The 288,358-nt window shown below is 38.3% G+C and overlaps 2 protein-coding genes and 2 long non-coding RNA genes across 10 annotated transcripts; 2 read left to right on the top strand and 2 right to left on the bottom strand.

The window, feature by feature from the left end:
- Window positions 1-8,413: 8,413 nt before the first annotated feature.
- Window positions 8,414-41,621, bottom strand: LOC135324774 (solute carrier organic anion transporter family member 4C1-like). The gene is made up of 13 exons (XM_064501683.1): window positions 41,324-41,621; window positions 35,261-35,524; window positions 29,566-29,760; window positions 26,950-27,046; window positions 25,934-26,055; window positions 24,905-25,020; window positions 24,450-24,594; window positions 22,337-22,532; window positions 17,243-17,396; window positions 13,918-14,105; window positions 11,774-11,838; window positions 10,592-10,729; window positions 8,414-9,429 (listed from the first exon to the last, which is right to left on the bottom strand). Exons 1-13 carry the CDS (start codon window positions 41,538-41,540, stop codon window positions 9,305-9,307), a joined length of 2,022 nt encoding a protein of 673 aa, XP_064357753.1. The 5' UTR covers window positions 41,541-41,621; the 3' UTR covers window positions 8,414-9,304.
- On the top strand, window positions 41,281-63,531 carry LOC135324775 (uncharacterized). Its single transcript, XR_010386030.1, has 3 exons — window positions 41,281-41,357; window positions 43,611-43,677; window positions 63,398-63,531. It is a non-coding gene; the product is annotated as an uncharacterized LOC135324775 (long non-coding RNA).
- A 45,956-nt stretch (window positions 63,532-109,487) lies between these two features.
- Window positions 109,488-117,941, bottom strand: LOC135324887 (uncharacterized). Of its 3 annotated transcripts, none has more exons than XR_010386118.1 (4): window positions 117,876-117,941; window positions 117,140-117,397; window positions 116,650-116,728; window positions 109,488-114,742 (listed from the first exon to the last, which is right to left on the bottom strand). It is a non-coding gene; the product is annotated as an uncharacterized LOC135324887 (long non-coding RNA). The 3 variants fall into 3 exon arrangements; XR_010386120.1 differs by having other exon boundaries at window positions 117,882-117,908; XR_010386119.1 differs by lacking the exon at window positions 117,876-117,941 and adding an exon at window positions 117,624-117,855.
- Window positions 117,942-117,961: 20 nt separating this feature from the next.
- Window positions 117,962-266,885, top strand: LOC135323513 (peptidyl-glycine alpha-amidating monooxygenase-like). Of its 5 annotated transcripts, XM_064501930.1 has the most exons (27): window positions 117,964-118,129; window positions 118,839-119,052; window positions 178,762-179,276; window positions 180,443-180,563; window positions 189,275-189,332; window positions 196,758-196,845; window positions 207,321-207,406; window positions 209,114-209,197; window positions 218,629-218,677; window positions 219,194-219,261; window positions 220,872-220,952; window positions 221,072-221,148; window positions 222,027-222,130; window positions 225,647-225,834; window positions 227,049-227,120; window positions 240,630-240,935; window positions 246,464-246,593; window positions 252,337-252,453; window positions 252,945-253,017; window positions 253,552-253,759; window positions 254,446-254,646; window positions 257,345-257,463; window positions 260,446-260,545; window positions 261,917-261,970; window positions 263,649-263,846; window positions 265,493-265,549; window positions 266,051-266,885. In XM_064501930.1, the coding sequence occupies exons 3-27, from the start codon at window positions 179,185-179,187 to the stop codon at window positions 266,230-266,232; spliced, it is 2,913 nt and encodes a 970-aa protein (XP_064358000.1). In that variant the 5' UTR covers window positions 117,964-118,129; window positions 118,839-119,052; window positions 178,762-179,184; the 3' UTR covers window positions 266,233-266,885. The 5 variants fall into 5 exon arrangements, with proteins under 5 accessions (XP_064358005.1, XP_064358002.1, XP_064358000.1 ...); XM_064501931.1 differs by lacking the exon at window positions 118,839-119,052; XM_064501934.1 differs by lacking the exon at window positions 240,630-240,935 and having other exon boundaries at window positions 117,966-118,129.
- Window positions 266,886-288,358: the final 21,473 nt, after the last annotated feature.

Here is a 288,358-nt window from a genome sequence, read left to right as displayed (position 1 = left end):
GGTTTGCCATTTGAAGAAATAGCAACAGATGCCTGAGAAGGGTGAAGCACAAAGATGGAGAAATGGTTTTACATTTGACGGGGGAGAGCGAAGGAGGGACTGAGTACGTCCAACAGAGGCTGTCAGAGAGAGAAAATAAATTGCAATACCATATTGCTCACGTCAGGAGCATCCCAGCTCATGTTCACACACAACATCCACAGAAGCAACTGCAAAGATACAACTCCTCCACTCCAACCCCGATAGCATGTTTACAGCTCTGATTTGGTTTCCCAGGTCTACAACACTAGCAAAATAAACAGTGATCAGACTTTAGCATAGAACCTAAAATAAAGAATAACATACCTTTCTCCGGTGGTATAGATTTTTTGCCAAATCAATTGCACTTATTTTGAAGAATCCCATGTATCTTTGAATACTGATGTGGAATCCAGTTTTTCATTCATTGATCTCCGAGTAACGCGTTCCTGGTTACCAGTTATGGAGGGTTTTTCATTTTTTCCTCTAACTGTTGTCTCTCTTAGTTGAATATATGGGCAGTCTAAGCCCCTAACTTAGGCACCAAAATTAATTAATTAATTAATTAATGGATGATATCCATCTTGTAAACTTACAGCCTTAAGGGAAACTCTTGCAAATAGCAAGTACATGGGACCTGATAGCTGCCATAACGCACAATCGGGAAATGATATATCAGATACCCACTGAAGTGTGATTTTCCCCATCAAGGAGGAATGAAGGAAAATATATACCTGGAAGATGTTCAATTAGGGGACAAGTTTATAGGCAGATCACTCACTTTGAGACACAAAGCAAAATTAGGAAAAAATGAAAGCCACCACATCCATGTTTGATGGATTTAAAAACTGACATACATTTGCCTAATAGAAATGTGTTGATCAAAGAATTCCACTACCTGTGGAATCAAATTTTCCTGAACTAGGGACTTGACATGTGCCATTTAGTTTAGAAAGAATAGAAGACAGACGATGGTTTTGGTCTCAATTCAAATACCACAGATTCAGACTCTGCTTCTATTATATAGTGTTTGTGTGTCTACATATTCACATTAGAGCTATTGTAAAATACATTTCTTTTGCTCTAAGCAAGATGATAGAGCACGGGAGCCATTAATATGGCTGCTGACCTAAAATATACACTTTGATTTTGCAGACATCAATGCACTGATTAATGTAATATTTACTGAGATGAAAATAATATATGAAGCTATCCATCATACAAATTAAACAAATTTTGGGTAATAATTTAAAATAATTAAATCTTAAGTCATCACTGAAAAAAAAATCAGTTCCTTCCTTACGTGGAATTCAAATTCTAAATTCTTGACAAGTATTTTAAGTCAACTTCCAGTGCTGCTTTTATCTGTTTAAAAATACATTTTAAAATGTTATAAATCTCTTTTCAGCTTTAATTAAGCTAATCTACAGAAAATCTTTTAAACATTTAACAGTACTGAACACTTTACTTCCGTAGCCAACATAATATATTTGGGTGGCTTCTTCACCTCTCTGTGTGTGCAGGACGTTTCCATACATTTCCTTAATTTTTCATCACTGGCTATTGGAGTTCTTTCTTACCAAGGGTTTTTCATAACTATGAAAGCAACGTCCACATCTAGCTGATTAAAACACAAGACCTGAAACATTTTTAGAAGATGACTATGTTGGAAAAAAAATTCCTGGAAAGTATTACTTTCCTTCCTCTCCAGCTTTTCTGTCCTAGCTCAGTCATGTCTTACAGGTTTAGAGGTTATCAAATGGTGTGATAGCAATATACTCCCACTGGGCAATGTGTAAGTGCATCAAATATTAAGTTATTGTCCTGCTATTTGTCTTAGCAGCCTGATTCTATTTAAATAAGCAGCAAAATTTCCACTGTCTTCAAACCAACTGACCCCACTTTGTGGTTCTCTTTTTAATTTATTTCCAACCAAGTTAAATTTGCCCCCACTTTGCTCCTTCAAAGCCAAATAATCAGATAGCAAAATGCTGGGGGGGGAAATATATGTCAAGTTAGCCTAACCGTTATTTGAAGTTCCTGAATACTTTGGAGGGAATGGCTACCCCCTTTCTCAGCTTGGATTTTGTTTTGCTTGTTTATATTTCCCTGCTGCCATATGCATTGCCCAAGATTTCAAAAACATGCTAAGAAAGTGCATATTCAGCATGAATGCTTAAAGATTAATGATGATGAGAAAAGACTTACATGTGCCCCTGTGTCTTTCATTTAACACATTTGCTAAGGTATTCTGTAGACTGGAGAAGAGCTTTGTTTGGGAGTTTTATAACCAGTTACTAGGGCTCAAATTATGCAGACTTTGAAATGCACACACAGGGGTAGGCAGACTGCATCCATAAGTCTCCTCTACATAGCAGATTCACACTTCATTTGCCATGGGAGCTACACACAAATAATGTATTCTAGCTTTTTTTGCTTCATTTATTACAGAGATATAAGATTTATTCATTCTCTCTTATTTTTGTTAAGCTTCTCTAATCTCGAACTAGCCCCTGTTGCCTGGGGATTTTTATCTTTGAGACACCCATACAAAGACAAGAGTTGCATAGAGATGTATCATAAAAAGAAAACAGATCACACAGAAGCATATTCATACATTTACCACAACACGAAAGCAACTGCTGCTGCAAAAGCAGAAATCAAGGAGACAAAAGGCAGCAGTCACACTTCTATTAACAGTATTTTTGCAACTGCTGCATATTTTCTGCTCTGTACTCTAAAGGACCTTAATGTTCCACGCAATACAACGCAGGACTTTTGTTAGCAGAAACAACACAGCCATCTGCTGGCAAAAAAACCTTAAAACCCTGTCATCTGTTAAATCACAGCTGTGCGCTCTGCTACTGTAGCAGAAGATTACTAAAGTATTTCACACATTTATTCCCAAACTAGAATACCACTCTTATTCCTCAACCTGCAGTCCTTTTGAAGAGTTTCAGAGCTGAAAGATGCTTTTTTCAGTAACGTTCTCCAATTTGTTTACACTTGATCTACTTTTACCATGTTTTACACCAGGAAGCAGTATAAGGCCTATTTCTCAATCCAAATTGTCATTGCCTCAGTAACAGTTAGCAACAGGACTTCAGGTATGCAACGTCAGCCAGCAAGCTGCAGCTTTCCTCAGGTTCCCATCTTTCCATTCAAAATACATAGTGAGACGCTTTGCAAGGCATGTTTGAGTCTACTGTGTTACAACCCTCCCACTACCAGTCATGTTCAGATACCTACAGTCATGTGCACATAGACACTGTAAGCCAGGTATATATGCAACTCAAAGTATAACATGTTTTGTAAGTAATGATACATACGTTAACCACATGCAAAATAAAACTCAGATTTTCACCCTTTCTCTAGCTATTCACAAAGCCAGGAAGCATGTACTTTTGCCATTGCACTGAATTTTAGCACTCAGCTATTGACAAGTGTTCAAACACTAAAAATTACCTTAGTTTAACAGGGCTTCAAGTTTCCACTCTTCGAATACAGCTTGGAATTCTCTTAACGTCTTCTTTCCTCTGCAGAAGAGGGAGAAGTGCAAAAAAGTCTTCATTTTGAGATAACAAACAACAACAAAGAAAATTCAGACCAGAAGTCTACCTCAGTTGTAACAGCTACGCACTGTTACTCTCTTGTAAGGCTCCTGGAGTCCTTCAGATCTTGGCCTCTCTTGTGAGCAGACATCCACAAGTCAGTTATACACTATATATATAAAAAAAAAGTCCTATAAGCTGTTTTAAGCATTACCTTAATGAAAAAGACTATCAACTCTGCTGTCAGGTCAGCAAGCACAAGAAAACGTGAATGACTGAGTAGCTATGGCTATTTCTATTTCTACCTGCTGCCGATGATGAGGACATGATGCAAAACGGACCGTACACCAGCTTCTGCTCAGACGCATCTCCAGTGAAGCCTAGTTCTCATACTCCTTCAATGCCTGCTCCTGAAATTTTAAAACTAGACTGGGCTGGTTTTGAAAAGCAAAACTTATCTTATCATTTTACGCAGTACCAAAGAAAAGCCCGAGGTGGCAACATGAAATTTTAAAAGTGAGGCTCCTTACAGCTAGCTCATTAGCAGAACAGGCAGCTCCAATTTTTTTTCAGTCTGTTCAACCACACAGTATGCCACAGAATTTCAAGTTGTTCATGCTTCACAGCATGCAACAGTAACAGACATGTTGTAAATCTGTTTTGTCTACCTAGCCAAAATAGCAAGTGAAGGTATCAAATTTTTTAAGAGTTTCAGATACTTCCAATTTCTTTCCAATTACTTTTTGAGTAGAAAAAATGTTGTTACTTAGGAAAAAGAAAATACAGAGTTTGCTAAAACGTGGAAATACAGAATTGACTCTTGAGGAACACAGAGTCTGCTAGCATGCACTGGCAAAACACAGAAAAACTTCAAAATAATCAAAAAGAAAAAAAATCCCACCTGCTAATCCCACCCTAAGCTCTATTCTTATGTAGCTGCTTTCCAACTTAAAAAGAGCTCTGTCACTGTTTCCAAGCAAGCTTAAGGGAAGAAAGCTTTAAACAGCCATTTTCAATAGTGAGCATCTATAACTAGGATGACAGAGTATTTTGCTATAGCCTTCAAAATCTCAGACACAGAACAAGATTTCCAAATGGCAGTAATAGTTTTTATTAGACAAATTCATACACTTTGAAAAATTAAACATGCTTTCAGGAACACAAGCCCTTTCTCAAGTGGGTAACAATAGCAGCTCATTTCAAAGCCAAATGTGATGAGAGCAACTCTGCAGAGTTTTCTTAGATAAGCATCGGACCATATTTGAAAGAAAGGTAGTTGGTATCTGCGAACGCGTGGAGCGCCGGTTGCAAGGAAAGATGCAAAGACAACTCTAAACAAGAGGCACAGGAAATGCCAGATTTCTATAAGACACTTATCTACTGAGAAGGATGGTTTTGTCACAGAATAAATTAGGTTAAAAAGGATCAGAGGTCATCCAGCCCTACTCCCTGCTCAAAGCAGGGCTAACTTCCCACTTGTGCCATCTAGGTTTTTCATTTACATACATAGTAGTAGCTTATCACTTAATGGAGACCAAAGTCCTAAATGAGGAATATAATGTTCCAGGAAATAAGTTATTTTGTGCGAGTATTTAGCATGACAGTAGCAGAGCTACGTATTTCTGTCGAGACCAGATCTCCCTGAACCAGGGCAATTCTGTCTTCATTGATAAGTTTAATGTCAATGGACATAGAGTTGAAGTAGTTCTGGACAAGTTTTGTTCTCAACATATTTCTTATAAATTCTGTTTAACAACTTTCCCTAGAGAATGTTCTACATAGAATAAATTTTGTTACATCTCTGGTTTTGTGTCTGCCTAGAAGTGTCTCCAATTGTCTTCGCTGATCAGTCTAGCTAGATCAGCCCTGGAAAAGCTATTTCCAAGCTCACATAGTCTAGGGAAAAGATCCAAGATCTATCCAGATTTCACTGCCTCTTTATGAAGGGCAGAGTATCCTTTCCAGGTACATTTGAGGGTCGTGGTTGAATGTCAGATATCTGCCTCTTGTTCCCAGTTAGCTAATGTTAGAATTGGATAGGTTTTACAAATCTTTCCTATTAAAAAAAAAAAAAAAAAAGATTTTAGATGTGGGACTTCCCAGAGACAAGAACAAATCTTCCAAGAATATTGTATCTATTCAAAATCAGTATACCTATTTCAATGAGAAGTTTCATTTAGCAACTCCTCTAAGAATCCTAGACAGGATACAAATGGTTTATTATAGTTTTGCTTCAGGTGTACAATGACATAGCTATATATTATTAGTGGTCATAGTACTAATAGTCAATGTTTTCAATTTTTGTAGACTTCTTGAATTCAGGTGAGCAGTGAAAGCAGTTGCTATTAGCCTTTCCTAGCCACAGCCAGTCACAGCTTCCAAAGGTATCCTGCTTCAAATTCATTCTCCTTGGTTACCTGAAGTTCATTCTTTCTTCCGAAGAAGCAAAAAGATAACCAGTTAACTTGACAGAAATGAATGAAATTTAACAAAAGATACCTGAATCATTTGGGGTTGAAAACAGAACTTAGGTAGCCTGACATAAGTTTAATTCCCACAAGCAAACAGAAGACATTTCCACAAAGGAGGAGTGCTAGCTAAGCCAGCTCTTTTTTCCCCTTGCTAGAGAGGACTTCATGGGCTGAGCAGATGTGTGCATGTCAAGAGAAAGGGATGAGAGCAGGCCCTATGCTGTCCTTAAATCTACCATAATTAGGGTATCCCTTAGCATTTGAAAAATGACTTACTAGGAAATGCTCACCTATCCCCTTTCAACTGAAAAGAAAAAAGAAAAAGTTGGTATCATTATAGGACCTTTGATCATAATCCTCTTCTGAATTCAGAGGTAGGCTGTCAAGTAAGAAAACACACTTTTGAAGTTAATACTGAAAAATGGTACTATTTCTTCATTCTCAATATTTTGCAAGTATCTATAGTACCTGTTGGTGGAGCTCTACCCCACCAATCAAGCAAAGAGTACTTTAAAACAGAGAAAAGAGAAAAAAGCAGCCTTGAAGTACCACTTCAGAAATCTAGACAACATCCCCCCCAAAACTAGCTACCATAAGTAGATTACTCCTGAAAAAATGTTTTAGGGAGTTCTAAAGAGCATTTTTTCCCCACTATAAAAGTAACAGAAAATTACCAGGCAAGGGCTTCAATAATGTTTGGGAGATTTTGAGCTGGGACTGCAGAATAACATACTTAAGGTTTACAAGCTTACTTTTAGCTCACAGACGAATTTAAAACTCTCAACTACAGTGTTTACTTGGGCAACTTCCATCTGTATTAGTAATTGTTTCTAAAAATGATCATGCCAGTTAGACAACACAACTTCAAAAAGTTTTAGCACATCTTGATTTTGGACAAGACCTGAGATTGTTCTTGAACTCCAGACCTATGGTAGTTAATAAGAAATACAAAATACATGTCCACGAATTTAGCAGTCCTAGCACTCTAAACAATAGCTCATAGAGCATGTACAAATCTGCCGTGACCTGCTCTTTAAAACAGTTTTATCAAGAGTATGCTGTTAGCATGAAAAGAACTGCTATTGCTACAGTAAGACATAAGCACAGTATCAGCTGCTAAACATAGTTTAATGTAAGATACAAGCTGAGGAAAAAAGCCCCAAAGAACACTGCAAGAACAGATGGGTCTTCCCCTGCAAAAATCCAGATAGGAGTTACACATCATAGAATAGAGATATTTCTCAGTGTGGCCTCTGATCTATTGCTATGGAGAAATAAACTTTGCTAATCACCTGCTAAAATATGGACCTATCTCCAGGTAAATGTATAAACTTCTTCAGGACACAGTTGTCAAGAACTAAGACAAAGCTGTAAATATTTGTGATCCCTTCTAATCATGGTGCTGATCCTAAGTTAGTGAGTGTAATCTTTAACAAGTCACAGAACAAATAAGTTGCAACAGCCTTTAACATTAACTGCTATTTTACACCATGGCAACACTTCCTTCCTTCTCCACCCAGATAACCACTCCAACCAAGAGAGCACAGGAACTTCCTGAGAAGAGCAAGCTGCTGTTGCTCTGCCCCACAAATTTTGCAACATTCTCAGTCATGCTACCCATCAGAGGCTAACCTGTGAGCTCAGACAGTCACACCAAGAGCAGAAAGTCTGCTAGTTTAGCTTCCATATCTTTACTACAAATAAGTGATTTGCTACACCTCAAACTGTCAGAGCCAGAAACTGATTTCAGAGTTTTAGGTCCCATTCCCAAACTTTCTGGAAGATCAGTATCTATTTCTTCTAAGGGAAGTTACCCACCTTGCCATGGGCCCATTTATCAGGGAACAGTTATCAGTAGACCTTGAACTAAATACAGAAAACCTGAGCTGTTAAATTCTGCTCCCTCATCTGCTTCAAGAGGAATGAAGCCTTGCATATTAAGGATGTGCAGTCAGTTTTGCTTCTTGCCTAAACAGTTCTTTCTAAATAGCTAACCCAGCAAAGGAGCCTTTTGAGATAAACTAGATGGGTGTAAGTATGTAACAGCTGCATTTAGAAAATTCGATAAAACGAGCCATTTGCTACCCTCCTTTACTGTAGCACTTGATTAGAACCTCAGTAATGAGTCAGTGAGGTTACAGTCCATGTACCCAGACATAAAGGGCATACACTTGGCTACCTAAGAGTGAAGTACACAGTCAGTTGAAGAGAAAGGAGGTCACAAGTTACATTAACTTCAAAGTTAAGCTGCTGCAGAGGATGTATTGCTCATTAAAAATATGTCTGTCTATTTCTGAGTGATATTTCAGTAGCAGGCACTATAGTTTAATACCTAGTTAGAGTGGCTAATTCACATCTGTTGTGCGCAACAGATACCATTTTAATGATGTGCAGCATGCAAGTCAAAAGGGCCAGCTAAAGCTATGCTTTCCTATTGTTGGTGCTTGCATGCCTATGCCTTGCTTTTTCACCATTTTTTGAGTGGAGAAGTCCAGAGCTCAGCCACCACCTAGAAATAACCTAGCACACACAGAAGTTGTAAGAAAATAGGTTTTATTTTCAAATTTTATAGAAAAATGCTAATAATGCCTAGAGAGAAGCTTGACAGCAACTTGCTATATATATCCCAGATAGAAAATAAGGCACTTAATTTAACAAATATTTTGTTGTTATGAGCCTGGCTAGCATATAACAACTATTTACACTTTTCTACAAATACTAAAAAGTGAACAGTTTATGCCATTAAGATAGCATGTAAAAATATTTTTAAAACTTGTCCATATTTGCACATTCCCAAGTATATCTACAGTCAAAAATGTGTCTAAGGTACTAGCCCAGATTATGTGCACATTAAAATAATTCCCATTTTAAACACTGACAGTTCCCTTTGATATATCAAGTTACTTATTTTCTGCTACTAGTCTCACTTAGTTATTATAAGCAGCTGAAACATGCCTCAGTCAGTCCAGTTCAGTTCATTTTTCCTCTTTTTGAAAAGATTATTCCATCTTGTTTCACTTAAATTAGATGCTTATATTTAGAAGTCAGCCACCTGGAAAATGTGTCACTTTTTGGAGATAGTCAGAATACCAAAAATCATGCTCAGAAATTAGTGAACACTACAAATTCACAAATATTTTAAATTGTTCAAGAATTAAATACTGCTCTTTTATACTTAGGTATTATTGTACAAGAATTTTGGTACAAGTTTTGTAACAGATTATTCCTATTGGCTTCTTTTGAAAGTCCTCAGTTTGCTCAGGATTATGTACGTACAGCAGATACCATTTCTGAATCCTTTTGTGACAGGGCTGAACTTGTTGGTGGAGGCTTATATAAGCAGACCGCCATGGTAACAAAGATGATCGTGATGATTTTACAAGCAGCACCTGGAAGCAAATAGGAAAGTTTCTGCTGCAAATCACCTTCAGCAGTAGACAAGAATATTTCTGTTATTGTAAAATTTCACACCATAAGTTATACTGAAAGATTTGGATGTTATGAACTTCAGTGAATTCTGGATGAACTACAAAGGGTAGGTAAAAATCAGTCTTCCCCCTGACCCATCTACCTGCTGGTTCTTGCTTGCAGCAGTATTTCCTTTCCTTCACTCTATTTCTTCACCCCATTGCAGCCTGAAGCATATCTCCCTTACTTCTTGCTTCATTACTATTCTTTGTCTCTTCGGTATTCTTTGCCACACACATGCTGCAACTCCCCCCTTGTACAAACCTCTAAGTATTCACCCCTCAGCTACCTTAAAAAGTCCTTCCATTTACTCTTCACTGATACCAAGTGGTGTTTGTGCAACATTTCTGGGGGAAGACAGACTAGAGGAGGGATTGTATTCAGTCATTGAAGTATGCCTGAAAGATACTGAAACCTGAAGTTGTTTGCTGCTTTTTCAGTTCGAAGGCTAGATATCAGCAGTGCGGTTTAGGCAATTTGAGTACCATGACTGCCAGAAGGCAGGACAACTGCAACTATCACAGATGCAAACCTGACACCCTCACACACACTCAAAATATGCATGCACATACTGCCCATGCACATGCACACCTGAAGGGAACCATTAAACAAGCTGGGAAGTTTTTTGACTAGTGTTTAGAGATATCTCCAGACCCTGATATTAATTCAATGAAAAAACTGAAATGACAAGTGTGAGAAAACTCCTCAGACCTTAAGTTGCTAACAAGTCAAGAGAAATTAGACTGAAATGTGTGCCAGTTCCTTACATTTCAGAAAATAGTGTGGGAAGAGACTGAAGAGCAGAACTATTTCATATTCTTATGTTATAAAAAACCTTTTATAGCTCATTTTTAATAACCTTAGTGGGGTCCTGCTCCTTCTGATATTTTCCTTTTGATATTTAAAAAGACATCTCAGATTGAGTTTTTTTTTTTTTTTTTTTTTTTTTACTTTTAACACTGCTGCTAAGAAAACATAAAAGCTTAAGTTTCCATTTTAAAATACTCTACTTTCCATCTAGCAGACAAGCACAGTATATCTATTACCTTGTACATGTACTTCATATGTAAAAGAGTCACTTACTTATACCCATCAGCAGATAAGCCATTCTTTCATTATCATAAACCCAACAGGCTCCTTTAGTTTTACATTCATTAATATCCCATAGAGTACAACTGTTGTCTATTGCCACACCAAACAATATTGGTCCAGGAATAGTACCTAAAAAACAGTAACATGTTTGAACATTTGAAGTAGTTGGAATAGTCTTACCTGACCTGAATTGATACAGAGAAATTCCAAAGTGGTGGGAAAGGTAAGATGAGACCCACACCCCGTAAACAAGCATTTCAGTCAAGGCCATAGGGCTCATATTACATAGCAACTGTGCCTCTCCCATTGATCTTTATTAATAGGTAGTATGCATACAGTAATTCACTTTTTCAAGCAAGAGCTTTCTTGAGAGAGCTGAGCTTCTCATAACTTCCTAAGCTTTCATAGGAAGATAAAAGTGAGTAAAACTTGGGGGGGCGGGGGGAAGAGAGAGGGAAGTAGTCAAGGAAGCAGGATTCTAACTGAAGAAAAAGAAAGTCCCTTTCTTCAGATTAAGTATACCAAACAGCTGCAAATGCAAAGGATTAAGATATTGGTATGAATCTGTATTCAGTTCTGTATTTTTTCCATCAGATATAGACAGGCTTCTTGGAAAAAATTCCATGTGGAACAAGTACTAATGTTATTCCTTTTTAGAATTCATTGGATTTACGTAATCCTTCTCAGAACAGTGCTTTCTAAAGCAGATGTTTTGCATCTAAGTATAGCCAATGTTATTACAAACACTCCAGGTACACACTGCATGTTCACCCAGCCTGCTTAAGGCCTAAACTAATCTTAAGCTAACAAGCAGCTATATCCTCACTACAGCTCTTCTACCTAGGATCCTTGTGTGATCCCTAGATTCTCTATGGAGGAACATATCAGAGGCTGGGAGTTCATACAGTGTAAATATCTTGTTGGTAGCAATGCTGTTAGTTGCTGCCTCTTTTCAGCTGCAGTCACTACAGGCTGTGCAAAAAGTCCTCCTGTCCTCTGCTCCACAGTGGAGTCAGAGTCTAAGCCACAGATTGCATCTGCCTTTTAACAAGTTTATTCCAAGTCCATTAGAGACTGCTACAAGCTCCTCTCAAAGTATCTTAATGCATCATTTTTAAGTTTGGAAAAATGTCAAGGGTTTATATAGACAGGTATTTCAACAAGAAGTCATACCCAGTAGTCGTAGAAACACTGACTGTACTCCAAGCGCAAATGAACGCTGTTTATCTGGCACACACCTGTAAAACAAACAGATTTGCCATTTAAGGCCTTGGTAAACAAGTTTGTTTTTGAGAAACTTGGAGGAACTTTGTTCCTCAATGAATATGCTTTGTCTTAATATATGCTTTTAACTTATTGATTTCTAAAATCCTCTGCAACCAAGTGTCCAGAACAGAAATGAAGAACTTCAAGTGGCATTTGTCAAAAGATACAAGAAACTCTTATAGAGTAACTACATGGATTGAGTGTTTTCTTCTGTAAAAAGATAAATAGAAAGCTAGCTTATCAGCAGTATCCTGATATACTGCCTAGCATTTTTCCGCAAAACAACCAAGGGTTTAAGAAAAACAGGGCTAGAGTGTAATCCCAAATTATGTCTAAAGAGGCCATACATGAACTGGGACTAGGCTTTAGCACAGCACTGTTTTCCCCTTTGTTTGAAGGGGGGGGGGGGGGGGGGGAACCCAAAAAAAGCTTAGTCACCTGGCCTTAAAACTGATCAGTTCTAGCCTGTGCTATGCAAGTCAGTATGCTGATGTAACAACAGTAGGTAACAATATGATGCAGCATTAAGAATTAACTCATCCATTTCCTTCAGAAATTTCTCTAACTACAAGAATTTTACCCTTACAATATCTTAAATACCACCAGAAAGAATAAATACAGCTTCATTCATACAATTCAGTTTCAGCACTGTTTTTCTTACTCATACTGTATTATATATATATATTGAAGCACTGTCAGGGCAAAAGAGACAGTACTTAAATATTCAGGAGCAATTCCCTCATTGTAGAGTATGAGGATTAACCATAGACAGACATCTGAGGTAAGCAGTTATCAGCAGGCACTGTTAGGATTCCCCATCCATGATGGCAAATAGCAGGAAGAAAATGAGCAGTCTCCCAGTCCATATTTATTTCTAGTACTAGAACAGTGTCATAAATACATGAACTCACCCTTGAAGTCACACAAAACAAAGGCCTACTGAAAAGATAGAGTATGCTACAATAGCTTTCCTCACATTTAGCTATTTAAATTAGTTCTTGACTATTTAAGCTGTGCTATAATCTTTTCCATGGGAATTGTCTTACCATTTTAGTTGAAGTGCATGAGGTTTCCAAAATTCCAAGTGTTATTACTTAGAATTCACTAAAACTGTCAGCTCAAGATTTGAAGCATACAGCAACACTTCACATTATTCTGCCCCCAGACTAGCATGACAAGCTGTTAAACATACATTTACACCAACCCTGAACAGGAGGCTACTACAAAGCATGGTTACATCTTCCCACCTTGCCAGCCTAGAACTCTGGAAAAATAGAATCTAAATCCCACTCTTAAAACATAAGTGTACAGTACTTCTAAGTCTATACATCATAACCATTTTATTCTTCTATCTTGTAGGTATTAGAGGTACAAGTCAGATTTCAACATAAAAGTGAGAACAGCCCTACCTTCAAATGAAGGCCAGTTAATACCAAAATGTATCCAGCTTTGGTGCATGAGTTTTAGAGATTTGAAAGAGTCAAACCACTCCTTAACAGGCATATACATGTCATCATATTTGATATTAACAGCTACCATAGAATTCCATTATTACAGCACTAATCTCATATGAAAGGCAGTCTAGAGTTTGACAGTCTACAGTTTGTAAAATCAGGACTCAATCTGAATTTTGAGACAGGAATCAAAGGATAAGAAGATCTGGAGATAAGAAGTCTTCCTTAAACTAGATACTGTTATTTTGCTTTTTCTTTGTGCAATTTAAAATCCTGACACTACCATGAACAGGGTAGTTGAATATTTTCTTCATCCAAGTACATGGCACATTTATTTGTTCTTCTTTTGACTAAGACAGAGCAAATCATCAATTCAAAGAGCATCTACTAATAACTATAGCGATAGTGAACTGTCCTCTCCTTCAAGCACTGCCAGCTTATTACACAAAATACTACAACAGGAAGTTCCCTGCACACTGGTTAGAGTCTATACTCTACAGCAAAAAAAGAATTAAGAGCATTTTACTGATCTGAGTTTTTTCGTTTTTCTTTTTTTTAAGAATTGATGTTATCTACTTTTCAGCCTAAAAGACATACCTGAGAATTGCCACAGTTGTTGGAGTAACAGCCATAAATGTAAAAACAACAGCAAAGAAGAAGAAGGTCAGAAATAAAGGTAAAAGTCTGCATTGTACTGGACATTTCCCAGGGATAGCTTCATAGAGAAAGTCTTCCAAATTATTTTCTCTTTCCTGTTTCCCAATACAGGAGCAGTTGTGAAAAGTCTGTAATTTATAAAGCAAACAAAAGTTAACTCTCTATACATGATATTGTAACTGAAACTAATGCAATAGATGTTCAGGGTACCTGCATCCCACTGGACACAAGAACACACACTAGCATTACAATATGGGAAACAGACCACTTCCTGATAATCACATGACACTGCAACTCTTATTTTGTAACTGGTTCAGCAGAACTAGGCTAATCCAGCTTATTTGAGCAATAATTATGTTTGTAACCTAAAAAGATGGTGTCTGTCTGCCATTTTGTGCACAGCAAGTTTTAAGGTATAAAGATGAAAAACTTGAAAAGGAGATTTTAAAGTTAGAGGCATGGCCATGTGCAATACAGAATATTACACCAAAACATTAGCAGAGTAAACCATGAAAAGCTAGCTTTCCCACTCAAAGCCTAGTAAGGAACACTGAAGCTGACTGGCACCACAGACTGTTCACAATTAAGAAAAGGCACACTAGAGAGTACTCAAAGCAATATTATATGTATTTTTGAGCAAATCGCCTCTTTGAAAGCATTAAAAACACCACAGAGGAGGAGAGATGTCCTTCATTCCTTTCCCTGAGATAGATTTCTTTTGCAACATTTAACTTCTAAACAAATGAGAGCCAAGGTTGCAGTTCCCTCACAGCAGGATGCATCTAGCACAGCTCTCAAAGTTCTCAGTACCAAAACAGTGTTAGCTGTTACATAGTTTCTTAACCAAAACTGCTGATTATTTCTGTACAATTCAAAAGTTACATTCCAAAGAACTTTTGCTAAGGGCCTGAACTACAAAAGACTGTTACATACACAGAGTCCATTCTTCAGATTCACAGCTACTTGTGCCACTATTTCCTTACACCTTATCCTTCCAGCTTGGATAATACAAGTCCAGTTACAACAGTAGCAGAGCAAACTGCAAAAGTTCACCTTCTTCAGAGGGTTGTTTAGCAAGTGCTAAATCACATGGGGTTACACAGTTGGGTGTTTTTGTTTGTTTGGAAAAAAAAAAAAAAAAAAAACACACAACACACACCACACACTGGGCCATACTTAAAAGGAAGAGACAGGAGCTCTACTCTTGAGACATGAGACTGTACAAACAGTGGAAAGGATAGTGTTCATTGGCTATTCCCTGTACAGGATTTTCTTTTCTTCTAGGGAGAGTTCTGAAGTCCTGCTTAAGAAACATTACCTGGAATTATCTGTATTAAAGCCTTTAACAAACTCAAGCACTCAAAGAAACTCATTCTTAATTTTCCATGTGTCCCTCAAATAGTTATCCTTTGCAACTCTCACTCTGACTTTATTGGGTATCTTTAGCCATGCAAAAAGGATGTGTATACAACTTAAGTACTTGCTTTACACCTTCAACAGAACAGACAGCTAAGAAACTTGCAAAATCCTAGTTCTTTTTACTAGACTCTTTCTACCAGAGACAGATAAAGTTTTTGATAACAAAGCCATCATCAGTCAGGAAGCAAAGTGCTAGCCTTCACTGCTTCCTTGATGCTGCTGAATTGCAGTTGTGTTCCCCAATTCACTTTTTCCTTTATGACTTCATACCTTTCCAAGTTGGTACTTTACCTCTTGAATCCTTACACTATTAACAATCCCCCATCTCAACAGCTGTTATCCCGCTTTAATCTTGCATGGCTCTATTGTCTCAACTTAGCAGTTTCCAGCTGTGCCATATCTGAGCTAATCTGCAACACAGACAACTGAACTCCTAAGGGACCAAGGACTGTTAGAAAGTAATAGAAAGAAGGTTGCACACCAGATAAGTCAGGGTTCAGATGGACCCAGGCACAAGGAAAAACCCTAGCCAGAAGCTGGATTCCCTTTTGCTCCTGCAGGAAGTCAAAAGCAGTTGTGTTGCCATGTAAGACAGAAGAGCAGAATTTCCAGTCTCTAGAAGAATGGTGAAACTAATAACCAGATTTGAGCTGCATCTCCCCATCCCAAGATGCATCCCTTTCACCTAAAAACAGACTTAAGAACGTAAGTTCCTTAACAACACAGTGCACAAGCATTTCATCTGCCACATAAGATCTAATGCAAACTTGAGGAATAAGGATCATATCTGTTCACTGGAAGCAGGCATACAAACTTAAATCATTCCCTCCCACGCTCACTTTAGTGATTGAATGAAAGACTACCACAACTAATTACAATCAAGTACAAAGCCATATGAGAATAAGCTCTAAACAGTTCCAGGCTATTAGAATCTTTTGTAATCAAATAGTTTTAGCATCTTTAAATCCATCCATGTTGGTTATGAAAGAAGAAATCAGTGAATTTTAGTCTTCCACAGAAGTGAGTAGCCACTCATGTTATTCTGAGTAATACCTGTTATCTTGTTTATGTAATCTTATCAACATTTATAAATCTGATGGGAGGCTGTAAAGAGGATGGGCCAGACTCTCCTCAGTGGTGGCCAGTGACAGGACAAGAGGCAAGGGACACAGACTGAAACACAGGAAATCCCACCTGAACACAAGAACACCTCTTCTCATTTACCTTTCCCCTTTCTGATATAGAAGGTCTCCAGGCACCCCATAGTTCAGTTTGCCTACCTTTAAGTCTTTTCTTGCCTACACTCCTTCCATACCCTTAGTCAAGGGTTTCTTGTGCTAGTAGTGACAAGCATAGAAGAGAGCCTCAGTTCCAGGGAGTCTGGATAACCAGTCACCTTCATGGCTTGCCATTCTGATATCAGAAAACTAATATTTGAGGTTTACAAACTCATAGGAGCAGGTCACCATACATACAATAAACATTACATTATGCTTAAAGATCTAGGTAAGAACTGCAATGTCAAGGCAGTTGCTTGCTCCTACTTTACTTTCCTGATAGTCAATTCTTTTTAAAGTAAATGCAAGTTTCATGTATTTTGAGCATTAGAGTTTTAGAAATACATTTGCAACAAGACACTGCACAGCTGAAAAACATACCAACATTCATCCTACTGACAGATGTCTACTTCAAAGTTAACATTAAGTTTTTCCTGTAGTAGCTACCATACAGATTAAGAAATACTGTGATTTGCTAAGGAAAGAACATTTTCCATTTGTTTCCACTGATATTGTATGAATCTGAAACAGTATCATCTACCCTCAATGAAAATCACAGCTTAAAATACCTTTTTCTTGTTGTTAAAAAGATGTGATGTACATCCTGCAAAACAAGGAGAAAAATACTGGACTTCATCTCTGCCACAGACTGGGTAATACATGGAGCGCAAACATCTGCAGTTAGCATTGCATGGTGCTGTTAAATTATGCAGCATGCCTGTTCTGAAAGGTAAAGGTTAATAAGCTTTTAGTAAAGTAGTTTAAAAACAGTAGACATGCAAATAAGTAATGCAGAATTTATAGGTTCATAGATCTCACAAAATATTCAGTTCATGTGATTAGTGCACTTTAATGTTTAAAAATAAAGCCATGATCTTAGTAGTTACAAATCTAGAGGGGGAATTCCCATTTATTCTGGGCCTGGTTATTTTTGCTTTATTATTACTCCCATAGATTTCTCCAATTTCCATTCCAAATAAAACAAAGGAAGGAAATTCCACCTCCCATCCCAGTTCTCTTGAATCATCTCCTCCCTCCCACACACACACTAATTCATATAACTTGCAATTTTAAGAAAAAATACAAGATTAAAAGTAGTGTGTATTTGGTAATGTCTACTTTACTGATCAAATTCAAAGTCATTTTTGGTTTAGATTCAAGTTCAATTGCAAACCCATTGCATTTCTACTTTTTTTAATCCTGCTAGGCAGACATCTGGCCTGTTCCAGCACCAAGAAAGCTGCACACACTAACTGCAGAGTGCCATGACAGAACCTTATCCCACCCAACAAAACCTTAAAAATTTGTCTCAGCTGCTGAGAAAACAAATGAAAATCAGAGTTTAACTCTTAGGTACTACAACTACTCAGTTTGGTGTTTTAGTTCCAGTATAGTATAGGCCACAGTATGCTTATATTTGAGGTAGTTCCATTATATTAGGAATATGAGGAGTCAGTTTGGGAAGTGGGAAGACCTCATTAAGCCATGTTTAGAAAGAATAAGAACACCCTTCAGTTTTCTAAACAGTAGTATATGTAATTATTTTACTGTAATCTGAAAGTGACAGATACATCAACTAAAACATAGGTTTCTTCCGAGGAATTTAAGATCGTCACCAATACCAATAGTGAAAATAATGTAGCTAGGCATTGAGCTGGTTATGACACATAGCATTCAAACTGCACATGGAATATTAGGGACAACATAAGTACCTATGTATTTGGTTCAGCTGTAGTATGACTGAACCCTATCAGGTATGTTAGCTCAGTTTTCAGAGAATCAAAGTTTGTCTACTCTGGCTTAAAACACTTCAAGTGCAGCAAAAGTATATTCACAGGTAGTTAATCTAATCACAAGTTTATTCACACAATGTCTTCCTAGCATCTGAAGTGTGTCAAGTCTAGAAGCCTTTATTCAAAGGAACAGCAACATTTGCCATCAGCTTACACCTGCAGATGCTGTCCCTTCCCCTGACCTCCAGAGAGGCACTGAGATTTTAATTATGTTCAGAGAAAAATATCAAAGTACAGAAAAAATAGTTTAGTGTGCACAGGTTCCTATGTTCTAACATCACTTTTCTAGATCAGCTTAGCAAGTGAGGCCACACAGGGGTCTTAAAGCCATATAGGTTGGGCATTTTGTCATTGCAAATCAAAAGAGTCCTACAGACTTGGAACCAACAGAGCTACAGAAACATTCGCTGCATTTCTGTTCCTTCAAGTCTTCAAGAAAATAGTAGACAAAGGATTTGCCAAAAAGACTTCTTTGAAGTGTTTAATAGATTATAATAAGCCCTATCCATTAGTCCTGCTTATAGCCTACTGTAGTAATAAAATTCATTACAATTAGTACAGTATACATAGTTATTAGGAATGATATACTTTGCTTTTAATATATTTAATCTCAGAAGCCTCAGAGGTGATTCTGTATGTTTGGTACCAGAATCAGACAGACACAAAAAGCATTCTACACTCCCCCACCATTTTCATCTTTTAGAAACAGAATGCTTGCCATGAAGGCTTTCTTCAGAATCTCAAAAAAGTGGGTCTGCATTGATTTGCAAGTCAACTATCAAAGCATTCTTGTAATTTATTTTTTCAGAACCCAGTGTTTCATTTGTTCAATAATATAAGCAGGAGTCAGTCACTTAGCTATTCTCCCATGAGCTTATGAATTTTACTATGTATTTTAGTTGCCTATTCCTTCATGCAAAGCAATTTCAGAAGTGGCACTATATTAGATCTCCTTCTGACAGAGTTCATGCATCAGGCCAACTACCTGTCAACAAGTAACAGTTAACTAGATAAAACTGAACAATTCTTGATAATTGATACAGAGTGCAGAAAGTTACTTTCCGGACTGGTTAATTCCACATTGCTAAGGGATAAGAGATCATCAGCAACACTGGAACACTTACAACTACATAACTGAAGTTATGCAAAGCTCTTATCTTGTATTTAAGAAGTTCACTTAGGGTAGGATAAAAAGCAGTTCAGCTGTACCTTTTGTACTTTCAGCTGCTCGTTATCACAGCACCTGGTACAGAACTCAGGCTTGTTTCATATTCTGCTTCCTGTATAACCTCTGGTTTTGTTATATGCAGATTTTCTTGCTCAATAAATATCTATAAACCTAAAACCAATGCTTGCATCCTAGTTTTCACAGCTGTAAAGGAAAGTGTCCAATATAGTCTTACAGCTAGCATTTTTCATATCCTAGAGTACTGCCATATTAAGGATCAAATGTCAACACTGGCCTTTGAATACACTGTCAACTGATAAAGCAAGTTGTAAAGATGAGAATTGGAATGAGTTGTAAATTAGGCTTTAAGGATTCTTCCTAATCACTAGTATATGAAAGTCACTTTATTCATTTTGCATGCCTTCTGGAAGACCAATAAAATTACCAAGACATCAAGTCATTAAATTTCTACTCTACCTCTAAAGTTTTACCTGACCTTCGTGGGATCACTGAAACTATCCTTCTATCACCTTAAAGTTTAGGCAAACAAGGTGACACATAGCTAAGATACTTTTGTCATACATGTGCACAGCAGATCTTACTAGGCAGTACATTGCACAACTTGAGATACAAGACATGACTGGCATATGGCACATCATAACACACTTGGGCATGTGTTAAGCCAAGTTTAAGTTGAATATATTTTCTTAATGCAACTACAACTGTTGCAAAGAGTTAGAAATTTGACATCTAACCTTAAGTTGACAGGACAAATTCAGAAAGCTTGAAGGCAATAGTGGTTACCTGTTTCAATTTTTTTGCATTTACCTAATGAGAGACCTGAAACATGTATTGTCTTTCATGTCACTCTTTGCATTTGATAGTAAAATTTAACAGTATTTGTCACTTACATTTATGCTGAAGATATTCCCTTAAAGGGCCTAGTAAAATTAGTAGCCTTCATATTCTGAGATTTGTGCACTTAGTTGTCTTCATGAGTAAAATTTGATTTTCATACTCCCCCCTCATTGTTAGATGTTCTCATTAAGTCAGTAAATAAAGAGCATGATAAATACCAAGTGAAGAAACCATAAACATCTATTCAACAGCTATGGCTTTTTTCCCCCCCTAGAATTATTCCTACTTTGCATTTGCTTCAGAAGTTACAAAACTTTCTCATACCTCTGCCACTCAATCTTTTGCATTTTCAAGGTGCACTTTATGCTATTTCATCTGTTGTATAGAAGTGCAAAGATCTTCCCCATTCCAATTAGGTACCAATGCCTTTCTACACACTGGAGAGTAATTTACAGATTATACTTTTGGACAAGTATTACTGTGACCTAATGAAATATTGAGAAGTTTTTTTTTTTTTTTTTTTTTTTTTTTTTTTTTTTTTTTTTTTTTTTAAGTGACAGCTAGCAGTCCCTAGGTGCCAGTCCTAGGAAGTTATTGTGCAACAGCATCTGGCTCTTTGGCAGACTCTCCGACAGTTGGAGTTACCTCTAGCGCGCTCAATTCATGACCACCTGAGTGTTCTCAGTTCTGGCAGAGCTAGCTTCCCTTCTTCCTCCTTTTAAACATCACAAATATATATCCTTTAAAACTGTTTGATAAGTTAGACATTATGATCTTATAGTTTATTCCTTAATATGCATTTTATACAACATAATGCTATGTTGGTGACTTGATCACATATATTTGATGTTAAGTTTTAAAACTGGTCCTAAGGACTCCATTCTCTAAAAAAGTGATTATTCTTGCAGAAATTTATTTTTGAATCTTGTTTTATGTTTGTCACTTTTCTGAAAGTTTTTTCCCTTGCTATACTGATTTCCAGTACAAGTTTTGTTCACAGCAACAGGAATAACATTCATCCTAGAATTCTGTTATTACAGTTAGTACAAAGATTTACAAATGATTCATAGACTATATTCTCATTAGGAATTAGAACTGCGTTCTTTTGGGGACTGATAAATAGATCTTATTTACAGAAGTCCTTCCTACACGTCAGCCAAAAATTTTGAATCATGTTATTGCTAAGCTAGGTTTACTCCACACATTTCATTCTTCAACTTAGGTCACTGTGAGCTATGCTCTTTGCATTAAACTTCTGCATCTCACTTTCAGACATTAGACCATTTTACCAAGATAAAATAAAGTCTCCTTCTGTAAATGGATGCTAAATGCACTAAAATCTGACACTACAATAACACCTTGTGTTTTCTAGGGAAAAGTCTGCAATCACACTGCAACTTAAATTGCCTCCTAAGTATCTCAGTATTCTCTCATGAAATTGTAGTGGATGGCAGATTGCTACCCAGAAACAGACTGGCCAGTTTGTCTGCCACTGGGTAATTTAACAAGACATGAGACACCATTCCCACATATAAAGTTAGCCCTAGTCAATACCATAGGTATCACACCTAGAAGGGTTACAGAAGTTTGTTGTTATTGAGCAGGTTGATCCTGCTCAGAACATTTTACAGGCTACATATGATTACATTTTCTTCTTAGTCTGTTATACAAAGAGTCAAAGAACAAGGTTGAGTTCCATAAAGCAGCTGAGTTTTCATATATCAAGGTAAAGCGATACAAGATTTTTTTTTTTTTTAAAAAAAAAAAGAGTTTGTATTCTGTGAAGTAGCTTATGTATTTTAAACATTAACACCAAGCCCAAGAGTGCATTAAAGTATATTTACCCATTATATGTTTCAGAGACACCTGCGAATGGTTCATTCCCACATTTAGCAAATAAAAACACTGTGTTTAATAGTAGTGCCACTGAACAAGTGCCTATCATGAACTTGATTATGCTTTTGCAATCCATTTTGCACTTGGAAACCAAGAAGCCACTTATGATTTGGCCTAGTGCTGCTGCTGGAATTAATACAAGTCCTAGAGGAAAACAAGACACCAGCAATTACACAAAAATGCAAGACAATTAGAAAAGCAATTTAGAGTGCAATTTCATGTTAAGAAAATCATAGCAGTTACCTGTATCTTAAGATGCAGTATGTGTGATGTCATTTTAAAACCATCCTACCTGAATCTGTCAGCATGGGTAATTTAATAATTTCACTGAAATTGATTTCTTCTGCCCTTACACTATCTTTAGCCTCTTCAGAAGTATAACTTCACAGCATGACTTAGTTGTCAAAAACCAAATTTCAATGCATGAACCCAGATTGCTTAGGACTACATTGCCATACTGGGCAAGAATCTCTGAACACTAGTAGGCTGTTTTACAAAGTTTCAAAATGCTATCTCAATGCTTCCCAGTATTTTCATATGCCTGTCTGGTGTCTTATTATACACTTACACTGCAGGCTTCATATAATGCAATAATTCCTGTTGTACAATATATAACACAAGATAGAATTAAGCATCTACAGAAAAATAGTTTAAATTGCTGAGATGGGGCAGTTTTACTTTCATTGATATAGTCCCTAGTAGTACAAACAGGATAAGTCATTAAGATATTAGATGAGTAACTGAGTACTTTTCTATGGCTAATCTACAATACAACCCAGAAGTGATTGGTTTAGTTTGTGCTGACCTGAGACAACTTGTTTTAGAGACAGTTCAGGTACAGTGTCAGAACTGGTAGAGTAACAGGCCACAGATACCTGTAGTCAAAGTTGGTTTAAATTGTTAACAAGGCCACTGAAAATACTCAGACTAGCTAGTTCAATATTAGTTCAGGTACGGCTAGCCAGTTTTCAACATTTTTGTAAGCATTTCTTTGAAGTTGTACATTTGATTGACACTACCACTATCTCCAACTCCAATTAAAAGCTAAGACAAGCTGGGGGAGGCAAGGCAGAAAAACAGAATTTTCCATTTCATTGCGGATTACTGTTTAAAAACTGACCATGTATTTCAAAGTATTTCTATATAGAAAACTTGCAGGCTGATTTTTTTTTTTTTGAGGCAATGTCATCTGAGTAGCTGTAGTACTAGTTTTTAGTATTACCCAGGGGAATAAGTTATTCAGAAAGTCCCAAGCACAACATTTCTGTTGGAGCAAGAGCACTTCAATTAGTATTATGCTTGTATTGCAGTGCTATAGAGCTGAGAAGTCACTTAGCAAGACATGTTTCAGAAGTACTAAGTCTGCCATCTTCTGCCTTTATCTGGTTGCTGTTCTTCAAAAGTAGTTGTGTTAGAATTACTCATGTGTTCCCACCTAGTGCAGCTTCTCCATCAGATTTTCATATTTGTTTTTCCAATACTCAACTTTTCAGTCTTTCCTTGTTCCACCTATTCCCATTATCTATCATGCACACACAATAAGTGACAGTGAGCCAACTGCAGAAGCAGTTATACAGTCATTTCAGAATATATGCCCAGTATGCTATTAAATATTAAGCTACTGTAGCACTACAGTGGGATTGAAGTGAAAGGGCAGCTCAACCTCTTACTTGCAGTAAGCAGTGCTTTTTCTTCAGCTGCCTTTTATCTTGTCTCCTTTGGTAGAGACTAGGTCGTAGCACTCCCTCAGCTGATTTTAATTATGAAAAATTAAATGCTACTTAAAAATAAAAAGGGTAGAAACTATGGTTTCAGCAGCACACAGAAGTCTCACTTGACTCTGAATGTTAGTATCAGGTCTACTGAACCTACAAACTGGTAGATTTGCACCCTTGATGCACCAGGGTTTTCTTAGGACAGGTAAGAAAAAAACTTAAGAAACTGCATTTCTGTAGTTTTCATATAAATACCTCCACAAGTGTCTTGGACAAGAAGCACAAGATGCCAATGTTCACTCTACTATATTAACTATTAAGATTTAAAAATTAAAAACCACATTACCTCCTAGAGTTGCTGAAAAACTTGATGTCTGTCCAAACTGATTTTCTATGAACTTGGGTAAAAATGTGGCAAAGCCTGTGGCAACTAAAGCTTCTGAAGAACTTGCTATTATTAAACTCATGAGCACAGGATTCTTCAATAGTATCTACAGGGGGAAAAATTAGCATAACACTCAGGAAATCGTCTCACTGTAAAGTCATATAAACTAGAAGTCACTATATTTGAAATCAGACCCTTTCATGTTGAACATTAATATGCTTTTCCTGCTTTAACAATCTTAAGCATCAACTAAATGAAGTAGCACACATTAAAGATTTTCAGCAGACCTGTAAACTATTTTGTCATAGCATGATAAAAAGAACAGCTATTACCTTTCTAATCACTCATGTAAAACCCAAAAATCTCCAATTCTGAGAATACATCAGCTATGCATAGTAAATTCCAGATTTTCTTACCATGAGAGCCATAGGAAAGTCTTTAAAGCTTTTTCCAATGTTCTTGATTTCAACAATTGCCTCACTTCCATCATTATGGGTCTCAGAGATTTTTTCAGCTTGTATTTTTGCTGTGCCTACAGAAGGAAATATTTTTGCACAATGAATATTTTGAACAGTGTTCTTAAACTTTTTAAATACTGAAAAATATCACAAAAGGTTTCCTTTCCTTGGAAAACTAAGCTCAAACATTGTAAATCTTGAATATTTTACTGATACAGATCAATGTAGAGATCAGTAATTTATTCATGTGGAAAGAAGAGTTTGGCTGAAAGCATCATGCTTCCCTCTGAAAGCTTTGGCTGTGAGAAGAGATGTTATCAGGAATATCTTAAAAATACTGAGTGGGCTTCAGGGTAGTCTGAAATTTTTATAGCCCTCCCCATTCTTCCTAGTTCCTTGTTTCACTTTTACTCCTGTTTCTGTCCTGTACTCCTTCCCTGTACTCCATTTCTCCTTCCAGACAAGCAGGATAGGTTCCTTAAAATGCTCTGAGGATATTCCTAAATAGTATCTACCTGAACAAAGTATATTAAAAGTATTCTTTGGAAGACTACTCTGGGACACTGATTCATACTTTACCATCCCACCCAAAAAGGCAATGGAGTCAAAGACAACAATGTAAGAGTGATTAAGTCAATGGGAATTCCCAGATTATGATTCTTGATGGGTAACTCAGCAGCTTAAACACAGCCCTAGGAGCTTAGCTGCAAGCATTTTCCAAAAACACTGACCATCAACTTTGTGCTCTACCCATTTCCAGTCCTACCCAACACCTTTCTTTCAAGGCTCCCCCTCTGCCTTATTTGCCTGTTGTTCTAATGGTAGCATTCTGGAAACAAGGTACTTATTAGCAGACTTTAGCCAAAGACATAGCAAAATGAGAAACAGAACCAGAGAGGAATCAGTCATTCTCAGTCCAGCATTGTATAACCCACAGATATAAACAAGGCTCCCTTCCAAAGTAATCCATTACTGTTAAATATTTACCTGGCAGGTGCTTTGGAAAGCATGAAAAAGGTATTATCATAAGCCAAATTGCAAAAAAGCATGCAAGAAATGCTATCCACCATGCCCCAAGCCAACGTGGGTCATCTTGATCCAGCTTTGTACTGAAAAGATAATTTAGAAGATTAGGTTTAACAGTTATGAACTCAAAAGCAGCAGACATCAGGAAGCTTTGTAACACTAATTGTGCCCAAAAGCTTTTGGATAATGTTATTTTCTTCTCCTTGTTTTCTGCATGCATTCTATTTGTTTCTTTGCTCAAATAGTATTAAGTATACTTATCAGATCTATTACAGTAATATTGCACTCGATCAAATACAGCTTTCACCCCTTATTAATCAAATTCAATCTGATTTAAAGGCTACTCTGATCTTGATTTTAGGATACTGTAGCATTATAGCACTTAAAGCTGTTTTTAAAAGGAATCTTCATAATCAATGAGCTATATGAAAGTCAATAGTATCTCAGAAGAATGCTATTGCATTGATCTGAAGTCACTAAAATACAGGAAATGCAAGAACAAGTGTAAATCAACTTTAGGTTTAGATATTTTTACAATTCATATTATTTTTTGAAGAGTGAACTGTCACTCAGCTGACAGATTTTCTAGCAAACTCTCCCCAGCAGGAAAGGAGCAGTATCTTACTGCTTATATCCCACCTCAGGGAAACATTTCACACATGGTATCAATAGACTAACAGCTAAAGGAATGACTAATCAAAAGCCTTTGTTCATCAGCTTTAGAATAACTAATATCTCCAAAAGCTAGAACTATTTACACAAAAGAAAAACTTTCAAGGGAGTGACTAGTCACTATATGAAGCATCTGACTTGCCAGAAGCCCTTGTAAAGCAACTTGTTACCAAGTTAAACAAGTTTACAAAAAACATCTGTATTTTCCAAGTAAATATAAGATCCCCTCTCCCATGGGGAGAAGATTTTAATAAGGATTATTAGAAAAAAGAAAATATAAAGCAAAAGACTAAGTGTTATCTTGCCTTTCTGGGATCTGGATATCAATATAAATATTTAGTAGCTGCCCTCCTAAGACATAACCAACAGCAGGGCCCAGCAGTGACATGGCATAGCCAATTCCTAGAAGGGAAAATATGTATGTCAAGCTTCACCATATACTTTCAAAGTTTTATTTTAAAGAATTCATAAATAAACTTAAGACCAAGTAATTTGTAATTCGGCCTGTTCCTTCAGTGTCATTATTTAGCCTACAGTGTGCAGAAAAATCTGTACTTGTGCCAATTTACTTGAAAATTTGCAGCTCCCATTAAAACCTGCCTTTTCTCAGAGGTTCAACACAGTAAAAGACACCTCTGACTGCACCTTTATGCATTTTTTTGCCTTTAGCATGCATCTTGTGCCTACAATCATAAGCTATCTTGTGAAAAGTTTCTGAAAACAAGAGCATCAGTTGTTAACAGTACATAAAAGCAATCTTCAAGAACCTAAATATTTAGATTTTTAGTTCAAGTTTTAAGTTGATTTTTAGATCGGTCAGGACCAGAAGCCAGAATTTTGTTAAAGTTGACAGAAATAATATCTGCCACTTGAAGGTTTGTGAAAGTTGTCTCACACACACCAGGGTTCTTAACAGCTCTTGACAAAGTTCTGAGGAAACGAAGCGGCCAACTCCTATGAAAAAGCCCCATTTCCTCCATTCACTATTTTTGCCTTAGTACGAGACTTTCTCAATTCCCCAATAGTTGTTCTGGCCCATCAGCCAGATGTTTGTGGCACATTAGCATAAGCAGTGTCTCTGCAGATAAAGGCTTGCAACGAATAGTAACTAGAGCTAAGTAACTAATGAGGCACCCTTACTTCTGATATTCTATACTTCTTCCCAGGTTGAAGAATCCAGAATTCTTATTTCCAAGGTGCCCGCTTCCTAAATATTCAACATTTCAGTCTCTTTAAACAGCAAAAAGAGACCAGTAAATACCACCTAAATACTAGTAAGTGAAAATAAATATTAAGTTGATGGTAGCCCAGGCTTTCCTCTGTTTTAGAAATACTGACACATTCATAGGACCACTCAGAGTTAGGTTCACATTCACCTTACACAGCTTCAAATTTAGCTTAGAAGGTACTCATACCCTCTTACAGACCACTCAATTTAAATCACCATTTGGAACTGCTTAACTGTCCACTGGCTTTAGATTTAGATACCTCAGTTCAGCATGAAGATAGCCCCTTTCAGAAGGGAAAGAGCCTACCAGCTTATGAGTTGCAAGCATGTATTCTAAGCTATTTGCAGAAACCTCTGTTTCTTTTGCTGTCTTGCACAGCCCTTCTTGCACCAGGCAAGAAGGCAATACTTCAATTCCTCAATACATTGCATGAAAACTAGAAAAAAGTTATACGCTTAATGTAGCTATCTAACCTCTCATGGTAATTCCCTTCTAGTTTTGTTACATTAGGCAGAAGCAATACACTGTTCTGCTAAATTTGGCAGTAGCCTGAAGACCATACTAGCATCAGTTCTTTGTATTGATCAGTTACGTTTTAAGTCAACACTATTTTCCTGAGTTTGCATGCTGTTTCTAGATCCCTTAATAGAGGAGAACTAGGGCTACCACCATGATTTATTTTGCTAGGGCCAGAAAAGTTTAAGAAATTTCTTTCCAGATAGAGAAACAGCAAAAATGAAAGCAGTCTTTATTATTTAAGATGTAGCACGAGCAACTGGTTTATCTGCTGTTATCAAATAAAGTGGCTTGCCTGGAACTATTAAGCAAGAATTGTATGCAAGCAGGCACAGAACTGAAACCTTAAACTGAAATATTGACTTAGAATCTGAGAAAGAATCCAGGAATCTATGATGCTTTAGTTGCCTACTGCAAGTTATCAATACAATTAACATACTTTTATCAGCACAGGCCATAAAATGGAGAAGTGCTGAATAACTTCATAACCATAGAAAACACATTAAATTAGGCAGCAAAAGTATACATAGCCCAGAGAATGCTGACTGAAGAGATTAAAGACCACAACTAAAAATTAATATTCCATAGCTTTCTAGCAGATCACAATAAAATATACACCCATTCTCCATGTTTCTGGAGAATTTCTTACCCTCAGAAGGAAATACATTTCTAATATTTCCTCCTTAAGTGCCAAATTTATGACTAGAGAACTGCATAGATAATACAATGCACCGCACAGGAATGTCCCTGCACTGAGGGGACAATGTAGCATTAGAAGGGAACTATATAAAACAATTAAAGGATACGGTAAGGTGTGGCCACTGAGCTGATACAGTCACTTTGCTTTCTGCTGTCAGATATTGAAATTTTGCTAGAACAGCTTATTTTGTCATTTACAGACAGATTACACTAATTAGTTGTTCATGTTCAGTTACCAACACAAAACCAGTCAGTAAGTCAGGTGTACAAACCATCCTTTTTGTGCTCAGTTAAATAGCTATTAAAGAGACCAGACACTTCCAGCAGACTGTCAGGTCTATTACTGAACTACTTTATGCGCACAAGTAAACAATGAAGAAAGATTAATTTTGAGGTCACTCCATAAAAACATTTTAATATGCTGTAGTTCATGATCTATATAGGCAATGCATTATAACCATTTCAAAAAGAAGCTACCTATATAAAGGGAAGATTTGTGTTTTGGGACACTGTCATCAATAAAAGCTGTCCCCAAAGTATATAGTGGAGTTCCTCCAACTCCCAGCAACAGCTGGGCCAGGATAAAGACATATAGGTATCTGGAAAGTGAAGACTTCATGCTGGCACTGCAAGTGAAGTTAGCAGAGTTTGTTCCTGAAATTTGACATGTATCTGAAAGACAGAAACAACAAGACTTTAAAATTCAGTTATCCAACTCATCACATTCCAGCTAAGGAAAAAACATGTGCTGAAAACTAAACTACACAGTGTTGATGTTGGTAGGCTCCCATTTTAATCTTCAGCCCTACTATTGATCTGCTATATGACAGGGCCCTGACCTTCTGTGACATAGTATCTTAATATAATATCTTGTACCTTATAATGATTTTGAGGAACACTAACTCTCCATTCTTAAACAAAGGAAGAACATTAATAGTCTGAAGGACAGGAGGAAAATTGGACTGTTGGAGAAGAAAGGGCAGCTTTCAGAGTCCCAGGCAGACAATTCCTTCTCTTATATCTCATTTTGAAAAAAGTGTTTCCCTATTAAAAACAACAAAAAACCTAGCTGTCAGAGCATGCTGTTACATCTCCAGAATGAGAAGCTAATGTAAAGTCTCTGCATTTGTCTATAAATAAAAGCAGGAAGCAGAGGTGGAACAGGTTAAGGTTTGCACCTACTCCTGTTATGTTTGGCACTATGAGAGAAGGGAAAGGAGGAAGTGAAGACAGGGAATCTGCTTTCCCTTCTCCTTCCTCTGGGTATCACTGCACTTTTAGTGCAGTCCCAAGAGACAGGACCAAAAGGAAAAAATAAGTATAGTTCTTCCCAAGCTTCTCCACAGAAGAGTGTACAACCTTGAGAAAGAAGATAAATCCATCAGTTTGGTAGGAACAATCCATATGGAAATGGATTTTTTTTTTAAACATTAAAACCACCTTTAGTATCAGATACAGTAGATTCACTACTTTGCCACAAGATTACTATGAGTTTTTTCCAGCTCCTTTTGCTTAAGTAAAAGGTGTTCTCAAATGTAAACAAAGGGCAAGCTTGCCCATGCTTTGGGCTCACAGGACACAGAGCTTGGCACACAACAGGTATTTGAACAGAAGTTTACACTGAAATTACCAGAAACACATCCATAGATTTTTATTATGCTGTTCTCTGGAAGTGACAGCACAGCACCACAGCTGAAATGTCATGTAGTACACAATAGGTGATGCAGTGCTGTTGTACAGAAGCCAGCAACAGGGAGAGATGGGAATACCTCACTTCAAGAGAGGAGTCAATAGCATTTTCCTTCCTTTCCACTTAGCAACAATCTGCATTTTAATGCTACGCTGTGGTCACATTGGGAACATTTTATTAGGAATCACTACTCTGAAGTTATTAGCACATATTTTTCCATTTAATGTTAAATTCATTTTCTTTAGCAATATTCCTCTCTTCTACAGAGAATGATTTTAAGTCTTGCATCAGGTTAACTTCATATTATTTGTATGCACAACATGTAAATTTGACTGTAGAAAGACACCATGTCACACAACACTAATTATTCATTCAACAGCACTGATTGTATAGAACATATCTGCAGTTATGTCAATCTAACAGTTATTAGGCAAATCTAAATCTGCATTTAGCTGATTAGTGTAGTACACAAACACTATCTTTCTCATTAAAAGTAGCCACATCAGAAAACCAGTAACACAGAGCAAGAAAATATGCTGAATGAAGTTAAAAGTATAGTTCAGTTTGAGATCTACAAATTGTAATGGCAATCAAATTCTAGAGTTAGAAAACCCCCAATGTTTGTTCATGTCAATCTAATGATTTAAAAAACCTGTGTCATTACATTACTAATTGATTATAGCCTCTCTCCACCAGTCTTCCAGCTCTTCAATTCAGATGCCCTAGAATAATTATCCCAACATTTTGAGGAGAGAAAGTTATCACACTAGTCTGTTTTCAGAACCACATAATCAGATCTCCAACTACAAAAAAGAAAACCACCAACTTGCACTTTAAGGTTTTGATACAATTACAATTCTGTTATTTCCATCACCTAACAGACTTTTTTAAGAAAACCTCCATCAATATACATGGATTTGCAGATTGGAATGGACTATAGTCCATTTTAAGAAACACTTCAGAAGCAAAGAGGATAAGGTACCAATGAAACTGAGATTAGTTTAAGCCAGCATCAGCCAGAACTGCCATCAAATGATAATTTACTCTCAACCTCAGCCATTATTGCCACCTCTCATCTTGTGCCAGCTCAAGGTTTTGAACAGTTAAGCAGATGGGAGAAGGTTAAATTTAACCCAGATGTATAAAAAAAAAAAAAAAAAAAAAAAGACATCAACAGTTGACTGTCCTCACAATAAAATTGTGTCAAGTGAAGATCTACATTTTACATTTGTTCAAATGGCCATCTTGTACAAATTGAAAAACGTTCCAATAAGATTTGATATGAAAATTTAAGAGTATGTTGCTTATGACATCACTCCTATTTGATGTTTTAGAGGGTAAAACTGCAATACAGAATGGTTTTATTACAGAACCCACTAGATGGAGCTCCTGTTTAGACTATAAATGTTAGAGCCAGCTCAGAGGCTGAACACCTCAAGTAACCTAAACAAGTCATAGTAATGAACAGCTGATCACATCTAAGTTACACTTGAGTCTGAAGTCTTTTAGAGAGTTTAGACAAGACATAAGTGCTTGCGGTGGCTAAAAGTGGTAGTCCATTGGTTAGCCACTCTGCTAGAAAGAGTATTCCATTTCTACAGAGTATCATCATTATAATCTGTCCTGTGAATAATTTTGTAGGGTGCCATGCATACAGGCTCAAAAACACATCTTAGGGCAAAAGTAAGTTCTAGGATGACTGTAAGTCTTATACCGGAGGCTAGATGTATTTTGCAATCCAAACGAGGCTTATCAATTCCCAGCAGCTATACTAAATATTGCTCTGAACTACACTTCAAAGTTGTGCTTTAAGTGAAACACTCTCTGTATTAATTACATATTTATTCACATAGTTAACAGCTGAACAGAGATAACCAAGTAACCAACTAGAAACCATTCAAAAATAGACAAGGTGGTGGGCTTTAATATAAAATGCTGAGGAGATCTTCATAAAAATAGGATTGCTGAATTAAGTTGCTATTCCAAATAAAAAGTTGACCCCAAATACATAAAAAACTTGGTAAATGACTACTCACCCAAGCAAGCAAGCAGCAAGTTTTTTTTGGTGCAGTGCTATTCAACTCTACAACTAAATGCATAGGGAGGATGCTTCATAAACAGAGCTAGCTGTACCAGATATCCTATAGGATCATGTACTGTGGTTGACTTCACCGTTAAAGGGTGCCATTGCACACCACACAGATCTACATTGAGCCTGCATCGGTCCATGGATTCCCTGCACCAACAAGGGCACACTGTAGTCATTTTTCATTGACAGTGTTCATTTTCAGTCACCTTAAGTCCTTAAACCTGCTCACCACACAGTCACAGCATGAATCGGAATTACACTAGTCAAAACTACAACATCAGGAATTCAGTCAGCTTATAGTGCCATGGAGAAGAAAGCATGAGTTCCATTTAAAACTTTCCAGTTTCTATACTTCAAAAGTCTGTGGATCATAAGGCCTAATAAGGTATTAAATCCTACAGCATCTTTAATGGCAAAGACATTGTAAGTATTGATGAAAAGAGAAGATTCTTGAGATCTTCCCCCTGCCATCAGTTTTGCTTGATATCAGTTGCAGTAGTTGCCCATCTCCCTCCAAACACCCTCACACTGTCAGCATCTTGTTTCTATACAAAGAAAGTGACAAACAGACTAGATCTTTCTATAGATTCAGTTCAGCTTCCCTTTCACAGTAATAACTTTACTCAAACACTTTCTGGTCAGCTGAGATGTTATTACTTTTAGAGTCAGACACAGTTTATGTACCTACCCCTTCCCCCAAATCACCTACTTAAACTAAGTTCCAGTTGAAAGCTCTACAACTACCTTTCCTGTATCTTTCTTAGATATTCAAAAGGATAGTGGAATATGGCCTCATGCACCACATACTCCTGGCTGTGCCAGGGATATAATGTATATTTTTCTTGTTCATGTAAAACAGCATAAATCTGACTACAGGTGTTGTGGCAGAATTGCATTATAATCAAATTATAAGAAATCTCATTTTGGTTCCATAACAAAGCTCAGTAAAACATGTTGATTATGTATGCGGTTACATGAATTCAGCATGTTAATGCAAGTAACCTGATGTTTGTTAAGGTCAAAACCTTACTCCTACCAGCTAAAGAGACATTAGAATTGTCCAAAACTATTACAAATAAATACTTTCAATGAGCTTTGGGTGTAACCAGCTGCTTATCTGTCAACTACTCTTTCTACTGCTTCTGTGAAGTCAGGATCAGACAACTAGCAAAACCCCTACACAGGAAGAATAGGATGTGCCAACCAAAGAATCAGTTCTGTTGACTGAATGGCTTTGTGTAGACTTCTTACCTACAGACCAAGAAAATGTGAGAATTTTCACTGTGCTGATGGTGGGAAGCATCATATTGAAACTAGTATTGTAGAGTAATGGGACTGTAATAAAGTCAGAAGCAAGTAAGCTTTTGCTTCTCTGCTGTAGGTTAACAAGCAAGCATCTGCTCACAGCCTTCAAACACTGAAGATCTTTTCTGGCCTTGCTCAGTTAAAAGTTCAGTTAACTTCAGCCTCAGATCCTCATTTATTGAATGGGGAGCAATAGCTTATTTAACTAATGGTCCATGTCTGGACAGCACATGGCAGTGTATGATGTGATTAGTACTTGAAATAAATCTGTTTGTAAGTCATCAACAACTGGAAGATTGAGAACCTTTCATCAGATTGCTTAATAGCTACAATTGTTTTAGTGATCACTAATATGCTTAGTCACTGAAGGCATAAACTGTGCTTAAGCATTGCAATAATTAACATGATCCTGAAAGATTAAGCCATCCTACTTTCAAGATATCTGGATGTGTACTTAGAAGCGTGCCACTAAACAGAGATGCAAGTATTTGGCATCAAGCACGTTCTACTTAGCAAAGCCTTGTTTTACAAGGAGAGATAGGTAAGATCTTTTAGGTTCCTCTTTAAAACCTGTGGCTTTCTTTGAACTAAACATTTTAGAGGAACTTAGTGAAACTTGTTAGTGAATTACTCAACATGCCTTTAAAGTAGACAATAGTCCCAAACCCAAGAGAACTACAGTGTGCAACAGCCTTTCAACAAAAAGCCCACAGTAGTTCTAGCAACTTTCCTTGAACATTTATTCTACATCATTGACCTCACTTGCACTCTTAGTCACAAAAAATGCCAGATCATTTTTCACTCAAGGAATTTTGACTGCATTCATAAGTGAAATGCCTTCTGGCTTGCATTGAAATATTTCTCATGAACAAGAGCTGACATTGACACTGAGATCTTTTCTGGAAAATAGTTCAGCATGCAGGGAAAGAGCTCTTGATCTTACAGATTTCAGAATCATCTCATTTTGGTGTTAGAGATACCACCCCATTTTTAAGACTGATAAATATCAACTATGTTGCATCAAATTAACAGGGTTGCACCAACTAGCTACAAGGGGTTTTTTGTTTTCAAAACAAAAATAACCTTACCTTCAAGTTTAGATCCGTAGTGATATTTTCCACTACTGAAGTGTGGTAAGGAAAATACAAGTGAGCCCAATCCTAGCATAAATGCTGAGAAAGCGAGCCACCGTGGTTTGTGTCCTCTTTCTCCAAAGAAAGATATAAACAGTGACAATATACAAAAAGCAATATCATAGCTTGCAGAGATCAAGCCAGTGAGGGAACTGTTCAACTCATAACGCTTTTCAATTGTAGAAATACTGATGTTAATCAGGCCATTCACCACAATACCTAGAAGAAGAAAAAAAAATAGTCAAGTAAGATAATTTGATAAAGATGCAAGAGTAAACTTACCATTGTGTGATGGCAGGGTTAAAATGAATACACTTAAAGTGATACATTATAAAGGTATTTATTAGCTATAAAATCCAGGTATATAGTGGATTGATACAGTGCCAACTTAAACCAGCCACACTGCACAGGATCTATTCAATTCTATTCTCTCCTGCAGGCACTAAACATTTAACAATCAAGTATTAAGCTAGCAAAATACCATGCCACAGACTGTTAATGTATTATTAAGGTTTCAGATTCAGCCTGAAGCAGAGAAATTTCTAATAGTACATTACAGTGTCATAAGATACTACGTAACTTAACAGGAAATTAGTCAAGACTACTACTTCAGTAAACATGAGAATGCAAGCTAAGCTGAAGCAAATTACTTAACAAGACATGGCTTTCAAATAGTTATTGTTAGAAAAGGTCATTCTTCCCACCCACTCCCTTCCCCTTAATACCCATCAAGAAGGGACAATACAAGAAGGCTTTTCAACAGGTATGCTTCCCTGTAATAGCAAAAAGTGTAAAGCTATTTAAAAATACTTTTCAACTCTTTAACTGGCAGAAGTTTGTACTGTACTTCAAAATCCTCTGATGCAGACGCATCAGACAAGACCTGAAAAAAAGCCTGTACAAACTGCTTGACTTAGGCAGAATCAAAGACTAACATCAAAAACCAGAGCTCAAAGCAGGCATTAATTGGCTAGTCTCCAGCATATACTTACACACACTGGCCATTTTCACAGAAGTGTTGGATATTAACTTGTATCTCATCCTGCCTCATTTTCTGCTTCAATGTGGGACAAGTAGCTAAGTTCTCAATTTTACTTTAACATTCCCAAAATAGGAGTCTGGTACAAGTGAGATGAATAGCCATACTTCATAACATTCTCAGATAACTTCATTATAGTCTAATTAAACTGTTTCTGTAAAAGAACATAAGCTACGGAGAAGAGTTAGGAAGTCTTGTGGTCACAGCTGTAAATAAGAGTTCTGGAACCTCACAACTGACTCATGAAGAACACTGATGCTAGATTAAGATTGTTTCATAGCATTTTAAAAACTTACATTTTTTCATCCAACTTTTATCAGTGGTGAAATAAAGTTAGTAAGATTGAGAAAACTAGTATCTATGCAACTCTGAATTCAGTAGCAAGACACCTAAGGAAGATGTAGAATTTTGATATAAAGCTATATGTTTTGCATAGGAGAAAGTGATGCCTTTAAAGATAATTTTAGTTGGTGCTATTGTACTGTTATTACCGGAATATTTTAAGAAATGCTTATTCTTCCCTTGTTTTCTTGTTTAGTAATTCACCTCCATCGGTTCAACTACTCAAAGTCTCAGCAATCAAACTTCCTTCTTTCAGGAGACACTTTCTTACTTATCAGGTATAATTAAGACTTTGTCACACATTCAGTAGGACAGGCATGTCAAGTAGGGACTTGTATGGGGACATATGTATACAAGGCCACATGGGGAAAGTCACCTAGTCTCTCTCATGAGACAGGCCCTTCAGTTATCCTCCCCACTGCTAAAATTCACAGAGAAGATTCCATAGTCATGCCAAGACAGACAGCACAGAAGGACAGATGAATAGAGACAGCAATGGACTAAACTTCATTTTCAACCAGAATCACATTCTACAGAAGTGAAACCACACAAGGCTGAACTTAAACAGATCTGTTTAGAGTGCTCTACAAAACAGAAATTTTGCTCCAAATCAGTGATCAACCAGCTGTTTTCTTATCAGAGTAATCCCGCCATGAGTAAACACTTCAGATTTCTAGAAGGAAGCAGCTCCTGGTGCATTCAGTTCCTAAACCCCTACCAAGCCCTTTTTATTTAGAATGACAGTTTCACCTATCTGTTAGTCTGACCACCACATTTAAGTTCATATGGGACTAATAAAAGCATTCAGATGTTTCCATTGCCATCATTTAAAACAAAAGAAAGCTGCCAAAGGTATAAAGGAGCAGTGACCAAAGAACAATACTGGCATGAAGGAATGAACAAACAAGTTTTTTCCCCATTTGCACAACACTTCAAACATTAACTAAGGCCTTAGAACATTTATAAGTAGGTGAGCTACTCAAGTTGATTACAGAATTATAACACATTGTCTTTTGCCTGTAGTTTTGTTGTCACCTTTAATTTACATCCCAAAAGTCACAAAACCTTGCAATTTGATTTGATTAGATAATTAGATTTCATTTGTAAAAATTTCAATGTGATAAGTGGCAGGACAATTTCTCAAGTATCATCTAGTAAACAGTCACTAGAGTTTCTTCAGAAAAGATGAAACCTGGTTGATCTTAAGACTATACCATCTGAAAAAACAAATCCTACAAGGACATCTCAACACATAATATTAGTACAGAAATTATGTCCCAGCTATTCTCATCCAATACCTTAGTGTCCTGCCACACATTAGAAAACCAAAAATCCAGATTAAACTTCACTTTCTCTAATGTATTAAAAGAACAATTGTTTTTTCTTCATCTATTTAACAGAACAGGTTTTGAGGTTTTTTTCCTTTTTAAAGCATGGTGGCTCTTGAACAGTGATTTGCAGACACTCAGCTGAGAAACAACCAATAAAGAGCCTTTCTGGTAACCAATCTAATCTGGCTATAAAACGTAGTGTTATCCAGAGTCTTCTGTCATAATATTTTCTTCAACACTCAATTCATTCACATATTGCCAAAACAACTTGCTAAACTATCTCAAAACCAGGTTCTGTTGCTTTGTTTAATATAAGTATTACTGACATAAGGAATTAACTGCCCTTCTTATATTCTAAATATTAAGATAGCTACAGTAGCAAACAAAGTAAAAGAACTGCAGCATACTGAATCACTGCATTACAAGATGCAATCATGCATTTATGCAACTCAAGTGCCATATAGAATCAGGTATTAGTCATGTAACCATGTTCTACACAAAGAAGTGTTTTCTATTCTAGAAATACAGGTGAAACCTGTATTTGAAACAGATAGAAATGAAGAGTTAAGTTTCACTTTAGGTCTTCCAAGAAGTTGAAATACAGGGAAATCAGCTGCTAATGACAGCAATAGCCTCTTTCATAGGGCAGTTAAACAGTAATGTAATGAATTTATTCCTTTAGTTAGACAACTATATATATTCATATAAATATATATACACACAAAATCCACATACATGTACCGGCTCACTGGAAATACATACCTACTGTACTCAATCAGGATTTAAAGTGTCTAGCATGCACATGCCAACTGATAGACATTAATCCACATTAATAATTACTTTATGGTTCTTCAGTGTGTCAGAAATATACTTTCACATAGGTACAACAGCACTGTGGAAAATCATGTAGACATTCTATCTTCTTCAGTGACGGTTTCTGCAACTTGGAGGATAAATCAAACACTTGAACCCCGAACTAGAGTAAAGCAGTAGATAACTTCAAAATCATATTGTTTAGTGTGCTGTTCCGTTATCTGACTCTGAAACAGCAAGACCTAAGTATTTTTTCAAAGTTTTACATATGACACTGAATTTCTTGTGTGCAAGCCACTCTTGTTTCCCTCACTTCCCAAGAAGAGTTGCAATGAGTCTCTAGTGCCAAATTTCCTTTATGATTTAACCAAAAGAAAGATTCAGGGAATCCAGTTAACACATCAAGGCCACAAGATCTGCAACAGCCACATAAGCTTTCAAAAAAGTCTCAAACATCTTTACATTAACGTCCTACATCTGAATTAGGTTAGATATGCAAACCTCTGGCATACATCTACACTTAGGTAGCAGAACCAAGAGCTGGATGAGCTGCATAAGGAACACCCATAGCTCCCTATAGGGACAGAGATTCTTACAATAGAAAACATTTTTATGATTGGAACCTGTCCATATTACCATTAAGAAATAAAGTTTTAGTGATACTAAAATCATTACTCAACCAAGTAGACAATCAGCACAAACTGGATTTTAACAAATATCACTATAGCAAGTTTAGAAGGGTTGGAAATACTCAAGAATCTTTGTCCAGTGCAGCATAACCCAAGACTCTTCAGTTTCAAACTCATGACATTGTTCCCTATCTCTGTTCCTAAACTAGGAAACATAAATGCATGACCTAAAGTCTTGTAGAACTCAGCTGCCATTGAAGTCAGTTACATATGAAAGTCTTCCACCTCTCCCTTTTCCCTATGTTAGGGAAAATAAATTTGAGCTACTGCAAGGTAACTGCAGCAGCAGTCACCTCCTGGTCCTACCAGCTATAGTGTGGCCTTTCAAAGAAAGGCCAGGAACAACAGCTTCTACCCCAAAACTGTATAGACACTTAAGGTTTAAAAAAAAAAAAAAAAAAAAAAAAAAAAAAAAAAAAAAAACCACCACACACCACACACACACACACCCCAAAACTTCTGTACTCAGATTCTAAACAGATTGAACTCAGAGTTTGAGTAAACACATGTTAAAGATTCTGGTTCTTTTAAGGATTTTCTAAGCACAGGCAGTAATCTGATCCTTCTGGGTTTTAAGAATTTCTAACTCAGTTCTCCCAAGAACATCTCAATTACCTCAATTTGGTGGCAGGCAGAAAGTCAGCCACCTATATCCCATGTCTTAGACATAGGCTACTTGCTATTCTAGTACAGAATCTTTTTCTGTATTTTCTCCCTCTCCACAGCAGTCCCATTCCTTCTTTATGTGGAACAAGGATGAGCTTTGAAGCCTTACCATCTTTCAGGAAGAACAGCTTTCTTTTCTAGCTAGCCCAACAACATTGAAAGGCTCTGAACATTAATCAACTAGCTATGTTTGAAGGATGAAGATCTAAGTAAGCTTTAAAACCTCAAGTTTGTACACTTAATACACTAATGCAACCCCTTCCTCCCTCCATCATTGTTTTCTAAACCTATGGCTAGCCAAGGCCCTAATGAATCTAGTTACAGGAGACAAAAATAGGAACAAGAATATCTGAAGCTGAACAGCAGAAATTAAGAGCAAACTAAGCTTACATCCCCCTCCCCAATTACTGCTTCAACTTACTGCTGAGCAGTAAGTGTTACTCAGTCACTCAGTAAGTGTTACTGAACTGAGCAGACAGTTTTGCAGTTAGTTAAGTATTAGAAGGATGGTTGCACTGGGATCCATAGAACAAACCCAACAAAAGGAGAGCTCTTTAGAGACCAACTTCATTACTTTAAGTGTCACCCAACCATGCCAAGGTACCTTTTAACTTGGAATGCAGATAAAAAGGCACATGTTAGGTTCTCTACAGTTTTGTCAATGAATTTATATCATATATGTTTTATCCTCTGGCTCATATGTTTGTGAGTGACTGAAGCAGCATAGACAAAGGTATGAAACACACAGCACTGATAGGACCATAAGTCCATATCAGAGCTCAAAAAGACATACCAGAGTTCAAAAAGGCACGAAGGAAGAAGAAAAGAAAATAACAAAGAAGGACTGCACAGAGACTAACGCCGTGTGAACAACTTCCTTATCTAGGGCGCCAGAGTTTTTGCCTCCCCCGGTGAAGTCGCTAGTTTCACCCTGCAGCACCACCACCTGCCAGCCCGCACGCCCCGCCCCTCCCGACCTGCCGCCGCTCAGCCCGGCTCCGCTCCGCTCCTCCCCTCCCCGGCCCTGCCCAGCCCGGCCCGCCTCCCCCCGCCCGCTCCCGGCCCCGAGAGGGGCAGCCTTCCCCCGGCAGTAGCCCCCGGCCGGGCAGGCCTGCGGCTCGGGGCGAGCGGGCCTTACCTTGGAAGATGGCCAGGAGGCTGTAGGCAGCCAGGTAGCCCTCGGGGTTGTTGCAGAGCTGCAGAGCCTTAGGGGCGCAGCGGCCCCACCCGCAGGGCCCCTCCTCGGGCCCCGGCGGCGGAGGCGCCGCGGCACCGGCGGCGCTCGCCCCGCGCTGGCGGCCGAGGTCGGGGCTGGGGGGCTCAAACACGGGGTTCTCGATGCCGCCACCCTTCATGGCGCGACGAGGCCGCTGCCCGGCACCGGCCAGAAGCAGCGCCGGGCGCAGCGCTTTAAATACCGCCCGGGCGGGCCGCCCCGACGGGGGCAGGTGGCAGCACCTCCCGCCTCCTCCTCCCCCCCCCCCCCCCCCGCCGAGGCGGGCGGTGCCCCGCGGCCGCCTCCTGCTGCCGGCCGAGCCCCGCGGCGGCTGCCCAAGGGAAGGGGTCCGCGGCGGTGCTCACAGCGCGGCGTTGGTCAGGGCCGTGGACAGCGTTGGGGAGCTCAGCCCCGAGTGCGGTTGGGGCGGGGTGGGGTTTGTTTCAAGTTCGCGTGTCGAGATCAAGTTCTTCTTTAAACTTCCAGTCTGTGACTTTGGGAAGCGGGTCGGTGGTGTAAGCGGGTCTGAAATGCAGAACAAGGCTCCGGGCAGGGCGGGGTGCGGAGGAGTCGCCTCTGCTTCCAGCATGATAGCTGATGGAGAGCTGCGGCGGCTGAAGGTCACCGCGCAGACGTGACCCACAGACACACAGCAGCAGCAGCAAAAAAGGCACAACAATTTTGTCTAACAAAACTTGCTTTGGAAAAAAGAACAAGTGCCTGAAAAAAGTCCATGTGGACGGGTTTTCCCTGAAACCAAACACCTCAAACTATTCTTTACAACTCTTGGAAAAAGTGAAATTGATGTTATTCCAGATAGCGGACTTCCCCACATTAGGCAAGTGAGTTGGCACAAGAGCCCCTTGGATGTGGAAACACATCTCTAACCAAAAAAACCCAGACATTCGCAAACGTCATCCCTAGCAAATATTATTCCTCTACTGCACCACAGAAAGTTTCCACCCTGGGGAGCTTCCAGGCGTTGAAAAAGTTACTCTGTTGCAGGCTCAGCCCTCAGAGTTTGTCAAGTGCACGAGGAAGTACCAAGTTTGTTTTCATACAGTTTGTTTTCATTTTACCAGTCTACACAGAAACAGCTGGGAAGTAGTTCAGGGATCAATTAATCATCACCACTAGTGTTAATCTTAGGGCAGTACAAATTTGTATAGGAGAGTGCTTCCCTTTCGAAAGTCCAAAACATTTCATACACAAGTGAAATAAAACTGAAACAGCAGATGTCAGTAACGACTTTGGTTAAGTTTTACGACGAAAGCCAGCGCATCCTTCTGAATTCCCAGCCGTGATCTCTTCGTCAGCATCGCAGCCCTTCAGCGTGAGGCAGAGATTTTGAAGTATTCACTGGCAGCACGGATTTCACGTGGAGCACTGCAGCCAAGAAAGTAGAAGAGAAAACCGATCACGACCCTAAGAGAAGACCAGAAACCTGCGAAAGGAGAAATCCGTGTATGTGTACACATATAAAGGGGCGCCAGGGAGACTCCACGGCCGCCGCCGCTGCTGCTTGGGGAAGGCGGGGCGGAACGTTGGGGCCGCGGGGTTCCATGGCCGTTGGCGCCGCCCCGCCCTGCCGCACCTGCCGCCGGCGCCCGCCTTCCCCCCGCAGCGCCCAGACAGCGCAACAGCGCCCTGCTCAGCGCCGCAAACCCTGACACGGGTCTGCTACTCAGTCTGCCAGCAGACATTAGCCTGCTAGTTCAGGCAGCAGGCTGGACCATTATTTCCTCAACGTGTAGCGAGCTGGTTGTCAATGCATATCCATGCCGATAGCCTCTTCAGAGGTCTAAGGATGTGCCTAAACCCGCTGGCACACGAATCTGTTGCAGCGGTAACATACTAGTAAGATCTCCTTTTGCCTGGTTGGGCTTTTTTTTTTTTTATTGTATCTTAATTAGAGGAAATAAAAAAATTAAGTAGAACGTCATTTGAAATAACATTCTGACCTTTGCTGGGGTGACTACATGCTAAAGCAGAAAGCAAAAAGAAATCACTAAATTACCAGATAGTTATAAAAAGTAGTTAAAAATAACAAATAACAAAATCCTCATTTGATCTGTCAGGTCGAAGTTATAGAAGTGTTATAAATGTTACAAAGTGTTATAAAATGGGACTAATCAGTTTAAGAAAGTTGGGCATCTTGTAATCTGGGTTGTCGCCCTCCCAGCTGATGGTTTTCATTTTATCATCGCAGGAAGGCAGCAGAAGGGAAGGGAAAAAGCAAAGTGAGTGGAGCTTGCTACAAAATATACTGTGTTCAGGTAAGTCAACACAATTTGTAAGAAATTTGGGAAGGGGTAGTATTGTGGTGTCCAGACTAGGCCTAGTCTGTGTGATCTGGAGAACTCAATAGGAATAAACTCTCCAGAAGGATTTAGGCTGTGCTAGCAGAGTGGGGGGGGGGGGGGGGGGGGGGGTGTCTTTAAAACAGATTTCCAGAGAAAGCCAGAGGGATAGGAAGATACAGAGAAGGAAATGAAAAAGGATGGATGTTTGCGCTGGTTATATTGTCTGAGTGATCCTGTTGTTCCTCAACAAGTAATTATAGAGAAATTCGGTAGATCTAAGCAATTTAAATAAACTGCTTTAATATGAGGCATTATTAAAACTACTGAAGAAGTTTAAATTCCTGACGTTCAAGGCTGGGTATACAACCCACCTGAAAATGGCAATGCACGACTGCTCTCTAGGGAGGTATCTAGAGTGTGGACCTAGAAGTGCTGGCATGGTGACAGACTGTAAGGTGCGTAACCTGTTGCACTAGAGGGAGGTCACTGCTGGAAGAGGCCCACTGCTGCAGTGGGTATATTGCCATTCCAGCTGATGGAGACTCACCAAAGCTGCACTACAAGGTGTTATCTGCAATACACTATGCTGCTTGGATCTTCAGCTTTCCGGAAATCACTTTTAAAGGAGAAAAGGTGCAGAAAGATTACTAGAAAAGTTTATTTTCCAATAGGAAATTAAAAGAAACAGGCTTGCTTAGTCTAGCAAAATGAAGGCTGAAAGGAATATAGTAGTTCTCTCTGAAATTATAAACTACCATAAGGAAAAGGAGGACCAAGGCAACAGAAAATTTTAGCACAAATGAACAAACTGATCATATTTAAATTTTTCCCAGAAGTCAGAAGGCTTTTAATCTTCAAAGGAGTGGAGTTTTGGAACAACTTTCTGATGGATCTAGTGAATTCTAGAACTCTTTAGATGGAGCTTGGTCAATTTACGAATAGAATAATGAGACTAGTATTATTCCTGTAGGAGGTCCTTTTCTGATCCAAAGTTTCTGTGAGATGCAAATGGAAAACTACTAACATGCTGGGAGAAAACTGATGGTTAACTTGGAAGAATATTGTAAAAATAATACTGGAATACCTTGCAGAGCTTCAAACAAGTATTTTAAAGAAAGAAGTTGCTAAATTTATGGAAGGATTATAATCTGTAAAATCTCCCTTCTTCCTTCAAGGTCTTGTATTTGATAATTTGTGATTTCTGCAGTCTCAGAAAGTCCTAGGAATTCTCCTGTTACAATGGTTGATCAAACATAAACACACCATATTATCGCTAGATATGATTTTTGGAATTGTTTTAGAAAATAGAGTGCATTTTAAAAAGTATGAGAGCTGGCATTCCCAGAATTGGGAAAATGGTTGTTTGTTACATCAGATAAGGCAAAAGATGCATATTTAAAAATTTATTCACTTTCAAAAAAAACCCAACTGAACAGAGAATTATTTTCAAGTATCTCAAAATCAGAAAGTATGTCAATAGTTGGTAGATAATGTAAAATGTCAGTAACAAGGGTGCAATTAAGAATAAGAACAGGTAGAGAAATTTAAAAAAAATAAAGCTATATTGTGTTAGCCTCTATTATGAAGAATTTGGGGGCTAAGGAGAGGAGGGGAAAACTTACCTGTCAAAAAAACTGCCAGGCTGAGTGACCATACACTGTAACATTCCCCTCTCACTTAAAAGCCAAGTGGTGCACAGACCTACTCTCACCTTGTATAAAGATTACCTCCCAGAAGCATGGCACTGTATTTTGTCAATTCAATATTCCCATTGCCTCTACCAGCTGTAAAATAAGATATGGACTAGATTACACTGAATTCTTACAAGACATTTTCCAGACAGCTTTTCAGTGTTTGCTGAGTGTCTGAGATGTCAAATTCTTCCACAACTTTATCTCTGGTACTTAGGCATTCTGAATAATTTTCTTCTCCCATGTGGATAATCTTATCTCTGCTATGGTAGCTCTCTCCACATCATTTTCAGTATTTAGTCTAGGTTGGAATTCGCTCAAAGCAAATTGTCAAAAACAGTGCTTCCTTTTTAAATGAAAAATTTTCCTTCGCTTCTGCTTTCCCTCCTATCCCCAGGCAGCAAAGAGAAACTTTGGCTCACCTAATACTTCTGATACAAGAATCAGACCATGACTTTATTTTTCTATTTTACAATATTTAAAAATCAGTTACCACCTCTTCCAAATATATTGTCCCTGTTTTGAAGGGGCATGTAGATTGGGTATGCTAGCATGCAGAGACTCATAATAGAGCAGAAATTAGCCTGCCTACGTGGCTTGCAGTACCAAGAATTTAATACATCGGTTATCCTTTCTCTTGACTGTCTCCTTTGTTTCATATTTTTAGTAAAGTCTTAATCCTGTTTAAGTCCCTGATTATGTGTTTGTTGTGGAAACAATGTCAAATCAGCATTTTGATTGTCTATGTACAGTTTTCTAATTATTTATGCAAAAACAATTCATTTTTTTTTCTTCTTGAATGCATTTATTCTTTTGAAAGTGAACAAAAATGTACAGCTGTGTACTCTTCTGCTGTGGGATCTGAACAAGCTCAAGGTATCTCTAAATTACACTGCATATCTCAGCAGCGTCATATGCTGCTGCCAACACAGCATTAACCTGCCAGAGCTGGCAGCTTGTTTGGAGTCTTACAGCTATATTCGTTAAGGTAATGCAGGCCTTAATCTGTCCTACATCTAATTCTGATTTCAATGTTGGCCCAAAGCATCATCATCAAACTGTTCCCTGTTTAGAATATATGGCAAAGGGGAACTTTTCCTGAATGGTTATTCTCAAGACTTTATTAGTAGAACCTCTCTTCTTGCTTCTGTGCCCTTTTAATCTCTGTGAAGAACAACAACATATCCTGTAACAATATACATTTAAGTACACACATCAACCTTTACAGGTATGTTTACACAGTTAGTGATTATAAAATAGTTTATGTTGTTGCCCTAAAAATGAATTCCTGTCTTTATTCCCATACCATGTTTAGTGAGAGCACTAGCAAAATTTGTTAGACTGCCTTATGAATGTGCCTCAGTGTGAAAACTCAGGGCATCTACTGTTTATCTTGAGGTTGTAATCTTTTAACCAGACCTTGCTTGTTTTCCATGAGCTTCTTCATGTTCTCTTTGACCTATAAACATATTCAGTGCAAATTTGACAAAATCCCTTGCCATAGTCATTGATTTTTCACATAATGAGTTCCACAAGCTGTTTTCTGGTCTTGGAATATAATGAGTAGGTAAACAGAGAATTATTTACTTCTTTTCAGAAACACTAGTTTCAGTGTTTCCTAGAACTGTGCAGTCTCTTCTGTTTTGTTTCTGCCTGCTTGCTAGTTTGAACAAAAACAAATGAAATTTGATCAGCCTCATGACCTCTAGTGGCAGGCAGTTAGTAATGATTTAGATGATTTATGCTGTAAAGTCACTGTAAGTTCTGCATATACAGAGCAGGAGCAGGTAAATCCACAAACTTCCTCTCTTAAAATAGTAGTCTTAGCTTGGTAGCAGCTGCTTTTGGTAGCATTGCTTTTTTAACAATGAATTTAATCCATCAATAAAGTTGATACTTCAGGTGAAAATGAACACTATCTCAGTGTTCAATGAGCTTCACTGGCATCATCCTCAGATCTGTATTACAGATAATATTTCAGCAGCAGAAAAACTTGTCTTTTTTAGGTGGTATGGTACAATTCTCTTGTGTTACAGTTTTAATTACCATAAATGTTGCCTCTTTACTAACAGAGAACATTGCTATGTATATGCCTCCCGAAAATAATTCTATCGAGTCTCTCTTCATTTCAGCTTAAAAAAGATCCCTAAAAGAAACATGTATAGAAAGATACTTTCTAGTATCCTACAGAAAACTGAAAAAAGTGTTCCAATCAATAAAGCTATATAGTTTGCATAGTTAAACTTTGCAAAGTTTAAACTAAGTCATATTATTCTTGGATTTGGGCAGTCCTATTGCAACACTTGAAGTCTTGTATCTTAAAAGTTGGCAGCAGAGATAACTGAATTTTCTCAAGAATCTCAAATCTTTTTCTGAGCAAATGAGGTTTCCAGTTTTAGAAAGTCAACTGTGTTTTGGGAGACAGATCAAAATAATAGGGCACCCTGTACAATTCAAGGTATCGAGATTATATGATAATTTCTGTAGCAGTTCTGTGAGATATAGCCATAGAGTACAAAAACAACACTCAGAATCAGCAAAATAGGTCTGTTTAGATAGCTGGTTATTAAAGGAAAATGAATTCAGATAAAATTACTAAGCCTGAATTTATTGCTATAATGTTTTTAAGTAAGTGTCTTAAAATACATTACTTCTGATTCCAACTAAAACTGCATTCACAGATCGAATGCTTCACTGAAGTGTCTTAGCTTTTTTGAGTAATTTTTACCATCAATTGTAATAAAGTGAAAATTACACAACTCCAACCACATTTTCATTGATGCCACTTAACTTGTCTGGGGTTTTTGAAGAGTTTTCCCAACTTCTAAATATATATAAAGCTTCTGTTTGTTTAAGTTGCTTAAGTCTGACTTCATTCACTATTATGCTCCTAGCCAAAAGGAATGTTACTATTACTGGTTCTTGTACAGCTTTTCTTATTAGTGTGCTTAGTCATGGTAATTATATGTGTGAAATATAAAAGCTGGAAAGCCTTAATATGTATATTACAGAATGGAGAAGTTGTATGTTAAAATTATGAGGTTGTTAAAATCACTGGAGTATCTCTATCAAAATAATAATCTGTTAACCAATTAGGCCTTAATTAGTTGTCATGTATTGATATACAAGGATCTACATCGTTTTGGCGATGATGGCCTTTTATATTTCTCTTAACCTAGAAAAACAGCAAAATAGTGACGTCAACTGTAAAAAGCTCCTGTAATTTTTTTTTTTTTAAAGAGAGAACATAAAAACAAACTTTTTTAAAACACTGGAATTTAAAATATTTCAGCTGATAATTAACCAAGTTTCCTGCTTCAACAGTCCTTGAACATCATGTTGATGAAGTAGATTTAATTTACAGGGTGTTTAAAACAGCTGTCAGGAAAAAAAAAATCCTTCATATGTTAGTGCTTACCAAAATGCTTAATTAAGGCACAACAGGAATTTTTTGCAAAGATTATTTTAATGATTAAGTGATTTGTTTGACTGGAAAGGAAATGCTGCTCTTAGCCAGCAGTTTATTTTTAAGGAGAAGTTATGAAGAAAATGATCATTTTAGAGGTCCAGAACACAATAATTTAAGGTACCTTTTAGTTAATATATAAAATCACCAAAATAGGAATCATTTGGGAGAAAGTTTCATGAGCAACCTTAATAATACATTTCAGATTTTGAACGTTTGACTCTGGGATTGTATCTAACAGTTTTTAACAAAGTTTCATTTATAGTTTAGCTTTTTCCTAGAACTTTGTTTGGATTTTTTAATGTAGTGGAAGAAAAGGATTTATATTTTGGGGCAGGTAAATCAAATAACATGGTCTTATCTATTTTACTGAAGATGACCCTTATAGGGAAACTAAAGCTCTGAGAAAACAGAAATAAGCCAAAATGATAGACTTTCACTAAATTGCATTCATGTTTTAACATCATACACTAAGCTATTAAAAATTTGAGTAGGTGATGTTAAAGAAACCTTGCAGAAAGAGCAAGCTGCATTCAGCATTAAGTTTGAAAAAGAACCCTGCATTATTATTATTATTTTGGTCTTCCAGAGTGGCAGAATTCACTAGAAAATTAAATCTCTTCCACAACCAAACCAGGGTGACAGAAGAGAAATAAGATGAAACAGGATCAAAAGCATTTTCAGCCATCAGTAAATCATTAAATGCAACAAGAGAGTATGGAGGGAGACATGTCACCATCAGCAACAGGTGGGCAGATTCTGACAGGTGTCAGTGCCAGGTTGAGCCAGGCACTTCATAGTGTTACCGAATTGTTGCATCCGAGTTACAGAATAGGTTGCTTGAATTCCAGTAATTTAAGATCAAAATCTTGTTGCATGCAAAAGGAACACCCTGTATATGCAAAGCCAAGCACTTTTGATTAGCCTAATTAAAGCCTTACTAATCTGATTAAAGAATCAGTCCAATTACAATGATATTAACATTTATAGTTTAAATTGTATATGTATAGTTAGAATAACACATGCACAAACTTCTAGCATCTACCCCTTTCTCTGGTGTTACGCTCACCTTTCCTCAGACCCTCCGGGTCCTAAGATCAATAACTTCAGTTTGGGGTGGAGGGGAAGAAGTACAGAATGCCATTATCATCTCAAGTCCTTTGCCAGGAGGCGTACGTTATTGATGTTGATGGTTTCTTCCTCTTCACTCTAGAATACACTAGCAGTTGTTTATTATGTTTCCTAACATGCTCCACACCTTGTTGTTTCTTCATTGGTCTGTAAATCCACTTTTACACCTGAATTTATTAGGAATGGTGTATTTTACATATGTTGGATACTTGTTCTTCATTCTCTTTGTCACCCTGAAAACTGGTTTTACTCAGCTCCCAAAGTTGCATTCCTCTGACAACCAGTAATTGCTCGCTGGTGAGTTGTTTATAGCCCTGAGGCCTCCAGAGTCATACCGTGTCTGCATTTTCAAGGACTCTGCTATCATCTTATGTCTTTACTCTTCCGCACTGCATTTTATTCTAGGGTCATAGGTAGTTCACTACAGAGAATAACTACTTGTCATTATTATGTATTAGCTACAAAATTACATATAAGAATAGGTGCCACACCACACAATTATATAAAGCTAAAGCAAAGTAAGTAAGAATAATCCCATGATTAGACAATTGCTCTTACAAGGTAAAACAATTCTCCAGGCAGGCCAAGAGAAGTCCCTACAAAGCCTGATAAGTCTTGAGGCCCATGCTGTTAGCTTAATACAAAGCCCAGAGCCAGTCACAAGCAATGGCAGCCATATGTACTGGCCTATAAGGCTGCTATATTCTTTCACCTTTGGAGTTTTCCATGTGATTAAAAATAATGAATACTATAAAGGGGAGGTTCAGGAAAACAAGACAACCTATGAACCTGTCTACTATTAGTCAATACCTCTCAACCAGTGGAAGTCAGGCTATGAGGGATGAGCTAGCAATCTGTTTCTGGTGTACTCAAATTCCTCCATTAAAAAAAAAATCTGCATTGCACAAGTGGAGACATCAGCACTAGCTTGCTGGGAAACCCTAAGGAGGCCAGAAGAAGCAGAAACCATGAAGGTTCAGTGTAGCAGGAGGTCTTAAAGGAGCCAAAGACACTGTAACAGACTCTAAGGGGTAACAGTTGTTTGACCAGATGGCCTAACTCTGGACCTAAGGTCAGGGAACAGCAAGGGCTGGCTGCTTCCTAAGGGACAGAGAGCCGAGGGCAATACCATGGCCTGCAGGGCAGGGGCCTCATCAGCCAGGGCTCATCCCACCAGCCCTGACCAAAGCGAGCAGGGCAGGCCAAGGGATTGCAGTCAGGTTTAACAAAGAGTCCAGATGACCGAGTGATAAGGCAGATCCAAGGTCAAGCTGGGAAAACAGTCCATGGCTGATCAACGGAGTCCACAGCCAGGCACAGACATCAGTGTGGCTGAGCTAGAGACTAGTACTGCTACAGCCTAGCTGAGGGAGAGCGGGAAGGCGCAGTGCTGAGCTTAAATGGAGTCTCTGAGCCCATTGGCAGGGGTGTGGATGAAAGGCTCAGGTAAGGCTGGTCAGGGCCATTAAGGCCTGTTAACGCCCTCCAGGCCCTGACACCTAAGATATCTTAGGGTGCCTCATCAAAAGAAATGACAAGCCCTTAGGAGTAACTCTGAGTGTCTTAAAACTCTGAGAACATTCCTAGTATTTTCTGTTTGGCCTTGGAAACACACGATGGGCAGACTTTTGTAATGTGGCTGAGTGAGCAACACAAGAAAAAGAGTAGCGGATGACAGAAGCCGTTACTGATGACAAGAAAGTGAGCAGTAGCCTAGGCTTAGCAATGGAGAGGATACATCGGTGTTAGGCTCATATGCATGATGGACAGATTCATGGTTGATCTTGTCAGGGAGTTGCAGTGTTTGCTCCTCCACAAGTAAATGTGAGCCAGGAGCTGCAGGTGAGAGCAAGATGGCAGGGCAGGGCCTCCCCTGGCGCAGCCCTCGGTGTCGCAGCGAGGAGAGCAGGGAGCAGTGACTGCTGCCAGGGACGGCCGCCAGGCCTAGAGCTTGCGGTGGCTCCCAGGGAAGCAGGGGCAGCCCCTGATGAGGCTTCTCATAGCTCCCACTCACGTGGCTCCTTCCCACAGCGGCACTGTGCCAGGGCCGGCCTGGAGCACCGGCAGCCAAACCCCCAGGAGAGGGGGTGGGGGAAAGAGATTGCAGAGCTTGTTGATACAGTCATGGCCCTGACAGATCTGATTAGGAAATAACTCATACTGTGAATATTTTCTCAAATTGTCTTGGAGTACAGTGCGTTAAATAGCACCAGATGTTCCTCTCTCCCACCTTTTATTTATTTAGTTACTATTATGTGCTTTTCTTGTTTCATTTCACACAATTGCATAGATGGAGAAGGCCGTTAGTTAGTTAGTTGCAAGGGTGGGGGAACAATTTTTTTAGTATCCATTTCTATGTCCTATTATTCTTACCACAAATTATAAGCTATTAACTATCTTAGCTGAACCTTAGATGGTCCTTCAGTTGTTCCAAGTGTGTAACTCACACCCATGCAGATGCAGTAGTTTTAAGTAGTTGTCAAAATTCACTCTGACTTTAAGAACGTTTCCGATTACTAGGCTTTAACTAAGGAGAAGGTGACAAACTGATTCCGCTTGGAGTATGTTCTCTTTGGAGGAGTGCCAGTCATCTGAGGGAAAGTTTGAGAAGGAATTAAACAGAATGGAAAGGATTCTAAATAAACAAAGATTGACATGTAACCCAAGAAATAGATGTCACAACTTCATTAGAAAGGGAAAGAAAAAGCTGAGCTTGTTTAAATATAACAGCTTAAACTGCTTTACAAAGACAACACATCACAAGGGGAGTTTGCTGGCAAATCTTGTGCCATCTAAACTTGTCCTTGCTACAATCCCATTAATTTTGCAATTAATATTAACTGGCACAATTACAAAAAGTTATGCTAACACGTGCCCCAGCCGACATTTGGAACCAGTACGACACCAGCCATTTTTCACTGAACAGTTGTCTAACTTTTCACAAGCAAAGAATTTTAAATCAAATTCTGATGAAATAGATCTGTTCTCTTGGGGAACTATGCATATAGTTTAATGCACCAATTTCTGGGAGAAGCATTCAAAAGAACAGGAAAACCAGAGTATAGTATAACTATGCCTTTGGAATACAGATTGAAATGAGTCAATACCAAAAAAGAACTTAAAATGGGCCAGAAGAAAGGGAAAAGGAATTTTCAGGAAGGTTTTAGGGTAGAATTGCAAATGCTGATTCTCAAATATGCCAAAAGCAGGTATCTATCTCACTGGCTGGACTTCTTTCAAAAGCCTTATGTAAGAATGTAATCACAATGAAATTCTGAGACTATTGAGGCTTTAGGCTATCCTGTCATTTACATCACTGAGCAAGTATTTTTCTTCTTTCACTGTACCCATTTCAAGTACTTCATCCACTCTAATAATCTCCTTGGCTTTAATGGGACCACTTGTGTGGGCAGGAACACCACATGTATTCGCCATCAAGAATGTACAAACTCTTGATGATTTTGCAATATTCTTCCATAAATGTAGGTGAACCTGTTTAGGAAATACACTTTTCACAGGACACAAAGGGAAAGCATCTATTGATATTTATAAAATACCTGTGTGGTGATGTGACTGAGGAATTAATTCACTATGTGAAAACAAGAAAGCAAGATAGTATTAACTGTTCCATAATGCCAGTTTTTTCTCTCTCTAAATAGATAACAGCTGGAGAATGTTCTAAGTTCCTGTTTTCAGTAGTACAGCTGTCTGGGTATTTGAGACACGAGAGCTACTACAAAAATGGCACTCAAATAAAACAAAAGAACTAAAGAAACCCAATGACTGTGAGAGAGGAGGGACCCCATGATGTCTCAAGTGTACAAACGTTAACCAGAATTTCACCTTACCTTCCCAATACTTAGAAGCTCAGGGCAAGAACTCAAATCATGCAGGAAAAAAAGCTCTTGGAGGGTTTATAATCCTCTCCACTTTCTGTGTGCTGACATCAACCCAGATTTTGAGAGAATTGTTTTATTTCTGTATTATTTGTTTATACTCACAAACATTGGTACATTAGATACCTGACTTGCTGCTACTGCTTTGGTTTCCATCTGTTTGCAAGCCAGTACTTGATTAGCTGCTTTAGTTGACTTAGACCACAGGATTTTTATTATTAATATATATAGGAAAATGTTTATTTCATTTGTAAAACAAATGCTTTATAATCCGTGTTTCTCTTTTTCCTACCTTGTTTATTTAAAATATTTCTGTTTTAAGAACAAAATTAAAAATACAAGCTTATCTAATGAAAAGTTCTTACAAAAAGGAGAAAGGAGTTCTATGTATAAAATATCTTTCGGCTATCTATTATTTAAGTTTAGTTTCTAGCTTTTTAAGGCCTAAGAATGCCCTATGGGTAAAGGTGAATAATGAACTCAGTTATAGCAGTTGCCATTGGCCTGTGATTTCAGCATAAATTGAAAGCAAAGGCATAAGGTTTAGTCCATGCTATGACAGTAGGACTTAGATCAGTATCTGTAGTCCAGTTAACTGCGAAGCAATTGCCTATAAACTAGCAATGGTGTGGTAAGAGCTTGCGCATGCCCCAGAAATTTTAGTGATGTGATGAACAGGAGAAACCGGCCTTCTCAGTGGAAGACAACCTCACCACAACTTCATAAAACTTGCAGCTACAAGAAGGGGTGGCGTACAAGGAGAGGTTGTTCATCTGCTGTATTGTCGCATTTGCTACAGTAGTGACAGGGCGGTCTTGGAGGTTTATTTCTGAGGCACAGGCCGAAGAGCAGTCTGAGCATGCTGTTGTATCAAGCGTATGTGGGAGGACCAGGAGTTTGGTTGTTTGCTCATTGATCAGTAGCGAATTTGGTACTGGAACTGTTAAAACATGTCTAGAAATTGCTCTTAAAGGTAATAGAACATACCATTAGTCCAATGCAAAGAAAAGGAGTGTATAATGCTAAGGATGTGAGCAAATTTATATATCTGTAATGATACAACTGAGAAGAGAATTGCATATTGTATTATCATCAACATAGCAACTGAATTTTATTTGGACATAAAGAGATTAAATTTATTCTTTTTCAGCTTTAATGTTTACCTCTATAAAATGAGGAAATATTGTTGAGAAATGGGTAAAGTGCCAAAATGCAGAAGATTTAAAGTGGTCATCTGTACAATGACCAAATATTCAAGGCATCAGTCTCAGGGTCTGATGGACACTGATTTTCTTTATTGCAGTAATGCCTTTGTAACAATGTTTCACAGTTGGATGCCTACATAAAAATCAATCTTATCTTATATTTTGCTTCATAATGGCATCTTTCCTTATTACCAAAGCTTTTTTTTTTAATATATATGTGTTTCAACTGATTGTAAAAGTGTCACTTTTAAGATATTATTTCTGGAATTATGTCACACCATAGAATCAATAGTGTGACTGAAACCTCTGAAGTGACAGAATACCCACAGAATTCCAATAGTCAGAGTGTTCAACGTACAATAGCAGGTGCTTAGTCCTCAAACGCCTTTGGGAGACGGTGATTAAACATAAAGGAACTCATTAGCAAGACAGAAATTTCTCTTCCAGCCTTCTAGCATTGTCTCCTTCTGGCGGTATTTTGTTGTTAGGGCTAGCTGTACCTTTATGACAGAACTCATGCAGGAGCAGAATAAAAGTGTCCAATCCCGTTGACAGCTCCAGAACAGGATAATTTTTTGATCTGCTATTGGAAACACAGAGGAGAATCTATGAAACTCTGTGTGACCTCTGCTGCAATTTATTTTAAAGTCATTTATACACACTAAAGTAGCCCATTTGTTCACCCTGGCATGGGCTATTACCAGAAATAATCCATTGCAGGGACTGTACGAGCACTTCATGAATGTTTCAAAAGCCATGTTTGTGCAGGCAGGCCTGGAAAAGGAGAGATTGATTCTGTAGCTGTCACTGCGTGCCCTTCTAAGAAAAGCTTAGGCTAGTAAGAAATCAGCCAAGGACAGTAGGGGAGGTAGGCTGTCAGAGACATTCCTTACATCTCTTCCATTTCTCAGTTTCTAGCTTCTCCCACCTCCCATTTCTTCTTCCAGAGTTTGGCAGAATCTTTCTCCTAATCTCTGACACCACAATAAATATATAGAGCTTTGTATGTTAACTGAGCCAGTTTCCAGACAACGGAAGAGAAGAATTAGTTAGCAAACTGCTTGCGGTGGGAAAACAATCAGGGCCCCTGACCAATGCGAAGCCCTCAAAAGGCAGGCTCACCGCTGCTGTTTCTGCCAGTGCAGCAGCTGAGGTATCAGAGATGGCACTGATTCCTCTCCTCAGCAGCAGACCTGCCACCATGTCTGCTGCCCTCTTAGTGGCAAAGAGGTTTGACCCTTCAAGGTTTTCCATCTTAACTCTGCCAGTTTTCTGCCTCTGTACACTTTGGCTTTTTGCTGCAGAAAAGTTTTGAGCTGGATCTTGTTAACACTTGCTAACACTAACAGAAACATTGATTTACTGTTTTTATTGGAGTGTCTTTATAAGCTTGTACAAGCTATAAAGTTAGTAACACATTGTAGAAAACATATATGCTTTTTTACTCAAATAAAAATGATTTCTTTTACTAACACTAAAAAACAGTCGTTGCCCATGCTGCAAAACCTTCAATGGTTTTCTCGTTTTTTTTTTTTTTTTTTTTTTTTTAATGGACAGTGCATGCTAGCATCTTTCCCAAACGATGAATAGTGCTGCCCTTAACTTCATTTCTTCCTTTACGTTGGATTTGACTCAGTTAAATTTTTTAGCCACAAGGAAGTCATTTTCTCCTATTTCAACATTCCGTGCCTGTTCTCAGAAACCTCTTTGGGTTTCAGTTGGCTTCAAACTAGAGGTAAGGCTGGGTAGAATTGTTCCAGCTTAGCCAGTGCAATTTCACAAGATCCTACTTGGATAGCAGCCAGAAGTGGAGAAAGTAAATACCAAAATTTCCATACCGCTGCTTGGAAGACTGTTTTGGAAATAAGTTATTAGATTGGTATCCAGTTAAAATAATTACCCGAAGATTTAAAAGCACTCAACCGTAGTAAAGCTAGAGTGAATGGAGTATCTCAATGGCACTATCTTTATTTGTATCAGGTGACACTCTGGCATATGGTGTTGTCAAGACAGGCAATAAGCTGGCTCAAATTCAATGTGGAGGCAATATAATATAGATGTATAATTTATGTATTTAATGTATTACTTTAGAATGTATTTATTTGTGTTTTATATGTTTATTAATAGACTGGGCACTAGTCACTTGTTATTGAATTTAACTTCCCAGTATTTTGACTGGGTTCAGACAATGCAGGCAGACTTTATTGTCATTACCGAGAATTTGGCATTGGCAGCAGAAAGAGAAGGTTCTAAAAAACACATGCGAAAGTTTGAGCTTGACTAAGTTTCTGAAATAATGTCCTCTGGGATCGTAAAGCACAGCGTTTAGAGTCCATATGCGTGTTTCCTCGTGTGTTTTGGGCATTATTTTTACCTAATAGACTCTAAGAGAAACACCACCTCTGGGGAAGGTCTCCATCCCCGTCAGAAGTTCCCAGGACAGGTATTATACGGAGACTAACAGTAATTTTCTCCTCAGTCTCTAGGCAATTTATTTATTAAAACACATGCACTTTTGCCTCTGCCTCCACAGGAAGCTTCTAGAAAGTTTTCGTTGGGAGTTTGATGTAAACCGTACAGTTGTAACAATACATATTGTATTTGTGATCGTCACCGTTTCAATTAACAGGAGATATATTGCCACTATTGTGGTATATTTTGCCATTGTACAGAAAAAGTGATTAATCAGCTGGCAGGTTCTACTAAGAGTGGTTTTAAAATCCACAGAAAAGGAACTGTGCTACACGTAATAATGCTATAATTATAAGTAAACAAAAGGGCACGGGAACTCTGTTTGACCCCAGATTAGTTTAATAAAACAAAATGTAGCAGCTTAAAAAAAAAAAAAAAAAAAAACATTTCCTCTGCTATTACTTTCAAAGCTTCCTTTCAGGGTCGATTTTGTAACGACTTACGCTGTGGAAACCAGCAGCGGTGCAGTGGCATGGATGGCTGCAGCCGCAGTGGGAAGGACGCTCTGCGGTGGCCCCTCAGCAGAGAGGCGGCTCCCCCCGCACCCGCCGCTGACCTGCCCCCTCCTGTCCCCCTCCCGCAGCATTCGGCCCTGGCGGCAGGGCGCCAGCCCCGGGCATCGGGCACCACCACGGGGACGGTGGTCGCCTGCAGGTCGGGTCGGTGTCGGGATCAGGCTTGGGGCTGTGGTGGGGTTGGAGCCAGCACGGTGCAGGGACCGACTGCCCCAGGCTGGGCTGAAATGGGGGCCTGGGGCTGGGCAGGGGGGCAGGCCGGGGGTGGGCAGGGCCATAAGGGCTGGGGGTGCCCACAGGGCCCAGACACCCAGTATAAGGTATAATAATACATATAGCTCTTTACAAGGACTGATAAAAGCCACTAATGATTACTTAAAGCATTGTAAAGAACATGATTAAAGCAGGAGAACAGTCTGATTGCCGTGCCTGCTCTATCTTTGGTGTTTGGCTTAAGATCTTTAACTAGAACCACTTATGGTCAAATTACTGAGATGTGGAACCACCATCACCTCTGCATAGATCACTTAACTGAACTGGAGATCAATTCAGTTTTGGAAGTGTACCTCTCTCTTTTCTATTTCCCATCATTTGTAATTGCGTGAGAGTCAGAATCTTAAAACAGCAGCAAGAGCAGATGGCTATTTCAGATGGCCTAGCAACCAGAGAAACCTCGCTTTCCTATGTTGGCATTTGTATGGATGGAAATTCCTGAGTAAAATGGAGTTCCTATTTACAATTAGGATTTCTATCCTCAGTGATTTCAGTGGCAATTGAGGAAAAAGTTGAAAACAGAGAAACTAAAGTAAATAGTAAATGTTATAAAAGTTTCCCACATTTCACAATCTGAAGTCTTCCACCCAGCTGTTAGTTTTTCTTGAGTCTTCTAACAAGAAAAGTATAAGGTAGTAATGTTGTGTTAAGCAATGATTCATCGAGGCAGTTTTTTTGACATCATGGACTGCTGCTTTTTGTTGCAAGCAGGATTAGAACTGACGCAATTTAGTGTACAGTAAGACAAGTTAATTTTCATAATTGAAAAAGGAAAAAGGAAATCTTAAGAGATGTAGTGCCAGATGGGTTGTACTTAAAACTATTTCAGCCCAGGACTGAGAAACAACATTGCATTCCTGCATTTCATTTTGTCTCTCTAACACCTCCTCCTGTGCATGTTACCAGCAGTTTTACATAATGTAACAAAGGCAAATACTCCATCTTTCCTCTACAGTCCTCGCTCCTTCTCTCATTCCAAGTCACAAGTCACACTATCATTTTCACTGTCCCTCATAGCTGTGGGGAAAGGGTTGTTAATTCACCTGTTAATTCACCTGTTATCCTTTCACATCTTCATGGCTCCATTGACTGCAAGCCATATGAAATGTTGTCGCTGAGATCATTTTTGACCTGTCAGACTGTTACCATTGTTGGAATAATTTACTTGAGTTTTCTTCTCTTCCCCACCAAACTGGAGTTCTGTTTTTGTCTTTTCCTCCTGTATTTATTTGGTCTCATCTGTAGTATTGCTCAGTCTGTTTTCTTTGAGTTCCTGTATTTCAACCAATGTATAAATTTTATTAAGAATATATGGCACTATTCTCCTAGAAAAAAAGGGATTGCTCAGTATATCCTCAAATTTTCTGCATGTTGATTAAAAAAAATACAAAATCAGTTTTAAAACTGAAGCACATGTAGGAAAGTATTTGGTACACCTACTATTTGTATATATTTCTAAACCAAGATCTTAGTGTTTAGGACTCCACATATAAAAGAATATTCTTGCTTCAGCTGTTTTCAACAGCAACCTTGGCTTTTATGACAATCAACTGAATCAGCCCGAAACTCCTCCTTAATATGGTCCTTAACATGCTATTGATTAGGGTAAACACAGGATAGCTTTTATGTATGTAGTGATATATAGGAAAAAAAAATCTGACAAATATTTTTTGTTTTGTTTTTTGATTCCAAGTAATTCAATCATTAGGCATACATGACTACATTAATGATGATGTCACATGTCTTTGCTGTTCCTCTGGGAACCAAGCCACTAGGAAACAAAAAGAGCATAAATATGTTTTCTAACTTGTGTAAGTTTCTAGGACAGATAAATTGGATGTATTGCTTCTAACTTAAGAAAATTAGGATGTGAGTACATTTCGTAATCAGTACGTGAAGATTGTAAGACAGTCTCCATACATTTTTCTCAGTCCCAAAATAAAAAATGGAACAAGTGCATAAAGAACATAGGTAACATGCTAAAGACAGAAGGCTGGAATAGTCTGGTCTAAGAGAGAAAGAGAATTCTGCCTGTGTTTCCATACCAATTGTTTGATGAAGAAAGGAATGACAACTGATAGCATGGCTTTCATAATTTAAGAACTGCAGTAAAAAGTACAGAATCTGATTTTATATTTATATATTTTATATCCATATAAATACATACATATATATACATATACATACTCAGATTAATTCTGCTCTTCCTTTCACATTAGTTCATGCAAATAGAAAGCTCAAATAGTTTGTGATTTTTGAAGTGGGAAGAGAAGAGCGTCCCACAGATACCACTGACTTCTTGTTTGCTATCTGATAGCCTGAACCACAGCCAGGGTCACTTCTTAATACTAATACGAACATTTTTCCCAGTCAAGAGAATTGAAAAGCTGGAGTAATTTCTTGATGCTGTTTAAAGAGAGATACATTTGTTGAGAACTAGAATATCCTCAAGACATATTTTCCAAGTAAATAGAAGCAGATCACATTAGATTTCTGGAACTGATTTTAGCAGTTAATCCTTCCTCGTTGCTTAACCTGTGATAAACTTAACTTCTAAACCTGGACTTTTGTGAATACAAATATTTAGGCAAAACTTCTTTCCAGATTCACTGAGGAAAAGAAAACCCCCATGGAAATTTGCATTTTAGGCCAAAATGTATGACCATTCTAGCAAAAATGGATATTTAGTACAACAAAAATAGTTTAATTGCAGCTTCAGATTTCTATTGGGAGGGTTTCAACAGAAAAGTTTAGCTAGTCCTCAATTCATTACAGACTTTAATGGGAAATTGTTTCTCTTTGGAATTGTTTATTTTTCCTTTTGATATTATGAATGTGGAGTCTGTTTGTATGCCTCAAAATAGAAAAATTAGGTAAAAAGGTAATGTAAATGGTAAATGTTTTTAATTTAACTCACTGGGGTTTTTTTGCCTTTCTGTAGTCAAATGATACATTATATTGCATATTCTGTGTTGATTTTATGTTCCATTATTATTTATTTTATATTATGGACTACAGTACATGTGAGTTAATAATACGTACAAAGGCCCTGTCTTTGCATTTGATAATAACCACGTTCTTTTTCAGCTAGCAAGAAAATTTGTTTCAGGCAATCTGCTAGCTTCAAGTTGCCCGATCTTTTCATGCAAAGTCCTGTGTGGGCAGAGAGAGCCATGAAAGGATTTTACCTGCTGTGTAAGCATTCGAATATAGACAATGTTTGCAAAGTTAGAATGATAGAAAGGAATGTGGTTGTAAAATTTCTGGGAATATTTCCTACTGAAATACTATCACAGATCATCATTCCCAGGAGAGTGAAGTGACTTACTCTATAAAGTCTCAGTGTTTGCAGTAAGAGAACAAATGTCAGCCTCTCTTCTGCGAAGGGTATCTTTTGTCTCACAGGAGACAATGCTACTGTTTTGGAACATTTCCTGAATTATGAGAGTGAGCCACTGCATTATTCTACTATTTTTTATTTTGTTTGGCGGGGTTCTTTAATATAATGCCTTTAGACGTGTGTAATTTAAAATAATGCTTAAATTTTTAGTCTCTCACTCTTAGGAGATTTCACTAATTATCCAAAATCTTCTACCACATTCTCAGGATGTCCTAAGATGATTTTTCTTCCTGGAGGAAATTCGCTATTTTAAATTTTATTTTTCCTATATAGGGCCTAATCATCAGCTCTGCTAAAACAGGATTGATGCGAGCCATGTCCATCAATTTCCTTTGGTAAAATTTAAAGGTTCATCCCACACCTGTAAGCCAGAAGAATTTTAGCAGAGGTTAGATTTCTTACATTTCCTCTGAGATAATTCCTTCTAGATGAAGACTGTATGGAGAAGTTATATTACATTCTCATATTGGAGCATAAATTAATGCTACCTACAAAATCCATGGTATGTGGTACATAATTCTATCAACTGTGAAGTTATCATGCTTGGATATTGTGATAACTTATTTGTTCCTAGTCTGTGGTACTGAATCTCTTATCATTGTCTTTTTCTTTAAAAAAAAGTGGGAAAAATTGTAGAAGAAAAATATCGCTATGTGACAGAATAAGCTCTGAAACCACTGATCATTTCTAAGGTCATGAACTGTTATGGCAGTACTTCAATGAGGTATGCTCTCTCTTAACTGTTATCTGTGCTTCCTCAGACAATATATGCATTTATTTTCATTTAAAAATATCAATGGGCTGCAAAAGTAAACAGCCTTTCATGTAGGCAGTTCCATTTTCTAATTACTTTTCTGGTCAGAGTTCCCTCTTTTTATCCTGTGGTAGGTGAGAACAAAGGGATTCAAATTTTAACTGTTGTTGTTTACAACAAATCATTGCACATTGTGCATATCATGACAATGCTCCAGCAATCATTGAATATGACGTGAAACATTTCTTTATAGAAGCGTGTTTTTCCCTGGTCCGTCTTTGAAAGATCTAGCACCAAACATACATTATATGTTGATTACAGAGAGAAAGATGGGAATATGCTGAAAAGTTTTTGTGTGATGATTCATACTGCTAGGATAAATAGATGTTTCTACAGGCTCTCTGCAATCCTCTACCTAGCAATAATGTTTATATATAGAAATGAAATTCTACTTATTCAGCTTCTGATTGAATATTTCAGAAGTGGACAAAAATTAGCTACAAAATAAATAAAACTTTCAGCTCTTCCTAGATGCGTCTTAGAAATATAAAAACAAGTGAAGAAAAGTTTAGAGGTGTGTTTTGTTATAATTTTCATTATTTTCTAAAACAGGTATCAAAGAAATAATGTTCCATTTCCATCAGCTTTTACACCAAAGTAGCCTATATGACATGTTTATACTATTTCTTTATGCAACTAAAAGTATAGAACACCTGTATGTTTATACTCACGCATAAATGTATATATATAGGTACACAGTCAGAAACAGGAATGATTTGTTAGGCTTATGGACACCGAGCCAATTCCAGCTGACTTCACTGTAAGTTCTGTGTAATATGAAAGAAATGTCTTATTTATTTACATGCTGCTGCAAGGTATTTCCTTCTTAGGAATATTTCAACATACCCAACCACCTTTGTAGTCTGTGCCACACTGACAGAACAATGAGTGAGGAGACTAGCTGGGAAAGGAAGCAGCGCACCCAAAATATCCACCATCCACCAGTGAAGCCTGGCTTCTTTCCACCCACAATGCAATTAGAAGAGATGGGCAAGAGAGATGCTGAGACAGACAGATAACAACGAGCCCCTCACACGAAGACAAAGCAGTACAAATTCATCCCACCTGACTAAACAACAGCGGCACAGTTTAACTTAATCCAAGTTTTTGAATGGAAAGCCAAATTCAAGAACAGTCTCTGTAACTAAGGCTGACTGTGTCGCATGCTTATATTGAAAAAACAACCCCGCCCTATAAAATACAGCTGAAAGTGATTATAGACTACTGACTCACGGCGTGTGAGGTGGGTGTTGAATTTTGTAACCCTGAATCCTGTCATAGCAAATATGAGGAAATAATGAAACTGATCTCTTGCAAGCATTGTGTTTGTACCCAAGAAAACTCCTGCATCATCTATCCCTTTTACAGTACAATAGCCACTTCACAGGGAACAAGTTCAAAGATCTTCAGAATAAGTAAAGCAAAAGCTTCCTGCAGTGCAAGGAAGAGACAATTTTGTGAGGCTAAGGAGCTCTTGGAGAGTGGCTACTTGTTCTTGTTAACAAAGAAGTTTTAGTTATGAGTAGAAATAATAGTCAGGAAGGAAGTTTTGTAAATATGTATATGGAGGCTGCTCTAGATTAAGGGTTCATTTTCCAGCACCAGAAAAACTGGGGGAAAATGTTCATCCTCAAAGAAAATGTAGCACTTTCAGGTTACTTAAAAGTTCTGAAATATTCTGTGCTTTCTTCTATTTATAGAGAATGTGATTATATCCACATGTGACATTATATCTCAATGTGATGCTAGAAGCATCTAGTACATGGGGGAACTGTACAAGAATCCAAAATAATCTTGATAAATTGGAGAAATGATCCAAAAATAATAGGGTGCAATTTCAAAGCCAGCAACGAAACTTGTAACTTCAAATTTACATACCTATCTGTAGGCTGAAATAAGCAGTTGCACAAATACAGACTGGGAAACAGCTGCTTGGGCAACAGTTCCTTTGAAAAGAATCTGAGTTCATAGTGGTTTGCAAGCTGACCGTCTGAGTAGTGCCATACTGTGGAGAAGAGAGAACACAGGTTCAGTATAAAAAAAGCAGAACTTTTGAGAACATTAAATGATCTTTTGGCTCTATACAGCAGTAGTAAGGTATCTGGGCACCAACAGGGCATTTTGGCACCATGCTTCAAAGGAGAGGTGGATCAATAAGGGTGAGAGCCACAAAGATGTTCAAAGGCCTAGAAAGTGTGGGAGAAGGCTTTCCTACATGGGAAGCTTTCACAGCTATAGGAAGAGGAATATAAGTCTTCACTTTCGTAAAGGCTGTTGCAAAAGGGAAGAAAACACCTCTTCTACATGTTCAAGATGAATAGGGCATGAAGTAAAGGGTTTAAATTCCTCCAGGGAAGATGCAGGTTAAACACTGGGATAAATAGGTCAACAATAAAGACTTAAGGAACTGGGACAGACTTAGCTGGGTAGCTGTATAATTTCCATAACCAGAGGTCCTTAGGATCAGGCTAAACAAACAGTGGTTAGATAAGATGAAGGTATAGTTTAACATGAGTTAGGGTATAGAGTTAGATCAGGTGACATCTCAAGGTACCTTCACTATGACTCTGTGAAATGCTGATTATTTTTAAATTTAAAATGCTGTTTGAAATGAGAAATCAAAGGGTTTCACTGAGAAACTTTCAGAACAAATCACTCTGACATTTTCACAGTCACCCAAATTTTTTTCATCCCCAAAAACTTGCTAAACTAAATCTCATTTCACTGTTAGTTTCAGCCACTTCAAAGGTGCTTTTTCTTTCAGCATAGAGAAAGGAAGGCAAAACTATTCTGTATGGCTGAACCTTTGATCATGATCTTGAAACATCAGCGGCCACAAATATCTTCTTGTCTTTCTCCATGATCAACATAGCACAGCTATACAGATGCACCAGCCATTAGGTTTTCTTCTTTGATTTCCATCTACACAGTTAAAATATTGAGAGTAAGGGGTAAAATGGGAATAGGAATTTCACACACTAGGAACAAAAAGAACCCTGGGTGGTCAGACACCAAGCTGTTTCTGCAACCTACGGCTCTGTAAGAATCTACTTGAAAATTCTTGGAAGCAGAACGAGGTATTTTTCCTGTTACATAGTATGTTTTCAGGTGCAGAGATCTGATTAGAAAATTGCTTATTGACATTCTCAGGCACTTAATCAACTATTTAGGACACATTTACAATGTGCACTTCAGTGCACACAAAGGTGTGAAACATTTTTCCAATTAGCTATTGTGTGTTGCATGCCATTTCAGATCACAGATTCGTGCTGTGCCACTTGTCTGTCTTTGCAGAGAACGTAAACCAACAGAAACAATGATTCTCACTGAGGCAGAATAGTCTCTGGAGTTACAGAGAGGAGAGGTCTTGTGCCTTACAGATCCTCACAAGAGAGTCCTAAAGCATGCTGAGGTTGGAAGAGGGCACGGAATATAAAAGTGCCTCCCATGTACCCGTGACCAAAGAAAGGCCTTGTCATTGATTTTCTTTGGGGAGGTGCTGGCATCAGAAAAATGCTTACAGGAGCCAGGTGATTGTATATTAGCCCCATCTCATGACATCCCCATCAGAGCTTATAGAGGAAAGAGTGTAGAGTTTGTCTTTCCTACTGCTTTGGTATAGCAGGGCCCATTTTTAAAGGGGAGGCAGCTAGGGGAGGATTTGATAGTGGAACTGGATGGAAGCCGAACAGACAAGATTAAAGAGACACAGATGCATAACTGAAGAGGGGACATAAACCTGCCCCCAGGCTTTCTGTATTCCATATGGATATTTTGGTTGTGAGAACTTTTCTTGCAACTATTTCATGTATAATCATCCCTATGATATTCTCCCACAGCTTTTACTATGGAAAATATAATATAGTCAAGGATAAGGGTCTTCATGGGAATTCTGAGTCTTTTAGAATCCCAGCTTCCCCTTAAAGGAAAAATGCATTCTTTTGCTATATCTTTATTATTTTAACAGTACCTCGTTACAAGAACATCACTAAGATGATGTACAGTGAAAAATATCAGGAAGACAATTTGACAATATGATGACTCAAAGGGACTCTACCTCCAGTTCGGGATGCCTGAGAAGTACAGCAGAACTCTAAAATAGATGTAAGGTAGATTTAATGACATTGTAGAACTGTTTCCAGTCCAGGTCATGGTGGCAGTTAGGGGTGCTGCAAATTGCAGTGATGAAACAGTGTCACAGCTGGGATGGCAAAACTGACATGAAATATTCCAAAAAAAATTCTCCCCCTCATTCTCGTGTGAAATAGGAAGTACACCAAAGAGCACTTGAACTTCCAGTTTGTCTCAAAGACAAATATTTCCAATGAAAATTTAGTGTGTGTCTCTCTGCCAAGCTTTGTGCTACCACAGTGATGCCAAAGCCAAACAGAATCTTTCCACAATTGTGCTTTTAGCTTACATGTGTCAAGAAAGTAAGATATAGCTCAAGCTAATTCCAAAAACTTAACTAATTGCTCTGTATTTCCTATCTTAATCGGATCGTATTAGATATTGCAGATTATTCTTTTTCTGAAGATAGTTTAAATTATTGTTTGAATTTTTTCAGCTGTATCAGTACCTCTTCAGAGCTGAGGTAGACTTTCAGCTGTAAGGAAACAGCATCAGGGGAGAGGTAGAGAAAAGGCAAAAGAAGAAAGAGGGAGTGAATAATTATGCAGGATGTGACAAAGAGCATAGATTGATTATTTTTGTATTTTCTTTACTCACCACAAGATGGCATCAATTAGTTTTCACTGGCTAGAGACTCTCATTTAAAGCATTATTTTGTGATCCACTGGTTTGAGGAATTAATTAAAAGGGAGAGGGCTGTGTGTGTGTGTTTTAAGAAAATGCAAAGATTCTCAGAATAAATCCTAAATATAACATACTGACTATGAAGATAATGATTAATTAAAGAAACTAATTTGAGAGCTCTGTATGTAAACTTGTTCCAAGAGTACAAGCACCAGGAATCCTGAAGTTAAAAGCTGTCAGGTTTGGATTGATCCAGTTATCAGTACTGTCCTATGGGATATGTAACTGGATATGGTTAAACATCCAAATGAAACTCAGGAGCAGAAGATGTTGTTAAACTGCATCATCCTGCTCTGCAGCAAGTTCACCAAAGTTTTTGTGAAGCGGCTTCAACTACAGAGTTTGAATTCAGCTCCAGATTTCCTGAAGCTGCAGAGGAATGTATCTGGACTCTGAATTTTGTATTCAAGAAGTTCGTTTCTCCTGCTTGTCTTTGTGGATAAGCTGTGGTTTTCCTGAAAAGTGTAAATTCCTTCCACCGGGCCCCAGGCTACATGTGCATGTTTTTTTTAACATGTGTAACCTATTGAAGTCTTGCAGATCTGGAGCAATGGATATAGAGGAACGCTTCTGGGAGTAACATCTCCCACAGAGGTCACTCCTTTGAGGGCTGTATTAGGAAAGCTGAACTCTTGATGTAAGTATGAGGAAAGAAATAGCAAGGGGACTGTTAGAGGTAAAGGAGAAGGAAATGTCAACAAAGAAAGGAGAAATGAAAGGAGCCACTGAACAATAGAAACTATCTGAGTTGGTCTAAATGACTAGACTGATATTTCAGAGTTTATCCAAACCGTGAGACTCAGGACTGTCCCCATATAACTCTCCAATTGTATTGTCTGAACTGTCGAAAAATGTTAGCAAGAACCAACCATCCGTGAGGTGTGTTGTCTTTACTCAGCCTACCAAGATATAGCAGAGATGGAGAAACTCTCATCTATAATATAGGAGTGATGTGGGAAATCACTACTCACATTATTGTGGGAAACAAGCGGTACAGAGGAACTCCTCTGGAATTATTTTTACAAACTTTAAAGAACTGTGAGTTTGGGGTTTTTTTATTTGTCAGGGTGGGGGTTGTTGTTAATAAATCAGTCATCTGAAAGCAGCTATCTGAACTTTATACACTATTTTCGCTGCTTACAGAACAGGCTACCCCATCTCCATACCTATCCTTTACAACTGCTAAAGCTGTCATAGTGATCCAGTATTGGGGTGCTTTGTTTCTCTTCTGCTTAGCTGTGTGGGGCAGGTTTTCCAGCCTCTCTGTCCTGTCTGCTGTATTGGTGAAAACCAGGAGTATCCCACTTGCAGTCAGCATTGCTGCAGTGGTATAAAAGCATAAGACTAGGACTGTTAACATTGAACGTCTGAGGGCTCCTCAGTGACTTACAGCAAAACCAGGAATTACCAAGAAATACCACCTTTTAGATACTTCCATTGTTTACAGGTAAAACTTTTATAAACTTTTTTTGATTCTGGAAATAAAAGGGCTTTGTTTAATCTCAGGTTAACCCCCTGGACAGTATCTCCTCAAAACCAGTTGCTACAAGCTGGTGCCAGTTGGAGGAAGCTGTGGTTCTCAAATCCAATGCCTCCCCTTGTAGTGGATATTACAGATTAAGCACAGGACGGGCCTCAAATGATAGGTCTATCTGCTGCATAGTAGCTCAGAAGAGCCCCTCAAAATTGGTATCCTGGATAAGAGGATGAAATAGCTCACGCTGCAAAAAGAGACTATTTGTGGCTGATACACTGGATATCTGCTGAGAAACAAAAGGCTCAGTGTGAGAAGTGGGAGAAAAGAATAAATGCCGGGAGATTGAGGGGAGATTCAGGAGGCTTCTGAAGCCTGTGACTAACCTAACTGTGTCATTTTCTGCTGGACTAATGCACGTATCTTCTGTCTTTAGACAGCCTTATATATTAAATGACAATAGAGAATATTTATTTACTGTTAGTGCGCTTAGAAGTATCTCTCTGCATGAGTAAGTAAATCCATTTCTCAATTGTTTATATCTTGGGAGATACACAACCAAGGCATTGCACGAGTGGAGTTTACATTGCTTTCAGCAAGTAACAAGGGATTCTCAGTGGGAAACAGAGAAAGAACAAGAGAAGAAAATTAATGTCTGACATTTGCACCTAATTTTTGAATGGAAAACTACCTCTTCTGCTGTGGGGCTATTCTGAAGTTAATCAGTGTTAAAGACTGTCAATGTTTTTTCTGTTGTAAAATGCTTTCCACTGATCTTGGAGAACCACACTTTGTATGACTAGCATTAGGTTTAGAACAATTGGGATAATTTATGTTACAAATAAGATCATTTTTTTAACTAGTTGATCAAACCAAACACACTGATGCAGTTATTTAGATCATGCAATCTCTCTTAGCACTGAATCTGCAACAAATATTGTGTTACCTGGTTTGTTTAACATAACAAGAACATAATTCTCAATATTCAAGTCCCACTAGAAACAGAAAAGCTATTTGTAATTCTTTTAATCAAATGGTTGGAAGAATGCAACGTTTTTTGTTCCGTCCAGGTGAGTAAGATCAATAGATCTGCCAAAATTCTTTACATTATCAAAATTAATATAAAAATGAAAAATTAGTTCAAAACATTATCACTCTATTTGAACTAAGTATTCAGTTGCTGTATGTTGGATTTGGTTCTTTTCCTCGTCAAGGCAGTAGAACAGTTGCCATTGCTTTTAGTAAAACAAGGATTGGGTCCACTGTGATCATGAATTACAGCATGTCAAGAGAGAGCAGATTGCAGAGTTGATGTGCAGAAGCTGCCACTCTGAATTACAGGGTCATTCATGCAGTTCAGCTTGAAAATAAGACAGACACAGCGTTTAGCGTTAGAATCCACGCAATACTTTAATTAAGAGATAACGTCACTGGCATATAATGCTGTCCCAGAATAACAGTCTCCTGTTGCTGGATGTAAACCAAGAAACCAAGACAGTTCCTGAGCATAAACACTGAGAGGCAAATGTTTCCAAAGCAGTAGACATTTATCTGTGGGATATCATTCCGTTCAACTGTTTCTGTTGAAGCAGGTGGTTAAAAAAATGCAATAGATCAGTGAACACGGATGCATCACAGTGACAATTGTTTACTGCTGACCAGACTATGCCCACAGGAAGGAAATTCCTCTATGTTCTTCGTTGCAGAAAGGGGCTTTTCTTCTTCAACCAGAAGTGATAGATTCTGACCCCGGACCTCAGGATGTGCTGAAGGCTGCCTTCACTTGACACAGGCTTTTGCCAATTTCCTAGGCTTGTTTGCAGCTCTGCTCTACAGCTGTGCAACATAGCTGCATATAGCATCGCGCCAAAAGATGTTCTACTAGAGAGCAGGCATGTTTTCTGCTTTAGCTGTTTAAAATGCCACCACACAGATCTGTTTTGTTGTTTATTTTATTCTGCAAGTCTAATGCTTAAGAGGCTCAGCCAGAAACAGGGACCCCATTGCGCTACATAAACCTCCCCAATAGGTCTGTTTTAGAAGTGGATCCGGGGCAAACTCTAATGTTCGCCAGGGTTTGTTCTCTGTGAAATTTAGCTGTTTGCTAAATTAAATGGCTGTATGACTCTATATGTTTTATAGCTGTCTGCATTGCTATGTCTCCATTGAAACAAAGATTTCAATTTTATCTGTAGCTAAAACACAGTTTCCAAAAATCTGGCCAATAGTTAGGAATGATATTGCTAAATATTCTTGTTTGAAAGCAAAAAAAAATTAAAAACTGCCATGAAAGCAAACAATAGAGCAGAAGACAAATAGTTCTTCACAGACACATAAACAACTAGAACAATCAGAGAAGCTGAAGGTTGTTAGACCTAATTCCTACTGATAAAATGTTTGTTTCAAAGCATACGTTTAAGAAGTGGGTATCTATCTCTCCTAGGCTTCCCTCAGAAATCTCTCTGAGGCTTCATGTTTTCTTTAAATGTCAGTGATAATAGCCTGGCATTAAACCTTCCCTTAAAATGTCTGAAAGTTAAATATTTTAACACGTCTGTAAGGAAAACATAGGCTGTCTCACTGGAAAAATTTCCTGGCAGGAAGATTTGCAAGACTGTGGAACAATCTCTAAAGAGAAGTGATATAGCCTCATTTTGCATTAGACATTTCCAGTTAAACTGAACAGTTCCCTGGGAAATGTAACCTGGCAGAACAAGCTCGTTTTGGAAGATCCAGTTGTAACTCAGGTACGAATTCAATCAGAGTTTTGCGCAGTCTTCCGTGGGCCCACGGTCACATCTTGAACCTAGCAGACTTTCCAATCAAATTGTAAGGGTAAGAGGTTATTCTTATAAAATAAATCCAGACATTTTCTTTTCCTACCCATTTTCACTACATAAGCTATTCCCAACACCAGGAGTTCATGTGTAACATGAATAAAGAGGAAAGCTGCATTTTTAAATTTTTCCTTTAAATAAACTTGGATGCTTTTTAAAGGATGTTATTCAGTTTTAAAATGCTGAAAGTGTTTTTAATAGCATTCAGAATGCTTTGAGAGATAGATACAAACAAGATGTCTAGAAGCCTCACTGGCCTTGATTTTTACTTGCACTATGACCTTTTCCATCACACTGACAGTATACAGGCCCTTTAAAATGGAAATAAGTTAACAGAGTGGCTCAAAAGGTTCTCATTGTAAATGAAAATCAGGTTTACTGAGTTCAAAGAAAGCAGAGGAAAATTAACCCTGCAATGAAGAAAATTAAATGCATTTTCCTGAAATAAATGCTAGTGACACAGGGGAGGAGAAGTTCAAATGAGACCCTGAGTCAATGCACAGGATGCTAAACCTGAGGATAAGCAGATATCGCTGTAACACATGGATTACTCTAAAGCAGACAGGCGGTCCCAAGGCCCCTTGGTCTATTGATTCTACTGCTATGGAGTTTTTTAAATACATCTTTGGTTTCATATTTTCAGATGGGGCTTTTCTTCTTTTCATTGAAATGATCAAAATCTTGCTCTGAATCACATCTGAAAGAACTCAGGCTACTCTCCTAAGAGTATTCAACTCATCGGGGCATTAAATGCATTCTTGACTGCACTGTTCACAAAATTGTAACTGTGCCCAACAATCTAACAGGGGAAACACATACTAAATCCAAGATGACGCTTTTTTTTCTTTCCATGAAAAGTCAAAACACAGAGCAAGTGGCAAATGTTGTTAATTCTCTGAATGTTCATAGACTCTTGGGAAAAAAATACAGTTCAAGATTAAAGAGAATTTATTATGCTTTGCCACCTGACCAAACAACGATCAGCAAATGTCCAAAAAAAGAGATCAGTGCAAAAACTGACACAATTTTCAAGAATTTCTCAAGGAAATATTACAGAAGCTGGCAGGCATGCTACTTCATTTGCTACAAATAAATTGACTGTCTCACTTCTGAATTTGGACTGTCCTGTCCACTTAAGCTGGTGTGCTTTAAATACCAGAAGAAAGCAATATTAGACAGTAATTAAAACTAAAATGTTCTCAATGACTATAAGAGAAACTAGGAATATGAACCAAAAAATCAGTAATCCTGAGCTAAAGCAAAACCATCAAGATTTATCAGCACGTGTTACATTTTTTCCCTTTATAAGAGAATACAAATGTGAAACAAACCTCTCTAAAGCCTTTGGATACAGACACAAGAATGTGCTGATCTACACTTTGGCACATCTTAGCTTCCAAATAAGTGAAAGTTAAGCATTATCTTTAGAAGTTTGATTTCTTCTACCTGGTTTAGCTGCAAGCAGTCGTGTGTGTGTGTGCGTGTGTGTGTGTGTGTGTGTAATATGGTTTTCCTACAGTAATAACAAAGTTTTGCCAACCATTTCAAAAAGTGAATCTACCATACACCCAAAGGGATAGCATTCCATATTTCTGGAAGAGACTTGGACTCTGCTCTCCACTTACAAAAAGAAGTCATAGCAAGAGTCCTTCTGGAGGCATATGGTATGAATTCTCAAACGGGTAACAAATTTTATTATTAATTTGTTTTACCATCTCCTTGGTGAAACTAAGCTATCTAATAAGCTACTCACTATTTGCCAGGAGTTATGTGAAGTTATTCATGCTGTCAAAAATAATCTTTGGTAGTACTGGTAATTAATTTAGTCAAATCAGAGCTGAAAAGAAAGCCATGTTTCAGTATTGCGAATGTTAAAGAGGCATGTCCTTTGTATATTTTCACAGGGAGAAAATCTAAGATTAGTAGTTAGTTCTAAGAAAATACCTCAAAAAAATCAGCTGAAAGATCATAGACCAGATAAATGTTTTAAAAATGAATGTAGTGCGAGTATAAGATACTGGCTTACGTGATGTTTTGAGGGGATCTGTCGATGCCCACTGCGAGACTTGGCTGATATTCAAAAATTGGTTTTCTCTTCAAAGAAAGGAAGGAACTGACAAACTGAGTTTATCAACTGAGCAATCAGCTGTCTGCAGTGAACTTGAAAATAAAGTTCTGTACTATTTAAGACATATACTGACATGATACTTAAGCTGACATTTGTGTAAGAATACGCCCTTATGACACTACAACTTCACTGTGAACTTCATGATACTGCTTACTGAACTGAAAAGGAAAACCCTTTCAGTAACTCAGGAGTAAGATGATCCCATTTCACTTCTAGTTTGTATCAAGCAGTCTACAAAATGAAGTCATTTATAAGACTTTAATTGTTCCATCAGTGACAGACAGGAAGAGCTATCTGAGCCCTTCTCCTCTATAGCTCGTTACAGAAGATTTAACATAATGAGTGACAGAATACTCATTAAGAAATGGAGGTGTTTGGAAGATTCAATCCAGATGAGGAAAGTTTGCAGCCATTAACATTTTTGTAGAAAATGTTGCAACACAAATCCCCACAGGAACCTTAGTTTCAGATTTGTTGTCTCTGCTGGGTTATTAATGAGTATGTGCGGCTGAGGCAAATGAGTCATGCCGAGCTGCAGCAGATTCCTGTTTTCTTAAATGTCTCATTACGGTATGTGTCAATATGGCAAGGTTACAACTGCTAGACACATAGAGGCACCAACAGACATTAACATCTGAATTTCAGCAGTAATTTTTAAAGCCCTAAATATTAAACAGTGTTTTCTGTGCAGAGATGAAACAATCTGAAAAACATTGTTTATTGCATTTTAAAGTGTTTCACTGTGTAGGATACTATATAGGAGATGACTGTTCATATTAAACCGGGATTTTTTTTTAAGATTTACAGATTAAACTGTAAACAATAAGGCTTTGATTGCCTAGAAAAAACTCACTTGTTTCAAAATGTTATTTTTTTAAGATGATTGCATTTTCAAAAAGGATCACATTTTATTCACATGCATAATAAAATCATTAAATAATCTTTTCAACATAACAGAAAATTGAAATGTAGTTCTTTCAAAGAACTATTTCAGCCCTGGTCATGGGAGAAGTGTACTGTACTTTAGAAACCATATGCAATAAAGTCTGTAAGACCTACTTCTGTAGGTCTTACCTTCTGTATCAGGAAGGTTAAACCAAGGAATTTTTTTTAAATGTCAGTGCTGTTTGTTATGCAAAATACAGTCATTGACAATCTCCCGCACTAAGCAACCCTAGACAATAGCCATGCGTCATAAGCTGTTCTTTTTGTGTGGAGATATACGAGGCTACATCAGGCTGTGAGTGACTGCACTTTACAAAAATATTAAGAGAAAAATTAACATTGTTATGCCCGCTGGAGCCGTCTTCCCTCTCTCAGCACATGCATTTAATCTCTCTTCTTAATCCTCTTTGGAACAATGAGACTCCCAAGGGATCTCACACATGAAACACTGCTCGGTTGCTTCAAATATCTACACAACTATATTTTAAAGCTTCCCTCATAAAGATTAATACGATAAAATAAGACATAAGACACAAGTTTTCACGGAAGCATGACAATCCTGCAAAAAGCACCAGGAAATGTGAGGAAAGCATGAATACCAACATTTCATGTAGTGGAGCTAACATGGAGATTTTTTAAAAACACCAAAACTGTAATCCGAAAGCACAAGAGTTGCAAGTAAAGGATGGTTAAAATGTACCACCTGTATTATTTGGGGAGTGTAGTTCCACAAGAAATCCAGGAACAAATTTCCTTACGTACATTATTTATTACATCCAATCTATTGAATTCTGCAAGTAAAACTAATAATTAGCTGAGAATCAATGCATTTTTAATGGTATTTCAAGTATAGCTATTTTATACTGCAATAAATCTAAGGAAAGGCAAGATTTTTTAAGAGAATAAAATGTTTCAAAATGCTATGACTTTAAATTAATTTATGTTGAACACAGTGGGTACCAGAGTCAATTCTCGTTGCCATGACAACAGACACTGAAAATTTAAACATCCAGCGACAGGCTGAATTCCCTGCAAGGAAGCTATTCTGCATTAAAATTATATACTAGTGAAACATTAAACAGATCTACATGCAAACTATTTATTTGGAACGGACAGCTTAATTGCAGGTTTTAAAGAACAAAACTATTCAGACGCGAAGTTTATTATTTCAGTTTAAATTTCTCTGAGATTTAAATAGTGACCTGAAACCTGGTAAGGAACAGGATTGAGGAGCCAATTACCACAGGTTCGTGAACGAAGATACTTTTTGTAAACAGTACAATTACACTATCAGTCCGTCATACACTTTTGATAAAGTGCTCGCTGGAACAGGTCTCATCCGGCACACGACATGAAACCTGTGCCTATAGCAGGCTCCGCTTTGCATATTCCTGATACACAGAGCATTTGGGAGCCTGATGAGGCATAATGATTTCTCAGATGGTTCTTTAACAAGCTGTAAAATTACTGGGTTTGAAAACGAATGTGCTCTGCCTGCACTCAGTAGAGGTTGCGTATTAGCAAGGCTCTGCTAAAGGCAGAAGGATTTTTTTGCACCTGGGCAGGAAGCTGCAAGTCGTTGATATAAACTAAATGGAGAGGAAAGCATTTTAATATCTACCACTCAAACTTTCTAATAAAAGTATGCAGGAAAGATGGCCACAAAACGAAACCACTACCTGCAATTTATACTCCGCAAATAAATTGCCGTGTGACTGTGCAGGGAGCCGAGGAGGCTGCGCCCGAGCCGGCAGGCGAGCGCCTTTGGCCGCGCCGCAGCTGGGTTTGTGGGCTCTCCTTTGGGGACCGCAGCAGCCCGGGGCTCCCTTACACCACTGCCTCTCTTTCCACACCATACCAACCCCGGGACGGCTCAAACCAAAGGGGATTTAACTAACCGTTCCTACTTCACACTGTATTTAGTTCGTATATTAATGCTAGGAAAATATTGCCGCGATCTGATGCCCACTTTCCCCTTTCCTGCTTCGTGTTGCCCCAGGCGTCCTTCCCAGCTCCGCTGCCACGGGGCGGCAGGCGGGGACCCCTGGCAAGCCCAGCCCTCGCAGGGCACCGGCCCAGGCCTCGGGGCTCAGCCACGGCACGAGGCAGGCGCGAAGCCGCCACCCTGCGTCGCCCCTCACCTGCCGGGGGCGAGCAAGCGGCAGAGGTGGCTTCCGCGCGCCTCGGGGCGGCGGCACCGGCAAGGCCGCTGAGGAAGCCGCTGCCTTGGCACGCTGCTCCTGCTGCGGTTTTCTCAATCCTCGGTTACGCAGCGAGGGGGAGCGGGGCGCCGACTACCTCCTTTCCAAGCAAAAAGAGGGTTTGGGGGAACTTCTCGCGCACAGAGACGTCCCCTGTTTGCGGGAGACCTTTCGGGAACACACCGAGAGGATGAGAAAACCAAAACGTGTTTTTACCAGCAAACCAGGGCGACTCTGGGCGCCGGCAGGGTGAGACAGCAGCTTGCCTGGCGCAGGAAGACGGCCGGTGCCCTTCAGCAGCGCCGCGAAGGAGAGGCGGGGGCGGTGGGCACCCCCGGGGCCTGCATGGCCTCCCTGCACAGACACGGCCGCGCCAGAAACCGCTGCGAGGGCAGCGGCGACAACGGGCTCAGACCTCCACACTTCTGCTGGCCCTTCCTCCTCTCTCCTCCAGCAGCTCCTTTCCCTGGCTGCATGGATGGGCTCTGCCCCTCCCACCCGCGCTTTGGGGCAGAAATGCGATGGCTCGTGTTGCCCCCGGTCGCAGGACGCATCTTCACCAGCCCTGACCCGCCGCAGAGGGAAGCGGGGGGCACGGGACGTGCTGGCTCAGTCTGACCAAATACCAGCCTTTTCTGCCCCAGAGTGAAGGACACCGACCGCCCCGGGCTGGGTGGAGATGGCGCCGGGCAGATGCCGGGGGCGGCAGGGCCGGGAGGGCTAGTGGTGCCTGCAGGGCTGGCGGTGCCGGCAGGGCCTGCACGCTGGTGTCGCTCACCATGTCAACCCTGCAGGTCCTCTTCAGGCCACCCATCATCTGAAGTTACGAAGTCCTGTTTTCACAGGTCAGGCCTAAGGTTTCATTTGAGTTTTGCTGTGTCAAGGATCTAGTCTGCTAATGCTCTTTCATTTTTTAATTACGCTCTGAACATGGCCATATAACTCTTTTAATAGTGGAGTGGATTCAGTTTTCATGTTGTGCAGAAACTTTTCCTTCTCTTTTTCCCAGCGAGCTCACACACTCCTATGGCTTAATAGATTTGTTTTACTGGGCCAATAAATTAACGTGAACGGTCTTCCTTTACTTTCAGATTATGAACACCACTGCCATTTGCCATGACAGTCACTCATGGCATGAAATATCTCGAAACGACATTAGATGGCACACACAGAACAGCAGGGATAATTTTTAATTAAGAGGGAATGAAGAAGTGGGTTGTGCAGCACGATAATGGAAGTTGCCTCTCAGACACTGAGCATCGATCAGCCACTCCTGCTCCAAGTTTTCAAGGCTGTCGTAGGAACACTAAGTCACAGTAAATAAACCCTTAAAGACTTCAAGAGATTTGGGGGCCCTCCTGGCTAACTTATTCACTGCATTTTTGGACTATTTCCTGCTCCAAAGATGGTGCAGTTCTCCAGAACCTCGGAGCAACACAGCAAAGCATACATCGGCAAAATGCCTTTTTTGCACTTAGAGACTTTTAATTCTTCAATATAAAACAACCCAATGCCAATGTAGAACTACCCCAATTATTTTAAAACTGGATACATTTCTTCTTCTGATTTCCTGGAATAGCTCCATATTTTCTTCTGTGTAACAAAGGAACGAATTCGTCAGATGACTAAGAGACAAAGCATCAGCTTTGGTGATTCATTCTAGCTCAAAAATGAGCTTGCACAAAACAATATAAAAGAAAGAGCATTTTCTCAGTACAGATTTCTAGATATCTGCTTTATAGCAATTGTATACATGCCACAAAAGCAAATCATTCAAGATAGGTCTGCACCAAAGCGCAAGTAATAATAGCATTGCCTACTTTTGTATCCTTCTGGTGACTGAAAGCAATGTGCGTAGTTCAAGGATTGCTTACTCTTTACTGAAATGCAGCCACTTCAGGGACACATCATGTTATTGTTGTGTCCCTTGGTACAATAGTAAATTTTCAAAAGTAGAAGTTCTTTCAATGAAAGACAGAGCAAATAGTGATAAAAATTACAATGGAAATAGAAACCATGAAGTTGTTACAGAGCAAATCTTTTTATCTTTTCTTTTGAAAAGATAGCTTGTTTCGCTGATTGCATAAAAGTGAGATGTTTTCTCAAAATCAAATGCAATTTACAGTTATGTTTATTTTGTGGAAAACATCTCAATTTTTATATCAAATCAAAATCAGTGTTTTTCTCTATTTCATACGTTTGCCTGATGTCATCCTGTGCATCCTGCAGACACTTATTAGGAAACAGAGGTATCTGTGACAGGTGGCCTGCAGAAATTCTCTTATTAAGACATGGAATCTGATATCATAAACACAGTGTCAAATTAGGTAATCCTTATACAAAAACACCTCAGTAAAAACAGAGACTCTCTTTGCAGTCATGTCTTTCTATACGCAGCATTGCACTTGGACTCATGACTGTGAGCAAATGCTTCCGATAATAGTGTTTCTTAATCAGCCAGAAAGCTTGCAATTAACCCAAGAAAGATACTCTGTCCCCTGCTTCTCCTAAGACTGTATGCATTGCGTCTGATGAACTTCCAAGCTCTGCAGCTGCCCACTTTTCCCCCCACCCCCAGCATTTTGTTAAGAGCAGGTAGTGGCATAGACTGTTGTCACAGAATAATTCAAATATTTCTGGGCAATGTTTGTTGGAAATCGAGTGAAAATGCTATTGTCTAAGCTGCAGAGACTGATTCCATGGCAATGTTCAATTGCATTTTTGGATCACTGAGATGGAACATGCATTTCTTTATATTTGATGAAAAGAATATTTATTATGGGGAACCATGCAGAATTTAATATTCATTCTCTTGATCTAAAGCTTTGTAAATAATGTAGAAGATAAACACACTTTTCTCCTTTTGTAAACTTGGCTAATTGTGAAACATTTGGGGACACTCCAATTTTCTTTTTTAATGCGTGTTTCTCTTCTTGTACAGATAAATCATGATATGGTTCTAAACCTAAAATAATGGGATGAACACGTCACCAGACTGCTAAATTAAAGGAGTGAGTGGTGCTGGCCAACCTCATAAAATTCCTGATAAGCTCTGCTTTATCCCATATGTATCTGACAAAACATGTTCATTCACTGTGTCTCTTTCCTTCGCCCTGCATGTACATACAACACAGAGTAAAGGAAAGCACTTCTAAAGTAAGCTAAAAAACACATCTATTACTTTGTCACAGAAATGCAGCATTTCATTTATAGATCCCGAAGCTCTCTACAAGAGTGACTTAGTATTATAGATCTCACTGGCATGACAAATATGGACATTTTAACTAGTTTATGTAAAGACACTGTTCCTGAGGAGAGGGAATGGGCTGATACACCCAAGACCAAGGTACTTGCTAAAGCCAGCACAGGGCGCATTACAAGCATATCTAACATGAATAGTAGCTTCCACTGCTTGAGCTAGTATGAGATAGCACCCATAAAAGCCTTAAGGTCTTCCTCATAGAATAGGCAGGATCTGTGATTTAATTGCATACTAAATAATTTTAGCCGTCAGAGATGGTGCTATGCATTCATAACAACCTGTTCCTCGATCTGTGAGGGAGGGCTCAATGACGTTTAGCTGTAGAGTTGGTCACTCATTGCATGAAACATCTTACCTGTGAAAGAAAATCCTAGTGCAAAAATCTCATGCCATCAGAGATACTGTTAGTTCTGAGCACGACTGGCAGACTAGCCCTTAGAGAAAGAAATAACCCAACCAGAAATTCCCCATTACGTATTACAGAAAGAAAAAAACCCAACATGATAGGGAAGCTCTGACATGATAAAGTATAAATGAGTTCACAAAGGGATTAGACAAATTTATGTAGGAAGGTCTGTCAGAAGCTATGAAACACGGCTGTCTGGAGGCAGCCCCTTGCTCTGAAAGCTCAGCTACTGGAAGCGTGAGCTCAATGCTTGCCCTCTTCTTTCTGCTTTCTCCTTAAGCATCTGCTAGCCTGCTGCTGGAAAGAGCAGTTGCGGCTAGCCATTTGATCTGACCAGTCTGGTTGAATTAAGGCATCAGGGTTGAAAAGATGAACTAAGTTTAGCAATGGACAAAGACTTGATAAGCTCACTTTCTTTAATAACAACTCAGTGCGTTAATTTGTTATGACACACATTTGCTAGCGCTGTTGTTATTATCTTTGGGATGGGCATGCACTGCAAGATACTACACACAAGTTTTGAATGTGCCTCAGTGAGTGAAAGAGCGAGCCATGTGTCTTACTCACTCAGAAGCAGAACTGAGAGTAGGAGGCTTACATACTCACTGTCAGTTCATTGTGACTGTGTTAAATGCAAATTTTATCATTTGGCCTTTTTGGTTTTTTACTTGTCGGAATAAAAGGAAACACTACCTGAAGTGATCCTCAGCATGTCATGAGTAATGGGAATGCAAGGATTTAGAGCCATCCACATGTTACCTTCTCAAAAGAAGAATAAAGTAGAAAGCAGGAGTATGCTGTGGCTAGAATGCAGAATCGTGATTTCATTTGTTCTTCTTCAGAAAGAGGGAAAAAGTGGTGACAGCAATTCTCTTGGCTAAGAAAAATAAATTTAAAAAAAAGGTTTACATGAGGGAAAGGCTTGACCTGAATTAGCTTGAAAACGAACTGCAAACACCGTGCCAGCCTTTAGCAAGTATTAGCAAAAATTTGAATAGACCTCTAGAAATTTCAAATACAGCTATGCATCAGAGTGAGAATTTTATCAGTAGCTTTAAAACTTTTTAGGTGCATTTCACACTGATGATGCTGAGCCTTAAAATAACAATACAAAGTGTTAAGAGAAGTGTAGTGCTAGGGAAAGATGCAGCTGTGAAAATCCTAAGGAAAATTCCTCTTTTTTTCCATATCAAACATTCCAGTGATACCCCACAAAGTGTGTCAGCCCTGTCTCGATGAACCACCTCTTCAGGCTAAAAGATAATTCACTTTCCATAGTGTACTATCAGCAATGAGCTGACGAGGTGTTCAGAGCCAGATCCGAATCAGGTTTTAAGCTGAAGCTTAGTGTCTGGGCTCAAGGCCAGATCACGCTAGGGTTCATATTCAGAGACATAAATCTGACGAGCTCTTCTCACAAGATATCAGCTAAAAATGACAGCCATTTGGAATAATGGAAATCTCACAATATCTGCCAGTTGTGCTGCATGTGGGTTGTACTCCTAGCCTGAAAACAGCACAGAGGTTAAAGCTCACGGACAGAACTTTGGCCCCAGCTCAGCAAAACACATTAAGTACATGCTTAAGCTGATCCCTAATCGAAAAAGCACAAACCTAAGCACATGTTTATATTCAGTCATTTGCTAAAGTGCTCTCCTGAATCAGGACCTGATTCTGGGGGAATAAGAGGTTCTGGCAAGACTATCTCAGTTGCTTTCTATTTTCCATTCACCCAGAATATTGCCTGTTTTACAGAGGTTTTGGATTATGAATAACAAATAATTATCATAACAATTAATGCAAGGAAATTGAGTGCCAGGTTTATTTTAAGAGTACCTTATAACAAAACAGACTGGAAGAACTGTGTACAGTATAAAGCTCGCATTGTAGCTTGCAGTTTTACTGATACTGATGTCATTTCCAAAGCTCTGTAATTTACCCCAGACTCTCTTTACAGCATATAATGCATATTTACATTTTCTCTGCAGTTGCTGCTAGCATTTCAGAAGAATGGATGACACTCATGCTGCCAGATTTAGAAACTCAGCTGGATGAGGGAAAATAATACTTCACGACTCCAATCACAATATTTTTGTATTAATGAGTTGCTAATTTAAGATCTGGAACTGACCTTTCAGTTCCAAACTTCCTCAAAAACAAGGAGTGTTTAGAATTAATGTTTTAGATTAGCTCATTATCTATTTATATCTCTGCTCTTGAAGTTCTACCCTTGACTGGATTTTAGATCTATATCTAGTTTAGACATGGATGGTCTTGATTTACTTCTCAAGTACTGTACGGTATACTTGATATCTTCATCCCACAAAAGATACAAAGTATTATTGTGTTTGATAGATGCAGCAGTGGCATAGCCTCATATCTCACTTTAATGGAAAGTAAAGAAAGAAGAAATAAAGAAACCAAGGGCCAAGAACAAGTCATATTTTCAACAACAGGAAGAGAAAGGAAATGTCATAGCTGCATAGTGAGTTCCTCAAAGTAATACGACAGGCTCTCATAGAATAATTGAAAAAGAAAAATATTTAAAATACAGTAAAAACATAAATTAGGGGGCTTTCATACAGAACAAATTATGCTAAACATGAGAGAGGAAATATGAAGGAAAGAATTGACGTGGCAGGGAGCTGTGCTGATTAGGAAGTGGGCAATTTAATTTCTTCAGGAGCGTGAAACTCCAGCATGAATTAATTTGCTGCATGCAGAGTCCTGCTGTTTTCTCTTCTTTCCTCAATCACTGTTTACTACATAAAGTCACATCTCACCTATCTTCTGTGATTGTTTAATTTTAGCAGGATTTTCTTTTCACAAGATTGTTCATACAGCTAAGCTTTACTCTGCATGTAATACATAAACACATTACTTAGGGCCACAGGACCACTGAGGCTGTTTCAAGTTTGAAACAATATTGTTCCAACATTTTGCTTTTAGCAAATTATTTCACTGAATTTTAATAAGGTATCCAGGCAATGATCCACCGCTGCCTCCACAACAATAACTCCCATCTTCTTCAGTGGATGTTCTGGATTTCTAAGGAATAAGGACCTAACTCCCACAGATAATAAGCAGGCAGATGAGCTCATCCTGCTAAGTAAGATTAAGCTCCACTAAGCTAGCAGTTCTACTTTTAGGATGCAACTGAAGAAATCCAGCAGGACCAGATTATGTTTATAGGATAGAAGGAAGAGAGGGACCACTAGAAGGCACTGCGCTTTAGAAATGTTTAGAGTACACATTACTAGTGAAAAGCGGTCAGCTTTTAAAATGGTAAACATTAGGCACCCAAAGCTTCCAAAATTTTGGAACATGTATTGCTTACTGAAAGAAAATATCAAGAAACAAGTCATTCGTCCTTCAAAAGCTAATAATGATCCTGTTTGGACCGCTTATGAGAAGATCAGAGAACAGACTATAGACTGCCAGTAAGAGTGACCTCTTCTACTTAGCCCAAGTATCCCAAACTTTGGTTCTGGAACCATGTATTTACAAATTTCACTAGTTTATTAACTAAACTAAATATATAAGCAAATAAAAAAGACAATAAATTCTCAGCAAATCAAATGAGAGATGACTTACTGCCAATTAAATTAAACTTACAATTAGGTTTATTATACTAGATTTCATAAACTAAAAATGCCTTAAAAGGTTGTTGCAATGAGAGTAGTTTAAATATCAGTCCACAAAGTACCACAGAATTAATTATTTTCCTGAAGTATTAGCAACTGAGCCTTGTATACAGAGAATTTGTCCCAATCTCAGTGAAAGATGCTTACAAATTCTCCTTTTATTTCATGTTATTGAGTAGCTCAACACACCCCAAACTGTGGAAAGGTCAGTCTTCAAACTGGTCAGGTAGCAAACGCTTCCTCTTCATAATGTGAGGCTCAGTTTTAATGTAAAATCCTCTGTCTTGAAGATGCATATCATTTCCAGCAGTGCTGGAAAATTTCTAGCTGCACTTTCCCAGATCACCAGGTCTAAAATCACGGTTATCCTTATATAGTTTTAACTTAGACAAAGAGAGGATTTTCATTATATACCTACTTAGAAGCAATCAGTTCTGTTATTAGTAATGTGACTTATTTTATCTTTCTGAAAATGCCCCCTGTAATAAAAGGTGAGTGGATATAAGTTTCCATTTCACTGGCTTGCATCCCAGCATCAAAATTCTGGATTTCAGAGATAATATTAAGAAGCTGAGGCACAGGGGAAGCTATATTTAGGAGGAAGCAGGAAAATTGTATGAGAAACCTCCAAGAACAGCCATCCACTGCAGCCTCTTGTTTCCAGTTCCAGCAGTCCCTGCTTTCAATTCCTCACAACAGAGAGGGGGAAGCTTTGGGGGCGGGTTTATTTGGGAATTTGGGAATTGGCTGTAAATTTAACACCTAGTTCAACTAAATCAGATTAAGAGGGGCCTGGGCTAGGATGTAACAGGGTGGCTTTGCTGTGTTTTGCTCACTCTCAGCTGACAAAGGGTTCTTGGGAGCCACCTGCAGCTGGGGCATTTGCAGCCATCCCTGGGCTGCTGCAGAGTTTGGATTTATCCTGAAGAATAGCACTGGCCAGAGAGCCACCGAAGCAGGCTCCTGGCAGCTCTACACTTTGTACCTCTTTGCAACTGGACACAGCAAAAAATTTGGCTGGAAGCACTTTGCATCTTTTACTTTCAGTAAGAGAGATATCTATTTTAAATGTATCAGTAAATGAATTATAATGGATATTTTCAGGCTAATCTCCTAACTTAAGTGAAAGGCAATGCCTGCAAGAAGAGAATTTGAGCACAACCATTTCGGTACCATCCACTCTGGTACCTTTTCATAATATTTGGCTTATTCTCCAAAGAGAATCATGAATTCATGAGATGAGTAGATATGAGTGAGAAAACAAACAAAAAACAAAACAAAATGAAACAACAACAACAAAAACCAAAATATATTGCTCAGGGACAGGAGTACTAGCCAAAATAAGTGCTTAAAGAGCCTTCTGCATCCCCAAAGAATAGAAATATCTGTGTAAGTGCCCAATAGCTCTATTCTAGCCACTCTAAATGAGACCACCCCTGTTCTTTTGCTCCAGTTTTGCATGTGTGTAAGTAAAACCACTCCTGTCGGATAGTACCACAGTGAATACACCCAAAAGGATCTAATTCAGGTATTTTCTACATTTTCAGTGATTCAAGTGAAAATTCATTCAAATTAAATGGATGATCTTTTCCTATCCTGAATTATTTAGTGCAGTAGACTTTTAATATATTTAATATTCATATATTTAAACAAAATGCAGATGTATTATCTGCCAGGACCACTTCTGATTCTCTGCGAGAAAGTTTGCTCTGAACTTCAGAGTGCTTTCCCAGCAAACAGCCATGGCAATTATGATGGATGCATTTGTTTAACACACAAAATGAGGCTTATGAATCAAACGCCCACTCTGAAGTTATGACATTAGCCCAGGAGTATTCTTGTCCTTTGGTCACTTTGTTTGCTGCAATCTCAACTTGGAAGGGGAAGGAAATAATTTGTATGGCAGTAATTTGCAGCTACTAGACATGCAGAGCAGGCACTAAAAAAGATTGACAAATGACTACAAATTAGCAAATTATTTCTATCTGTTTGAAAGGGAGTCCTTATAGACACAACATATTCTGCCGCTCGCTGATTCTGCAGAGCAGGTGGGCATCTTCTCGCCATCTGCTGGCATTTCTAAGTCAAGAGCCCTTGAGGAAGTGGCTGGTGCAACACTAGGCTGAATGAGTAATTATGGACATTAATCAGGAACCGCAGGAGAAGAAATGAAGGTTTTTTCATAGGCTTTTGGTGCACAATTGTTTCTGCAGCTTCAGAGCATCAGGCCTTACCTCACAGCGGCTTCAGTGTTTTTCCTCAGAGCTTCTAGTTGAGTAACTTCTTTTCGGTTTGCCTTGCAGAACAGATACTTAGCAGTTATGTCTTCATTTCAACAAGTTCTTAACGTTCGTGCCAAGGAAAAAGGAGGCTGCATGAAGAGGTACTTCCTCTTTGTACTAGAATTGACTAAAAAGGGCAGAAAGGAATGAGTTTCTGCAACCCTGATGCAGAAACCTTTCAATGGTTTGTTCATGTAGTAACCAGGCTTTCCAGTATGCCTGTCCTGGGTACGGCAGCAGCCTCAAGGCATAGCCGTGTTGTTTCAGGAGTGGCCTGTTCTTTCACGGTAGCACTGCTGCTTCTGCTCCTTCCTCTGACCCCGCGCAGGGCGACGCGCAAAGGCGGGCCGCACGCACGGCCAGTACCCGCGGGGGAGGATCGGCATTGCCTTATGCTTCGCTGCTCCTGCAAACACTCAGGACAGGATGCTGCCTCAGATTGCCGCGATCCCAAATCCCTCGTCCTTCCTAATTTACACCTGAAGCGCATCTGATTTCCAGAGGCCTCAGTGAAATGCGCTGAATATGAATCAGGCTCATTACTCCCGTACGCCAGGTGGGTGGTTCACAGCTGTCTGCAGTAGCTGGCGTGGTAATAGCACCCTGACACAAACTGCCTTTGGTAAGAGCGAAGTCAACACAGAAACTTGTCAAATGTTAGGTATTGCCCAGGAGACTAAATATCTCAGTTCTGCCCAGGACTTCATAACATACAGACAGCTAATATGGGAGCCTAAAGAGAGGATTAGAAGAACTCTGTTTTAATCCCACATGTTCTAGGACAAGCAACTTAATCACCTTCACTTCCAGGGTCTGTGAAATGGGGATAAATAATATTTATCTCACAAAGCCACTGAGGTATATAAAAGTATTGTACTAAAAATCATTTATAAAGTATCATACTTTACTAGCATTTGCCCATTAGCATGAAATTGGTTTTCAGACTGTTCTTGGCTCTTGTATGGTTTTGGTTTCAAGCCAGAGAAACATATTTTTGTCTTCTGTTTAATTTGTCTTTGCCCATTTACTTTAAGGCTTGTTCTTCTGCATGAAGTTTCAGCTGGGAGCTCCACAAAAATGCATATGTCTCCTATTTGCTGTCTGTAATACAGTGAGCTGTGCAAACAGACTTATGTCAGTGGGCACGTTGCCGCTCAGTGTGGACGGATGCTACATATTTGGCTTCTAAATGTGCTTCTCTTATTTAGTGTGGATGTTGCCTTTCTCCTTATGCCAATGTTTCATTAAAACACGAACATCATAGATGGAAATGTAAAATTTCAAAGAAATCTGCAGTCAGCATAATTAGGTTTTAGTGCTGTGTAAGATAGCATGTGCTCTTATTTGTCATAACTTGAGTTACCCTAGAGATCAAACTCTAGGCACAACATAACATATTAAGGCAAAAAATAAGTTCCCCAGGCTGACTTGACTCTCTTGAGCAGGCCACAGCCATAAAGATCTTTCAGATCCTAGGCTTATGCATAGGCCTGCCTTATTTTGATCTTAGTTAGAATATCAAAAGCAACTGCTATCTAGGGCTCAAGACTCAGAGCAGCCAGAGCTGGAGGAGCTTACATGAATATACCTTTTTATTATATGTTGGTGTGCTCCTGTGATGGAAACTAAGAGCCATTTCTGTACTCTGCCTCCCGTTAGGCTCCAGGGATGTTTCTACACGTGAGAATGTCCTGGACTTCTGCACCCCTCTATTTCACTGCAATTCACTAAAGCCAGTCCAGAACCGATGTTTGAAAATCCTGCTCAGCCCTTTTTCACGTTGTTAAGTTTTTGCCCTTTCGCTGTCACTATGGGAGTTTTCATACCGGGGTTAGTCACGGTACTGTATTTGTTGAGATGTCAGCAATTCTTAGAAAAAGACTTTGAAATTAACATTCAAAGACTGTCAAAGTAAACAAAATATATTTAGAGTTGCACTGTTACAAGCAAGGAGAGAATTGTCCTTATCTAAGTAATATTTAAGCTCTTATCAGATTAGGCATCTACTGCAATATAATCAGTTTATGAAGTGGAGCCACTGTGATGCTAAAAAAGATAGATGTTAAAAAGATGTATTAAGTGTACTATACATGCATAGCACTCAAATTAAAATGCATTTGAAATAATTAATTTTCAGATTTAATTAAAATGATAAATTCTAAGGACTCAGTCCTGCACACTTAGGCACATATTTGAATTTGCCTTTAAACTTCACATAAGAAATGATTTGATGGACAGGGCCTAAAAAGATTCAACTTAAGTTCTACAGGTACAAATAATTTATTTCTATTTTTTTAATTGTAAATGATTTTCCTGAAATATTCTCTTTTTCCTTTCTAATTTAAATTTTAGGAAGCGATTAAATTCTAGATGTTATCTTAACCTTTTTCTTTTGTGGTTTATTAAAGGGAGGAAGCAATGAGATTAGATGAAGTTGATACAACATGTGATCTTCATGTCATCTTGCAAACATATGCCAAAGCATCTTAGGAATGATCTATACTCACGTATACCTCCTTAACCAGCATTTGTAAACTTGAGTTTCACAAGACAAGGAATTTTTAAGATTTTGATTGCTCAGATCTTTAAAATATGGAGATTTTTGTGTGTGTGTGAGTAGAAGTGTGTGTTTGTGTGTATTCACTGTGCATGCAAACAGACTCTGCTGCTTGTCTAGCTGCCGTCAAAAGGTTTTCCTTGTACAGCTGCATGACCTACTGTCCATACGTCCATACTTTGGACAGCTACCACCAAAAATTTTTCCATTGCTGAAAGGAAACCCTAATTATAAGAGGAAAAGGAGGTTGTTTAAATTATGTCACAGACTAGTCCTTTCTGAGGTTTCATCCTCTGGTGAAAAAGTGCTTGCTGCAAGTTGACCTCCGCTGTTACTGTCTGAACTCATGGTCTCAATATGGCTAAAATTCCTGCATCAGTATCCATGATTCTTGGTACACAGAGCACTCTCTGCTACGGTTTCCTGCACCTAGCCAGTTTTTTTCTTTTTGACAGGTGAAAGATTGGAGGGCAGGCAACAGGTGAGATCAGCAGTGTATTTCTTCAAGTCCAGCATGGCAGAGAGAGCTGTCTGTTGCTAAACAACGCATTTTGGCTTGCGACAAGAGAATTAAGTTACCCGAGCACAGTATCCACAGCTCCAAACTGCTTGATGGAGCTGACCAACAAGGCTGTAAACCTGCCACTACAAATCACCATACAGAGGAATTACCAGTATGTGGAAAAAATAGAAAAAAAAAACCCCACAACTGTCCTTTACCCAGGAACCTTAGGCCATTCAAAAACAAGATGCTCTAACAAGGTTTAAACATCTCTCCTTTCATCAAAATTAGGAAAACATAGAGATATAAACACCTACCACCCATGACAGCTTCTCTTTAAACATGAGAAACACATGCAGAAGCCAACTGTTGGCCAGATAGGTCAGTTTAGAGTGTCTTGCTTTTCTGTGCCAGAATTATATTCACTATAACTTGCCTGCTGATATGCCCCGCACACAGCTTATCCTTCCTTGAGATTACCCAAGCACAAGCATGTTGCGGCAATGAAAATGCACCTGTCCACATGCTTTGAAAATGCCTGTTTGTGTCCCCAGCTGGCTGTCTGCCTGATTATTTACCTTAGGATAAGCTTTTGAAATTTTTGCCCTTAATCTTTGCAAAATAATTCTCTATCTTGGCTAGAGAAAATTATCATGAAAGTGCTTACTGCTATTAATAACTGCATAGGATTTGAACCAGCATCTCCAGATGCTGGTAAAGGGTGCCGGTCCTTTGCATTTTCTAACTCATGCGTCACAAAAGTACCCTACTGAACTGAAAGTATCAAAAGCAAATCTCTGCCTGAAAAAGTGGTGATGGTAAAACAGCTGACCCCTGAAAAATGTCATTGATAATGGAAATATTAGCATATCCCAAAGCAGAGCTCTGCTACTAGGTATCTATGTAATAACCTCTGTTGTGTCCAATTATGAGACTAAATCCATTGAATCTCTTTTGTACTTAGTAGTTTCCTGCTTCATTAGCTCCTGATCCCTCCATCAGCTGAGTGATTTCAAACATTAGGGGTTCATATTTGCGGTATTGGTTTTTGTAAATGCCAGGAAGGATAAACACGAGCACAGTCCTCTTCTATTTGGCAGATTTACCTCAAGAAATCCTCTGTGATTTGTGCTGCAGTGCCTGGGAGTGCTGTGATTTATCCTCACATCCAGGTGGCTCCTACAGTAGCTGTAGGTATTATAGTGTATATTTAAGGGGGAAAAAAAATCTTATGGATAAGGAGACAATTTGTATGGTTAAAGGAATCATAGTCGCAAGTCAGGCTTTCATTGGCCTAATCTTGTTACGTAGCCTATTCCCTGCAACTCTTCTGTTGCTGCTTCCTTTATATGACCTGACAGCCATGATGGGTTTGGAGGAGTAAATACATGCTGCCAATGCTTAAGGAATTTTTTTCTTGCTATCATCATATTTATCAGGCTAAATGTGATGCTGGATATATTCCCCTTCCCAGGCTGATAACACTAGCATGACAGCGCAAATGTCACCCCCTCTGCCTCCAGGGACAATTCAGTAGTACACATTTGGCATTTTAAAAATTTGCTTCATATGGCTCAATGAGTTCAAGTGCACTCTACAATGTGAGGCAGCAGCTTGGGTAACAACTGCAGTATATGGGTTGCATATAGCAATAGTTTTCTCTGGTATTATTCACATTGAACTGAAAAGAAAAAGGGCTCTTTTCTCCTACTTCCTACTGCTAAGTAAGCTCGTTGTTCTGCCTAAACGGGGCACTTTAGGGAGCCCAGGGCATGTGAGAAAACAGGTTCTCTGTTCCTCTGATTTCCGTGAATTCGGAAAGTAGCTCCTGAGAAAACTTTCCCAGTTTCAAACGAGACAAATAGTGATTGCTCTTCCTTTTTTATCGTAAGAAATCGCCTACCTAATATTTTGGATTTATGCCAATTGCTGACCACTGCATTTATGTTGCCTTTCGCGAAGCTATCTTTCAAGTATTGCAGATAAAAAGTCCAGCTTCGTAAGATACGGTGTCCTTAGCCTTACCTGCTAACCTTACTTTATTCATGTTATCACATTCCTTAAGGGATTCTCGGCCCTGTCAAAAGCCTTAGACCCCTCGTGTAGGATCAGCTCATCGGTACGCTTGAAATGATGCAAAAAGTCTTGATCTGAAAGAACCGAGGGAGCAGCCGGGGAACTGGGAGAAAGTTGTCTTAACCCGACTCAGGAAGCCAGAATGCTGCTCGGGGTCACGCAGGAAGCCTGCAGTACAACCAGCAACTGGATGTTAGTCCAGCGCCTTTACCACAAAACCACATTTCCTTCCTTGGACTTATTGGCTAAGTCTCCCTCATTACAAATTATTGCCTTGGTCACCAAGATAAAAGCATTTCAGGAACTGTAAAAGTTCCCATTTCTACAGTAAGGGAAACATGACCAAATTTCACACGTTTTTGTTAATTCTGCCTTCCAGTGTGGCTCATTTCTGGGGCCTCTGCCAGCGAAGAGGGCACAAAGCCATTTGAACCAGCGGCCAAGCAGGCCTGGGGGCCGTTCATATTTGCCAGCGTGTCCCAGCTCGGGGACGTGGCCCCCTCTGCTGCGTCCTGGGGGCTCTGGGCTGCTGCGACAGGTCTGGGAAGTGCCGCGGCCAAGCACGGCCTCGCAGCCGCCCTCGGGCTGCGCCTGCTGCTGGCTAATGCCAAAATCCAGAAAACTGGAAATACATACAGTCATGCTGAGCATCCCCTTTCTCCACCTCAGTAGTTTTGTATTCTTGTTTGTCTAGTTTAAATAACAAGAATTCAATTTTGTATTACACAAATACTGATACTTTATAATCCCTTTTCCTAAGCAGACAAAAACCCAGAGGAGATAAGCCACCGATTAGGTCTTAGCCTCTTTCATTTCAACACAGAAACCTTTCTCGGTGGAATGGGTACTGGAAAGGAAGGCTGTCAGCACAGGGCGGTCAGAGCTCAGGAGTTTCTGCGCCAATCTACCAGAGACTGTCAGGACTGGCAAATAAAAAGAGTTGTTTCCAGAGCAGCTGAGCTGCTGAGGGTTGTTTCAGATGATTTGGTTTAATAAAGCATATTTCATACAAATAGGAATGTGCCTACAGTGTCTGCCTTTTATGATACTTTTTTAATAACTCTGAGGAAACTTTTCCTGGCACAGACGTACGCTGTGAAGGACGTGGGAATGCTCTGCAATACTACTGTTATGTAATCATTCATTGCTTCTTTGAAAGTATTTGGGAAACTACTTAAATTTGCAGTCAGTGTCCTGCTGATAAATTCAGCCACAGCACTCGTGCCTTTTACGCCCTTCTTCTCTTTCTGTCTTGAACCTTCGAATCCAGCCCTCTCTTCCTCCGGTACCCTGGCTGACTTTTTCCGCACTGCTCAGAGCCAGCCAGATGGTGTCTTGGGGCTTACTCCTAAAACACAGATCTCGTTCTGAGCCAGGATTCAGTGGCTTAACAGGTCTTTATCCATGTTACCTCATGATAAAGACGGCAAAGCCCGATCAAATATCTAAACCCAGTTAGAAATTTCTCTTAAGACAGAAATTTTGTCTGAATTTCCTTCAGATAATATCATAATACATTTGATGCATATTTCTCTGTGTGCACGCGTGTGTGTGTGTGCACACGTGTATGCGTGCACGTGCTTGCACAGCCCCGTGCTTTTTTCCTTTGAATGCTATTTTAGTGTTTCATTTATTCTACTGAGGCACAAACTGCTTTATTCAGCTGTCATAGTACTTGCTCAGATGGAAAAATGCGGCTGAGTGAATATCATATAACTGTACATTTGATTTTTGCATTTTTCTGAATATTATCGTATTAATTATGGACTGCAGGTATTGATCCCACCCCTTCTATTTTTTTCCAGTCTATACAAAGTAATTACAAGAAGGTAGGCAGCTAATTGAAAATCTTATTTTTTTTCAGTGGTGACTGAATTTGGCTTAGTTAGCTTTACTGCTTTAAAAATTGTTGAATAATTTGGAAGTATTCTTTTTTCTTTAGTGTTCTCTACTTAAGGCATAAGGTTTAATAAAGAGATAGACTTCATGTTTAAAATAACAGAGACCAAACATTGTTGAAATTCTCCCTGCAGGATTTTTATTAATCTGTGACTCTTAGTTCTCCAGGCTGTAAGCTCTGGTGACACCTAGTTTGCTGTCCAAAGCTAAGTTGTGTCTTCGTGTAAGAACAGGCAGCCCTGCTTGTAGAGGCAACAAAGGAAAAATGAAAGAAGAGGTCCATCTCCACTGATATCTTCTTTGACTAGTGCAAACCACTTCTATAGATTTCATGAGCAATTGCACAAATGAAGAGTTAATGGGTCACAATTTTCCCTATGTCAGTAATGACACCATGAAACATAGACTAAATATTTAGATCCAAAAAATAAAGGGCTTTAGATATTAATGGTTCTGCAGTGTAACCTACCTTTAATAAGACATACCTGAGCAGACAGCATCATTTGCAAAATCAGGGAGTAAGACACTGCATTCAGCATCAGTATATTATTCAAATAATCTTCATATACTATTCAGCTAATATTATCCAGTTACTATGAAGGAAGCCTGATTAGCAGGGGTTAATTTTTGCATTTGCGTGGCATCTGAACAGCTCCAATTGCAAGAGGAAAGCTTAAAAGGCTGTGAAGGTATATGCCTGCTTCAGTCCCAACACCCACCTGAGCTCAATGCAAGGAAAAGAAGAAAAGAAGAAATGAAACAGGACATAGCTGAACATACTTTTAATTTACTGCATCGCTTTGCCTCATGGCTTTTTAGGCATCCTGAATCATTCCACTAAATATACCATTATACAACAGTTTGAGAAACCTGACCCTTCTGCTGCTGTGGTCAAAGCATTAAGAGAGTGGCAGACGCAGGAGAGACCTCAGGCACACGTCTCATGGGTGGTACCAGCCTAGGCAGCTGTCCTGGCATACGCCTGCATGGTCCCTGGGGAAGTGTGAGCTCGTCCTGGCTGTGACCGTGCTGCACGGACAGCAGAGGAGAGAGGAGAGAGTAGGTGTGCAAGAAAAGCCAGCAATGCTGAGAGCTAACCAACCAAAGTAGCTGCCGCAGTCTGGGCCCAGGTGTTCTGGTTTATCGAAGTGTAGCTACGTGAGGTCCTTCTGTGCAGAACAAATCTAGGACTGTGATGGAAACATGAAATAGGTTCCTGCTTCAGCATCCATCATGAGTCGTTTCTAGCATTAGCTTTTGTGACAAACATAAATGGATGACCTAAAGATCCAGTCAAATACGTCATCCTTCTAACTGTCAACCCAGAGATATGGCCTCTAGATATTGCCCTGGTTTGACTAAATCAGGGAAATGCAGGAAGTAGGTGAAGTGCTCCGCTTCTGTTAATTACAATATTCATACCTAGTGCTGTCTGAATTCTTCATATTCTTGCAAATATATGTCATCCTAAGTAAGATCCATTTGCCTCTGTTTTACATAGTTACAGTTTAACAGCTCTCTTACAATTTCTCCTGTTACTACTACAGCTTCAAAAATGTTGTGTAAATTACAAGTTTTGAAGAATTATTAATTGGACTATTGCTGTCTCCCCTGCTGTTCTGAAGCTGAGCAGAAAACCTGGAAGTGAATCAAGTAGTGGATGGAAACAGACCTTTTCATATTTTCATAGCACCCCTGAGTCATTTCCTCCTCAACATCTGAAAAGCACCAAGGCACCACAACAAAACACTGAGGATGCAACCGTGACAATAAAATTAAAATGAGAACATAATAACAGCGGGTATGAATGCTCACATGCAAAATCTGGTCATTTAGCGAGAAACCTGCTTTCCCTCATGACTCATTCACCCATGTCTCCAAATGCCATTAAAATGGATGGGCTGGTTAGCACTTGGCTTTGCCTCCCCCCTACCCCCAGCAGGACTCAGAGCAGCTGCAAAGCTGGTGAGATTGCAGGGAGACGAGGCTCTGCCTGCCCCAGCCCTCTTCACCTGCCCATCCAAACATCTACTGCCTTCTCATGCCAAGGAGGTCTGCACCAGGAGTCATCATTTTGCATTATAAGCCTGATGAGTAGTTTTTGAAAATGTTAAAAGCTGTTCATCGAGTTTGCTAGAGACTCCCTGCCCATCAGTTATAGCACAGTGTCATAAATGCTTGATCTGGTAGGATGGGGTGGAGCTGGCTGCTTGGGAAAGGACCTGCAGCTGGCAGGCCAGCTCGTGGGCTCATGCTGATGCCAGACAGAGAGCTGGCCTCCACCTTCCAGGGGTGAGCAGGGAATCTAAATGCAGTCAGAGCCTAGTATGTAACCTTCGTTTTTATTTATCTGCAGTCTGTCATACTCACTGATCTTCAAATACTCGGCAGATATTTTATTGTTTTCAAAGTAGTATAGTAGGTTATTAAGTTAAAGCTCTCTGGGATTTTTTTACAGTTGCTTCCCCTTCCTATCTCCTCACCTTTCTTTCCATTCCTTGAAGACAGTAACCAGGATTCCCCCAAAATGAAACAACCAACTCTTAAGTAACTGTTACTGTTTTGTTTTCCTGTCTCCTCAATAGATTAAAATAATGAGATATGTTTCTCTGCTTTCCAATCCCCTGAAATAAATCCCAAGGCAGGCGTGTTCAAGTCAGCTAATGCTTTGCTTATTTCCTTGCTTATGACCTCTAAGACTCATGGATTCATGCCATCAGGACAACATGCTTTGTCTGCATTAAGTGGATCTAAGCTTTCAAGAAGTAATTCTCTAATCTGTACATGGTCTAGTTCATTCTCTGTCATTACTTGTAAACTGATCTCTGACTTGAACTGATCTCTTCTGTGTTTCTCTGTAAAGAGAGATGCAAACTAAGTGTTTAACAGTGTTGCCATTACACTATCTCCTGCTTATAAACTCTCCAGTATCAATTTGAAGTGGCTGAGCAGTTTCTTTAATCCTTTGTTGATTAAATCTTTCCAGGATAACATTTCAAAAGGTAGCAAAGGCCATGTCATGAGTATAGAGGTGCATGTACTGCTCTGCCTGTACTTCCTCTAGCCCAATGCAAAAAGCCAGCAGACTCACGTACAAAACAGATGCATGCAAAATATCTTGTTCCCCAGGAAAAATTGATTGCTGCTAGTCCACACATTGATTTTTCTGCTGTGGAAGCCTCAGGCACCCATTTTGAAATATCTTGAGAGCACTTTTTAGATACTTAGGCAACAGGCACCTCCCACCTCCCTCAAACCTTCCTTTCTCTCTCTCTTTTTTTTTTAATGTGCTATTGCTTTAGTTGTATATAATTCAAGAAAAAATTTGAAATGAAATATCAGATTTGAAGTTTAATTAAAAAAAAAAAAAAAAAAAAGGCAACCACCAGACAGTATGTGCTTGTCAGGACCCTCTGTCATGGATGAGAGAGGCTGCAGAGCTGCTCTGCTCTCATGTAATCAGGTACCTGCATTGCACCCGGTAGCCAGAGGCAGGGGAAGAATAAACAATAGTTTCATTAATATTTTGGATAAATCTTGTCCTGCTTGTTCTTCATGCCCTTTTGATTATGCAGGGTATAGACAAAAAAGTGCTAGAGACTGATATCTGTGGTTTTCAGAGGGCTTGGTGTTGCTGTGCTTGACCTGCAGACCTCTTGGTTGCTCCTCAAAGATGATCACAGCAGTCCCAACCACAGCTTTGAAAGAATGAAACAAAGAAATATCAGAACTTAACATCTATTTCTAGCTGAGGATTGATACATTTTAAGACACAATCCTAAAGTCAGAGCACCTCACTTGTAGTGTTTTTATTAGTTAAATACCAGCAGTGTTTTCTGTGCTAAAAAATACAAATGCCAAGGTCTCTTCCCTGATAAAGTTACTATCTAGATGGCACGCACAGGAGGACGCATGCTGAGAGAGCCAGAGGATAGAGCTCCTTTTAAAGCTGCATTTTCACTGATTCACATGCTTGAGAAACAGCCTCGCTTTCTTCCTTCAATGCCTTTAAACTGGAGTGGCGACCTGCATCAAATGTTTCTATTCTCTGTTCAGAAGCTCCCTTTCCGTCTCAAACCAGCTCGGATGAGTTTTCAATAGAAAACTGACTGCTGAAAAGTCTCTGAATCTGAGTCTTCTCACTGAGCACAGATATCAGTTCAGCTTCAGAACTCAGTCTTGTTTAATTCCAGCTCATGGCTATTTGGTTGTTCCAATTTTAAGAAGTCTTTTTGCTTACATTCTCAGAAAGACCATGTCTTCCTTTCTTCTGCATCAGCCATTTTGTGCCTACGAGGAGCTTGGTACCCTTCGAGTTTCTGGGATTGCTCTGTCACTGAAAAGGAAAAACTCTGAAATATTTGTGTTTTGAGTAATCTCTCTTCTAAAGCAGAATAACCTTGTCAAAGACGCACTGTTACATGCCTTGCTTGACGCCCTGTTGAGCTTTATGTCTGGAAATTGGCAGAGAGGTTTTAATAAAATGTGATCTTCTCATACTGCAAACATACTTAATTCAAAGCCTAAGTTCTATATTCTTGCTAATATTCTTGCTAATATATTTCAAGTTTGCTTCTTGGAAATTATAAAGCTGAGATCTAGGGGAGTTTTTTTGGTATCATAGCATATAAGCCTTGTGTCAAACTGGGTGAAATATTTGCTTGCATTACAGTAGAGAAATGGGCAACATTTAATATAATCTTACAACTCGCTGAGCGACTTTACTGAAACAACTCTTGCTAGCATCTGCACATGAGAATCACTTCGTTTCTCAGGTTTTCATAAAGTTTCTACAGTGTTTATTGCCTGCTCAAGGGTCATAGCATCCTACATAAAAGATGGCACGAGGGGGAGTAGGGTAAAAAAACTGCCTCTCAAGGATTCATATCCACTTCATCTGGGGGCCAGCCCTTCTTCAAGCCATGTTTATCTGCCAAATAGTCCAAAATGTGTCTGTTTAGGATGGATGTCTAAATATTTGAGAATGAGAGAAGGAAAAACAAATTCTTTGTAAGTATCTGGTGCACAAATGAAGTCCCGCAGCTCCCATAGCACTCGGGCTGAGCGAATCCTGAACCCGCACGGAGTGTCCTGGAAGTGAGTTATGCAGGAACATGATTTGGCTTGCACAGAAAAGTTCATGAAAGCATTAGGTGATACAGTTGCTTTCGATAGCTGTTGTTCTTAACGCGTTTTTAAATGAGGCAGAACTGCTTAAATTTAAGGAGAACCTGTAGAATGAACTGTTAATCGACTTCAGATAAAAAGGAAACTAATAGAAACTAACTGCGACTAGGGGGAAACAAGCCAAAACAGACGAGCCCAGTTTCTTTAATAGCATCCAGAAACTCTTGTGAACTGCTGAGGCAGAGCTTAGCAGTACGCGTCTGCAGCGGAAAACAGCCAGCAGCAACGCTCGCCTGTAATGGCAGCAACTTAAATAAACAGCAGCAGGATGAGGAAGGTGCTCCCAGATTCTTGTCTCGAAGGGGAAAACAACAGTCCGACTGCTGGAGTCGTGCCACGGAGCTCCCTCGCAGCACAGGCTGGAGGGAGGCTGCGAGAGAGAATTTCCCAGACTGACTCTGCTGCTGCAAAATCCTCCAACGTCTCTGTCATCTCCACGCAGATCAGCGCAATGAGCTTCTTCTAGGAAATTCCTGCGCATGTAGCCCCCGGAGGGAACGCGGATCAGCTCGATGTGCCATAACGCCCTACCGTCCACCCTCTCCCCCTTGTATCCGCTCTTCCTCTCCTTTAGCCCACACCAACGCAGAGTGCGGCGCCGCAAATTAATCCGGGCTTCAGGCAGTGCTGCGAATGTCAAGCCTGATGACAGCTCGGGCACACGGGGTCTCAGATCATGTTTCAGCCTTGTGATACGCTGAGCTTTGATACAGTTAATATATGCTATACAGGCATCTATAAGCATATACTGTTCCAGGCTCCGGCTTCAGCTTCTTTCTCTCTCTCTCTCACCCTCCTAATTTGCAGCTCTTTGGATTGCAAACAAGACCAAATAAGGGATGAATGTGGAACACCAGCAGGAAATGGCGTAATGCGCTTCATCCATCTCCACGAGGAATTAATGATTTGCTTAGCGATGATTATTTAAACATCAACTTTATTAGCTTTTTCCTTCCCAGTCTTTTCAGTTGGGTGACTGATGTCTCATGCTGGTGCAAGAAGCAGCTGTTTTTTGAGGGATGCCACCATGTTTCCCCTCCCCCTCGCAAAAAAAAGCGCTAATGCTTATGCAACGCTGGAGATGATAGGAGTGGACATAACCTGAAGGAAAGGCAAGCTTATATAGTGCAGGAAGCTTGTATAACACAAACAACTATGGCTGCGCTATGTTCTGTAAGCGCTAGCAGTTCTGTATTTTTGGCAACCTGCTCTGACAGAGGCTGCTGTACAGAACCTGAGGAAGTCGCACACCTTCCCCGCCAGCCTCACCCACACCTGCCTCTGCGCTTCTTCGGCAGAAGCGTGTGTTGAATTTTGGCAGAACTCGAGATACCTCCTCTGCTGTCTTGGGGAAAAGGTTATACCCTTCTTCTTCTAAGGTCCTCTTTAAAGGTATTTTAAGCCCATTTTAAAACCAGGAAACACACGTGCAGAAACAACACAGTGAGAAAAGCTGTGAACACTGCAGAAAATTCGGAAGCTCTTATTCCCTGTTTCTTAGCCCTGGACTTCTGACAAAAGGTGTATTTTGCTTTGCTTACAGTTGTTGGTCAGACCTCTCCATACCCACCACCTCCGTACACGTGGGGACGTTCTCGCAGCCTAACGGCGCAGGCTGGCCGCCTCCTGACGCGGGCTGGCCGGGCTCCGTGCACCGCACGGTAACTGAATGCGGCAGCTAAGGTGCCAGCAGATGCTGCCACCGCGCACAGCCCTCCTGCCACTGCCTGAGGAGCTTTATACGCTGCGGGTTGGAAACGAGAAGCTGCCTTGCCAACGCCAGTCCAACGAGCGTTAGTTCACACAGGCGCTTCTCTCTACCTGCCGTCGGCACTGTGACAGTGATTGAACTGGAAGGAGCTCGGTAGGCAGAAAAATCTACATGCGACTAATTCTATTACAGAATAATCTTAACCTTGACCAAAGGTGTGCAGTTTCACCTTGCTCTGTTCTTTTTAATAAGTGAACCAATCCGAAGAATCAAAATAGAAGAAAATAAACCCCGATGATCCCCTAAAATGCCCTTGGGATGTTTCAAGTTACTCTCTTCAGCTACTGCTCAGAGATCCAGAAAATATTGAACTCTTATTTGGATCCTAGACAAGTCTCGTGGGTCTCTGGAAGCAGAACTTTAGGAGAGCAGGTGTGGGAAGAGATGTCTTTCTGGTTTTGGGAGCAGGGAAAAATGCTGGTATTCGTTATCAAGCCAGTTGTGTGGGGCATAAAGCAGTATTTCCTTAATCTGCATTCATTTTCTGTTTAATTATAAAGCAGAAGTCAGAGACAATGGAAAGATGAGCTGGAAAACAGCTTCAGGAAACTAAAATTAGAATAGTTCCTCTTTAATTTAGCTTGAAATGTTGGTAAAACTGCATGGGGAATAATATGGCTGTGATTCTATGCAGTAATATTTTATTTTTAGGTCACTCAAGCTGTGAATAAAGCAAGAAGCCCTGGGGGGACTTTTCTTTTTCTTTTGCAGACCTGGCCTCCTGCTAAAATATTTTTGTTCAGCTGTGGTGACAAGGGCTTTCTACAGGCCTCTGTATTGGCTCCACTTACTCTCTCAGAAGAAATCACTTTAATTATGGATATGGGAATACACACAGTGCTTACAGCATCTCAGGGAAAGAGAGAGGAATTAGCTGAAGCCTGAGCAAAATACTGTGTTGTAAGTGACCAATTAAGAAGATTCTAGGTCAAAAAAGGAAAAAATCAGTCTGGCCTCTGGCCTTGCAGCACTTTAATTTTCATGAACTATTCCACACATTGCATCTGTAACTAGCATAAGGTCCAGCTGTATTCCCCTTAAATCTTTTTTATGAAGGTAGTTGTTGGTCTAATTTATTCCTAGCTGTGAAATTTTCCATTTACATCAATTTTGCAAACATAGCAAGGTTTTTCTACTATTATTATTATTAAAATGGAGGGGGTAATTGTAAGGTTAATTTATCAGCTCCACCCGGAGCTATAATTATGAGGGATGAGTGAATTGGTTAAGACACAGCAAGGCTGAATAGGAGGCTAGAAAATGAAGATGCTAGAATTGCCTGCCATGAGACACTAAAGGGGAGCAATAAGTCATGACAGCTACAGCAAGCAGGAAGGAGATTGACCCTGCATCTACAATGTTATTGTAAGGCTGGGAAGATACTGGTTCCAACACCAGTACTACTGGAAGCTGCATGGCCTTTGGAGGGTCGTTTAACCTCTCATTTCTTTAGTTTTCAGTCTCTTGCTGTGTAAGGTTTCATTTTTTTCCCCTTTGTCTCCTCCGTTTAAAGCAACAGATTGCTGGTATTCTTTGAGCACCAAGTTGTTAGTGCTCTAACACATCACCTATAATTAAAAAAAAAAAAAAAGGCTGGAGGATGACCCCAATGGGCTACAATGGAGTAAAGCTGTCCAGGAATCTCTGTGGCATGGTTCTGCCTGAATTTGAAATAATTCCACCTCATCTGCTTTATTCCAACGCCAAGAGCTTCCTATGCCCCAAACAGCTAAGATGTGTCATGCAAAACAAAGAAAGTTCAGCAATGTGTGTGTGTTTGGGCAAAAGTGCATTAGCAGACAGGCCTGCTATGTGCACTGTTTGACCAAAAGACAGCTGTGTGAAAAGGCTGTATAAAGATATAACAAAATAAATCCATTCTGAGACGGTGAAATCTGCTACTGCAGTACTTCGTTAGCCAGCAAACTAGTTTCAGAGGAAATGCTCCATCTACGTGCAGGGCTATAATTCATTCTCTGCATGTATACTTTACTGAGCGTACCTGGCTGCAGGTGCAGCTGCAGCTTGTTAGGAGAACTCTCCAACCCGGGAATGACTGATGTGACCAAAGATTTTTTTTTAAAGCTTTTCCCTTTAGGTGTGACTTATTCTCTGCCTCGCTGTCTCTTTCTCTCTCGCACGCGCATACACACTAAGATGCAGAGTATCGGGGCCTTTCCATGTAATCTTGTCCACCAGATCCTCCGTGTCCACCTGGGTAAACAACCTTCATCCTGCAGTATCCTGACATCATCCCATCCGGGATCAAACGGGTGAATAAACCAGCTGTCCCAAATCCCTTACGCTTTAAAGACTAGCGTTGAGGATGATTTCTTCCTTTAGGACGTATGTCTGTAACAGGCTGAGATGAGGGGGAAGAGGGAAAGAAAGAGACAAAATGTGAACACGGCCCCCATAGCGAATTGCCCTCCCCCAGGGGAGCGGTGGAGCAGGTCATGGCAGTCGGAGGGGACGTGGCGCTGGTCGCCGGCCTGGGTTTTGCGGCGAGCACCATCCTGACAGCGGGGACATGTGGGGCCTCTGGTGACACGGTCTCTCCCTCGGCCGCCCCAGGGGGTGGGGCAGCTCCGCGCTGCAGCCTAGTCAGACCGGAGGCGCAGCGCTGTGTGTGTCCTGCGCAGCTTTGTACCTGCAGCGCGCGGAGAAAACAAAGCTGCGTCCGCTCCAACCTTGAGGATAAGCTCACAACATAACTTCCAGCTGGCACTTTATTCCCCACTTCATCCCAGTCCCAGAAGTACCCCTACCTGTTGCTCATGCCTTTTATCAAGACTTCGCTTCCTCTTTGTATTACTATTTTTCATGCTCCGCGCCCTTTGCTTCCCCTCCCTTCCTCCCTGCAGAACAATCTCTGCTTTGTTCCCACCAGCATGTGGTTACGCCTGATCCCTGGAAGCAATGTGCCGCTCGCAGTCTCCCTGTCAGCCTCCAAAAGGAAGAAAGACGCCGGATGGCTCAGCAGAGAGATATTTGCCATGTTCCTGAGGGCACGCTTTCCCATTGCGGCCACGAGCTCCAGCTCGGTTGCCACTGTGGGCTATGCCCCTCCAAGAGCAGATCCATTTGACTGATGAAGCGAGCAATTAATTTGCTCTTCAGCTTCTTTCTTGCACTGAATAGCGTGCAGTTTCAACAAGGCTGAGTTCAGTTTTTCAGTCGCAGAGACTGAGAAGGGGATCAGAGATTTTGATGATGTGCAGTCTCTTCCATACATTGTAAGCATGCCAGCAATATAGCAGAGAGATAATTACTTGTTAAGAAATGTTTGTTATGCAGACCACTTTCCTAGATTATTCAAATTATGTCCCCACTATAAAAACCTCTTAAATATGAAATAAAAACAATTAAATTTTTATATAATGAAAACCCCCATGTAGTAAATGATGTAATGTAATTACTGAACTACTGCCTAATCTGTTAAATGAACCAAATTCCTAAATGAGTCAATCTGATGGGTACTTACATATTCCAAGGCAAATAATTTTGCGATTGTAATGTTAAGGTTGCGAATATATTGCCATTTAAATCAGCATTAATAGAATGTTTGTTAAGTTGGGCTACAATTTTGCTAAGCATCGAGCATCATATTTGTCATTCAGCGTCAATTTTAAATGTGTCCTCATGTGCTCTTCCACCTCACATGGACAGGAAACCCACCACGTGCACGTTTCCGACACAGACCACCAAGGGCAGTGCTGTTTCTGGTCTGCTGTAGTCTCCCTAGCAGGTAATTGTGTGCTATTATAAAATCCAAAGTGTAAAATACATCACTGGTATAAACACCCATGAAAAAAATGCTATTGATTTAAGGCAATGTAGTTAACTGCACCTTGAAATAAGCTATGAGCTCTCAGGTACCTATAGACTCTCCGATGAGGCAGGTGGTAACTGCTAGCTGAGAAGCAATAAAACAAACTGGGAATAATAACTCAAACTGCTTCGCCTATGCAAAAGATATCCAGCTACGTCCTAATACTCTTAAAACAGGTACCGAGTCTCTCTGTTCAAGCCAGTGCTTTCCGCAGTCCCCGACTGTACCAGAAGCACAGTGCAGTGACCACCAGTGGGCTCCAGGGCAGGACTGCGAAGCAGCAGCTGCAAAGGGTTGCTACTGCTCCTGCTCAGGAAAGATGACTTCTGAGTCCGAACCCAAATACAAGGAGAGGATGAGGAAGACCCATCTGCTCAGCCAAGCTCACGGCTCCCTTGAGAAGCAGCAGCAGCAATAGAGAGTGAGAAATACTGGAGGCATCTTATAACTGACAGTTGGGGAACATGCTTAATTTCCAAGTTGGAATGGAAATGAAGGTGCTCCAGTACGGCCCAGGTTTGCTTCTCCGTCCGATAAGCCTCTAAGCAATCAGCTTTCCTTGGAGTCATGCCCTGGAAAACTTCGCACAGTTTACAAGCCAGGTAACTTTCCTGCATCAATTTTAACTGTGGTAGAAAAATCAGGATTCATGTAAGCATCGTAATGTTAGCACCAATATTAGCACATGCAGTCTTTATGGGTGCGCTAAGTTGTTCTCTAAATTAGTGTTACATTTTGGCATGAAAAGTGATGGAGAGTCAACTGTGGAGGAAAGTATTTTCTAAGGTTGCAATTTCTTTTTTTTTTTTGGCCTGTAGACAGACCACAGCACTACAGAGCACTGGCTACGACTCAGTTTGTTAAGTTCAGAGAGATGCGATGTATTCAGAGGAGAGTGGTGTGATAGGAAGTCATTTTAGGAGTTCAGACATGCCCCACTGTTTTGAATCAATGTAAGAACGAAGACCACAGGTCTGTGTTGTGTCGGTATGAATAAGAGAGCCTGAGACAAGGCTCCTCCCAGGAGCAGTGTATTTCCAATGAAATTTTTCAGTGAAGAAAAAATACTTTCAATGGCTGCAAAATTAGGATGATTTAATTTCAGATATAGGCCACACATCATAGCTGTCCCCCTTACACATGGATCAAGATTGGGAACCCACTGTATGAGGCATCAGGGAGAGGCATAGGATCCTTGCCTCTGGATCAAGAGTAAACAAATTCAGATAACCTGCTGACTGCTTTTAGAAACATGGTATGTGATTTTCAATTTTTGTCACCTAAAGTCAAAAATGTGCACAGAGCTGCCTTACAGCCTCATTTGCTATATGCTATCAGTGAAAAAATGCAAAGTATATGTCTAGTAGTGTATATAATGCTGCAGGCTCTGATGTTGCAGTTCTTAATTTCAGACTAAAACTGTACACTGATTTAGAATAGACCAGGATGGTGCTGGCCCCTGAGACATAAAATTAAATAAATGTAACATTCTAATACTGCTTGTTTGTATACTGCCAACCAAAAATGTAAATGGAACAAGTTAAATGTGTATTACTGAATCATAATAATTTACCAAAAGAGGCATTTTTCCAAAATCATTTATTCTGAAGGAAGATGATAATGGTTATTTCAATATTCTGAAATATTCCAGATGTAGGTTACGGAAGATAAATACACAGCCTTTCTAAAATAAATGTGTAAGATTTTCAATAAATACACACTCCCAAGTGCAATTGCTGAACAGAAAACCCCCAGAAAACTATTAAAATTTCTGTGCAGATATTCACCCAGTAAGTCCCTGTATAGAAAGAGTTACTTCTCAGCTAACAGAGTTGTTCGCTTGTGTGAAACTGGCAAAGCCCCAAAAGCAGGAACATTCTCCGTTTCTAAGTCACAAGAGAACTATTAATCCTAGTTCATATTCCTAACTAGTTTGAATTTTGCTCTTGCACATCAAATATATGGCCTTAATCAAGGCACATTCCTTTTCTTAAATGCTGCAGTGGAACTAACCATCCATGAAGCCTTTGGCCATGTTCATTTCAATGGCTCAGTCTTCTTCTGGATTCTTTTCTTTCCTAGCACATGCAGTCTCTCAAATTTATATATATATGGGGGGGGAGGGTGTGTGTGTGTGTATATATATATGTATATATATATGTATATATGAAACAATAGATAATAATTGCTAACCATACAAAAAGAATTGGGAATAATGGTCTTTGTGTAGCGGTCTTTGTTGCGTATGTTCCTTCCTTAGGTTAGTTAATAGGGCCAATCTTGAGGGTCTTTGGAGCAAGCTCCAGTCAAGGTAGAAGGGATATTACAGGTGCAGGTTTGCTGTAGGTCATTTCCTGCAAGAAAACTTACTGCCCATTTCTGTCTCTTTAAATTTAGAACGACTACTGCAATCTGGCAATTGCATAAGTTTTTACACTTTTAGATGCAGTCAAGCCTCTGATTTCTTTCACTTGTGTATCAGAAATGTTATTAATGTTGCAGCCTGTCAGTACGACAAGGACAAAAATTGTTTCACTCAGTCCTTTTTTTATAAATTAAAAAAAAAAAAAAGCTTTTATTCTGCTCACTAAGCTTGCTGAAATTCTCCTATATTTGACTCGGTGTGGGACCTCAGTCTGTCTGAGGCTAACAGAAAGAATAGACAGAAAAGTGATATTTAAAAAGAAAACTACACTTTGAAAAATGAGAAGCAGTTAGAAAATATCTCCAAAAGATTCCTCTTCTTTTCTGCTGACAAAGCTTATGGTAGAAGCTTTTTTTTCTCCCTTGAAAAATCATGTTATTTTGAGACTTTTTCACTTTTTCTGACTAGGAAAACTAGTACTAGGAACTTCATCAAATAATTAAGTTCAAAACTGCTCTCCTAGGTTCAAGTCCAGTTTTAAAGGTTAAAATACATTTCAGCTACTCAGATGAAGCTCAGTCATGAAAAACATTGCATTCTAGAATTACATATAACTACACTATGTTTAGCTTATACATTTTTTAAACTGGATATTAGCAAACATAACCACAAACCTATGTACAAATACAAGCAGCTGTATTAGGATGGGTTACCATCTACTAATGATAAATGTTCATAATTACAATGGAGAGAGAGACATTGGGAATATAAACATAAAAAATGAGGAAGATATAATGGGAGAATGAAAAATTATGTTTTTGTTTCCATATGAAAAGCTTTTAGCACACAACTTGTACTTTTTTTTCCAGATGCTTGCTCACATTCACGAAGTAATCACAGTTATACAGTGTAGCCCTGTAAATAAGTGCAATGAATCTGTCTAGGATAGACCTGTGCCCCAAAAAACTGATTTTTTTTTTTTTTTTTTTCTGTAGCTTTCTATAGCCCAGATTCAGGAACCTGGAAGTGCTCCCTGATATTTGATCTAGAAGGGTAGCTTTGTGCACAAACATTATCCTTGTTTTTAGGTAAAAAAAAAATCTACCACCAGAAGTCATGGCATCTTCCAGTAGATCCCCAATCTAGATATCAGGGAATCCTAGTCTTGGGATGTACCATAAGGCATACCAGCAGGTAATCCAGATGCAGCCTTTCTGCATTATTTGGGGTATGAATATTTATTCAAGGAATATTTAGTAGTTTAATTCTTTCCCTTCAGTGAATAGAAGCCAGTATAACAAACTGAAAATTATACTTTTATATTCCATTTATATTTATTTTTATATATTTACATTTTTATTCCTGCTAATAATTTCATTCTTCTTCATTCATCTTCCCTACTTCATGACAAATAAGCGGTATTGACTGATGTGTCTATAAGATATATGTAACATCAGGACTCTGCTCAATGTTTCAGTAATGAATACCATAAAATATGTAAAGAATACGTTCTAAAAACGCACTTGGAGTGTGATGGATTTTATTCAGCTGTATTAGTGGGATGCTTGAAGAAATCTGTCCAATTCATTTCCAGAGAAAGTAAAAATTTTAATTTAAGCTCAGTATAATCCAGTAATATAACCATATAGAGTCACACAGAATTGTATAATAGGATTCTGGAATTAAATTCTCCCAGCACAGGTTATACCTGTGAAGACAAAACAAAATCTGAATGACAGCAGGCATATACACGTTAGGGATGTTGGTAACATCACAAGTTAGAGCCAATGCCTTTAATAGTGAATTGCCATGTCCCATTAGTGAGTTCACTAGAAACAGCTCAGTTTAGCTGAGCGGATAACTCACTAACGGAGTCTGAGCTGGCCTTAACCACCCCTTCTGCTCCTTCCAAGCTTTAGGAAGAACTAGCTGTTTACCTTCTATAGTTGTTAGCCTATTGATCTTATTTAATGAAAAGAATTTTCAAATGCTTATAATGAAAAGATCTGCTTATAGGACACACACAAATATACCACATTCCATTCTCCTTAACAAGATAATGTTTACAGTGTTTGAGGGTCCTTCTGAGACAGCAATGCCATTGAAATGAGACAAATTTATAATTTCATAAAAGTATCTAAAAAAATATTGCCAAAAATAAATAATAAAAGTTAGCACCAATTGCATTAGTACAGTTTAAGAGATAAAAACATGAAAGTGATTGGAAGGTTATTGGCAAAATCATGGCTTTTCATTCGCATTCATAATGTTGAAGCCAGCTATACCTTTGCAAAATTCTTTGTTTCAGGAGTCTTTACTAGCGAAATGTTGTGGGTGGGAATAAGTCAGGATTCCTAACACATCAAGTGCAATGCTTGTGTGTTTTCAGTCTGTAAGACCAGGCTTTCTTGAAATCTTTGCAATGTGTGAACAGAACTACTTATTTCACCTTAAGGGAAATCCACTATAATAAAGTAGGAAACTCAGACACAAGAAGTTCCTCAGGAGTTTTTCTCTTACAGAACTATAGTGAAGAAATGATTGGTCATCCCTTAAGGACTGATCAGTATTTTTCAGATATATTTTCAGGATATTTGCAAAAATGTTAAGGTATATATAGTGTCTCATCTATTTCTGATTTTTCTTCACAAACCAATTAGTAATTTTCTTTAACAGGAATGCTGTTTCCTAGAATAGATATTTGCATATTTACTCAATAAAGACAGCAGACTCTGTACTACGGGCAACACTTCTCTTTTATTTCTCATATACAAGCCATACTAATAGTCACACTAATTTATAGTTATGAATAGTATCTATCCCTCTACACCGTATTTCCCACTGCTGTCTCCCCTATGGTTAAAATGAAGGATTTAATGGTAGCTTGTTTAAATTATGTAACCCCACCCCTGCTGTTAATATTTTAATGGAAATGTAGCTACTTATTTTATGATCTACAGTTCACAAAGAGACTGACTGTGTGAGTGTTTTGTCACTCTGCCATCCCAAACAACAGGTCCACTATTAGAAACTGTGGTTTAATAGAACTAATATTTCCTTTCCTAAAACTATCACTGTACCGGTGGTATGAAGGAAAGTTCAAGGAAGGGAAGGCTAGCTGAAAAGAAAGCATACAAATGCACTATTTTGGTTTTAGGACCAGATCCAGCAAAGGACTTATGTGGTTAAGTGCAGCACTTCACTTAGTGGAATTCAAAACTCAAGATTAGCATTAGTCTCCTGGGCTCCATATACAATGTGGGGAAACAGTTAGGTGTCCTAAAAATCTTTAGTGAAATGCTGACTTAAAACATCTACATGCTTGAGTATGGAATCTGCTAAATTTAACCTCTAACACAGGTTAACACGGACTACTGGGAAAGGAGGAAAGACAGACAGGCATCTTGAACCTTTCAGTTCTCCAAGACCTATATACCCGAGTCAGTGCTGAAGACTAATGTATCTCGACACTTAGGATGCAGAGATGGGAATCCGCTCTTGAGGTTAGTATCTATATCAAAAATTCTTAAATTAGCGGACCATGGCACAACTTTCTGTTAAACATAGATGCTGGGGTGCTGCTGCCATATTTAGTGGTAAGACTACTTCCCAAGAGACCTCTTACCTAGAGATTCTTACTACAGCTGTAAATTGCTTGGACACAGAGAAGCTTCAGCCATACCATACTTTACTTTTTCTTTTTATCCAAGACATGTTTTTGTCAGAATGCAAGCAAATATCATTTTGCCACAAACACCAAGGAATTTAGTACAACCAGCTACAGTAATGTGTCTGCCCTGAATATACAAAATATTTATGTTTAAAAGCACTGCTGAAACATTCCTACATTAACATTTTTCACTCACTTTTAGGAATTTGCACCACATGCCAGAAGAAATTCAACAGGGATTGAAGTCATGTGGTACTATGAATGCTGACTAAGTTTCGATAAATGTTCTAGGTCTTCATTGCCATATGAATATTCTCAAACAATACAGCAAATCTTTCACCTGCCAATGAGTGAATTTACATTTTAGAACTAGAGATATAATGTTTTAATTTATAAACTATAAGGTAGGTTGGTAGCAGAATCTTACAGGAGAGGAAATGATCACCAAATATTTCTTGGAAGCATTACCAAAAGGATGAGAAAAATCAGAGGGGAAAGTACTGAAATTTGGAAGCAATGGATAGGTATCTTGATTTCATGTCATTTTAAAAGAAGACTGGCTTGTTTGTGGTTGAAAAACCATTCTGTGTCTTTGTCTAGAGCAGGCATTAAAAGCATTAGCTGCAGTTTAGTCAATATTTAGGTCTAGCATTTCCCCAAGGAAACAGGCAATTTATAAGCAGGGTAAAGTTAACATTAGCGTTAAAATGGAATAGAGAATCAAGTTAAACTTCTTTGTATTTTGGGGACTTTGATGCATTCATACATAATAGCAATGGCTACACTTGCCACAAATGAAAATAGATGAGAAACAGCTTAGTTGGCTCTAGCAATACTATGTTCAATCATTTCAGAAGAACCATATATCAAGGTAAAATTTTAGTCTTATATCTTGTTATCTGCTCTGTTGCAGGATCAAATGAAAAGATTCAGCTTCTGGAAATCTGGCTTCACTGGACACAGACAAAAGCATGTCATGCATGGGGGAATCTCAGGTAGGCCCACATGCCTTGTCAGCTTTCTGCCTGAGAGCCAGAAAAGAATTAGTTTTGGTGGCATGCTATGGAGTCACATTCCCCCACATACTCCAAATTGATTTAAGGGCTTGTTGTCATTCTCCGTAGGTGATCATTGTTCACCTGAGGGACAATGACCTCCACAAAGCAAAATCTAATCATTAAGCTAAAGGACATCTGCCAGATTTCAGCACTTTCTCCTGCTGTTTTCTTACTCTAGCTAGAGGTGCTTCAAGAAGGAATCTTCCGGCTGGCGAAGACCAGTCAGGGACAGGAGGAAGTGAACCAGAAAATGAGCAAATACTTCACAAGAAGGGGAATGAGTTCCCATTTTAAGGATTAAATGCATTTCTAAGGATCTGTTTAAAGAAGATGGAGCAAATCTGCCTGATAAATGGAGAGATATCTGTCTTTCAAGACCTCAGGCTTTAAAGGAGGTTTCTTTTGTTCACACAGAGTGAAGGCAAATGTCTGAACTGCTTGATCTCTTTTCAAGAAAGTGCAGTCTGGCCACCATCCTCAAACATTTCATGATGGTGGGACCCTGCCTCCCTCACTCTGAAAAAGGGGGATAGTCTGAGACCTTGACTTTGTGACATGATTCCTAATGACTATTGCCCTTTACTAAGATTTGTAGAACTGGGACTAGTAAATTCTGGAATGAAGAGGAATAAGGAAAATAAGTTTACCAAGTCTTGTTGAGTTTAATAAAGGTGCTTCAATGAGTTTGGCACATTATCCAATTAGTTGTGTATCTACAACTGGCTATCTTTACTTACAGCCTTAGAGAAAAGAATAGTTGTCCAAATACTGTGAAACAGGGTAGAAATGGGGAAAGCACCTTATCTTCTTTATAGTGCTGTTGTGAAGCTTATTTAGTTAATATTTAAATACTGCTTAATAAATCTAAAGTACTAAGTAAATGTTAAATAGAACCACTTCATTTCTTTCACCTGTCTTTCTTACCAGTGTTGTAATTTCATTCTTTCTCATCCATTCTGAAAGAAAGATGGAATTTACTGGGTGGAGCAAAGTAAGCTGCTGTCCATCCAGCATCCCATTGCTTGTTTTGGCACACACACTTTTGGCTGTGATATATACTTGTGACTGAATAATCTCCCCCAGTATTCATGCCAAGGCTACATCCTCACCCAGAACATTAACTCTCATGATATTTTATATTGTCTGCATGGTAATAATTACCTTGCCATGGACCCACCATGAGTTAGCCCATGACAAGTCCATCTATCTGAATTTTAAAAAGCTGTGGATACTCAGTCCATAAAAGTGCTTTAATCCTGGTCCAACAGTGGTAAATTTACCCCTGGATAAATCATGGCTATATGTTGCCATGATTTCAATTGCTTGTTTTTCAGTGCTTGTTTCTCACACTTCGCAACATAAATCTATTTATTTATGCACAGCTGCCATAGTATGATTTGTTCCGGTCTCAAAAATTGCCTCTCTGTTCATGTGCCCCTGGCCACAGCTAGCTTTAGAAACTGATGTTAGCATGGAATAAAGTGACCCTGAAAGTTAGTTAAACAATTACTGTCTGCTCAGTAGACGTTACTAGCAGATTTTGTCTTGCTCTATGCAAACAATCATTTATATGTACAGTCAATCAGAGATGTATATGCCGAGTAAGAGACAGCATCACCTCTAGTCTTCTCCCTCAATCTTATTTCATCTCTTCTGTCTGCAGCTATTCTTATTTCAAGGTTCCATAACAAAAATTATCAGACCTCCTCCCTTCTTTCCAGTGTGCCTGTGGTGAGTCCTCTGAAATCTGGGACTAATAATTCTGGAATTTTGTCATGAAATTGAGTAATGGAAATACTTTTTAAATACTTAAAACACAACAGCAGCCCAACCCTCTGACAAATATAAAAGACTACTACAATACTTTCTTAAAACACTTTTTAAATTTAAATGCTACTTCCCCTTCTATATGCAAGTATTATTGCACTAGGAAAAATAAAGCGTTTAGATTGATGTATCTCACTAGAGACCATACCTGCAGCATACTCATGAGGTTTTTCAGCTAAGTATGACAGAAGTCAGTGGTAAGCTGGGATCTAGTATTAGCCACTGTTTAATGTAATTACATTAAGTATAAACAATAAATGTTGAACCACTGTTTTCCTGCACTAAATTCTCAGAAGTTTTAAAGATGCAGTCTAAGGTCTGGTTCATACCTACTTAATATTTTTGGTAAGTCTCCTTTCATTATTACCATAGATGTCTGATAATTTTTTTTTCTCAAAACAAAAAAATGGTAAGTATATGGGAAAAAAATAACCTTTAACTAAGACATGCATATAGATCCCAGAGGCAAAGGGGCGAGAGTAAGGTTTTTTAAAGACACAAGAAAAGCCTCAGGAGAAATTTGGATAATTTTCAAGGACTGTTATTTGAGTTGGCATATTCAGATTAATGACAATTAACTGAATTACTTGCACTAGGGCACCAGTAATCACTAGCAGTACATACATTCAGCCATATCAGCTTTTATGCTTTAAGATCAAAAGGCCAGTGTATATGTAAGATAGTAACACCCAAATATACCGATAGAAAGGACAACAAATATTTTCTGTTCTAAAGCTATGTCTTCTTAGAAACCACTCTCAGTTGTATGTAAAATATGGCATTGCTCTAGGTAATACAGTGGTATCAATAATTTTCCTTACAACACTGCTATAATTTATTCTTTTGTTATTTACGTGCTAGCTTGGCAGAGCTAGAGATGAAAATCTTCTGCTCACAGGCAAGGCATTATATAAGCAGCAGTGCCCCAAAAGCTTACCTCATCTGCGATCCACAGAAACCATTTATTGCACGCACAAGTTAAAAGCAAAGTTTAGCTGAGGGTGCTAACTGGCTTTGTGGCATATTTCCCTGTTTAGCAGGGACAAAATTTAACCTCCGATGTATAGGTATTTGTTCTGTAGCATTTTTGTATAATGTTGAGGTATAAAAAGTACACTAACTGTAGCTGTGCTACATACCTATATAATACATACCAGCTCACTGGGACTGTTTTTAAATTGGAATTTATCTTGGTGAGTGTGTGAAAAAAATCTCGGAAATAACAATGAATAAGACTGCAGCCTGAAGGAGTTCATGGGCTGATTTCTATCCTCAAAAGAGCTCTTCAAAGACTTTCATCCTTTATGCTGTTAGCATGCTGTTAGCATGCTGTTCCATTTGCAAAGTAAAATCTCCATGCAGCTCTCCAGTGTCTGATGCAGTCTGTGCTTTTATATATGCTAGAGGAAAAAAAAGGAAGGTAGCATTCTGTTTTGCCTGAAAAAGAGGGAAAAAAAGAAATAAGCATCTGTGGCAATATAGAGTAAATGATGCTCGAAGCCAAAAATTTAAAAGATGCATCTATCTAGCTATCTAAAATATTTCATCAAGATATATGCTACTGCCTTTTATGATTTAATACTTTTCATGGCTGTTTGCCAGTGATGATAATATTATGTTATGGAAGTATAAGTAAGGCGATGGCATGACTCAAAAGCTTTTTGGACAAGTTCATACAATACTTCCTTGTATATCTATAAATGGCAGGTAGCAACTGTCTGCATCATTGGGGAACTCATATTGAAAATCTTTTTGTGAGACAGCAACCACAGACCAATTACACCTTTTAGTTTCATGCAACTGTTTCATCTCAAAGATCTTGATTTAGTTACTAAAGCATGTATCTGATTTCCTAGTGCTTAAATTCCTTGCTGAATTGGGACCTAGTGCAGAAGTCTGGAGACTTAAAATACGGATTTGCAAACTAACTGTTGTATGCTGTTGCACTATTTAATTTCACACAAAAGCCTTATAGTAAGTTATCTTTTATGAAAAAGAACGTTCAGAATACTTTGTTCTTATTGGAAAATCATTAAAGTAGCTAACCAGTCATATCATATGCCAAATATTTTATAATCTCCGTGAAGCCGGTCTTGCAGGAAGTGTAGTACTTTACACGATCTAGTGCTTGGTGTATTTATTTTTCTGCATGCCTTCATGCTAGGAGGCTACCGCATAAATCACAAAGTTAACAAAACTATTTTTTTTTAATGCAAAGTAATATCAGATTTGAGAAAAAGGCACTGTAAATCTAACCTCAGATTTCAGAAGAGGAGGCGGCAAAACTTAAACACCACATTTTAATGTATTCATTTTTATTGCCTTTGTGAAGCAATATGAAATCACTTGGCACAGAGATCACCAGGTGGGTAATATAAGTGAGATTAAATTCAAAAAGCATTCAAACAACACTCAAAGTAATGAAAGCAATATGAGCAAATGGAAGTAAATACAGTAGAATTATTTAGAGAGCCATTAAAGATGAAATCTAAGGTAGATTGCCATATGTTTACAGTAATGAAAAATAAAAGAGTTGGCAGTGTCTACTCAAATTAATGGCTTCATTACTGCTGAACTAAGGTATTCACAAAAAGCTGAGATTTTAATTTCTTTTCCCTAATTATGAAGACAAAAATTTTAAAAATTTCAAACAAAATTTTAAAGAAAATCCCCATGGTAGACCCAAAATTTGCTGTAACATGTTTCCAAATAACTTTTCAAAGAGTTAGTAAAATAATTCTTCCGTGCTTTTTTCTTTCCTTTCTCAAAGACTTTGATTCCTTTTAGTCATATCTGTAAGTCAGATGTTCAACAATTACAAACAAGCAGGACTGGCTTTTGACAGTCATAGCATCCTCATAAAATAGGGCCCTTTTAACCTGGGGAATGTTCATGTGCAAACTATCTGACTATTTGAGCTCCTTCTCCAAATTCTTCCCCATACATTCTTCCCTTTACAGAGGTTGCCTTGAAAATAAAAATTAATCTAAACCAAGCATAGAATTTACATAAGAGGAGCCAAAATGAGAAACACTGCTGAAGAGCAGGTAGCCCCAATGCGAGGGAGAGACTGCGAGGCTACAGCCTCTTCTTCTGCCACACCGCAGCAGCCAGGATGAAAGGCAGGGAAAGACTTCTGCAGTTCTCCTGCCTTTGCAACAGATCTGTATATTAGCATAACAGTTCAGAGAGGCACAACTGAATCGCTTTGCTCAGTGCAGGCTGTCTTCCAGATAACTGTCTTACTTAACCTCCCTAAAATCCTTAGACCAGGCTTCTGCAACCATGGCACTGGGTTTCACAAATGAGATCCGTTGTAGGAGGGGAGCGCAGCACAGACTTACACGAACAGTATAATGGACGGCTCTGCACAGAAACGTCAGGTGCCTCTGCAAAGTAACCGGAGCTGCTAAGTCATCATTTCTGAAAAGAAGATCACCTGTTCAGAGAAGTTATCGAAGAAGGAAAACATCTTTGGGACAGACTAATTACTAATTGCTAAATGTGTCTTATACCTAGCAGAGGCAAAGTAAGTTTTCAACATCCAAGGAAAAAGGACAAGGCATTTAAAACCAAACCAAAAACCCACTGACGTGCTCTAATTCAGGAAATGTGAATAGGCTTTCAAAAAGTTTATTCATGCTGTCTGTATATCTCTGATTTTATATGAATAAGAAGAGTCCTCCATAACGGTAACACTGCTGGCCTTTGCAAAAATACGGAAATATCCATCACAGGCCTGACTACCCAAATCTGTTCCCACAATGCAGTCAGTGGATCTGCTTATAAAATAAGGCATTACTTGGACCTGAAGGTGGCAGAATGATGTCTTACCATATATTTTTAGGTTTTAAAGCACCGTTTGAAGACAGTGCCCCACAAACAACGAACGCTGCAGTCCCGCGTCCCTGGGGCACGGCAGAGGTTCGCAGCCCCCAGCCGAGCGGCGCAACCAGACCCCGAGGCCTCCGGCATGTCCGGCGGCCTCCACGCGCAGTGGGCGCACTGCAAGATGCTCCGTCGTCGTCGCGGGATGGTGCCAACGCCGTGCGGGACCAGGCCTCGGTCGACTCGCTGATGTGCCCTCGCCGCCTGCGGAGACGACAACGGCACGTGAGCTGCCAACGGCACCGAACCGACACGTCCGACCCGAGCGTTTCATGGCCGTGTTTCAGCGCCCAGCCCTCGGGGGGCTCCAGCCTCCGCCCCCTCGGAGGGGCCGCAAACACCCAGCCTCGCCCAGCCGGCCGGGCGCCCCTCACCGCGGCCTCCCCGGGCGCGCAGCAGGCGACGGGCTCCCCGCGGCCCCTGCTCGCACCTCCGCCCGCGCCAGCTCGCGGCACGCCGCCGCCGGGGCTGCGCGGCTCGGCCCCGCCGCCTGTGACCTCGGCTCCCACCCGGCCTCGTCGCGCTTCGCGGGGCGCGTCGCTCCCCCGCGCCGCCCCCCCGGGCCGCCCAGACCTGCCCGCCCCCCCGGCGCCCCCCGGGGCGGTGCGGACCCGCCCAGCGCCCCCCGCCGCGGCGCCGCCCCCCTCCCCCCCGGCCGGGGCGGCCCGCGGGAGCAGCGCACGCAGACGTGAGAGGCGCCTCGTCCCCGCGCGGGGCGGGGCGGGGCCGGGGGCAGGGCCGGGCCGCCGCGGGGGCGGGGCCGGGCCCGGGGCAGGCGGCCCCGGCGGGGGCGGGGCGGGCGCGGCGGCAGGAAGGGGGTCGCGGCGGCAGGAGCGGCGGTTGCGGAGCAGCGCAGCGCAGCGCAGCCTGCGGGGCGGCCGCCGGCAGTGCGCAGGCAGCGCGGCCGGGAGCTGGTGCCGCGGCGCGTTTTGCTCCGTGAGTTTCGCGCGCTGAGCCGTGGCCGCGGGGGTCCCGGCGCGGGTGCGAGGGGGAGGAGCTGCGGGGGTCCGCCCCGGCCCCGGCCGCTCGGCGGTGGGCGCTCGCCTCGCGTGGGGCTGCGCTGCCCCTGCCCGGGCGCTCCTCCGCGGCGCCGCTCTCCGCCGGGCGGGCTGCGCTCCCCGGGGCGCGGCGGCGCCTCTCTGCGCGCCGGGCGCCCGCCGCCGCCGCCCGCGGGAGGGCTGCCGCCGCGCCGCGCCGCAACTTTTCCGGGTGGGGCCGGGGCCGCTGCGGGGGGGGAGAGGCGGGCCGCGGCTGCGGCAGGGCGCGGGGCCGCCGCTCCCCGGCGGGGCTGGTGGCCGCGGCTCTGCGCGCGCCTCGCGCCCGAGTTCCCGCGGTCCCCGCGCGTGGCGCGGCTGCAGGGGCCAACGGCCGCGTGGGCGCCTCCCCCCCCCCCTCCCCCCCGTCCCCGCTGACCGGCCCTGCCCTGCCCGGGGCGGCGGGAGCCGCGGCGGCACCGGCTGCGTGCGGGCGGCCGTTTCTGCCCACCTGGGCGCCCGGCGGCGGAAACCCGTCGGGTCCCGGCGCTCTCTTCCTCTTGGCTTCGGGCTGCTCTGAGCGGTGGCGTCGCCGTTCCCGTTAGTCCCGTGGCCTTTTATTATTTATTTACTTATTTATTTGTCTAAAACGCCTGTGTTGGACCTCACAGGTCGGTTTTGCCCGGCGTGCGTTTCACGTCAAATCTGCTTGCCCGGTGCCCCAGAACTCGGGTTTGCGCCTGCTCTTGGCGATGCCCGTTCACCAGTCGAGTGGCCGAGCTGTGGAAATCGCTGTATAAACCAGCCGTCCCCAAGCCGAGCCCAGCGGCGAGCCGCTGCGTCCCCCCGGCCGCCGGCACGGCCCTGCGGAGCCCGCGGGTACCGGTAGGTTTTACCCGAGACCGCTGCTGGATGGCTCGTGGGATAGGTACTGTTTGCTGGGTCCTGGCTCTGCAAGCAAGAAATCACTCCTGTAAACTAGGAGTTTTAACCTGCTATTTAAATGCTAAATGTTCAGTGTGGAAATGGAAGTCTTATAGAAACACAAGCTTTTCAGTGTCTTGAGTCTGAAATCTTCTTCCCATGATACCGGGTGTTACTTGATGATGTGTTGCTTAGTATAAATAAGGCCTTTTTATTTCCTGCTTGATTTGGAGTACTCCTATGTCTTTGCAGGTATTGCAGTGCTAAAAATATCAGTGGTAGATCCAGCTTTCAGAAGATTACAGTTCAACCCCAAAATCTAAACCAAACTGAACTCTTTTTTTTTTTTTTTTTTTTTTTTTTAAGAAGACTTATATTTTAGACTTTTGTTTTATATTTCTGTTTTGTACCCTGCATCTAAAATCAGGAGATAGCTTTAAAGCTAACTTCAAAAGAAGATTGATGCATGTTTGCTAGCTGCTGCACGCATAAGAAGCGGAAAGCAGGTTTGTTCTAATGGCTGTGCCGGTTTCTCTGACATAGCGTTCCCATCACAGGCGCTTCGCTGGCGCAGGTGGAGCTGAGCGATCCTAGGGGTAAGGGCCAACCAGCAGCCAAAAACAGCTATGGGACACAGAGGCCTTTCTGCTGCAGTAGGTCATGGAGGCAGAGGTCTGTGCAGGCCTTTGCCAGATCACCTCAGAGGTCAACCCAAAACGCAAACCCACCTTCTCATTGCTTTGTTTGTTTGTTTCCTTGCAGAGTAAGGTAACCTCCAACCTGCTGAAGCCAAATTAGAGTACTAGATGATTGTATCTGGTCTTTTGGAAGTTATTTCCCTGCGTGTGGTTGATTTCACAAAATGCTCAGTTTGAGAGAAGTTCTCTTCTTGATTCCTTACATAAAAATCCCAAGGGACTTCGGTGAAAAATACAAATGTATTAAAGACAGAAAATTATTTTTAGTGTATTCATTCTGTTTTACATGTAATCGTGGCACAAAGGGGAGCCAAGAGTGTCAAGAGTGTCGTTCTGTGTCCTTGTTTTACAGATTGACAGAAATACCAATGTGTTTTTTTTCAAAACACAAGAACAATGATATGTCCAATGAAATAAAAATATTTTTAAGTGTCATCTAGTAATTTGCCACTCTTTCATTCCACACTTAATTGGATCTAACCATCACGGATGATGTTTGAATTAAAGAGTTTAGTAAAGGTCTTGGGATGCTTACGTGGATAATAGTGATATCCACAATTACAACTACTGATACAAAGACTTGAAAGGGATCACAAATCAAGCTGAACACACTAGAGAGGTGTTTCTGGTTTGTAACTGGAAACAATTTCTAATAATTAGGATTACATTTTTTTCGTGGAGTAGATCATAGCATGTGTGCCTTTATAGCTCTTGCATCTTCTGAAGGCTATCTGGGGCCAGCTTCTGCCAGCCACTGGTTGCTAGAATAGTTTAAAAGTTTGGCCCAGAACGACAGCTTGTATGTTTCAGGTCAAAGTAATCTGAATTTAAAAAAAAAAAAAAAAATCTTAGTTAAGGCATCATAGTACAGTTGAATATAGAGCACTTCCAAGCATACCTGGAGTATTCTCAAGTCCAACTCAAAACTGAAATTGCAGTTTCATTTTGAGAATAGCTACAAATATCTTTTTTTTTTTTTTTTTTTTTTTTTTTTTTAAAGCAACAAAAGAAACATTGGACATACTCAAAACACCAAGCCTAGCTAAAGCTCTGCTTTTTTCATGCTGCAGAACTTGCGTCAGTCAAATACAAGGTTTTGCTGGGGACAGAGCTAAGTATAAGGTTGACTACAGAAAATTGCAATTTGGAAGGAGACAGAACTATTGAGACTTTTAATTTTTGTAGGCTAAGTCTCTGCCAAACTGTAGTTTTCCTCTGCTGTGTTGCACTTTACCTTTCGCCCCCCAGTGACAATACATTAAACTTAAATGCTTTTGGCCGCTAAAAGAGACCGAGGGTTCTTATCTTTTTCTTTAATAAATAACCCCCTTCCTTTCTCCGTGGTACATGGAAGACTGTCTTGTCTGCCTTATCTGTGCTCACTTGATTCATTTTTCTGCCAATGGCTGAAGAAAGGAGAAGGTTTTACCTGAGTATTGCTCAGGGGTGTTGAAGGAAATTAAAACAAAATATTTTAGAATAATGATTCAACGTCTTTATGGAGGAAGATCAAAAAGTTTTATTTAAGAATTACTGAATCAAAATATTTTTCTTTTTTATAATTTGTGGTTAAAACAAATACCTCAATCTGCTTTTGCATATTAGATATATGTGGGAATAAAAATGTGGAGACCCACTTTGTATGAAAGATTATGATGAGTTTTTGAAAGTAAAAGTTAAAATCAAGCAAGATTATGAGAAATAGGTTGTAGTCACATGAGCAAAGAACAAGTACTGACACAGAACAGTAGTGTGTGTATAAATAGGGAGTATAATTAATGGTCAGTGCTAGCTTTTGAAACTTAATGTTCTCCAGGTATATATCCTGAATGGAATGCGTTGCGCTTTTGTGTTGAGAAAGACAGGTAGCACATAGGATGCATCTTCCTTTTTCTCTGTACCTGAAAGTGTGAATGAATTGTAAAAGTAGCCTCTAGAAAATTATGCATAGCTTATATATGAAGAGATGCCAAAAGGAAGAGAGCTTTTCTGATGTAGTGACAAGAAGTAAACTGCCTAGCCTCTAGCTAAGGAAAAAACTTAGCAGTCGTTAGATGGCAGAGCTGTCTCTGCAGCACTCGTTGCACTGTGCATCCTTGTACTTGCTGTAGTTCTTACAGTGAGATTTCCTCACGCTGCCTCCACCCATCAATGTATTTTATTATTGTTAATCAAAATATTTAATAAGAGGAATCCACAATTTTAGACAAGGAAAAAGTCTCAGTTTTGCAGAGACCAAAAGAAATAAATGGTAACTTAGGTGTTTTCTGTGTGTAACAAGCTTCTTACATTTTATGCAACAAATGTCACTAGGAAAATGTCTGTTTTAAGATAACATTTTTCTGCAACAACTAAACAATATGTGTAACCACGTAAAAGTGAAACAGTTGGAAGTGCAGCCACTCTTGTAGTAAAACTCAGTGCAATAATCTGTGGAAAGGAAGAGGATTCTTACTTCGAACAAAACTGACTTCAGTCACTCACATTTGTTATCTCTCTCTCTCTCTCTCTCTCTCTCTCTCTCTCTCTCTCTTTTTTTTTTTTTAATCCTTTCATACTGATGCTTTCATAATATCATCATCATACTGATGACCCTGCATACTGATGCACTACTGATGCTACTCCCATATAGTAGTACCAGGACAGATGGGTGTCCCGGCAGTCTGGCATGCAGTGATAAGGGGAGCAAGGGATGCTGGCTATGAAGTCCTCATCATGTCTCTTGGGTTCTTCTTCATTGGTGATAATGCTGCATGATCTCTGCTGCGTTTGTGTGCTCTTTTGACAGCGAAGGCCCTGGGTGAGGTTTAGTCCTGTTGCGTATTTGTTGTTCCATGTCTGTGGTGTGGTCTCTGCAGTCAGCACTCTACCCAGGGCTGGGCAGTTTCTTTCCATTGTCAAACTTCTTTCTTGGATTTCATGGTTGTTCTTGGTCTTTTGATTTGCAGCACGTTTGCCAGTCTCTTTACTCTTGCTCTGCTGTTTCTGCTTGTACATGTTGACGCTTTTGGTGTATACCAATGAAATACTTACTTCATAAATGTCTACAAAAGAAGTGTGGGGGAGCAGAGCAGAATCCCACATCTGAAGAGCTAGGTTGAAAAAAAATGTTAGGGATCCTAAAATGTGGTTTGTAGGTTTTGGGGTTTCTTTTTCGTTTGTTTTTTATCATCTGTTTGTCTTGGTCACTAGTGTGTAGAGTTATTTAAGACAAAGAAGTTAAAATGTTTGCCTCTGACACTCCTATTGGATATTGAAAGTGACTTATTCATTTTCAGGATTTTTTGTGTTTGTGTACTCCTCAGCGCTCATGCGTATGAACAAGAAGGCTTATTAAAAGCGGAAATGCGTATATTGCATTTCAGATTCATAAAACTTTGCTTCTTTAGACACACTACTAAATTAACCCTGGAGGACTACTGTAAAACTACAGAAGATCATGTCTTACTTTGTTTTTTATCTCTTCCCCTCCCACAATGTAGGAGTGTTTTTTTTTAATGAGTTGCGCATTCCATTTCTATTAGAGGCCTGTAAATCATGTCTTTCAGTCCTTATGATAAGTCTTGTTTCATCCTAAAAATCGTGATCCATAGCCCTTTCCAGCTTGTTTCAAAAAGCATCCTTCTGATTTCCATCCTACAGTTATTTATGGCCTTCATATACTCGTTTGCTCTTGTTTAATATCATCCTGTAGCTTAATTCTTATTTCTTGTAGCTGCTGTCTACCAATAAACTGTAGCATGTACCAGTCACACTTACTCTTAGACTTTATGTTGCTAGGCTAAGCAAGCCAGGCTGTCTTAGCCTCATTATATATTGAGAAAACTGAGAGCTTGTTGTAAGCTTAGTAGCCTTTTTTCCTATTTCTTTTTTGTATAGTGTATAGCTATACTTTATGTTATAGATGAAGACAATGACAATAGCATTACTAGATCTCTCATGAAGAGGAGTTGGAAATTACTAAAGTTTTTCTTTTTTCTTTCTTTTTTTTTTTTTTTATTATTATGGCTCCATCATGATAACTATGATCATGGCATCACCAGATATGTCTGTTCTGTTGATAAACTGGTAGCTAAGAACAGAAAATTCCTAGGTGTTTGACATTAATATACCTATTTTTGAATGTTGTTTTGATCCTCAAAATTATACATGTATTTTCTTTAATGATAATCTGATCTTCCTGTCAATACGTGATACCTATTCAACTCTCCTTCAGCAGATCTTACATGTGCACTCTATTATTCTGTGCCAGTTTCATGTATAAAAATATTAAGGATCTTTTCTTGAGTCAGTCTCAGTTAATGAAACTACCTCAATAACTTCACTTTTGATTGAACGCTACCTGCGGTTGTCTTTGCTTTAACCGGTTTCATACTGATTTTTGTACATCTTCTAATCCAGTTTCTTCTAGCTTAACCGATGATGTTCCATGGTGTAATATGTTAAACTATCCTGAATTACCCCCAGGCAGACTCACCTGCGTTATTTTGTCTGGGGTAGGGGAGGGAAGAATCTTCTATTTCATTGAAGAAAGAGGTCATAATCTGCCAAGGCGACCTGAGTAAATTCATGTTTCATCTCTTCTGATACCCCAGTTTTCATTTACTTCAGTCTCTAATGATTATTTTCTTCAGAACTTGTTTCATTTTTCCTTCACTTTAATTCTGTTTTATTAAAAATGCCTTCAGTAAAACTGAAATGCACTCATGTACAAGTGCATAGATATTAAATAGAAGTAGCTCTAAGGTACGCTTCTAAACTTCAGGATGACTGTCAGTCTTGTGTACTTACAAAGGTTGTCTGATATTTCCCACAATAAGATTCTGAGGTCGGCTGCTTATAACTTTGTTAAATTTTAGGTATTGGTGGTGAACTCTTCCATGTTAGTATTGAGGTGTTGCTTTGCTGTGAAGAGAGTAGGGATGAGGACTTTGACTAGAGGAGAAGCTGAGGAAAAGTAGGAGAGTTGAGGAAAACAGAGCTGAGCTGAGATGAAGGCAAGCTCACTGAAGTGGTAAGTCAGTGTGCAGAGAAATATGACATCTGTAGCTACTGTTGGGATGTGAGCCAGTGGGGATGTATGACCAGGGAGGGAGAAATTCTGTGAAGTCTGGGGATGGGCTGACAAGGAGAAAGATCAGGTGAGGAACCGGAATAAGAGGGTGAACTGGAATAGGAGAAGGGTTTATATGGCCTATTGAACAAGCAATTGAAATGAAACACTGGAGAGCGAAGAGTAGGCTAACATGAGGTTGGTTAGAGGCAACCATGTGAGGCAATAAGGACAGAGTGGGATGGGTCGTGTATCTACCCTGCGTTGCCAGAAATATGTCTCTTCATTGACCTTCTTTACCAGGTATTTACTTTCGCACTTGCAGATTGTATCAATAATTATTTGGTATAATTGGATGCTCTGATTTGAGGTGCATTGGTATGCATTCAGAATCCAACATCATTGATACACAGTTATATTACCTTCTCTGTCTGCGTCTCTCCAGGAAGCCACAATATTTTGTTTTAGAAGTAGATACTTTTCTGTGATCTGTGATTTCTCCACCCCCCACCCTGCTGGAATCAACTGTATGCAAACTATACCTTTATATCTTTTCAGATATTGAACTTGGTATTAGCCCAGTGTTTCATCCACATCACCAGTGCTTATTGCTCTGGGACTGTTTTTGATTCTGGAGTGCCAGTGATTATTTTGCTCCATAAACTAGCTTGCTTAATAGAGGCCGTTTTTTCCTTGAGATAGTTTTTGGGTCACAGTCAGGGAATATTCCTAAAGCTGGATATTTCCAAGAGTGGAGACAGGAACTTTATCATTTATCAAATCAAACTTGTGTGCTTACGACATTCCCTTTTAAAAAGAAAAGAAAAGAAAAAAATTAGTTTGTTTTAAATCAGCAATACTCTGTTCCATGCTTCTGTGTAATACCCCTTGGTTTCCTGTGAATTATTTAAATTCAGATTTGTCGAATTCAGTTGGTTAAATCCTTTCACATACATGTTGTATCCTGAACTCAAGGAGCTGGATTGCATGGTACAAAGAATCCCAGTTGCATTATGGAAAAGATTAGGATTTCTGATCTCCTAATGTTTGTGGATTTTAATGCATCTTTCCCATCATAATTTTAAACAAAATAGCTTTTGGTTTTTGCCTGCTTACTGATGTTTGTGATGGAACAGTGTTAATGTATTTTGATCACAAAATTAGTGTGTGTGGGTTTTTTAAGTATGTTAGACTAGTCCTTTCAGAAGACCTTTCTGTGATGCCTAATTTTAGAGAAGCTATCTGAAATGTACCCTAGCTTTTATTACTTGTGACAGTTGATGAGAATGTTGGAGTCATGTATTTCTTTCAGCAAAAACAGGCTTGCAAATCCAGTCTTTCTGGTATTCTCGCCTCATAGAGGGATATCTCTCTCCCTGTGAGAGTGATACAGAATCACAGAATGGTTGATGGAGACTGCCTAGTCCACCCCTGGCTTAAGGCAGAGTCACCCTGAGCAGGTTGCTCAGGGCTGTGTCCAGTCCAGTTTTGAATATCTCTGCGGATGGAAACTCGATGTACCCTCTGGGCGACCTGTCCTGGGGATTGACCACCATCACAGGAAACAAGCTTTTCCTTACATTTAAATAAGACTTTCTGCATTTCAATGTGTACCCATTGCCTCTTGTCCTTTCACTAGACACTGCTGAGAAGAGTCTGGCTCTTCATTCCCTAACCACCATGAGACACCCCTGAGCCTGCTCTTCTCCAGGCTGAACAGTCTCAGCTCTTTCGGCCTTTCCTCATATGAGAGATGCTCCAGTCCTTTCACCATCTTTGTGGCCCTTTGCAGAACTCGGTGCAGTATATCCATGTCTCTCTTGCCCTGGGAAGCCCAGCACTGGACCCTGCACTTGGGATGTGTTTTGTCAGTGCTGAGTAGAAGGGAAGGATCACCTCCCTCAATCTGCTGGCAGTGCTCTTCCTCGCGCAGCCCAGGAGGCTGTTCACCTTCTTTCCTGCAAGGGTGTGTTGCTGGCTCGTGTTCAACTTGTCTCCCAGGGCCTTTTCCGCAAAGCTGCTCTCCAGTGGGTCAGCCCCCAGCCTGCACTGGTGCATGGGGTTGTGCCTCCCCAGGGGCAGGACTTGGCATTTGCCTTTGTTGAACTTCATGAGGTTCCTGTTGGCCCATTTCTCCAGCCTGTCGAGGTCCCTCTGAGTGGCAGCGCAGCCACCAGTCTGCTGCCTGCTCCTGCCAGTTTTGTATCATTTGCACACTTGCAGAGGGTGCACTTGGTTCTGTCATCCAGGTCGTTAGTGAAGGCTTTAAACAGTACTGGCCCCAGTACTGATCCCTGGGGTCACTACTGGTGACTGGCCTCCAACTGGACTTTGTGCCACTGACCGTAGCCCTTGGAGCCCGGCAGTTCAGCCAGACCACATCACCGTCCGTTTATGTAGCACATACTTCGTCAGTTTGTCTGTGAGGATGTTGTGAGACGCTATGTGAAATATGCATAGTTAGGTGATTTAATCTAGTTTTATTTTAATAAAAGTTCTTTGAAGCTTTATTTATATGGTTACTTTGGAAATTCATGGAAAAGGAGAATGTTTATCCAGAGGGTTTGAATGCATCTATTGCTGCACAGTAAAGGTCGGATTTAGCAATGCTTGATGTTGTTTTTTGTTGAAAATAACTGCAGGCCTAAAAACATGTTCCTTTAAGATGCGATCTCAAAATCTAAAGCGCATTTAAATTGTTATTTAATAAGGTACAGTGATTTATGCAAAAATGCCTTCTAATTCCCATAAGAAATTGCCCATATAATTTACTCAGGAAGGGCAATTATCTTTTGTATTATCCATAACTCACAAGCTGTGATGGTAGTGGCAGTGAGTTATTATGGTCTTTCCTTTGTGGAATGGACCTTAATAACTCTATCACGCCAAAGATGTTTTAAAGTTATGGATTGTATGAAAGAAAGATAATAACTCTTCTTGATGAGAATAATCTATATTTCTGTCTGTAAGCGCTCAGTAATTCACAGCAGTGGGCACAAAGCAATCTCTTGTTTTGCTGTGAAATGGGGGGAAAATATCTGAACAGCACCTTTTCAGAATATAAACTTCATACTTGCCTATGCTCAGGTTTTAAGTTGCTTCATTTCTGGGATTGGTTTATTTATTTGTTTTATGGTTTAACATAATTCCAGGAGACAAAAGAATGGTTTGAGATTGTTCTTCTCTCTCTGCCTATTTGAAAATGAATAATCATAATGCCATTACCTTAACAGATTTGTGAAACTAACTCTTAAATGAACTGGATCAGTTTTTATATCCCACCTAATATGGCAATGCCTATTTTTGTTGTTGTTTTTTTTAATGGGCAGATTTTTGTGAATTTTTCTTAAGTAAACTATTAAGATTTTCAGTAAGATGTCATTTTGTATTTTAAGAATTGCAGCAAAATTGTTTGAGCTGTTTGTGAAACAATGCAAGTAACTGGGGTCCCAAGCATATAGATAGACAAATACACTGAATTTCTAATCATATTTTTGAGATAAGAATATGAATCTTAATGAAGATGCAAAAGAAAAACACCCATAATTATTTTGGGGATTAATTTTCTCATGTGTTTTTGCTTCTTTTTTAATCTTAAAATGTAAGCAGGAGTTCATGACTGCAGTATGCATAAATAGCATGCCTGGTTGATAGTGATTTTACAGGTGTGAGGTATAAAACTTGCCTAATATTTAAATGAGCATGCAAGCTGATGTAATTGTAGCAGCTCACAGTTGCCAGTAGAATACTTGAGGATTATTCTAAAGAAGTGTCTGGAACACTTGCCTCTCCTATTTCTGTCCCTGGTCTGACTTCACCTATACAGGACACCTCATGGTTTAGTGACTTGGATTTGAAGTGGTTGGGCCAGAGTATAAAGAGGGAGAGAGTGCATGCCATTTTACAGAACAGGTGTGTGTGTGTGGGGGGGTTATATACATATATACATACAAAAAGAGTTCATTCAGGCTGATAGCCGCATCACTTCTGAAAGCAGAAATGCACACAATGAGTATTTATCCGTAGGTGTTATATGGTGACAATGCCAATGCAGTTGTGACTCTGTCTAACCTGAAACAAAAGCAGTAATGACTAGGTGTGATGAAATTGAGCATGTTGCACTGAAATTTTCTCATCTTTCTTTGTGGGGGTAAAAAAAATGAACAACCAGAAGTACATCATATTAGTCTGCCTCAGTTTTGGTCCCTATTCTGCTCTCAGCCTGAGAAGTTTGATACCAGCGTTTTCTTCATTATTTTTATTATTCCCACTCCATAGGATATATAGAATGGCTGTTGCTTCTTTCTCACTGCTTTTCTCTAAAGTGATCTGTTTCAACTTCAGAATTAATTGAATTAAACAAAGTGAATAACTACCAAATTTCCTCTTTGGTTTTGCCCGTGCCTTTTTATCATGGGATTACCAATACATTTAAATATTCAGAGGTGCTTTTTGAGACCCATTACTATTTTTTATGTGGTCTTCAAAATATAGTTTTTGATTTTCAGGGTAGACTTCAGATAATAGTCTGTGTCATGTGATATTTTACGTTTTTTTCTTGAGGCTGTGTGAGGCTAACTGGAAAAGATAATGTCTCATATTAACAATGTTATGTCAAGCCACCTACTCTTGCTGCACTAATGATGTGTTTCAGTGCAAAGGTGGGGGACTTGTGGTGAATTCGGTGATAAATTCAATCCTTCCACATGGTGTAGTTTTCTTTTGAATCTAATCAGAATGGAAACAGAATTGCATATTTATTACTCAGTCTTGTTTTTATGGGTGTGATCTGAACTAGCAATGTATTAAGGAACTGGGAATGGTTTTTGGCCACGTGGAAAATTCAGATCAGTTTGTTAGATACAGTTCTACCATTATGATAACCTTGTCAGTCGTCTTCATGCATTGTAAGAACGAGTGTTGTTGGTATGTTGGTTTTTGCTATCCTGTGACTTAGTGGTAAAGCAATTCTGTTGTTATCTAATGCAGCAAGGAGGTTGTCTGTCTGTTTGATTACTTGCAACTCATTTCTGAACCAGCAGCTACTACAAGAAATAATCACAAGTATGATTTTTTGACGTGCCATCCCTTTAATGAAAAAAATAAAGGATTGGAAGCAATCTATTCTAGAAAAAATTTTTTGAAGTGATGTCTGTGCTTAACGCCAGACCACTGCTTGATCATGGAAGAGGATCTTTGGTTCATCAAAATGTCTTTGGTTCTTTGGTCATCCCAAAGCTAAGCTCTGATTTGTACTGAGATTTGTCTTTATCCTGTTCTTACTGTTTGGGAGTAAATAATTAGCTTCTTGCATCAGTTTGCATACTTTTTACATAATAAAGTACTAGAAAACTTGCTGGTATTCACTGTGGGTTCATAATGGGACTGTGTTATTCTTATTGTATTTTACAGCTTAGAGCTTCAGGAGGATACTTGAAAATTACCTTTTATTTGTTACTTTTCCTTTAGGGTCTAAATAAGTATTTCTATGTAACTGATTTTTTACTTTATTAAAAATATCCTCATACCTTTTTTAAAAGGATTTTATAGTGTTGTTGATATAAACTTGTTAACTTGCTGAGGTGACCCCATGACTGTAACTATGTTACGGTGTGCTATAGGTAGAAAATTTAGTGGCATAGTTTTAAGAAGTGTATAATTATGATTGCATGAACTTTTTTAAGCTATCACGTTTAGTGGGTGTGTTTGTACTTATGTATTCATATTTGTACTGTATTTGTATCGAAAATGGCTTTGAAATGGACTATAAAGAATTACCTAATTATACTTCTTTTAGAATTTCTATTCACTGTGGAATGTAATATCAGTTTCTCGCAGCTCACATTTCTTGGGATGTTAGCAGCTTCAGCTGTAAGATACTGTCTGTATTCACTCAGGTATACTGGTAAACTTGGACAAATGTCCACCTTTAAAGCACTTTTGTCCTTAAAGTTGTTGATGCTGTCAAGATCTTTTTGGCAAAAACTTAATGGACCCTGTGGCTGCAGGCAAAGCTGCCTGTTTCCTGTCCCTGTGGCTCCTGATCCTCATCTCCCTTTGTAGCTCTTAGCCAGGCTGTCCTTTCCTATATCTTGTCCTCTCTTCTCTGTTTAACCAGTCCTGATTTCTTATTTCTTTGACCCATCGGCTATTGATGTAGCCCCACCACCACCACCTCTCTAATCTCACAATTGTCCGCTCTGATTTTAAATTTGGTCATTTCTTCTGTGTTACTCTGGGAAAGAAGTTACTAAAAATTACAGGAAGGAAGATTTTTCCTGTTTTCAAATCAGATACCTGGCTCTGGAACCTGATCTTGTCTCTTCGGAGCCTTTTATCTCAATGAAACGTGAGTATTTTCTGGTGGGAAGAAAGAAGTGCTAGAGTGACAATGCTGTCTCAGCTCTCAAGTATGAAGATGTTAGAGCTGTTACAGCCGATGCCTCTGTTTTTCCAGTCCTTTTCAAAAAATTGCTTATCAGTACAGAATATTACCAGAGGACGATGACATTACTACTTTGTTGAGAACTTTTTCTTTTTTCTTTTTCTTCTTTTCCTTGATTTTTTTAAAAATAACTCCTAGCCTGATAGTTATTTTCAAAATATTAATTCAGAACAGTTGTTTACTTAAAATTGGCTTTCGAAATTGGGCTGCTTTTCTATAGCTTTGTTGTTGTTTTCTAGTCTGTTTATAATTCATGAGTTTTGTGCCCTCTTTTACACTTGATTTACTTTTATCATGTGGTATTTTCATTTAATGCTAAGCGTTTTTTCATTAAGCAACTGAGTTAGGGAAATCAACACTTAAATACTTGGAAGTACTTACTGAAACTTGGAAGCCCTTTGAAGACTTTGTGCTTTTTATTTAGACTGACTTGAACTTTCAAATTTATGTTCTTATTAGATACTTGGGGGAACAAGTTTTTCCAAAGAATGGAATATGTTTTCCAGTGATACGCAAGATTTATTTTCTCAGTCAGTGCTGAGAAGCTGTACGTACAACAAGGCTTTGTCTCTATAGTTACTGTGATTTCCCCCCCACCTCCCCCATAAGTAGTAAGGCCCTTTCTTGGAGGATCTTCTAATTGTGAAGATGTCCCTCCATGTCTTATTTCATCATCTTTTATCCCTGTCAAGACAGTTTGACTCAAATGCCAACAGGTTTGTTGGGGAAAATAATTTTGAATTGGAATTCGAACTGAATATGTATGGTTTCTTTTCAATGAATTTTTTTCAACTACCATATTTTCAGTTGCTACCAAGTACCTACTGAGTCACTGCTCTTGAAACTGATCTGAGGTAAGATCTTTGTCATCGAGCAATACAGTCTTTGGCATATGAGTTTTGTTAGAGGTTGTTTGTTTGTTTGTTTATTGATGAATAAATAGTAGTTCTTGGGGGCAGGAATTATCACCTGCCGTCCTCGATACGCATTGCAAGCTGAAATTTCACTTTGAGATGCATTGACATAGTCACTTCTTCTAAAGCTGACCTACTGTGTTTTACTGCCGCATCGCTACTTCAGCGAAATCAAAGTCTATGAGCAATTCTGTCAATCACTTACCATGAACATGGCTTGTTTCTTTTAAAATCTTGGTGGCCTATCATTTAAACTTCAACACGTGGGATTAAAAATAATGATGTGGCTAATCCATTTTGTTTACATTTGTTGTGTGTGCTGGTTTTGGGACAAAATAGTTCAGTGTTTCCTGATTGTGGTTGCGCACACACATCCTGTAATTGAAAATACCTGCTGAAAGATAAAATAGCCATTAGTTTTCTTTAGTATGATATTTCCCCCATTTTCTAATATAGAAAGAGGCCAAGAGATTGGTTCAAGTAGGACTCTAGGGTTAATTATTTGCCTGTTTATGTGGACATCAGGCGTTTTATGCAATTGTTGAACAGGCTGTATTTATTCTGGTGGCAGCTGCTGCTGTTACCAGTATCAGCTCTCGCTCTGGGTTAGCGTTCTTATTTCTAATGTGTGAGGGAGTGCAACTGCAGTTGGCTGTCTGCCTTGGAGCAGTCTCTTCTGCCTGTCAATCCAGTGCTGATCTGACAATGGAAGAATATGCTTTTAAAGAAAATGTGATATTTAGGCCAAGGCACATGTCCTAGGCAGGTGGATAGGCAGTTATTTCAATGCCTGCAGCTCTTGTCAGCTGCATTTTTACAGAGATAACTGAATTGCTCCTTGCCTACCCTTCAGTTTCAAATATGAACTCTATTTGTACGTACTCAAAGAATGTCCTCTGAGCCCAATTAAAACAAATACTGTTACACTCCGGATTTTTATCTTTGACTTAACGTAGCTTCCAAAAAAGGGAAATAATACAGACTCTGTAAAGGAGCAAACTAGATCTCATCTTAAAACAATTCTAGCATCTTGCATATCTGAATCCTCTGAGGCCATTGCCCTTGCTGTACAACAAGCTGCCAGGATTTTTTTTTTCTTGCTCTTAAATTTTGAGGTGTCTTTAGCAGATCCTAACTGTTCTAACCTTCAGTGAACTGTACCCTAAGTCCCTCCTGTCTTTCAGAGGAGGACTAGAAGGAAGTAGATTGTTTCCGTTTAATGGAGCAGTATCAGAGAGGGTTAGGCCTGGGATATCCAACTTTGACTAAGACATGTTTGACTCATTTACAAGCCACAACAGCACTTCTGGTAATGAAGCCTGTCATGCACTCGTATTGAGGAAAACTTTTTTGCTAGGTAGCAAAATGAAACTTTAACAGCTGTGTAAAATACAAAGTAGTTGTGCTGCACTGTGGATGTGAAGAGTATGATGCACCTAGTAGGTGCATACTGTGCTGCTGCTTTCACATGCATTTTTTCATTTGTATCAAACTACATAAGTCAGTTTGTCCTGGGTGAGTTCTTCTGTCCATGTCAAACTGTCCTTTCTTTGATCCCTTTGGTCTTGCTAAATAAAATCTTAATGCTTATCTATCCACGTAATACTTCTCGAAGTTCATTTTGTAGGCCAATTGCAGCATCTGCATAGGCGGTACTCATGTTTTTGGGTCTCCCTGGAGTACTGTGTTGACTTGGCAGCATCAGATCCCAAGCATAAATGCTGAAATGTTACCGAGATGAGGTATTTGGGCGTTGGTGCGGTGCGTGCCGCTTGAAGAAATGTCTCAAGCGTCCTCCTCCTTTCCTTGAGCAGGAGACAACGACGGCCTGTGCTGTAAGTTCTGTCTTTGCTCAGGTGTCAGGGGAGGTGTTCAGCAGCGGCTCTACAGCACTACCTGATGGGGCTGCTCTTCTGCTCTGAAACAGCACTGAAATACCATGTACTAGACTAGATCTGCTAGCTCGTGTTGTATGTCTGGCTCATTGCGTGTGTGTTTTTTTGTTTGTTTTCCTCCCCTCCCTCAGAACAGTCTATGATTCCTGATAATCTTTAGGAGCTATAGCTTTATATCTGTTGTTTGTATGTTTATACTTTTGAGAACTGTTTGCTGTTTCTTGGTGAAACTTGTATTGGTTGTTACGGAGGGCTTTCTGTTTTTATTTAAACCAGTATTAAAGACAGAAGTTGCATGTGCGACTAGTAGGTAGGGATTTAGGATTATAACAGATACCAGAGAAGATCTCTTAATAGACTTGCACGCAGATAAGCAAAAAAAGTGCTTTGTTTGATGACCTGTTTCACTCCTGCTTCTTAATTTTCCGTATGCTCTGTCTTTTCCGTTTACTTTTAAGAAAATCTTTTTACTAATTTTGTTAACTCTTCTGCATGTTGCCAAAAAGCTCCAGTTAAGCAAAAAATCCCCATCAGAATCAATTTTCTAAATGTTCTGTATTCTGGTACAGAATTATAATTTCACATTCATTCACAACTAGATTCCTATGCACATGGCAAAGTAAACCTATAGTAAAATATGATACATGACAACTGGTGGTTCTTTGATTTTTATATCCGTTTTTCTGTTAACCATCCTTTCTTGGGGTAAGTGTTACAGCTGTTGTTCTTGTGACCGTTTTGTGGAGATCTCTGCTATAACTTTGTGCTATCATGTCATTATTAATGGTTATGTACAAATCCCTTATTTGAATTGACTAATTCAAGCATGTCTGTCCTCCTTTAATAAAATTGGTCACTGTGAGTCATCCTTAAACAAAAATAAGCCTTTCAACACAGTCTGTGTTTGCTCACCTGTAGGGCCAAAATGGAAGAACAAATGGCTGTGTAAGGTGCTTGTTTCACCAAGAAGTCTGCCTCAGCTGAGCTAACGGAGCGAAGGGAACGCTGCTCGCCTTGGCGAGCTGGCCCACGAGGTGTTCTGGAAACAGGCTCTTACCTTTCCACCCTAATTAAACAATGAATGTTTCTTAATCAGAATTTACCTCTCATTTTTCTGTGTAAAAACTAGGCAGGAGCTAGTGCAAAATACAGACATAACATGCTCCATGTTTAAAATACTCAGTGGAGAGATTTGCCAGTGGTAAAGTGCTAGGAAACAACAAATCTCTTCAGCATAAATATAGATATTCTAATCCCTTTTACCATCTCTTTCTCTGTGTCTTCTCTTGGTTACAGAAAATAAATTGTAATTGCCATGTAAAATTCTTATGTTTTTCTTCAGTTGGGTGTTGCTTATCTGGAAGAATAATCCACAGGGTTCAAGACAGTGGCTGTCTTATTAGTGTTTGACAGTGATAGTGTTTGCAGCTGGGAGCATCTATAGCAAGTAGGTAACTCGTGTGCCACGAGCGGGCTGGAGGCTCTGTGTTTTGCATCCTAATTCACTTTGCCCTGAAAAAGCTAGAGTCACCTGTAAGTGTGGGTGCCTGGTTCTAGAGAGAAACTTTTGTTGCAGGCCTTTTTGAGATCTCGAAGCAGTGTAAGATCCAGCATGCTCCTTGGAATGGAAGTGATGTTAAAATTATTGGGGGACAGTGGAGTGGAATGAGGAATCTAAAAGAATAGATACTTGGCTTTCTCTAACATCCTGCTGATGCTCAGTGCACGCATGTCAGCTCTCATGCCAGCAAAGCAGCAAAGAAAGACTGGCATTCAATAACTGAGGGATAACCCTTTTTTAGGGCAAAGCAGGAAATCTTGCTGTGAATATTTTATGAAAAGCTGTGTTGTCACGCCAGTGTCAGGGCTGTGGATGCTATCTGATAGTTAAGCATGCATATACATAAAATCAAGAATGGGGGTTTAGAGGAGAATAACATGCATTTCTTAATGTCTCTGGGGGGAGCAATTGGACAGAGCAATACTTGGATGTTTAGATAATGGAAAATTGGGATTTACTTTGGAATTTGTCTGAAATGCAGTACTCTTGGAATATGCACTGCTTTTTAATCTCAAACAATGTAATGTGAACTGCTTCACCCTTCCACATGTAACTAGATACTACTGTGTGCATTGGCATTCCTTTTAAAGAAATAATGTCTTCTACTGCTTGTGTGTTTCAAGGATCAGTATTTACAAGCAATAAAGTACGGGTGGGTATTGTAGTCCTGTATTTATATGATGACTTTAATCTTCAGAGCTGTGCTTGAACTGTGTTACTGAGTGTCTCTTGCTTTTTTTCAAACATAAATATATCAATGCAAGTGTCTGGGTGCACCCTGTTTGTAAATACATTACACCATAACTATTTTAGAAACAGTAGTGCAGTTCTGTATCTTTTTGATTTCACTTTTTTGTAGCTAATCTCTGGGTATTGTATAAAGCAAATGTGTTTAACCAGGAGTCTTTCTAAGCAGAATTCTAATTAAAAATGCATAGATTTAGAAAAATATAATGTATTTCAAGTGTATCAACAAAAAAAGGACTGGGTAGCTACAGAGAGAACCTGTTGAAAACAGAGTTGTGCTCTCTGGACATGGTGTGCAAAAAAAAAAAGCTGTATCAGCGTTCTGCTATTTATGATACTTCTGCGAACACTTTCTAGGACTACTCAGTTCATAATGGTCTTGAAGTGGGACTGGTGCCAAATAAGAACTAGATTTGCTTAGGTTTGGTAGTAGAATCAGATGCTTGGCCTGAAGCTTGCTGAGTGTGTTATTTACATATATATGTGTACCATGATATGGGCAAGCTCAGGAATCCCCACAGTGGAGCAGGGAGTTGCTGCCGCCTCTTTACCACCACCACCGCTTGTGGCAAGAATCCCAGTGCTTTTTTGGAAAACTGTTATTGCTATGGAGAGCTAGAGAAACCCTTCAGTAGAGGATACACCTGTGTAAAATAAAGCGTAATGATCTCTTAGTTCAAACTACCTTCTAATTGAATTTTCCATCAATAATGCCGTATATACCATCATGCTAATAGTATTTTTTTCACGTAATACAAATTTATTGCTTCCCATTTAAATAATTATTTAATTCTTGTCAGTGGTATTTTAATTATTGCACAGTGTTAACATGGTGAATGTTTCCACTTTGTAAGATGGTGGATTTCAAAGATTTTCATCCACCAGTACATGAAATGGCTTAAGCTCAGATTTCAGTATGGATGAGGGTAAAAGTTGTTGAAAATACCTGGATAAACAGTGGTGAATTTTGTGCTTACTCTCCCCCCATCTCTTTTACAGAAATTTGGAAGGGGGAGAGAGGTCTGTGAAGTAAATGGGAGCAAATAACTTGAAGTGTCTTTAATATGAACAGAACTTTAGAATATGCCATCGTTGCTTAAACTCCTGCTCTTTCTTTTCATTCTTTATATTACCACGGAAGTGAGGGGGAGGGGAGAATCAAGGTGAAGTAGTCTTAGAAGAATGAGTAAGAGCATATGAGGCCACCACTATATGTGTCTATGAAAACAAAACCAAGTTTGATCTTAAAATACACTAGCCATAACTTTTCAATACTTGACTTTTGATCTTAAATGTGTGCTGCTGTTTTCTGTCATAATTTCAAATTACTGTATTAGCATATGCTGATATCCTGACCCTGTGCCTGTCTACAGTCATAGTCTAAAATAATGTGATTGCTTAGTCTTTTTTTAGTCTTGGAACCCATATCTTATTCAGTTCAAATCAAGGCTCTAAGAAGCATGCCAAACTTCCAGTAGGCTCATAACTTGACCTAAATTGGGTGGATTTTTGTTCAGATTTCGCAAGAAGCATTGTATAAGCAAGCACTGTTGCCTGACAGTACAAACTTCCCATAGCAAATTAAGTTACTGTGCAAGGAATGAACAAGCTAGCCTTTCCTTTTATTTTTCTTTTAAAGCAATCAAGTGAGTGAGCTTGAGATGGAAGAGGAAGTTGTGGAACTTGCCCGAAGAAATACTTTCTTTTGAGATACAAGTTGAAGAAACTGAGACAGTCACTTGATTACTAAACCAAGACCTCTGAGGTGATGGGTGGGAGTTATTAGAGAGGCATGATGCTGTTTGCTCTGGAATATTATATTCCTTCCCTTCCCAAGACTGAAAGAAGATGGTGGGAAAGGCATTTTGGATAAATGCCACTTTAAAAGCTGTATGTGTCATTTAGCAATTTAAGATGGTAAAGGTTTTCATTTTTATCTTTTGTAACTATATTTTCAATTTTGTAGTCAAGAGATTAATGCTTCACTTCTGCTAGAGTAAGCTTTTATGTTTGGCTTCAGGATGGTCTGCGTGGAGTTTTTTGTTGTTGTTTTAATTCACTTGAAAAGAAATTGGCAATGGCACACACCTTTTTATCTTCCACACCCTGGCTTTAGAAGAAGTTTCACTGTGTGCCACTGGTAGAAAGATGCTTGGTCATTAGATACTGCTAAATTATCACTGTGTAAGTGGTGAAAATTTGAGATGGAGCCATTTGATTAAGGCAGCTCCTTGTTCATCATCACAGTTGTTCTGTCAAAGGTGTCGCAAACTCCTACCTGGTAGCATATTGCCGTGATACAGTAGCTAAGATAAAAAGGCTAAATAGAATGAAAGAAAACATAAAGAGGAAAGAAAGGGCCAATAATGTAGTAATTGTGATATTTATTCGTGAAATGAGAGGACTGGGTTGAAGAGAAGGCAAGGAAGAAAGCAAGGGATTATGTCAAATTTGGAAGTAAAAAGGAAAGTGTTGAGGAAAAACTTGCTATCCACTTCAGATAATCAGAACAAAATTGCGCTATCAACATAGAAACATGTAGATGCATGATAGTTTAAAAGTTTCTGAAATGTGAAAATTATAGATGCTGGCTCTGTTAAAGACACTTTCTGATTTTTTTTCTTTTTTTTCTGAAAAATACTGTGTACTTTCTTATACTAGAAGTAATTCTTGTGCTTCACATCATGTGATACTCTTTGTGGCTTATATCCGTAACTACCTTGTCAAGGAAGCCGGCGAACAAAACGGAAAGAACGCTTTCTGTCACTGACAACACAGTGCTGTGGCCCTTCTGGTTTCTGGGCACCTTTACAAGAGTCATCCAGATTTTTCTGTTAGCTTTTTATGTCATTCTGTAAAGGTGAAGTTGAGAGGGTAAAATAGTTGTACAGCTTTCTCCTTCTGTTGAGCTGCTATCTATCTCTGTGTGTCTGCAGAGATGAGTGCTATTGGGTCCTAATAACTGTCTCAACAGAAAACCAAAAAGCCCAAAAAGGAAAAAAAGAGGGGAAAAAACCCCCAACTAGTTACTGCTTTCTACATTGTTGCTGTTGGAGGGAACTTACTGGAGAAAATATACAACTTCAGGATAATGACTTTTCAACTGTGTTTTATTTCTGTTCTTTACCTTTTTTTTTCCCCTCCCTAATATGTGCATATTATATGCATAGCAGCAAAAAGTTTGATGGAGAGCAATACACTCCTCTGTACCTTAGATCAGTGGTTTTAAAACTGGCTATCTGTGCAGAGAGTTTGCAGGAAGCTTGCTATGAAAAGTAGCCTGTGTATGTGAAATTTCTGAAGGGCTCTGCACTTTTATTTGAAAAGGAGCCACCAAGTTTTTAAAAACAGATGTGCAAAATTTAATCGGCAGTGTTGGTCATCCTGATTGGCAGCTAATTCTGGAAGAGGAGAGGGAAGGTAGGGAGGAACGGATGGATGGACAAATGGAGATAGATGGAATGTGAGGCTTAGCAGCCTTCTCAGTCTACCATGTCATGGTCAGAAATTTCCAGCTATTTACGGAAAATATAGTTTCTTCTTCACAAGTATTTGATCCTGTGTTAGAATTGAAACTATGCTATTCATTTACATGACCTTTTTATGGCAGCTCTTCCAGATATTCCAAGCCATGGGAATCCTAACTAATTACATATGTCTAGAGTCTCTGTGTGTTGGTAGGAAGCTGGCATCAGCCTCTGCTGTAGGAGGTGGTTTACATTTCAGTAGAAAGAAATGGATAGTTTTGCACAGACAGACTGCAAGCTAAACAGAAGTTTGGGCATTTTTATCAGCCACTTGTGCTTGATACCAAACAATATGGTCCATGTGGATGTCAAGCTGCTGGCCATGCATGTGCTTCAGTGTGGTACGCTCTGTTCTTTTCCCACAGATTCGGGGTAGGAACCCAGGCTGTCCCTGGTATGATATTCAAGAACTTGTGTTCCAGAATAGACCTATGAACTAGTGCTTCCTTGGAATGGGTTTCCCGGTCAAGTTTTTACACTAAGTATTCTGAAAACTTAGTGGAATTACAATAACAATACTCTTGCAACATTTAATATATTATATATATAACATTCAATAATATATAACATGACACTGAGGACTGCCTTCATTTTTTAGTGAACATCTCGCACCTGTGGGGAAGGGGAGGTTAAGATTAGACAGGAATAGAAACTATTAAAAATTCTCCAGTAGTCTGATCTTTAAGGGCAAAATAAAGTTACTTTTATGTTTCTAACTTGCAGTTTTGAGTCAAAAGCAATAGTTGAAATGACTGACCCTTTCTTTTCTGTGGGAAATAGTAATGCATCTTTTAGAAGAATTGTTAATTGATCGTATCTGCTTAAGCAGAGAACTTGAGTGCTCAGAAGATTCACAAGGATGCCTGCTACGTTGTTCTGTCATTTGTATCATATTTGTACTAAAGCAGTAAAACTGACTGCAGTTGCCAGTAATGCCATCACAGTTAAGGCAAAGCTACAGGAAGTGATCCTCTCCCCCTCCCTCCCAAGAAAGAGCCAAAGTGTCCATAACTAAAAACTAAAATGAATGTGACTTGAGGGTTTTCTTTCTTTTCTTGCCTTCCCCCCATCTGTCACCTGTCTTGTTTTTATGTAATTTTGTTTTGCTTTTTAGTCATGAGGTTATTTACAATTTTGAAGAACTGAATAAATCCCAGGTGAGCTATTTGTATGCAAAATAAAGAGATAATATTGAAGTTTTCTTAAAACTTTAGCCAAAACTTCTTGATAAATCCAAAGGATAGCTGTATATCTCACTACTCAAAATATTTGCTTGAGCTTTGTCCTTCATAAGTGGTGTGTTGGCAGATAGTCATCAAAGCTGAGAGACATGTGACACTTGGATAAATATGCGATGGCCTAAAGATTTTATAGCATGTCTGTGTATACTCTGCCTGACCACTAGTATTTGGACTTCAGTTTGTTGTGATCAGTCTATTGACCCTCCAACATAGAAGTACACTTTGTGCTTAAAACAGTGCCATTACTTGGAGAAAAGAGTGTCTTCCTTCATGCAATGATATCAATATGTGCAAACAGAGGAAACAAAATATGAATGCTTATAAAATTGCTACCTGACAGTATTATTTCTTGACCTGTGACTTCTGGCAGAGCTTGCAGATGTCAGGAAATACCAGTAATGGATTCAGGCTATGACACTTGTCACTTTAAAAAGTCACATCGCAATTAATAGATGGAGGATTCATTGAGTTCTTTCTGCACAGTGTCACACTCGGGGCTTCTGTGACAACCTTCATTTCCTACTTAGCAAATCGAAGCCCGGTAGCTGGAGCCTCAGGAAGTTGTTAAAGCAATTAAAGGCTTCTCTCTGAGCACATTGCATGGTTACCATAGTATCCTCTGCCTCCAAGTCCTTCCTGCTGATGTCAGTATGCATACAGGGGTTATTCAGAGCATCTGCATGAAGATGATTCAGCCCTTGCTTGGGATCATAAGCTTCTCTCCATATGTTCTATTGTCTAGTATCATTTTAGAGATTCATGAGGCTGGAGGGTAAGTGGTTTTTGCTTCAGGTTTAGTAATTTTTACCTGTGCTTATGCTGTGAGGTGAGGGTTGCTCTTTTTTTGTGTGCCCTCTGTTGCATCGTGCACTAAATACATAGTAAAGTGGGTTTTTCTTGAACGAGTTACATGGCTTATGTAATTTAGACTTTTAGCAAAGTCTAGCTAATCTTCAATAATATCAGAACATGCAAACTGAGAATTCCCGAAGTTAAAAACTGGATTATTAAGTAATTAGTTTCTTACCAATTAAAATTCCGAAAGCTTTTACTTTTTTTAAGTAGTTCTCCCCACCCCCAGAGAAGCATGTTCAAGCAAACATGTGAGTTCGGGGTTAATATCTGGGTAATGGAGCAGTGGAAAAATATGCTTTATGTGCAACTGTTCTGCAGGCAATTTTGTTTATATAAGTAATTGTGAATTCTTATTGAAATCTGTTATATCAATCTTTAGCAAGCAGAGGTTCTGTTTCACATCTTGAGTAGTGGAAAAACATACAAAATACTGAAGAAAATGATTTAATGAGAAACTTACAGGGGTTACAGTCATATTTTGGCTTTGCAAGCTAAGTTCCTTTGTAAGCATGAGATGCTAAGCTGTTAACTATTTGGTTTCAAAGTTGTTGTTTTTTTCCTTCCTTTTCCCAGTCCAGTTTCCGTGTTGTTTTAGATGATCATGACTGCAATTGGCCGTGCCAGTATTTAGTGTGTTTGATTCTGTCGTTAACATGATATACAGCTGCAGGAGCTGACGTGCAGAATTAATGAATGTCCTTTAATCTTTTAATGCCTTGTAACTTAAACTTAGATTTACTATATTTTTTCTCTGCCTTGAGAGTTCTGTGAGGTTTTATATAAATAATAATCTATACATTTAATATTTACAAGTTAAAAAAAGAAATTGGTAGGGGAATGGTGAAAGAGCTATCAGTGCAAATGAAAACAAGTTTGTAAAAGGAGTTTAGTGTTGCAGGAAGTTATACGTTAAGGTACATTATTTGAAACAGCCATTTTGTTGTACAGGTTTAAATGTATAAGCCCATCAATTTACACTTCATTTTTTGTTTGTCTGCTAAGCTTATAGTATAAGGCATGGTAGTTTTTCTTTCAGTCTACCTGCTTGGATTATACATGCTCTGGCTACAATTTCCATTGGTTTGTTTAGATTGTAAATCTTCTGGAATTGGGGTCCTGTAGTGACATTTCTTCACCAAAGTATTTAGTATGTTATTTAGTGTTTAGTATGTCTGGATATTAAATAAGGCACTTGGCCAGGCTAATAGTACACAGGAGATCAGATATGGAAGTGATATTAATGGCAATAGACATGATGTATTAGAGGAATGTCTATTGACAGTCTTCTGGGGGCATTTTCTGCTTATTTTAAGTCCATGTAGACTGAAGCATTTCCCTGTTCTAATGAAAAGTACATGTGCTGTTTTTTCTCCTCTACTTGACCTCCTAACTATTAGTTAGATATTAATACAGAACAACATTTTTGATAAATTGAAGAAGCCATCTCCCCCTCAAGTGTTGCATTTGATCCTTACAAAGGGTTGTTTAAGTACTAAAAGCAATCTCAGCTTGGTCACAATATCCTCCTTCATTTCATGGTGTTAGGTGTTATTATCTATTTCAGTCTTAATTGGGACAGGTTACCTAGCAGGCAGGTAAGGCCAAGAAAAAGTAGAATGCTCAAGTTGAAGTTGCCTGGAGATCCACGCATAACTTCCCCTCCTGACAGTGGTGGCAAAAAAGCTGATTCTGACGAATCTCTAGGTTTTTTCCATTTTTCTATAATACGGAACTACTCAAAAGGGAAATGGAGAATGTATTCCAAGGTGTGTGTGTGTTTGATGCAGCTCCTCATCAAGTTAAGAAGGAGGTTGCTAAGTGGGTTTATGTGCAAATAAGATTATGATCCCGGAAATTAGGAATAGTATTTCAGTCGGGGGCTGGGGGCGAAGGGGGTGCTTTTCTGGATTTTGTGTGATTACAGTAAACCATGTGTTCAGTTTTTGTGAATTTGTAAATTATTTCCATAAAGCAATTTTCTGTGTACTTTTTGGCTTGTTTTTCAACAGGCCAAAGTAAACCTGTTGATATAGAGGTGGTTTACAAATTAAGATGTCATATATGAAAGAAGAAACCAAATGCTAGGAAAAAAGGAGTCTAATTCTTCAAAACAAAAACCGTATTCTAAATTTAGCATGAAACAGTATAATTGTCATTTTTGAGATAGAAAATTACTGCCTGATGTTAATTACATCACAGGAAGTGTAACCTGTTTACCTTTCTTGAATAACCACTTTACATGTGGAAAAAGAAATGCAAACTTTACATACTAACATAAATACTGAATCTTTTTACACACTAATAAACCTTGAATGCCTATCGCATTTAAATGTAAATGGGTCCAGGTCCAGTCATATGTTTGAGGCTGAATATAACAAAGTTTGCAAAGTTATAAAAATGAGGTAGTTATTCAAAATGTTTTTTTCAGATCATGACAATGACTTATAAATGCAGTTTATAATTCCATCCTATGTAATCCAAATACTAACAATTACTGTTGTAGTGTATTTAACCCATGCAATGCAAATAGCAGTTTTCAAGTTTTATTTTTGTAATATGTGGTAGCAGGGATAACAATCACTTTTGTAGTCTTTAGGACTGTATTTCTTATCCCAAAAGATTGTTTGTTGCCACTGTATTAAATCCTTTTTTTTGTCTTTGTGTTTTCTCTCAAGCCATATGCATTTACTTGTAACTACAGTCCCAATTAAAAGTAGCATGCTACAGGTCTGAAAGTTGTTAAGACAACAGTTAATTATTGAAGAGTCGTCATTACTTAAATTTGCTTTTAAACTGCTTTGATCATAATAACTTGTGAATGCAAACAATGTTACGTGCTTATCACTTAGAGGAAACACAGTTAAAAAAAAAAATGAGGTCGTTCTGGCTTTTGAAGGAAATTCTAGTCAGTGAATGCTATTGAAAAGGCTGATGATCTGGCCAGAGTTCACGTGGACAGTTTGCTGATGGTTTGTGTACATAGTTGGAGAGGAAATTCCAGGTCTAGTTAATTTTAGCTCTGGCAAATCATATCTTGAGTAGTTCTTCAAGTGACTTTAAAAAAGCGAGGAAAAGTAAGCCGTGTTTTGCTAGTGGCAGATATCTGGGAAATATTGTATGAGGGTTCCTGATTTTTCTCTTCAGAAGTTTTTTGCTTTGTATCCTTGGTGTTGGAGGCAGAATGAAATTCTGTATCCAGGGTAACTTACGTAGTAGTATTTTTTTGAAAAGCAGTCTTGAGAAAGCTTTTTACTTTGGATGGTTGTGCCAAATTTGCCAGTAAGTAATACCTATGAGAAGAGAGAAGTAATTACACTATGCACAGCTGTTTCTCTAATGCCTTCTTTCTGCCTGAGATAGCAGTGGTTTGGTGTTGGGTGGATTTTCTAGGCAGGAGGATCTTGATTTTTTCCGAGCTTTAGACTCTATATTCACACTTCACAATCAAACAGTTCTTTAAGCAGAGCAAGATCTGTATTTGTTCTTCCATTTAAATCCTGTTAGGTCTTTTATAGGCGTACATGTTTGAGGGAACTCTATTTATATTGTAATACTTGTAAAAGTACTTGAGGTCCTCTCATAAAGTGGCGTTATTAATCATTGGCTTGTTTTCTGCACCTGAATAGAAAAGAGGCAAGATGTTAGGGGGCCTGAGGAAAAGGATGAAGACCAGTTTAAAAATGCACGTTTTTCTTCCAGATCTAAGATACTGGCCCTGCAGTCTAATGGCATTACTGTGTTAGAGGGACTTTGAAAAGGATAGTGAGAATGAAGAGGTTGGGATATTTACCTTAAAAAGAAATGTCCTGAAGAAGTTATTAAACAAAAGAGGAAGGAAAGGGTAAACTAGGAACCTCTTCTGTTTCTATCATATAACAAGAGAACATGATTACATAAGCTAATGCTAATAAATTTGAAGATGCTAAGTCAATTTAAGGGTTGGCGGCAGCTGAAAAGGGTAGTTTTATTCTTGCTTTCCTTGACCTCATTCTCCTGGTGCCCTTCGCCCACTACAGTAGTTGTAGGGCCAGTTGATCCAGCTGGCTGATGTGATGGAAAGCTAAATCTGTGACGAAAAGAATATTTTTTCAACCAAATCAGTGAGATGCATCTAGTCCATCTGCAGCTATGGAATTGTGAAGTCTGACAGGATCAACTGACTTGCAGGGTGTGAGTGTCTGAGCACTGCCCTGTGTCATTGCCTTACGTGTAACATGAAGCTGTATCCTAAAGTGGTGTGGGTGGTTTATGTTTTTTAAAATCTCCTTGTTTAAAGATAACTGTTAAGTAGAAGAACTTTTTAGTTGGCATGTGAAGGTTTAGTTAACATGTTGATATGAATCAAATTTCTGAATATTTTTCCTAAAACTTAGTAAAATTACTATAAAGAATAGAAATCTTGGAGGAATTTTTGACCTTGTTGGAATGAGAGAATTCATTTCAAGATCTGACATCAGCAGTTCTGACATCAAGAGTATGCAAAAAAAGTGTGGAAGACTGCTGCAGCAACATTAATATTAATATTTTTTATTTTTTTATCTGCTTGGTGAAAATCCAAAGCTTTAAGCTGTTTTGCATAGTTAGATCTTTAAAGCCTGGAGCACCTCTTCCCCCCCCCCCCCCAAGTTAATTACAATGGAAGAAACCAATCAATGCTGTTTACTCAACCACCTCCAGTCTCTTACGACTTTATGCATAATTATATGTGGGATGTGGAGAAGAAGGCCATGCAGCTCACATTTCAGTCAATAGGAGAGGAATTGTATGCTAATATTGCCAAGATCTGCTGACTGGATGCACAGAATATTTTTAGCCCTGTCAAAATAAATGAAATTACTTAAAGATAAGCAAGTGCAAGGTTCTGGAAGGTTGGATTCTTTAATCAGGAGGGTCACAAACGTAGAAAAATCAATATTCAACACATTGTGTGTCTTTCTCTGAGTTTCCTCTCTGTAGCCTTAGGAAAATGAGGAACAGTCTACAGAAAATTCTTACAACAGGCTTTCTTTCAAGTTCTTTTAAGTTTCTCTTGCCCAGGACCATGTGCATGTTTGTCTACATGTGTTTAACAAAATAATAGTCAGATAGATTAAAATAATGGTAAAGAAAACAGAACTTGTAGCTAGAAGTGGTATTTTCTTTTTAAAGAGGACGTTAAAGATCTGAGTTTTTTAGAAATACTTACATTACATATTGACTGGTAACCTATTTTCTTTCTGCTAGTGCATTTATTTCTAAAGTGATATTCTCCTATAGCTTTCGAGTCTCAGGAGTACTGTGATACACTGTAAATGTGGATATCTTGCAGTGGTGGGTAGCTTAGCTGATTATTCTTTAGGAGGAAAAAAATACAAAGGCAAAGAAGCAACAAAAGTAATAATAGCAAGGAAAATGCTTTAGTATTCTAAAGAGCTTGTGTTACCCTGACCTGGGTATGTTGTGACTACAATGTTTAACTACATCACCTAATTTGGAGAAACTTTTAAAAAGCAAAATAATTCCCAAACAGCTTTTAGTTTGTTCTGCATGAGGAGGAGATAGGACTTTACTGATTTCCCCCCCCCCCCCCCGATTTGATTTTTGGGGTTTGTATGTTTTTTTTTTGTGGTGTTTTGTTGGTGGTGTGTGTGTTTGTTTTAAGTCATCTAGTCATTGTGGTATCTTATCTATCTCTATATATATATCTTTTCCAGAACAAAAGTCAAATTCATGAAGTTGCACCATTAATTTGCCATCTTGCTCTCAGTCTTTTGACTGTTTAACCTCAAAATAGAAGTGCTATGCTTGTAGCAGAGGCGTTAATTTATGATTCAATTAAGTATAGCTGTTTCTGTAGTTATATCTTTTATTACCTCATAGAGATTGTAGGTGAGGGTTTATTCTTTTTTCTTCTTAAGCAGTACCTTTTTTTAACACTAAAATTCCATCAAGGTAAATAGATTGCAGCTGGAGGTGTTGCAAAGAATCTTCTTTGAAAATAAATTATGTTGACGTTAGTGAAAGGTGTACAGGTTATACTGGGAAAGAATTTGACTTGATTTTTTTGCAGTGTAGCTCTGTAAGTGATTTCCAATGTGAAAGGGGGAGGGATCAAAAAGGTACTTTAATTCTAGAACTAAATCAGACTTGAATTTCTGCAGAAACGAAGCAGTCTTATATCTCCGCAAGATTTCCATGTTTGACTTCTGTTTGAACAAGTTAGTAGCTTGTTTAATTTTTTTTTTTTTTTTTTTTTTTTAGGGTCGAGCAGTAGAATTAGGCTGAGTCCTTTCTCTTAATAGTTTGCAAGAAGTCTCTTACAAACTGCTTATGGTCTTACATAAGCACACCTGAAAGAAGCCCTAGTGCATGAAGAGCACAGTGGAGAAAGATCAGTCACACTTGTTCCTTCAATGCTGCAACAGCAGAGAAATGCTGCTGTAGGGCTAGTGGAGGAGGAGATCAGGGTTTTATAATTAAAGTAGTAGTGTTATGATCACAGTATTGTCTTTATTTTAGTAGCTAACAGAACTGTGCATTAAACACTTTCACCATATTGATAAAGAGATGAAGAATGAGGGTGATAGTTCTTTCCTAGCACTGGACAGAATAAAATTTCTTAAGGGGAGGGATACATTGATTTGAAGAGCAGGAAAGGAGCGTGCTACCTTCTTCCAAAAAAGTACTATAGAGCTTCAGTACTGCAGTAACTTGGTGTTGAAATTGGGTTTTGCATTCAAACAGCAAGACCCTGACCTTACAGCCTATGTGAGGTTGCCCTGGAGGACCTAAACCTCGATCTGAAGAGCTGTGAAATTCCCTGTTCAGTAGTATGGCATTGCTCCCTTTGCTGCTTCGAAGAACATACCTGGAAGCGGGGATGGTTCAACAGTTCTGTAAGGCAGAAATGCCCTGGCTGACAACTCGCAGGTTGCCCAGCAGTTACGTCCATGTAACCACTGCCACAGTCTTTCTGAATGTGAAAATTCTTTCACGCATGACCAAAGCAGGGTGCTTTTCATGTTAATAGCTTAGTATCTAATGTAGTTTAATCACCTAAATAATCCTGAAACAATTGATGAATTTGGCTGGACTAGGAAAGTATATCAGTGTAGAAAATTTTAAAACTGCTAATAACAGTAGCTGCCCCCTCTTAACTGGCTGTGTGTTGAGCAGTGTGCTTGCCTCGGAGGAAGGAGGCTGGTTCAGCTCCCTCTCCTACCTGAAGGTCATCTTCCATCCTCAAATGAATGTTGTGCAAAAAATGGGGAGGAAGGAGGAGAGAGAGACCCAAACAACTGAGCATACCCTAGATTTCAGGAAATCTCAGGAAGAGGAGTGTCTGCTTTCATAAATGGTTGTGTCAAATGGGAAGGCAGGTGGTGTCCTGGGAGGTGAGAGGCCTTCATGCTTGGGGCAGTAAAAGAAGTTGAATCCACTTCTCTCATCCTGAGAAAGTGACTTGCTTCCGAGACAGCTGAAGATTGTAAGTGGTGCTTCCCTTTGTTCGTATATGAATCGCTTACTGAATCAACTTTTTTTTTCTTTGACCAAATGGATTTTTTTGCCGCAGGTATTTTTTGTTTCTTTGGAAAAGGCGAAAGCTTGATTTGATGAAAACTCTTTTACAGTTCATCAGCTTAAAACATGAAAACTTTGAGCAGTTCTGATCAATACGTGACGTTATATAAATTTATCCTGTTCCAAGGAATTAAGTACATGGTGTGCAATTTACTTTACTCATCAGCTACAGTAGCCCAACATTAATGGAAATTACTATGTAAAAACTATGAACTGTGAATATTTTATTTCTGTTTGCCTGCAATTCAAATGTAATATTCCAAGAGGAGAATACTGCACTGGTCACTCACTGTTCAAATACAGGCTTCTAGAAAATGAAAGGCTTCCAATTTAATCGTGGAGTTTGCTGTCTCTGTGGTGAGCTTTATTGAAGGCAAGGTGACTTTACAAGAAGTGGTGTGATGATGACTGGCTGGGGAGAGCCCTGCTGCGGGTGGACCTGGCTTTAGCTCTTTGCATGGCTACATGATGCCTCGCGTGAGCTTGGGCTTCAGCTGCCGAGCTGTCGAGTGAATCGGTTACTTCCTAGAGCTGCAGAAGCACCAGGAGTAAAATTCAGTAATGCGTGTGAAATAGTCTGTTAGATATAAAGATAGCTGTTGGGATATCCATATACGTAAAGAAGCACCAAAAAATTGTTCATGAGCCTTTCATACCCTTCTTCAAGAGTACTCTTTAGGGATGATTTTCGAGACTCATAACAGTCAGTGTAGTACCCCCACACACACACCTTAGCTTTATTTGCTATTTCAGGGCTCCATAATGTGCATGCTTTACTTCTCAAGTATGATTTAATAATGCACAGTTCTTTGTGCTATGTTGAATTTAATACAAATAGGTAACATCTTTTCTCCTGTGCTTCTTTTTGTCATGTTTATGTATGACAGCAGAGTATGAGACTCTTCAGTGTTAATGTATCCTTAAAAGCTTTATGCTGGATTTTAGAGAAGAATGCTTGAAAAATGGAAAGGAAAATAAATACAGGGTTTTTTTTATTTCCCAAACATAATATTGTCTTCAGTACTTCAGTGTAAAATCTAAACCTAAAATTTTCATTTTTATTTTAGTGAGAGAGAATTTATTTAAATAGCTCTCTTCAATATACACTTTCAGTTTTGTTCTGTTTTTTTTTCTTTCCTTCTTCCAGGAAGCTGTGCAGCTTTATTCATACTGTAATATTTTATCTTTTTTTACTGCAAATACTGCACAATAGCTAATCCTGGTAACCTCTTTTAATTAAGTGTTTATCTTTCAATGTTATAAAATGGATGAGTTTGCTATAGGAATGATTTTGCTGTAGTAACTGAAACGCAGACGGAGCTCCTTCCAGTGTTTTGAGTGACAGCCAAGCTGTGGTCAGTGTACTTGGTGCTGGACACAGGCACCAGCTGCCCTAAGCCTGCTTGTACGGGGTGGTCTTGGTATAATTTTTTGTGATTATCATAAGGCAATTTTAACCTCCTGCCAAAAGATATTAAAGATAATTGGGAAACAAGACTGCACTGTTGGATATGTGAGAAATTTTAGAGTCATAGCATTTACTAAGGTGGCAATTTAGTGACAGTAGTGGTAGCATTTTTTTTTTCTTTAGTACTTTATATCTACTGTTGCATCTAATAAAAGTAAAGTTTGTAGTACAATAAAGTAGCCATGAGAGTGTTTTTAACTTTAGGAATAATGTAATTTCTTTATGGAAGAGAACTTTTGGTTTTTGAGATATTTTAAGATCAAGTTCAGATTAATGAAAAGTATGTTTACATTTTTACCTGGGGGGGGGGGGGAAATGCTTTTTTTTTTCCTCCTTCTTCTCCCCTCCTCCTTAAGTCAGGAACTATCTTAGTTATCTTTAGACTTACTCCTTGTCAGATTTTTTTTTCTTAATTTCTTCACATAGTCAAAACGCAAACTTCATTTATGTAATATGATTCTGTCCTTTTTAAGGATCTCCTGGCAAGCACAAAACTGGGAGTTAAGTGGAAACAATGCAGTTGTGTCTGTTAAAGTTGACAGCCTGAAACAAAAGACAACTCTGAAGTATTTGTTTTTTCATTTCAAGCAAATGCTGAATTAACTCTGAAGTGTAATGATTAAAATTTCAAAAGTTCGATTTCATTGCTGACCAGAAGAGACATAAGATAGATGCTGTAGGCAAAGGTTCAAGCAGTACAGCTGCTGTGTTTTCCCTTTTCAAAATGTCATTGGTTGTGTAGATTTTTAGCTTAGAGCTAGGGGAGGAGGAACTGGGAGGACAGATTTGTTTTCTCAGGCAGCCTGAGTTTGCTCAACTCAAGCATGTTCACTGTCATTACAAACTTGTCTTTGCTATAGAAATTAAAGCAGTCTTTGCCATTACTAATTTTTTTACTTGCTCTCTAACGCAGTTTTCAAAATGGGCTAAACTACGAATAATGAAATATTTAAGTAGGAAAACCCGTACCCTGTACTGTACAAATTAGCTGACTTAAATTTAGAGTTGCAGCTTGGATAGTTCTAATTTGGGTTCGTTGAGTTTGCAGACAGATAGCTTTCATTATTTAAATGTGATCCACGTTTGATCTTGTTTCAAACAGCATGAAGCGGTTTAACTGTGCTCTTCTTCTGCAGCTTACTGGTGTCCTCTCTGCAGTCCTGGGGACGGGAACAGTTTCCTCCTAGGCTGAGCGCTCTGTGCAGGATGAAGAAATGGACTTACCTAATTTAAAGGAACTGCTACTTAAAACGAAAGTAATTCTTCAGTGAATTCAGCTAGCTGTTGTAAGGATGGAAGATGTTTGTGCATAATGTTTCTCAGATAATATAAACAAATGTTTCATGCTTTGAGTGAAGTGCAATAGAGTATGAAGCAACCTCTGATTTTGGACTTTTAATAGGAATAACTTCAGCAATTAGGGAGATAAAGTATTGAAAATGTTTGTTCTGGAAACGTTGCTTCAAACAATGGAGCCACTTGACCTTATTCTAAGTGATCTTCGTGTCACTTGTGTAAATATATTTTGTATCGTGATTGAATGTCAGATATGGCTTAACTCTACCTTTGAATCAAAAGAAAGCTGTCAAATTTTAATTTGTCTGTTCATTTTATGAACACTATTATTTACTTTTCTGGTTCTTCGTCTGTGCAGCATTATGAATGACAAAACTGGAATTAGAGCTACCGCTGAATACTTGGTTTAACACTGTATAATAATGGATTGTAGACTGACTGATCTGTTTCCTCTCTTTAAAACCAACAAAAGCTCAACAGAAAAGCAACCTTCAACCATATGCTTCCATTCTTTTTAGAAGGTATCTTGGGAGGGCAGTTGTAGCTGATGTTGAGAACAATATTTTGCTTTTCATTCATAGAGTGCCAGATATAACCTGTATTAACTCTGAAGAAAAAATTTTTTTCTTAATAACATCAGAGCAATTATCAAATTATTTTATATCAGATTTCTGACTGCTAAATAGTTTAAGAACGCGGACTATTTTTCCTGGCAATTTAATGCAGAATCAGAATTGATTGTCTGGAACAACACCAAAATTGGGGGGGGGGGGGGGGGAAGATGCAGCTGTTTTTCATCAGATACAAAACACTTATGCCCAGTGTAACCTAGATAACTAATTAGTAATAAAAGGTTTATTTGAACTGCCTGTTTTGAAAAAGGGATGAATAGGAAAATCCAAATGTGTGTAGTTTGGATGCCAAAACGTAGTTTCCCCTGTATGGAGGTTCTGCTGTACGAGCTGTTCCCCCATTTCTAACATGTGGAATATCTTGAGGATTTTGGCTGAAAAATGCCATAGCAATTAGGAAAATCTGATTGTTTAATCTCGAATTACAGTCTCTTCTTGTTGTTTTGTCACCTAGCTTCTATCTTTGACTTAGAACATAATCTTTTGCCTCACTACAATAGATTCTTTAGTGCTTTGATTTCAAACCTGATAGTGTCAGAGCGCTGTTCAGATAAAACTGACAGTGGAATTTGGAAGTAACAAATATAATTTGAAATGGTAAGTGCAGGTAAGCACTGTACTCCAAGGAGTGGCTGGAGTGTTGTGTGCTATACTATGTTTCCTGCCAAGCTGTAAGAATCAGTATTATGCATCTATTCCTCTTCTGATAGTTTATCTACCACTCCCATTACCGTTTTTAGGCTTTCTAGTTTCTATGGTCTAGTTGGTGCAGTCAGATTTTTGCAAAAGTTTTATGGCAATTGCTACATTATATCTTTTTATTTTATATTGGTTTATTAATCAGTGAAATAACCTGCCTTACATTAAACTATTTAATTATTGTAATCCACTGGAAAAAAGTGTTTTCTCTCTTGAGATAATAATAGTGTTCAAAACCAGAAAGTTTCCTGAGTAACTGATGAAGATGTGGGCTCTTCTGATAGTGCGCTGAAGTCTTTTTGACAGTTAGTCTGCTGCTTTTATACCACAAACTGAATGAATTTTCTTGTGCAAAATTATTGCACTATTTCACACTAAATATATGACAAGGTCTTTTTTATCAATGGTAAAGCAGGACTTGCAACAAGACAGTGAAATGTTTCTATGCACAATTTTCAATACTGTTGTAAAAACTTTAGCCTTTGAAATTTTCTACTTTGCTCACAACTCTCTTTTTTCGTCTCTGTACTTTAAACTGTACATCATCTTTGAAATCTTTGTGGATTTAGGTTGGATAATTTACTTTCTGAGTAAAAATACATGTCTGAAAGTAAAAGCTTTTATGCTAAAAATTTGTGTCATGTTTTGTTAAACAGTTGAGAGTTAGGCGTAGGGAAAAACTGTTGGAACTAGATCAGTCCATAGTATCAGAGACTATTTTTCTTTTTATTGAGTCTTTTGGAAAATTTTACACTGATTTGATTTTTTTCTTTTTTCTTTCCCCTGCAAAAATGGGTGTTCTTGACCCAGATGGAATTTATGTAGGAAAACAAAATATCATTTTCATATATTATGGAGTAGTAGACATCTGAAAATTACTAGAAGCTAAAAATGTTAAATACTCTGTTCATGTGAGTGGCACTTCCGCTTTGCCCCATTTAAAAATAAAAGTTTTGATCTTCTCTCAGAAAAGCTGTTCTGCAAAGGGGGGAACTGGGAGTTGGGACGGGGGGTTATTGTGTTGTAGTTTCATTTCACAAGGTTGTTTGCTACATCTAGCGATAGTAAGGGGTACTGCCCTGCTAGGAGGAACCAAAGTACTACTAAGTTGAATTGTCACGTGGTGGTAAATGAGACAGTGTTGCACTTGAAAAACCTTCCAAGAAACACTTTTCCAATATCAAACGGTTCTGTAGTATGCCCTTAGTAATAAACATTAATCAGTTATTTAAGTAATATTTCCCTTTTCCAGTCTAAAACTTGGCTTTTATTGCAGGTTTGGAAAGTTTACAGACTTAAAATGAAGCTTTTATAGTTGAACTAGATAAACAAAGTGCAACTTTGTCAATGAATTTCTTCATAACTTGTGGAATGGCTGTCTCTTAATTGTAATGCATATTTCTCACATGCTGTTATGTTAATATATAATTAATATGTTAATAACAACAAATTGGTACAAGTTGTTGATAGCAAAGTATTTTTCTTAGGTTTTACCAAACTAATGCCAAAACACTTTTATAATGGGAACTTGATTGTTAAAATACAGAATAGAAACAATAGTATTTGTTATAGTATAAACAAAAATCATTCCAACTTTCCTACAAACAAACATACGTGTGTGTGTGTACCACCTTGTGAAGATTTTACAGCTAGCATCATGACCAGATTTGTAGCGTGGATGCCCATGAAGGATTCTTTTCCTGAGTAATCCCACTAAGTTCATGGGATCTTCCTTGAGCTCATGTGGGCAAATCCTGTGTTTGCTGATTTTTAGGCCCTATGGACTGTAATTTCAAAAGTATTCAGCATTCAATAAGATGATTGTCTTGAAGAATCTGGCATCAGGAAATTATGAGCATTTTTGAAATTTGGCTAGTAGATGTGTCATTCTTACACTTGGGCCTTCTTTTGTTAAACTATGAAAATAGAGGCGCAAAACAATTGGCATCTGATGTATAAATAAAAGTTTGTGATGAAAGTTATGTTTTAGTAGGTTTTTTTTTTTTTCTTATGTGACAAAGTAATGAGTCAGTGATATGCAGTACCTGTAGTAGCCTTTCATGGGTTGTGATTTTAAAAATAAAATAAAAATTCACCGGTTATCACCAGTGTAAATTCACTGGTTATAATCTCAGTAAAATTTGTCCTTGTCATCTCTGACAAGCCTGGGAACATGGTGGATCTCATTGTTCCTTCTCATGTCTCTAGGACTTGCCACCAGGCACAGTTGTCTATTAAAGATATTCCAGTTGGCTTGGGAATTAATGCTCTGGCCATAATGCCAGATATTTTTGTCTTATGTAAAAATGTCTTGCATGTCAGGAAAAAATTTATGTATGAGAATAAAGATAAAATAGAGAAATTCATTATAAACTGTGAAATAAGCCTGTATATAATTAAGATATTCTAATATGATCAAGAAAAAATAGGCTAGATGGTTTTATTCTCATAGTTCACTTTAAATAAAGTTTAAAGAGATTAGGTCTGCAAAACAGTGCAAGTAAATGCCCAGGTAAAAGAAAGCTGCCTCTGTTTCTATCCAAGGCTTGTCAGACTGCTTTTCTCCTCAGGATTAGTTCAGGTAAAGCTGGCTGTAATTGAAGCAGAAAAGGAAGAATGCATTTGTATTATTGGATTACTGTCTTCCAGGTATATTAACTAATCAAGAAAAATGTGATGGGAAATGAGGAGCAATGCTACTCAAAAATGAACTTGGAAAAATTACTGATTATTATGCAGAAAATCTTGTGCATTTGAAGAGTTTGCATATGGATTATTCATCAACTTTCACATCCATATTTTCTGAATGCCTAGTATCGTACCTTTTTTTTTCCCTTTGTTAGTATATGGCCATAACTTTCTGAATGAACTTGTGAACAGCTGAATAGCATACCCTGCTTTCCTTTGAAAGTGCATCTGTCTTCACCTGTCACCATGCTCTCCTCTCTTTTCAATAGCTCGGCTACTGCCATAGTACTTTCACTTCCCCTTCCCCATAAAGTAGTCCCAGGTCGCTTCTGGGACTGGTCCCCATGCTGTCCCCTAACTGCTGTCCGAGTCGGAGGCAGGGCAGGGTGTTGTTGGGGCTGAGCTACCATGTGCTGACCAGTCGGCCAAACAGGACCGTGCTGCGCCTTCCCCTGAATGGGAGCAATGGTTGAATCCCTCTCTTCTGTGTGGACAGTTCTGAAACTACTTCCAATTTGACCATATTCAAACAAACTTGTGAGGCGATTCACAAGTAGACATACAATGCTATTGCATAACGCTATCTCTTAACCAGTAAAACAGTAAAAGTTTTTACTGTTTTAGTCTGTGATAGTAGCGAGCATAAGAATTGTATGGTTTCATTTTCTGGTTTTAAAGTTCTGTTTTAAATGTTATATTTAATTATTTTCCAGCATGTAATATTCCTGTAAATGGAATTAGTCATCTGTGACTACATACATGTATTTTGTCTGACTTTAACTATTAGTTGCTTAGAAGTTCTAACTCTAGCTTATGGTGCTCTTTGCAGTATTGCAGAGACTGTAAACTCAACCGCAATATAAGAAAAGTGCCGGAATAAAGTGTGTAAATCAGCTCTTTGTATCCGCTATTTTCTTATATCTTCAGTTTTATGCTGGTTTTGCCACAGCTTTATTACTGCTCTGTGACTGAGTCCGAGTCAAACTTGTTCTCCAGAGTTCTTTAGTAATGCAGGACAATCATCTGATTACACGTGCTTCGGTCGTCCCTAATTGTTCCTACCTACAAACACTGTAGTTTGGTGGTCGGCAGTATGGAACACCAGTTATAGTCATAGGTAGCTATGCTTTGAATGTATACGATACTCTAAAAGCACCAAGAGGAGAGCAACCAAATCAGCTGTTTGCTTTTATTGCCCCCCTCTGGTGTTCCTGACTGATGGGCAGAGAGGCAGAATGAATTTATTTGGAAATAAGTTTGGCACAGCTTTTATCTGTTTGCTTGCTTTGTTTTTTTTCCTTGCACAGAATTGTTTCCTTCAAATTAGCAGCGCAGTGTCAGTACTGTTCCAACATACACTGATTCAACACAATGCTAGGTGTGTATGAGAGACTACTGTTTGATTATTGCTGAGTTTTTCATATGCTGGAAATCTGTTGTGTGCTGAACAACTTTATTTGATGTCTTGAGTTATAAAATATTTTGCAGGCATCCCAGAAGACTTTAATATATTCCTCCAGCATGGTAACATCTTTGGGTCTCTGATTTAAGCAAAATAATGACCCACTCCACTGTTATCCTACTTGAGATTGTTTTTCCTGGGCTACTATCTTTTTGAGATTATGCGAGATTGCGTTCTTTGTTGCCATGACCAGTTTGACAGATATTGCAATGCCATATGGTCCTAATTCCTTAGGTTTAGGTCCTTGCTCTGTTCCAGAGAAGCCTCAGTCTAGATCTCGGTAAGACTGACCGTCATGAGATAGCGAGGTGTGTTTTTTAGTCTTGCAGAATGTCAAATTAGCAAAAGAAAAAACAAGCCAAAAACCCATCCAACTGTGCAGTGGTGTAGTAATTTTTAAATCAGCCTTGTGCTGGTGGCCTTATGCCCTCTTGATATTTATCCATTTCTTTTCCTATAAGGATCATTATTTTTTGAGGCAATCTGCATGCTCAAGTAAGTAAACACAGCTCTGATCTAGTGCCTGCTGAAATTGAGGACAGTACTGGTTTTTGTTCTGAATCAAGCTTTTATTCTGTTATCCTTCATGGAGTTTAAAAGCAAATTAACCTGCAGAAGAGGTGTAAGCAGGAAGCTTACGTGTTTTCTGACTGTGAGCAAGTAACTTGGCGTGTATGGGCAGCTCTGAAGAATGGATGTGTAGAGGCGAAGTGTGTGGCATTACTCGGAGAGTCTAGGGAAAGGGGTAAGAATGAGGCTGTAAAGTCAGTGATATTGAGAGGCAGAGCTTCGTGCTTGCATTTGGAAAGGCACCAGGTGGAAGGAGGGGTTAACAGTGCAATTGGACTAGTGTGTAACGGGATCTCAAGTAGCTGTATACTGCATGGGCTGCAGGTGATACTGAGGCAACCAGTGGAGTGAAATTAAATTTCAGCTTATGTGACTGTACAATAGACTCATACAGTTTGCAATCACTCTGTCATTCATGGTCCTCAAGGGTAGAGACTGTAACTTAAATGTGTGAAATTCTGCACAGATTTTTTTTTAAAAGCCTGACTCTTTTGTTGAATTACCAGTGTAAATACTAAAGGCCTCCTACGTAATATCACTTTGATTTCTACGCTTCCAGCCTATTTCACAAAAGGCACTCCCTTTGAAGTTTCATTTACGAGGCTGCTTTCTAGCTGTCTATTTATTTACTGCTTGACAATCTATTTGGATCATTCAGAAAATAATGCTGTGACACATGAAATAGGAAAAGGTGAGGTTTTGGAGACTGTATCATCATAAATCTTCTGAAGGCATCACAAGGGAAGAAAAGAACTGATGATTGGATTGGGGACAAAGGCCAGGCTTTTGATTAAAAGTACAAAGCAGTTAGCCTGCAATGTAATTTTTGCTGGGGTTTGCACTGTCTGAAGTCTGCTCTACCCTGTAAAACTAGGACTCACTTGTTTGCATTCATGGGATTCTTCTGCAGCTTTCAATTTTTGCAAACCTCAAGTGAGATTTTCAGCATGCATTTATGAAACAGTGGTGGTGTATTTCTAGTTTATAGCACTTCTGTGTGAGGAATAGTGACAGAAATGGAATTAAGTACTTGTACATTTTATTTCCATATCTTTCAATGAGCTGGACAAAAGGCTATATTATAAAGCATATGTGGAAAAAGGAGCCACGTCAAGTATGCAGATGAATGTCCTCCTCCTGCTGCTTTTTTGTTTTCAATTTTGTAGCCCTGATATGTTCATAAAAGCTTAACTTAGTAGCAATATCTGCTGTAAAAGAAAGCTGTTTTACATCATGGACGTATATACAAATACGAGGGAGTTGTGTTCTTTAAATTTCTTGAATGTTTGCTGGTTTGCTGTTTCTATTGCTAAAGTGTTTTGAATCTCTCTTAGAGATACGGTTCAAGGTGAAAATTTCTTTGGTCTCTGTATTGTTTCAAGTATGGTATTCCAGTATGTTTTGTAATTAATCTCAACAAGCTTTATAGTATTGCTTCTAGAATTCGTTTGAAGGAGCAAACTAATTTGACCTTGAATATAATAAAAGGCTTTATTTAATCCAGTGCTGGAAATCTAGAGCTCAAGGATTTCTTTTTTTTTTTTTTTTTTTTTTTTATGACTGTTCTGGAAAGTGTATGTGTTTCTCTTTGCGTGTGATGTTGTAACAAGGCTAATCATCATTGAAGACACCCTTCTCTCTTTTTCCTTAAGAGGTTATTTTACAGTTTATATATTTAGAATAATTTATTACTGTTAGATGAATACCAATACAAGAACAGGTAAAAGATTCTAGCAGTATAGACTTCTGCCTTGCTGCTTTTATTGTGTACTTCATGACTGAGGAAGGACACTGCTATGTCCAGTAAGAACAATAGTCTATTCAGGGGAAAGATAAAACTTCATTGTAGCCACTAGCTGAAGCGGTAAAGTGTTATGTTCAGGCTATTCATAATTCTGTGTTATAAAATGAACTCTCTATATAGAATGGTATTCGGGGGAAAAACTCATGGTTTTGTTCAAAACCTGACCAATTGTTAAAACAATCATTTAAAGGCTTATGGGTGTTTAAGCGCTTGCTTGCTGTGACATTTAGTTTGGGATTGTTTGTCAAGCCCCGTCCTTCTCTTCCTCCTGTCAATGACTTTAATACCCTCCTGGTAAATTTGGAGATTCCGACTCTTGTCTGGTTCGATTGTTTTTCTATAGCAGCTGTTAGTTAACAAGCGTCATTCGGAGTGGAGTACTGACATAAATCGGTTACATGGCACTTAACAAAGACAGTGTTTTGACGTGACAAGACACTACAGAAATTGAGGCTGTTCAGGAGAACCAGTTGTTTTAATTTCTGCTCTTTCAGAGAATCAAAATAATCACCTGATAAATGCAAGAGGACAGGAGAGAAATCACCTTCCAAAAAAAATCCAAACAACGTACAAAAAAAAAAAGTAAGACTACATGACAATTATTTTATTGCAGTTTGGGACTCTGGCTATTATTATGCAGGAGTAGGTTAAACTTTGCATTTACTTACCCAGCTGGCATTGTATTGAATTTTTGGTGGGGGGAAGACTTCTGTGCAATACCGATATGGAGCCTAAAACAATAGTCATAAACAATGAGACAGCTATCAGAAAGAACTAAATCCTTTTTTAAAAATTGAAGAGACGTTATTACAACTCTTCAATTTTCTTCTGTTTCTGTCCCTATAATAGCAGAATTTGAGAGCCCTGAGATAAGTAGAATTCCTATGTACTCAGGAAGGAGAAGCAAGCAATCCTTGGTATTTCCCAAGAGATTCCTGTATGTCTCAATTTAGAGTTTATTTTAATTTTCAGTGAGCAGTAGTTGTACTTTGAGAGCTAAGAAGGCCTAAGAGTATCCCAGCCTGCTCCAATACCTCTCGCCAGATGTCTGCAGATCTTAGCATTTGACTACAAAAGCTCCCTTGCTAAGCATAATTTTTTTTGCCTTCTGATATGCTGTTCAAAAGGGATTAAACTAAAATTCTTGGGGTCTAAGCTGTGTATTCCCGAAGTGCCTTCAACTCCCAGCTGTGTTCAGAGCTGAGATTTTTGTCCACTCTTTCTGCCTCTGGGTTTCCTTGGAGAGCCAGCCTGGAAGGGCAGCACCATGCTGTGGGCTTTGCCAGGTCCCCCAGCAAGGCCCGGCCGGGGGCACCTGCTCAGCAGCTGGGCTGTAGGGCCCTGGCAGCGCCCTGGCAGGTGGAGGCGCTGCTTCCGCATCTGAGTGGTAAGATTAAGCTGCCTGGGTTTCGGGGGAAACATGATATCCATAGGGGAGGGGTTGAAATACATTTTGATGAGATCTTTCTAGACACACCATCATACTTTTGACTTTCAGAGCGTCTGTGCCTTCTGAAATCTTCCAGGACTTTTTTGTTCTAAACAATGATGACCCCCTTGAGGATGGAGGCTGAGGTAGGAATCTAAGCACATGCCTGTCATAAAGTCTCTTTTCCCTTTCTAAAGGGAAAAGGTGAAGCTCCTCCTGCCCTGTGCTGCCTCATAGGGTTGGGTTGGTAGCTGGAAGACTCTTAACTCTCAAAGCCCATGACCCTGCTTGCCTGGCAGCAGCTTGCTGTTCATTGCTATTCAGTGCCATGATTTGATACAGGGAACTGATCAGTGCTTTCTGCCTCCTTTATTTTAAGACTTTCATTGCACTTTTTAAAAGTTTATATCACAACAGTGCTCCTTCTGTCCATTGTAAACAATAAAGAAAAACAGAGCAATAGTATGCATCATGAATCCCATTGAAGATGTTTATTGTGTGTGTAATTTTTATCTTCAGTATTTTGTCATTCAAAACAAAATGCACCTACATCTGCTGAATCATCACATTTATCATCGCGTTTTTCAGCCATGATATTGATAATAGCCGATCATTTGTGTAATGTCCTCTCTTAGTTCTAAGTCTTGTCCGTATTTGGGTTTTAAATGAAGTCGATTAAGATTCTTTTTCAGTATTTAGACTCCAGAATATATACATCTTTAGTAACTGTTTTCAAATAAACTGAAAAAAATACATGTGTGTGTTTATATATAAAGCATTCTATGGAGTAATATAGGAAAGGCAGTGTGAGAACCAGTTTTTTACCGCTATCAGTATTTATGTGGTAAATAGCTTTTCTTGATGCTGGTATATTGCTGTTGCTGTTAAATCTGGTGCTATGGTTCTTGTATGTTCTCTGCAAGGTTCTCTCTTAAAACATGAACCCTTCCCCTAAAAAAAAACTTACGTAAAAACTAACTGTTTTCAGATAAACTGAAAGAATATGTATATGTGATAGCCCAACTAAGCTGTAGGAGATATTTTCCTGAAAAGATCCATTTGTGATTAAGTGCAACTGGTACAAAGCATGCAGGTGCCTATTCAAATTTGTATTCAAAACATGGTTTAACAAAAATAGTCTCAGGGAATGCTATTACTAAGTTCAACACAAAGGTAAGCAGGTGAAATGTACTGCTGTGCAGGGCATGAGAGCAGGTGATTTCATAGACCTTTCTCATCCAACCCTGCAGCCCCATGCAAGTTATGTGAGTGTTTTCCATATGGCTTTAATTTGCTTTGTGAACACCGTACCCCGACCAGGCTGGCAGGAGCTGAGCTGAAACACCCTCTCGCAGCACATGTGCTAAGCAAAGCCTGGTTCTGAGCAACTTTGGTGTGCAGTGAAACTTCTTAAATCCTTACTGTCTTCTCATTGTTTTTATTGGTTCTTCTGTGTATATTAGAGCTAAACTATGGTTTTATGAGAAATAAATAGCTGTTCTTGTGGATTGTTGAGTAGAATTGGACACTGAGTGTTTTGGGTGAATGTCCGTATCTGTTCCCCCTGCCCAGCAGTGCTTTCTGCAGCTCTGTGCTCGCAAAGGCCGCTCTGGTCTGTCACACAGCAAGGGCTCGGGTGCTAACGGCTACCCGCTAGGGGTCAAAATGAAATAGTTATGATGATTTTTTCTTTTATGACTCAGAATTTAACTGACTAAATGTGTACTCACAGATTTGTTTTAAGAACTTGATAATGAGAAAGCTAGTACATTTTTAAGCTTAGAGTATTATATGTTGCCTCCATGTTTTTTTTTTTTTTTTTTTTTTATCTAATGGAGAGTCAATGTGTAAAAGAGTATGTCTTTAATTTTGGCACTTGTAAGGACCTACTCTTGATGCGAGGAAGACTTGCCCTGGTAGTTGTCTCTCATTCTTGTGCTCAAAGGTGTCTGATTTCTGTTCAATGTAATCACAGATAGATCTGCTTTTACGCTGCAGGGAGCAAGTAAACTGACAATAATGAATTAGCTCTGGTGATCCCGAAAACTGCGGTAACCTGTAGACTAAGAAGTTACTGAACAGGCTGTGGAAGAGAAAGGAAGCATGTGACTTATGGCTGTTGGCAAAAGTTTTAACTATGGGAATGTGTGGTGTTTGGTTTTGGGGGTGGCTCCTTTGTTTTTAATGTCAGCTAAGATGACAAAACGTAACGACGCAAGAGTAACTGGTATGTCAGCAAGCTGCTAGAATGGCACGTATCTCACAAGTATGTGATAGATAAATAGTTTGTTTTATCGTGCCAAGGTACTGTAGGTATTGCATCCATCTTCCCTGTTCCTTGTATGCGCTTTCATCTGAAAAAATAAAGTGAAAGAAATGTAAGGCAAAATGCTTTTCCTCAGAAGGCAAACATTACAATTACATGGACCAAGACAGGCAATGGAGTTGCTAGTAAATCTTGGATTTAGAGGCTTTTCTAGTTTTGGAGCAAAGGGAGGTAAAATATCGTTTGAACTGTCATTCAGTTGAGTTCTGGAGACTTACTAGATTTTGAAAAAACTTCTTCTACATAAATAGATTTTAAAACATTTTTTTTAAATCCCATTATCCAGAAAGAATAAGGTATCTTTCCCAATCCTGGATACATCTAATTTCATATCCTTTTCCCCTACAAGTATTACACCTTTTCCCCCCTGCTCTCCTTTTGACAGCAATGCCATTTATATAGGGATTGAGCCTAAAATTCAGGTGTGTTTTGAGGAAAAAAAACAAAGCACCTTACTGTTTTTCTTGGATTATCTTTGCTATTCCTACTGATATATAGCTGAATGATGTTTGCCAAATGGGAATATTTGGTTTCCACTACTGTGCAAATGAGCAAGCTTCAGTGAATTGGAGATCACCGTATATGTATACATATATGCTGGAATCCCCCTTCATAGTCCAGTAACCAGAGTACGGCACACTTTTACAGGGAAGCTTCAGCAGGGCCCTATAGATAAAGATTTTGCAGGGGTGGAAAGTGTTGAGAGTCATTGAGATAACAGTTCTGATGTTTGCTTTTTTTTCTCAAGCTTGTTTCTGTTTTGCCTTGTTGTGCTTCACTGAGATGGCAAATACAGCACAACCAGTATGGGTCATGAACTTCAGGTTCTTTTTAGTTTCTATTAAGGCAAATTACTGTTAATTTTCTGCCACTCTGTATGGTTTTTCAGACAAAGACAAAGTCAATGTGATTGAACATAGCTTTTATAGTGTTGTCTGTGTAGTGATCAAGTTGGCTGGGAGTTGGAATTGTGCCAAAGACTTGCACAGGCTTGAAGAAAAATTTTTACTTTGTGCATTTTCTTTGCACATATACAGAAAAGCTTGTGATAGACTTGTGCGATTCCTGACAAGCTTTTGTTTCTGGAGAATAATCAACAGCTTTACAGAGCCACTCTTAAACAGTTGCATTACATTAAAAAACAACAACAACTACTTCTTAATTGGTTAAAACCTGGTTCAGATTACTTCACTGTTTACTTATTTATTATTTTTTAACTAGTATGCAGTGTTCCTAGTGGATTCTCTTACCAATTTTTCTTTGTACTATCTGTATCTAACCTGCCCACACCTAAGGCAAGGTGTTTTTGTATTAATTCTATGTGGATGTGCCCGATAGATGCAGTCTGTTGCATTCCTCTAATTTTCAAGCTTGGATTTTTGAGACCAGCCTGCATGTTTTCCAGGTAATTGATAGCTATTGTTTTGTTGTTTTTTAAAAGTTTTCATGGGACTTTGCTCTCTAATAAATAAATCTTGCCTGTTGTTATGGCAGGTTGGTTATATTGTAGATTGCTTTTTCACAAACTCTGAATTACCAAAATCTCAGTTGTGTGCTTTCAGAGATCATCCTTAGTGAGAGGTATCCATGAGATAAACATTTTTCTATGAAAAGTTTGACCTTTTGTGAGTGTTAATTGGCTCAGTTAAGTTTGATTGTGCCTTAACATGAGATGATCATTTTATCTGACTTACTCTTTGCTTGAAAAGAATAGATACTGACTCCTGCCATGGAGTTGCATGTTTGGTGCTAAGAAATAGATCCTAGCATGTTCTCAACCTAGTTCTGTTTCTCACATTGGTTTTTGGCTTCTGGTTTGTTGTGAGCTTCTTAATTTATTTATTAACTCTTCCTTTCCCCCGTGCCTAGTTTTTCTTCTACATTCTCCTGTGAACTACTCTTACTTTCGCATATTTAACAGTGGCTGCTAGCACAAAAACTTATGCTTCCTCTTTGCTTCTCCACCTATGTCTTTTTATAGATATTTTCAAGGAAAAGCCTAGACGTCTGTGAGAACAGAAATGCCTAGCATCAAGCAATTTTTTTTTTTTTGTGTGCATTCAATTCTTTAGCTGTCAACTGACAAAAAAATCACAGGGTGTTGCTGTCCAAGTTATTTTTTACAAAGAATAATGTATATCCAGCAGTGTGTTGTGAAATCTCAAAAGTAAAAATTTCCTTTGTATTTGTAATCACAGGCAGTTCTTCTGTGTTGTACTTATGAACACAAGTACTATGTTGTACTTGTTGTACTTTTAAAAAATTCTGCTTGATGTTTGTGTTTGGCTGAAATACTAAGCTGTTTTATTGTGTGCAGTTTCCTTAGTACTAGCATTGCTGTATTTTGTAATATTGAGAATCTGGAACTCTTTCCTACTATCAGGTTTCTGGCATTTTTTGATGACTACAGTTGGGGTTTTTTTTCCTTTCTTCAGGATTAGTTTTGAGGAAAATCTAGTGTTCAACTAAAATAAAAGCTTATATTGTAAAAAAGGAACCTTAATAGTTGAAAATTCATTTATCTCCTTTTTGTGTGAATCCTTTGTTGCTCAATTGTTAACTAATACTAAATTGACTTGGACAGAAATAACTTCTTTCCTCTTTCACTCTTCTTGTTATCATTTCTTTAATTAAAAAGTGCTGCTATCTGAGTCTTCTGGAACAAGGAAAGATTACAAGATTAGTTTTGTAATAAACTCAAACTTTTGTTGAATTGTTTTTATTAATTGAAGTTGCTTGTAATTTTAATGGAGCCAACATAACATGCTTTAAACCTCAGCTTAACTGCCATCACTTAAGCTGCATCTGTGGGAGTACATTTTAGATTTTGATCAGGAATTGCTTTTAAGAGTGCAGTCCTGCTAGAATTAAAAAAAAAAAAAAATTAAAAAAAATTGAGGGGAGTGGGGGGGGAGAATATCAAGAACCTTCTCCCCTAGATTTCTCTTAAAGAAAATCTTTTTCTAGAAGATTGACCACTCGTAACAAAATAAGTTACAACTGAATTAGTATTTCTATAGTTCATTTAATAAAAGCATTTTCTTATTTTGTCCAGAACCCACACCTTTTGTTAATAAGATTAGCCTATTTTCAAAGTACATTCTCAAATATTGGTAATTGTACTTTTTTCCCTTTTATTGAAGATAGTGCATTGCAGTTGTGTGGGTAAGCTGAAAGTCTGCAGTGTTAGAAGCTGTGCTCCCACTGCTGTCCTCCCTCCCCGCTGCCTGCTCCTGTTTCCTTCTTTTTTCCAGTGTCCATTCATGTGATATCTTAGTGAGCCTGTTCAACTCACTAATCTGACAGAAAACTAGCAAAGTTTATCAATTAAAAAAAAAAAAGTTTCCTGCAGGGGCCAGGGATGGGAAAACAGGAGGGAAAAGGACCATCCTACCCAATGACAAGCCTCCAGCATCTTGTGGAGCGATGCCCTCCGGCGATGCTCACGGCCGCTCTCCTAGCTGCAGCTGCGTGCCTGCTCCGGTGCTCTGCGCCGGGAGTTGAGCCGCTCACGCCATCGCTCCCTCATGTGTTTTGGTCAGAATGAATCAGTTCATGATAGATTAAATAGCTGCATTAACAAAGTTCTACACGTTTTGACTGGGGAGAAAAATGGTTGCTTTTGTTCTTGTTTGAGTATGTAATTTGTACATAAAGAATTCAGGGAGCATGATTTGAAGTCCTTTTAGTGAAGGAACATGTCGTGAATTTAATTCATTGTTCGTGTGTGCTGCATAATTGAACTTAAATATTTTTAATGATCTCTCATTTGCCTTATCCTTGGAGGCTAGTCCTAACTCAGTCAAATATTCTCCCTTTAGTGTTTTCCCTTTTTGCATGACAAAGGGAAAATAAAGGGCACTTCAGTGAACCTTTATCCTTATTACATTGTGCTACTGATAGTGATCTGGATATAAAAATGTAAAGAGGAAGCTTCTCATGTGTTTTCCCTTTTAAGCAAATAATTAGTACAATTCAACTTGTTCATTTTTTCAGAATATGAAATTAACATTTTGTCAAGATGTCATCTTTCAATGAAGAGTGTTGATCTTCCTTGACAAGAGAATTCTAGCTATTTTGATTACTGGTCAAAGCAGAAGGATTACAAGGTGATTTATTACGAATAAAATGCTATTTAAACGCTTTTAAATTACAGAATGGGAGAACTAAAACACTCTCTCTGCACTTTAAACTTCTGAAGAAGGTATGTGACTCCTGCAAAAAGGAAAGGAGTTTTTGCATTTCGCTACTTTCATAGAGATTGAAACTGTTTCATCAGTTTATACAGGATTATAAATTATTTTAGTATCAGTTTATTAAGGATTGTTGAATTAGCAAATTGCGGCAGTTCTTAATTAGTCTTAAGATGATGGGGGGGGGGGGAATGAACAGCCTTTCGTTGTAGACTTTCCACGAAGGAATACAACTTTCCTGATGTTTTACCAGAGGATTTTCTCATCTCTGGATGTGTAGGAAGAAAAATCAGGATGTAAATGTGAATTCTCACTTAAAATGAAACCTTAAAATGTTTTATAATGCAAGCTTATTTATATTAATAGGAGCAGAAAGGGATTTTGTGTAACAGAGGTGGTTTGCTTACGCTTTGCTTTATCAAAATAAGTGAAATTCCACATTCTTAAACAAGTTTATATGTAATAGCTAACAGTGTGCTGATGGGGGCAGTGAATAAAATTGTTTGAGTCGTGTATTACATTTTGAAAATCTTAGCATATTAGCATAGTATTTAGAAATTTAGAATTTAAGTGGGCTTAAGTTTCCAAGATTTTTATGTTGATCTGAAACACCTGTGTGTCCCTTCAGAAGATCCAGTACTGTATCTCCTCGTTTTTCTGGTATGTATCTGTCTGGCACCTGAGTGAATGTATAATTAACTTTTTGCCTTATTTTGAGGGACTGTATTTGTCCTTCCTCAGTTTTTCTCTAGGAAGTGACAGGGGTAGGTGAAACCTTAATGGCGAGAGGAGGGACATGTCAATCATGCACAAGGCTCCGAAGCTTTGGGAAAGGGGAAGATGTGACCAGCAAGAAAGTCACAGCACAGCTCTGGGAATTGGCAGCCAGGCAAGTCCTGCGCAAGAACTGCTCTGTGAGATCCCCCTGCAAAGTAGTGGTTAAACCTTCTTGTGTCTCTGCTCTTTTTTCTTCTTCTTGAGTTTTCACTGGTAAAAAGTTAACTATTCTAGCAGTTGTTCTAACAAAATCAGGCTTACTCAGGCTTTGAAAAATTTGCCTCTCAGCCTCCTTTGAGGAGCTCACAGCACTAGTGTATGTAGAGCTTGGAGCCTTGGGTGGCTCCGAGTCATGAACCAGTTGTGCTTGGGCCCAGGCTGTATCTGAACCTTTTGGTGTGCTCAACTTTCACTGTCTGTTAGCGTTTTCTTCTTGAATGTTACTGTCTCTCATCGAAGAATTTAATGATGCCAGGCTAATCACAAAATTTCCAAATTACTCATCTTCTACCATGTGAAGACCATTTTTATAGATGAGAAATTCAGGATAACTCTCACTTGATACTCTCAGTATGCAGGTTTTTATTTTTGTCACTGTGATGTATACCTGCAACTCCTTTTCCAGAAAACCTCCTTTCTAATGCTCAGTGTTTTGCATCCATGTCAAGAAGATGTCAAGGTGAAAAGGGAGTATAGTTTGAATACTTGTGCTTGCTTAATTGGTGTTACTATATTGATCTGAATGTGCTGCTTTAGTCTAATGAAAAAGTTAATATGTATGATTTCTGCTTCTTTTAGATTTCCCATTTTTTCTTCATGTGTTTTCTAATGTTCACAAAAGGATGTTGAGGTTGTTTTTTATGACTGATTGTTCTGCAAAATTATTAGAGGAAAATAAATCTTTTGTCTAAATCTCCCCATGTTCTTTCTCTGTGTAAACATGTTTTATAGCCTTTTCTTAGCTCACTTTATTTTTATTTTCCAAGACTGCTTTTGCTGTAGAAGTTGCTTACGAAGTACGATTTGAATTGTTCAGTAAGGAGGGTTTAGCTCATGGCTTGGGTAATAGGGTTTATGATATCTTTGAGATTTTTGCTCTTAACTTCCAGGTTCCCAACTGATGTAATGTTGTGAACCTGTTGATCTCCAAAAGCAAAGAGCAGAATATAAATGGCAATTCTTTATCTGTTGGCTGTAGAAAACTTTAATTAATCTCAAAAGAAAGCTGTCCAGTAGGTAAAACTCTCCATACATACTGAAATGACAGTGCTTTCCAAGGATTTCTCTTTTATTCTTTTTTTCAGTACAGATAGCTTGCCTGCAGACAGTGAGAGAAACTTTTTCCTAGATGTAGTACACATTATTTTCTGCCTGTGATGAAGTGCCCTCCCTACCTTTTTCTTACAACATGAGAGCAGGATGTTTTTAAATAATAATCTCAACTTTTGTATTATTTCATTTTATTAGTAACATGGCTCCTAGAACTATAGTTTTGATGACCTTTCTGAGATTCACAATGAAATTATGTTTGGCAACACTGAATTGCCATCAGATTTGATTAATACACTTCCCATGGGTTTTTTTTTTCCCCTCCAGTTTTCCATTACTTTTAGGCTAGGGTCACAGGGTGATTCAGGCCAGAAGGGACATCAGGAAGTCTCCAGTGCAACCCCCTGCTCCCAGCAGGGTCAGGTCCGAGGTGGGACCAGCTTTCTTGGGACTTTGTGCAGCCAGGGCTGGAAAAGCTTTGTGTGGGGGAGATGGCTCAGCCCCTCTGGGCAACCCGTCCTGCTGCTCAGCTGTCCTTCCACTGAAGTTTCTGCAGTAATATATCCCTCTTATTCTCGTTCCTTGCAGCGCCTCTCAAATTCAGTATCTGTATGACTTACCAGTAGATCTAGTTCTCTGAAAGTCTCATCTCTGTAGAACTATATTTTGCATATCTTCTCTGGTATCTGGCTTGAGATTTTAAAGGATTTATCTGGGGCTTGAAAGGAAAGAGATGTTCTGTACTAGTGTTTTCATAGTGTTGCATCTGAGGTGCAGATATCTGAGAAACGTTAATGCACCAGATGTATTATTATTGTTGTGATTTAGTAGACAGGTACATTTATATTTACCTTAGAATTTTTGTTCTTCTAGAATCGGTGTTCAAAAGCAAAATGCTTCTTGTGGAAATAAGGAAAATGTATGTTAAATAAAAATGCTTCCATATATGGTGGTTGATGTGAAATGGAGGTTTTCACAGCAAGAAACAACTGGATTGGTATGAATCAAATTAAGAATTTTAAATTGCCAGCCATCTTGGCATGGGAGGGGTTGGGTGTCTTTCATCATCGGAGAACTTTGAAAGTTGCGTGAAGAGGCAAATTCTTTGATCTAGCAGAGGCACAGAGAACTTAATGATATAGATGGAGAATTCAGGTACAGGTTAGGCTTTTCATGGAGAAAACTGTGATGGAAGGGAAGAGTATACTAAGCTTGAATGGTCGTCAGTCTTGACTGCTGCAAGCCTACTTTAAAAAAAAAAAAAAAAAAAAAAAAAAAAAAAAAGGCATTAAATACCCAAACAGTCAGCATCAGCATTTACCTCACCATCCTTTGACAACTCTGGTGTTTGCATTTCTATCTCCTTCCAGCCCCAGTTGTGAGAGCATTTTCCAGCGTTGAAATCTAGTTATTTTTAAATGACAGCTCTCAAATCTTCACTGTTTGCAGCACAACTCTGTAGTACTCCATCTCTGACTCTGTTTTGAAGGCACTACTGCCTGTGTTAGATGCTGTTGAATATTTATTTATTAATCTTAATTGAATACAGGACTATTACCTGTCTTCTGCATTGTACTCTGAATAAAAAATTGTTTCTTTCGTTTGGGATTTCCTGGCAGCTACTGTGTCAGTGTTTCCCAAACATTCATGATTTTGATCTTTTCAACTCACTGAAAAAACAAGTATTGTTATTAGATGGGGAAGCTGAGGAAAAAAGATCAAGCAAGTTGCCAAAAGCCACAAAGGGAATTTGTGTAGAAAAAGGTTTTGAACTTAGACCTTCTGGCTCTTTCCCAGTTTCACTGTATTACTGTGTTGTTGAAGCTGTAATGCTGAAAATCCCTAGCTCTGTAGAGTCTGTAGTCACCTGCATGTGAATACTGAATGCTGGTATTGAAAATTGGTGCTAAGCATCTCAAGTTCCTCATTTAGAAAATGTGGAATTCACAATTAGAATTATTTATGAAAATAATTTAAATGGCTTGTCCAGCTGCACAGGCTTCCCTTATTGAAATTTTAGGAGAAGAGTAGGATTTGTGGGTGATACCACGTTACCTTAATTACACAGGGGTTAGTTTGTTTTTTGTTTTGTTTTTTCCTTCCCTCAAGTGGCCTACCCTATTCTCTATTCACCTTCCCATATCTGCAATTAGACTCTGGACTTCTACAGAATCTCCATTTTCTCTCCAGTTTGTCTCATATCCTGAAAAATAAATAGTAATTATCATGCAATTGAAGACTGTCAGAGTTGCACCTATCTGTGAGGCATGCATGCTTCTGTCTTTATTCAAAGCAGTGTAATACTGCCTGCTACTTAAAAATTGCATCATTTGGGGGTTATTCATGTGCTTGTCTGTCCTTCATAAATATAATAATAACTTATTTCAAAGGCAATTGTATCAATGCCAGTAACTGTATTGAGTTGTCTTCAGAGCTGTCTGAAGATACCGTTTCTATTCAGACAGCAAAAAAAAAAATATAATAATTTTTGCAAAATCTAATTTAACTAATAGGACTAGGTTTTTTTCTCCTATTTCATAATTTTTTATACCAAAAGTATGCATGAACATGCTTTCCAGAGGAGACAAACACCCTCTTGTTTTAACAGGCAATGCTTTCTGTGAACTATACGTCTGGATTCAATACCCTCGAAAGATTTCATACTGTTGCTGCCTGTGTAGTGGATTTCTCAGATAGGTGCAGTACCCTGTTATGCCCTCTCCTAAAGCTACTCTCTCTTCCCAGGGGGAAACCTGCAAGTAATGCTCCATTTAGCAAAGAACACACAAATGATTAACAAGTCAGCAATATCCATCAGGAAAGTTTGACTCTTCAGTTATCCACCTCTCTTGCAAATTTTGTGCCCTTTATAAATTACCTTTGTAAGCACTTTTTAATGTGAATTTTCATGTAACACTTCTAGTGAAATAGGAAAAAGATACATATTTATTGTACAGTTTCAATATATTCTAAAAGCATGAAAGGAGTAAATCTATTTACAAAGCATCCAATTAGTTTGTTGTAATATATGCAACAAAATTCAAGTCGCAACTTTTCATAACAAGTATAAATACTGTGCTTCCTCTAATGGAAGGGATAATAGTTTTCCTTTCATTGTGAAGTTTTTATTTTAAAAATATCCACCATATGTGTATGCTCAACAGATCAAACTGTAGAAAAGATTGTTCATAAAAGAAGAATGATAAAAGCAATCATATTTCTCTTTGGTATCTGTATCTGAAAGGATTATGGCAATAGAAGATACAAATTTGTAAAATCTAAATTAAACCAAGAAACGAACTCTCATTGACTATTACTTTCATTTTTAAAAAGTATGTTTTCATATTATACCTAATGCAGCATGGACTGCTGCTGAGGCAGGAGTGTGCTTTCCCGTCCCAGCCGCGTGCTTGCACCATTTCTTTTGGAGTAACGTGCGGTTTGGGCAGCTGCAGGCAGACATGTCAGCCAGTTGGTCCGATGGAAAACTAACGCGTTGCTGGGGCGAGGGAGGAGGAGGGAGGCCCCTGCTTGCTCTGCAGATCCAGAGCAAGGCGGAGAGGAAAATATAAGGGAGCCACCTGTCACAACAGACTGGGCATATAGTGAAAATTCCTCCTCAGCTCTTATTAGAGGAACAGTCCTGCAGAAGTGCAGATTGAAGCCACTTCTCCTCCTGTAATAAACTCCTCTTGGTTTTTGGAAACATTTGGTTAATAAATTGTTGTAACTGGGGATATTCTTTTTTATAATTTTTTAAAAAAACTACATACAGTGCTCCATTTGGCTGACATACCTTACGTTAAAAGTTACATAGTGACATTAAAGCAGCTGTATGTTCTTTGTAGTCATAGCTCCATTGGTTTCCAAAAAAATTTATACTGTAAAAGTAGATTACCTGGGGAAGGCTTTTCCCTGCTTTCCTCACATTTTCTTACCCACTTGTTCCTCCGGAGTGCTAACAGTAACCAAGAGACCTCAGTTTGCAAAGACAAGTTTCCCACCACCTGCTGCCACAGTCCAAGGGAAGAGTCCTTGGTCGGTCTGTCCTGCGTGCCTGTTTCCTCTATGCTGAGCTGCGGTTTGTTTTGTGTTCTCTTTTGATGAAAGAGTTTATTAAACATCTGTTTGTGATAACTGCTCTCCCAACCCTTTGACTACCCTGACTGCTTTGTGGGGTGTTATTGATGTTGCGCTCTGATGGGGACTGATTTGTTGGCTTCTTGCCAAATTGCTCCTCTATTCATCTTTGACCAAGGTGTCATAAGTGGCAGTAGTCTGTGCATTAATAAATGTGGCCCAAACTGATCCCACAACATGCTGATTTTGCTGTGTTGTTAGAAGCAAATTACCTCAAACCGGAGGCCTGGTTACAGTTCAGTGGCTGAACTGGCTGCTGTTTGTGTACCCAGGGTACAACAACATGCCTGCATATCCAGTCATCAGATATCTTCTTTGATGTCTTGTGTAATTAATTCGTGAAGGCCTAACATGTCCTCTTGACATACAAGTAGAAAAACTATAAATGTCTGATTATAAAATACAAATGCCTGATGTCACAGATACACTTCTGATCTGCTTTGATTTTTCAGGGAATCAAAATACTCTGTTGTAGTTACCCCAGTTCTTAAATAACACATGCTAGAACTTACAGGGTTGCAAACAATATCGTCGTTGCTCTTTATGAGGATGGCACCAAACAGACTGCTAATCAAATAGGCAGGTGTTCAGAAATTATGATTATCTTATCCAGTGTCACGTTTGGGCTGATTTAGTTTGAAGTTACTTACCAAAGATTTATGACATGCACTTGAACCATATCGCTATGTATTTTAAGAATTGGAATACATCAGTCTGGGGAGGATTATTTTTTTTAACTTTGCCTTCTCACATGTTGACAAATACAATGTCTAGTTTTCTATTTAACATTCTTCTCACTTTTGGGGGATTTTTCTTCTTTCACCTTTTCCATCAACTCTTCACTATGCTGTACTGATGGTTGGAAAGGTTACCTACATGGCCTTCCTGTATTGCCACGTACCCTTGTGCTTCTCAGCTGATGGTGAAGTTTTTGATATTCCATTTAGAGCATGCTGTGGTACCGCTAGTGCTGCTTGTTAATCCTGATATTGAATGATTGTTAGGGTTGGAAAGTGTGGGGGAAGAAGCAGAGACCCTAAGAGTAACTAGCATTCTTTGAGAAATTGGGAGTCTTGCTTTCTGACTGTGAAGTTAGTTAAGCATGCTTAAATACATTTCATTGCCTGTGATCCAATGATGGCAAAACTGAGCTGCTCAAGCTGAAAATTTTGTCTGAGATGAAACATAGACTCTGTGCTATAGGTGAAGACAGAACCAAGTAATCCTTGCGCAATCCTATGATTTTGATGCATAAGAAACAAGAAAAAAAATTGCCAATGAGAAATTATCACCTGTGATAGACCTTCACATCACTCCACTGTGTTTTTGTTTGTTTGTTTTTCTTTTCTTTGCAGGTAGTGATGACTGAAGGTGAGGTTTCTGCTTGTGACTTTGTTCAATTTGTACTGTACACAAAATTTTCTAATCACTAAACCTGAGAAGAAGAAATGGTTATAGCCTGCTCTATGAACTCCTAGTTAATATAGAGCTTTTTCTGTAGTTTGTTTTTGGTAATTGATCAGTTAGCTTCTCTTTTTAAAAGGCTTGCTGTTTGATTTAAATCACAGTGAAACATTGTTATTTGCATACTTTTTTGCATTGTATCTGGAATTTGAGCTGCTTGGCCAGCTCGTTTCTCAACCTATTCAGTAAGATCTCTTCCTACTAGATGCAGATGGCTGGGTTTTCGTGTGTGTGTGTGTGTCCCCGTCCGTCCATCCCTGCTTTTTTGTCATTGTTTTCTTTCATGCCAGGCGGGGTATGGGAGATAAAAGCACATGCTTACCTTGCCCAAAATAATTTTCGTCTCCCTTGCACTCTAGTCTCTGTCATTAATTACCTCTATTAAATTCACTTCTCCTGCTCCCTCAGGATCTCTTACTCCAAATTGAAAGCAAAACAGTGGTATCAAGATGTCCATATAATGAACCTAAGTAACCATGTAATCTTATTATTGAATCTCTCATCTTCACTTTTCTCCCTCACTGTCTGGTGTTCTTGCTCATTGCATCATATCTAAAATTAGATTGAAATCTCTTCAGGACTGAGCTACCTTTCCCCCCTCCCCCTGTTTCGCCCAAACGTAAAATTATGTTGTGTAAGGGCCTGATCTTAAGTACCAGATATACTTAATTTTTATCCATTTAAAATTTCCATCCAATTGATGAACCTGTGGTTAAAAACAAAATTTGTAGATGAAGTAGGCCTATATTTAAGTAGAATATACCGATGTTAAGCATGCATGCCTAATGATCTCATTAGAGATTTAATTTCTTTGCTTTGTCAGAAAATTTCAGGTTATTTTTATTATTATTTTTTTTTCTTTTTTACTCTTGCAAGCAGTCTTCTGAAAGGTATGGATCACCAGACATTTCCCTGTAATATTAAGCTATATTCTGGTGATTTGTTCTGGCTGTTACCATGCTTAACTCTACAGTGGGAATTGAAAGCTGCTGCATGGAAACACCCATATTAATGATCAGGTTTCTCGGTAGCTTCCTTCTGGTAATGCACATGCCAAGTAGATGTTTGTAAGAGACTCGGTATAAATGATTTCTGACTCCATGAAGTTGGACAAAATAGGAAGCACCTGTTTCTTTCTCAGTCACTCAAAAATATATTTTCAGATTCCAAAACTTTAAGTTAAAGCATTGTAACTCTGTAAATGTTGCAATGTAATCTGTTCTCTCTGCCACTGTTCTTCAGAGCTCTTGCCTGTCAAATGCACCTACCATATGTACTGTAAGAGAAAGCATGATTTCTAAGCATCAGCAGCTCCTGATTTCATACTGTTTAGTAAATGTGTTAAATACGGTTTCAAGTCTTAAGGTTTCTTCACCATTTCTACTTTGTGCAAGGTGTTTTTTTTTTTCTTCTGAAGAAAAGAGCTAAATAGCTGGAAAGTTAGTTAGATATGTCTGGGGAAACATGAAGCACTTCAGCCATGTTATGCTTGTAAAAGAAAAGCATATTGGAAAAAAAAACAGAAAAACCCTCAAAATTGTTGCATAGAAACCAATGAATCAAATCATAGCATACTGTAATATCTCAGAATTCATTTTTGAATTCAATTTCATTGATTGATCAATAGATCACAGAAGTGAAGAGATTCAATTCTATGTAAATGGAAAGAATGAGTCTTGCATCACTGCTTGCATGAATGATTTTGGACAGCTTTGGTCTGTTTTTGACAAGCTGAAAACAAAGATGAAGTCTATATTTAGTTGTTTGTGATGGAATCTTTTGTGTCATCCTTAAATTAATGAAATATCCAAGTTTAATGATGATTAATATAATCAAGTTTTTTTATGTGCATCTTTTATGAATACTTGAATGCAGATCTAGTATAGCTGCCAAACAGTTGGTGAGTTGCCAGCATGGCTTTTAGTATAGATCTGAGCACTTCCGTTTCATTAGAAGCCTTTTCAGTGCATGCGCCCTCACATTGAGATGGAAGAGATTTACTTAAACGTGATAATTCTGTTTCATTTCAGGATTCTTCTTTGCTATTTGATCTTTTAGTTGTATTTTGACCATGGTTTCTAGGGACTGGAAGATAGGGTTGGAGTTTTTTTCCTTAAGTATTTATTTTTATAAGAATTACTAAATAATACATTTTAAAGATTTTGATCTTACTTACGATCTGAAATTTGTCTCCTGCCAGAATTGGTGTGCTTAATAAAAACACTAGTATATGTCATTGGTAACACACTCATTACTGCAGTGTTATTTTTTAGCATACTTAAAATTTTTAAAATTTAAAAATTTAAAAATAAAAACAAAAGGCGTAATCAACTAGAAGGAGATGTACGGGCAGCTAAGGTTAAAGTTAATGCAGTGAGGAGAGTAATGGCTTAAGCTGAAGTAACCTTAATACACAAACGATAAAAGCAGTATTCAACTAATATGTAAAGCTGCTTGATTGATCTCAGTAGTAGCTTTTGTGCAGCATTTCCAGTTGTATTAAAAATAAAATATTCTGTCAGCCTGCAAGAAGTGCTGAAACGTTTAATCTTAGCTGATAGAATTTAGAAATCTTGTTTCTTGCCCTGCGAGTGGGTGGTGGTTCTTGGGGTGTTTTGTTTGGCTGGCTTTTGCTGCTTGTAGGGCACATTGCAGTTTGTGTGTGTGGAAATACTCCAGGCTTTCGCTTTTGCGTATTAGGCTTTCTGATGTTTTTCCTACCATGCAGAGTAGGAATTCCAGTGGGAGTTTTGCCTATCAATATTAAACATATCAGTCTCTCTGTCTCTATGGGTGGGAGGGGAGGAGAGGGAGGAATCAACAGACTTGGTGCATTCTTCACTGGGCTGGGCTAAAGCTTGTGAAAGTACTAATGTATTAGAAAGCCTCAGCAGGGATTTGCTGAGAACTAATGCTGTAATGTGTTAGTCATCCTTTATCTGCTTCTATTTTTGCAGGTTCTGAAGGATGACTGATGTGGGTTTCTGTGATGCCACTTAGAGTCTCTGTCACTCTGGACTGATAAGTAACCTGCAGATTTCACTGTACGTACGACATGGGGAGAAAGCATCAGGAGTGCCACTCCGCTTCAGCTCCTTAAGTGGACGAAAGTACAGTGTCATCTATCTGCAAGGGAAGATTCTTCAACAGATTTTTACAGCTAATAATAAAGACAACATAGCATCATCCACCTTCCTGATTTACAGTGCATCACCTTCCAAGACAGATGGTCTGTCAAAAGCTGTAGGATGCCTGCAGAGCACACAATAATGAAGTAGTGAATTGATATCGCTGCTGCTGCCTAATTGTCAGGATCACAGCCGAGAGCTGCGCTGCCCTTTTTCTGCTCCCTTAATCGGGCCAGGAACAGCAGGGTGGACATGGCTGGCCTCGTTAACAACCTGCTAATACTGTTTCTTGTTTTTCAAAACAGCTGTTTGGGGTTCAGGAGCCCACTTTCTGTCTTCAAGAGGTGGGTTATGCAGGAAGACCTTGTGTTTTGAATGCATGCTTTCTTAGGGCTGCCGTCCGTTATTATATAATGGAAGTATGAAAAAGTATGTCCTGCCTAAAAATGTGCATGATATTTGTTGGCTTATTCTGAACAGTTTTTCTGTAATTTTGAAATGGCGTTCTTTTGTCATGTGAAAGACAGGAAGTCTATTGTTTTATCCTCAGATTGCTCTCTAAAATGTGAATTTTCTGTATTAGAATGATTAAACAGTAATTAACAGAAATTTTCATAGACCCCCACAGGTGTATTTGAGACTTTACACAGTGAGTAAATATATGTCACCTACCCTGTTAATTTGCAGTATAAACTGATGGCGCTTTAATGAGAAAGCATTAACTAGCTTAAAATGAGAGAATTCCGGGGGTTTTCTGGGGTCTTGAATGTAAAGTTGCGTAGACAAATTTGAAGGTAGCACATACAAGAGAAATAGCCTCTTAACTCTTCAAAAAAGTGTATTATTGTGTATGAGGTACATTGTGCATTGTAGTTTAGTGTCATTTATATGTATTTATTCAGAATTGATATTGGGGTTGCATCATGTCTCAGATCTTTTATTCTTCATAGTGATCTACTTTTTTTTCCTTTTATGCTGCCTTCAGTACAGACCTCCTTAACAATCATGTGAAGTTGTAAAACTTACTGTTTTACTTTGGCATTTAATGGGAAGACAGACTTGCTGTTAATGACATAGTGTTTGGAATTAAAAATTTCCCCTTTGCACATTATTTAGATTTAATCTGTATTGAATTCTACATCAGGTATGTAGTCATAAAGAAAAAAAAATCTTGAATAATTAACAGCATTTGAAATATTTTTGTGAATTGATTCTTTATCTGTACACAGATGTATCTCAGACTATTATTTAGATGAGCTGCCAGGTTACATTTAATATTCTGTTATTTTTAACCTAATGCTTTCCAAGCTAGTCTCTCTGATTGTTCGTCGGAGCTGCTTCAAAATATGCTTGATAACGAAGATGTTTTTCCTGAGTTGACGGAGGGGTGAAGTTCCCAAATCACTTTGGGAGTCACTCAGAGTTGTTAAACTTTGTTTTGAAGCCCCATCTTTTTAGAAGGATATAACAAAAGTCAGTATTTTTGAAGTCTTTCCTTCTTCTTTTTAAGGTATAAAGATACCACTAGGTCTCTTTCCAATGAATGCCTCGGAAGCAACAGGCCAGTGATTTCACTTGGTCTGTCAGATTTTGCACTGGATGTTCGTATGCCTGGGGTGACTCCTAAGCAGGTGAGACAAATGCAGTTTTCCTTATTGCCACTTATTCTTCATTTTGTAAGCAAGGGAAAAAAAAAAAACTTTGCCTACAATAATAGCAAATGAGCAGGATAAAACAGGGTAGCTTTCGTAGATATGCCAGTATATGCCAGAGAAGAGCAGAGATCAGAAAAGTTGCTTCAAATGAAAGAAAAGTCTTTTCGCTTGATTAACTTTTTGTAGTATGTTGGTTTCATAAACTGAAATGCTGAAGTTTATTCTGAGGGCATAGCAGTGGAATAATATTGAAAGCAATGCAGAATATGTTAAAACAAGGAGAATGACTTTTTTAAAGTGAAATATCTCCAGCTGTGCTACTAAGACATAGTTGTTCTTTTTTATAGTCAGTGACACCAAATCTCAAATGCTGCCTCGGCATTTAGTTACGTTAAACTGAACATTGCCACAGCTTAGGCAAGTTGAGAGAGACTGATGAAAGCATTTCATTAGGATAATAATTATGACCCAGCATTTTAAACTCTTAAAATATCCTAGGAAAACTACTGTAAACAACTTAGAACAATATACTCTTTCTGATATTAAATTGCTTATCTTCTACTGAGCCAAATCTGTAAGAATGAGGAAAATTGAGATTTTTAACATGAGTATCTCTTAAGAATCACATAAAATTCTGAGTTTCTAGTGTCACTTTTGCAGGTAGTTTCATTAAGTGAGATGAAAATGATTGTTTTTTACAGCCTGGCAAAGCAGGGAATTACATATGTCATTAAAAGACCTTACTTTTCTTTTAAAGGGCTGCAGAGGCTTGGAAAGAACATGATGTTGTGCTGCAGTAGCTGATGACTCATTGTTGCAGATAGCACTTTCAAAAAAAAACAGAAGGGAAAAATGAGGGGTTTGGTTATTGGGGAGCACCCCTCTGAAACGTAATTTGGAGCAAGCTGTGTCATTCCAGTGAGTGCAGAACAGAAATGTAGTTTCTGCTAGAAAATCTCTATCTGCAACAAAATGTTAATCATCTTTCAGAAAGAGTGAAAACTATTCTCCATTTATCAGGCTGCATATGTGGAATTTCATGTGTTTTTGTGATCCAGCCTTAGGAACCATTAGTTGAAGAGCTAAGAACACGATTAACCATGAAGAGTTAGGTTACTTCACTTTTTCTTTTTGTCCCCCTCCCCTTTTTCTTTTGAGAAAACTGTAGTAGGTTAATAAGAGAAAAAAAATTTTTCATTTATGTGGACCTGTATCCAAAAGAAGTCATGCAGACAGTCAACTTAACATTTATGCTTTAGTTAAGATTTGGGGGAGGGATGGCAAAAAAGAGCAGCAGGACACAATTTAAACAGGTAAGGGAAATAATGAATAACTAGCTTTATATATTCTAAGTTTTGCTCATGTTTCACGTGCTCTCTGTCTTCTATCCTCCCCCTTGCCCCCCACGCAGTGCCACACACTAACTACACAGAAAAGTTATCTCCTATTTAGATGAGTTAAATGTTGTTATGCTCAACAAGAAGTAACGGCTGAAAAGACGATTTTCATTTTCTTGCACTCCACAGCAGGGAGTTCCCGGCAGCTTCATAGGTCTAGCATGGCTAGTTTGTCTTTGTAGCAGAAAAATCATGGAAGGGAAGCAGTTGTCTTGACAGAGGAAATTTTTATGTAGTGCCTTCTTGCTTGTTAGCTATCTTTTTTGTGTACCTCTTGGCCCTAATTGAGGACAGATGTGTGGGCTTAGTGAGTGTGGCTTTGCTGCGAGTTCCAGTTGTCCGTATGGATTGTTATATAGGAGCCTATATGGGAAAAGGAGGGGTTCATACTGCCAGGGTCTGTCAGCAAGTTTGTCTCCCGTTGTGAAAGATGCCAAAATTAAACATGAAATGAAATGGACAGGGGCACTTTAAGTGCTTTATTGTGAGCTCTTGGGAGACGTGTCACTATTTGGTAATACCCAACTCCAGTTCCTGAGTTCTCAATCATAACTATTTGTGTAGGAAAGAAAAAAAAGGGGGGGGGGGAAGGAAAGCATAAATTACTGAATATGAGAATGAATTAAAAATAGTAGGTTTAGAATCACATCAGTATATTTAATGCTATCTGTTCTTCCCTTGCATTTTTTGTGAAGAGAATATCTGGTGTTTTGGTTGTATTGCTGTGCTGTAATTTGATGCAGAGAAGTAGAAGTTTTATTCAGATCAGCAACTGGTTAATCTGAGGAATCAGGAGTGATGTATTTTATGTGATGGGAAAGAACTTTCTTTAATGTTCTGCATGAAAGATACAGAAGTAATAGTGCAGATGGAAAAGGCTTCAAGAGGACAACTGAATAGCTACAGTGCCAAAAAACAAGGCTGTATTGATTACTGAGATTAAACTCATTATAAAAGCTAGCGAATCTGTTAAATCAAGATAAATTTAGTCTCCTATTTGATTAAAAACATCTACTTGCTCATTTAATGTCTATATATCTTAATAATTTATCTTTTAAGAAAATTATACAAAGATACAGTAAAATATTGTGCTCATTTGTGATGCTGTTTTGTGTAACTGAAGATGTTGAGTATGTAAACAATGTATGTTGTTCAGTTGGGCACAAGTCAATGTAGTGTTCAAGCAAAGAATTCATGAAATCGTGGTCAGAAGGGTCACGTGAACATCAGTTGTTCTAGAAGGGGTTAATTTCTTGGCTGTTTAGTCAAAAATAGCTCCAAGCTGGAAAAAGAAAGGACAGTACTGAAATAACCTTACTGCTATGTTGAGTGCTTCCATAGCATCACTGTAGGCAAGCACATTTAATTTTATTTTCCAAAGTCCTTGATATTCCAGCACAGCCTTATTCCCTTGAGCTTCCTGGATAATTCTTGTGGGTTGAAAACAGATACTGAAAATTAACCTCTTTGGATTCTGAAAAGCCTAACCATCTGTGTGTATTCCTTGGAAACAGAGATGAATCTTTGGCCCTACCAGTAAGGGTGTTTCTGTATTACAAGCATTCATGTTGTTTCAGAAGGATTACTGTAGGGATCACTGAATTCTCCTAGTGTAGAGGCATACAGCTAACCTACAGCTTCAACTCTAAAATGTAAGCCTGGTCCTCAAAGGAAATATGGGCAATGTTCAAATAGCAGGAGAAGCGGGGAGGAGGAGATTTTGTATGACCTGCTTAGAGAACACCATGTAATGGTGATGGTGGTATAATTCCTGATGATTTGAACATGGCCAGAGCTAAGGTTGACATCTGCCCTTGTATCTGTAGGTTATCTGTGCACCCCTACGTTAACAGAATTTGTGGTCTAGCTTTTCAAATATATCTTTTAAAGCTGCATTAAATTCAGTTCATATGTATCACGTGTTATCTAGGCTGTGGGGAAGATTGCTATGATAAATGTGGGGTTTTTTTGTTTTGTTTTTTTGTTTTGTTTTTTTCCAGTGACCACTAGAACTAATAGGTGTGTGAAACAATCTGTGCAGTATGTTGGTACTTCAGGCATGGCAGGGGTTGCAGTGCTTTTTGTGCCCTCTCTTAAATAATTCAAATTTTTTCCAGCTTATAGAATATGGTGACCTTTCTAGGTTTTGATTTTTCTGTTTTTTGCTTTATGTTCTATGGCTGGAAACACCCCTTGGGGGAATCCATTAGAAGTGCCCCCTTACGTGGCTTGAGAAGAGTCCTCTAGCTGTGAAAATCTGGCGCTGAGTTGGGAAGGTCGTTCTTTCAGCAGAAGTGCCCAACATGAGCAGTCATGTGAAACTGTCCCAAGTGCTCCTTGTGAGCAGGGGGTCACTGAAGTGTGCATTCAAGCAATACACATCTGAAAATCAGTAAAGTAGATTTCTGGCTTGGTAAATAAATGTGTTTTACGTTCATTGGTGCTTTTGAACAGTACCACCTCTCTTAAGTGGCGAAAAAATATCCGCAGTACTTAAATGTTTTATGTTTTTTCTTAATGGTTGTTCCAGTTACAAAGTGGGAAAAATCCAGCAAAGTATATAGTGCAAAGAATAGTTTCAGGGTGCTGTGGCGCTGGAGCACATCTAGGAGCTGTGGAGAGGAGAACCAGAGGCCTCCTTCAATTCTGAGGAAAACCTTCTATAATCATTCTTTAAGATAGTTATAAGAAAATTATGCCTCTGCACACTAGCTTAATAGTGCGCTAGGATGGTTTATTTAAAAATAAAGTGATAGCATTTTCCTTTCCCAGAAGAGACGCGATCAGCTCAGTTTGAAAACGTTTACTCTGGCAGCTTTGCAAGCCAGTAACGCTGTTTTGCTGTTGTGAATATGTTTGCTAATAATCAGATATGAAATAATGATTAAAAAAAACTGTAGAGCAGTGGATACTGTATCTCAAGCTATTGTGTTGGTTAAAAGGGGTGGGGTTTTTTGAATTAATTACTATTATGTATTTGAGGCTGGACAAACTACTTTCACTTGAACTCAGTTTGCTCAATTAGTTTGTTACAGTATCGTTTCAGTTCTTAAATGTACAGTTAAAATGTCATAAATGTTACTGAACTGGTAAAAAGTGATAAAAGATGTTATTTGGTGGGATACTGTTAGTGTGGAAAGGGTATGTGTTGGGGGGAAGTTCTTGTCTAATGGGCTTTGCACGTCTTTTATAAACTACTCGATTTGAGCTTCCACCCATAGGTCGTGATTTGAATACCTGTAGATTTCATTTTTTAGTTTAAACTACAATTTATAATAAATATTATAAAGCATAAATATATACTATACTTATAAAAAACTACAGTTAAAACTGTTTTGTATAATACCTATAATACAGATGCGTACTATATAAATGTAATAAAACAAGGAGAAAATTTGATCTGTCAAGCATGGAGAAATTATTGGCACCTTTTTCTTTCCCTTCACTATCAAAATACAAGTGGGGATCTTATCCCAAGATCCTAAGACTTGCACTGACTCTGGAGAAAATTGTGTGAATAACTTGGTGAAATTCTACAAAAAATAAATTTGGTTACTTGACTGATTTTTGGATGCTGGTATAGCAAATATCAATACCAGCAATTTCTAAGAAGCAATGCAATTTTTAGTGATGGCCATGATTAATGGTTTTAAAGAAGGGTGGTGGTGGCAGGAAATGGGAAGGAAATACTGTTGCATTCTTTTCCTCTTCCTCTGCCAGTATGCTTTTAAAAGTCAGACTGTGGCACTTTCAGAGTTCTGCTCACTTTCTTTCCATGTTTTTTGAAAACGCTTGAATGGGGTGGAGTTGTGCATACTGGAGCAATTGCATTTAATTTTTTTTTCTGCTTGTTTCTTAAATACTTGAGGTTTACATAGCAGTAATTTCTTTCTGAAGGCTGATCAAATATGTGCCGTTATGCTCACAGGCATACGTACGATGAGGTAGAGAGAGAGGGGCAGAATTATTGTTGATTCTAGACTGAATGCCTCTTCTAATGCTTTAATGTTAGGATGTTTGTGTTCTTTTTGTGTGTGAAGGCTATAATTTTGACAATTTGAGATCAACTATCAGAATCTGTTTTGCTGGATCCAGTAGCTGATTACTCATTTGTTTATCTTATCTTGGTAGCTAAGTAGTACTTGGCTCATACATCAGAAATAAAATTGAAAACGCTTGACTATGCCAGGGCAAGCTTTCATGTCGGTATCGGTGAAGACTTCAGAATGATCACGTTGATTGACTGCATTATGCATTTGGCCCAGCAATCTTTTTTCTGACTAGACCTAATAGCAGATATTTATGGAAAGAGCATAAGAAGTGGGATAAGAGAGTAGGCACTGCAGTAACTAAAACATGCTCTCATGCTTCCAATAATAAGAAAAGTTCCTGGCTTTGAGGTTTGGTCCAGACAATCATGTTTAATAGATCTTGGTCATTCTTTGGGTCATCAATCTATCAGATTCCTTTTTTAACCCATCTATAATCTTGGCTTTTTTTCTTTCCTCTTCAAATATGCTCCTTGGCTTTTTAGAAATTATTGGAAGCATTTTGAAAGGAAATACATTTAGGTTGATTTTGTGGGGTTATATCCTAGTTTCTCTGGTCTCAAAAAATACATTTGGATAGGGAGGAAGAGGAGATGACTTGCTGGGAAATAATATGGGCTGGCAGGCTGGAGCAGTAGAAGGGGGTGAGGGAGATGGAACGATACTGAGTGATGTGCAATTGTAGCAGTTCAGTGGTTTGCCTGTGCTGATCATCTGTAGGCTTGTTATGCTAAAGGAACTGCTGGCCAGGAACTAGCTGATATAAGGCAATACAAGTGATAGAGAATGGGGGGAAAGTAAAAAACTTAGATTTTTTTTTTCAGTTTCTTCTCCAGAGCAGCAGGTGTAACTGACTTTTTAGTTTTTCGCTCTCTTTAAAATCTGAACCTTCCTAAACACACATCAGATTACCTAAGAGCACTTTTCTAAGCTATACAACATAGAGTATTTCAGTATGAAAGAGGGAGGAGAAAGAACATGAAAGAAAAAAGTTTAACTGGGACAGTTACTACTTGTCAATGTATTAGAGCACTTGGTTAGAGATGCATCATTGATTTTCTGTAATAGCTAAGATAAATGAGTAGCATGATGCCTATTTTAATACACCTGCAATTTCCCATTAACAATTTTTGATTAAAAAATGAAAGAGAAGAAAATAAGAGTTGATCTAGGCTCTTACCTGTGCAGATGTTATGACACAAGGTATAGAATCTCATTTCATCACACCTATGTTAAGCCCTTATACCTTCTTCTTAACTAATTTAATTCTTATTTGGGCAAACAGTACTTTCCAAAAATACATCTAGTCCTTGTTTGTAGCCTAGACTGTCTCCGTTACTAAACTCAATTTATGATAAAAATAGAAAATCTACAATTTTATTACTACCACACTGCCAAGCATTGCTGCTGTTGACTTTCAAAGTTTGGGTATTGGGTCCTAAATGTGTGTTTTTTTTTTTTTTTAATGTAGTTCTGAACCTAGAAAATAAAAAAGGTAGAATATTTCCTTTTCAGTTTCTTTGAAAGCTTTCAAATGTTCAACTTTCATTCTGTAAATGCATATATCTAGGGTACACAAAGCCATTTACATCAATTGTCTACTGACCTTTGCTCATCTTTCTCATCTTCTAGCAAAGAAACACAAAAAACTGCTTCTTATCTGTGTACATCACTGCTTTGTGAAATCACATACTGTTATCACCATTGTACCTGTCCTTCCCCCTCAGTCGCATCTAACTGTTTAAGTCTATTTACAGCATCCTGTTCTAAATTAGGTTTGAAGCTTCTTGTAGCAAGAACTTCATCTGTTTTGCACAAACCTTGTGAAAGTCCTATCAGATTTGGAGTTTGTGGATGTGCTATACCTGATGCAAGTACTGATGATCTTTTTTTTCTTTAAAAGCCTTAAGATTGAAAAAAGTTTAAAATAGTTAATAGTGAAGCTGTTACCCTGAAAGCCATATTGCTGGCCTTATAGATTACTCTGTTGCATATAAACACAACATGGCAGTGAACTAATTTCATTTAATAGAAATCCATATATTGTACAATATCTTCAGCAAAATGTCCTAGTAAAGCAGATGGTGTTCTAGATACTCCTGTAGGACCTGCTCTGCATTCAGGAGACAAAGATATTCATTGCTTGGTTTCAGGTAGTTCATATGCATTTGCAAACTGTAACTGTGTTGTACCAGCACATTACTGACTGTTTTGTTGATGGACGAAGACCACAGCATAAGAGCCTTTCAATAGGATTGCCCAGTTATGGTTTTACTGCTTTCAAGGACTGTATTTGGTATTGTGAGTTCTTTCCTAAAGAGTCATGGTGCTTATTCATGGAAAACCTGGATTTTCTTTGTGGCCGTTGGTCAGAGTTCACTGTGTTTGCATTTTAATTCATTCATCTTTTAATCCTGAAACACTGCTAGAGTTGACAGGTCGAACATTTTAAACTCAAGCCAAAAGCCTTTTAGCCAACCAAGGCAACTGTAGCATCTTGAAGACAGTATTCTTGATATGTTTTCTGCCTGGACTGCCCATTACACTATACCTATGGGGGATCATCTGTGCAGTTGCCCCTGGAAATTGATAGTCCTATATATTGTTCAAAGACAATCACAAATCAAATTAGTTTTTGTACTAATTCTACTCCTTTTCCTTATTTTAAGAGGTATGTGAAGTTTGTTAGAATGTCCGGTGAAGAATATTTTTGTTGATTGTAATTGGAGTTAGATGTGTTAATCAAAAATAAATATACTTCTGTGATTGCTGTTACAATGGCACAACATTTTTACATTTTTATGGGCTAGTTGATGTGGATCTTGGAATAGGGTGAAATACTGATTTAGGTAAAAATGTGTTTAGCAATTAAATGCCATTTCTTTTTAGAATGCAGTGAGCTTATAAATACTGAGAGAGTGGAGCATACCAATCTTGAGCAAATTAAATCAGAAGCTGAATAGTTCTTTTTGTTTTATATAGCATGCCCATTGATTTATCCTGTATATTTTTAACCATCAGGAGAGTGCTGTTACCCCCTTCAAATTTGGGGGTGGGAGCAGACTGTTTAACCACTGCAAAATAAATTCAGTGCTAAGTTTCATAAGAGTGCAATCTTCATACCAGTTTATTTAGTTCTACCACAGTCATCTTCAGAAAATGTACAGAATTTTGATGCTTCTGTTCATTCTAAGAATGCCTGATTTTTAAGGTAATTTCTGTTCTTTTGTGTCTTTAATAGTCTGATACCTACCTCTGCATGTCACTACCCCTCCTGGTGGATGATGAAGCCTATGTAGGTGAGTGTTGGTTGACTGGAAAAACCTAAGTAAGCCACTGAAGAGTGAAATAGAAGTTTTTTGTTTTTTGGGGTTTTTTTTGACTCTTTTCAACTTAATCTTTGTCTGTCAGTTTCTAAAATGCATTCATCATGACTAATGCAGAAACAAACTAGAGAGAGCTACTTAAAGTCGAGATAACAAACTGTGTCTGGAGAGATTCATGAGTAATAGTAGTTAAGGAGCTGCATGCAGATGCCTCTGGCAGCCGATACCAAACAGTCGCATTTGTAAAGTATTGGCTTTCTGTCTCTGGCTGGATGCTTAATTCCATTCTGCTGAGCAGACTGTTTATTTACCTGCTGGTATAGGCTGTAAATCCTCCACGCTTACAGTCAGTATTGAATGCAGTAAGATCTTACCTATTTCGGGGGAAAAAACAAAACAAAAACAATCAACACCTCTTCCCTCCCCTTTTTTTAGTGTTGTGGCATGAATAAGATGACAGGCAAAGAACAGGATCCACTGTAATAGTGTGCCCGTGCTTAGGTCATATAGATCTGGAAAGCAACGCCATCTGTTCAGAAGGTGGTCTGGGTGCTCTTAATTTTATTTTTGCCTTGCTTACGAACATCCAGTTGTTTAGGTAGAGAGAAGGCTTGTGTATGGTTGATTTTACTGAAGGTAGTTTCACTATCATAACATACTATAGAATGAAATAAAAGAATACAGTGAAAAATATAGATATTCTTTTTCTCCTTTGACTCTGACAGTAAATTTTAGGCTATTGTCTACACATACAACAAATACGGTGGAAATCTTGTATAGTTTTTATTGTAGTATGTTATGAGACTATAGTTACACATGAATCTCCTTGCATAAACTGATACTTTAACCCAAAATAGTGTTTTGTTTACATTTGTATGGTGGTAACTAAGAAAAAGGGAGGGAAAAAAAGGTAAACTTTATTTGAAGCTTTCTATATATATATTTATTTAATAAAAGAGTCAGGCCCTAACTGCAATATTACATTTTGGCTATGAGCTTGGCCCTGGGAAGAAAGATTAGCATAAAAGGGATTGAGTGTTCAGTGTCTGATCGCCTATGGTTACTATGCAGTGTTTGCAGTGGACTCTTCTGCTTTTTTTCTTCTTTTATGTAATTCATAAAAAGGTGTACTAACCTGCTGTTTAAGCAGTTTATATTTAGTGCTTCATTGGGTTGCAAGAGTCCACAGTTCAAATCTTTATTAGGCTGCACATGTAGTTCTGTAATTTGGTGTTTAGCAGTATTAAATCCATATGAAATACTTTCAGTGGTATATACATCTAAAATGACCTACTAAAGAGTTTGCTTAAAAAAAGTGGAATTTGTGCAAAATCTGAATGTGACTTATGTGAGGCAACCCATTTATATTTCTGAAGACTGAGAAACTTTTAGTTTAGATGCTTATATGTTCTTCATCAGACTTTTATCAGGTTTAGTCACTGTTCCATTGATCACTGTGCTTGGGTACACGTAACACAAAACAATACAAGGTCTGCATGAAGAAACTGTTCCAGTTGTCAGTTGGAGTTTTGGGGAGAGCAAGAACTCGATTAGCAAATTAAAAAGAATCCTATTCTGTGGACATAAAGTTTTCCCGTAATAGCATTACTTAGAAACTTATATTTGTGTGTCCTAAAAACAGAACAAATAAAATTGCCTATGCTTTTTTTGGTATTTTCCAGGAAAACACAAGCATGTGGTTAATCTTTAGCATGTGATCAGTTCCATCTGACTTCAGTGAAATCACTGGAAAGTGATCTCAGTGGAAAATGATTTGTCAGATTGGAGTTTTTGCAATCAGCAGAAGTTGTGTATTGATTGGAAAGACTAGGCACAAACTTATCCAATTGTAGAATACATAAAAGTGCAAAATGACCTATCATAAAATACATGAATAGCAAATTAAAACTTCTCAGGAACGAAAATGGAGTAAGAGATTTTTACAGTACGTATCATCTAAGAAATAAGATGCCTAATGGAGTTTTTCCTTAACTGTTTCTTAATATCTTTAAGCATTGTGGAACTAATTATTAGCTTGCTTGCGTACCTATATTTTGTGTTGTTTAAATAAGCATAAAAGATTGATATACATAGAATGAAATCATTCTTTTTAAAATGGTAGCTTCTGGTTTTTTATCTGGTTTAAGCAGATTCTGCATTCACTGTATTTCCAATAAATAGTGTAAAAATACAAGGGAAATTATACAAATAGTCAATGTTACCTAAATAGGTAAGGCCTGAAAGAAGGATTTTTAACTTGGTTTTGTTTGGGAAACTGCTGTGTGTGAATTGACCTTCACTGATTACTGTTTTACTTTATGATAGAAGCTTCTGAAACTAAAAACACGAGCTTCTGTTGCTCTGGGTTGCTTTTCAGCCATCTACTGAGAAGACAGTATATGTTCTGAAGAGCTTGCACCATGAACAGCTGTGAATACACAGGATGAAAACAGAATAAGCATGGGAAGGGAAGGAGAAACACGGAGGGGTGAATTACCTGAGTGTGGGTGATGGGTCAGTGGTAGTGCTTAGAACAGGACCCACATTTTCTGCCTCCAGTTCAGGTCTTTGCATGTGGTGCTTCCAAGTAAATATTTTCTCATTTCTGTGATTTTTACCCTTTTCTATTTTATTTTCCTATTTTTCCCCCTTGTTGCGTATTGATGAAATTTAAATACCTTGGAAGAGGGAACTTCTTTTTAACATTGCGTGTGGCCAGTACTACATTCATTAATAAGTAGAAAACATTGTTAATTCAAAGCTCACAAATGTAAATTCCATAAAAATACTCAAAGAGTTATGGACAATTAGTTTTGTTATTCCACTGAGCATTTACAACCAGTAGACAGACAGTCATGCTTGCGCGGGGACAGAGGGTATAACTTTATGCCATACGTCTGGGGTAGTACTGTACCAGACTTGACCAACTTGTTCAGAATCAATTTTAAGGCTATGTACGTAACATTGCTTAGTTGCTTCTTTTGATAAACTGCTACCAACTAAAAGTAGGAGTAGAGCACCCTGGAGGTCTTTTTCAGGGATGCATCTGTACGTTTTGGCAGATGCTGTTTGTTTACTATATGAAATTCTTTAGTGGAGGGTCAAACTGTCAAGTTTGAGATTTCTGTTTGAACTAGCCTTTTTTCTGTTCCAAAAGGGCTGTAAATGCTGACAAAGCGGGGGGTGGGTGTTTGTTTGGGGGGGGGCTTTTTTGGATAAACTGTGCCACAGACTTAACATTAATGTTAGATACATACCTTTTGCTCCTCTAAAATGAAACAATTATGAATTTAATATGTAAAAGATATCAATGAATGAGATTAATATGTAAATTTTTAAGGAAGTATGATTACAGTCACGTTTAAAAAAAAACATACCAGAATTTCTTCTTCCTCCTCGTGTTTGATTAGCGTATATGGATAAATAGCTAAACCAGAAAGTAGATTGAGTCTTTAATGGTGCAGGCTTTGATAAAAATCAGCTTTTGACTACAGAGCTGTAGTGATAGCTAAAGGGTGTTCTACAGATACTCATAAGAATCGAGTCTGACAGCAAGCCACTCAGCCAAGAAATTTGACTGTCATCTTCATCTCCTTACTTTCACTCACATGGCTGACCAGTAAATAAATGTCTTTTTCTTACTGACTGATGGTAAGTCCCTATCTGTCAAATTATACTCTACAAATGAGAGGGAGCCTGTTACATTCAGCAGCACAGATGGTAGTAATTAGATGATTTATTGCTTCTCTTCCATACATGACTGTGGGATAGTTGTGGGTTTGTTAGCCTAGTATGGCTTATATAAACTTCCTTAATATGTAGTAACAATGGCTTCACTGAACTGACGGTCTCTAATGTCTCTCTAATCCATTATACTGAACATTGATGTATTGATATATTTCTTTAAAGTGAATTTAATCATATTATCTAGAAGGAAGCCATTAAAAAAAGGGTGTTGACGTTATATGACTGAGTTGTTATTTGCAAAGATGAACATGTTAGAAATGAATTGGTTAAATACATAGTTTAACTAAACACTGTTAAGATTAAATTGATGTCCTCTTCATCCATTTCTGATCTGTTCATTCCTGTTTCTCACGGAGTTCATAATTCAAGTTAGGCAAGTAAGTCAAACCTTATTCCGGTTTAGTATATACACTAAAACTGTTACTCTTCTATCATATCAGTAATCACTTTATGCCACTTTTCCATGCATTAAAAAATAGGTTCCAATTTAAGTGACATCTGTACGTGAACAAACCTGAAGTGGAAGTGGTTTGGGGATTTTGTGGATTCCTTTTGCTTTTTGTTCACTGTTCTGATTTTTGCAAGTGTACACTACCATCTTAATATTTTCTGACTTAAAGCTTTGAAAATTAAAGTATCTGTGTTGAACTCCTCACGTCTGAGTCAAATTTGAGGTTCAGTCTTATTGTTGGAGCTTTGAGTTGGAGGCAAAAAAGCTGAAAGAGGAAGAACCTGTCTACGAGACTTTCATTGGTATTTTCCTGCTCTCTAGTAGTCCTTTAATGGCTTAGGATTTATAAGATAGAAGTGGAAAGAGTATTTGCATGCCAGCAGTCTTTGGCTCATCCATTCTTTCCTTGTGATGCCGCATACCTGAAGATCTCACAAACTCTTTGATCTAGAGAACAATTGCTATGTAGTCCAGAGTTCTTGGAAGCCTCCAAGTGCTCTCATGTGCTGCCCGACGCCTATCCTACACGGTATACAGGTATTGGCTAATTGTCTGTATCTGTAGCTGTAAAGGAAAATAGTTTGTGTGGGCTGGTTGATTTGTTTTTGCCTTGGTAGTGACAAGTACTGCATTTGCCTTGAATTTCATGCTCATTTGTATGGTTCTATAGTTACAATGTCAGATTTTTTTTTTTTTCTTTTTAATGACGTTCTTTGACGACGCCCCCCCCCCCCCCCCATTGTGGAAGATTGATATAAGCCTGGGAGGGTTGCTAAGAAAATCACTATACAAAGAGAAGAATAACTGACTCTGCAGAGCGCTCTCAAGCTCACAGACAGACTGAGAGGTTTTTAAGACTCTTTCAGTGCGAATGATCAGATATGTGAGCTAAAACAGTTGTATACAAATATTTCACACACAAACCTAATTTTGCTTTAATTGGGGTGCATTATTTCCCATTAGTAGCAGTAGTAGTATTTTGTAACTTGTAATAAATTTTACAATAGTGTTTGAAGGTCACATCCATACACTAGAATGTTGTTGTAATGGATGCCGAGCAGAGAGAGCTAAAGCCTTCCTGGCTCGCTCATCCAACTAAGTACAAAAGAGGGCGTCAAAAGAAGCAATGAGACAGCATTGACCAGCATGATGGGCAGTGGCTTCGGCGGACGGGGGCCTAACCTTTAACGCAGCCTTTCTTCAAGGCTGTCCTTGTAGGTGTTACTTACAGTCCATTTCGTACAGGTGTCAGGTTCTGTGATAAAGATCATCATATTTCACATTTATGAACTGCTTATGAACTCCTTCAGAAATTTCATTTCTCACTTAAATTGGTAACAGCAGCTTAAAAAGCCTATAAACTAAGACAGAAAGTCCACACAAATGACACATTGTCTATCCCATGCAAAAGTTAGTCATAGTTTTGCTATTAAATATTAGTGATAAAAATGTTGAAACAAAAGGTCTTGCTGTAACACAGATTTGTTTTATGGCTATGGAATGAGCAGAATTTGCTGGTAGGGAAAAAAAATTACGTAGACTTTGGACTTTAGTTATACTGGCAAGCTTAGCAGTTCTGAATCCATTTTTAAGGATATGCAGTGTGCAGAATAACCTTGCTTCAGCCCTTCTTTTGGAGCATCTCTCCTGTGACCCAAAGTCCCAAAGGGAGGCAGGCAGCTTTCATCATTCAGCTCCTCCCACCTGCTTTAGCAAGCCTGCTGCTTAACAGGCTTTCAGACTGAATTTGCCTTTGAGCTCACATTGCCGATGGTTACAGCAGCTTCCCAGGATATATGGGTGCCCCTCTTATGTCCTCACACCCTTACAATCTACTGCATGCTGTATGTGTTCAAGCTAGAATTTGAGTTTTGTGCCGAAATTTCTGGCTGCTTTTCCTCATTTCTCACTGCACGCCTCGCCTTCAGAAAACAGGGCTAGAAACTACCCTGTTGTGGGTTTTTTGTTTTTGTTTTTTCCTTGTAAGACTGGGACAGTAATTCACATTGTCACTCACTTCAGGAACTCTTCCTCAGCTGTACTGAGAACATACCTCACGTACTGAGGGATGCAGATAAATCTGTGAACATTAGAATAGTGTTTTTGTGGTTTACAGCTTCATGGTCTGCCTATGTAAGGCTTTTACAAGAGCTAGAAGACACTCACCTTGTAAGTGTCTATGCACATGTAAGGCCAGGAGTGGCTCAGTTACCAAGTTTTGGAATTTCTGCTGAAGAATAAGGTTAAAAACCCTCCAAGGTCCATCCCTATCTCAAATGAAGGAAAACTCCTTCTCATTCCCTGTATCTGACATATTTCAGTATGAATAAAGGAAGTTATGATATAGCTTTTTTTATTTCTAGAAACACCGTCGTTGTACATCTGTAGTCAATATTATTACAGTATAATGTCAGTAACTTTTCTCCTATACTGAACAGGAGTACTAACATTTGAGAAGCAAAACTGGTGGTTTTGTGGCATCATACAAAGAACAGAGACGTTTGAATACTGAACATTCACCTTCATCCGAGTTTCTAGTAATGAGGAATATTTGGTCAATGTGATTGTGTTAACTTTAATTTAGTCTTGGTTTCCATTTCAAAGGAGTTCACATGTGAGTGAGAATACATCATAATACTTTTCTTTGGAACTTTTGTCCTAAGAATGTTGTAGCAAAATTTTGCTACAAGTGGAACATGGCAAGAAGACATCACTCCAACCAATGCATGGCTCTTAACTCTAAGTTACTGTTTGTTTGAATTTTTGATGGAGGCAAGAAATTAAAAAAAGAAGTAAAAAAAAGTACTATTCAGTCACCAGTGCAAATTTTGAAGCTAGTAGTCAAAAGACTGGTTATGCTAAAATTTGTTGGGTTACACTGAAATGTTTACTAAGTGTCATATTTAACATGGGAGAAAAATGCAACAGTTTTGTGTGGAAACTTGGATTTTTTTTATTTTTAATTATTAAATGAGATGTGATACTTTAGCTTGGCAGAAAGGCCATCACGTAGAAATGTGTCAAAAGCTTGTAAAATTGTAAGTGGAACGCAGAAGGTAAATAAGAAGTGACTGGGGTACATGCTCTGTAACACTCCACACAAGGTGCAGTGATGGCACAAAATGTTCTTCCTTATGTAATACATGGTGAGAGTAAAGATAGCTTTTTTTTTTTTTTCTTTTTATCATTTTGTCTTTCAGTTGACTTTAAACCTCATGCCAGCATGGACACTGTCCATCACATGTTACTCTTTGGATGTAATGAACCCTCTTCTACTGAAAGTTACTGGTAAGAGTTGCAGGCTTGTATTTATTATTGTATCTAACTTTTCCTGTATTGGTTGCCTCCAAATAAACCTTTTAAAGTGTCACTTTAAAAAAAAAAAAAGTGGAAAAACTGAAGGAAGAAGAAATGTGTAACATTCTAATCTTCCCACGCTTCTGTTTTGATAATTTTAGTTAAAGCTTTAAGAACTGTAACTAAAAATACATCAGCAATACTTCTTAAATATCACAGAATAATTTGGATGGTCTTTCTCAGTGTGATGGTCAGCATACGTTTTCCAGATTGTGTACGGATTATGTCTATATTCTGTGTTCTGTAGTGAATTCAAATAAATTGAAGAATGAAGTGTAGTATTCCAAAGAGAGAGGAAAAAAGACCATTTTTGAGAGAAAAGACCAAAAAAAATTACTACATTTGTGAACGATATGTTGGTGTATGCAGCTGTCAGACTTTTAGAGCTGTGATATATATGACTGTTATTTTGCAACACAGCATAGTCTTGGATTTATTTATTTATTTTTAATTGAGCCCTCTGTAAGGAAGGGGAAGTGGTCTGTTTTCTGCTTCTCGATGCATAGTTGACTATCTTAAAGAAGGTTTAAAGGTGCGTATTTCTGCCATAATTGCCCAAAATGAAGACAGTCCAGATGTTTGACAGGACCTGGAACTTGAGATGCCCTTTTTGCACTAACCTTGTGAATACTATTTCTAATTCAGAGCACTGAAACTCGAAGAGCTGTTCTGGCCTGGTACTACTGGATACCAAGAAATCTAGACTTCTAATTCATATTTAGAAGCCCAAATAAATGACCTACTTTTCAAAAGTGAATACTGAGAAGCTGTCTCTGCAGCTCTTGAGGAAATTAAGTTATCTGTGAGAATGGAAAAGCAGGATATAGCTTCTCCAAAAAAATTACCATGATGCTCAGTTGACAGCGAGTATAAAAATGCTAAGCTTTGCATATGTTTATTCTAAGTCAAGTTGCCAGTTAACTTTAATGCAGCTGTAGCTCCTCTAATGAGATAAATATAGTTATATTTAGAAAAGATATTGTGCTGAATGAGGGACAAATATACGAAACTTCTGAAAGAAAAGAAACTTTGAGGAAAAGAAATATTCCTATTTGCAAAATTACTAGACACTAGCAGCATTTTTTTGTGTTCTGACAGACAAGCTAATTATAATATCTAGATGAAATTACAGCAAAAATATTGAATAATCTGAATGCAAGTGGTACTATTTTATAATTTTAAAGATGATGTTTATAATAAGCTTTTTTTTGGTTGCAGGAAAACTTTATCTCGTCCCTTGAGTCATGCTTGAGAAATCTTGTTTTATAGAAAAGACTTTGTAGACTGGGACAAGATGTAAAGTCTCTACTATTCCTAGGGAGTGGATGTGATTTAATTCTTGAAGTTAAGAATCTTCTACTGAGGACAGACTGTACCTTGGAAATATCAGTCATAAAGACTTCAAGAGACACTTCATAATCCAAATTCTAGGCAGTTCTGATAAACCAAAATCCATATCATAGTTTGCACATGGATGTGAATTGAAAACTGGAGTAGGATAGGGATATAAAGCATTGTCAAGTATTTGATTAAAAAAAAAAAAACATTCAGGGAGGCTTTCTTGGAATTGTTTCTGACTTTTGTATTCATCCTTCAAACAGTTTGGGTCGGCAGTCTCAGTAACCAAACTACCTCATTTCTTGAGTTCTTTGAAAGTAGCGATGTAGTTGCTTTTGGCTTTGTTCACCCATTCCATCTAGTATTTTTCCTCTGTTATGTTTTTCTGAGCAAGAGGTTCTGTACATTCCTTGTTCTTCTTATCTTTATTATCCCTAAGTTTACTAGAGGGTAGTTGCTAGTGCTAGCTTTAGACCAGAGACCTAGCTTCTTCTTCTATAGTTTGTCCTTTTCTGTGTATGGAGAAGTGTTGTATCAGGTGTCTAGAGGAAAATTGAGTTAAGAGCAAGCTAAAGAAGGTTCTCTGTGGCAGATGGTTTGGTAGTTAACTTGTCTTTCAAAGTGCCAAAACTGTGAAGGCAGAGGGAAGTTCACCATGCCACTAGAATAGATGTGAGGAGCCAAAGTGCTGAGAAGCTGCATTTGGGGTTAACTGGGTAGGTTACTGGTTCTTAAGAGGTTTGTGAGAGTGAACCTGTTGTGAAGCTTTACCGACGCTATAAAAGCTTATGTAACTTAATCTGATCTGTGGAACAATTTTAATACAGATTTTCTAATGCAGTTCTAAATTCTGAATTTATCTTTTAAAAATTTACCAATAAGATAACTAGAAATGGAATGTAGAGATAATAGGATAGTATAATGTGTTTTTCAGAAAAAATACAAATCTAGCACTCCTAATCAGCTCTATAGGTTTTTGGGAAATTATTTGATCAGTATTTAAACATACGACAAACTTCTGTCGAAAGTTTTATTTCCCTTGCACTCATCAACGAGGAGTTTGAATATTTATAATGAATGCTGTGATCTTGTCTTGCAAGAAAAGCAGATAAAAATAAAATGATGAAAGCACAGAGTTTCTATTGATTTATTTTCCCAGCAGACTGCTTTTCTTTCTTCTTTCCAGTGTGTCTTTTGCTAATGTTTAGAGTATACTTTCTTGAATAGTTTAAACTTATGTGAAAAATATACCAAGATAAAAACTGTTTGCATGTGTTTCAAATTAGTTCACACCTTGAATGTCTTATTTAAAACCGAGTAGGTTTTATTTCTAATGTGTTTTGCTTTCATATGTCTGGAAATAGTTTTGTTAATCTGAAATGTTCAGTACATGATAGAATTGTCCTTTTATAGATTGATCAGATACTTCAGATAAAGTCATGAGGCTGTTTCAAGGCACGTCTGAGGAGAAAATTGATTCTTCTGTTGTACTAAAAAAAAAAAAAAAAAAAAAAAAAAAAGAAAAAAGAAAAGTCCTCTAGTTTCTCTTCATTTGGCACTATACGGATTATTTTGTCTAAGGCTCAGTCCTCTAGGGAAAAAGAAGTACCTTAACCATGCCTCAAAAATTATGATTGGTGGGGTCTCTGCACTATCGAGGAAAAGCTACAAACTGCTTATCAGGATGCAAGTCTAACAGCCTGGCAGGTATTTTGGGAGGACTTGTTAGCCTAGTGATGGCAGACCAAGCAACTTGTCAGTTCAGCTGTCAGCTCAGTTGTTCTGAGAGTCTATGTGAAACTTCTGGTTCCTGAGCTTTTAGATGTGAAGAGGCAGGTCAATAGCTTGAAAATCATAAAGGTCTTCCAGGCTGGATCAGACTTGAATCCTAGGTTTGACTTGGATTCAGGTAGTGTGATCTCACTGGCTGTATCATCATTTTTCCCAGATGAGAGCGATCACCCAGTCAGTGAGAGTGTGCGTGAATTGACAGTTAATGTTGCTTTTGTTTTTGATGGCTGTACCTATCACCTGCCTGTCAGATTGAGACCCATAATTAATGTCATATTTAAATCTGACCTTCCTGATTTTTTTTGTATGCTGGTTTCAATTAGATTGTACTATCTTTTTCTATAAACAATTTCTGAGCTATGGTATATGCTTTATATTCTCAGAATACAAACCCTTCATCGAGGGGCTCACCATTTCACATCTCCTTTACTGCAGTAGATTGGAACAGTTCATCTTGCTTTGCCCATAGCCATCTGTAAGGCTAGAAGGATCGTCACATCTGTTTTATATGAAACAGGCTTTAGAGATCTCCTGAGTTTATGCCTGTTTGACACACACACACACACACACACACACACACACACACACACACACACACACACACACACACACACACACGCTTATGTAAATGTCTTAAGTTTATTTTGTGTCTGTGTATATGTAGTTAATATTGTGTGTGTATATATGTGAATGTGTATACTTAAACTTTCAGACGTGGAGCATCTGTTGCACATTTAAGTTGTTTCAGAGAGTAATTGGAATCACCTTTAAAAGCAGATGTTTTCTTACTAGCTTAAACTTGCTAGCTTTAGTTTCCAACTGTTGGAAACAATTTTGTTATTCTGTTGACTCTGTAATGTATATTTTTGTTTCTGTGCTGTTGATTTGTTCTTTCCTTCTGTTTTCTTACCTCCAGACTAACAATGATGATTTTGCTTGCTCTTCCGTCTACTAGGGGAAAGAATGGCTGTCTAAAAACTGACATATAAGTTCACCATTAGATTTGTTTAGCAAGGATCCTTCCCTTTACTATTTACATGGACAGCGTATCACACCTTTTTTTATTCTTTTGAGGCATGCAGTGTTAATTTTTATGTTATTTTAGTTTCTTCAGCGAAATTCTGGGCAGCACTAGCCTTTGCTTTGCAGAATTGTAAGAACACTAAAATATACGAAATCAAAGCTATTTTTCAAACTGTGTTGATTTGCACTAGCTATATTATGGAGAAGTAAGCCTTTAGTAGCATTCAGAATGCAAGGACAGAATTGATTTCTCTTGGGCGTGGAGTTTTATCTGGGCCTATTTTGAGTATGGGAGAATGGAGCAGGGAAGGATACAGCTTCCAAGTAACTCTGCTGGAGTTAGCTGCCTGGTGGTCATGGCAGTGCTGAGCTAAAGCTATGACCACCCCCACACTCCTTTTCTGATAACTTTATGCTGTTTGGCCTTCCAAAAGGCTGTGTGGTGGTGCTGGACCTGAGCTGGCTCTGCGCAGAATGACGTGTTTCCTGCAACTCTCTTCCCACTGCTAAGCTGCTGAGATGATCTCTACCTGAACATCCCATCTGAAGGGATGCATGCCCGTGTCCGTTGTAGAAATAGCCAGGCTTTACACAGAAACAGCACAGGCCCATAGAGCTTTCCACAGAAACAAGGTAGATTCACAGGGCTCAGGTTTCGCCCAGTGGGGAGGAAAAAAAAAAAAAAAAATCCTGTAGCTGCTTCTATTTCTTGATTGCAATTGGCCCTAGAAACAATTCAGCCACTATCACGTGCAGTTTTGTCTGAGTTGATAAACCATGCTCAAACCAAAGTATATATGTCTGAAATGGTTAACCAAAAGTTCTAATAAATTCTCCATAGATAATCAAGAATGTCTGAATAAACTGGGGGGGGGGTTAGTGAACTTTGTGGAACTTCTTAGCTTCCTAGCAGGACAAGTCTCACCCTGCATCGAAACTGCCCCTGAAATGAACTCCCATCTCAGATGATTTGTAGACAAAGCCTTTATTGAGATCAGGAGGAATAATTTTAAATAGCTGTCTTGTCTAAACAGGCCATAGGTTACCACCCACTAAGTCCTCCATCAGAATAGCTACTTCTGTTGGAAGTAGGGCATGTTTTTGAGAGCTTTTGATTGGAAGTAATGGTATCGTTCATTCCCGTAAAGGTTGCCAAAGATGTTGAGAAGGGAACAGCCAGACACATTTCTCTACCTGGGAGGGGGAAATCTAAAGATTTATATTTCTCAGTGTAGTTTCCCACCACTGTCACTACGGCAGAATTGCTTGCACCATTCAGCTCTGACAACAAAGAGTGTTAATTCACACAATCTCTGTCGTACAGATCAAATTTTCCCAGTTTTCTCAAGCATTTCTAAGTATGTTTAGTAATGAAGTATGCTCAAATGTAAATAATATACTCAGAAATGTGTAACTTCTTTAAAAAATTGATATTAAAACAACTTCTAGATTTTCCCAAAGTCTTTTAAACTAATCTAATTTTCATTTCTGGGCAAACTTTCTAGCAAAGATATAGCAGACCAGTTCTCAAGAAGAAAAAATCATTTTTCTTAACATTTAAAATACCTTTTTTTTTTTCTTTTACAAGTCTTGGCTAGAATCGATGAAGAAGAGTGTAATAGAGACAGAAATACAAAAAATTATTTGCTCTCTTAATGCAAATATATTTGGTCTTAAAACACTGGTGTTTTGTTCCCATAGAAACTTCATATATTGTTTTTCCCTTAGTCTCATCTTATTTCTATATTAATATTTAAATGTTATTGCCAGCCACAAATAAGGTCATTCAAATGTCATGATAGGTTTATTAAACTCATCTAGCTTTTCATTTACCTTTCTAACCACAATTTTTAATACATCTTAACGTGTGTGCATCCTAGTGGTCATTCCCTATGGAAAACCAAAATTATCAATCCAGTTGAGTATACTGTAAACAATTCTGAATCATATGCAGAATTATTTTTTAAAAAAATTCTTTTGCATTCTCTTGACTTGGAGGTTAAAGGGTTGTATATCAATGGGCCTGGGTTCAAAAGAGTTAAATTTGAAGATGTTGGTTTTCATCTGTGTGGTTTGGATGTTGATGAGTCAAAAGGGATTTTGAAGCACCTTCTCAATTTGATGGGGACATTAATATTTGAAAAATACAATCTAGCACAGAATCCCTAATGTAGCAACCAGAAATTCTAACGGGGCTGCCAGGAATGAGCGTTGGGAAGTGATTTACACTGTCCTAAGCTTTTAAATGTTGTTATTTTCCTATTGTTTTGTAATAATCCCTCTTCTGGTATGAAATAACTTAGGCTAAATGTGAAGTGTGCTTTGATTTGTGTAGTACATTTGCTGTTTACTAGTTGCATGATTTCGGTTTTTTTCTTTCATTCATAAATGAGTATGCATACTTCAATCCTGTGGTGTGGCTTGTACACATACTTTCAAATTTTTTCACGTTCAGCTGATTTTCTTAAAATAAAATCTTAAAGTTCGTCTGTCAGCATTTCAAAGAATCTATATTTTAGTTTTCTCAGACATAGTAAATTTTGGTTCTTGCGGGGGGTTGGAGGACAGGACTTATTCTTGTCCTTTTTTAGATTTATTAATGCTGTTTAGGTATAGCTTACAACAGTTATCAGTATCTTCCAAAGAAACTAGAAGAGGTTTATCTACATGTCAGTTTATAGGATGTGAAAAGGGATAGTGCAAGAAAGGAGGCTACAGCAGTCAAGAAACATTAATCAGGATTTGGGGGCAAGTTAATAATTGACACTTAGGGATAAGAAACAGATAACTTTATTAATGTAATGCTAAATAGATGTTCTGTGTAGCTATTTCTGGCATGCTAGGCACTTTAACTGATTCCATATTGCCACCTCTGTAACTAGGATGGATTATCCTTAGATTTCCCCTTGGACTCGACTTTTTTCAGAACCACATGGGGGAGGTTGGAGGAGGCAGAAGGGTAGGTGCTGCAAGATGGACTCAAGATCTTGCAGGTGGCAGCACCTGAATTTGCAAAACTTAAGCTCCTCTTCTTCCAGGAGCACAAAATGTGCCATCGAAGGTCTGGCTATCATTTATTTCTGAAGGCTGGCGTGTCTGTCTATTTTGGGCACGAGCAGCAAGTTTCAGTGTGCTGTATTCGCATGGACATGTATTTCTGTGTTTTAGCGTAGATGTATATTTCCTAAACTTCAAAGTCTTAACTATGTATACGCAGCCCTAAAAGAATAGTGAAAGACCTCTCTCGCTGACATGGCGGAACATTTTGCCTTCAATCTAGGTAATGAGTCAGAACCACAGTGTCATAGAAACGCAGCTCCTTGGCATGCCCAACGTGGAGGAGAATGCCACGGGTGGGCTCAGAGGAGCTAAAAGAGCTTACAGGAAAGCAGAGGGGAGGAGCTGGGAGGAAATAGGCAGAAGCCTTCAGTAAGCCCTGCTCCCGCAACACCCAAAATGAAAAATTGACTATAGATATTGCTAAAAAAAAAAAAAAAAAAAAAAAAAAAAAAAAAATTTTTTGACCAACAGTCAGATTTATAGTTATTAGTATTATTATGTTGTATACGCTTATATTGAATTTATATGTATTTGGTGCTGCTCTGTTCTGATCTCATGATTTTCTGCATATACCATATAGAAGCTATGAATTTCAGTGAGTGGTTAATATTTCATGTTGGTTTGCAAATTCACACTTTTTACTAGCTTCCTGCTTTTTTCATGTGTTCATGAGTCATCTTTATTCTTTTTTGTAATCTGCTCTGGCTTTGGTTTTGTTTTGAGAAAGCTTGAAGTTTCAAGGTCAGTGTTGATGCCTGTATGAGAGTAGACTTTTTTAAGCATCACGGAAGAACAGTGTGTGTATTTTAGCTCTCTCCCCCTCGCTATCTTTTACCCCGTTTCTATCTCAGGGAGACAGAGAGAAGAGAGAAACAGAGTTCAGAACAGCCTACATACCTTTCTAAATTATTCTTATTTTACTTTTTTTTCTTTTTTAACCTAACTGATGTGATAGAATATCTTTCCTAAGGTTTTAACAAATGCTGTGGTGTAAATGAAGGGTTGCGGGCCCAGTATGTTGTGATAAAAGTGAGGCTGCAATTCTGGTTTCTGTTGTTATTCCTCCTAACCAATCTCTTCAGCGTACTTCTGGAGCGTGCTGCTTAATACCTGGTTAGATCCCTAAAATCTCTTGTGTTTTTAGACAGTAGCAATTGAAAGCTGCAGAGTTCTGCCTGCAGCTGTATGAATCATTAATTATGAAACATTTCACCTATCCTGAAATAAGTTTGTCCAGGTAGCAGCTTCTCTTTATGGCATGTTTCTTTTGGGAGGGGGGGAGGGACAAGACCAGCAGACCAGTAGATGTTCTGAGCAAAACTGGTGAAGGGGAAGAAGTGAAGTGTTCCCTTTCCCTCCGTAGTCTAATGATTATGGCAATGCCTCCTGCCAGAAGAATACACAACACCTGTGTTACAGTAAGGCTCTGAGGGATCATAGGAGCTCTAAATGTTCTGCTGAAGTGGTTTTCCCTACACCTAAATGCCTATGCCATGGGAGCACGGACTGGACTGCAGAGTCACCGCTGTGCTGAGGGTTAACATGGATGGTTGAGGTGTTCTCCACAGACAGGTTACTGAGCCTGCATCTCCTAAAAGGCCTCGTCTTTTATGCTCTTATTCCCTTCCTCATGCTGTGTGAAACTTTATTTTCCCCACTATTTAAGTTGGGCTTATTTTGTGTGTACAAATATTTTCTCAGATCCTGTTTTACCAGTAGTACAAAAGACGGAAGGCTTCTGGTTCGGGTTGAAACCTTGGCTTGGGTATCAGCCATTACTGCATCTGTCTTGGATCGGTTGGTGTGTTCAGTGCAGTTGCAGGTTGAGGCCTCCTCAAGCTCGTATCTGTAGGAAGCCGTGGTGCCGCATTCATGACCTGACTGCGGTGCTCAGGCCCCCAGTGCTTTGAGCCCAGCTCTGCTGGGCCACTGCAGAGGATGCAAATGCACCCTGCAAATAACCCTTCTTCCTAAGAGAGGATTGAGGGAGGGAGGGTGCACAGGTCGCAGCCACTCAAACCTTACTACTAATTCCGCTCACACAACGCATTCGTATAGTGAACAAAAATAAAGTGACTTCCCAATCTGGGAGGCCAAACCCAACTGTTTACTTGGAAGGGAAGGGTCACGCTGATGTAGCAGTGGCTTTTAGGTAGGTGTCTGAAAAGTCCCTCGGAGTCCCTAGTTTCCTCATCTGTGTATATGATCCTGGAGTCCACATCCGCATATAGCAGTCCACACCCCCTTGGAAGTGGTCCAGGTCACACAAGCTGTTGCTTTCTGGTAACCATTTATCCACACAGCTCTGTAAGTACCTTTTAAAACAAACACGCACAAAATTCACACAAACTCACACAGAAGGAGCCGTGACCATGTGTGTGTCTGCTCCGTGGCCTCAGCCCTGGAGTAGCTCTTCTGGCAAAGGAAAACAACCCTGCATGTCACCTGCAGCTTTCTAGTTGCAGAGGCTGGGGACAGCAGCTCTGGAGCTCGCGGTTATTGTAGGTGGCCGTGACCTGTTTGTGGTCTGCAGCTTGGCACACACTTTGTTTTTCATAAATAGAAAAATTGAGGAAAAAAAAACAATGCAGTGAAATGAAAACTCAGTTTGAGGCAGTAAGCTTGGGTCTAGTAGAGGGAAGAGTGTGAGTGTCTCCTATCTGTGGTTTCATAGAGAGCCTTTGTGATATACTTTATTTATTTATTTTATCCAGTTATTTTTTAGATGGATTTTAAATGTCAAACTTGGACCAAAAAGCTTGAATGTTTTTGTTTTTTGCTGCTTTACATATGGCCTCTGTCCCTCTGTGCAAATCTGGCAGCCAATGTCATTTTGAAGCACTAGAAACTTCCAGTTGGTGGTTCATCCTCATAAGTTTCCTTTGTTTTCTCACCACTGGTTACTAACTAGACTGACAGGGACTATCAGAACTTTCTATAGATTTGATACCATTTGCCTAAAATTATCTTAAGACAGAGGGAGGGGAGAGAAAGAGGTTAAGACAGAGGACCTAGTGACAGCCAGGAATACATCCTAAATTAGGAGAACTGTGTTTAAACAAAATACATCCAAAAACATCTTCATACGCCTTAAAATCAACACTTTATGCATGTAATTCGCCTGGCATTTGCAGATCTCAAAATGGAAAAAAAAAAATCATATTCCCTCTTGTTTTCTTTCCTCATATTTTTAGGGACTGTGATGAAGGAACATGTAAGGACAAATCTAATATTTTGTATGCTTGGGCAAGAAATGCTCCACCTACCAGGCTGCCCAAAGGTATGGTGCCTTTTATGTGAAGTTCTTGCATGCAGGGGCAAGGGAGAGAAGATGATGTGGAAGTAAGCACCTCGCATCTCTGGGAAGCTCCTGCAATGTTTTATTAAGTCTTACTTGATTGAAACTCTATAAACTGTAACCTCATAAATTGTGAATACATCATGCTAGATAATATATTAGGGAGGGTTTTTTTGGCATCCTGCTTGCTGTAACATTATGGGCTTCAGTAGGGGGGAAAAAAGGCGAAAGGAGAGAATAATAATACAATGCTTGATTTTTATATAGCATTAATCTTGCATTTCCTACAATGTATTACTAAAAGTGCGCTATTTATACATTGTTCAGTGGCACAGTTTGTATCATCCCTCTGAAACTGTTAACATATTTTCATGTGTTCAGGAAAGCACATAAAGGTTTTCATCCGATCATTGAATTTTTCTGTGCTCTTAAGTATATTGGATAATTTTACCCATTTTTCATTTCTTGATGTTTTGATGCAGTTGGACAGCAGCATGTTCATACCCATGGTTTTATATAAATAAATGACTTTGCTGAATGTGATCAAAATTTTCTAGGCTAGTAGGAATGGTACTTCTGAAAGACAGTGAGAAGTAGTTCTTTCTAATTTCCCAAGGGTCCGGGGAATATCTACCGACTATATAGCCTAAGTCTGAAAATACCTTGAGTTTGAGATTTTTTTTTTCTTGCATTTTTACTACTACTTTTCATAACCTGGAGCAGTGCACTGTGCATTTACACATTTATCAGCAGGAATGTTATTTGATTTGGTTTTTGGCATGTTAATTTAAAAAGAAAAAAAATGTTGCTTGGACTCTGTGGAGGCCTGGTATTTACTCTGGTGTTAAACTCCAGCAAGTAATAATTTTGTTGTCTCTAAGATGCCCATAAATATAATGGGTTATTTTATAATGATATTACATTTGCGAACAGAGATGCTGCAGTTGCCTTTGCAGATAGGCTTTAGCATTGGCAGTTTTTAATCTAGTGAGATTCACTGGCTGAATAAGCAGAAATTGCTTTTTCTGCTTCTTTCCAAGTGTGTTCATTACAGAATCAATGTAGAAAAATCTCTTTTGGTGGTAGTGATACTCCGCAATTTGTGTTCATTTTTTCAAATTCTTCCTCTATCTATATTGTTACTTTTGTCAAAAAATGACATAGTTTCATAACTTCCACAAGGCTTTTTTTTTTCCAGAGTTAGATATTTTGGGATGGAAATTAGTTTTGTACTGCAGATTTTCTTTTCTTCATTCTCAGTGTGTTCTTAGGTTAGTTTTAATACTATCTTTCCCAAGTAGTGTAAGAAATGAAAATTCTACCAAATCCTAGAGGGGTGGCCAATACTGTGATTTTTTTTTTATTATTATTATTATTTTTTGATTAATTTTTTTAATAGTTGTGTCAAATCTGCATTCAGGTTCTTGGAATGAGAGACTTCTTTGCTTAAAGTATAAATCTATTCAGTAATAGTTAACTTATGGTCCTAGCTTCTTAGTCTGGGAATGTATGGTGGTGTTTTTCTCTAGTTTTCAGAGCAGCATTTTCCTCACTGATATCTCAGGGACATTTTCTATGCCTTCACTGTAAGCCACTACAGTAATTTGTGTTTTTAGATACTGTCAGCAATGATGAACCATTTTACATTGTATTATTTCTGAAATCTTAATGCGTTTTCCTTCTCTTAAGGTGTCGGATTCAGAGTTGGAGGAGAAACAGGTAGCAAATACTTTGTGCTCCAGGTACACTATGGTGATATCAGTGCATTTAGAGGTACGTATTTTGGAACTTCATTCTGTTGACCATATCAGTTACAGAAATTCAGAGCATTTAAAAATACGTTCATTATCTGAAGAAATAAATTTCACTGGTAAAGATAAAGGCATACTTGTAATAAAGTTAATATATTGACTCGAGATTTTTATAACTTTGCTTTATCTTTAAATGTCTGAAAGTGAACAAGGATATCTTTTTCCTCAAAAAATCTGTGGCAGATGACTTTACCTAATGAAGAGGCAAGTTAATAATCTTAAGATGAGGGAGGAACTTCTTTTTCTCTGTAGAATACTGTGTTTTTATTTAAGAAAGTTGAATGGAAAAAAAATACTCATGAACACCCTTACTCTGTCTTACCTGGTGAGAAAGATAAGATATACTTGCCAGTCAATTACAGTATCTGTATTTGGATACAGTATCTGTTCTAAAAATTGTAACTAGTGGATATGGTATCTTCTGATATCTTAAAACAACGTGAAAAGTAATCCTCTCAGGCATGGCAATATTTCTGTTGTTGTCAATGAGTGTTTGGATTTCATTAATGCAGATACGTTGTTGATCTGATGAAGGGCTGTTTTGGACAAGTTTAATTACCGCTTTTCTGATTTATATTTTGTGTTGTACCATGATCTTTAAATCAGAAATGCCTTATTCTGACACCTTTCAGATGCATGAATTTTTCTATTTTTCCACTCTTGTGAATCACTTGTCATGTGGCATCTTCACTTTAGGGCCTCTGTTTTATTCTAAAGAAGAAAAACTGCATCATCAGTCTTACTGAGCTCTGCTGTAGTTCATTAGTGCATAGAGCTGAAACAGGAATGTGGAGGTTCTCATGGATTGAGTGATGAATGAAAATGTTGGCCTTGGAAGAAGAAAGGGGAAGTAAAATAATAGGAAAAAACTAACAGCAAGAGTTTTAGCTTTTTTTTCAAAATGCGCATAGCAAGAAATAAGCTTTAAAAATCTTTGACTGTAGTATTACTACAAAAGAGAATACCAGCCCAGCGCCGATAGAAGTTACGTCACAAAAGGAAAATGAAAACTGCAGCGCGTGTGCTGAGCAAGGAGGGATATGCGTTACATGAGAGTAATTCCTGAATTGTGCCAGTGGCTTCTGTATCCTGCGGTGCTGCTGTGATAAAAGATCTGCAGATTGTACGAGTTCTCAATACACGAGTATCCCTGTAGTTGGCACCTCCCCTGGGCCACAGCACCACTTTTCTGTGCGCCTCTTGCAGGTTTGGGCAAAATTCGCCTAGCTTTTCAGCAGCAGTGTCCTACTATCTTTAATAACTTGAAGTTTAGCTTAAAGTTGAAAGTAAGGTTTCTATTGTGACACGAAATATAATGTATCATAATGGCACTAACGCTAAGTGGCGGGGAGGTGGAGGAAGGAACAGAGTGAGCGTGCTGCAACTCTTAACATGGGAGGGGGGCATACGCACAACTGAGGTTGATCAGAAAGACTGAGTTTTCATGAGACTGTTCAGAGGACTAGTACAGCCATGAGCTTCTTCACCTGCCAAAATAACTTATAATTAAAGCTGCTAACCTTTAAAGAAAACGTATTAGGTGAGAGCCTGCTCTTCGTTATTGCTTGGGGACAGTGAGAGTTAATCTTCACTCAAGTACAATTTGTATGTATATAGTTTAAAAAAAAGGGGGGGAGGAAAAGAAACATGAGATGAATAACTTCTGTTGCTCATTAGTTGAGGAAGTGTTTGGGAAATTTTAATTTGTAAATTAATTTGGTATGCAAATCTCCTAGTTAAAAACACAACCCAACCTTGTCCACATAACAGAAGCTGTATTAAAATAAGTTAGCACCTGAAATTAAAAGTTTTGCACCACTGCCCCCTCAGCAGACCTTCTTTTAGACGGGGCGGGGGGTGGAAGGATGTCATAGAAACGAACCCGCGAAATGATGAGAGTTTAAAGAGGTGTGGACTGTTAAGGCGGCTGTAGCTTAGGAAATACTATTGTCATATGTTATTTCAACACTTAAAGAATATGACAGAATGCCCTCTGTTTTTATCTTGTTTTACTTGGTAATCAGATCTTCTATTTTTAAAGTGAAAAAAATAATTTATCTTCTGTATCATTTTTGTGAGAAGAAAATGTTTTTCTAATTTTTTCTGGCTGTCAAAACTCCGGTTTGGGTAGAGAAAAATATAATTTAAATCTCTGAAACCTTAATTGCTATATTCAAGGCTATTTAATACAGAACTTTAGAACCTTAGAGATGTTTTTACACTTCAGGAATGATCTAAAAGATGCTTTCTTTATATCTGCTGAGATGTCAGCTGATAACTGTGGCTTTTCAGAATGTAAGAATATAATCATTATACTTCGTAAGTACGTGCAGTTGTCGCAATTTAGAATAGCGGAAAAATGATGAAAAATACTAAGTTTTCAGCAGCACATCAAGGATTCAGAAGCACTGTTCAGAGTTTAATTATCTGACTTAAAAGTCATTGCAAATATAAAATATTTGACTTGAAGTAATAATTATTTATGTATTAGCATCCAATTCTGCTTCCTATCAATTTTGGGGAAAAAATGTCCTAGGAAAAATTTGTCAACTCATTTTCAACTATTTGTAGAAAGGATATTTCTTCATTTCATTAACCAGTTATTAAGTTAATTATGCTTACTTTTCCTTCCCTCCTTAGCCGGATTTAAGTGTTTTCACATTTAGATATGCATGTAATGCTCAAATATCAAAATAAAGCATATTATATCTTGTCTAAAATACACATAGGTTAAAAAATAAAACAAGCTGGAAAAACAAAAATGAATTCACCAATGAAATTTGAGGTATGTTTGAAGAGCCATTCTAGGAAAATAATTGTTCTGTTTGACTTTTTTCACTTATATTACTAAAGCAAAAATTATTTTGAGTTGGAGTTATGGTTGATAGTAGGTACAATTATGTTACAAGTAAAAAGTAGGTCAGAAAACTGTCTGTCTTTTTTTATATACTCCCAGGTATTTCAGGGTTCAGATTCAATTGAAAGTAAATCCTAAGATCTATAACTGCACACAAATAACTTTGTTTGGCCTGTAGGGATATGCAGTGCAGTTGTCATGCTATTCGTGGTTTATTCTTTAGTATAAGTGGCTTCAGATCTGATTAAAATATATGTATATATATATTTCTTCTTCGAATCTCTAGAGTTTTTTCCCTTGTCCTCCTTGCAGCGAAGATTAATGTTGCTTCTAACCTGCCATACCAATATCTTAATCCTTTCCAAGAACTGAAGTAATTAAAAGTAGTCAGAAGCTAGGTAAAGTAGACATATCAGTGGTGATGTCTTTACTTTTTCTGAAAGAAAAATAATGAGATTGTGTCATTTTCTGTGCATGTAACTGGGTGCTGTGCTTGAAGCAGCTGATGATGTCTGTCAGTATGCTTGGAGCAGACTTTGGGGGGAGTTCTGTTGTTTCTGTTCATCTTGGGGTGCTGTTTGTTTAAGCAAAAGGCCCACGTTTGTGCTCTCAGCTCCTTCTCTTAATCCACTCACTTCTTTGCTAAAAATAAATTCTTCCACCTGTCATTCCTCACAAGATTTATGTTACCAACATTAGATGAAAAACAGATACACCTGGATTTTTTTCTGATTGGGGAGTCTAATTTTGGCTACCCAACTGGGAATTGTCTTAGCTGTCTCTTATTCATAAAAATGTGAATTGTAAGCTGTCATTTGAGTATTAGTACTATTTGAACACTGAATACAATGTGCTTCTCTGATAACAAGAAGGCTTGACATTAGAGTGCCTTGATTTAATTCAATTTGCATATTTGCCATTTTAGATGGTCATGTCTATGATATTGTATCAACAAATCAATCATTTGTGATTTTTGCAGGGTATTTATTTATTTCAATTTAAAAAAAAATTATGCGTGACCAGGATCAACAATATTTTTTCTTTTTTTCTGCTTGGAAAGTTGGTTGTAAAAATGACAGTGGGGAGTCTGTGCTTACATTTTGTTTCTAAAAAAAACAGTTAGTTTAAAAGAGGGAAATTTTTTTTCAGCTTTCATGATTAACTCAGAACTGAATAAAGATATATTTTCCCTTCTGTTTGTTACTAGATTTTTAAAAGAATATTGCTGAACTGGTTTTGGATGAGTGAACAGATCAGCAATAGCTAATCCCCTGACTTGCATGAAAAAATGAATTCAGCTAGTGTTCTTTTGGTGTCAAATATTAGGTATCAAAATCAAATGCAGTGTATTGAATTTGGCGCTTTCTTTAAAAGGATTAGGTTCATTTTTGTACTGTATTCCTTTGTCTTTTAAATATAACTTGGAGGGGGTTAATTCCCAGTGGGCATTAGCATAGGCATTCCCTAGCTCAGATAGAGCCTGTGCTCCAAATCTGAGGCTACCTCACATCGTTGATGAGGCAAAGTCAATTTTGAGACCGTATGTGGAGATTCTGAAAAAAATCAACAAGTTGACTTTTAAATAGCAAAGGGTTTGGCACTTGAGAAAAGGCAGCATTCTGCTACAGGAAAGCTTGCAAGTATTCTGGTAGCCATTTGTAAACTCTATACTGTGCCTGTTAAATATTAGAGCTAAAGCAATGAAAAAACTGAATATAGAGTTTAAATAGTGTGCTCCGTCATTCAGAATCCATGTACCCAGAGTGCAAAGAAAATAGGTGTCTCAGGGCTTTATTTTTCTAGTTCTAAATTAAAAACCGAGGATTTTCTTTGGTATCTAGGCAAACGTGATGGCAAGTTGAATATCACTTGTGCAAAATAAGTTCTCGGCCTCTTGTGAATTTTCAAGTATTTACATGTGGGAGCACTCGCAGCAGTCAGGCTTTGTGGCGTGAGCTGCCAGGGAGTCAGGCATCGAGGGCGGGCTGCTGAGTCCTGAGCTTTGCGCCAGGCTGTCGCCGTCGTTTGGAAAACCTCGGGGGCTGCCTTCTGCGCGGGAGCAAGCTCGGTAGCTGTGGGGCAGCCCTCCGAGCCTCCGCCTTTATGGTGGATTATCCCTGGTGTAACTAACCCCCTTGGGATCGTGCGTTTGGATAGAGAGACTGGCAGATTTGCACTGCAAGGCGTATCAAAATTGGCCTGTAGAAAGAGAGCATCTCTGTTTAGGATAATTTGGCTTTTCCTCGATTACAAGTGCTTCATTTGACAACTTGTGACTGTTGCTGGTATTTGTGGTGTTTCTCCTAGAAAACTTCCTAACAGGAGTAGCATAGGCAATTTTTTTTGTTGTTGTTTTATTTGTTATTAATCTATATGTATTTTGGCTGTTGAACTTAAAATTACCATTATCAAGTTATCATGTTCAAATTTTAAAACAACAGATGCATTTAAAATACTGGAAGCCAGTGTCAGGCATTAACTTGCACCATTAATTTTGTTTGACATTGGTAAATAAGGACAGAGAATATTTTAAAATGACTTTGTTATATGCATACAGCCTGCAAAAGGCAGTGGTAAGCACTGCTGCTGGATTGATTTCTGATGGAAACTTTTCATGGAGAATTAGCTTTGAGATAAACGTGTTTGAGTTACATAAATGTGTTTCCCTCTCTTTGCTGCATGGCAAATAAAAGCTAGTAATTTATTTGCCTTAGGTTGGCATACATTTGCTGGATAGCTGCAATACAAAAATCAAAGTAGTTAGGCAAGCTGGGCTGACAAACGGGAAAGAAGATGAAGATTTTGTTTGGTTTGTGCGACTTTTAGGGATCTTTCCACTTAAGCCTCACAGTGATGCTCTAAAAGAGAGATTGCACTGGGGACTGACACTGCCCCACTGTCGTCAGCTCACTTTGGTATAGTGTTCAGCAGCTTCGATGTTTCAAGGAGGTGAGCTGTAGGGAAAGACTAGCAAGGAAAACAGAATTTCCAGCATATGTTTACAAAAAGATGTTTAGCTCAGGCATGGCTAAATACAGCTATGGATAAAATTATAACATACTGTAATAAGTTCTTATGCATCTAGTGCAATCTGTCCACCTATTACTTTAGTCTTGATAATAAGCACCGCGAGTCAGATTCTTAGGCCAGAAGTTGACTATGTTGTTGCAGGTAATTGCAGGTACAAATTGATATGATCGGCCTCTATAGTAGCAATAATAGACCTCCCGCCGGTAGTCTTCAGCTCATTTTGACATTGCTCCAATTGGGACCCCCCCTGCCCCCCCCCCCCCCCAAAAAAAAGGAATTTCACCTTTTCTTCTTAGTACTTTGAAAACCTTAAAAGTCTGGAAATGCTTGAATACAGACAAACTGAAATATATTTGAGTCTCCTTCCCCCATTTTTAAAAGGGATATGATAATATAATAAGGCTTACATTTTCAAAAATGACTCATGTTTGGGGTGCATCAGGTTTATTGTTATTGCTTTTTGGGGTGGGTGGTGGTCAGCACTATTTAAAAGTTGGACAGCATAGTGATGTTTTGAATTGTAAATTCCAAAACTGAAAGAGACAAAACTGCAAATTGCTTTTTAAATTATAACATTAAATAATGAAGTAAGTAAAATGTTCTCAAAGGAAGCAAATATTTCCCAACTCTCATTAATAATTGAAGTAGTGCAAACTCTCTACCAATGTCAAACTTGTCCTTAAAGCCAACTTCTGCAGTGACATCTGTGCTATATTAATAGACAAAAGCTTAGTCCAGAGCACAGTTGGAAATGAGGAAGGTGAGGCAAAAGAGACATCACAAAGACCTTTATCTCAAAAACAGAGATACTGAGACCGTAAGGGAAGCTTCCTAGTAAAGGGGGGAGGAGCACAAACAGTTCCTTATCATGAACTTTTTCTAAAATGATGGAAACTGATTTTTTTTTTTTCTCAAATGTTTTTCTACAGTTTTCCTACTTTTGGTGTAATGCCTTAGTCTTTCTGCTGCTTTTTGATCCATGACTTGGCTCTTTGGAAGCAGCATTTGTTATTTGCGACTGACAGCTAGTGCTTATTCTGGTTTGGCATAATTTTGTTTTTTCTTTTTCTTTCCATCTAGACTGTGCTGACCATATCTTGATTTCTTTCACCTTCTCCCCCGCCCTGCCGTGGTCTGTTATTTGGTCCTGTCCCTTTTCCTCTTCAACCTTTTCACCACTTTCTTGGCTTCCCTCCTTCTCACCTCAAATGGAACATAGAAAGCAACACAAACTTCTTGCATGGAAACTCAAAAAAAAAATCATGAGATGAAGTTAAAAATGTTCCCAGAAAAAAAAAATTTATTACTGAAGAAATGATCGATACATCGGAGAAATATGGCTTGAGTGATTATTGTGTCTGTATTTCTCACTCCGTACTACATAAAACCATTTCTCAGCTGGTGTCTTTCCATATAGCTGTTGAGGCACAGCTCGGTGATTGGGATGAGTCTCATGTAGAGTTTAATTCAGGCTTGCCATGTGCTGAATGTATTTATGGAAGGACTTATTTTTATTGTTAAAAAATAATTAAAAAAAGGCATTTGAAGACTATTTTTAAATGTGTCATAATTTAAATTGGAGAATTTGGCTCTTAATGTTTGGATTAATTATTCTATGTCTAGTACAAGCATGTATGTGTGCACAAAAAATGATAAATAATGTGTGCTATTTTACAGAAAATGTTTATTTTCTGCAGTATATTGTTCATTTGGCTGTTTTATAGAACAGGCATAGTGTGGAAAATAGGGCAACAATAACTGGCTAACTACCGTTACTTTGTTTTTGCATTTGTGGTCTTAAAATACTCTTATTTTGATTATGAGTGACCTTCGTGTGTGTTAATACACTAGCAAACTTGTATTCAATACATTATACAGAATGTATGTATCAAATTCTCTGTATTTGAGGTAATATTACATGTAGCTTAAGACAGAGTTGGGAATTCCATCTGCATGGAATCGAAATGCTTTTCTTTCTGCATTACAACTTGAATTTTCATCTGCTTTCCTGCTGCTTCATCACACTTGATTTCGAAAATTCGCATTAGCCATGCTTTCCGAACATCCAGTGCGACTACAGTACGTGGGTAGTATTGGTCACAAAATGAGAAGCTACATCCAAATTTTTCTTCTGCACATACAGGGAAGGGTTTTCTTTCTTTGCTGCTATTTTTACAGGTACAGCTGCTGTGATTTACCGAATCAAATTGTTGAATATGGAAGTGTCTCTCGGGTGAGGCAGAGCTAGAGAAACATAAGAATTCTCAGATGCCATGATGATGAGCCTTATGAGAACCTAGCAAAAATGGATTAACAACTTTTTTATTCACCTAATTTATACATTATGTAAAAATAGTGACAGGGTTGTTTGGTTTTTTGTTTGTTTGTTCTAAACTGTTGTCTACTTTATGAACATATTCATAAGTAAGGTCTAGTATCAATGTGGTAAAAGCCAAACCAAAGATTATCAGTTGTTAATGAAATGTTGTATGATCAAAATATCTATCTTACAAAAAAAAAAAAAAAAAAAAAAAAAGAAGCTGATTTTTTTTAATCGATTAAGTCTCACTACTTTGTCCCACTTTAGTCATAATCCTTTCTTCTGTTCAAATGCACCATTTGTTTCAGGTCTGAATCTAGGTACTGATGGGAGGAAAATCTCTCTTGAGTTAGCACTTGTCAACTGCAGCAGCTGTTTTCCTTCTTACCTCAAGCTAATGTGATTAAAGGATTTTTTTTTCAGTTTGTTCTGTTTACTTGCTTTAGAGTTGTATCTGTTGTCTAGCTATAGCTGATTTTGATATAAAACATAAAAGGAAAGGAAGCTTTTTTTAGTGAAAATTGAAGTCTTAAGATTGCTTTTAAGTCAGTGTTTGAAATTGAGTGGCTATCAAGACAACAGTAAATTGAAATGTCAAACATTAGAGAATGGTGATATAGTACATTAATAAATGATATAGCTATTTTTACTATTCTTCTAGAATATCCAACTTCATTAGAGAGACTGTTTTATATCTCAAGTTCACATGCTGACTTTTGTTATAAGGATTGCTGGCTGATTCATTTTTAATGGCTAAAATTAATGCTTTTCCACAGATCCTTCATTTTTACTAATTTGTGTCGAAATACAAATTTGTTTGAAGCAAAATCACTTTTTCTGCTGATGTAAAAATGACACGGTTTCATTTCCTAGATGCCAGTATTCCCAGATGCAAATAAAGATTTGCAGTTTCTAGTGCCAAAAAAGCAGTTAGTTTTTCATTTACCAGAGCTGTCCTGTATATTACAGATTTCACTTTAAATAAAGCACTGTGATGTTCGGGTCTGTGTAAATTTAGGTAATGTTTCCACCATATGAGGGTTCAATAGTTTTACTGCAAACAGCAAGAATAAAACTTCTATAGTCTTCCTGCATTTCTTTAATCCAGTTGGGAAATGTCATTAATGTGGAATAATTTGGCAGACTTTCAGATGCTAATGATTAAACTGTTTCATGATTTGTACAGATAAACACAAGGACTGCTCTGGTGTAACTTTACATCTGACACGTCAAAAGTACGTATGCATGAAAATTTTTCTATTTTGATTCTTTTCATCAGAACAGAAGGCATTGGAACCCCTTTAGATTGCTTTGAAAGATGTGAAATAAAAGTATAATAAATAATGCTTAATCCTGTGATGTATGTAATACGGTTTTTGAAACCATGTATTATCTCTTGGTAAAAAGTTTTCTTTCACGTTAAGAAACTTTGATACAATGCTATCAGTGTTGAATTAAACCAGTTTGGAAGTTTCATATTTAGAAATTTGTGACAAGTATAGAAATTAAGTAGATGGTTATTTTGTCCAAATTCACATGCTTTGTAGAAGATGCTTTAAAAATTGTAGCTCAATGGAGCTACAAGGAGGAGGGAAGGAAAAGCACTATGCAACAGCTCCTTTCTGTTTGTCAGAAACAGTGCAACATTTAAAAGTTGGTGTTGTTAAGTAGCATTGCACATCCTATCACTCACAGCAGAAGTTTGCTCTTACAAAGGACTTGTTTAGCAGAGCTTGGGTTTTGAATTACAGGCAGCCTTTGATTGCTGGAATGTATCTTATGATGTCTGTGAACACTGTAATACCACCAGGTGAGAAAGGTAAGCTATAATCCTACAAAGTGATTATGTAATTTGAGCATCCGATTTCTGTTTTGTTTTTGTTTTGTTTTCACCTGCTGATTGTGGAAGAAAACTTAGCTGAGACTTGCTGACAGAAGAGTTAATTGCTGAATGAAACAAATGATTTAAAAAAAAGTTATATTTTATAAATGGTATCATGTTTCCAGGTGATTAGATCTACAGCAGCTGTCAGTTTTGCATAAAAGATTAATCACCTGTTAATATTGAAAATTTTAAGTTTTTAGGAGTATTTCTTTGATTTATTTTCTTCAACAATACTTTGCAAAAAAATCCCTGTTTTTCCCCCTAAAAGCCATAAAATACGGATGTGTGTAACTTGTAAAATGTTTTTTGATTCTTCATCTGCATTTGTTATTTGTGCTGTAAATTTTGACTTCTAAAGATTCGGTTTTAATAAATGAATCTCTGCCAGTAAGGATCGGCTCTTTAAAAATTTTGTCCCCATGTTCCTATTGGGTTAAAAGGTCAAAATGCTGAAAAAATATTGTAGAACAAAATTTTATTTGAAATTCAGATTGGATATTCCCAATATCACTGCTTCAGACTGGCTTGGAGTGTTGTATTTTAAGCAAGTTAAGTAACTTGTATCTTCTTGTGCTATACTGGGGTTTTAAATTAGATATCTGAGGACTCCACTTCTCCCAGGTACAGCTTAGCTGCCTAATAGGAAAAAGTAGTCAAATGCCCAACTGACTCTGTTAGGTGAATTGAGCACCTTGAAGTCTTTTTTTAAGTTGAGTTGAAACTTAACATATTTTGCTCTTTCATATAAAAACATCAAACTGATTTTTTTTTTCCTGTAGAAGTTTTTGATTCATGCAGTAATTACATTTAAGCTGTAGGGGGTATGTGAAGGAGGAGGAACAAAAATAGTTCCGTACCTGTTGATAGCTCTGTCTTTTGATGTTCAATCAAATTTGCTATTCTTAAGTAATGCATCAAGTTTGATAGATCAGTAATGAGTCAGCCAGTCTCCAGATATATCTCTGGGAGGTATCTGCGGAGGAGTTTTTCTGGACTTTCCCTTCGCTACTATTTCTGCACCTAACACAACAACCGGCCTGCAGACGTTGTTTGCGCAGCACTTGCCTGCCCAAGTCTGCATCTCGCTCTGAATCTTTAAGATTGGGCTTGTGACTACATGAACTTAAAATCAGGCGTTCGTTATAATCCGTATCAGTTCATTTTGAGTTCCTCTCGATTAGACTGTCAGTCATGTGTAAGTGTTAAGTGTCCCTCAACACAGTCTGTAAGCAAGTCTTACTTTGTTTACTAGTGGTATTGTACACTGGAAAAAACACTGTGAATTTCAGCCACATTTTGAATGTTTATCATCGCAGAAAGTTATTTGCAAGTAACTTGTAGTATATTTATTAGTTTTTCTTAACAAGTCTTGAGGTAGTGACTACAGAAATGCAAGATACTATTCAGCATCTTTTAAAATGGTCTGTTGCCCACTGTAGGTATACTTTTTGTGTATTACTTCCACATTGGATGAAATACAGTAGTTGCCGAACCGAGACAAGTAATGTATTTTAAACTTGTTTATTGCCATCATATTTTAACAGTGGTTGATGCAGATATTGCCTGCCATTACAAAAGATTTCCAATGCACCTTTTTGCCTACAGAGTTCATACACACAGACTAGGTAAGAGTTTTATTGCAATACTAGTAATATCAAGCATTTATTAGAAAAATACTAAACCTACAGTATTGGCTTTCTGCAGAACTGTATCTGATGTTCATTAACACATTTGTATGTCATAGGTAAAGTAGTAAGTGGATACAGAGTGAGAAATGGTCAATGGACATTGATTGGTAGACAGAGTCCACAACTACCACAGGTTAGTTGGGTTTTTTTTTTCATTCTAACTTTAATTATATTTAGTTAAAACTAAGCAGTTTCACTAGCACTTATATACCACAGGATTTGTGTCATGACATTTCCTCTGGTGTATGGTGTTGTGCCACTAGAAGTGACTACAGTACTGCCAAGTATTGTGACATTATGATCCAAAAATAATGATACTTTTTTCATAACTGTTATCAATTTCTGTAACTGTTACAGCTGTTACACTCTCCTCTGTCACTCACTCTCTGTGCCTAAGAAGCTAAGAGGTTAGGACACAGGAAAGAGGCATCCTTCTCCCCTTTTTTTCCTTTCTTCATGGTCTACTTCTCTGACTGCTTAGAAAAATGAAAGAGTATCCTAGCTGCTCTCTCCCACTCCCTCTACTTGCGTGCTATTTGCTTGGTCCTGCATTTTAGAAAGCTGCTAGTGCAGGAAGAAAAACCTTGTGAGCAGGATTGAGAATCTTCCATTTTATACCCCATGTACATTTTGTAGCATTTTGTAAAGCTCTCTTGAAGACTAAACATAAGAACAGCAAATGCTTATCTCACAAAAGAAGACCTATAAAAATGTTCAGGAGGGACAAACTAATCCATGTTGTCAGACGGGTTAGTGCTAGGGTGCTGGATCGGGTAAGAGCTGGTAATGCACAAGTACAAGTTTTCAGTATTCCACGAGCTTTGTCTTTTAACATTTCTGGCCTGAAGGAAGAGGAGTGTGGTTCAGGGTTTTGTAGAGGGAGTTTGAGTAGTCCAAGTAAAACTTTTGAAATCACTTTTCAGACTTGTAGCACTGTTGTCCTTGTGTGTATATTCATGTAAATAACGTGAGACGTTGTCACTAATGCTGGTGGATCGTGCTGTCTTTCAGGCGTTCTATCCCGTGGAGCATCCTGTAGATGTTCACTTTGATGATATCCTAGCAGCTAGGTGTGTGTTCAGTGGTGAAGGCAGAACTACAGAGACACATATAGGGTAAGTTTTCTCTATTTGCTCCATTCTTCTAGTCACTTTTTTCAAGTATTTAGTATGTGTGGAAATGTATTGGTGTTTCTTGTCTTTTGCCAAGGTAATGATAACAAGCTGTTCTGTTCTCTTGGAATGGTCTGTTTTGCTGTTTAGTCCCTGAAGGTTTAACTTTTAAGCCTACTCTCTACAAAATTCATAACCTTTACTTTAGTGAATGATCATTTTTCTGAAATGTTCAGAACATTTCTCACGTGAAGCTGTCCTGCCAAACACTGTGCTCAGATATGTAAAAGTTGAACTATTCTGCAGTTAGAGTAGGTTTCAGAATCTCAGTTTTTAAAAATGTATTTTTAATAAGTTGAAGATATTGACTGCTTAAAACAACAAAATAATGAATCCTCAACTGTTTTCTGTTATTTCAGAAAGAAAGCTTATGCAATTTTCTAAATTTCTTATAATTTTGGCCCATCTTGAAATCTAACCATAAAAAAATCAGAATAAAGTGCCAGTTTCCCTTTTTTCGATATAACAATCTACAGGCTTTTATGGAGAACAGTTAAACCATAAATAACTAATGATAATAAATAGAAAAATCTGAACTGTTATTAGTCAGTGATGCTATTCAGTCGAAGATGACAGACCTCTACAAGATAAAGTTTGCATATTACAGTAAAAATAGATGCAATTTTCTCTTAAATGAGCCCAATTCTTTAAACTGTATCTTACTGGATACATAGAGATATGAAGATACCCTGCAGAAATCGCTCCATTCTGAAAGAAGATGCTGCAGCAGCTCAAGGGACAAATCCTGTAATCTGCTGAGCACCCTTGCCTTACATCTCAATAGAGGGTTAAGGGCTCGACACAAATGAAACCCCTTTCAGTGAGTAGTACTCGTAGTACTTATGAGTAGCAGCTGAAGTAGAAACAAGTGTTTGAAAACAAATTTTCACAAAGGTCATAAAACTAATAAAAATATTTCTGAAACCTTAATTTAACCATAAACCTTTTTTAAAAAGCTCTAGAAGTTTCTGTTGTTTCTGTGACATTCCCCAAAATGCATCCTGTTTGCCAAATATTCTTTACAATTGAGAAAACTGTCCTAGGATGATTACAGTCTTTTTTTTTCAATTTGCTAGTATACTTTCAATGGGAAAGAAGTGGCAGGAAGAGAAGTTAAATGCGCAAGTAGACCTTTACACTTTTATTACATAATTTCTGCCTTTTTTTTTTTAAGGAAAAAAACATGAGCATTATAAGCAAGTGTTTAAAGTATTACGCTACAGACTGGATAATGCGGAAGTATATATGGATGGAAAATATGTCAAGACAGGTATCACCATAATATGAAATAGATGCATGAAATCCATACAGCTGTATTCAGAACACTGCTGGATGTATGGAAAGATGCAGTAATACAGCTGAAACAAAACATATGAAAATTGTTTAAATCTGGAAAATATTGCTCTGATGTTGCAGTTGCCTTATTGCCATGGAGAGTCACTATCCATCCAAAATATACGTTAAAAGAACCTTAGAGTCCCAAATGTAAGCAGTGTGAAAAATCAGGAAATGCAAATAGTATGTGACCTGGTAAGGAAAACACCCCGGCCACAGTAGCTGCTTGTTAATCCAGTTGGAATGTAATGTATTGTCTGAAGCTCCAACAGGCTGGAAACAGCGCAAGCTGCATATTCCCCTTTCAACATATGTTTAACAAGAATTGCACATTCAAGAGAAGATCCCTATATTAGATTCACATGCCTGCAACAAAACTTAAATATTTAAGATTAAATATTATCTCGTTTTTGGATGCTAAATCCTCTGTTTCATTATACTGTACTCTGTGTTGATAATATACCAAGATCTAGACACCCTTCTAGATTTCTGTGGCTGTGGTGTGAAGGTGGTTGACAGGGATTTTATTTATTTTTTTTACTTACTCATCATCATATCTATTCATTACACACTTTTATTCACAAAACTTTGGATTTCTCAGTAGTTCAGTATCTAAGGAAAAGAATCTAGGATGTCTGTCTAGGATGATTTACTAAAACTGTTGTTGACGGAGTAGTCTTTTTTTAACTGTAAAAATTTCAAATGATCAACTTTGAAGTGTTTAGATACAACCAAAATGTGTCAGGTGAACCACGGTTCATCTGAATTGCACATCCCCTTTCTACTGGTGTTTTAAAGAGGAGGCAATTATGCTGACAGATATTGGAGTCCAGCGGTGAAGTGAATGATTTCTAAAAGCTTAAGCAGAGCCTGCCAAGTCAGAGACTGATTTTTCTGGTCTCCAAGGGACACTAAATTTTCAAAGCCTGGAAAAAAACCAATTCCCCTTTTGAAACCATCTCCACTCCCGTGTTCCCCCCTCCCTCCCTCTGGCTGGTGTCATTATTGTTGCTATGGAGAATAAATGAATGCTGCATGATGCTGCTGGAAAAGTCAGCATTGACGTCTTTTGCAAGCAGCTAATAGTCCACCCCCGTATCTGATGAGCGTGGGCTTACTGGTTAATTGTGAAAGCTAATTAAAAATCTTAATGTAAAACCCTTAATTTTGTGAACCCTTCTTTATAAGACCTAGTTTATTCCATTGCCAGGGTTGTAGCTATGTATAAAAGATACCAAGTTATATGGCACAGGAAAGCAACAGAAACAAATCGCATGTATAAAGAGGCCATGTATTGTCTGCTTCATAAAATAATATTTTTCAGAATAATTTCTATTTCACACCAGCTCTATTTTCCCTTAAGGACAGGATTACGTAGCAATACAGAAGAGCCTTTTCTGTTTCAAGTCCATACATAACACATATCACAGAGCTTAATTTTGCTAGCTTTGAATCATTCCTGTTACGCCAATGTTTCTCCTCACAGAAGATTGTGACGAAGTTATCGTCAGGATGGCAGTGCTATCTCCTTATTAGGAGACACTTAGTGTCTTAATACGTAATGAAATTAAGTGTTGCTGCATTATAACCAAGGTGGCCAGGCAATAAATGGATGCACTTGAATGTGGAAAAAGACCATCTTAAATGATAGCTGCTGAATTTAAACATAGACCTTATTTGCATGGATTTTAATTTAGGTTTAGCTCCAGATTGACAGAGAGGTATATGAATGGTAGAAGAATGAATGATACACTTTCATCTTCTTCGATCAGAACATACGCATAGTTGACAGGGCACCAAGGGAAGCCTTGCGCTGGAGAAAAGAGAAGGAAGAACAATCCAAATACATGCTGATGCCATTTGCTTTAGAATCAAAACCTAAATCTTAAGAATTTCTGAGAAAGCTGAGAAGTTCTTCTAAATTGGTCTTCTCTAGTATAAATCGAAAGCAGCTTTGGTTATGGTTCCCTTCAATGAAGCTATGCAGTATTTTATCATGAGACTTTAATGTTTCATTGCAACTTTTTAGTACTAGGTTAAACAAGTTAGAAATGAATAACAGATATACTCAGAGCTATTTTTTTGTATTTTTTTTTCCTCTCTGCTCTTTTTTGTGCTGTTTAGGGGAACAGCCAATGATGAAATGTGCAACTTTTACATTATGTACTATATGGAAGCCAAACATGCTGTCTCATATATGACCTGTACACAGAATGCAAACCCTGAGATGTTCAGGAACATACCACAGGAGGCAAATATTCCTATTTTGGTCGAGTCTGATATGCTAAAGATGACACATGGACATCATGAAGGTGAAAAAAATTCGGAATCCATTTTATTTAAGTCTTTTCTCACTGATGTGTTTGTCTGTATTGCTTTAGTGTGCTAAATTTTCATAGACAGGAAATGCAGTTGTGAATAAAACCCAAGTTCCTAATGATAGAGCATCACGGGATCCTGCTTCTCTTATGGGGAAAATGTCTGCTGTTATCTTTTGTCCTTTTCATTCCTTTGTCATCTTCCAACTTATAACAGATTTTTATGGCTACATGAGCTACTTACCCAAGATGTTGGCCTCTTTACTATGCCAAATCTCAGTATATTAATAACTTCTTCATAGTACTTTTAATTCCTATCTATTTCCTGTGAACCTGAAGCATGACATTTTTGTAATATCCTGGGTCCTGCTGCGTTGATGGAACAGATTTTGTTTACATTAAAAACTAGCATGCATATATGTTGCTGCAGCAGTATTTTACAGAAATAAACTGTCTGGTATATCTGTGTAGTAAAGTACAGTTCTATGCAGAGCACTAAATATCAGAGACAGTATAGTTGCAGTTGCATCAACAGCCTAGAAAAATAAGTAGTAGTTATGGCAAAATACTGCCTGGGACAGAACTACATTGCTGCTCATTCTAGAACTAACTCTCTTGGCATCATTGGGGATATCTTTTGGGCAGTCCGTTGTATACTATAGGTGCTAAGACTCCTAAAGGTCAGAATGTATCTCATACCAGGTAGGGCCTAATTGTAGGACCATCGAAAACCACAGAAACACTATGTTTTTTTTCACTGACTTTATTGACTTGAGATTGCCATTTAAATTAGGTTTTAAGCCACTGATCAAACTGGTTTATGCTACCCTTTCCAAAAATTTTTATGAAAATTAGTGCTTTACGCAAAATTTCTTGGCAATTATGTCAGGTATATTGGCGTTAATTTAATGACTTCAGATAAATAGTTTCATACATATTTTACTCCAGCTGTAAAATGTGTCTACCTACATAGAGATAGATCAATACGTAGTTGTAGAATCTAAATTTATATCCATGCCCTTCCTGCTTCCTTGTTAAATATACAAATCTTTTATTTCGGTTGTTTTGCTACTGCACTGCTTGGTGCCCCTAGTACACATAGACAAAAATAGCAAATGTTCATTACAGAAGAGTTTTTTTCCCTACAGGAAAGATGGTCAACTCCATTCATGCAAAGAGGTTAACAATATATTCTTTTTTTAATTTAGAAAGCAAGGATGCTGATAAAAGTTCTTTGCTGCAGCAGCCCAAAAGAGAAGAAGAGGAGGTTTTGGATCAGGGTATGTATTTGTTTATTTTTCTGTCAAATAAGGGATTCATAAATTGAAAATACTGGTAAAGCATATTCTGATTGTTAACAATCATTGTAGTTTTTATCTGTTTTCCTTTAACTGATACAATTTAAAATTTTCTGTACAATTAATAATATTGAATGTTATATAACAAATAATTCATCAAAAATTAATCTACCACTGGTCTCTAGCCTTGTAGGTAGAATTTATTTGTGCCTTTTAATCTCATTAGATTTTCCTGCATTTGGTTTAATTTTCTGAAGACTATTATAATTTATCTGTAGATGTCCTAAGGAATGGGCACATAGAAGTAGTGGCAGTCCTATGGAATGAGAATTCAATAACTGTTCTCTAATGTGATGAGTTATATGATCTGCTATTAGCTCTTCTCCTGCCATTTCTTAGTTTATATCCTTTTTCACTATCTTTGCGTATGTATATGCATAAACATAGATGCATAAATGCAGAAAGCCCGTGACTCTTGTTATAATGCTTCTAGGAGTATGCTGAATGTTATTTAGGTTTCAGAGATGTATTAAAATATGACTGCATTTTAAAGTTCTTCTGGATTATATGTCAATAGGTACATACTGGCTTGGTATCGAGATTTTTCTTCACCAGGAGAAGACCTTGCTTGATACTGGTTTGATAGTGTTTTAACTGAACATTGTTGGGCTTGAAAGAAAATGATGAGTCTGGACTGCCGAGGAAGAATGGATTCATAAAATATTTATGAAAAGCATATTCTGAAAAGCATATTCAGTATTAGTCTTATTCTCATGGTATTTAAATAGTAAAATACCTTTTGCATTTAGTGAGAGCAAAGATCAGGCCAGTGTTTAATGTTTTTGATAACTTCTCCCAAAGGGGTTAGCCACTGTATAAAGTTAGGTCAAATAATTAAGTTGCAGTTACACAAAGTCTAGCTTCTTGAGTTTTAGAGTATCTTAACTAAAAGTATCTTGAACTATCAGAGACAATATTTACAACTCTGTATTTAAAACTTACCTTAGTCTACTCAAGATGAATATTTCTAGAAATAAATGTAATTCCAAAAATCAGTGCATACTATCTTTGATTTTTAAGCCCATTCCAGTGGAGAATGAGCTACCCACTTATACATATCAAGATTTATGCTGACAAGCAGCTTCAACCTTATGTTACTGGTAAGTGCATTAGTATTTGGTTGAAGTTCTTGTTATCAGTGTATTTGACTGAAGTAATTAATGTTTGAAACAAAATCAGTTTAAAACAAACTTCTGTTTTAAAAATCTTTTTTGGTTATCTTAAAAGGTGTTTCAAAGCCCAGTATCTGCAATGCAGTCCTGTTTGCTGAGACCATTACTTGGTATACATCCTCATCTAACATGTTTCTATGGAAACGGGCTTCATTGTGTTGTCCGTTTGAAGTTAGTTGGGTTGATGATGCGAGGTGAAAACACAGTAGTCTCAATGAGACAATTTTGTTCCGTGTTCTTAATTGTTAGTTCAAGGTAAATTCTCCCATCATTTATAGTACCTTAGCTCTGCTTCTGTGTCACTGTAGCTCTGACTTCAGTTGACTTATGTGCATGTAAGCAGATACAGCGAAGGAAAAATCAGATCAGGGGTTTTGTTGTTGTTGTTTTGGGGTGATTTTTGTTTTCGAAGAGAGAAAGTTTTATTACTGTTTAAGAAAGTGGGTTTTGGCCCTATGAGCACATAAGCAGCTGGCAAGGTACACCGGGAAAATCAGGACACTGAAAGTGATGTGCTAGTGACTGCCTGTAAAAATTGCATGCAAATTGGAGTCCTGCTTCTAGGATACTTTCGTGGGGCAAAGCGGTTTATGTAGTTGCATTGCCAGTTTGTCCATATCTTCCAGTAACCTTAATGAGTGTCAGCCAAATTTGAAAGAGGTCTTAATGACGTGAATGTTCCCCAGCTTGGGAGCAAGCGAAAAACCCCAACCTTTGTGCACACCCATATGTGCGTGCGTGCACGCACACAGAGGCAAATAAATACTTCTGCTGAGGTAAAGGCTATAGAATATATTTTCCATTTATGGTCTGGCATGAAAAACTCCATATGAGAAGCTTATCTTCAAGACACAAATCCACGAAAACTCAGGCTTTGATTAGTTCTACTGCTGCTGAGCTGTTGCTTAGTAAATTCAGCCTTTGATTAGCTCTGGAGATAGCACTTCAATGATTGTTTTTTCCATAACTCTTGTGTTTTGCCTCACATATTTAAAAGAAGATTCTTTTTTCTTTCTCTTTTTTTTTTCCTTGATGACTCATTGTGGCAACTTCATTTTTGCCTTCTTAGTTTCAGATAACTGAAATAAGCACTGTTACTTCTGAAATGCTGAAATACTGTTAAATAATGTCCTGGAAATACTTACAAATCTAGTGAATAGAAAAGATAAAGGGATGATCAATGAGACAAAGTTTGGTAGTAAATCTATGCATTTGCCTCAAAACAAGTTTTCCCTGAGTGGAGGAAAAAAAAAAAGGAGAGAGAAAAAACAAAGCCTGCTATATGAAAATCTCTCTGCTAAGAATGTTTATATAGAATGCATATATAATTGAATGAAAGAATATATTGAATATTGAATGAAATGAGTATGTATATAATACATAAAATTAAAGTAGAATTACCTATGTGTAGGTTTAAAAGATATATTTTCTTCTGTGTACAGTCAGTTTGTTATATTGACAACTCCAGGAGTTACCATGGCTTTTACTGTGAATTCTCAATTCACACGTGAATCTATTCTGCCACCTTTGCTAATCAAAAGCACGTTAATAAGCCATGTAAATATGTTGAAATAAATGGCAGTGATCACAAAGAGAGCCATCATTCAACATGAGCAAAGATGACAAAGCTAAATTCCTTTAATGTTAAAATTAAACAAAACTTACCTTAATGAAGCCGACCTTGTTATATGGTTTTTGAAGCATCAATGACACTGTCAGATGAGGAGAAACTGTTGATAGAAAGCTAATTATTATAGCAAATGCAACTGACGGAGACATTTGTGCATATTTAAGTGTTCCCTGTTCCTGCAGAAGCACGAAGTGCCTTCTCTTCAGCAAAGTGGATATTATTTATATTTATTTTCTGTTCATCAATACAAGCTTGAATAGATTGGATTCAATAGAGTACTGAAAAACTTATCTGTTCATGGCATTCACCGTACTGTCTGCTAGCTATCTCTTCTTGTGGAAAAAAGGCCTCAATGTGTTTCATTCTGTTTGTTCAAAACTATCCCTGCTGTAGTCTGTGTGGCATAGTATAATCAATCTTTCTTCTCAAAGGTTAACGCGAGCTACTACATTCCCAAGATGCAGTGGATATGACAAAAGTACAATTTGTAGAAGGAAAACAGTGCGTGACCTCTGGTAGTTAAAGGTCTGCAAACACCTTCTGTGAAGCAGAGTAATTCAGCAGTGGTGTTATGCTAACTAAAGAATTATAGGTGGTGTGCTGTACTGAACCAAAGGGGCTACAGCAGTTACACTGCCAAGACACAATTTCCGTAGAAGAGTATTTATTTAAAAGATGTGAATGTATGCAGTAAAATACTTTTTTCAGTCATTTGCATATTTGAATAATATATGCTAGCTACTTTAAGTGAAAAATAAGGTACATAATTGACCAACATTTATTGTAATGGCATGGTTTTGTTTTTTGTTTTTTGTTTTTTGTTTTTTTTTTGGACTAGCACATACTACAAAGAGCTAGGTTTGTTTTGATAGACAAGCAGTAAGGCACCTTTTACTATCAAGATAGTCAGGTGCTGTACCTGAAAGCTGTATAGACACAATGAAAGGAACTGTGTCTTAATGACAAACACAGAAGATATAGGTGATGATTAATCAAGTGCTCGTTATTGCCTGTATCTCATTTTTGTGCATTAGATGTAATCACAAACTTTCTTTTGAAGCAGAAAGGGCAAGTATTTTTTCTAGTAAAGCGAGTGTAATTAAACAGTTTTTTAAAAACTGTCAAGGCTGACTTGAACTGAAAATTTGCTTGCAGCACAGAAAGCAAAAATGCTAACCAAAAATTAGATTAGACTTTTGTTTCAGAAAGGCATGTGCATACACATCCATTTGTTATTTATTTACACATACACAAGGAAGAAAGAGATGGGATTTTCATCTCGCTTGTGCTATTAATGTTTACTGTAACAGTAACAAAAGTACACTCTTGGTTGTGTCCAGCTTAAGATACTTAAGTTACTACCAAAAAAGCAGCTTGTATATTTTTGCCTCTTGTGATGGAATGTGAAGCAGAAGTCAGGATTGCCATTCTTTTGCTGTCAGTATTGGCCAGTTGTGCCGGCAATATACTTTTTCTCAGTTCCTGCTATTTCCTGATTTGCATGAGCACAAATTATCCCAGGAAATCAAATGGTGGAGTTCAGTACAGGTATGCTTAAGATCTGTCTTTTTGAATAACCCAGTTTGGCTCATGTGACATCCGCTTTCCACAGCCATGTTTTTTAACTGAAATCTCATTAAGCCGCCTACGTTTAATATTACAGTTTGAGACCAGCAATCAGAAGTTTAGTTTGTATGTTTTGTATGTATGTTTGTTTACTGGTGTCCAGGTGGTGAGATGGGTGGTATAGAGAAAGACCCCATAGGTTGTCTGCTTCATTGTTTCAGAGATTAGAAAGTGTCCATGGTGTAAGGCAGTTTAATGCCATCTCAAAAAAGTGTATGTTTCCCTAGTCTCCATCGCAGAGTTACTCAATGATTCTAGGTAACTGGGTACCTGTGAGAAGTCTGATTATTTTTCTGATCTGTGCTCATCTTTCAGGATGGACAAAACAACTGAAGCTAAATCTTGTTGTAGTGCTGCATATACACGGTTCCTACTGAAACTGGCTGTAGTTATGATTTGAACATATGGGGTGTAAAATAATGTTAAGTACCCTGTAAAATCACACTTTGAGATGTTTCAAGGTGGGTACCCAAAATTAATGCATGCTAAATGACAGTTCTGGCTGTAATCTCTAGCAAAATAGCAGTAGTAATGGCCCTTGCTTTCACAGGACAGGTTGCGATAATGAAGTAATTTAGCATAAGTGTTTCATAAACAAAGATGATAGAATAGAAATGGAAAGGAGAAGTCTTTCTGTTCATTTGAACACTTGTTCGGGAGTGCTTGAGGATATTCTTTGAATCAGGTTAAATAAATATATAGTGACTGCCTGTTGATTGTATGGGGGGGATTCTTTGGAAAATAGTATGGATCGTGTAAGAAGAACTTATAGCATAATGCATACAAAAAGGGTGCAGAATTACATTTGCACATAATTGTGTTATTTATTAACTGTTAGATGCCTGACTGATGTTTAATTATTTTCAGTTGGTATGTGTACACATGTACATATGCTTTTCCACAACATTTTGGTAACACTGCTGGAAATATTTTACTAGGCTGTGGCTGAATCTGAGTAGAGAAAGTTGAAATGTCTGTCCAGTGTTGTGTATTTTTCTGTAAAGCTTGTTACAACACAAATGTACTGAACAAAGCCTTTTGCATCTGGGATAGAATTTCCCATTGATTAAGATGGGAGGAGGAGGAATAGCTCTCCTTCCCTTTCTTTCATTTCTGTTTTGTTTGTATCTTAAAAAAAAAAAAAAAAAGTGGAAGAGAGTCCTTGGTTTTTTGTTCTCCTTCGTGTAATATAGCGATACTGTGTATTCCTGTCGTAGTATTAAATAGCAAGACCAAGGCAGCAGCATCAAACCATTAGAGTTGATGTATGTTTTGTGCCAGCACATATAGCCATGAGTTACAGTGCTTTCTGAAATAAATTTGGCGTAATTCATCTTAAAGGCTTAGCTTTGCTCGTTATTGTGTGTGGTCATAGGAAAAGAGAGGAGTTCATTATGCTAGATGGTTAAAATTTCTTCTGTTGATGGAGAAAGAATGAGGCTTGAAAGGGAAGACAAATTTGTGTTCCAGCACTGACGTGGGATACCTAGATTGAAGTGTTAGAGGCAGTTTTAGATTAATGGCAAACACCTGAGAAAATTTTTGGAAGTTTTCCACCTTGGGATGCTTTTTTTGGTGCTAGAGGTTTGATGAGGTCTGTTAAACAGTATAAAAGTAAGAGAAATGTGACTGAATTAAACCTTGGAAAAACATGCTACTGAAAGATGTTAAAAGCAACATTTACACTTAAAGAAGTAGAATTGGGAAGACTGAGAATTGCAGAAAGCATGCCTAAGCAGTAGAAGAACAGAATAGGCATGAAAAGAAGACATTTCAATTTGAATGTTTCAGTCTTCACTGTTTTTCATCTGACTTATATTCTCTCATTCTTATATTGTAGATGGACTTTCCCTGGTTATTTTCCATGATGTTAAAAGGCTAGGTAACAATGAACAACTGCAAAAACTGCTTGTGATATAAATAACTTGTCTGGAGAAATGGAAGTTGACACTGAATTAATACAGGAAGGGTTCTGAGAAACGATTGTGGTTTTGATGGATATTCCAGTGAAATCATAGCACAAATATGAAACACACCAGCAAGGATGGATATAGATAGATAGATAAAATATGTTTAAAAAAAATTTATTCTGGACAAAATGTTTTCTGTTTTATATAATTTAAATGTCATTTCTAAACTAAAGCATGATGGTGCTAGACCTTTGAAAGAAACATGTTGAAGATTGCAGAATGACTCTTTAATAAACATAGTCTCAGATATGTTGCTTTGTGTGAAGAAATATATTTGCAGGTATATTCATACTGCATGAAATAAAAATTGAAGGTGAAATGGGCATACTCTGTGCCTGAACTGCAGAAGTGTGTAATCTACCTGAATGAGGACAGCAAAATCACATATAGTAAAACCAGTGTGCTTACTGCTGATCATTTAGAAGGAGCTGATAAATACTTTGCATTGTAACAAAATGATCAGTGCTTGTTGTTATTGGTGAGGAAGGAGAGGAAAGGAAAGGATAGGGCAGGTGGGAAATTAGCAAACTTGTTGTCTGTATTTTGTAACAGTCAATAATGTATTAACCATTATGGTTGTACATAGCCACAGAGAGATATAATCTCTTGCTGCCTGCTAACTCTTAATTTAAAATATTAGAGAGACTTAGTTTTTCAGTGCTTGAGTAAGCGCTAAGACAACTTCTGAAATAGTACAGGAGATCTTAGCTAAGGGTAAGAGTATAGAGAAAGCAGGGAAAATATACAGCAAATACACCTCTCCTGACCAAATAACAAGGATACATTACAAAAAAAATCTAATCCTGTGAAGAACCAACAGAAGCTTAACTTGCTGTGCCAATACACTTCTGAAGTTGAGAAAGCACTGACTTTTGACTGCAGACTGAACTTCAAGCAGGCTTGGGACTTGATCCTCAAGTTTTGATTGTGAACGTACCCTAAGGTTGATGAAGAACTCAAATCTATACCAAAAAGTAATCTTAAGTGAATATTTTCACTCTTCAAGTGGAATTTTATTTCATACTCTCTCCTACTTTTAACTCTCTCTTTGCTAGTTATGAGATCCTTTAACCTAGCAGGTTTAAAAAAAAAAAAAAAAAAAAAAGAAGCAAAAGATTAAATCAGTATGGTTAGGACTTGCATGAAAAATGATAGCAGACTAGACGCCATTTTGAAAGTTATTTTGGCCCATTATGTCAAACTTGGTCCAATGTTACTTCCAATAAATAGATAGTAGAATTTATTCACTTTTGTTATGCCTTTCCATGTTTTTGACCCCTCTTCCATATCAGCAGTGTTGTGTTATATATGCCTGTTAGGATCAGCTTACTAGCTTCATCTAGGAGCTCTAGAAGTCTTTAACAACACAGTAAGTGAAATTTCTGGTTTTGATAAATATTTGGGCAGGGTGTTTAGATGTAAGGGTAAAATATTCAAGATATTTGCAGCTGGATTTCCATTTCTTCATCAGGAAGATGTTCTCCAGTTGAAGGACATATTCTGCTATGTGATTCTTAACATATTTTGTAGGCATTACCTGAGATTTTAGGTGAGCCCAAGTCATTTGGACCTGATTTCAGCCCATCTGAAAAGGCAAAGTACTTGCTATTCTTTTCTGGACAACAGGCTACACAGAGGCACATCCCAATAAGGAAAAAAAACCATACTGTCTCTGAATGCATTCCCATTTTTATTCCTGGATAGTTAGGAAGCTTGAAGCTAACTATGAAAAACTGTCCCTTACTTCCATCATAACAGAACTGAGACAACAGAGTTTAGTTTGGAGGGACCAACACACTGCCTCCATGTCAGATCAGTCATGCTCCAAAGAGGTGATTTTCAACAGAAGCATTCATACTCCAGTTAACACCAACTGAGCTGCAGCAACACACAAACATCCTTTGTAGTACTGGGACCCTTGTCAACGCAGAGCACTGTCAGATTTTTGCTCAGGACCCTGTCAGTTCTGGTTATTTCCCTGCAAGATACCATTTTGTCAGAAGGTCTCTGGTCAGAAGGTTGCAGTGGTGGCTTGGCATTTTGAAAGCCCATTTGGTTTGATTCCTGACAAAAACCTAAAACAGTCAAGGGCAGACTTGGGAGCCTATCTAGACTATCTCAGGCACTGCATAGGCCTTGTTAGACAAATGCATATTCTGGAGATGAGGGTTATCAGACCGACAGGGGTGTTCCTGTCTTTTTTCCTAAAAGGCGGTAAAATTAGTTTTCACATCTGTATATTGACGGCTGTGCATTCATACCTGCCTGTGCGTATAAGGGAGGGGGATATGTGTATATATGATGTCTGGACTACCTGTTTTGCCTTCCTATTGAAGAAACAGAATTAAGTAGTTGGGGCCATCAGAAGGGGTAATCCTGATGACCGTTTACTCTAGCATGATACTACCAGATTTGCCGCGGAAACAGTGCGTGACCAAACAAAGTCTTTGCACCGATCTGTAACAGAGCAATACTCTTACTACTAGAAACTCCTGTAAGAAATGTTTGTTGTGTTGTTAATGATGATAGCAAGTGTTAGATGGTTTTTTTTCCATAGGGAAATTGCAGTGGAAAATGTTCCTGTTTTATGGGAGTTCGGGGGCTGCTTATTTTCCAGAATGCTTTCCTAGGTGAGAACAGACAAACCTATACCATTTTCATGGCCTAAACCTGTCAGCTTCTGCCAGGCTGGCTTTGATTGAACTTCCCCCCCTCTCAAGTTGATCTTGCAGCACTGTGGCCACATGCTTCACCCAGGCTGGGAATCGACCCATCGAACAGTGTAACTGCTGGCTGTGTGAAAACCATGGACAGGGGCTGTTGTCTCCAAATGGGGAAAATCACAGTAGAGAGCTGAAGAATGTGGACTGTTTCCAGATCTGGACAGTTCAATACCATCTGGCTCCTAGCCAGACCTTGGTGGTCAAGTTACAAAACTGTTGTACTGCCATTAAATGAATCAGGTAACTAACTTTTATCAGGTTGAGGTTCAGCTCAGTTTGTGATGAAGTCACTGATGATATGATTTTATTTCGTTGTATAGCTGTTTTTCAAAGTGCTGTTCTGTAAAAGAATTTTCCTAGTATATAGAACATACCACAATAGAACATAAGTTTAAACTTACTGGAATATGTTTTTGTGTTGTCGTGTTCTGGAGATGGTGGTCTTGATAGCTATTGCTTCATCCAGAACAGAGAGTAAACTCTAGCTATTTGTAGCTGATCACCTTATACTGTATTACATAGAGGAGAATCCTGGGAGTTAACACAAGATAAGGAGTTCATGTATGTAGCCTCTCTAAAACTATCAGAGTCAGTCAGCTTCCCTGCTTTATTCCTGAGATGGCACTCGGTACCAGAAGATAATAAATTATGCGTGCTAGAACTTTAATTATTTCAACAGGAGTAAGCAGTTCATTCCCCCATGTCTTTTTCTAGTCATATCCAGGTATTCTAAAGGTCAAGCTATCTCAACTCAGACAATACCAGATGAATAACGCAGTATGTCTTGCTGGTATTCCTTTCCCAGTGAGTATTTTCACTTCACCAGAGTGCAAGCAACACCTGTTCCAGCTAGTACGAGACATCTGTATGATAGTAACACAGCATCATATTTTGATATTTGCTGGATATTGCTCCGCAGATAGTAACTGTTAATCAGAGGCAACATGAGTCTGCTGTTTTCCAGTTATCGATGATGAATTTTGAACTACTTCTTGCAAAAATGCTGCTCACAAATGTATTGGTATCCAGCTGGGGATCACAAAGGCAGTTTAAAGAAGTCGGCCTCAGATAATATGAGCCTCCATTCAGATGTGCAGAGTTTAGGGAATAGTTGGTTACATTCAGTTATCAGCAGTTTTCAAGACATTATTTCCCCTTTTTGGATCCAAATCCATCCTTTCTGCTTTGCAACTACTGTGAGTAGTGTCAAGATGCCAAGAAATTGGCAGAGGACTTCAGCCTCCTGTTTGTACAAGCATGAGGAGCTGTTGGGCAGATATATAGGTCTCATGGACCTTATGAACTGAAGATGTAGGGATGCCAAATTCACTTTCTCAAAGAACCGCATTTACTTACATCACAGTTGCAGAGTAGCTGCACTCAGACCGCTTTCAGTCTCTCAGGCACACCTGTTTTCATGCATTCATACAGTTCCTAAAGCTTCCGAAGTATCCAGGTTACAGCACCCCTGCTTACTAAAAGCATTGATAGGGCAAGCCCAATTTGGAAAATCTTTTCCCTTGGGCCCTGCCAATAGTCTATGATTAAAGTGATTCAGAAAAAACAAGGTCTGTCTTATTTATTCATTGCTTGAAGGTACATCATACTCTGAGCAAAGGGATAAAATATGAAAGGTCTTTGCACATGTTTTCCTTTAGCTCAACCTTAATCTTCCCTTGCAAGCTTTAAGTTTAATTCAGCGACATTACTTCCATTTGAGCACTGGAAGACAGCTTGCTTGCAGCAGGTTCTTATCTTTTTTTCTGTCAGAGACTCATCTGTAGCCACCTCAAACCTACTCAAAACACCTCACTCAACCCTCCAATATTTATGAAGTTCTTATCTCTTACGATGGTAGGCTCACTGTTGGGAGAAAAGTAAGTCTGATCAGCCTGCCTGCAGACAGGTAGGAGCAATCTCCAATTAATATATCTCCCTTAAAGACTACTGGAATTTTCCCTGGAAGTACCTTATCCTTGCAATTGTTTCATGGTGTGTGGGATGGGTCGGTTGGTTGGTTGGCGGTGGGGGGTCTTTTGTTGTTTTTGTTTTGGGTTTTTTGTTTTTACATCAACAACGAGTACTAATGGTAAGTCAATCACTCTGTGGCAGCCACTGCACAAAAAAGAGTAGGTACAATGTCGTTGGCTCAAGCAGAAAGCTGGTAAACTTTTTTGTTCAAACAAAATGAACATGTGAGTTTGAGTTAGGAACCTGATACTTAGGTACAAAATACAGCAAGTTGTTCTTACTGAGACCAAGGATGACGAACAAATTGGTCATTTGAATTGGCTGTTGATGCAGAACCAAGAGTAAACTGTGCAAAAAGTATTCAAGTTGCTTTAAAAAGGTGCAATGTTTAAAATACCACCAGGCTTGCTGGTTTAGGGAGATTTTCTGGTTACGTTAAGCTTTTACCATTCAGACCTCTCCTCTGCAAATGGTGGCATGCAGAGAGGTCAGTAGGCTTTGTTCATCTGCTGGACTGCACTCATGAATGAAACCAAAGCACTTATGAACTTGGTTTAATTTTTAAAATAAAGCAAAAAAACAGATAAGGCCAGTGAAGAGTACTTTAATTCTGCATGTGGTACTCTAGGTAAAGGAAATTCCAAGTATGTTCCTACATCAGCGCCAATTCCTGGCTGCTTTAAATAGAGACTACTGAACCTGATTAAAGTAATTATAAACCTTTCTCAGAATAATTATGGTTTGCATCCAAAGCTTCTAGCCTGTCATACTTTTCAAATGTCTGGATTTGTTCTGAATCAGCAGTTGGACTAGTTGAATGCCAGTATTATGATTATGAAGCATACTAGCTTAACAAATTTTTCTCTGATCTAATTTGCTTTGTTCATTGAAATTGAAATTGGCCCTATTACTTCTGTAATTATTTTCTGACAGAAGTTTTCACCAGGGATATTTCACTTTCAAGGGCAAGGAGTGGAAGCCTAGTCAAAATCATTGAACTAGGACTGTTTATAAACATGACAGAACCTCTTTCGGTCATTTTTAGAAGACTTAATATCCTCTCTCCCAAGCTGCTAGTGATGGTTTGCTTTGAGGGTCTTTTTGGTTGTTTGTTTGTTTGTTTTTGCTTTTTGATGAGGTTTTTTTGGTGAAAGTTTATAGTTTTACTTCTCTATTAAAACTTTTATACACCCTATAATGAAATAATACAAATTCTTAGCTATGAGTAACTTGTACTTGAAATAAAATAAAGTATAATTATTTAGATTAGCTGCAAGTGCATATTGGATGTCTCTTTCCATTCAGATGGTGTAATTGCAGCTGGTTTAGTAGTTTAAGGCAGCCAAGACACTTGGTTAATAAATGCAAGCTGGACACCTGCTGGTTAGTAGAAAATCCAAGGTGAGGGATATACTTGTTATCGTTTAAATCCTATTTCCAGGATTAAAGGGAGACTGATTTGATTAAAACCAGTTCAGACAGTCTGAAATTTTTGTCAAGAAAGTAGGGCTTGTCGATTTTGTGCACTTAATTTTGGGGGGGGGGGGGGGAGGGGGAGGGGGACTGTTGTTCTTGCTGAAATACCTGCTGATTTATAAGAAAACAATAGTGATAACTGCTTTGCTCACAAGCAAGTTGAGAAAATATTGTTCCCTGCATTCCTACCTGATGTTGTGACTGAGGGCTATTACTATTTTTGGGGGGAAGCAGGGTGGTTCTATGATAGTTTCATGAACTGAAAATGTAATAGACCACTGTTGTGTTTAACAGTCTTCTCTCTGCAGCATGTTGTATGGAATCTATTTGCAAGTGTGAGGATTTTTCTTGTAGCCCAAGCTTTATGTGTGATGACAGATTTAAAGAAATATATTTTCAAATGTATAGCTGCCTCTTACTGTTTTTATAAGTGAATAAATTGATGAAACTGTAGAGTTTTTATCTCTTTGTTGTATTAAAAAAGCTCTGCAGTAGTCTGATAATCCAGATTAATCTCATTATAAATACTGTTTTCAGAAAGTATCCACATATGGGGGGTTTGGGTGCTCCCTCCCTGGAAAATACCTGTGCTGGGTTGTGATTTTTTGATGTCAAAATGTCAAGTAAAAGTGGACATTTATATGTAAATCAAACGTGATGAAGGTTAGATATTATCTTTTCATACCACAGCCTTGGCTCATTCAAATTCATGAGACTGAAGCAGTCCCCTCTTAAACTGCTTCTGACAATGACCATTTGAATAACTTTATTACACTGTACTTTGCTGAAATTTTAGAAAACTGTGCAATCTATTATAATTGTTTTTTTCCCCTCTCCTTTCATCTTTTCTCTTTTCTGTGCAGGTGATTTCTATTCACTCCTTTCCAAGCTGCTAGGAGAAAGGGAAGATGTTGTTCATGTGCATAAGTATAACCCTACAGAAAAGGCAGAATCAGATCTTGTAGCTGAGATTACTAATGTAGTCCAAAAGAAGGATCTTGCCAGAGAGGTCACAAATCACGATGAGAGGGGCAATGCTATTCTTGTCAGAGACAGAATTCACAAATTTCACAGACTAGAATCTACCTTGAGGCCATCAGAGAACAGACGTTTCTCTTTACAACAGCCTAAACATGATGAGGGAAGCTGGGAAAAAGAACATACAGGAGGTAGGTTAGGAGTTAATTTGAAATAATGAAATTCAGTGTAAGAGCTGTGATCCACATTAGCAAAATCTGAAGGGAATATCAATTGATATTTGAAAGTATTTTACACGAGTCTTCCTAATTATGAAAATGGTCTTCCTCTATTTTAGAGGTATTTTAGTGGGAGATTTTATCCCCTTTTATGAAGAAAGAATGTATACAGATGGGAAAATCCCCCTACATTTTGGAACATGGAGTATTTTTTCCACTCTCAAGACTTCTGCTTAACAATTTGATATCAGTTATGCTCAAACCAGGTAAACAAAGAAGGATATAGTTGTCACAGAAAGGGAGGCATTTTCTTAATGTAGCTATTGTGAAATGGCTCACTGGGGTAACCTTTTATATTTTATAAGTTGTTTTCTGATGACTCGGTTTGTCAGATAACAGATTTTGTAAAATTTATATTTTCTAATCCTATAGGCTGTTTTTTTCTTATTTAGGAAGAGTGGTAGTTAATACTGAAATATTCTTCAGAAATAATATTTTGTTCATATTGGCTAGCCTAATATTCCCTGACTGGCTGTTTTACTATACCAGGATAATAATTCGTTCCCTTCAGGTTTCTATGACAGCAAAAACCATAGAAGTATTGTATTTGTTTTACTTGCGTTTTGGTCTTTGTGATATTGATTGTGCTTAGTCTTACTCGCTAATGTGGAAAGCCAGATAATACAGCATGTGACAAGTATCTCATAAGAGAAACGGATATGCATGCATGGCAGTCATCAGTATATGTGAGGTGTAGCAGCACATGCTTGCTTTTATGTTGCTTGATGTTTCCAAGTGTTTTGCAAAAATATGTATCATTCATCATCCATTTGATTTTTATTTCAGTTCTAGGTATTAACCTGTAGCATCTCTGCTTACACGGGATTCTGTTGTAGTGTTCAAATACGGCAAAATTCTGGGTGTATATTTAATCAAAGACCAAAGATGAGGACTTTCCAATGTTACGTTATGCTAGCTGGTTTAAATGAGAGCCTGCCAAGCGATTGGCATAGAGGCAGAAAACAAGTGGGATGTTGTCATGTGCCTGACATAAGCGTAAATCATAAATAACTCCATGAGCGACTGGCATTACCCAAATGTTTGGAAGAGTAATGTGTATGTATTTCTACAAGACCAGTTTCTTAAGGTGAGCCTGAAAAATGTGATGCAGAGAAAGGGGGGGAAAAAGTTAGAAACTGCCTTTCTGTTTTAACTCATTGAGAGGAATGAGTGTCAGTGAGCTGAATAAATGCCTTAGCTGGCACACAATATGGCAGAAATCCTGACTGTAGAAAAGAACAGTTTACCATGTTACCCTAGTAGAGAGAGATTCTTTTTTTTGAGGGGGGTGGGAGGGGAAGGCTAATAAAAGTACATCATTTAAAAGATTATTGAAATTGCAGCAAAAAGCAGAACTGAAATGATCTTAAATATTTAGCACTGAAAACTTCGTTTTTTAATTTTTGTAATGTTAACATTACAGAAATTCATAACTGCAGAAGCTGTCGGCGCCATCTTTTGGCAAAAGGATACTATAGCAATAAAAAAAAATCTTCAAGCACATGTTCAGTTTCTGTTTTGGGAAATATTTACATATTAGAAGAAAGAACTCTGCTTCTCTAACAGACCTTCTCCTTCAGAGGAGGAATTGGAATGCAAAGTTGTTTCAACTTGTTTAAAAAAAAAAATCATGCCCTCTCATGAGACTGTATGTGCAGTCTTTGATATATTAAATTCGTAGGCTAGATACCAGTTTCTGTTACCAAGAACTTAAAAGATTTCTAAATATCTTTGAAGATCAGATCCTAGTTTCTGTTAAGGTATAGCATTCATTTATTTAACTGTTTAAAAATTACCAGAATTAAAGTAGTTTAGTTTTGTAAATATCCCAGTTTTTCTCATTTAGCTAGCCTGAAATAACAAGCGACCAATATATATAATCTTATAATCTTACGTTTATAACCTTGTACTCCTGCTCTTACTGCAGCGTTGTTATATTATGACTCGGTGACTGGCCACTAACCAGTTGGTAGGTTGTTCAACACTGGTGCAATTGATGGGATTATACCTTTTAGTTACAGCAAGCAGTGTGATTTTTTCCAATTTTAAAAACTCCTTTGTGTAGTGCTTACTTACATTTGTCAAAATTTAACTGACTATTCTGACTGGCGCGAATAAAAACCAACATGAATGAAGTTTGTGAAGTCAAGAGCTAACAAGAGCTGCCAGGGATTTAGGGACAGTAAGTTATAATTTATCAGTAAATAGAGGATTTATTCTTTCACTTGTACAGAGATTAGAGGCTGATTTGCATGTTCTAAATCTATGTAGCTTTATTGAATCAAAGGAATTACTTTAAATTGCAAGACAGAAGACCTGGTTCTTGGTTTAGAAATCTCATTAGCAACAAAACCAGTGATTTAAAGAAAAAAACAGTATTTGTAAATCATTTTAATGGGAAAAAGTATTTCTATTTAGTTCCATGTGTAACTGTTTCATGGTCTGCTCAGTTTTATAGGGAATTAATTATCAGTCGTAGATATATGATGTCTGAATTTAATAACTAAGTTTTTTTTAAATAGCAAATTCCCCTAAGTTGTACCTGTATGGAAGGACTTTCAGTATGAGAATTGCAAAGGGGAAAGAAAAAATAACAATAATAAACCAATTTTGAAAAACTGAGAAAATACAAAGGTTGTAATAGGGCTGGGATTTTTGTGACAGTATTGTATTTAAGCTATCAGAAATATTTGCCTCCCTACAATGTAAGTATAAGGATTTCGCATCTTGTGATGTATGCCTTCTGGGAAACTGAATTTTACAAAGGCCAAAATTTTGGCTTTCTACATTTAGCCTTTTAATTTTTTTTTCTTTTTTTGGTAAAGGCTCAAAGGCTGAGGAGCAGTGTAGCATACATGTACAAAAGTTTTATGCAGGGTAGCTTAGACCGATTTTTGGATGAGCAGCTACCAAGCAGACACTAAATTTCCATCCTTTTGCTCCTTTCAAAAATGACACTGTCTGTGAATGCACCTGGTATTGCACCTGCCATTACCAACTAAACTGTACAGAAGTACTGCAGCTTTTATGAAGATGTATGATTTTTTTCTTAATGATTCTTCTAGCTTGGAACTCTTGTTTTACTAAAATCACTACACAGTAGAGTTTCTTCTGGGTGTTTCTGATAATTGCCTTGGATTCACTACAGATGCTGATTTTAGGTTTGTTGCTAGCTAAGGAGTTTCTCTAGCACCTGCTCTACCTATGGTATGTGAAACTACACGAGTGAAATATATCTTCTAGTCCATGGTAGCTTTTCAGCACTGTTTTGTCTTTCCCTATGTAGACTGTGGGAAATAGCTTTCCCTGACCCCATCCTTGCTGCAGTCCTCAGCTTGCCTCTCTCCCGAGTAAAACGGAAGCGGGGGAATGGTTATCACAGCAGCTGGATTGCATGATGTGACCTGCAGATTTGGGGGTGTCGTGTCCCTTTTCCTTTTTCCTCTCATTAGAAGATCACTTCCAACTGAGCCCCCTCAAACTGCTCAGGTGCTATGTCTTAACCTCTGTGATTTGCCTAGTTTCAAAGCACAGGTGTTTTGGCATGTTGTGGAAGGGGATACACGCTGCACATAGTGAGGTGGTGCCCTCGTGGTTGCTTTTGAGGATCACAGCAAAGCACAAACTCAGGGCCGAACCAAAGGGCGCAAAGTGCAGCATGTGCTGAAACACGTTGAATGCTAGTGGAATACTATTACTGTACGAATACTATTATCATACTACTATAGATACCTACGTAAAAAGCCTGTAAGTCAGAAATACCTGAATTAATCTGAACTAACTTGCGTCAAAAAAAAAAAAGAAGTGAAGGATTTTCTAACACGCAGAAGACTTTATTTGGATTTTGTTTTTTTTTTTTTCTTTTACCAGAATTAGTGATATGACCATATTAGCCCTGCCATTGGTGGGGGTTTTTGGGGAGGGTGTGTGTGGGGGATACAGTCCAGCTATCTTTCAAAAATGCCAGAGCAAACCACCCCCACTTCCCCCAAGCAGCATGTTAAGCAGTCTGTTTGGGTGAAGTGGCCAAAACTTTGCAATTTTTTCAAGTTCTAGCCTTCTCTGTATGGACCTTTAATCATTTTACATGAGCACTAGATGAACCACTTTGAGAGAAAGGAAGCTGCCTTTTGTCCTGTGCCCTCACTAGGTCTTCCTTCCTCACTTCCCAGCTCAGTTCTTCCTTTCTCCCTCGAAATTGTTAGTAAACATTTGAAAGACTATAGGGAAGATTCACAATAATAATAGTAATAGCCATCAGTACTTTTGGTTTCTATAATACTTTAAACTGTAGCCTTGGGAGAAGCAGAGTTGTGTCTCCACAACTGCAAATTTCTCCTTTCACTTGCCATCACTATTAAGCACTGGACCCTAGTTTTTTTGGGGGGTGGGGGCATCAAGGGAAAAGAATGCCCTTTTTTTCCCTATTCAAATAAAGAGGTAAAAGAAATACTGAACTGCTGTGGAAGAAGCAGAAAGGCTTTCAGGGTTTTGCTCGTCTCACTTTTCTCCTCTCCTCAAAGAGTGTTAAGGTTTAAGGACTCTACACACAAGAAGTATCCACCTTTTAGTAGTGGTTCACTTGCTAAATACTGTGCTTTTGATATATAGTGTAAAAAATCAGATATGTGTTATTCAAAAACTACTCAATATTTGTTCTTAAAAATAGTGTGCTAAGAAATAAGCAATGGCAGGTGTTCTACCCTGCTTGATCTCTTCTTTAGACATCTATTTCCTATTTATGTATATAATATTATTTGACTTAGGATATGAACACTTACTAGAGCTAATGGATGTGTTTGCTGTAAGAAATGTCATAGGCAAAATTCACAGAATTACCATTTTACTTGTTTCTCATCACTGTTTTTAAATTTTTCTTGCTTTCCTGTGTTTTTTTTCTTCTTTATGTTAAAAGCTTTTTAAAAAAAGCAAAGTCCTGAATCAACCCCTTCTGATATTTAGGGGCTTCAGTGATTCCTAGTTTGTTATACATTTTTTTTATTATTAAATAAACACTGATAGGTTAATAATAGAAGTATCTAGATTTGCCTGCTGATTTTGAATGGCAATTGTATGTTTCCACAGTCTTTCAATATAGAAAGTATTCACACAGCTCCTAAGAAAGACATCTAGAGTCTGTGCACCTGTATGCTGATAAGATGGAGAAAAGAACAGTCAAAAGTGGTTTTGAAGTTTGTCACCCTGTACATATCGGGATGCCAGTGCTTGTGCATGAGATATGCTTTATTATGTTAAAATAATGCTTGGAATTAAATTGCAATGCATTGATAGAAATACTGCATGTAATAAAATGTCCGTACGTTCCCCAACAATCTTTGCACCAAAAGCCAGTTAACCAATTTTATGGTTTTATGTAAATAAATTATATGAATGTGTCTTTTCTTTTTTTCTTTTTCTTTCTTTCTTTCTTTCTTTGATAGATTTCCACATAGAAGAGGTTGTCGACTGGCCTGGGTTAAACCTCAAACTGGGCCAAGTTTCTGGGTTGGCCGTGGACCCTGAAAATAACCTTGTTATCTTCCACAGAGGTGATCACGTTTGGGATGAAAAGTGAGTAGATATTCCGTGGAGTGACATGTTAGAAGATCAGATTGGTGTATGCTGTTTGTGTTTCTTCTTGAAGAAAAGAATATACAGATTGCAGTTCCTTTTCCATTTAAGTTGAGATTTATTTGTACTTTGGCTGAAAGTGCCTTCGGGAAACTCGTAATAGAAGGGGTGACTGACAGTTTGAAGATTGTGGGGTTGCTAGATCTTTAGACAGTAAGAATGTGTCTCCAGAGAAAACGTAGTATGTTAGGTCCCAAAACTGTAGAACCGTGTTAACGTGATCTTCACCTAAGTTAGTTATCCTTGCTTCTCTATATCTTTCAGCAGGACTAATTAGCCTGGAAGAATGATGGTTTAGTATAGTATACTACTTGAAGGACCTGAGCTTGTGATGTGCAAAGCTAGCTCTAGTATAGTTTCGTTTTTCTTACATTTATTCTCATTGAACAGAACTGGGATGTTAGAGGGCACTTGCTCGAAAAAGATTTTGATGTACTCAGTTGATGAGACGACATTCAGTATCTCAAAAAAAAGTCTAGACATTATAATGATGATTTCTCTAGTGTTTATGAAATAATATACCCAAAGGTATATTATTTTAAGAATAGATTCCAAATAAGTATGATTTATATAGTGCCCTTCTATCTATGCATTTTAAAACAGTATGTTTTACTTTTAGATGGACATTTTGGAAAAAATGCCATGAAATTGTAACATAACACTGGGAGGGAATAATTTTAGCTTGTAAGAGAATATTATGCAGTCTCCCTCTTAAATATGCTTTTTTCTTTTTATCTTCGTACTTATCTACTTTTTTTTATCTTAATTTATTTAATTCATAAAGTAACTTCTGAAAAATGGGGCAGTTTTCTCAAATTTATAATGACAAATGATGCTTTAGAGTACTGTTTTATGGTAATTTTTTTTTTGTTGGTTTTTGTGGGGGGAGGGGGAGTGATAAATAACATAATGCAGGAGATAAGGCAGTCGTTTACGTCTCTTGTGCATTATATCAGCAATCTCTCCAGCTCAAGTGTATACAAATATAGACTGTACAATTTTGAAAGGATGACGCATATTGCAACTTGTATTACTCAGACCAGGTAAAAGCTGATACTGATTTGGCTCTTCTCATCCTCCTGCACATGAACATAAATGCTGTTCTTTGTGTCATTGAAGAAAGAACTGAATCAAAAATGTTTCAGGATAGACTGGCAATTGTGTTTATTTCTCATTTCTAAAATGTGTATTTTGGGAGTCTGACAGTAGAGAGATACCTACAGCCCAGAGCACAAAACTGGAATTTGAGACCAAGCAGTGTGTGGAAAACTTAGAGTTTAAAAACAAACAAAAAACAACCCCCTTCCCCCCTCCAAACCTTCTAAACAGTTGGAGTGCATTTATTAGTAAATTATTTCTGCCGTATGTAGTGCGGGCTGACCCCATATAAGATTTACAGCTGAAACTATTAGAAGAGGGAAGGGAGCGGGCAGAGTGAGGAGACTCACTTTGGGGAAAGGAGTCAGTGGCAGAAAGCAAGATCAAAAAAACAATTTTATTTAAATGAAAACATGATCTGTTTAAGAAGCTTCTTTCTGTCAATTGTTAGTTATCCTGAGTACTGTCTGAAACGTTGTTGTTTTACTATAACCATATGGGTGGATTTAGCACACATTAGTCTGTACATCAACTCTGTCTTGAAGCTTGCTGTATTTGCCATGATGCAGTGATTGAGGCTGGAAGAAAGTGAAGTTGTCTGACCTTGTGAATATGATCAGAAACATTCAGACCCAGATATGTAACCAAGATGGAGAAGGAACTGTTGTTATCTGAAGTAAATGTCTGTTATGTCCCTTCCGTAAAGACATCCATACGTGAAACCCTGACTCTTCTCAGGCAGGTTTCATTCCACAAGTCTTACCTTCTTCCCCTTCCGCTTGTGGAGCACAGTTGATAAATATATGGGAGAGTTAGTGCTAGGAAGAACTTTTAGATCTGATAGGCTACATAAGTGGCCTACAGAAATTTTAGAGTTTTGTGACTTTAAAACAGTGTATTTGGTAAACACAACTGTGCTTAAGCCATGTTGCTCGTCTTCCAGATCTTGTGGCACAAAGAAGATGCATCCTTTTGTGTGCTCAGTCAGCAAGCCTTCCCTTTTCATTTTCAGCTATGACGTGGGTGCATGAAATACGCTAGAGACCTTTTCATGGGCTGTGCTGAAAAGGAAGGAGTATATCTGTTCGTATTTTTCAGTAAAAAGAAATAAGAAATGGTTATTCGAGGGGTGACTATTGAGTTTGGTTGGGGGAGGGATAGGAAGATATCAGCCTTGTAAGTTAATGCTTATTATTAGCTTGCAAATACGCAATTAAGTGAGTATATAATATTCCTTAGCAAATCATAAATGTGATGAATCTAGCCCCAAGGCCCAGAATTTTTTTCTGTTTCAGTGCTTCACCAACACAGTATAGAAATAAGTAAACAAATTATCTGTGCTATTAGACACTGCAGAAATGTTGCCAATGCATTATTAATACATGCTATAAAAGCTGGATCCTTATTCAACTAAATGTAGCTGAGTGAATGGTCTGTGCTGTTTTATAATGCATCTTTAGTCTGGTATAGAACACAAAAACAGTTATACAATGTCAGGCCTATAATATAGTAGCAGCTTTTCAATTGCTTTAACATTCCTCCTGTGAATGATTTTTAAAGGAGGAAAAAAAAAGTTCCTTTTAAATGAGTCATTTTCCTTTACCACACAGTCTCCTCCATTACAGAACAGTGTTTTGTGCTGTATGCAGCACATGCTATTCAAAGTGAAAAAAAATTAGAACTATTCAGCCAGTTGAGCAATGAATTAGTTGAAAGTTCTTCTGGATTTTGTGATGAAAAATGTATGTTATTTATGCAATCTATAAAAGACATAATAAAGAATATAAACTGCATTCCTGGAAGTCTGCTATTGCATTCTTAACAAGCAACGGCTAGACAGGATAATTTAGGCTGAGCACAGTGCCGCAACAATGATGGATATCAATCAAGAACAGAGCTCAGAGTTGTGCTTTCCAGGGCTATGGGATCAGGTGGTCTGTCTAAATTTAATATGTAGCCCATAAAGGTTTTGTATTGTGGTAAGCCACCAGCTGAGAAGGTAGAAAAATAACAAGGGAGATATACTGAGGTTTGAAATGAGAAGTAGTAACATATGCGGCATATTTTAGATGTGCTTTGATTTCAAACTGCAAAACCTTTTAGAAAATCATGCTGAGAGCAGAACAATATGGCATGTAATAATGAGCTGTTCAGTTTTTATTTACTTTTTTTTAAACTAGCAGTAGTCAGCATAGTTTGTGTCCTCCTTTATCAGTTGAAACAGAGGAACGCTGATTGCTTTGGAAACTGGTCTCAAACCTGAGGAAGGAAAGAGGGACTGTGATTCTCTAGCACATTACTCTTAAGAAAGGAAGCATGCTACTCCTGGACAAGGAGATTTCACAGGGAGAAGATATATGAAAGACCTCTCCCGTAACTTCATTTGAAAATCGCTAGACCTTTTCTGAAAATACTACATCATCTCACATTTATACTAAAAGCACTCAGTTCCCAGAAAAGGTAGGTGATGGTGAACAGGGAATGCTTCAAACATGAATAGGGCTGTTATTAAGATCCAAAATCATAACAAGGAAAGATGACACAGTTTTTAAGCTGTTTAGCAAGTCACTTCTCCAAAGAGATACCGTCTTCTTTTCTGGGGGTTTTGTACAGTACCTGTCAGTCGGTAAGATTCTGTTTTGTGATTAGTTGTGCTGATTAATAGTAATATGTAGCTTGCACATAGCTTGAGGCTAGATAGGATGAATTTTCGCTCAGTTTTGTCTTAAGTGACTCCATTAATGTGGGATAGACTGAAACATTTTAGCAAAGATAAATCAGGTTTGCAAAAGTATCTGTCATGCTGCTGTGGAAAGCAGAAAATCATCTGTGAGTTGGAAGAAAATTCTTGGCCCCAAATCTAGTTCTTTGCAAACATCCATAAAGTTACAACATTAGCTAAGCATCTTAGGAAATTATGTACTGCTACCGAACATGAGTTTAGTCTGTCCAGTGCTGGATTTCCAGTTGTTGCCATCCACTCCTAGAATAAGTCCTTAAGAGTATTAAACCCCTGGATCCCTGTCATTTACTGAAATCGAGCATGGAATCGGGGGGGGGGGGGGCAGAGGGGAAGGGGATGTGTTTTTTAATAAAGCCATTTAAAACCAAGAGACCTTGTCATAGGCAGTGACTCTCAATAATCATAACGAATGAAATAACTGCAGAACCGTGGTCAAATAAGCAAATTAACATCACTAGGTTAATGTGAGCCAGCACTATTTACCCTGCATCTCCTTATAAGAGTCTGACAAACAGTTCTGAGGAGGGCTTAGCAGAGAGTTAAAGTAGCTATCACCTTGTGCATAACCGTTCATAGTAAAAAGGATTTATTGATTTCAATCAGAAATTAAGTAGCAGTAGATAGTTACTGTACATAATGGTAATGTCTAAACATTGCTTTTTAATTGTAGTCTGCAGAAACTTAAACATTTCATATATTTTGCTGGTTATATATGAAACCAGAATTGCTTTTCCACTTTGAAAATTCTCAACACATGAATATTTAATGTTATGGAGAGGATAGGCTGCTAGGAGTGTACGATATAAAGTTTTAAAAGCTTTATTCATAGCCTTCGCTGTTACAACAAGTATATTCTTGTTTACCAACTTGCATCAATCATGGTTGGATTTCTCTTAGGAGATTAAGAAATTGAGGGTGGGAGAGGGGGAGCATGTCTTGTATTCAGGCATTTTAGTCCACAATCAAATACCATTTTCTAACATTTAGACTTAAATTTTGTTCAAAATGTGTTTACATGTGCTATATTTACTTTCACTGAATGCCGAATGCATATTTCAACAGGTTGGAACAACAGCCAACTCTTTTGTAGGATACAGATGACTGAATTTTTTATTCTTTTTTAGGTATATGATAATTTTATGTCAGGTAAAATGTCTTCTGGAAAGTTAAGAAAACCGAGCTCTTAACTTCTGAAATAAATGCTAAAGTGTTTAACTAAATATTGTTTTTTAATATCTCTTATGTACATTTTAAATTGTACATGGAGTTGTAGGGGAAAGAAATACACATCATATCCCATAGCCTCCAAGTGTACTCTGAAAAGAGTAAGAACCTTGGGACCTTGATGTTACTGTAGGAAGCTCTGGCAAAATACTGAACTTTGGTTTTTTTTAAAAAAAAAAAAAAAAAGAAAGAAAAAGAAAAAGGTGGAGGGGAACACAACAACCCCAAAACCTCAGGTAATACTAAGTTTACTAATTCATACTGATAATTATGCCTTGACGATTATCTATGTTTTTAGTTAGCTTATGTTGTTTCATGAATTCAAGGATTGTTTGTTTGATTGCTTTAATAAGAGAAAACTTAGCTTTGTCTTAACTGTTGCTGTGTTGCTTTGGTGCTTCTTTATTGCGGAAGTCATAACCTCGGTAGGAAGATTGGGCATCCAACAGTAGAACTCTTGCATGATCACACAAAAGTATAATAAGGTTTATTTAAAAAAAAAAAAAAAAACACACGCACGTACTGGAATTAGTCTACAAAACTCAAGCCTAAGCTGTATGTGGTGTTCATCAGTGGAACATGCTAACACTTGTTTTGTATTCCAATGTTTTTGTGTAGCTCTTTTGACAACAAATTTGTTTATCAGCAACGAGGAGTTGGACCAATTGAACAGAACACCATTCTGGTGCTGAATCCAAGTAATGCTCAACTGCTTCATTCCATGGGCAAAAATCTGTAAGTTGTTTTTGCTGTTATTTTTAACCCTGGAGAGTCCCCAACGCCTTTCTTGTTTGTAAGTTACGTTGCATGACTGTAGCCTCTGACTTTATTCAGTCAAAAAAAACCAAACAAACAAACAAACAAAACAATGACTAACTAATAAAACTCATTTGGCATCCTCACCACCTCTGCTTTCTAGCAATTCATATAATTTCATCTGCTAGCCAGATTAACAGAAACACAGATCTGATGAGTATTGTATATTGTCCTTAAAGATACCAAATGTTAGCCCCAGTGAGGTACCAGAGATGGAGGGAATTCCAGAGCTGAGATTCCTGTTGAGAAAATTATATTTATAGAGGTGTCTTCATTAAATGCTACATGTTGTTAGCATGTAGAGCATTTGGTGACCTGTAGATTAAAAAGTGAAATCTTGAAAACCCTCCTTTAAATCATTCTTCCTGAAACATGTTTTTAACTTGATCCCTCTCTATTTGTGTTTGCAGATTTTATTTACCACATGGTTTGAGTATAGACAAAAATGGTAACTACTGGGTCACTGATGTAGCTCTCCATCAGGTACGTTTTTGAAGCTTCGATGCCAAGACCTTAAAACTTTTGCCAAAGAAAATTTTTACATTTTCCCAGAGATTTGATACCGGTTATTTAGCTAGGGCTGTTAAGATGCACATTCAGAATATGCCTGAAGATATTGACCCTCATGGCCCTAGTGGAATAGAGGTGTGTGGAGTAATTTGTTACGTGGATGTACAGAAATAAAAGTTGCTCTTCTAAAACAATCTCTCCTCTGTAAAAGAACAGATTATTCTGCTACAGCTGTGCTTGGCAATTCCTGCGTTCACATACCCTGAATGTGAAGCTAAGCCATTTACAGTAATCACAGGATATTTTTATTTTATGCAGAAATTTCCTGGAATTGACACTATTATAAAGCTGATAGTAGATTTCATAGTCAATATGTTAGGGTCATGTTTTGTATATACATTTATTTTATACAAAATAATAGATATATTTTCCATAAACAGTCATCCCTCCTGTATATCATCTTCCACAATTGTGAAACCTCTTATCTTTTCCCATTGACTAAAAAAGGTTTTCAAATTGGGAGCAGATGATAAAGAACCATTACTGATCTTAGGAACTGCTCTGCAACCGGGCGGTGACAAAAATCACTTCTGTCAACCAACTGATGTGGCTGTGGATCCGATCACTGGCAGTATTTACGTATCTGATGGCTACTGTAACAGCCGAATCGTTCGGTTCTCTCCGAATGGGTTGTACATCCAGCAGTGGGGAGAAGGTACGGTCAGAGCTCTTGGTACTTAACTGATACTGCTGCTGTCGTGAAATCGTGTTATCATGAACCACGAGATTGTTGATGTTTTTCTTATTTAAATCTATTACTGTAATACCTTCAAGGCCCTGACTGAGTTTTGGCCTTGTCTCTGCCTTCAAATTCTCTTGCTTCTGGTTATACAGATAGACATAGTGGGTATTTTTATATTCCCTAAAAAATAGTTTTGAACAGTTTGTTGGCCTGCTTTCAGCACAAGTATTGGCATGTCCTAGCTTATCAATAAAATGTTTTGACTTTCAGAAAAACTTTTAATTGTTTTCTTTAAAATTGGATGAAATAGTATGAGATTAACTTTTTTTTTCCTTTAGGCTTATGCCATGATGGCATCCATCTAAAATTTTGTGAATGATTACATTTCTGCCTGACTTAGACTTATGTATCAGGCATTATGCTACTGCAAGTATTTATAGAGAAATAACTAATTCATAAATTCAGATTTTACAAAGACAACATGGAAGAGTGCCATAGTTTACCTAAATGAATAAAATTGTTAAGGGGAAAAAAGCAAACCAAGTGAGTTTATTCTTTTCCCACAATTATGTTGCATTATGTGGAATATTGCTATTTCTAGGCAGAGATGATAGCTTCAGTGTGTACCTTAACACAAATCTGCATGTTTTGTATTACAGAGACTTCTTTAGATGGAGCCAAACCTGGGCAGTTCCATATCCCTCATAGCTTAGCCCTGATCCCTGACTTCAGTCAGCTGTGTGTCGCAGACAGGGAAAATGGTCGAATCCAGTGCTTTAGATTAGAGACTGGGGAGTTCATAAGAGAGATCAAGCACAACTCATTTGGAAGGGAGCTGTTTGCCATTTCATATGTTCGAGGTAATTGCTTTTCATGTTCTTCGGATTTCTAGCACTTGTTTACTGACAGTATACCACAATATACAATGTTATTCCATTAAGAGTGCTATCATGTATCTTACGTAAGATATTTATTCTCTTTCAAAGGTGTGCTGATGTAATGGAAAATTTTAGATCTTATTTTGGGAAGGAGAAGGAAAAAAAAAAAAGCTTAGCATATAACATCTACTCCTGAGAAATGATTAATTAGACTCCATAAATATGCTGTCAACAATAGATGATACTCTTTTGCTTCTTAGTGATTATGCAGTCAAATAATTAGTTAATAATAATGTTTTAAAATATTCATTTCAAGCTCCATTGAAGAAAGCAAAATAAAAGGCTTACAAACTGTCAAGGAAAGTATTGAGCTTCTGAAAAGAAAAAATCTGAAAGTAAATGGTTTTTTAAAGTTGTGGTTTTTTACTATCAAAACCTGACTAAGAATTACGGTATTAAGTTATTAGGTTATACATTTAATACTAAGATGGCGTACGTTTCAAGAACTAGACCGTAACTCAGGAATGTCCGGCTCCTGACTATGTAGTTGGTATCAAGTTTAATATCAGGATTATCTCCGTTGCATCTGTCAAGAACTTAAGAAATGCCATACTGGGTCAGGCTTTTGATACCCGTAGCCCAGTGCCCTGTCTGATAGAGGCAGCAAGAGATGGGGTCTAGGGAGAGTGTGTGAGTCTGGCTGCATTTTGTGGTCCATTCCTCTCCAAGCATCCACACCACTTTATTAGGGGGTGTTAGGAAGTAGCGCCCTGCCTCTTCTTCCTAGTATCATTTTATAGACCTGTTGTCCATCGATTTGTCTAATCCCTTTTTGAACTAGTTTATACTATTTGCCTTCTTGACCTCCTGCAGCAACAGACTCCGAAAGTTCACTAACCACTGTACCAAAACGTATTTTTTTTAAAGTTACCTCCTAGTTTAACTGAGTGCCTCTCAGTCCTAGTATTGTGGGATTTGGTGAATAACAGTTCCACGTTCCATGTATCTGCTGCCTCTTATCCAGCCTTCTCAGTCTTTCCTCACAAGCCAAGTAATTGTTCCAGTCTTTTGGTCATTATAGTTGCCTTTCTCCTGTACCATCTTTAACTTCAGTATGTCCTTCTTGGGGTGCAGAGAGCAAAACAGCACTCAGTACTCAAGATGTGGGCATGTTTCTACATAGCAGCAAGATTGTCTCCTCCAGTCTCGATTATCTTGCTGATGATGCCCAACGTTTTTTTGGAATTTTGGGTGTTGCTGCATGTGGAGCCAAAGATTTCAGAGACCTTTCAGTGATGACTCCAAGATCTCTCTTCTGAGTTGTAACTGCCAGTTCCAAGTTAAACATTACAGGGGTGTGATCCAGATTATTTTTCCCTGGAGGCATTATCTTTGTCTTCACTGAAGCTCTTCTGTCACCTTTTTTCCAACTTACTTTTATAAAGTCTTTCTGGACCTTCTTGCTGTCATCAAGGCTTTTAAGTACTCCACAGACTTCAGTATCTTCCACAGACTGGGAGATTTCATTGTTCACCCCATTCTTCTGGTTACTGATGAAGAGTATTGAAAAAAATTGTTTCTGGCACTGATTTCTGGAGGGACCCCACTGTTGGGACTTTATCCTGAAAAGTGACCATTAAGCGCTGCCCTTTGCTTCCTGCTCACTAATGGATCGTGTGACAACGCAAATTCTTTAATAACCTTTGCACAACCTTGTCAAAGGCTTTTTGGCAATCCAAATACCTCTACTGAAACCCCTTTATCAGTGTGTTTATTAACCCCTCAGAGAGGCAAGGCAGAATTTCCCTTTAGAGAAGCTGTGCTGACTTGTTCCCAACAGACCACGTTTACCCATGTGCTCAGGAATCTTATTCTTCATTATGGACTCTACCATCTTACTGGGGCTGGAAGCCAGAATCATTGGTCTGTAGCTCCCAGATGCCTCTTTCGAGCCCCTTTTATAGATAGGAATTACTTTGGCAGTCTGGTACTATAGTGGAATAGTGGCTGTTTGCAGTACTGGGTTACTCAGCTTGGCCCGAGTTCTGTAATTTCACATTTGCGTTCCTTCAGGACTCGGGCAAATGCCATTCAGTCCTGGTGGAATATTAACCTCTAACTTGTCTAATAGTTTCTGTATATCTTCTTTTAACTGAGATGGCTCCTCTGACCTCTCTGCTACAAAAAAAATTGAGTGGCAGAATCTCCCCAGTGTCTTCAGCAATAAAAAATGACACAAAGACTGAGCTTCTCTGTTGTGGCCTCATCATGCCTGGGTGCCCCTTTCACACCTTTTCCTTATGTGGTCCCACTGATTCCCTAGTTGACTTTTTACTTTTTATGCATTTAAAGAACTTTTAATTATTAGCTTAAGCATCCTCAGCCAAATGTTCTTCAGATTGTTGTTGTTGTTAATCCTTTTACATTCCTGTTTTTATTTGGACAATTTGTAAAACACTGGCTTCCTTGTTCTTCTCATTTTGGCAAGCTTTCCATTTCTTAAAGGCCAAAGTTACACCTATGACTTTCCAACTGTGCTTAGGTTTTCTACTGAGTTGCCCCTGGTGCACTCGCTGTCTTTCTTGGAGATGGCTGCTTTCATCTCTACTGTTACAGTTCATCTCATCTGTAGTTTGCAATGTATGGGTTGTTAAAGTAAATGTGAATGTTGTTGTTGCAGGTGGTCTCCTCTTTGCAGTTAATGGAATGCCTTATCCTGGAGAGACAGAACCAGTGCAAGGATTTGTGATGAACTTTTCTACTGGAGAAATAATTGATACTTTCAGTCCCATTAGAAAGGTAGAGTATTGCATAGACTGCCTGGTGCATATAACTAATGCTGGTAACAACCTACTTCTCCACCTTTTTTAGGACACTTAAGGAAATGAGATGTTTCATAATGAATTGTATGGTGTGCAAAAGGAATTCTTTATAATATGAACTTGATAAAGACCTTTGAACTTAGTCTTGCATTCTACATGTGCTACATGTTTGAAAATTACACCACCCTCAAGATAACCCTTCAGACAGGATAAGTCTACTTTATTGTTGGCAGACATTCCTTAAAAGCTAATTTAAGAGAAGAATGAAGGTCTGGAAATATTCTTATATTTAGATGCTAGTAGGATGTCAAAAAAGAAAGAGTGTATTCCTGAGCAGAAATAAAATTGAACAGTATGGCCACATCCTTTCTTTGCAGAATGTTAGTGTGGAAGTTAAGGCTAAACTTCATTCGCACAGTATTGCATAAAAGTAAATATAAGTTACATTTATTATTAAAAAAAAAAAAAAAAAAAAAAAGCAAGTTCCCATAAATTGTGTTAGACTGAAGAATGAATGCTAGGCATCCCATTCTGGGTAGCACATATACTCTGCTGTTTGCAGTCCAGTTTTAAGCCACTCCAGAGAAGGATGTTTCTAAGTATTGTAAATTGTTGTATTGCATACAAACTCCAGCAGAAACTAAATATATGGGCTTGAAACCAAGATTTATGGTTCTATATAAAGTCATACAAGAAAATTTTGCATGGCATTTATACATAATAGTTCTTCTGAGGGTTTGTCTCTAATGGTTTTTAGCAGAGAGTTCATTTATAATTGCCAAAATATTTGTTATCATTTTCAGAATTAGTGGGGGTTAGATATTCTCAAGTATTTGTGCACAGTTTTAGATATTTCTAGGAAAAATTGCTATAAACTTGAGTTTTGAGGCTGTAAGGTAAACCAGGTGGACAGCCTTCACAGGGTGATGTAATATCACTCTTGAACCCAGGAATATCTTCAGAGATTGGATAAATGAAAACAGTTCATGTTCAAACTTCTTATTTATTTTTTCATATTCTTAAAAAGCAATATATACATAAGTAAAATACTCATTTATTTTAATTCATCTGGGAGCAGTTCCACTGAAAAATACTTTGAAAAATTGAAACAGTGGAACTCTATCTCATTTACTAGTGTTTTGAAAGGATGACTACACTGAACTTATAGTTAGTATTTATTATCTGTACTACTGCATCACTTACGTCCCATTTGGTCTATGAAGAGCTTCTCACATATAGAAATGCCTATTTGGTTATTTTTTTGGGGGGGGTGTATTGGAGGGGGTTCAGTAACTAACAACTCATTGTGATAATGCTGTGATAAAGGATGCAGTATTCAGTTCTGAGGACTGAAACAGATCACATATTATAACTTACAAGGACAAGTTAGTTCACCTTATTTAAGGTTTACTTACTAGCAGGAAAAATTCTTAATACTGCAGTCCTACTTAACACAATCTAGAGCTAGTTTCTTGTTAAGGTCTGCTGTTATAAGTCAGAGCATCCCTCAGTCATTGGTAAAAGAAATTATGCACCTGGAGGTGATAGGAAATTTGTTTGGGGGAAGTATCTATTAATTCCTACATCTAGACTAATACAGAAGATTTTCAGGAAAGGTATTCGGGCCAGAACGAAACATGCTTCTATAAAGGCGCCACCTTCATGGGTTGATTTCTTACTCCAGGTTCCTTGGTTTCTCAGTGCTAGGAAAGTGAAACTCTCCTCACCCTTGCTCTGGGGAGCAGCACTAGTAGTTGGGAAGAGACATTCCTTCAGAATAAAGGTAGATATTTTTGAGGTCTTCAGTAAACTAATTTTAAATTGCAGCACAGACAGGAGTTACGTTGGAATTTACTCAGCAAACAGCAGTTTATTGCTTCTCGTGGAAGCTCCTCATTTAATTAGTTGTAGATACCAAGGTTCAGGGCAAGAAGTGAATTTGAAGTATAAAGCCAAGAAAAGAGCCCAGTCTGCAAAAACTAAAGGCTATAGGTGGCCAAATTTATTAGTATCTTGGACACCCTTTGTTTTCCCACCTCTTATTTTAGCTGCTTCTCTCCAGCCTGTGCCACAAACTTGTCTGTAGCTTTCGTGGTTATGAGTAAGGGGCTATTAATAATATAATGCTTTAAGTTACTGATTTTAATAAAAGTCTTTTATGTCTCTGATATTTCTCATGATCGGTTGTGTACAATATGCCCTAAAAAAAGTCTAATATATTGTCTTTAGTAAATTATGGGATGTCATCCATTAAATTCCTAGCTTGCAAAATAGGATCCTCTGTTCATCTACTCCATGTGAAACATTTGTAAGCAATGATACATTTCCATTGAATGCCAACAAGCTGCTTTGGAAAAAGGAACAGCTCAGGCTTGTGCTAGAGTTGATAGAGAATGAGTGATCCAGTACGGTATCAGTGTACCAATGCTTACAGCTGCTATCCTGATGGCATATTTGTATGCTACCTCTGGAAAATTGATGCTTAAGAATGTTAAAATTGCTTTCTTTGCTTAAAAGTTTAAAAAATGTCATTTTACAATGGGCATAGCCATATCTGATTACCACAAAATCCCCCTTTGGTAAGCTACATTTCTATAAAATAAAAATACTTTATCTACATAGTAGTAGTCTGTTTACCACTATAACTTATATCTGTGTGTGCATCTCTACTAGCTTTTAAATTGAGTATTTCAAAGGATAAAATTGATTGTAAGAATTAATTGTTTAGCATGAATATACCTAATAATCTCCATGTTGTTGTCCCTAGAGAAGGCAAACACGCACAATAGATATGAAATTCCTCTCCCTTTGCTCATATTAGGCCTTCACATCAGGATCTCCTATGATTTCCAGTCTAAGGACCAGTCTCAAGTTCAAGGTTAAGCAAGCCTTTTTATTGTCTGTCTGATTGTGAACGTGTAGGCTCCTAGCAGTAATCTGTGACTGTTTATTTTTACAGACTTTTGAGATGCCACATGATATTGTTGCTTCAGAAGATAAAACAGTATTTGTTGGAGATGTTCATGCTAGAACAGTATGGAAGTTCACATCCACAGAAAGTGTGTTCTTTTTGCTCTTAAGTGTCACTACTTCTCATTATATAGCTTCAGATAAGTAAACACTGTAAAGAACTTGGTGGCTTAATGATAATTTTAGTATACTGGGAGTTCTGCCATAAGTTGCATGTTACAGCTCAGTTTTCTTTAAAGGACCATTCTTTACATAACAGTGCGTTCTGTTAAAAAGAGTCCTAGGCACATAAACTGATTTGTCACAGAAGGAGGGATCAAAATGCGCTTGCTTCACAGTATCCCTTATCATGTCGCTAATACATGTTTAAACAAAAGCATGACTCTTTAGCTTTTTAGGGTTTTTTTTAATGTATCGCTTGCTGTCAAGCCCACTGCTTCCTTAGGAGTTGCCATATAGGAAACTCTCAGAGGCTGAAATAAAGACACAAGTCAACATAAATAGATCTTCATCTCATTGGGAGTATTTATCATTAGAAAATGAATCCAGTATAATTTGAAGTCCTATTCCCATTAATTGGAAGTACTTCCCGGTTTAATCTAGTAACCCCCAAACTGAGCAGCTTGACTTCAGGGAGAGGAACCTGATTAGTCATACATCAACTTGGTAGGATTCAGAGAGGGATTAGACCTTTCATAGGCATAAAAATATAATCCACTGCTAAGTTATATATGAAAAAAAACATATGAGAGAGGAAGCCTCAGGCTTCAGAGCGTTAGTCAACCAGTTGAACAGTCTGCTGTTATAAATGAACTTCTGGCTAAGCCAGTTATTCCATATTTGTCTGTTTATAATTCATGGATTTTGCTTTGAGGCATCTGGTATCGGCCACTGTTGATAAAAAGAAACTGGACCAGATAAACTGTAAGTCTGTCTGGATGTGGTTGTTTCTGCATATAGTGATGTGAACAAGAACACTTCTAGGCTTTTATTCAAAGATATATGAGAACACAAAAATACTGGATTCACTCACCACTTAAAGATTAGATGAGAAGTCTTGTGTGTTATTTTCTTCTTTAGCATATACTGCCGTATAAAACTGCAGTAGCTAAGTGGTCTTTATTCAGCTAGCTTTTAATCCATCATGATTCCGATTGCAATTAACAGTATTATTTTTATGGGACTCCCTGAGCCTTTACACATGCCTGTAAAACCTGTCTACAGCATGAGAATTAATTATTATTGCAAACAGCCTTTGTGAATCAAGCCTTTTTTTTTTTCTTTTTAATGGGGTTCTGAGCTATTGAATGGCTTATATTGATTCTTCTTGGTGAAATTCAGATGCTAACTTGACTGTTTACTGTAGGACTGTATGGTACATTAGAGAAAGCTAGCAGTAAAATGTCACTGAATGTTTTTCTGAAATGTCAGTTGTCCTGAAGAACAATTGTGTCTTACAGAAATGGAACATCGGTCAGTTAAAAAGGCTGGCATTGAGGTGCAGGAGGTAAAAGGTTAGTATGATACATAATGGAAATCAAGGAACCACTGTTTTCACATATACTATGACTGCTTGCACTAAGGACTGTTGGAGGGAAAAATGCTGACTAGTTTGACTATTGTTTTTGTTTGTCACCATTTTATGCAGTTACTATAGATAAAATGAGCATAAGAAGCAATAGAAAGCATCTTGTTGCAGTGTTACCTTGTAGACACTTATTTTACAGCCAATCCAAACATTTCATTTCTATTGGTGACTAGTGCTTCACAGACACTAAAATGAAAGTTTAACCAGTGCATTATTTCCGTATCACCATCTGGTATGTCCAGATTGGTATCTGTGTCAGCTCCCTTAGATGCAGAAATAACTCTGAAATATGACAATGATAGTTACTCCCCAGGGCTGTTTCCCTCCCCCCTTCCCTCCCTCCCCCCAAGTTTATTTGAAACAGCAATTGGTTCATCTCTCTGCATGATCTTTCAGCACAGTCTTGCCAGTTATACTGTGTAACAAAAAAAAAATCATTATTTATATTCAGATTTATTTCCTGAGATTTACTACTTTCTTTTTTCAATTTATCTGCATGAAAATGAAAAAAGAACAAAAAAACGTGTTGGGAATTAATCAAAGGAGATAAGGAAGTATGTATAGATGAGGTTGAAAGGGATAAGATAATTCAGGAAGATGAAAAGTAATTATTTTAAACCATTAATCTTATGTCTCATAAGTCTCTTAGGTGGAAGAGGAAATGTTCATTTCCCTTTCAGAAAAGCAGTACCTGGCTGTAGAGAGGCCTTTGTAAAATGTTAAATTGTTCTTAACTGTTTTTCTTTGATTGAATTCAGAGCTTCTGTGGTTTGCTTTAGGCATGTAGATGCAGAGAAATATATGAAAAGATCCAAATTGCCAAATGCAAGCATATAGTAGAATAAAGTAGACTGACAGTATAAAACAGTGAAATTCTTATTGCCAAAACTATTATCCTTCTATTTCATCTCTATTGGTACATGAGTCTTCCTGAAGCACTCAGAAGAGAAGTATTACAGCATCAGCGGTAGAACAAATCTAGGGATAGATTAATGCATTTGAGCTTTCTTTAGGACAATACCATGCTACCTGACACTTGTAATGTTATACAGAGTAATGCAATAGTACCACATGGATAAGAAACAATTTGTAAATAACCATCTCTGAAACTGCCTAGGGTAAAGAAGTTAAGCTAGTCAGGAATCATTGGATGCAATTTTTGAAAACTCTTGGGACTTCAAGAATCAAAGTTCTTCCATGGGATGTAGCAGTTCTGGAGGTTTAGCCCTTTGTCACAAATTTATTTGAAAGAACTATAAATGCTTTCCTTTTTGTTTGTGATGATACAACATACTGGATTTTTATATTTCTTGTGGCAGTATTATTATCAAAAGGAGATATTTAATTGATATTAAATCATATGCCTGTTTGCAAAAATGAATTTTTTTTCAGGATTTGGCCATACTTTAAATGATGGTTCCTCATTAGAGGAAAGGAGAGGGCATCCTTGCTAGGAAGTGGTATCATTCAGACTCTCTGCCTTACTTTGGGGATAACATCAGCAAGAATTAAAACTATCTCCTTAAATGTTTGTCTTTTGTTTCCTTATTCAACACTTCAGGTATCCTAATGTGGGTTGTTTTTTTTTTTTTTTTTTTCCTCAGAAACAATTATAGAAACCAGCCTGAAAAACAATCCAGAATCAAAAGAGCCTCTAAAGAAGGAGGAAAAACAGCATGTGGTCCAACAGGCCAGCACCAGAGTTTCCTTTGTTCTTATTACAACTCTTCTGGTTATCCCTGTCGTTGTCCTGCTGGCAATTTTAGTATTTATTCGGTGGAGGAAGACAGCAGTCTATGGAGGTAACAATGAGTAACTCTAGAGAATAGGCTTTTATTATCCCAATTCACCACATCACTGAACACTAAGGGATGAAGGTATGGAGCGAGAGCCCTATTGTGTGTTTACTCTTGGATACAGTTACCGCGGCACCACATGCAAATTAAGACTCGGTGTGCATAAAGCAGCTGCATTCCCCTGTGCCTTTATCACTGCACCTCAAGCCACCACCTTTCCAGAACTTGTACCTAAATTTTCCCTTATTTGGTGTCAAGGTAAAAATCGGTATCTCGGTAACAACTACAGTAGAGTCATGTTATTGTTTAAAGTATTCATTTTAACATTCAGTGCATAGTTTGCTTTTTCATTTTGGGATCTTTAAATCATTGAGAGCAAAGGACCCTACTGTATGGGTATTATCAAGGTATAAGCAAAATGCAAACTTAACATTTCTGAGGGAGTATGAATTATTGTTCACTACTATCTTGTGCATTTTATGAGTCAAACATGCTTCCGTTATGTGCTTTCATCCTTTGCTGTGATGGCTTTAATTATGAGTAACAGTGCTAAGCATGTAAAGTTGTCCTTAATTCATATCATATAATAATACACTTTTTGAGAAACTGGTAGACTGTAGTAAGACTTTGATCATTGCACTTGTTATTTTGTATGGCATAAATAGCTTTATCAAGTTGTTATCAAGAAGGGAAAAAATGGAGAGGGAATAAACAAATTAGTTCTGCCAATATCATAGTCTGGGACATAATATAAAAGAGTAGGTAATTCAACATTGTAATATTATTGTGTAATTGAACTTGATGTGTTTTACTTGAAGATTTCAGTGTGTAGCTTCCTGCTTCTTCAAGTTCAAACATCTATAGCATCAAATGTGCTAACACTCTAAACTATTGCAGTACTGTAATTCATAGTTATGGTCTAAAATAGCATCTTTGCATTCCAGTTTGAACCATGCAGTGCCTGAGCTTTCTGTGTGAAAGAGCATAATATAGTTACATTGGTAAAAGTAAACTACTTGCACAGACTTACAGAAGCTGAGTAGTATATAGAAAAAGATAGTTTGGTCATGGCTTTTTTTTTTTCCTCCTTCAGATGAAGGATGGGAGGAATTACCAGGATGGGGGGGGCTGGGTTGTTTTTGGTTTGTTGGTTTTGTTTTGGGGTCTTTTTGTCTGTTGGGGTGGAGGGGGAGTAGAGGAATTTCCCCCAGGTTACCTGAAGAAAATCATCAATCACTATCTTCCAGAAAACCAATGTTCTCTGAAGCAAAACTGTACTGTTTTCAAATGCAAAGCTCTGTTCTGCAGTGTGCTGGAAAGTAGTTGTCCACGATAAATGACAAGGTTCTTGTTCTCCCCATAAAATCTTCACCGTAACATAAGTGAACGGTTGAAAAAGTGACATTCTGAGAAATAACTTACATGTGAATCTTTTTAAGGCTGAAGCAGCATAAACTGAACATTCATGGTACGATTTTTTGTTAGGAATCATAATCGCACCTTAGCAGAGAAGCTGGAAAGTATCAATTTTGTTTCTTAGAACTGCTGATCAATTTGTTGAGTGTCCATTCTTTGTATCAGAAAATACAGTTAATTATTTAAACACAGAATAAGATTTTAAATTTATTTCTGAAATCTTCCTTATTTTTCAGCCGATGCAGAACACAAACTTGATTCAAGTTCAGGCAGAATTTTAGGCAGACTTAGGGGTAAGTAACATTTGAGGGCTTTTAAGAACCCAGTAACTAGAGTTTCTTTCTGTATTTGGTTCTAGTTGGATAAGAGATTTGAGATCTGGAAATAAAACTTTCTCTGAACAAAGAGAGGGGCAAACCTCAGATACTTTGAGGAAATGTCCCTGCTGGTGGGAGACCAATAGCTGTTGTAATGATTTATCTGTGTGTCTGGTGAACGAAATGAAGAACTTCGGCATTATGGGCAAACTGAATACGGGCAAACTGGTGGGAGCACAAATAGCCTGGGCAACAGCTTTTAATCAAATCATGGATGCTGAAAAAATATCCTTTGAAACTTTTACTTCAAAGGTAAATTTCCTTCCCCAAAGGTGAATTTGTGGCTCATGTGCTGGCCTTTTAAAACAATTTGTAGGAAAACACTTAGAATAATTTCCAGTATAGTGCTGAATTAATACATTTTTTCCCCCCTTGCACAATAAAGCAAAGCTCATGACAAGTATTTCCTTTCCACAGGGAAAGGTGGTGGTGGCCTTAACCTTGGTAACTTCTTTGCAAGTCACAAGGGCTACAGCAGAAAAGGGTTTGACCGGCTCAGCACTGAAGGAAGTGATCAAGAAAAAGATGAAGATGATGGCACAGATTCAGAGGAAGAGTATTCGGCACCTCCACCCCCCCCAGCACCTTCATCATCCTGAAAGCAGCCTTTGAGTTCTCCATTATATGATTCCACCCAGAATGTCAGATTCCTTTTTCCTAAAGCACGTTTAAGATTTTGTGTATTTAATTGTAAACTGTACTAGTCTGTGTGGGGCTGTACACTGGTTCCTTTATTTTTTTGTTTGGTTTTAGTTTGGTTTCTTTAAGTGGAGGAGTGTATGGAAGTTTCATATCAGTGCCGTTGTTTTTATGTGAACATCTTAATAAAGCAAACAGTCTTCTTTTAATTGCAGCACTAATTTAAAGCAGTAGTATTTTCTCATCTCAATTTTGAGACCTTTTCTGTATTTGTAAATAAGTCCCATTATCTGCTTTATCCAGATATTTTCCCCATAACTCTTTAGTTGCCAGTTTCTTTTTTGTGCCTTTCCTCTTCAATGTCCTTAACCTGTTGCAGTACAGAGAAAATACAGTGCCACAAGAAAATGAAGCTGCTAAATCTTCTTCTATTTTTTTAAAATCACTAACGTTATATTGCATTGAAGGAAAGAAAAAAGTATCTATTTAATTTTTTTCTTCTTTCTGACTTGATGTGTTTCCGGGATGTCTTATTTTTAGATGGTATCACTGTTAGAACACTATTTTCAGAAGCTGAATGTAATTTGTGTAATAAAGTGTTCGCAGAGCATTAGCTGTCAGAGTGTACTTTGGAATTTTTGCATACTTTAAGGTTTTTGTATACAACTTTTGTAAAAGTTGCACAGACCACTTAATACAGTGAAAATTTTAATATCTTCTACCAGCAGAGAAAAAGTGCTATTTTGTATGGAAGCTGGAAAATATTTTCCTATGTCACAAGTTTTTTTAAAGCAAGACTAATAATTTCCATACATGTACAAAATCAAGCTTAAACATTTAAAAAGAAATTTTACTTGTATACTAAAACTGCAGGGTATTTACTTTAATAAAACATGGTCACAGCTAAGAGGAAACCTGTGTCTCAAATTACATATGCAAAGTAGTCAGGGTAGGCATCTAATACTACCTGATGTGTAGTGCTGGTTTTCCTGTTTCTCCGCACTTCCTTATTCATTCCCACCAGAATCCTCATTTCAGTAATACGCTCGCTCACGGAATAGGAGGTTTGCAGAAGACCTGCTGGATAATTACCGTGGCTGTATGAGTCATCTGAAGTGTGAATCATGGTGTGACATCAGCATGATTTATCAGTCTACTTTGAGGATCAGAGCATGATTAATCTCCTTTTAAAAACCTGTATTATGAGCAGTGTATACAGCTGCAATTGCTACAGGGTTTTATGAAGTGACTTTCATTATTGTCAGTACAGGTGTTTAACAGGCTATTGCTAGTGTTGAAAAGAGCTGGAGAAATAGGTTTGGGGTTTTCTTGGGGGGGGAGAGGACAGTGATCTTTAGCAGGTGGTTTTGGGGGAAGAAGGGCAGGGATACTGGAGCAAAAGATAAGATTCTTCCCCCAACCAGCAAGATTTTTGTAACTTTCTTCTTTTGGGGATGAAACTTAAAATCCATGGCAGGTTGTTATTTCTCAAGAATAGCAAAATTTCCAGATAGCTTTCTAAAACGCTGGAGTACAGTTTCTGTTTCATGATTTTTGTCATTAGCTCATGTTCTACAGTTTTTTTTTCTTTTCTGGCTATTTTATATTTTCCTAGTGTTGCAAGGAAAGCATCCTGTTTCTGTCTCATTTGTGTAAGAAAGGCAGCGTTATTTTTAGCTATGGACTTGATCACGTTGTATATGAATAAAAGGGAATGAGGCAGTTAGGAAGGGTCTTTTAAAACGATCTTTAAAGAAGAAAGTCAGCCTACAGGAAATTTTCTATGAGAGCAGTTAAGCAGTTAACTTTATTCTAAGAAAGCTGTAGTGTCACAGCTACCAGAGGTGGTGGTGCAGGGCATCAGCTCTATAAGATCATAGCCTTTGGTCGGATGCGATTGATGATGGTCGATGTTTCTAGCATTTGAATAACTCATGGTCTGTCCATCTGATGTTGGGTGTTCTCTGCTTCTGGTGTACTAGGTCCATGAAGGTTATATGCAGCTGCCTCCTTCCTCCTTTCCTTGATCCTTATCTCCACTTAAAAAAGCTATGTTTTACTGACAGTGGGAGGAGCTGAACACAGTTTAACTGCAAGTCCAAGCTAAGTACAAGCTAATTCAGCATTAATCATGGTCCTTGCTCTCTAAGATTCAGAAGCTGGTCTCTGCAAGAAGCCATGGGGAGACAACCTGGTTGAGTGGCAACCAACTGCTTTCCAGCAGCAAGCTGTGCACTTCAGTACCTCTGGAGGTAGGTCGTATGCTCTAATTTCACGTGCGTAGGATGGCAGAACACCTGGTGCTTCAAGGCACCGAGTGTTCTTCATCTTCTACTCTCATCAAAGTTGTATTTAAGAATATAATCTACCAGTTACTTCATAATGCAATAGAAAATTTGCATAAAAAGAAAAGCACATGCTTGCTTTTCTCATAGCTCTAATTTTAATAAGCTAGCAGACCATCTTCTATCCCAGCAGGTTATATATGCTAATGTTGTTATTTACATATTAAATGTTGAATATTAGTTATTTGATCTGAGATAGTGGATTCGCAGCAAATGTATTTATTTTAGTTACAGCAATTTTCCCAAAGAAAGCCATGTTTTTTAGCAGGCAACATTTAATTGCCCATTTTAACATTTCAAAGTCATGACACTAACTTTCAAGAACTGCCAATTAAAAATCTTTTCTCAAGCCTCTATAAACTGGAAGAAATTAAGCCCTGTTGCAAGGGCTGGATATTTTCATTAAAATTAAGCTGATTAAGTAGCTAAAAATCTTTCATTGTATCTATTGTATTCAGCATCTCTTCGTTTTGAACAGTCTGCCATACTGGAAGTCCCCCAGGGTGGCAGGAAGGTGGCCGCTATCCTCCCGTCACTGGCAATGGGCAATTTTGAGGAGCTCACTTTGAAGCAGCTATATGGGAGAGCAGCCTGAGACAAATGCAAAACGCCATGAAGAGGACAAACTCAATTTTAACGTGTGTAGGCCTAAGCAACACTAAGTCATCTGAAGGTGTCCCAATTAAATGGAATTACCATCCCAATTAAGCAGCTGTCCTTGCCATAAGTATCATCAGGTATAAATTGATTCCTTAGGAAGCATCTTGATGAAGTAGAGTTTTCTAATTAAGCAGTGCACTGTAGTAGTTAATGAAGATTTATAGATCAATTCAGTAAATTGCAACAGTTTCTTGCTTGCCAAAGCTAGATTTATTTGTGTCTTATCAGAACTTTTAGGTCAGTTATGTCTGTCATGCTACAGAGCATTAGGAGTAAGTGTGGGTTGCAATACAGAGAAGGGACTTCAGGGATTTCTGCATTGCCATTGAAATACACGTGTGTGAACTATACTACTTATGTATTAGTAATACAGTTTGGGGGGGGGGGTTGAGGTCACTGCTGAGCAATTCAAAAGTAACTTTATTATTTAACTTATGACACAGCTTTAATTTTGAAATAGTGTGTTATGACACATTGCACAGTTTGTTTGGACTCTTGTAATGTACTGACTATTTGATGTAACCTGAAATGGGGGAATGATTTCTGAATCTAGGTCTTGGGAGGCAAAACTAATGCTGGTGACACTGAAACTTTAATGTATGATACAAAGAGTACCAAAAATGTTCACGTCAATTGAAATTGAGAGCAGAAAAAAGGCCATTGTATTTTCTATTTACAATAGGCACTAGTAAACCCTACAGCAGGGTTTTAGTACCCTGTTTTTCCTTTACTTATAAACAAGTGTATTTTTAATTCTTAAAAGCAAAAATATTTTTGCTCTTTTATGAGTTATCAAAACGTTTTAGCAAAATTTACACTGTGATATAACTGCTGTTCAAATTCCTCTCCAGTTCCTGAGAAAATTTAGCTGCATAGCTAAACGTTAGTGGCAGGAGAAAAGAGGGGAGCTAACAGCATGGAAGAGGATTTTCAATCTGCAAAGACAGCTACTTAGCCAAGCAAAAACTGCAAACTCCTTGCTGTTTCTGGACACTGTGGATGGAAAACTGAAAGGAGCATCCAGCTGGCTTTGCTGCACAAGCATGTGGAGAGGTACCTGGGAGAGGTGTGTGGGAGGCGCTGTGGGAGTTGCACTAGAATTTCAGTGCTACTGGTCACGAAGGCACCTTCCCTCAACTAGCCCTTTCTTCAGCTCCTTTCTACCAGGGTTTCTTATTAATTAATTGCATCTGAGGCAGCACATTCTGCAACCAAAGTTCTGGCTGATTGCACTGTACAGCTTTAAAAGACACAGGAGATGCAGGAGCAAAGTCTTCTAGAGGACGGGGCCAAAGCTATCTTTTTGAAGATGCAGCAGAACCTCTTGTTCCTAGCAAATAGCCAGTGATAGCAGTCGAGCAAGCTTGTTAATGGGAAATGATTATTGTCAACTAAACCTAAATCTCTTGTTTAAATTAGAGTGTAAGAAATAAGACGGAGTTAGGCCACCCACCCTCCTAGCCGTAACAGTAATAGGCTGAAGTTGGTACTAATCGTCATGTAGATTTTAAGAGCATAACGCTGCTCCACTCGCTTCAGTTCCATTCCACAGCGTTTTGTTACCCACCCCCACATTTATTATTGTTTGCCTCAGCCGTGGTGTATCCTAAAACTGTCCCCATGTTTACTGTTGTTCTCCTCAGCCAAGGCATATCCTAAAACTGCAGTTCAAGAAACAATTATTTGCAATGAAAAGGACTGAATCTCACAATGCTGCCATTTTTTCTTGAGTTGGTTGGGTCTCTCATGTTGGACACTGTGCCACGCATATCAGGCTGGAGGGGTGGCCTTTTTCCAGGCACCTGTATATGAGACCTTGCTCAGAGCAACTGAGGCTTAAGTGAGCACTGGCAGGTACCAGGGTGCTAGGGACACAGCAACACTATAGCCAGTGTCTGGAGCAATTGGCAGCGACGGTACAAACTATCTAATGCACAGTTTGTTTTGTATCGTACCTTAAATGAAGGGCCAGCCATACAGCCTTCAAACAGGGCTCTCAGAAATGCATTTATACTCCCACAGTTAGCATCTGGTTCCAGTTTCTGTTTTGGTTTCCCAAACCATCACCAAAGTTTATACTAATTTCCTCTCTATCCAAAGAAGCAAACAGCCAGCATCACAAAATTGATGGCCAGATGCCTGTGCTATTTCTCAAGGAACCTTTCTATCTACCTGGACATACTATATTTCTCCCCACTCCTCCAAATGAAGACACCTTGTGAATTAGCCCTTGAATTAGCTGTTCTCAGCTCCTATTGGCAAATCTACCCTCAGGAAAGAGAACGCTTTAGGTTGTTCTTAACCTGCTGGTACTGGCCATAACCATCCTCCCTCTGCCTCCTTCCTCATTTCTAAAGGATTTTCCTTCTCTGTTTCTTCTAATCCAACCTGCTGACAAAATCAGAAACGTTTTGAAATGGCCAAACCCAAAAACTGTGTGGTGGGTTATAAGTAGGCTCGAAATCAATGTGCTAAATAAAGAGCAGAACTTCTTTTTAGCTAACATGTTAAAAATTGCTGAGAACTATACAAAGAATCCCAAAATATTAAAGTACCTTTGCTGAGAATGTAGTTTGGCAAAGAAAGGCTTAGGAAAACAAACCACGGCACAGCAGTTTCTACAGGTACTGCATTTTCACGGTCTCCGGTGGCCGACCCAGTGCCTGGTGTGCGGAGCGAGCTCCTGCAGGGAGACACTGCCACCCTGTGACCACGCTATGAGGGAAGCAAAGGTGACGTTTAAGTGCAAGCTGTTTTAGGTACCTGTATACTAGAAAAATCCCTCAAGTTTGTGGAGTCAAGCATCTGGCAGTTATGAAACTAAAGGATGAAGTTTGCCAGTGTAACACCATAACTATCTGCTAAACTCGGTTCTGTTGCTATTTAGTCTGCTCTTTTTCTAGGTCTTTAATTTGTGGTGGTGAGAGAATGTCTCTGACTGCACAAACATTCAAGACTCAGTTTATCCACTGGATGGGGTATCCCATGCATTATTTACCGCATATCGCTGAAACTCTGCACTAAATATAGAACTCATTTTCTTGTGGGCTTTTCTATGGGGTTTTCATTGCTATGCCTGCCAGTTTCGTAAAGAGTTATGAGTACTTTTTTGCAGCATGCCTGCGAACTGACAGAGTGCTGCTCACTTGTACAGAAGGGGAAGTGAGGCATGAAGAGATTTCAGGCATAAATTGTCAAAAGTGTCAACTAACTTGGAGTACTGAATTTGTGAAATCTGATTTATTCTTTTTAACCCACTTAGTCTTAAATATCACTTCATATGTTCAAGGCAGTTCCTGCCATCAGCTGCAGCTCTGACTACTCCAGTTCTGCTGATCAAAGCTCAGAGGTTCAGATCAAACAGTCAGAAAACACCCTGGCGATTAACAACTGGTAAGTTATGAAAGGCCTTATCCAAGTGATTTGTGGAGCACTGCAATGAAAATCTGTGGCGGCAACATCGCCTGGCAGACTCAGAATGATGTTTTTCCTACAACCTTGAATCTTCCTGCCTTTTTTTATGGCATACCTATTTCTGCTATCAACGCGGCAGGATTCCTGCAGACCGCTTCTTCGCTGTACCATGTCATGCAGCCCCAGGGTAACGCGGCCTGCACCCAGCTGCAGCCAGGAGCCCTGTCGGAAGAAAGACGCGTGAACCCATCCTCAAAGCCTGCAGTAATGCCCATTACGATGGGACAAATTAACAGGCAGCTCAGGCAAGCTGAGTCTGGTGTTCTCTGCTTGCAAATGTAGCATGCGTCTCCATACAAGTAGTCAGACAGGAGGAAGGGAGAACTGACCGGGGAATGCATCTCTCGGGATTAATAGTTGCTGAATCAAATGTTTTAAAATTAAGTTACTGTCTAGTTTGCTGTTACTTCTCTCTAGCAGATGCTTCCTTTTTAAATTAAAGCTTGTTTGGTACTGTTCTTCTTTCCAAACGTCTGCAGAACTTGAGTACCAAAGTTTCCACAGTAGGCTTGCAGGTCTCTTAATATGGGTAGACCAGTGTAATACCTATTGCCCTGAAGACACTGCTAAATCCTGTTTATTCGTGTCAATTTTACCCTTCTAATTTAAAACAGCATCTGTTCTTAGTGACTTTGAACAATAATGATGTCTCCTTCTGCTGAAGTAAGAGGCTGGCAGTGTGCTCTCAGGTTAGGCCAACAGATGACAGCTGCTGATGTGCCTTGCTGAGTTTCCACTGCCTGGTGAGATTCTAGAAGTTGCACATTTTATTTTTAGCTAGTCTAATAAATTAATTGAAAGCCTCCACTGCATTCCCAAGAGAAAAAAAATTCCATTATCTATTTTGAAAATGCCAGGAAGGTTACTGTGGGAACATGTTCTGATGCCAGGTCATTAAAATAATGATGTCTGCTGCAAAAGGTCATTGATATGGACGTTGCACCCAAACAAATGAATAAACTCATCTAGTCCTCAAGAGTGACATTTCCAGAAGATTTGTTAACTGCTTGCTGTGAAAAGCAAATCATGACTCATCAGTGTCCTCCAGCAGGGAACATTCAGTTCTGTGAAGAAGGACAGAGAAACTTTAAAATGTCATAGATTGTCTAACCTGAAAAGCAAGAGCACCTTAGCAGGGGATGGGCAAGCGCTACACAAAAGTTCAGAAAGTAGCCAAGTAAGAGAGTTGTGGTTTTTACTCCATACTTAACCCTCAATGGTTGTAGAGAAGCTTTTCGCTGACAGAAGGTGGTTTTTTGGGGCACACTTTTCAACTGACTATGACCTGGTAATTAATCTCTCTAGCAAACCCAAAGGGTAAATGTTTGTGTTTCTGTGCTGGGAGGTGTAAGTAAACTTGCACTTTTTCTTCCGCGCTGTACGCCCTCCTATTCCTCCTCCCTAAGCAACGCACCACAAGGGGGCACAGCCTCTATTCTAATGCCCGAGACTTTTGTTAAGAGAACTAGCCTCTTGCCGTTGTCCCATCGTGTACCAGTGACGGAGATGACAGATGGGCATTTGTGTATTTATCCAAGCTCGTTAAAATACAAACCAGAAGCGGGCGAGCCAGGACTCACCCACCGTCACAAGCAGCCGCTGAGCAATGCCTAGCTACAGCAAGGGCGCGAGGGGTTTCCGTGAGCTTCCCTGAGCACGTCGTGCTGCTTGCAACTTCTCAGGTTGCCTGTTATTGTGTTTTTTCTTCTTCCTGGTGGTTTTTGGCATCATTAATTTGAGACTGTTGTATTTTATCTCAATAAACCTTTTATATGCAGAGAAGGCCCCATTTAGGTGAACTGAGGAGGCACAAATGCTTGCCTGTTAATACAGTAGATGACAATTACTAGGAAACAGCGTTACACGGTCTGTTAAATGTTTGCTGTTTTTTCCTATTCCACAGTCAGCTTAGCGTTTTCTTTCTCTCAGCGTAGCTAGAAGCAGCACACATCACTTATGTTACGTTAGAGCTTCCTCCTCCCTCTGCCCTGCTCTGCATTACAGCTTCGTTGTGCTGTGTGCAAATAGGGAACTGACCAGTTGGAAAAAACCAAATGGGGTAGGTTTTTATTGGTCTAACAGAGCAGATGGGTATCTTGGAGGCAGCTCCCTTATTCTCTATCTGATTTTCTCTCTGACTCTGAAAGACCCCACATTTTAGCAGGAAATGGCCACGTGCCAGTTTGTGCTAAAGACGTACTATTAGACAGGACTAAGTCGTAACAAGTCCATCCTAGCAGAAGATGTCCCTTAGGGTAGCAATCCCAATGAAAGAGTTAAAGGTTCATAGGGAGCAGGAGGGCTGGCTCAAAGAATCGGGCCCTCTGCTAAGAAGGATTAGTGTAGTAAGAGATTACCTGCCAGGTCATTACCATGACATGGGCCTCCTGAGCTTGTGGATCTCACCACAACTCCCAAATGGAAGATCTTAAATCCGTATTCCCAGAGAAGAATACTATCTGATCACACAGCTCATTACAGAAGAAAATCAAGGTAAGACTATTGTTCACAATTACTGGCTATTTCCTATTTACAAGCATGCATTATTTGTCTTTTTTGTTTTACGTATAGTTTAACAGAATGCTGTTTGATGGAATTTCTTGGCAAGTCTTGTCTTTTTTTTTTTAAGTGAGAAAAATGTATTTCACCAAGCCCACTTACTTGCTCAACTGCATTAGAAAAATCATTATAAAGATTACTTGCCTCAGAGGACACTATAGCTTGGGGGTGAAAGCAATTTATATAAAGATGGGCTTTCAAGCTTGAGCATATTTGTCAATGAATAACACAAACCTTGTTCATCTTTGTGTTTGGTGGAGTTGACATATAGGAGGAGCCTATTAGGACAGAAAATCCAAGTGTCTTTGTTAGGTACATTCTTTGTGAAACACTCTCTCTGTGGGGGAAAAAGTGTGTATGTAGGGCTAGATTTTTGGAAGACACAAAGTACTTTCTTAATATAAAAGTATTTTTTTCAAAGGCATTTTAGGATGGAATCAGAGAATAGAATGATGATACCGAGTTCTTTTCTTACATAGCCTTGGCCTGTGATAGGCCAACCCATAACACAGGTATTAAGTATCTAAACAGCCTTGAGGACTAAGTCTTTCTATCTAAGATTAACTGAAAACTCCTGCTCTCATCAATTATTGTTCAACTGACTTCAACAGTAGATAAATTTTGCTATTACTCTGAGATGCAGTCCTCTTACCAGGAGGCCCAGGCCAATACCAACTTGGTCAAGGAATTCAGAGAATAAATAACATCAGTCCTTCACCTTTCCTAGAGCGCTGTCAGTGGAAGAAGAGGAATCCTCATCCAAACCTGTTGTAGCTCTGAGAAATAACAGTAAGGGAAATCAGAGGCTTGTGAAGAGAGCACAAGCACATGCTGAGCACCCTTAAGATTTTGATTTGCCTGAGAGACTAAAATTGCTTTCCCTAGTACAGTTTTGATGAGCAGGGAGCAGCTGCAGGCCTTGTTGTTTCATATGCAGAACATTACCTGCACTTGATTCTGGCAGCTTTACTGTTCTGCGAGATCTTAGGGCTGTGGGCTAAACTAGAGAATAAAAGCTGTAAGGGTCAAAGTTTGCAACTTCTCAGAAAGAATGGGAAACAGTTTTACAACAAAAAGGAGGACATGAGCTTCTTTACCCTTCTGCACTGGAGGCAAAATTTATGTTAAGTTGCTTAGCTTACATTCATCCCACAGTATCTGTGCATGTTAGGAATGAGTCATCTGAGGATTAATGAAAAGGTCATCAGAATGAAATGGTGTGATGTGCCCTGAGACGATAAACAGTGAGGTAGGGCCATATTGCTATTGTAAAACATACTGTAATTCAACTGCATGATGATAACGTGCCTTTTCTAGGTTGTGCCCATACTTTGGATAACAGGGTGATTGCTTCTTAATGCTCATTTCAATTAACCACTGGACACGTGCAATATTCTTAAATACATACAGCAGTGAAGTGAATTTGTCTGAGGAACTTGGAGCTATTAAAACTGTTTCAGTCTGCAACAAAAGTTCAAAACTGTTTGCCAATGAAATACAATGTGCAATTATTTGCTTAAGTATCCTCTATCTTGGTCTGAAGTGTCCAGCAAGGTGAAGGCCACTGCTCTGGATTTGCGTTGTTCGGCTCAATGCTGTGATCTTTCGTTAGCTCAGACTGATGTTTGCATTCTGTTGATTCTTGGTCTTTGCAGGCTGAAGGTGGTATTTGCACAGCAGACATGACACCTCTTGCACAGGCATTGATTTCCCCTTCAACAGTGGAATCTTGCTGGCATGGATTATATGATCTTTTGGAAAAGCCAATATAGTCGTGGTCAACAACTATTGCACCTTGTAAGAAGTAATGGTTGTCTGTAAAAGAAAAGTAGCTTTTAAAGGAGACCTTTCTAGTTCAGTAAAAGTTATTGATGTACTTAAACACAAAATGATAGTGAAGTGTTAACTTACTTACCAAAGCAATTTCAATAATAAGGCAAGAATGCTTGAGGGACAGCAGTCCGATAATACAGATTTCCTAATTTCACTAAGCATCAAATGTTCAGTTACATCTGGTACATGCACACAATAGTGCTTGCAGTGCTTCATGTTAGCAGTATTTCTTTGCAATGTCAGTAAACTAGCTTGAGGTCTGTCGCAGTCACCTACTGAACCTTAAATGAATGGATATGTAGCTTCTTTTATTCTGTGCACCCCACACAGAAAAAGGTAGCTACTCCAGACTCTTGCTACGAAGTCCCAGGTATGGGGGGGGGTTTTTGTTTTTTTATTTTTAGAAATTAAGAAACATAAAATTATGAACTGTATGTGTTGAGAACACAGTTTTTTAGAAATTAGAAACAATGATATTGATTGGCACTCTATAGTACTACTGGACATGTCTATCTGATAGGTGTTGAAGTGTTTGATTTGTTCCAAGTGAGTTCCAATAAAATGAAAATAGTCTGACCTGTCAAATTAGAAATGTAATAGTTAATGCAGGATTAACACTTTCTTGTGTTGCAAGATGATGTTAGGGCCTGTTTTCTTGGGCACATGAGGACCGTAGGGTAAAATGAGGTGTTCCATTAAATCAGAAGAGCCATTAAGCAGGTAAGTATCTCTGTATGGGGGCTACAAATTCCTTTGAGATGTAGGTCCAAAGAGGCACCTTTGTGGGAGCAGACTCTGCACTTCTCTGGCTAGGTTTCTCAATAGATGTGTCCTAAATCTGCCTATTTGCACTCCTGAAACATTTAAGCACTGACCCAGAGTTTAATATTAAACTAACCCACATTCAAACAAGAAAAATGCTACTTCAGACAGATGTGTATGTGTGATTTAAGGGGTCCTGTAACCTCTCTCTAACTACAGAGTTAGCCAGGTAGCAAGCAACCCAGGTTCACCCAGACTGTGAATCTGCAATGCCTGTACCAAGAGCTCTGTCAGTGCATTGACTTAGGCTTCACATTTAGACTAGCTTATGGGAGAAAAAAAAAAAAAACAAAAAACCTCTTGCTACTATTAGCCCTTTCTTACCTTAGTATCAGCACTTCTCACCTAAAAAATGAGGACTGCATTTTCAGGCTTTGTCTTTATTGTTCAAAAAAGCGAGACCACACTTTGAAAGTATGACATACAGGAGAGGCCCTGCTCCAAAATCATATGTGTAAAAGTACTGACAACACCTTTAAATTTGTTAAGCAAGGCCATGACAAATATCCTCACCCAAGATGCACTTTTTCACATTTATTGCACAGAAAGCACTGCAAATGCTTTCTTCCCATTCAAGGTTGTGCAAAGGGATAGCCAACAGATTGTTAGGCCACAGTAGTAGTTACGGTAAATAAGTAACAGACAAAAAAAAATCCACCCTTGCTAACACAGAGAAGTTCTTTGTTATAAAGACATGCATGTTTCCTTCTGGATGAAAAAGCTGTCATTTGCTGCCAGGTTCCCCTTCTCTTATTCAAGTGAAATAATGCTTGCTTTCTTGAATTCTGTTAGGCCATTTGATAAAGGCTGACAATTACTTCAGCAAAGCCTGGTTTACTTCCACCCACAATTTAAATATGTATGAACATCAATCTAGATTTTTAAGCTTTGTAAATATTTATAATCCATTGAATTTTCTGCCTGTATGAGACAACTAATCTTTAACCACTTGTTGGGAAAGGGGAAGAAAATGTACATTTACTTCAAACACGATCCATTAGTAGTGGTGAACATATTAGACTCTGATCCTACAAAGATATCTGGAGTAAACTTTTTTATGCTGTGATTCACTTTACCAAAGTTCTCGTAACAGCTGGAAATTAGAAGTGCTATTTGCATGCATGAAATCATGCACATAACTTTCTCTTTATGGCTCTGCAATTCTATGAAGAACTGAAAGCCAGAGAGCGATTGTGTAACAGTACAAGTGTTGTCCAGGAGAAATGACGTGAAATTGGTGTCTTGGTTGTGTAATCTGCAACGGCGTCTGACAACTTTGCTTCTCCCAATAAGTTCCAGCATTAGTTTTAGCTTTGCAAATCCCTCAGTTTTAAGAGATAATGGAAGAGATGACCATCCCAGTACAAATAATACATTTTCAAGAACTAAAGCTTAACCCCATACGTCATACAGGAGAAAACTGGTCTACTTTTTTTTTCAAGGATCCTAAACCAAGAAGTAGTTTGTTCTGTGACAGAGGTCTTCCAAATACTGAGTTATTAATTTTTTTCTGCATATCTGAAGTGACTTAAAGACAGCATTAGCAGGAAAGAAATGGCTGCTATTTTTGGATTTAAATTTTTGATTATATTTGAGTTTAATTTTGAATTAAAATTATTTTTAAATGATTAAAATGTTGATTAAAAATTTGCCACCATTGAAAAAAAAATAGAATGTGTAAGAGAGAGAGGGGCAATTGATTATGTAAGTATTTGGGAATTTCTAGAAATCCTACTTCTGAGTGTAACTTTATTTACTCCAGTAAGAAAAGCATATTTACCTTTTCAGTACCACAATTTAAAATCAACTCTTCAAAAATCAGTTCTTTGAGGTAGTCTTTGCATTTTAAGGTTTTTTTTTTTTTTTTAAACAACAACAAACTACCCTCCAAAATAAAAAAAAAAAGGGAGCGGGGATGTAAACATGCACGATCTGCACTAGTCAGACTAAGCGGAAAAAAATTAGGTTTCCATTTCACAAGGAAACAAAAGGTGAATCCTGAAATTTTTCTCCCACCTACATCAAGCCAGGAACAAAATCAGGAAACAGTCTTTGAATACTGTTCAGGCTAGCTCTGCTTTTAGCATGTTTTTACCAGACAGCACGAATAGGGCCAAACCACATAGCAGAAGCAACTTTAATGGAAGCTATTTTTAAAGAGACTTTAAACACGATTCATTAGCTCTGCTCTGCACAGGTTTCAAGCTAGTCACGCTCACTGTTCTCCTTATGAGATTAGGTTATTAGCCTGTGTCCCTGTAATTCACACTGGTGAGTGATACTTGTTCACCATCATAACCTCACCTAATACATGACAGAAAAGTTAAATATATATATTTATACACACACAAACATGCATACCTTTTTCACTGGACCCTCTTATGTATGGCTTAAGGTGAGACATTTTGATGGGTCTTTTCAACCTGGATCCTGTGGCATCTCTTAATATTGCACAGCCATTATCTGTGATATAATCTATAATGCAAGGACCAACCCATTCTGACTGGAAACGACCATCCTTCCACCAGTTTTTTCTTTGTCTGAGGACTTCATGCCCAACTTTAAGGCGAAGGGGATTTAACTGTTTTGGCTTCCTTTTGACAGTAATCTTGTTTCTGGTTTTCTGTTCATCTGACGTGATTTTCACTATCTGCGAGAAGAAACAAATGAATTGCATTTCCTTTTCCTAAGAGCCACCATGTATTTTACTAACATTGAATAACAATGCAGAAGCGTAACACTAAAAGTCTTTGGATATGTGTAATTCGTAGCATGTAAAACTGAAAAGTTTTCAAGAAACTGATTTTATCTATTTTCATGTTCTAAATCAACACTCCACAGGCAACGGTTTTAAACCTCCTTTGATATGCAGACCTCTAAGCCAAACGTGAACATCCTGGCAAAAGGAGAAAACCTTCCGTTTTCTTGTCTAGGCCTTCCACGTACACACGTGTACACTCGGATCCAGGGATCACACTGTGAGAAAAAAACCCTCACTGTTCTAAAAGGTTTGTTTCACTTCACATTTCAAATCTTTCCACCTGATGTCTCTCCAGTCTTCTTGCCAATAACATTAGACTATATAATATTTACCTGGCAGTCTGAGGTGTTCTCTTCCTCCAGTGCTTGACTGGCTTTTTTAGTTGCTTCAAATATTTTGGCAAACATACTGTCTTCTCCTTCCACGCACACATTTGTTGACTCAACCACATATGGGTTACGATTAAACATCTGGAAATACGGGATGCTTTGATCTGGCTCCTATTTAAGTGGGGAGCAAAAAGCAAGCACATTTAGCATACAGCTTTGCAGGTACTTTTGGGGACTTCAGTCCCAACCTCATCAAAAGAGGAAGAGCCTTCACATACCACGTTAGTCAAATTAAAAGCATAGGCAATAGCAGATAAATGTTCATCCCAATCATTTGGATGCTCTGTGCAGTGCTTGTTAAGGAAAGCTTTGATTGTCTTGCATGTTCTTTCATTTACATCATCTGTCTGAGGATAAGACAATACTACTTGTTTCATTCCAAAGAGCGCAAACAGTTCTTTGTTTATCTTTAAAAATAAAAGAACATAATTATTGAATGTTCCCCTGTTCTGTATCACAGTTCTAGTAAACAAGTTCAGTACTGCTTTCCACTACTCTATTGAGAACACAGTGATTGAGCAAAAGTCTTATATACAAATACCCACATAACAGTCCAAATTTAAGAGTGAAAGTATGGCTTAGGAGCAGCAATTGATGGTTTCTAAACACAGTTTTGCCACTCAGTTTGTCATCACCTCCATATCGTAGTCTCTTCTATTGCTATTTCATCATCTTTGAGAGGACTAAGTGTAAAGTTCTTCAGAATCACTATGTCTTAGGGTATTTTTGACATTGGTTTGTCTATTATATGGGCCAATATAATACGAATGGATGAAGTACAGCAAAGTGTTCGAGAGTGAAAGCCTGTGCCCGTTCTACTGAGTGACAAAACCTGGACTATGGCCTTTGAGAAGTTATTTTGCTTTTATTCTTCATGCAATGAATACATCCCTGAGGAATGTTAAACAATGTTACAATTACAAATAATTGGTTTGTCATTTTTATGTTGACTTTAATTATTTTTTAAAAGGAAAAAAGATTCACATACTGTACTTAGGTTAAAAAAAAATTCTTCAAGAATGGTCTAAAAAGTAAAGTTAATACAAGCAAAACTGTACTTTTCTTGAGAAAAAGAGATCATCCAAGTAAAACTTACCTGATGAACAAGCTCTCTCCCTTGATCAATAGGCATTTTTTGAGGTGGTCCATATAAGAAAAACACACTTATGATTGCCTTTGCTATTTCAGCTGCTGAAGTATCATACAATGGTAGGATAACAGTCCATTTTGTGAACAAATCTGTCATGATAATGATGTACATGTGGCTTCTGTTGGTTGCATTAAAAGGTCCTATTAGGTCTATAGTAACTGCCACCCAGGGGTCCTCTGCTTTGATAGGGTGTGATTTGGGTGCTGTGATGGTTGTATTCTTTGCCACTTGGCAATGCTGGCAAGCATACACCTAGTGCAGAAAGCAGGGAAGAAGCTCTCAGTAAAGAGTAATGGTGCAGGTTTAAAACAGTCAATAGGATAATAATATAAATCCCCATTACTCCTCTGTAAGTCAGGTCAGACTTGGCTATGCTGAACAAATTCATTTTAGCATTTTTTGTTATGATGATTTTTTACCCTTAGATTTTTCAGCCCCAGGATAAAAAAACCAAACCAAACCAACCGAACAACAGCAAAAGCCAGGAGAAGGAGACATACAGGAGTTCATAGCTGAACTCTCCTCATTCTGAAAGCACTGTGCTCTTTCAAGTCCACAGCATAGATTTATATCCTTTACCATATGTAAATATCAAAGGCATTACACAGCAATTTGGGATCAGAAGAGGAAGGTCCTAATCATTCCCATACTTTAGTTCTACTCTATATGGTGTGGCTGACAAGCATTGGTGGTATGCACAGAAATCTGCAGACTAGCTTTATATACAGGACAGGTCCTCTTTGCCCAAGTCTGACCTGAAAGCCAAGATTCATTTTCAGTGCAGGTTACTGTTGCAGAGAGAATCCAGATTTTCAGGTGATGCACCATCTGATAGCAACAATAACTTGGCCACAAAGGACAGCATTTACACACATTTTGTTCAGGGATCAGATTATGCCCAGGGAGTATGTCAATGTATCTTCGGATGAAAGAGGAAAAGGAACTGTCCCAAGCAGTTATTTCTTTGATAGTTTTTCCCAAGCATACCTAATTCAAAGGCAGGGACACAGTTTTTGTCTTTGTATCTGCCAGCTGCCATTCTGGCCAGCTGTACACACTGGGGATGGTAAACTGAATCCTAACAAAGATATGTAAGAGGCCATGCAGGAGAAATCCCTCTCAAAGACCAAATGTGCCCTGTGCACTGAAGGGCAGTATGATTCCTCCCTGTTGGATAGTATACAGCAATGTGCAGGGTGCATGGTCAAACAGTAAAAGGAAAAAATAGGAAGCACTATGAATTGGCAAGACAACCATTTAAAATTTGATTATAAACTTGTGTTTCCTCATTACTGAGTGGTAAAGGTGCTTGCTGTATCAAAGCCAAACCCACAATATATGATTCTGTGTATTTATCTATGACTCAGCTTCTAACAAAGTGTTTAATTACTCATAACTTCAGGAAAATATTTTAAAAGCCTCTCCTGCTGACTATACATGTTGGCTTGAAACACTGATCTGGGGTATGGTTTTCAAAACCCCTGCATGACTCAATAAAAGCCAGTGGAGTTCAGACTGTTCAAAATGTACAAATACTTATATGCTTAAGTTGTTCTTTTTCCTGATGAGATTTGTGTTCCTACGTCCCTCAGGAGCTTCTGTAAACGAATGTTAGGTAAAGCATGACTTCGGTATTTTTGTGTCACCCAAGAGAGATGAATCTTGTGGAAGAATCACAAAATGTTTATAACAAAGAATACATTTAAAAAAATCCTGTAGCTATGAGCCCATACCCACTGTTTGACATCATTTGTTACAGAGGTCCAGTAGTAATTAGATTCCACTAAAGTCAGTGTCCTTGATATGCCATGATGAGTGCCTGCAGCATTTTTGTGGCATTTCTCAAGCACCTTTTTCTTCTCTTCATCTGAAAGAATTACCAAGCGCATTTGTTTTCTGTCTTTTCCAACATAGAACAATTTATTTTCTGAAAGGAAAAAGAAAATACCAATAAATTATATACTAGCACTTAGTCTTTTGCAGTTGTTTAGTTTACTAAAACATTGGGCACAATTCAGTATGGATTTTTTAAATGTACTTTATTTTTTATTTTGTGCAAAAATAGTGTCTTTGTTTACAAATATTGTAATTATTTCTTCCTAAGACCATTTGTTTACAAGTTTATTAACCTGGACACGAGGCAATCAAGCTGTCACCAGGGTAAGTCAGAAGGCAGACTGTGTTCCCATGGAAAGTTGCGCTGAAACACAAGCTAATGCAGGGGGGCGGCAGGGGGAGAGGGAGTACTAAGTGTTGTAAGACAAAGCATGTTGCCTGCCTGTGAGCAACCTCACTTTGCGATCCATAGCCTTAATTCTTCCCTGCCTTCTCCGTGTGCAAGTCTGGAAGGTTTGCTGGGGCTGAAAAAGGAGAGCTGACCAAAGACTGACACACTTCAAACTGTCTTCACAGGGCTACAACACAACCGGGCAGGGCAGGGCGACTCGGAGGTGACAGAGGCAGGACAGATGGCAAAGCCATCCTTGCGTCTGTGTCCAGCCGCGCACAGAGCGCCCCAGGCTGGGCCGACCTTTCCTCGCCTATCGCTGCAGATCAGCGCTCCTCTCTTTGAAGTCCTTGAATCAGGGAGTCCAATTGCCACATGCTGCCCCAGTATCTAAAACAAGGTTTGGCTTTCAGATGGATACATAAATCCTTCTGCTAAGGGCTAAAGCAGATTGAGCTTCTATTTCTGCAAACATTGTTATATATTAACAAGGGATAGGCAGGGGTGTTTGTTTTATAGAGCATATGTACAAAGATCAGACAGCATGCTGCAGAGCAAGACACCTTTTTGCTTTTTTTTTTTTTTTTTTTTTTTTTAATATCAGCAAGTCTTCACCTAAAAATCCATCTTCCAAAGTAGATTGAGAGAACATCTTTTACCTTTGAAAACAAATTTTTTGGCTGCTCTTCTGATTCCACTTCTTTCACTTGATAACATTGTGGGATGATACTCCCCTGTCCGTTTGTAGTACGCAATCTGTTTCAGGTGGAGCCCACCGTTTTTCCCGCTCCGGACCATCGCTAACCTGAACAATACGCACAGCATGTTAGATGGAGCAGTGGCCACAGCAGCACAGCTTCAGTTTTTACTGGCTCCTCTGTAGTTCAGAGAGAAGCATCCTGATAACGTAGCACATTCACTAATCTAATTGAGCTCTCCTTCCCCAAACCCTAAGTCAGCTATATTTTAATCCCATGCATAGCTCCACGTGCTTTTAAGCTTTCTGCATCTGAACCCCACGCTATCCTCAGCGCAGCCGATGAGCATACGGTGCTCCGCTCAGCACGTACAGACCGCGGTGCGGATCAGGTCGGTCCAGAGACAAGGCAGTCTCTGAGAAAGACTGCCTGCAGCACTCACACGTGGGAAGTAAAGCGTGTTTAGCCAGTCCAGGTGCAGCACCACACCGACGGAGTCACAGCGCTGCCAAAGCCTGCTCCGTCCCTGCTGCTCTGGGGCCTCTGCGCTGTGCTCGGCTAAGTGGGACACACATACCTCGCGCGGAGTCCAGGCACGGACCCCAGCACCACACATGGTTGCTAAACCCGGACTTTTCTTCTAGCGTCACCTTGTGAAAGCTGTGACCTGCCATCATAAGAGCAGCTGAACTAGCACGGACATCCTGCCCCCACACACCCCTAATACATCCCCTTTGATGTCCCAACCTGGAAGCGTTCTGCTTTACTCCATTTTTATTGGCCATTATGTCATGCTATTACCCTGTTCTTAATTCACTTCCAAACACAACTAAGATCTGCTGCATATAATCAGTCTCTCCAGCTGTATACAGACTCAGATTCATCAACTTATATTTTAACATTTCTAAGCAATGAGGCCTTCCACTGTATTCTTTGGAGAGGGAAAAAAGTTACCAGAGACAAAAAAAAAAAAAAAATTGTTCTTCCTGTCTTTAGCAGTTGGATAGCTCCCAAACATAGGTGTTTGGGAGATTAGATGTGTCCAAACAGTCATTCTGATGGAAAAAAAAAACACAAATAGGAGAAAAGTAACTCCCCAGATGGAGACTACCACAGAAATTTATTTTGTTCATTAATTCATCTGGCAATTAGATTCTGAAATCCCAAACCAGATTCTGCATTTAAGGTAAGAATTAATTGGGCTCACTTCCCTGATTACAATAATAAACTAAAATGTCATTAGTAAAGTGCATCATTAGTGTAGGAAAAGCTTGGGTCTGGAAATAATAGCTTCAGAATAATTACCAATTAATGACAGGCAACAGACAGAAATATTCATGCAGGCGCCATCAATATTTCAATATTTTGGTGATTTTTTCTTTTCCTTTTTTTTTTTTTAATCTGCTCCAGCAGCAATGAACACACAGATGGAATAGCAGTTTGATCTTGCTCTAATTGACTTCCGCAAGAGCAAGATCAGGCTTGGAGACTGACATCTCATAATTTCTTAATGAATGCTGGTCATCCACAGCATTAAGCAAATTTCCCCCTTATCCTTGCAATGTCCCAAAATTAGACAATGTGACAACACATAGCCTGCTAGAAAGAATAATCAGTATGTTTGCCATGTCTGCTAAGTGGCATATGATTATGGGGAAATGACAGTATCCAGGCACTCTGAAACCCATATCATTTCATTATATGCCAATACTATTTGAACACTAAGTGTGTAAATCAGGATGTTTATTTTTCAGCTTACAGATTCTAACCTGCCTTTATTAAACTGGGGGTGGGGAAGGGGTAAATAGCTCTATATTGATTATGACTGCTTGAACATTTACTCTATTTTTCCCAGGGGAAGAAAAAAAAAAAAAAATCAAATGCTATGTGTATTTTCTGCTAGTGTTATTTATAGAATATCATATTCTAGCAGGGCTAAACATCACTTTGTTATCAATGTCAAATGCGTGCCAGGAACTTCACAGTTCTACGAAAGATGAGACCTTTGCTCCACAGAATATCTAATTCTGCACAAGTAAGACCTGGCTTTCACAAACAACCAAGTCTCTTGTCACACAACATTAAAATTTTATTTTAAAGCAAAGCAAAATTCTCACAGACCAGAGAACTGGCACACATAAGCTTTTTACCACTGCATTCTTCTACACCAGGAAAGAAGGTATTTCAGCACGGGAAAGGAGCAGAGCCAGAACATAATCCTGTTTCTGGGGATCTCGACCAGTACAGTGGCTTCTTGGAAGTTTTTAATCTGGTAGCAGGAGCCAAAGCAATTGACCAAGTTGCTGATTTGATAACTAATAGCAAGGAAGAAGGTTAGGCTACCATGATAACATTATTTATCCTGTTTTTGTAAAGCAGTTGATTAACTAGCATTTCTGACAGCACAAGAGTATGGGGGAAGAGCAGTTAAGGCATTAAGGATATGCCTATCTTAACTGCTCTTCCCCTCATACTCATACATCAGGGACAGGCATTCAAGCTTCACTCAGGGCTTCTGCCAGAGGCCAGCCCTGCAGTTACCCAGGCACAGCTGGAATTCAGGATTGGCAATATGTTACCACTGCTTTTCCTGGCTGTGGAAACTTGGGTGTCTTAACCATCAGGATGAGGGACTGTTTTGGCCTGACATAGACTTTCACATATGGTGAGAAAATAAGATGTGGCAGAGCAAAGCAGCCTTTATTCTTTCAGTGGTTTTTTTAACTCATCATGTATATCTTGCCACAGGCCATGCATGTTCCGCATGTAGTACATGGTTATTGGTAACAAATATTCTAATAAGATGAGGTTGCACAACAGTAAGATACGTCAGAGTGGGACCACAGTGCTTATACTTCAGCTCAGTGGGGATTCTGCCCTCATGCCAGTAATGGCAGTTTCCATCACAGGACATTTGGAAGCACGTGCACTAGCTGATGAAGGAAGAACACACTATCCACGTACATTTAGTATATTCAGTAAAATCCTGATCCAGCAAACTGTTAAGTGCTTCAATACACTGCTAGATTGATGCCCAGAAGGACATGAGTTTCCTTCCTGGATATTTCTTATGTCTCTTTTTTTTTTTATTTCAGTCTTCAAGTATTTTTTTTGGCCTCATCTTTTTAAAAATTTCTGAAGACAACAAATTACATTATTTCCCATTTT

Source organism: Dromaius novaehollandiae, chromosome Z (assembly GCF_036370855.1).
Source record: "Dromaius novaehollandiae isolate bDroNov1 chromosome Z, bDroNov1.hap1, whole genome shotgun sequence".
Lineage (NCBI taxonomy): Eukaryota > Metazoa > Chordata > Aves > Casuariiformes > Dromaiidae > Dromaius > Dromaius novaehollandiae.
This window is presented reverse-complemented; position numbering and strand designations above follow the sequence as displayed.

Excerpts from the sequence above, each read along its gene's own strand:
- LOC135324774 (XM_064501683.1), bottom strand. The coding sequence starts at position 41,540 with ATGAAGGGTGGCGGCATCGAGAACCCCGTGTTTGAGCCCCCCAGCCCC. Across the intron at positions 26,056-26,949 it reads GATATCCAGATCCCAGAAAG|TACAAAGCTGGATCAAGATG; the intron begins GCAAGATAACAC and ends TTATCTTTTCAG. Across the intron at positions 9,430-10,591 it reads TTATCTGCTGATGGGTATAA|GTGCTGCTTGTAAAATCATC; the intron begins GTAAGTGACTCT and ends ATTTGCTTCCAG.
- LOC135323513 (XM_064501931.1), top strand. The coding sequence starts at position 179,185 with ATGGCTGGCCTCGTTAACAACCTGCTAATACTGTTTCTTGTTTTTCAA. Across the intron at positions 240,936-246,463 it reads GGAAAAAGAACATACAGGAG|ATTTCCACATAGAAGAGGTT; the intron begins GTAGGTTAGGAG and ends TTTCTTTGATAG. Across the intron at positions 253,018-253,551 it reads CTGATGTAGCTCTCCATCAG|GTTTTCAAATTGGGAGCAGA; the intron begins GTACGTTTTTGA and ends TGACTAAAAAAG.